General features: G+C 40.6%; 1 protein-coding gene across 32 annotated transcripts; it reads right to left on the bottom strand.

The window, feature by feature from the left end:
• Window positions 1-42,716: 42,716 nt before the first annotated feature.
• On the bottom strand, window positions 42,717-218,599 carry MAP4K4 (mitogen-activated protein kinase kinase kinase kinase 4). Of its 32 annotated transcripts, none has more exons than XM_069494900.1 (33): window positions 218,542-218,599; window positions 218,134-218,199; window positions 136,054-136,110; window positions 106,834-106,959; window positions 105,474-105,584; window positions 101,074-101,164; window positions 98,954-99,084; window positions 96,678-96,732; window positions 95,203-95,281; window positions 91,257-91,432; window positions 87,980-88,052; window positions 86,213-86,423; window positions 81,921-82,082; window positions 78,942-79,028; window positions 78,168-78,290; window positions 77,048-77,209; window positions 74,152-74,385; window positions 73,136-73,242; window positions 71,600-71,748; window positions 70,853-70,950; window positions 70,135-70,143; window positions 68,365-68,540; window positions 67,766-67,886; window positions 66,500-66,691; window positions 64,335-64,452; window positions 63,847-64,017; window positions 58,038-58,181; window positions 51,806-51,940; window positions 48,959-49,059; window positions 46,937-47,086; window positions 46,229-46,388; window positions 45,266-45,405; window positions 42,717-43,590 (listed from the first exon to the last, which is right to left on the bottom strand). In XM_069494900.1, the coding sequence occupies exons 1-33, from the start codon at window positions 218,596-218,598 to the stop codon at window positions 43,507-43,509; spliced, it is 4,056 nt and encodes a 1,351-aa protein (XP_069351001.1). In that variant the 5' UTR covers window position 218,599; the 3' UTR covers window positions 42,717-43,506. The 32 variants fall into 32 exon arrangements, with proteins under 32 accessions (XP_069351001.1, XP_069351000.1, XP_069351012.1 ...); XM_069494899.1 differs by having other exon boundaries at window positions 71,600-71,751; window positions 78,168-78,383; XM_069494911.1 differs by lacking the exon at window positions 66,500-66,691 and having other exon boundaries at window positions 71,600-71,751.
• Window positions 218,600-288,358: the final 69,759 nt, after the last annotated feature.

The raw sequence follows: 288,358 nt of genomic DNA on the forward strand, positions 1-288,358 counted from the left end.
CTTTGGTTTGTCTGATACCATCTGGCCCCCAACCCAACCGCAGTCCCTGCCGCCTCCCTGCCCGCGGGCAGAGCCTGACTCTGCTTGGCTGTTGCTAAAGCTCAGTGAGTTACTCTCAAGCTGGTGGGCTGGGACCTGGGGACTCCGTGGGTTGCTGTGGGGAAATCGGACTGGGAGCAGCCCTGAGTTAGGTGCTTCACAGACATCATTTCATTTAGTGTTCTAACGGTCACCAGGTTGAGAGCTCGGAGGCCCATTTTAAAAGTGTGGAAACTGAGGCTCGGAGGATGTGAGCTGATTTGACAGGGGCCCCAGCACCGGTAGACGGTGCTGTCTGTTTTCCCCACGCTGACGTCTCTCAGCGTTCAGCATCGGGAGGGGCCACACTGACTGTGTGAGAAGGGCCGAGCCTTCAGGACAAAAGACAGAGCCCCCAGGTTTGTCCTAGAAGCTGCTCTGTGTTTCAACACAGGGGTTGCCTAACAGCAAATTTCTTGCAAAGGAGCAACGCCAGAACTTCTCTGCCTGGTTGAGAAACAGCACGCTATTTATGCCATGCAAAACAGAAACACGGTAGGAAACCCAGCTAACCCAGGCCCCCGTGGCCACGATTGGATTCCCAGCTCTCGGGGAGGGGCTGTGGCAGAGGCCCCGGGAAACGTTGCTGTCGCCCAAGCCATTGTGTGACCATTGGCCCAGAAGCTGCTACATTCCTTAGACTCTGAGCTAAACTCACAGGCCCCACCAGGGCGCTGAGACAAAGGCTCAGAAGCCCCGGGTTTCCAAAGAAAATACTGGCTCTCCTTTGGGGGGCTCTAAGTTCAGAGGGTGAGTGAGCTGGCACGAGACCAGCAGAGGAGGCAGCAGCTCAGGGACTGTGCACCATCCGGCCCTGCTATTCCTTCCACCGTGTGTCCCTGGCCGAGCACTTAGCCTCTCTGAATCCTCCCCTCCTCACCTCCAAGGGCACAGCTAGCAATTCCTGCCCTCCTGGATAGCGAGGGGCCAGGATGCTCGGGAGGGTCCAGGAGGACCTGCACCACTCAGTGCCTCAGGGCACACAAAGCTGATGGCCACAGCATCTGCTTTTACAAATTGACTTAAAGGAAAAAATCTACCTTCCTTACAACTTCATCAGCTAGAAGCAAAATGCTTTTAGTCCTTCTGTGGAGGGGCATGGGGAACACGACGAGTCAGACAGAAGCTTTGGGCGGCTTTAGACATAAGTCACAGCCTCTCTGTGCCTCTGTTTCTGCCTCTGTCAAGTGAGAGGCATGGGTGAGATCACCTTAGAGATGACTTGGAGGGCCCTGGGAGGCCGCAGCGCCCCTGCTAACCTGCCTGCCCCACTCGAACTCCACGCCTTCCTCAGGCCCGGCCTAGGCTGGCGGCAGAGGGCTCAGCCCAAATGTCCGGCAATCCCTCCGTGTCCTTTCGCCAGAGGCAGAGCCGCCTGGAGACCATCTCAGCACAGAACATCCCCCTCCTCCGGAACCCACAAGTGCCCCTGAGAGTATCAAACTCCAGCCCTTAACGGCAGGCAAGGGAGGAAACCATCACCAAGTAACAAGGGATCGCTGCCTCAAGCAAACCCCAGCTCCTGTTTGCTTTGCCAAGACCCGTCCTCCCAGTGGGAGGCGTGGCCTCTCTGGGGAAGCTGAGCTAGAACGAGTGAGGAGTCAGGCACTGACAGGGGCTGCTCTGCCAGGCAGAAAGAACAGCAGGGCGTGTTGGAGGAGCCTCTGCCACGCAGTTGGTTCATTCTCCTGAACAGATGCTCCAAGCCTGTATCCCAGGAGCCTTACCCGTATGTCCTGCCCAGCCCCCCATGCCCAGAGTTGGCACCGTATGTGTGCAGTTGCCTCAAATTCTATTGGCACCATCTCCCTGTGCTTTAGCAAAACTTCCAGATGGGACTTTTTACTCTCTATGAACAACAAAATAATCAGTTGTTCAAGGCCCCTGCGATCTTGAAGGCAATGGAAGGGATGAGATGGACAGCCCTGGCACTCTGCCTAAGGATCTGCCCAGATCAGTTAACTGTCGCTGTCCAGGTTATCGTAGTGAATGTGCTTTACAAGCAGAAGCGGGTATTGCAGGAAGCACTGCTGATGGAATCCCTGAGGCCCAGGACCAATTAGGCTATTTTTAAGATAAGTAGAAGATACAGTAGGAGGGCACTTGGTGCCCAATCCAGCCTTCCTGTTCTGCAGGTCTAAAGCCCCCTGCTGCGAGGATTCTAGATGCAAACTAGGTTCATCAAGGAGATGCATTTCCTCTTGGTGTGGGAGGCCATTGTCCATAGCTTCTGCCAGTGCTACTGGCCAACATGGTGGTTGGGGTTCCAAGGGCCACTCTCCAGCTTTGTGGGTGTTGAGAGCTCATTGCAGTAGTGCAGTGGCAGCTTTGCAGTGGCAGTTTCCCAGTGTCCAGATCAAGCTATGTGACAAGCCCATTACCTCAACAGCTCCAGGGGTGGAGGGGTGGTCTCCTGCTTTCCCCCGTGCCTGGTGGTGGCAGAGGCAGTGGCTCCCCGCTGGGCCCATTCTGCAGAATCGTGCTGGGGTCCTTCCAGGAGTCCTCTCGGAAAGCCGGCTCTGGTCCTTCCAATGTAAGCACCCACCACGTGCCAAGGCCTGCGCTCTGCACCATGGCAACAAAAACAGGTGTGTATAACCCAGGTGGGAAAGTACGTGGAAAGAAGACTGCTTGGTCTCCTTCTCTCTTCACTCACTTCCCTGCCCCATGCCCATCTCTGCCTATTGGAATCCTATTCATTCTTCAGGTCAGCCCAGATCTTACTTCCTCCATGGAACCTTCCTGATATTGTGCTAAAAGTACTCCCTGCTCTTTGTGACTACAACAACTATTCTTTCCTAAAGCAGATAGGACCGTATACCTGGCATTAGAGCAATTTGCATGCAAATTATTCTTTCTCTTAAGATGGTAATCCCCTTTCAGGGCAGAGACATTATCCTTTTTTTTTTTTTTTTTTTGTCTTTCTCAATACATGACTTAATGTTTGATACCTGGAAGCATCCCAATCTCAATAAATACCATATTTGTTGGTTTAATGGCTGAATGATACTCACTGAGGAGACAAGACATGGGCAAAAGACCCCCAGGGAGCAGCATGTGGCAGCATATATGAGAGCTAAATTCAGTGCTAGCAACAATTATGGCCGCTCTCCTCTGTCCCAGCAGCCAGGTGGCTCCTGTCCTCACCTCCAACCCACCCCATAATGGTCAGAGGTACAGTCTCTGAGCAAATTGAACCGTGGAGGTGCCGGACTCCTGGATACTAAGAACAGTTAAAATCCAGGGCCAAAGATGGGAGGAGAAATGAATTTTTATCTGATTCAGACAAAATTCCATTTCCAGAATTCCCTTAGGTTCATATCACCTCCACCACAAGAAATCAAGGTTTGTAAGAAATTTGGCATGTCTCAAATCCACAGGAAAAATGTCTCCAGATTTGGAGATCCTTCAATGGAAAGGTCCAGTCAACAGGCCCTAGGTTTCTAATTTGCCATCTCATGACTCATTCTTAAACATGAATGGACAGTGATGAATCATCAGACATTTCAGGAAAGTGCCCAACATTAAAAAGAGGAACTAAAAGAGAAAAACAAATACAAAGAAAACTGAAGAGAGAACAGGGAACAGGAAGAATAAGAAAAACTTAGTATACCCTTGGAGAAATAAGAGAATACATTACACTTGTCCTACATGTATGTATCATAAGAATAGTGTGCTAAGTAGAAGGAATAATCGGGGAATAAGAATTTTAGGGAATAAGATTTCATGGAATTCCCAAAACCACTCTCAGGTTTGATAGTTCGTTAGAAGGACTTACAGAACATATTGAAAGTTGCTATAAACACAGTTACAGTTTATTACAGAGAAAGGCCACAGACTAACATCAGCCATGGAAAAAGTGCATGAGGTAGAGTCCAGGAAAAGTACAAAACACAGAGTTTCTGTTTTTAGTTACTGCATCGGGGAGCCGGATGCACTACTTCCCCAGCATCCTACGTCACCGTACCTATGGCATATTGCTAACCAGGGACGCTAACCTGAGCCTTGGTGTTCAGAGTTTTTATTGGGACTCAATTATGCAGACATAATTGATAAGTCCATGTGTCTGATCCTGTCCCCTCTCGGCGTGACGTGAAGCCCCCACCCTAAATTACTTTGTCAGGCTTTCTGGTGTGTCCAGCCCCCATGTTAGATCACATTGTTGGTTTAAATGAGAAAGGACTCAAAACATTTGCTACCCATGTACCCTTATAAAGAAAGTACTGGAATCTGTGCTCTCATAGAACTAGGAAATAAACCAAAAAGAAAGAACACACGTTAACAGATTGCAAAAAAAGAAAACAAGACCACAAATCCTTTGCAGCTTTCTGTCTATGTCCCCAGTCTTGAATCTGGGCTGGCCTCATGGCTTCCCGTCCCTCTTGACTCTGATGTCCTTTGTAGAGTGCAGGCCAGCTGCGCTGTAGGATGCCCCACAATTTGCATTTGTCTGATGTTTCCTCAGGGTTAGATCCAGGTCATGAGTTTTGGGCAGGAATGCCACGAAAGGAATATTAGCCTTTCTCAGTGCCATGATGCCTCCCGTTTTTGGTCAAATTCAGTGGTTTTTAGTATACTCACAAAATTTTGCAATCATCACCACTAATCTTGACCTGAATGTGGCAGAAGTGACAAGCAATCCAAACCTAGATCTCAAGAGGCCCTTGCAGCTCCTGTTCTCATGCTCGGAATTCTCCATCACTACATGAGCAAGCCCGAGCCACCGGCTGAAGGATGAGAGGCCACGAAGAGAAAGGCTTAGCCCCCTCCACCTCTCAGCTGGACAGAGGCTCCAGACCTGGGAGCCTCAGCTGGCCAGCCCAGACCAGAAGAGTCACCCAGCTGACTCATAACATCATGAGAAATAATCAAAATCTTTGTTGTTTGAGCCACTTAGTTTTGAGGTGGTTTATTGCCCAGCAAAAGCTAATGAACAAACATGCAATCCAGTAAACAGAAGGGTTGTCTCAAGAAAGCTGCAAAGAAAGAATTCCCACAATGACATCCAGGCCTCCTCTTAGCATTGCAGGGCCCAGGCACGATTACAAACGGAGGCCTGTGTACTGTGTATCTAAATACCTAAAAGATATGAAATCAAGCACAGTTTGATGAAATATGTATACTCCTACCCTTAGCAAATATACCCAGATAACAACCCAGAAGTAGGAGGCATCTTGAGCTACCACTTAGAGTTAGTTCTAGTGGGATTGTGGAGACTTGGGAAGAGCCAGTGCTTAGCCCATTGTGTTGGTTAATTTTATGTGTCAACTTGACTGAGCCAACCACATAGCTGGTTAGGCATTATTTCTGGGTATGTCTGTGCGCGTGTTTCTGGAAGAGATTAGCATTGGAATTGGTGAACGGAGGAGAGAAGATTGCTCTACCCTTTGAGGGTGGCATCAACCAATCTGTTGAGGGCCTGAGTAGAAGAAAAAGGTGGAGGAAGGGTTCAATTAACTCTGCCTGCCTATTGAGCTGGGACACTGATCTTCTTATCTTCTTCCACCTTCAGCACTCCTGGTTCTCAAGCCCTCAGACTTGGCCTGGAATCTACACCATCAACTCTCTGGCTCTTAGGCCTTCGAACTACACTACCTGGGTTTCCTGGGTCTCCATTGTGTAGACGGTAGATCATGGGTTTGTCAGCCTCCATAATCCATGAGCCAACTCCTTGTAATAAATCTCTTTCTAAGTGTATACAGATGTAGACACAGATGTAGATGTTGATGTAGGCAGACGTGTATAGGTACAGATAGAAACAGATATAGAAATAGATGTACTACTGGTTCTGTTTCTCTGCAGAACCCTGACTAGTACCCTCGTCCCCTTCTCCTTCCATCGCAGGTTCTGTCCCTCACCACGAGGAAACTCACATGCAGAGAAGGATGCCCTGGCCTACCTGTCCAGAAGCCCTATCCAGTCTACTTCCCACCTCCAAATAGATGCCCCTGCCCACCCCTCAGGGAGAAGGGTCACATACATGCACACATACACACACACACAGAGCAAGGTCCACACTCAGAGGAACAACCCAGGGAAGAAGCCCCACAGAGCCGGAAGCAGACTCAGGACAATTGGACCTGGGCATTCCAGGACCCAGGGCATTCAGAGTGCATTCTGGAAGGAGGGAAACAGGGTCCATCTGGCCTGACCCCTTTACTTCACAGATTCCTCAGCTTGTGGGGAGGGACATGGCCAGGGGAAGGCTTTCAAAGCACAGGACCGGGGCTCCTCTTGCCTTGTCTGAGGCTGGCACTGATGCCTGTGCAGGAGACCTAGAAAGCAACCAGCCCAGGATCCCAGCGGTCCTCTGACAAAACTAGTGCATTCCATAAGTTAATTCATATGTTTTACCATCTGGAATATTAATTGATAGACCTAAAATGGACCATATAACATACGAAATAAATATTAATGGTAAGCCTATAGAAATCTAAGTAAAAAAAAAAGAGAGAGAGAGACAATAACTAGTTTCAAGAAAATCGAATATCCTGCATATAAACCACCGTAATATACTATTTGGCTCAGCCATTATTTCAGTTATATGTTGCTTTGTGCCTGGAGAGACCAAACTGGGTAAACAAGTCCCTTTACAGACAGTACAACCACGCTGAAAAAAAAAAAGAAAGAAAGAAAGAAAACAGGTTGGAGGGAAGGGAGTCCTTGGGGAAGAAGAAAATGAATACTTTCATCACCTTGATAAGACACACCCTACTCCTTAGCCTCAAATCACCCTCACCCCAGCTGTAGGCAAGCACTGATCTATTAGCATTGCAAGGAATTCTGGTTACAGAAAGAAAATATAGAGGACCAGATTGCAATTAAATGCATTTTTGAAAATTACATATTCATTGATGACAGCCCTGGAGAACAGCAAGGGAGTGAAGAAAAAAAGCAGCCAGAGAGTGGGAGGAAGGAGGGGAAGAGAGGAGAGAAAGGTGACCAGGAGGCACCCCTTGCCATCCAAAACCAGCATGCCCCGCCCCTCCCCCCACCCTGGCTGGTTTTGTAACTGAATCTGAGTCAATGTCTTTGAGCTGGAACAGACCTTCAAAATCCCCTAGTCAAAGAGATCTTCCCTCCCACCTTTCCTGTGAAATGATGGTATGAGCTCCTAACTTCTAGCAAGCAAGAAAGAGCTGCACTGTAAGCTGTTGATTGCTCTTGAAGCAGCAGATACCTCCCAGCTGTCAATGAGCCGTGCTGGCAAAGCAAGCAGGCAGGGCATGGAATATTTCAGCATTACTGGGGCACCAAGATGAAATCACCAAATAGATGAAGGCTTGAGACACTGCCCCAATGTCTCTTTATTTCTACAATGAAAAGAGTTTTATTGACTTTTAAGATTACATAAACTATATACACTGAAAAGAATTTAAAACTGTAGAAAATTAAAAGGGAAAAAGTATAAACTTCAACATTCGCATATAGATATTAACTTATTAGTGATCATCTTTGCAGGTATCTGTCTATGAATGTGTGCTCTTACATGCACAAATATAACATTTTACATTCATGGAATACATCCATGCTTTTTTCCCCCATAAATACCTTTTATAAATACAGTCTTCTTACGTTTTGCTTGTCTGCATCCCACTCCACCAACAAAAGCTAGCAAACTGGTATGCATGTCTGCATACATTCCTTGGAGCTCATTTATCTATAAACAAATATAAGTAGGGACTTTGAGTCATCATATTATATAATAAAAGTAGGTTCATATTATACATCTGTCTCTGCATTTTGCTTTCATCATTTAAGAATAAATACATCATTGTGATGATTAGTTTTATATCTTTATATATATGTGTATATATATATCCATATCCTATTGGTTCTGTCTCTCTAGAGAACCCTTAATACAATCATTTTAAATACAGAGCTACCAGATGACCCAGAAACTCCACTCTCAGGTATATACCCAAGAGAAATGAAAACATATGTCCACACAAAAACTCATACACAGCTGTTCACAGCAACATTATTCTTGATAGCCAAAGAGTGGAAATAACCAGACTGCCTATTAGTGGCTGAATGGATAAATAAAATGTGGCATACCCATGCAATGAAATACTATTCAGCAAAAAAGAAAAGAAATATCCATGCTACAACATGGATGAACTTTGGAAATATTAGGCTAAGTGAAAGAAGCCAGACAAAGAACCACATGTTGTATGATTTCATTTATAAGAAATGTCCACAACAGGCAAATCTATAGTGACAGCAAGTGGATTAGTGGTTGCCTAGAGCTGGGGGCATGGGGAAATTAGGGGTGGGATGTGTGGCCAAGTACGGGGTTATGGGGTTTCTTATTGGGGTGATGGAAGTGTTCTAAAATTAGGTAGTGGTAATGGTTGCATAATTTTGTGAATATACTAAAAACCACTAAATAAAAAAAAAAAGAAGAATACATCATGGCACTGAGAAAGGCTAACATCTCTTTTGTGATATTCCTGCCAAAAGCACATGACCAGCATCTAACTATGAGGAAACATCAACAAGGCCAAACTGAGAGGCGTCCTGCAAAACAGCTGGCCTGTACACCTCAGAAATGTCAGGGTCAAGAGAGACAATGAAGGACTGAGGAGGTGCCCCAGACTGAGGAAGATGAAAGAGACACGACAAGTAAACACAATGTGAATCTTACATTGGATCCTAGAGACCTAAGTTTGTTTTGTTTTGTTTTTGCATAAAGGACGTCGCTGGGACACTTTGCTGTGGACTAAATACTGGTGTTATACCAATGCTCATTTTCTGACTTTGCTACTTATACTGTGATTATGTAAGAAAATATCCTTATTTTGAAGATATATATACTGAAATATTTAGGCAAAAATAAGAATGATGAAACATTATCTCTCTCTACCCAGACAGACACAGTAAGCACACAAATATAGCAAAATGCTATGAACTAGAGAATCTGAGGGAAGGGGAATATAAAAATTGTTTGCATCACTTTTGCAACTTTCTAGAAGTTTCAAATGATTTTATTTATTTCAAAATAAAAAGTTAAAAAGAATACATTGTAACAATCTTTCCCAGTCACCGGTGTAAGTCTAACCCATGCTTTCAGTGGCTGCATGACATTTCATTATCTGCGTGAACGAGGCTTTTACAAGCATTCTTCAACTGATGGGCATTGGTTTTGGATCTAATTATTGCCATAAAATTTATATATATATATATATATGAATCCTTACATGTTGGCGCTTTTATTTTCCTAGAGTAGAGTGCCAAGAGTAAGACTGCTGGGAAGAAAGGTATGTCATACTTTTTTAATTATTTATTTTAAATTGACAAAAATTGTATATATTTATCACATACAAGATGATATTTTGCAATATGTATATATTGCGGAATGGCTAGATGGAGGTTAATATGTACATGACCTCGCATATTTGTTATTTTTTGTGGTGAGAACACAAAACCTATTCTCAGCAATTTTTAAGAACACAGTACATTGTTATGAACGATAGTCATGATGTTGTTCAGTAGATCTCTTGAAATTATTCCTCCTGTCTAACTAAAATTTTGTATCCTTTGATCAACATCTCCCCAACCACACCCCTGCCCCAGTCCCTGGTAGCCACCTTTCTACTCTCTGCTTCCATGAGTTCAACTTTTTGTAGATTTTACAAGTAAGTGAGATCATGTGCTATTTGTCTTTCTGTGTCTGGTTTATTTCACTTATCATAATGCTCTCTAGGTTTATCCACATTGTCACAAATGACAGGATTTCCGTCTTTTTTAAGGCAGACTAGTATTCCCTTGTGTGGATATACCACATTTTCTTTATACATTCATCCATTGACGGATATTTAGGTTGATTCTGTATCTCTATACTTTTATTTTAATAGCTATTGCTATATTACTTTCCAAAAAAGCTATGCAATCCATTTTTCTAATAGTATATAAGAACTTTCCCCTCATTCTTTTTTTTATTGAAAAATAATTTTAAGATTTTTTTCCTTTTTTTTAAATTTCAGATTATTATGGAGGTACAAATGTTTTGGTTACATGGATTGCTTTTGTATTGCTTGAGTCAAAATTATAAACGTGCCCATATCCCAGATAGTGTACCTTGTACCGATTAGGTATGATTTCACCCATCCTCTCCTTCCGCCTCCTACCTGCATGATTTCTGTCGAGTTTTACTTCCATCTGTGCACATAAGTGCTGATCCGTTAGTTCCAATTTAATAGTGATCTCCTAATTCTTGTCAATAATGGGTGTTACTCTTCTTAATTTTTTAAAATTACATTATTCTGATTTGCATTTCTTTGACTACTAGTGAAGTTCTACATCTTTTAACACCTTTATCAGTCTTTCAATTTGCTTTTGTGAAAATGAATTGTCTCTTCAAATATTTTGCCCATTTTTTTGACTTGCTTACTACTTTTTTCTTAAACTTTATTTTTTTCTTAGTAATCTTTCAGTATGCATTGAAAAAAACTCCCGCCCTTATTTTATCATTATCCAGTTGACTTTACTCATAGCATAATCAAATACATCTGTCTTTCCTAATATATACCTTCCAGATTTGTTGTCTTGACTTAAAAATCTCCCCTTATAGGAAGGGTAAGACAATTTTCTTGTATGATTTTTAGTTCATTATTTTTACATTTTGCATTTAATTTATCTTTCTTTTTGAATATGAAGTCAGAAAAAAAGTTTAACTTTATATACAGATATATTTTTTTTCATGAGTGGCTCATGGTGCCAGCAGCATGTAATACATAAATCACACACCAACCCAGAGGCACAGCACAAGTAGTGATTAGAAGCCCAACTGCCTGATTTGGGATCCCAGTTCTACCACTTGCTAGCTGTGTGATCTTAGGCAAGGCACTTAACTTCTCTGTGCCTCACTTCTCTCCTTTGTAAAATGGGGTCATAATAGAAATTACTTCATAGGGCTGTTGTGATAATTAAATGAGTTAGCGTCAATGCGTAGTATAGTTCCTAGACCGTGGTCCAAGTAAGATTTAATATTAGTATTTTTCAGCTGCAAAGCCTCTTACTCTGCAGGTCTCAGGGATGGAGAGCTCTCAAATGCCTAGTCCTTTTCAGGGACTTTCACGCAGCCATCACTGCCCTCCTGCTGGGAGGTCCAGGGTTTCCACAAGCAAACCCTCTCCCTGCCCCAGGACTCCTGGCTGTAGTCCCCAGACACTCATCCTGCCCAACAGGGCAAACTCCCACAGGACCAAGACAGCCTGCCACGACCCCTGCTGCTGCTTGGCTCAGGAGAGAAGGCAGGAGGCTGGGGGAGTCTGTGGGAAGGGCCTCCCGGTCATCTTCCAAACCCCCTTCCCCAGACCTCCTCAGCTCTTCCTGGTCACAAAGCCAAGTGGCCAGGCAGGGTAAGCGGGTGAGCCATCCGAGGCTTCAAAACTTGGCACCTGTCTTGTTTGCGTTTGTTTATGAGGCTGTGTGCGTGTGCAGGGCACGTGTGCACCTACACATTTACTCTCTGCGAAACAAACCTCTGAACAGTTTGGGGGGCTCTTTGCACCTTGTGAAAGGTCAGTTTAAAGGATCAAGGTTAGGAATGAACCAAACATGATTCTTACAAATATTCTTATATTCATTGAAGTAAAACATTAATGCTTGCGGGTGTGGACACAGGAGCCCCTTATCCTGACCTCAGGATCCAAGGTACCTGCTACCCTAGAATTAGCCCTGACAGCCGCCCTCCACCTGCACAGAGGGGAGGGAGATTAATGACGGGTGGGGGGGGCACCCATGGGTGCACATCTCCCACAGAGTAGGGGGAACCTGAGAAACGGCTGCCAGCACCGGAGACCTGCCTGTTTCCACCTTGTCACTGCAGTGTAAGTTGTGCCAGGTAATAGTGCCCGCTCTGCAGACCCTTCGTTCTTCGCAGGTGTCTAGAGCAGGAAGGCAGAGCTCAGGCAGTGGAGTCACTGTTCTTACCTCACCTTGGCCATAAAGCCACCTTGTCCACACGGAATTGGGGGGATAAATGAGCAGCAGGAAGGAAGGGGGCCTGGCGCATTGTCCCTGTCTCCGTCCAGTCCTGCTCAAGGTGACCCTGTGCCCGACACCTTTCTTCTGACAGCTAAGGGCGGAGTTTAAAGTGTTTGGAAGCACTTTGTCCTGACTGGCATTAGTGTCTTCTCCAGCCCAGGGACACATGAGAGAGAAACAATTGTAAGAAGGGAAATGGAAGGACACCATGGACTGGGACAACGCCCCCACCCACCCAGTACCTCCCAAGCTGGGGGAGCTGGGTGCCCCGGCCGCTCCCTGGACTCCCTGCCCACTGCGCCGGACTCAGGCAAGCGCATCTGTTTCAAAGCCGCCCGAGGGTTGAGAAAACCTGGGTGCCACTGGCTTCCTAATTGCCCGGTGCTCAAACAGCCCCGAATGGCATCGTTGTCTTCCAGTGAATGTCCAGAGAAGAAGGGTTTCCTTACACTCCCCTCCTGAATCCCTGCGGCTGGTTGTCATCCCTGCTGCCGGCACGCCGGGGTCAGGCTGCCGCGAGCCGTCAGGAGACGCGGCCATCGGGCCTCTGCACGTTTGCTTCCTGGTCGCTGAGTCTGAACTCGAGCCTGAGCGATCCTGACGAGGGTCCACCGAGAAAGGACACAGCTGTCTACCGCCGGCCGCAGGTGCACGCGCGGTCCCCACTGCTGAACAGCGCAGGTAACAATTCCTCGCCGCGCACAAACTGCCCCACAGGTAGCAACAACTAAAGCCAGTGCTACCTGCGACAGTGTCCCCACCTCTGCATGCGCTCCGCCGGTTTGAAGCCAGGGGCTTTGCTCCCTCCGCAGCTCATTCGGCAGATCCAGCTCCAAGGTCAGGCCACTGTCCAGTGAGAAAGTTCCAGGCTCCCTGGGATTGCCCTTTGAAACCTGCTTTTCACAAGTCCCTGACACGTTTTGCCCAGGGTGATCTGGCGGTTCCCTCCTCAGGCACCGTTTCCCAGACGCCGGCGCTGATAACGCACAGGGAATTCCCTGCTGCGAGGGAGCGGCCTGCGCGGAGGAATTCCGGGAAGCAGCAGAGTCCAAAGAAAGATTTCCGCCTGTAACATGCATTTGTCGGTGAGCATGATCCAACAGTTCCGAGACGCCAGACATTTCAAGGCTTGACTTTCCTTTCCTGGAGAGAGACTGGGAGAAATATTTCACCCCTAGACTGTATTTCCTGGATTCACAAAATACCTTCCACTTCCTGCAGCACCTGTGTGGAGGAGTTACTTACCCTGCGCCCCAGTCATTCTCCCTGCTAGGGCAGGGCACCCCCCACTAGTCAGTTTTGCTCCTGCATTGACCACGTGAAACTTTCCCTGAAAACTGTACAGATGCAATCTGGAGACAGACGCTGTGATCCATCACCTTGAAGCGTAGAGCGGCTGCCCAGGAATGAGCCTATCAGGAATGTTGTCTCACAAAGACATTTTCAAAATATATTTTATTGTTCAAATCAAATAATCAAGCCTCTGCATGGGTTAAGTACTTTGCTCATCTCAGGCCCCTTCAGTATTTGGGGGCTGTCTTAGCCCGTTGGGGCTGCTATAACAAAACACTATAGACTGGGTGACTTATAAACAACACGTATGTATTTTTCACAGTTCTGGACGCTGGAAGTCTAAGATCAAGGCACAGGCACACTGGGGGTCTGGTGAGGGCCTGCTTCCTGCTTCAGAGACAGTACTTTCTCACTGTGTCCTTACTCAGCAGAAAGAGCAAACAAGCTCCCTTGAGCCGCTTTTGTAAGGACACTAATCCCACTCATGAGGGCTCCACCCTCATGACCTAATCACCTCCCAAAGACCCCACCTCATAATACCATCACCTTGAGGCCGAGGATTTCAACGTGTGAATATGAACTTTCAGATCATAGCAGTGGCAAAATCAAATTGTGTAAGATGCTAGAAGAGCTCCAGAAATGAACGCTATTACAAACTGGGAACTCAATGTACCAGTTTCACCTGAAGTGGAAACTTCCCCACTGTGGACGATTGACCAGAAGTGAGAAGTGAGGGCTGGGAGGGGAGAGGACAGGACAAAGAATAGGTAGTACAGCGAAAGCCAGGCGGCAGTAAGGGTTACAGAGGCTCGTGGGGAGAATTCAAAGGGACACCAATCAGCTGAGATATGGGTTTTTCGCACCCACGGTCAAGTGTACAGGTACACAGGAGGAGAGTTTCGTGTAACTAGAGTTGTAGTTTTGTAAAGAAAAAAGTGAGATGGGGGCCGAGTGTGGTGGCTCATGCCTGCAATCCTAGCACTCTGGGAGGCTGAGGCAGGTGGATCATTTGAGCTCAGGAGTGCGAGACCAGCCTGAGCAAGAGCGAGACCCCGTTTCTACTAAAAATAGAAAGAAAATTAGCGGGACAACTAAAAATGTATAGAAAAAATTAGCCAGGCATGGTGGCACAGGCCTGTAGTCCCAGCTACCCAGGAGGCTGAGGCAGGAGGATCGCCCGAGCCCAGGAGTTTGAGGTTGCTGTGAGCTAGGCTGATGCCACGGCACTCTAGCCCAGGCAATAGAGTGAGACTCTGTCTCAAAAAAAAAAAAAAAGAAAGAAAAAAAAGAAAAGAAACATAGTAGAAAGGATAAACAAATTCAAACATTTCACTGAAATGACCAGTATTACTACTGCAGGCAAACTTCTTGTGAGACAGATAAAGGCAGAAAACAAAACACAGCAAAAGTGTGTGTGAGAAGACTGAGAAAGTCAGATAATCCCAGATACAGGGACAAGCGAGACTGCTGTGGAACAATACTACTCATAACACTATGGCAACATACTTGGAAACAGGTGGCTTCCGTGCAAAATGTAAATTAACAGAATTAAACCAAGATGTAGAAAACTTAAATAGACCAGTTACCACAGATGAGCCTGAAGAGGGGAGCAAAAAGCATACCATTGAAAAGGGCACATGGGACCAGATGGTCTCACAACTGAGTCCCGCTCTGTTAATTCCAGTGTCATTTAATCTATGCCAAACGCCAGAAACATGACAATATCCTCAAGTCACTTTTCAAAGCTAGCATCACTTTAATACAAAGTTTTATAACAATAATAACAATGATGAAAACAAAGGATAGACCAATACCTCTTATGAATATAGGTGGAAATATTTCAAAATTAATATTAAAGATATGATCCAAACTATTGGTAAAGGAAGGTGCTAGCACAACTGCCCATCATCTGGAGTAGGGGGCAGCTTGATACCCTCTCTCACACCATATGCAAAAATAAACTCCTGATGAATTAAAATGCAAATATACACACACATACACACACACACACACACACACACACACGAATCCAACATTCTGTTTGCATCCTGGGGGCTTAGGAGACCTCCTTAAGCAAGAACACCTTCCTTCTAAATTGGCAGCTTCACCTGACACATCGTGACAGATCATCAAGCACGGGTATCCCAGCCTGGGCTCCCACTAGGCTCCTTGCTTTGTGACTGGGCCCCAGGATGGGCCAACTATGTCCTGTCCACTCAGCAAGGCATCGGATAAAGTCTGTTATTTACTCCTTTGAGACAGGTTGCAGACACGCGGACTTGATGATACGCCCCTCAGATGGAAGGGGCTTCTGGGGGGTCAGGGAGCCACGTCCTTGATCCTCTCTTACATGGTCTCATTTCAGGGTCTGCCTCAAAACCAAAAGAACATATTTATTTCTCAAACGTGCCAACGGCACAAAGCCAAAGTTAATTTGTTGGACGACAGTCTCAAAAGCAGGAAAATTTGTATAAATTAGGACCATGAGCCTAAACTAAAAAGATGGAATTTACCAAATCCTGCATTTAAGATGAAACAGGCAAACACAAACCTCAATATTGTATCACAAGGAGAATTACAAAGGGTCGATGCCACTCACCTGACAGTCTCCCTCTTGGACATTCATCTAACAAAAATTCAAAGCAAGACATAAAGTATATGTGTCAAAATAATCTATCATTTGTATACTTATTATATGATTTCACTATGAAATAGGCCTACATGCAGCTAGAGATTAGAAGGGCAATTTCTTTTCTGCACTCGTTTGTGTGAAGATGGGAGAGGGCAGCGTGGAGGGTGCTGGGGGGAAACGCCTTGGAGATTTCGACAGACCCAACTTCAGAGACAAGCACAGGTTGCATCATTAACAACACATTGTTCCGATTGAGGGCAGGAAGGGACTAGCTGTGCCCTTCGCTGGTTGGAAGTGTCCAACTCCACTCTGGGGTGGAGTGTCCAAGGCTGAGCAGGCCACGGCAGCCCGAATGGCAGACCAGGCGCACACCTTGCATGGAGCCCAGAGCTGTAGCCGGGGAGGTGTCACCTTCTCCAGGTGGGGCACCCTCCCATTGTGCCATGGTCCCCAACACCTCCACACCGGCCATTTCCCACTCCAATGCTCTCCTGCACCCATGCGGGCACTCGGCTTCCTCGGAGTTTTATTTAGGGCCCCTGTGGATGAAACCACAAGCAGACTAGCTGATTTTAGTGTAAAGGAAAAATCTCAGGGAGTGAAGTTTCACTGGAAAAAGGTGATTCTGGGCCTTCTCACTTCCTCCCCTCAGTGCATTAAAAATAAATACCCTTCTCCAGAGAAGAAAACACATGGAAAACCTTAAGCTCCAGGGCAATAATAATCCATTTTCCAGGAAGGAAAATTGGGAGATACCATCTGCCCACTGGCCTCAGGTCAGCTGAGCCTCAGTCACTCACTGGGGATGACAGGTTGAAAAGCTTCATCCAATGGCCAACAGCAGAAAGGATTCCAGAAGGACTAATATCTGCTGGGATACTTTTAGGACAAAAGAAACAGAAATCGCAATTCAAATTAGCTTAAACATTATGGACAAGTGTTGGGTTTCGGGGTTGGCCAGACAGCCGTCGGGCAGGTGTCGGCATTGGCTAGTCCTGAGGCCCCCGCCTCTTTGCCTGAGATCCTCTGTGGCTCTCCCCACGTGCTGGCGTCACCCATGGCAGCAGCAGGTCCGGGCCTCTCTATACACCCAGACTTCAGGGGAACAGAAAGCAGCTATCTCTTCCTACAGCTGTCGGGTGAAAGTAAGGACACTTTTCTCTGATGTCTCCAGCAAATTTGCTGGCAAGTCTCATTGTCCAGAGTCAGCCCTATGCCCACTGCTGAGGGCATGGGACACCTTTGCCCCATGAAACCAACCGAGAAGTGACTGGGCTCAGTTCCCTCTGTGGCCACGGGCTGCCTGGGGTCGAATACCTGAACCTCATCAGTGCCGTTTGGAAGTGGAAAAGGCAGGCAACCAGAAATGTTTCCTCGCATCTATTAATATTATACTAAGGATGTGTTTTTCCTTCTATATCAGTGATCCCCAAACTTTGTGGCACCAGGGTCCAATTTCACGGAAGACAATTTTTCCATGGACCAGGGGGTGGGGTGGGGATGGTTTCGGGATGATTTGAGTGCATTACATTTATTGTGCAGTCAAACCTCTCTGCTAATGATAATCTGTATTTGCAGCCACTCCCCGATGCTATCATCACTGCCTCAGCTCCACCTCAGATCATCAGGCATTAGATTCTCATGAGGAGCGTGCAACCTAGATCCCTCACATGCACAGTTTACAGTAGGGTTCTCGTTCGTATGAGAATCTAATGCCATGGCTGATCTGATAGGAGGTGGGGCTTATGTGGTGATGTGAGTGATGGGGAGTGGCTGTAAATACAGATGAAGCTTTGCTAGCCGGTGCTCAACCGCCACTTACCTCCTGCTGTGCGGCCCAGTTCCTAACAGCCAGTTGGAGGCCTGGGGGTTCAGGACCACAGTTCTATATGAAAAATTCTGGGTACGTTGTCTATAGAAAATGTGGAAAACACAGAAAACAAACAAACAAAAAGCAAATATCCCACATCAGAGAAAACAGCTTTGTAAATATACTTGGTTATAATTCTACAGACTGTTTTCCTATGAATATATAGCTATATATGTTATGCTTTACAGAATCTGAAACATCCTGTACACACTGTAACTTGCTGTATTCAATAAATAATACAGAGTGTCCCAAGAATCTTAGTGCTATTTTAGGCTAATTGCAGGAGTATAAATGCTACCAATTTACAAAATGCCATCATTTGAAAAACTAATTATTTGAACTTCTTTTGTACTTATTTAGTTTTCTTAATCAGAATAAACTTTAATTTTTTTTGTTTCAATGCTTCTGACTAAAGATGGCAAATTTTGACTAAAACAAAAATCAAAGGACTAAAATTATTCCAAATTCAGTGCTTAATACTGCATCAAGACTACTGTTACATTTTTTTAGAATTCACTTTTATTGGTTTCATAATATTCCACCATAATTTATTTAATTTGCATCATATTACCAGATGTTTAAGTTGGTTTTCCCACATTGCATATGACTCAATGTTGTCCTGTGGAAAATAATTTAATTTTAACTCAATACACCTTCCAAGAGACAGGACTGTGGGTGTTTGTTGGGAAGCCCTCTTCTGCACTCCTTACATTCCTTCTGTTGTTACTTTAAAAACCCAACAGTAGATGTTGCCTAAGAATAGTACGGTGTGCATGCTATATGTGGTAATATGTTCAAAGGAAGACTAAGGAAACAGTCACCCTCTCTGCTGATGGATTTGCATTTTGAAATAAAACATGTCTAACCTATTCTCTTATTGAAATGCAGTCTACGTTCTCCCCATGAAATGGAAATGTAAAAGGAATTGTTTCCCTGAGGTTTTTCTTTTTGCCATCAAATGCTTCACCAGAACACAAGGAATGTGGTAGTAATTATTTTTTAAAGCCTTTAAAAAAAAAAAACAAAAAACAATTGAAGCCCATATAACAATGGCTTGAGGTCTGGGGAACTTGTCAGAATGTGAGCTTAGGCTCTGATCGTATTGCTGACCCTGGTCACCGTAGTAGGTATTACATTACTATATGTCAACACTAACTGTCATAGCTGGGTCAGGTCTTCTTGGTCACGTTTTCCCCTTGAAGCACACTCAGGTTGTTCCCAAAACGTTTTGGAAGTGGTTTATCAAAGGTCATAGTAACAGAAGGTTTTGTTTTGTCTTGTCTTGTTTTTCTCAAGATATTACAGGAGTACAAACATTTTGGTTACATGAATTACATTTGTACAGTTTGAGTCAAAGTTACAAGTGTGTCCATCATCCAGGTACCATACATTGTACCAGTTAGGTGTGAATTTACCCAGAAGGTTAAATAAAATCAAAACAATAAGGATATGGGAAGAGGAAGAAAGCCAATATGCTCATGATAGAGACGGATTCTTTGCTGTGACTGAATATCAAGTTTGACTCAGAGTTTCCTGGAATCAAAAGGGGAACGAGTTACACGGCTGTTTCATCAGAGAGGGAGAAGGTGCGAGCTCCCACGCAGCCCTGCGCACACATTCTGAGACACTGGCTGTGTGGAGTGTTTCAGACAGTGAGTATCATGAGATGATTTTTTTTTCCCAACAGCACGGTGTAGAGTGGATTCTGTGTGTGCTTCTAGAAAATACCCTCAGTAGAGGTTCCTGGGTTAAACACAATGGAGAAAGGCTGGTTTCGACCAGGTAAAACAGGTTGATTTCTACGATGCTTTTCTTTTCAAGCACTTTGATACGCAATTGCACATTTGGATAATCATGGGACTTCTGCCCGTGAAGATCTAGTAACATCTGGCAGAACTGGTGTTCCGCAGAACAGCCTTTGGGAAACGTTGCTTTGGACGCTATTCCTTCAGGCGGTGTCTCCTCAGCCTGGGTTTCGGCCAGAGCCGCGTGGCTGGCAGGCTGAGATCATTCGCTCTGAGGAGGGCCCAGCTCAGGGCAGAGGGACAGACAGAAGCGATGAGCGAATGGGTGCCTTGGCAATCTTTTGGGAAAGTTCTGAAGCCTAACTGGTCTTCCTGCCCTAAAGAGAATGTAGTTGTAGGAATACCACTGGTGGAAAACTCTTTTCCCTGAAGCTGTTTTGGATCTGCTTTACCATGGGGAAAAGTAGTCTGTTGCTAAGATGTCACACGGGGTGCCTGGGCCACAGGACTGACACTGGAAGTTCGGTAAGAAATCCTGCATGTGGAGGTGCTGACTTGGTTTTCTTCTTAAAGGACACAGAATCTTTATTCTTACAGTCAGGTTGATCAACCTTCCCACAATCCCCTAAAATCTCTATATAACACTGTTTCTAAATCTATATTTCATTTGATGTTAATAGGACACTGTAATTTTGGCGAACGTGAGGTTCAGCTAAGTTAAAAAGTGTTAGAGGGTTTAGACTGAAAACATTCATTTTTCTCCACTATTATTAAATATATATATGCAAAGAACAGAGGGAATGGTCTTCGGTGGATGAAAGATACTAACACACTTCTGGGAGGAGAACCGAGGATGAGAGTACGATGCTGGAAGAGGCCGCGGGGAAGCCAGAGACGAGGCTGCACGGGAGAGGGAGCTGCGGGGCTGGGGAGGGGACCCGCCTGGAGAAGCTCAGGGGGTGAGGCCCAGAGATGGTGGGTTCCAAGGGCCTGGCAGTCCGGTGTTCATCACCAGGCAAAGAAGTCGGAGAGCTCTCCTCTAGCGCAATGGACCCCGTTGGGTGGGGACGAGCTAGCGACATAGGAATCCCGGCGCTTAGAGATGGCCAGCCAAGGGGCTGTCACCCAGCCGTGCACACGGAGGTCCCATCAGCTTCCCACCCAGACCTAATGAGGAAACAAACCTACCTACAACAGCAGAGGAAACGTACACCAGCCACCTAGGAGCCATCCCAGGAAAATCTATAATCGTCAGACAAACGTGGACACCAGGAGTGTGAAAAAATAAACAAACAAAAAAGCGAACCTGGAAAAATCACGAAACATGAGTTAAAGTGTCTAATTTATATCACCGTGGAGAAGATATTACATCCATAAAACAAGAAGAGGACACTATGAAAAATACATAAAAACCTGTAATGAGCTAAAGGAAACATTATATAATGCTTTTTGTATCTTGTTGAAGAAATCTTTACCTGTTCCAAACTCAAAATACATTCTTTTATATTACAATTTAGGGCTGTTACTGTTTTACCTCTCACATGTAGAACAACATTAATTTTGTGTACCATGTGCGGTAGGGGTGAACGTTTTCTCACATATGGATATAAAAGTGACCGAGTTCCAGTTACTGAAAAGAACTCTCTTCCCCACTGCTCTGGGCCTTTGTCATAAATTTAAGTGTCCGTGCATGTTTGAGTTTATTTCTGACCTTTATTTTACGTCTTTAATCTAATTGCCTTTTCTTGCAAAAATATCACGGTGTCACTTTATAGTAAGTCTTGATATATGGAGGGGAAATACTCCAGCTCTTCTTGATTGTTATCTTGAATGTTCCTATCTGCATCTCAGTGTACATTTTAGAGTCAGTTTGTCACTTGCAAAAAAAAAAAAAAAAAAGCCTGCTGGGATTTTTATTGGGATTCCATTAAATCCATATAAAATAGATCAATTTGGAGTAAACTGACATCTTTTTAAATTTTCCAGTCAATAAACGTAGCATATTCCTATATTTGTTTAGTTCTTCTTTAAATTCTTTAGAAGTTTTCTACGTAGAGGACTTTCATGTTTTTCATCAGAATTACTCCTACAACTTTGATTTTTTTAAGCTGTTGTAAATAGTATACATTTTTTAGTTTGGAATTTTTGCTGCTGAATAGAAATATAATTTATTTTTAACTACTTTCTATTTTGAAATAATTATAGATTCACAGGAGGTTGCAAAAATAGTAGAGGGGGTCCCGTGTACCCATCAAGCCAGTTTTTTAAATTGGTAACACCTCACCTAATTATAATACAATACCAAGCCGGGAAAGTGACATTGGTACAATGAACAAAATTTACAGAGATTTCATAGTTGCACATGCACTTACTTGTGTGTGGGGTGTGTGTGTATAGTTCTGTGAATTTTGCTACATGTGTAGATTCGTGGAACCACCACTGCAATCAACAAACAAGAACTGTGCCAGCACCATACAGATGCCTCTCAGGCTCCTTTATGGTCCCACCCACATCCCTCAAGACCCTGGCACACATTGTTCTGATTTCTAGTTATAGAATTTTGTCATTTCAAAATTGTTAGATAAATGGAATCATACAGTATGTGATCTTTTGAGACTAGCTTTCTTTTGCTTGGCATAATGTCCCTGAGATCCACACAGGCTTTTGGATGCGTCAATAAAGTCTTCCTTTTCATTGCTGACGAGCACTTCATGGTACGTACCACAGTTCAACAGTTCACCCCCTGAAAGACATTCAGGTTGTTTCCTATTTGGGGCTATTATAAATCTCCTATGAACATTCACATATGGGTTTTTTTTACGTATGCATGTTCTCTTAAGAAATTGCCAAACTATTTTCCAGAGCGGCTATAGCCACTTCACATTCCTACCAGGAATATATGAGAGATCAAGGTCTCCATATTCTCTCTAGCACTTGATATTGTCAGTATTTTGTATTGTAGTCCTAACAGATGTGTAGCGCTATCTCATTGTGGTTTTAATTTGTGTTTCCGAATGGCTAAAGATGTTGTCTGTCATTTCATGTGCTTATTTGCCATCCATTTATCTTCTTTGGTGAAATGACTCTTCATGTCTTTTGCCCATTTTCTAATTGGAAGATAGGTGTTTTACTATTCTTTTATGTATTCTAGATATGAGTTTGTGTCTGATATATGGTTTGCAAATATTATCTCCCATTCTGAAGCTTATATTCTCCTTAAGAAGGTCCCTTGAAGAGCAAAAGTTTTTAGTGTTGATGAAGTTCAATTTTTCAATTTTTTTTAATAGATCATGCATTTGGTGTTATACCTAAGAGCTCTTCTTCTAGCCTTAGCTCCCAGATTTTCACCCATGTTTTCTTCTAAAAGTGTTATTATATTATGTTTAACATACACATTCACAAAACATTTTAAGTTAAATTTTGTATAAGTAACATGGTTGAGTTTGTTTTGCCCTATGAATGTCCAGTTTCTCTAGCACCATTCATTGAAAAAGGCTATTTTTCCTCCATTGCATTGTTTTTGCACATTTGTCAGAAATAGGTTGGACGATTATAACTGTGTGATTCGATTTCTAGGTTCTATATCCTGTTCCACTGATATGTTCCTCTGTCGACACCACACTGTCCTGATGACTATAGCTGTATACAAGCTCTTAAAATTAAGTAGAGTGATATTTTCCACTTTATACTTTTTTCCCCAAAACTGTTTTTACCTGTTCTAGGTCCTTTGCCTTTCCATATACATTTTATAATAAGCTTGTTTATATCTACAAAAACATCTTGAGATTTTGATACAATGCATTAAACCAATAAGTAAATTTGAGGAGAACTGACATTTTTACTATCCTGATGCTCTCTAACTCATAAACATGGTATATTTCTCCATTTACTTAGACCTTCTTGATTTCATTCATTAGCACTTGATAGTTTTCAGCATACAAATTCTCTACAGGAATTATCAGATTTGTACCTAAATATTTCTATTTTGGGGGGGGAGACTATAGATGGTATTGCTTTTATTTTGGATTCCATATGTTCATTGCCAGTATATGGAGATACATTTGACTTTTGTGGGTTGATCCTATATGCTGTGACCTTGATCTCATTTATTAGTTCTAGGAATTTTTTAATGATGAATCCAATTTAATTATTAGTTATAAGGCTATTCAAATGATCTATTCCCTACTTGGTGAGATTTTATGAATTTGTGTTTTTCAGGAACTGGTCCACTTTACCTAAAATGTTGAACTAATACATGTAGAGTTTTTCTTAGTATTCTCATCATGTTACTCGCTGCTTGATCTATAGTGATATCCATTTATTATTTATGACATAGGATCTCCCTCTGTTTCCCAGGCTAGAGTGCAGTGGAGTCATCACAGCTCACAGCAATCTCAAACTCCTGGGCTCAAGCGATCTTCCTGCCTGAGCCTCCCAAGTAGCTGGGACACGGGTGCACACCACCCTGTTTATTTTTGATATTGGTAACTTGTGTTATCTTTTTTTGTCAGTTTTGCTAAAGACATGCCAATCTTATTGATTTTTTCAAAGCACCAGTTTTATTGCATTGATTTTCCCTATTGTTTTCCTGTTTTCAATGTCATTGATTTCTTGTTGTATTTTTATTATTCTCTTTCTTCTGCTTGCTTTGGGTTTACTTTATTCTTCTATTTATAGTTTCTTGAGGTAGCAACTTAGACCATTGATTTGAAATCTTTCTTCCCTATCAATGTAAGCATTTAGTGCTACGGGTTTCTCAACCAGCACTGCATTAACTGTGCTCCACATGTTTAGATGTTTTGTATGTTCATTTTGATTTTGCCCAATGTATTTTTAAAAAATTTTCTGTGGGACTCCATCTTTGACTGCTAGATTATTTAGAAGTGTTTTGTTTAATTTCCAAATGTTTTGAGATTTTTCTATTCTTTTCTGTTATTGATTCTAGTTTGATTTTTATCATGTTCAGAAAACATATTCTGTATGATTTCTTTTAAATTTGTTGAAATTAATTTTACAGTCCAGGATATTATCTATCTTGGTGAATGTTTCATGGGCATTTGATAAGATTGTGTGTTCAGCTGTTATTGGCTGGAGTGTTCTATACATATTGATTAGATCTTATTGACTAATGTTTAGTTATTCTATATCCTTCTTGATTAACTAATTGGTATTAGTTATATCAATTTCTGAGATAGGGCAGTATTGAAATTCCCAACTATAATTGTGAATTTGTCTATTTCTCTACTTTTCTTAGCTCTAGTATTTTGCTTGAAGTATTTTGAGGCTCTAGATTTTCAGTGCATATACACAATTAGGATCATTTGTCTTCCGGGTGGTTAGATCCATGTATCATTATGAAATGTGCTTAATCTTTGTCCCTAGTAATTCTGCTCTGAAGCCTATTTTATCTGATACTAACATAATTAGTCCTTTATTTTGATTAATTTCTTATTTTGATTAATTTTTGCATGTATAAAATTTTCCATTCTTTTACTTTCAACCTGCCATTTTCATTGCATTTAAAGTGTTCTTTAAAACAGCATATACAGTTGACCCTTGAACAACGTATGGGTTAAGGACACCAAGCCCTACACAGTTGAAAATCACATATAATGTTTGACTCCCCCAAAACTTATTGTAACTTCTAATAGCTGTTGATCAAAGCCTTACTGATAAACTACACAGTTGATGAACACATATTTTCTATGCTATGTGTAGTATATGCTGTATTCTTACAATAAGGTAAGCTACAGAGAAGAAAATGGGAGAGATAGAATAGGTGAAGGTGATGGAAGCAAAAGCAGGAGAGAGGGGATATTTGGTGTAAGTTTTATTGAAAAAAAGTCCATATACATGTGGACCCACCCAGTTTAAACTTGTGTTGTTCAAGGGTCAACTGTAGTTGAGTCATGGTTTTTTATTCACTCTACCAATCCCTATCTTTTAATTGGTGCAACAAGATGATTTATATGTTAGGTAGTCATTGATGTTAGGGCTTTTGTTTGCCATTTTATTACTCGGTGTTTGTGTTCCCTGTTTCTGATTTCTGTTTCTCTTTTGTCGTTATGTGGGTTACATGTTTCTGGTTTTTTTTTTTTTTTTAGGATTCTATCTTTCTTGACTTATTTATAGTGTTTTGAGGGCATTGCTTTGTATAGTTTTCTTAGTAGTTGTTCTGGTTTGTGGGAAGGTTTTTAACTAAAAATTCAATTTATTTAGTGGATATAAGACAATTCGGGTTATATTCCTTCCTGCATACTGGTAGTTTTTGTCTTTCAAAAAATTGGTCCACCTCATCTAAGTTGTAAAATTTATGGTCATATATTTAGGTTCTAGGACTCCCTTATTATGCTTCTAATGTCCATAGGTCTGTAGTGATACTGCCTCTCCATTTCTTGATACTGGTAATTTGTGTCTTCTCTCTTTTTTTCTTCGTCAGTGCAGCTAGAAGTCTATAAATTTTATTAATTTTTTCCCAAGAAACCAGCTGTTTATTTGTTCCTATTCTTTTGCTGTTTTGCATTTCACTGATTTCTGTTTCTATCATTATTTCTTTCCTTTTGCATGCATTGAGTTTAATTTGCTGTAATATTTCTAGTTCAACTGAGTGGAGGAAATTTTTTTCTAATATAAGCATTAATATTATATAATTTTTTTCTCTAAACATTGTTTTAGCAATACCCACTTGTGATAAAAATTTTCCGTAAGATAGAAATAGAGAAAAACTAATTAAACTTGATGAAGAATATCTACAAAAAACACTACTAACAGTATCACACTTAATAGTGAAAGGCTGAATGCTTTCCCCTAAGATTTGGCGTAAGGCAGGATATCCACTCTCACTTCTCTTATTCAACATTCAACATAGTAGTAAAATTATAACCTCTGCAATAAGGCTGTAAAAAGAAATAAAAGGCATACATATTCAAAAGGAACAAATACAACTGTCCCTATTCGCAGATGGCACAGTGGTCTACATAGAAACCACAATGAATCTACACTAAAACTTCCTGGAAGTAGTGAGTTCAGACAGGTTTCAAGATTAAAAAAAAAAAAAGAAAGAAAGAAAGGTTGCAGGTCACAAGATAAACACACAATTATTAATCACATTTCCATATACAAAAAATAAATATGTGGAACCCCAAATTAAAAGCATAATAGTATTAACAACAATGAGATACTACTACACCTCTATTAAAATGGCTAAAATCCAAAACTTTGACAAGACCAAATGCTGATGAGGATGTGGAGAAACAGGAATTTTCACTCGGTGAGAATGCAAAATGGTGTCCCCACTTTGGAAAATAGTTAGATGGGGTTTTTTTTTTTTCTTTTTCTTTTTTTAATAAAACTAAACACACTCTTACCATACAATTCGGGAATCACACTCCTTCGTATTTACTTAAATGAGTTGAAAACATATGTCCATACAAAAATCTGCACACAAATGTTCATAGCTGCTTTATTCATAATTGCAAAAAACTGGAAACAATCCAATTGTCCTTCAAGAGAGGAATGGATAAACAATTGGTGGTACATTTATACAATGGAGTATTACTCATCAATAAAAAGAAATGAGCTGTGAGGGGCCAGTGACATAATGGATAATGTATCTGACTACAGATGAGAAGAAATCAGCTATCAAGCCACAAAAAGACATGGAGGAACCTGAAATTGCTAAGAAAAGGAAGCCACTCTGAAAAGACTACAACTTGTATGATTTCAAGTCTATGACATTCTGGAAAAGGCAAAACTGTATACAGTAAAAAGAACAATGGCCGCAAGGGGTTCAGGGGTGTCAGGCAACTCAAATTTTTTTACTGCTTTGTACATGTCTGTGAATGACTGTGAAAGCACCACAAGTACTGATTTCTAAGTTACAAATACATTTTAGCACGTAGGCAACTTCACAAATGTGGAATCAGTGGATACCGAGGATACGCTATAATTTATCTTTTTCTTCTAGCTACTTTTAAGATTTTTCTCTTTATCTGATTTCCAGCAGGTTTTTAAAATGATGTTCCAATGTGTTCTTCCTTGTTTATCCTCCTACTTGGAGATTAAAGAACTTCTTGGGCCGGGCGCGGTGGCTCACGCCTGTAATCCTAGCACTTTGGGAGGCCGAGGCGGGTGGATCGCTCGAGGTCAGGAGTTCGAGACCAGCCTGAGCAAGAGTGAGACCCCGTCTCTACTAAAAAAATAGAAAGAAATTATATGGACAACTAAAATATATATATACAAAAAATTAGCCGGGCATGGTGGTGCATGCCTGTAGTCCCAGCTACTCGGGAGGCTGAGGCAGGAGGATCGCTTGAGCCCAGGAGTTTGAGGTTGCTGTGAGCTAGGCTGACGCCACGGCACTCACTCTAGCCCGGGCAACAGAGTGAGACTCTGTCTCAAAAAAAAAAAAAAAAAAAAAGAACTTCTTGAATTTGTTGCTTAATGTCTTTTATTAATTTAGAAAAATCATTACCTGAAATCTCTTCAAATATAGCTTCTGCCCCATTTACATTTTCCTTTTCTTCTGGGACTTCAGTTTTCACAAACGTTAGATTTTTGGACCATGTCCTATATGTCTTTTATGCTATTTTCTGTATTTTCCACTCTTTATTTCTGTGATTCATTCTGGATATTTTCTATTGACCTATCTTCCAGCTCACTAACCCTCTGTTTTGCTATATCTAACCTGCTGTTAACCCCATCTGTGGGGTTGGCTTTTTAAATTTTTTATTTGTAGCTACTTTATTTTTAAAATAAAAAAACATTTTTATCTATAATTTATAATCTTAAACATTTTTAATTGTTCAATAGTGTTAAGTGTTGTGCAAAAAACCTCCAGAACTCCTTTCATGTTCTAAAACTGAAACTCTGTAGCTATTAGACAACTAACTCTCCATTCTCTCCTCCCCCAGCTCCTGACAGCCATCTCTCTACTTTTCTGCCTCTACGAATTTGACTACATTCGGTATAAGTGAAATCATACATTAGTTATCTTTTTGTAACTGGCTTATTTAACTTATTATAATGTCCTTAAGATTCATCCATGTTGTAACATGTGCCAGAAGTTCCTTCCTTTTTAAGGCTGAATAATATTCCATAGTATGGATATGCTACATTTTGTTTATTCATTCATCTGTTGATGGACACTTGGGTTGCTTCTGCCTTTTGGCTATTGTGAATAATGCTTCCATGAAGATGGGTGTATAATACCTCTTTGAGATCTTGCTTTCGGTCCTTTTGGGTACATACCCAGAAGTGGAATTGCTGGATCACATGCTAATTATGTGCTGAATATTTAAAAGAACCACCACACTGTTTTCTTTAGTGGCTGAACTGTTTCACATTCCCACCAACAGGGCACAAGTGTTCTAATTTCTCCATATCCTTGCCAAAATGTGTTATTTTGTTATGTTTGTTTTAATAACAGCCATCCTGTTGAGTGCAAACTGGTATTTCATTGTGGCTTTGACTTTCATTTCCATAATGATTAGTGATGTCAAACATCTTTTCCTGTGCTTTTTGGCCATTTGTGTAGCTTATTCGCAGAAATATCTATTCAAGTCCATGGCCCACCTTTTAGTCAGGTTGTTTGTTTTCTGCAGTTGAGTTATAAAAGTTCTTTGTATAGTCTGGATAATAACCCCTTATCAGATAAATGATTTGCAAATATTTCCTTCCATTCTGTGGGTTGTCTTTTCACATCCATGAAGTTTGTAACAGTAGTTTCTATTATTAAATTTCCAGTTGATTCTATTTCATTGATTTCAGTTCTCTGCAGAAATTTTCAAACTTTTCGGGGTTTTTTAAACATTTTATTAACTCCAATGTAACTCCAATATCTGCATCATTTGCAGGTCTTTTTCTGTATTTTTGTACTGGCTTATTTTTGACATTTCCTGGGATGCCTGATATTTTATTGCATGCTGGACATTGCATATGAAAAACTATAGACAAAACTTGAGGTTCACTAATGTTATCTTCTTCCACAGAGAACCTATTTTGCCTTCTGGCAGGCAGTTAGGGTACGGTTGGATCACCTTACCCAGCCTGAGATTGAGTGGATTCAAAGTTGGGTTTTAATTTGGGGAGTGGGCTAGTCTTTTGCTGGTTTGCCCTCAATCCTAGGGTGCACCCCATTCATGATACTAATAGGAAGCCTGGGGTGTTCACCACAGCTCTCCCTCTTAGTGGGCTACTAACTAAAAGTTTTGCTTCCCCAGACTTATGAGACTACCAAAACCTCGAGGCCTCATTCCACAGCTTCTTAAGTCCACGCTGCTTATGCATCAGCAATTGTCTGAGGAAAAAAGTGCGGCAAAGCTTTGGTTCACTTCAATTGGCTTCTCTTTGCCTGAGCTCTTAGACTTTTAAGTCTTGGCTTCCCTGGTAGCCCTGACATCTACATTTTGTCTCCACAGGTACTATGAGACTGCTGAAGGCTGAAGTTCCCAGCCTATTAGCTGCTATTTTCTGCTAATTTTAGCAAACCTCTCAAGGGCAAAAGCACTACAGAATATTGGCTCACTTCTGTGCGTGTCCTCTCTAGCAACATGGCCCTTTAAGTCCTATTAGCATGAATAGCTCTCCAATGCGTTCGAATAAGGTGTGTGTGTGTGTGTGTGTGTGTGTGTTAACAGCATTTCTAATTGCTCTCATTGGTCTGGAACATGTGATTCTATTATCACCTGATGCCTTTACATGAACTTAAAAAAATAAAAATATGATTGCCAAAATCAAAAAACAAATCAGTAAACAGGCTGAAAGTCAAAGTCAAGATTTTTCAGTTAATAAGCAGAAAGACCATGTCATAAACTTTAATGAAAAAGATAAAGAAAAAAATGAGACACAGCCAACCCACCAGGTAGAATATCCAACTAATAGGGGATCCTACAATGTCAAAGTTAGTGAAAGGAGTGAACAAAATATTAGATCACCAGAGTTCAGATTAAAAGCAGCTATTAAATGTCAACTAGGATAATTGAAAAAAAAATTCCACTAAATGAATCCAAAATGAAATGAAAGCATTCAGAAAACCAAAGACAAAAGAAAAATACCAGATGCTTTCAGAGGGGGAAACTTCCAAGTACCAAGCAATGAGAGTCATTCTGATTCAAGTCCTCATATCAGCAACAATCAAAGTATAGAAGACAGTGAAACAATAGCTTCACAATTCTGAGGGAAACTTATGTTACTATCTTAAGTCCCTAATCCCAGGCAAACTATCAGTTATGAGATGGAATGAATGTAGATATTTTCAGAAAGAGAGGACCTAACGTTTTCCTCCCACATAACCCTTTAAAAAAATTATTTTTATTTTTTTTAATACTCCAGCTCTTCTGAAACCACATAACCCTTTCTGAGGAAGTTACTCAAGGATGTGCTTCAAGAAAATAAGGAAGGAAAACAAAAAAGAGAAGGAAGTGAAATCCAGAAAGCATTTCAAATCTAACCCAGGTAGGGGAAGGAGTAGTGATCAGTGAAGGAAAGTCTCAGAATGAGATCTGGCCAGCAGTCCTAGATAGCAACCGATCCAGGCTAGAGCAGGAAGCTGAAGTGGTCTACAAGGGATGTTGCAAAGAAAAATAAATGGCATTTTATAGGTGATATCAGTGAAAGGCTGGAAGATTTGGAAGATAAGATGAAGAAACCCTTTCCTGAAGGCACTGAAGAATTCTAGGAAAAAAGTGCCACTCTGATACACCATGGTTTTTTAATTGCACAAACCATGATTCATATTTTAACCACGAGGTCAGCAAGTACATATGCAAACATATTTGTTTATATTTTTTAAAATGGAAGGATAAACAAAGAACTAATAAAAATAGTTACAAAGGTAGGGAGGACACTGCTGGAGGGAGGGAAGCCTGAATTTTCTGACTAGATGTTTTGTAGATTTGACTTCAGAACAAGGTAATATTTTATATAATTATAAAACAAAGTTAAATTTAAAAAGGCATCTCTAGAAATCTAAAGCAAAATGAAACACCAAGCTGGTAGAATAACCACCCTAAGGACAAAAGAAAAAAAACCCACAAAACAAACCTCACTCCAACACAAACCTTAAATTGCTAAACGGTGACCTTTAGGATGGGAGAAAGGAGATATAGATGATCCAGATTATGAGATTGTAAGAGGTTAAAGAAAAATTCCATCATCCTGAATTTCAGTATAAATTCATGATGAATTTTCTACCATTAAAAAAAAAATCCTCTTTACATTGAAAAGACTGAGAAAAATGACCAACTTTGTAGCATTGAGCAACTCCAGCACCACATTGTGGTCACAAAATACAATTTCCCATGAAAAAACAAACCCCAAGTTGCAGGGAAATGGCTGATTCTAGGGCTACAATGAGTGGGAAATGAACAAATGATCCTGGTACTTCTCATACCAGAAAACAAAAGAACCTTCAAAGCCTACTGCTGTCGTGGCAAAAACACTCAGGAGCCAGCTGAAGAGGCTGCTTCTGGCCAAATCTGGGACCATCCTGACTTAAAAAAAAAAAAAAAAGAGGGATGTATCAACCAATTACAGTGTGTTAAACTTATTTAGATCTTGATTCAAACATATTGTTAAAAAAAAACACTTAGGAGACAGGGACATTTGAATAACGAATGAATATTTGATGAAATTAAGGAATTTCTGTTAGTTTTTTTAGGTGTGATAGTGGTAGTGGATTTAGAAATGGACACTCATGTATTATGGATGCAATGCTGTGATGTCTGGGGACAGTTTCAAAATAATCCATGAGTTCAGTGGGGTGGGAGAATAGATCACAAAGATGGCCATAAGTTGGTAATAGTTGAAGCAAGTTGAAGGATATATATAGGGGTCCACTCTTTCTATTATGTTGTATATATTAAAATTTTTCCACAATACAAAGTTTTAAAAAGTATTATAAGCTCAGCCTATTATTTACTTCTACATTGGGTAGTAGACATGAATTTGCTTCACAACTTCAGGGCAAGAAGTGGCACATTATTTTTAAGAAATCAGATCCAGTCTGCTCCAAGCCCCCACTGGTTATAATGTTGAGACATTCAACCTACAGTGTTTGGGGGATGGCCTCTTCTCTGTAGGATTGTGCCAGAACCTTTGGGGCTTATGAATCATCAGGAAACAGGAGACAGGACTGGAGTGTTTGGTCCGCGGAAGCACTCGCTCTAGCCTATGGGTCAGTCTCCTGTGACGCTCATTTCCCAGGACACTTCACCTCTTTAGAGGTCCTGTCACCTGCTGGATGATGAGCCGGACAAGTCTCCACCGGCAGAACCCCCTTCTCAAGCCATCTTCATCACCAGCTTCAGGAAGCTCGGGTTCTCACCTTGGTTAGACCCTGGGTAATTCTGTTCGGGCCACCATAACAAGATATTTAATGCCACAGTCTACGTGGCTTAAACAACAGAAATTCATTTTCTCACAGTTCTGGAAGCTGAAGTCCAAGATCAAGGTGCCTGCAGGCTTGGTTTCACCTGAGGCCTCTCTCCTTGGCTCGTAGGCAGCTGCCTTCTCGCCATGTCCTCACATGGCCTTTCCTACGCACATGCGCGACCCTGGTGTCTCTTCCTTGTCTTATAAAGACATCAGTCCTATTCGATCGGGGGCCACCCTTATGACTTCATTTAATCTTAATTACCTCTAGAAAGCTCTGGACTCTTAAATAGAAGTCTTGGCAGTGAAGTTGTCTCCCAGGCACCTGGCAACTTGTTTTGTCCCTGAAATGCAAAACCCATCACTATCACCATGAGGGAAGTGGGCAGCAAAGGCTGGCTGTCTTGCACGGGAAGAACCGATATGAACCGTTCAAGTATCTGCCCCAGCAGCAAAAGCAAAACACACATTATATTAATAAATGTGCATATACAAAATATGCCACAAGGATAGACCAGAGAGTCAGGTGTCAGTCTCTGATTCCCCTTATTAAAGGATTTTCTAATGAGGTTTTGGAAGTTAGGGCAAGTGACAGCCTCTGGCCCGAATTCTCCCCTCTGGGAGTTGTCTCTGTTTCTATCTCTTGAACTTGCCTCGTATCGTTATGCTTATCTTAATGCATTTTCCAATGTCCTTAATTTTCTTATTTTTACTAGCAATTTTTATGGAACAGTGGTTCTCAAAGTGCAATCCCCAAACCAACAGCGTTAGCTCCACCTGGAAATTTGTTAGAAATGCAAGTTCTCTGGTTTGACCTCAGACCTTTAAAGTCAGAAATTCTGGGGTGAAGCCCAGCTATCTGTTTAAACAAGCCCTCTAGGGGTTCTGATGCATGGTCAAGATTTGAAAGCACAAATCTAAGACTTAAATGTTCACCATTTGAAAGGCTATGCAACCTTGCAGTTGGTCTCTCTCTTACCTGAGCCCTGTGCTGCAATTGTCTCAGTGTTCCTCAGGGCTCTCTATGCACTATGTCTTTTTCATTCCTTAAAGTGAACTTCCTTTTGGTATCTGAGCTAAAATCAGATCTTCTCCCCTAACTTTTTACAATAACCTCAGCATGTAACACAGTGGCTCATACACTCATAAATACTTCATATTTATTGAATGGATAGCCAATTTAGTGCAAAAAAATCATTAAAGCACTTGCAGACGCTTCATGTTCAGTTTTACATAGGCTCAAAAATAGGCTCTCGGCTGAGCTTGATTATCTGAAAGTGGAAGAATGTTGCTAGGATAAGGGTTTAGTCCTACATGATAATAACCATTACTGGTGGCAGATTCCAGGATGAGCATTCCCTTATGCTACTCCCCACTCATGACAATGGTGGCTTCTACATAAACAATGTTGTGGAAATACCTGCATCTGGCTCTCTAGAATGGTATCAGAGCATGGAGAGTACAAATTAAGACAATGGGGTTGTATTTCAACAATAAGGAGATTCCAACCTTGACTCCTAGGAGATATCCTGAATTTTTGCAACAGTACAGAGTGATTCAACAGGAATGGAACATTCAGAATCTTGTCAGTGACTAGGTTATAACTGAAAATGCCATGAGGACACGAAGTTACAAAGCTACCATTACACTTCCCAATTTCTACCGCACGAGTCTGTGTCCCATTCTTTCTTTACAGACTACTCAACAGCTGGAACCAGTATCTGGTTTCCCCCCCAAGTACAAGAAGTCTCTGGCAACTTCACTTCCTAGTAGGATGGGCCCAAGCTCGCTCCTGTCAGGTGATTCAGAGGTTCCTCTGCACAGGACAGGGCACTCTGTCTAAAACACCCACCTGCCTCAGGAGAAGAGGCCACCGGGGCACACATCCCATAGCATGCAACTTCTCGTAGGGAATGCAAAAAACCTCAGTTGACATCCCTCTTCCTCATGGCCTTTCCACACGGCCTTGAGGGATGAAGGACAGTGCGTGGCAGGGAGACCTTCAGTGCTACAACGGGCCACGTCTGACTCCAGGCAGGAAGGAGGACTCCCTAGGCTTTGGACGCTGCCACATCAGCTGCCTTGAGCTTTGCAGATTGTGTCCTCTGCCTTTGACTCACATTTCTAACAGAGCCAGGGAACCCGGCTTTTTAAATGGGGGAGCAGGGAGAACTGATTTTCTAAAGTGCAGGTTTCCTGATGCAAATGTGAATGAACGGGTCAGAATCCCACCCCGGCCCAGGTAACCTTCCAGTGGAACTGCATCTGTAATTCTGCAGGCCTCTGACTCAGAAAACTAGTGTTTTAAACATGCACTCGGGTACAGAAAAACCAGCCTTTACACATTAGCAGACCAAGTTCTCATCCTGATCCCCAGCAGATTATTTAACCTTTAGGAGCTTGATAAAATGTAAACAATATTTACCTCAAAAGACACTAGGGAGGATTAACCATGATAAAAGTACATAAAGCAAAACTCGAGCCACTGGTCACATGTGGCTACGAAGCGCCTAAAATGCAGCTAGTGGGACCTGGCATATATTTTTTAAATAATATTGATTACATGTTGAAATATATTAAGTGAAATATATTTAAAAATTTTAAATATGCACATTATGTACACCTTACATGAGAGACCAACAAAAATGATACCTCGTGTTGCTAGTTTGACTTATTTTTGTGCACATCTTAAGCTTCTGCTACCTCTGAATCCTTAAAAAGTATCTCAAGATTGTTGACTTCATTCAATTTTTAGGTTCTTATTTTGCACGATAAACTGTTTAAAAATTGTGATCTTGTGCCTGTGGGCATCAGAATTCTCTGTGTATTAGAGAACTAAAAATAAAAAATAAATTCGATCTTGACATTGACAAATATTATCCATAAACTCCAATACCAAAGCATGATCTGTTCTCATTGCTTGACCTTTCAAAGTATGTTATAAATTTGAATTTAAAACCCATCCCAATACTTCTTTACTTTGCTTTATGTACTGGCATTCCATGTTTAAGTAAGGTTGGAAATCTAGGGCAGACTTGGGTCTGGGAACAGGGAGGGCAGACTAAACGTGAAAGCTCCCCAGGGCCAGGCCGAACACCTCTGCCTGACCTCGGATCCCGCAGGCCCTGCCCGTGTCCTGTGGGGGGAAGGCCTGCCGAATCCCGAACCTGGTGCTGCAGGGCTCGCCGGGGGGCCGGCCATGTCACTGGAAAGAAGAATCAAGTGTCATGAGCCTTCCACAGAGAAGCCCTGGTTAGGGAGCTAACTGGGGCACCAGACACATCTGTGGGTCCTGAAGAAAGTCCCCACCTCTGCCATCACCGGGCTCATGTCTGCCGCACCCAGAGAAACCTTTCAGACTGCTGCCTGGATTCCCATTTCAAAAGTCCATTCATGTTTACAAGGAATACCAAAGCCATGTTCTAAGCTCAGAACTGTTCTCAAATGGTGCATGGACTGTTGCCACCCTCACACATACCTTGTCCCAACCCACAAGGCAGGCGGATGCTGGAGGGTACTGCAGGGACATCAGGTCCTGACGTCCCAACAAAGCCCTTCTCAAGGAGCATGGCCTGGCCATTGACGTGGCCTGTTTCATCCCCTGGGACAACTCTGATTGTCCCCTGTACACTGGAAGCCAGTTCTGCCCCTGGTGGGCTCAACCCACTTTTCCTAGCTCTGCTGCTTGGCTCCTGCATTTGGTGTCTCTCCAAATAATTCAAGTCAACAAGTGGGTAGCTGAGTGTCCTCTTCTACAGACCGGGAAGACAAGCCCAAAAGCCCTTAGCACACAGTGCCAGGTGCACAGCGAATACACACAAAATCCAGTTGTTACTTACTGAAAAGCAGGATGGATTGATCAGCTGAATGATCTTTAGAGGTTTACATAATTACTTCTGCTCATTGTTTTTGTTACCCCTTCTCTCAACTAAGCTCTGCTGGACCTAGTTTGGAGCCCTTTCCAGCTGGGTCTCTCTCCTGTGACAAGGCTGCAGTCGATCGAGATCCCACTGTGTTCAAGTGTGACCTGACCACAATGGGGTGTCAGCTTCTCTCACTTCACAATTTTATCCATGCAGTCCAAACCCAGCATTTTTTGTTTGTTTGTTTTTTGCCAACCATGTAAAAGTATAAATCCCTTCCATATGCACTGTTACTAATTGTTCCGCCTGAACATCTAGAGTACACCAAGCACTGTTTCAAGCAACCCTTTAGTCAATTCTTGTGCATTTCCCCAAAGGAGCACCACACATTAAGACGGCTCAGCACACAGTGGTTGCTCAACTTATTAGATTAACCAGAATGTCACCAAGTTCTCAGAAGTTTCCTAGCATCCACACTTACTCAATGATGTCCCCTGCAAGGGAAGGTCACGGTACAATTGGGCCTTCCAGGAGACAGCACTGAGGAAATATCCTCAATGCCAGGAAGAGACAAACGAGGTAGGTACCAACAGGATGAAGCCCTTTTGAAATGTGACAGCTGCGTGGGGTGAGAAAAGGATCCTACCTGGGGCAAGCACGAGGGGACAACCTGAGCACCCTGATGTAGGCCTTGGACACAAAGAGCGCCCACCAGTCCCAGCCCTTGCAGGGGCTGCAGGCTCCCTCTCCAAGGCAGGCAGGGCCTACGTCTGCAGACGCAGTAGACACAGCAGCCCTGCTGCCAGGATGGTCCCCATTCCAAAACGTGACCCCCGGTACATGAGCTATGATAAGCCTAATTTTCAGCATCAAAACTATTGGTGGCGGGGGGGGGGTCGCTGTTTCTAAGAACTCATAATGAAAACACACCTCAAAGCCCATTTGTGGGGTTGCTTTTTGAGCAGTATCCCCTGAGGGGTGAAAGGTTAACTCTGAACTTTTGAGGCTGGGGATCTAGCTGACTGTCAGCGAGGTAGATGGCCCTGAAGCTGAAGGAAAACACCAGCAACACCGATTTATAGAACCAAGGGTGCCAACGAAAAGAAACAAAGTGCTGACACAGGCTACAACATGAACTAAAACACCAGCCTAGGTGAAAAAGACAGTCACCAAGGACCACACAGTGATGCTCCGGTTCTACAAAATGTCCAGAAAAGGCAATCCATAGAGACAGAAAGTAGATTAGTGGCTGCCTAAAGTTTAAGGTGGTGGGGAGATTGGAGGGTAATGGCAAAGGGGTATGAGGTATCCTCTTGGGTTAATAAAATTATTTTTGTTAGTGATGGAAGCACAACTCTGAACAGATGAAAGCTCGCTCACTGAACTGTGTACTTTGAATGGGTGAATTGTACAGTATTTGAATTTTATCTCAATAAAGCTGTTTAAAAAAGAAGGCAGTGTCCAATGTCATTCATGTGGCCAACTTGTTTAATGCTGGTTTCTGAGAGTAGTAGTTACATCCAACTTCCAGACAAATTTAAGGAAGGAGCAGGATTGCTTTGCTCAAGCTCTGTCCGCATCCCTCCACAGAACTGCCGCTGGGCAGCCTGCTAGAATTTTACACCTTAGACCAAAACAGATGTGAGGATTTTTTAAAATCATTTTCTGCTGGAACATCTAATTCAAATTTCCTAGAACCAAGCAAACAAGGAGAGTGGACTCAGGAATCAAGGGTCCTGCAGTGTTATTCCAGCAACCAAGCTCCAGCTAGGGGATTGCTGAGTGCCACGGGCCTGTTATGGGACGGAGTGGCCCATGCCCAGCGTCACAGAGCTCCACACCTGTCCTGGGGCCTGGCTAGACCAGTGCACTTCCTAACTGGTCCCACATTGCACAGGAAGGCTGCTTTTCTCTTGAATTAACGTAGGAGTTTTTATTTCATGCTACATAAGCAGCCACCCAGGGGATCTGAGTGCCTGCTCTGTGGCAGTAAAGTATTTGGTAGTTCTCTGAGGAGCAGAGTTTGGATTTAATAAATGGCTGTTACACCTGAGAAACAATCCAGCTAGGAACTAAACAGTGAACAAGATAATACCATGCCAAGTCATCAGGGGACAGAACAGGATAAGCACCGAGAAGTTAGGCAGGGCACAAAGATAGGACAGTTTCAGGAAGATTGTGAAGCACGGATACAGCATGATTAACCTACAGAAGAGGGCAACCAGGTATGAGAACCTATCACCAGAGCACACCTTTCTTCTCCCATAAGAAAATGTTACGACTACTTTCCCCAACTTTTGATTCCTTAGCCATTATACTTTATAAACACACCACCTACTTCTCAAGTGAAGCATGGGCATTACGATGTTTTTAAGGGGTAGATGGCAGAGAACGCAATGTTGCCATCATAGAGCTGGCTTTGGCTGAAGAGCCCGATTTGATCCTGGTTGCTTCCTTTAAGCGAAATCTCAACCACTGGAGGGGAAAGCTAGAAAAGGAGGAATACATGATAGTCCCAAGAAGACCCCACCAGGTTTTTCTTCTTAGTCATCTATCAATCGCAACAAACATCAAGTAGGAAAAAGAACACTCATCTGGCAGCCTTTTACAATTTTATTTTCACGTTAGAAAAATAACATGTTTCTCGTAGGAAGCACAAAGTAATTTATTAACATATTTAATTGAGGATGATGTGGCATGGGTAGCCCTGGAGGCTAGGGCAGAGAGCTGATCCTGAGGGCGTGGCTCCAGGTCTACTGAATGGGGATCATCCCTACCAGACCTCTGGGGGGTCGGCAGGGCACCCCAGCACTTAGCCACAATGACCTTACGCTGAAGGAACTCCAACTATTAGGCCCAAGGTAGTATTTATGTGCCAAATTGAAAAAGCACTACTTTGTTTTATTAGGTACAGGCATCATGCTATTTCACTTTTTGATCCAATTCAAAATTGTAAAAATGCAAACTTATTTCTTCCTTAAGGACCAGCGTTACTCCATGCTGGCTTCAGGAACATGGTGATGGACAGCTTATCACCCATTTTATCTCTGACATCTTGAGACAAACATTTGCTACTTTCATAACCTGTGCCTGGCAATCCCCTGGGCAGCCCCTGCAATTTGAGACGGCAGAACACAGGAGCCCGCTCTGGTTCAGGGAAGGAGGGGTGCATAAAACATGGATCCCAACAGGAAGAAAATATTCTGAAGGGTCAGAATATATTTGAAACTCATGCCACATAAAACAGGTGTCATTTTTACTTTATTTAAGGAAAAAAAAAGGGGGGGAAACAACAGTTATTTGCATAATACACAGTAGACAAGTTAGCACTGCAAAAAAAAAAAAAAAAAAAAAAAAGGGCTGTGTACTTGCCACCAGTCTGCATTGCAGCTTTATGATTAGTAAATTTAATGCAGTTTGTCATTTGTAATTACTATTTAACAAATTTATAATTGGCAAAATTAGTGATTACGAATCACCATAAGTGTGCTACAACTAAAACAAAACCTAAATAACCCATAAATCACTTAAAATAAACCATAAATATGTGATGCACATTAGTGTAACAAAACCATTTTTGTAAACATTTTCTCCAACATAACATGTGCATGAGAAAAAAGTAAAAAAACACTGCACTCAATATAGAAAGGGTTACTTTGATTTAAATACAGAAAGGTATTACTTATTAAAGCTTTGACTAAACCTAGAGACATTTGTGTTTTGTTTTGTAGAGCACTCCCATAATATGTAACGATATCATCATAATACTGTTTTCTTATGTAATTTTCCCATATTGGCACTTTTGTGGAGAACTCACTACCTGTAAAAGGGGAAAAGAAAAAGCATTCCTTCCCTAAAAGTATTTGAAAAATTTCAACAGCTCACACTCTTTTAGGGAGAAACCTCACTGGGCACCTGCCTCAAGCTGCAGTGACTCAATCTGGTTTACAAGGTGGTGAGGTCAAGAAAAGGAGGACAGAACAGCTAAGTAAAGCACACACCAGGAACCCACCCGGAAGGACGAATGGCTGCCCCACTTCAGTAAACTAAGCCCAGCAATGGACTCAATTAAGGCCACCTCCAATCCCGAGAGAGCCCACTGGGTGCTGGCTTAACGATTCTGACTTCAGTTCAGACCCCATCACCACGCCCTCTTCAGGTAATTCCAATGAAACACCATTTGCATTATTTGCATAACACTGCTTGATTTACAAACACTGAGCTTCAACTCTGTGGCTAATGCAAGACCACGATGCCACATCCTTTGTTATGTCTTCCTTTTGGCAGCAAACATTTAGTATTTCTTCAAAGACATCTGCCCATCTTTACGGCTCTCTAAAGACACGGAAGGGGCCACAATCATCTGTGCCCTTCTTTCTTCTCTTGACATGTACACATGTGTGTTCACTCTGGCATGTTTCATCTTATGAAAAGCCTCAATGTGAATAATAAACACATAGCAGGAATTGAACTCTGACTAAAGTCCTATGGGCAGCCCCTATGGGCAGTCCAATGGAATCCAATTGCAAGTCCCCTTCAAAGGTGAGATTAACTCTTCAACATTCTCCAGGTTAACTACAAATTAATGGAAAAGAACCAGTTCTCTTTGCTTTGGCCATTAGCATGACTCCAAAGTCATACAAATGGCACATCCATTTTCATCCCCTGTTCCTCCAAAACAAGTGAGGTTTTTTCAGCTTATCCTGTCTTTGTGGGTGTGTTCAAACAGCTGTTTTGTCTGCACTTGTGAGTGTATGTATTTTTTACTACATTTTTGTAGTTCAGAGGAGAGCCATTGACAAAAATGCTGAACCAGAAGGAAGAGAATGACAGGGATCAGAGTGGGTGCCAAGTGGGATGAGAAGCAAATAGGTGCAAATGACCATGCCATTCGGGGGGAGGGGATGGAAAATCCCGTTTCCATGCTATAAGAGAAATTAACTGCAAAGGAAGAATACGAAGCCTACGAAACAGTAAGTTTCTTTTGGCGAACGAGGTTTAAGGCAGCTGTCACACAATATTCCCACTCAGAACTAAACAGGAGAGTAACAGGGCAGAACTGGGATACGGAGCATTGCTCCTTCACCGAGACATTACCATCCTTCGGGGAGCTGAGTGATGACCAGGAAGCCATGAAACAAATTATTACTCAAGACATTTATTACAAATGTCATGAACATATTCATAAAGTAAAACTGGTTTAAAAAACAGAGAACAAGAGAGCAAGTGAGAAAACAAGAAAAGCCAGGACTTCAATATTACACCTAAAACACAGGAAGATGTCAACTTTAAGCAGAATTAACTACATTCTTAAAATAGTTTTAGTGCATTGCATTTTTAGAAAAGGGGAATATCCCAACCCCCAAGAAAAGGTTCCTGCAACACTGAACAGTTTGTGTGACTATTCTAATGTGACCACCTGTCTGCTACCAAACCCCGAATTGAGAATAATGAGATCTCTTGTGTTGTGGGCTACAGTCACCCGATCAACCTGCAGTGGTGACTCTGGTGAAAACAAAGCATTCTGCTTTCTACATGCAGAAAGCAAACTGCATCAGTCATAAGGCTATTTCCCACCTTCATGGACAGTTCTTCTTGTGCCTGCTGAGACTGTGATAAAATAGCAGTCAAACTTCAATCTGAGAGTTTTGGTATTAAGATTAAATTAAACATTAATGGTTTCCTCCCAAAACATATAAACTAAATCACCTCTCAATGCATTAAAAACAATGAGGTAGGCAAAAAAATAAACATGTGGTTTGAGTTTTTTTTTTTCTTCTGCAAGTGCAGACTGTGGTAAAACTGTTGTTGCACTTCTAGGTTTAAACAAAAATTAAACCTTTAACTGAGGCAGTGCTAATACTGTCACACAACAAAGTTCTGGCCATTATACAAAATGCACACATTTTCTTTTTCCTTTTTTTTTAAAGAACCATCTGCACATGATTTAGGCAAAACCTGGTACACAGAAAAATGACTGAGTTCATGGCCAGAATCCCCCCGCCCAAATCCAAGGAAACAAAATGGGACCCCTTAACCCACCCCACCCCATCTCCCAAGCCCCACCCACAAAAAAGTTATCCTAGTAACTGTGTCTTTCACATTTTATAAATATTAACTTCTTAAACCTGCACCTTCTTTGTCCACATATTGTCACATTACAAAAAAGAAATGTCAATTAAATACATTGTTAATGTTACTATATTAAATCTGCTCTCTGCTTCAGCAAACTGCTCCTTATACCACCACGTCTCACCTCCTTGTGCCCACTGCTAAGAAAACCGACGGCATGTTCACCGTCGCCACTGCCAGACACCCATTAGACAGAGTCATTCAGAGAAAAGGAATTCTGGAGCTGCAGGAAAGGTGTTTGCTTTCCGGTCTGATGCTCAATCCCAAACACTTTTAGCACCTGATGGTAGAATTGGAACAGCACCAGCTGCATTGCAGCCTTGATTTATTTTTGAGTAAGGAAAAAAAGAACAGGGATAACTGGTAAAAGAGGAGCAGGAAGGAAGGGGGAGAGAGAACCCAACACGTGAGGTCTGCACACACAGCTGTTCTGGTTGCCCTGGTGCAGCTCTGAGCTCCAGTTGCAAGGAATTCCAAGTTCTCAGGATCTCGAAGACTCTGAAAGCCGACAATGCCCGGATCACACTGCTTCTACCAGCTCAGAAGAGAAGTCCTGCCAAGGGTCATGAAATAAACCTGACTGCTGCCACCAGACCGAACAGAGGCAAAGAACACCTGCAAAAGCAAGAACAGAAGAGAGGGCCTGGTTACCACAGCCACACAGCACCCTGCATGGGAACAGGGCTTCCTGTGGGTCCCAGCCAGGGAGCCTAAGCCACCATCATCCTCAACACTGCCAAGTGCAGGGAGCTTACACCCCACAGAGCCTTTTCAAAACAAACTCTGGGATAATATCAATTTATCATTTGTAAGGAGTGACCACCTGTAGCCAATTTTTATTACAACTAAGGCTTATTAACTGGGTAACTCCTTATAAGCTGCCATATTATAAGAACTCAAAGGGAAAAAAAACGATGTTTCAGAAACTGAGTTATTTCCACTTCCACTGTTAAAACCTTCTAAAAAATAAACATATTTGGAAAACACATTGAGCAATAGGGAAGACTCTTCAAGCAACCTAATTTCTCTTTTTCAAAAAAAAAATACATTTAAAAAAATTACTTGATGACTCTATAGTTAATATAATTTGTTTTGTGCCTTTTATTAATAAATGTTAAGGGACACGACAGCATGCATAAAAATGCTTAAATGCTGAAGTTCAAAAAATGTTATGCTTATGGCTACAGTAAATATACTTAGGAAAAGTATAAGCCAAAAAGCTGCCAACATCCTGGATTAGGTCTGAGTTGTACAGATTTTCAACATACATATTTGGGAGATACCATGTAGGAAAAAATGCAAACACCACTTGCGCACCAGTTGTAGGAGCAGGCAACAGTGCGCTGGTGGTGAGGCAACTTTTGTGTTTAGTGTGTGGTTGGGCAGGCAGGACCAGCTACCAAGGAGACACATGTAGCTCTTCTTTCTCATGTCGATTTAGTACACCTATGGGCTGGTTGCTAGGATGTTTAATGTATTTCAATATGAGGCAAGAGGTGGAAATATTCTTAAGAGGCAAGTTTTTAAGGCCACTGTGCATTGCCTCAAGTAGTCAGCCAAATGGACAGAAGGGAGAAAAGCTGGGCTTGGTAGAAATCAGTTCAACTCTCCATGTCCTTCCTGTTGGCAGGCCAGGATGGGTCAATGCCCTTAGCCATCAAGCTGCCCTATTCCAAGGCTGGGTTTGGGAGGGACTTCCTGGGAGTGAGTAGTCCCTGGAGAAGACAGGGATGTGGCCAGTTTTGGAAAGCAAAGAGGCCCTGATGCCCTAGGGTTTCAGGTATAGGAGGTATGGTGCTTCTGCATAAAATGATTTCTACCGTTAAGTGTTTCTCACATGCAAACCTAGGAAGCTATTTCACTACTCAAAAGGCAGACTAACAAAGTGTTACATTCCTGACACACATCACGGGAGAAGAACCTTTTATTCTACCCAAATTGCACTGGTGGCTCTTTCCATTTGCAAAAGAATTTCATCTAACTAAATGGGCAGCTTTAATCTTCCCTCTCTCTGAACTTAAAACAGCCCAGACAGGTCACCTACTGGGGTTAAGAAAAATCCAGAAAATCCAACATATGATTTCTACACAGAGAAATTCCCCTCACAGCAAAAAACAAAATAAAATATACCGCAATCCCCAAAAACGTAACTAAAAAGTAACATCTAAAAAGTTTCTTGATTATTTTAGAATCTATCCAAACTCCATGAAAATTCATGATCAAACTCCATGAAAAAGAAATCATTGCTAAAAATAGAAGCAACTAAAAAGAAGTCATAGGAAATCATTACCTTATCATTGCGTTCACACAAGAATTTTAGTCTTTGAGCCCTTTTGTGCATGAACACACCATCCAAGTGACCAGTTTCCACAGATCGGATCTCTATGGCCTTCTCTCCCCAGCCCATGGTCTGATTGGATCGAATATATGCTTTTGGGAGGAAAAAATTACAAATTATTGAAGATAGGGAAATAGCCTTGAAAAGATGTCGCTTCTGTAACACATAAAGATACAACCCACCCCACTCCCCCTCCGCCTCCCCAAATGCCTAGCATTTAAGGATTTTCATATTTAAGGAACTTTGCCTTTGTAACTGTCTAGTCTATTCTGGGAAGTAGTCATTAGCATCGATGGTTGAATCTATTCATTTCCCTTAGGAATTTCATGCTTATCTTGAAAAATGGCCCCCTGAGTTTACAGTTTAATGCACATTTGCGTCAATCCGGCCATGAGAGAAGGCAGGGAGAAGAAATGAAGGGTAGACAGAAACAGTGACTCCACTGCAATGAAAACAAGATAGTTTTGGGATATAAATATAAAGCCATAAGACACTCAAATATTAGCCTTTATTCCTGAATGCAAACCAGAAGACTATGTATGAAGCTGTGTTTCCAGCAGTGGCTCTGCCACACTCAAGGCAAATCACTGCCCTTTTCCTGTCTCCCTTTACCTTCCACAAATCAGTCACCAAAACAAATCTGCCCTATTTTCTCTGGATGTTTTCAGGATTAAATGAGAGACTACGATAATAGAGCTTTAAAGAGTATAAAATAATTCCTTGGATTTTGTTCTAAAATAAACCTATGACTATTTCCATGGTCTTCAATCTAACTTTGTACCATCTATTGCCAAGCACTCTGTTAAATGGCCAAAAGGTTTGAAAGACGGCAAAAATCAGCATGTTATAAATATATGTAGTCTTAACAAGGATCCACTTTCACAACTGCTGACTTTCCCCCCAAGTGCTCCATACCTACAGACGTGGGCATCTCTCCCCACTGCAGGACCACATCCTTGGTGATCCTTCCATAAGTGTTCACGTAAACCCCCTCATCTTCATAGCATACCAGAAGTTCCATTCCATCTGTGTTGGGGAGGATGATGATTGCATGGGGTTTGATGCTACATTGAATCTAGAGAAGAGGAACAAAATGCAAGGAAGCATGTTTGTGGCTATTTCCAGCCCTGTGAAAGTACTCAGTAAGACTGTCTTGGTGAACGCACTGGTACCATATCCCTGGTGATAAATACAGCAATTAGATAACATTTTGGAACACCCATGCAATATACATCCTCAAGTCTACCTTTTGTAGGTCATATTCTCTACTGACTCCCATTTTCTGAGGCCCCTGAAACGTATTTGGATGGTGGGCTCCATTTGCGAACCACTCTCAACCCAGGGATGTTCTGACCTGCCAGCAACTGCCCCAAATCCAACCCATGTTAGTCAAAGCAAGGGCCTAAGAGGTTTTCAGGAGGGCTTCACAGAGCCGGGAGAGTGGATTTCCACTTGTCTCAGAGCATAGAGCTATTGAAAATAGCACATCACTTAAATACTCACCCCCACACCAAGGGGAAATGAAGAATCCCTGCTTGTGTTAGTTCACTAAGCAGAGGAAAGAAAAAAGTCAAAACAAAATGAAGCCAGTCAACCAACCATAGAGTGTGGGTTCTTTCTTACGTGTGTTGGTAGATAAATGTCATAGACTGATCCTGAATCCACATCAACAGCATGAAATCCAGCACAGGATCCATAGATCACTTTCAACCTCTGGCCTTCCTCAACAGTGAGATCCACCAGTAATGGCTTATGTACCAGTTCTCCAAAGGACTACAAAGAAGCAACCAAGAGAAGCAGTAAGATGAAGGAGAACTTCTAACAGATCAAAACAGAGAAGCTAGACCCAACATACTCAGTTATTCAATTACTGAGCCACACTGGCAACAACCATAAAACAATACTCTAAGATAAGTCATTATTAAATGTTTTGTCTGTTAATTAGTATCTGGAAGACACTTTCTTCTACAAGTTGGGTCCCAAAACCCCCTTCCTCCTCAGCCTAAGAATTCTACCCTGTCATCTACTGCCCTGTTGTTTGTCTTGATCAGAAAAACACGTAAAGTAAAATAATAAGGACTTTCTGTAACATACTATTTAACTATTCAAATGCACTGTGGAGTGAGAGGAGGCATTGTTGGAGCCACGTGCTGAGAATTTTATAACTATTACCACCCTCATCACTACTTGAGCTATAAAGACCTCTACCCTTTCTGGCTAGACTAAAATGGTGATGAAGGCTGTATGTACTATTATTATATAATGGTCTGCATCGTGCTGGATGGCCTCTGTTCTTCATCAGTATCAATACCCACAGCTCTCAAGACTGGAAAGATGACGAAACAGAACAGATTTAAATAAGACAATACTTATGAATGCAGCTAGTACAGTACCTGGTAAATAAAGGATATTAAGACTAGATCTTAGAAGATAATGTAACTTTAGAACAAATTATCTTTATTCAATAACACTTGGATTTATTTTTAAACAAATATAATAAACTCATTTATCCTTCTTTACTGGGAAATCAAGCAATAAGCAATCCAAAAATGTAAATTTTCCAAATAACTAAAACTTACCCTTTGAATAAAATATAACAAAACTATTTTAAAAACCTAACTACCAGGTAATGTGAGGTAGAAGTGCAACAATTTCATGCATGTATGTGTGAACTCACAAATGGAAACAACCTATTTTGTTTTGTTTTTTAAAACAGGGTCCCGCCCTGCTGCCTAGGCTAGGGTTCAGTGGCATCATCATAGCTCACTGCAACCTCAAACTCTGGGGTCTCAAGTGATCCTCCTGCCTGAGCCTCCTGAGTAGCTGTGACTATAGGTGCACGCCACCATGCTTGGCTAATTCTTTAATTTTTTTAGAGAGGGGGTCTTGCTATGTTGCTCAGGCTGGTCTTGGACTCCTGGCCTCAGGCAATATCCCCCCTCTCCCCACCCCACCGCCAACTCGGCCTCTCAAAGTGCCGGGATTATAGGAGTGAGCCAGCCAACAATCCTCATTTTAAAACAAATGCCTATTCCGTTTCTTTCCTAAAACTGTATACATGCAAAATGGCAAAACAATCTTAGTTTATACATTAATTTGGATGCTGTATCTACAGTTTTTTTATTCAAACAAACAAGGAATATTATACATATCATTAACTTGCTTTTTCTATTTAATGTGTAATATACATTCTTTGTGTCATTCACAATTTTTGTAATTTAATTTTTAATTAGTACTCTATTGAATAGATACAACTTTAAACTGCCTGTTGTTGGAGACTTTTCTGTTATCAAAAACACATCTAAATCTTTATACACATCCATGACTTCAGGTGAAGGTCTGCTTTTTAAAAGGAGGGTAGAAGTAGTGTTTTCTCTTTTCCTTTGTTACCCACATTAGCACACTGATCAACATGTCTGCCCAACATTTAGCTCTCTCCTTCTCACGCTCTGTGGGGTTGGAAAGCAAACTGCGCTTATTACATTACATTAGAAATGGCTTCTCTTAGGCTAAAGTTGTATGCCATATTAGCACATAACTTTTACATTATCAATTTTGACTGTTCAGACTTTTAAACTTATGCACTAACTCTTTTTCACAGCTTTCATGGCTGATGCTGCTTTTAAATACGCTTGGTGTTGTTACCTTAAAGGCCATAAATTTGTGATATGGCTTGGGTGCCCACGCATAGACTTCTACAGAACTCTTCAAAGCAATTACCAGAAATTTGATTCTTTCATATTTTACTGAAAAAAATAAATAAAAGGCACAGGTCAGTATCAACATGGAACTCTAAATCACTTTAGTTGTCTTCAGCAAACTCAATATATATGCTTTGTACTCAATCATCCAAACCAGCAGGGGAAAAATGCAGAGATCATGCCTCACAGTTTAGTTTCCTTTTCCAATTCTTTAATGTGTAATCCAAGCTATTCCCTTTTTTTTTTGATGTTGTGTTGGGCTCAACTCCAATACTCTGGATACCATCAATGAGTACTTTCACTAATGTTCCTAATCTTCTTAGATTCCAAGTATTTTATAATTAAGGACAATGCCAAGCATACCACCCTAAAGACTCGAGAATTCAGTATTACTTCAAAAGATAATGACGTGATTAATCTGCCAAGAGACTCCTGAAACACAGAAAGCAATACCAAAATACTCATGAGTCCTGAATTCCATCAGTAGACAAAAGTATCTGCGCACAAGTCCAAGTATCACTCCAGAACATTTCCTGATCTACATAGGTAGTAATTTCTAGGATTCTACTTAAAGTTCTATATCAGAAGATCAGTAGTAAAACAAAACTCTTTTTCACTATTAAAAAAACTGCCTCTGGTCAGGTGGGGTGGCTCACACCTGTAATCTCAACACTTTGGGAGGCTGGGGGGTGAGGGTGAGGATCACTTGAGGCCAGGAGTTCAAGACCAGCCTGGGAAACATAGCCAGACCACATTTCTACAAAAAAGAAAAACTAGCTGGGCATGGTGGTGCACACCTGTAGTCCCAGCTACTCAGGAGGCTGAAGCAAGAGAATCACTTGAACCCAGGAGTTTGAGGCTGCAGTGAGCTATAATTGAGCCACTGTACTCCCGCTTGGGCAACAGAGTGAGATCCTGTCTCAAAAACCAAACAAAAAAAACAAAAACCAAACAACAACAACAATAAAAAAAAAAAAAAAAAAACACCTCACAAAAACGGCCTCCTTCCCATAGCTATTTTGGTTCCCTTATAGCCAGGCAACTCTGCTAAAACAGCAACCCCAAGGGTCCCTGAGCACATGACTCACTAGAGTCTGATGTAGATACACAGTTTCTTTGAGAGATAACCTGTTAACTTGACAACTCACCTTGTTAAACTCCATATACTGTCACTATTCTAATAAATCAATGACATTAATAGTAAGACACAAAGGTTTATAAGAAGCTAACCAAACCAGCACTGTTTAATAGAATTTTCCACAATGATGGAAATGCTTTATATCTGCACTGCTAATACGATAGCCACTGAACATATGGGGCCAGTGGGCACTTGGAATGCACTAGTGCCACTGAGGAACTAAATTTTAAGGTCTATTTAATTTTAATTAATTTAAATATACATTTAAATACTTCCCTGTTCTTGGTGGTAACCATAAGGATAACAATATTATAACTCACATTTATCTCCTGAAAATACTTGTGATTCATTCTGTAAGAATAACAGGCTTGAAGACGAGTGACTACTGTTTTGCTCTGATTAAAAGCCCAATACAATCTAACACTCCTGCCTCTAGCTCCCCCTGTAGGATAATCTGTTCATGTATATTTCAGCTGTTAAGAGCTGTTTCATTAAATTTAGCCTTAGATGATTTTAGCTATACCTCAACAAACAAACATACTTCATATAAACACAACACAGAAAATCCTAATCCCCAAATCTATACTGAGATCGTACTACTCTCCAGAACCACTCAGAATCATTCCCAATACTGAGGCAGCTCCTGTCATTATTACTGATGAGCTGAGGGTTGTAGACAGACTATATAAACAACACAATCAAGGATGGTAAACGCTCGGGGGCACAGAGGAACTGACTATAGTAAATACTTTCATAAATGCAGAAAAACAGTAAACACGCAAGCAAAAATCAACACTCAATAGGTCTCTAACATTAATCAGTCTTAGGTATAGAGACCTACTTCCTATTTTAAATTCTATTAGAAAGACTGAGCATGTTCAGGGTGGCATGGCCATAGACTAAACTCTATTAGAATATATCATCTTCGTCATAAAACTTTGATTAGGCTAAGGTCCATTATTTCCTCTTTATGTCCAACATCAGTGTCAGTATATTGTTTTTTTTCTAATTTAAAAAAAATTGTTTTGCTTTTGTTCCTGTGAGATTTTACTTTATGAGAATCACTGTATTCATGCCAAGGAGAAACAATGCAGTTGCTGTGAAATACCAGTGGGCCAGCGAGGCTCATTTACTAGTGAAAGCACAGTAGCTCTGCACAGTGCACTGCATTCTCAACGACAACCCATAATCCTCTGCGTCAAACTCTCAAACACTCTATCAGTGCCTGCCAAGGACCCACAGTCCTCTAAATGGAGAATAAGCCTGAGTGTCAGGGAGAACTCCAAATCAGCTGGCTTTCATTTGGCAAGGCTTCCTTAAAGAGGTTACTCTGCAGCACACATCTTACAGAAGAGAAGAATGTGGACTGCCAAAGAGAAGGGATGAAAAGACTCAAAAGATGTACGGTGCCGGGGAACCTGAGGACAGAGCCAGCTGCAGGAACAAACTCTATGTTACGCGTACCGGTGCACAGCGGGAGTAAGACAATGTCTAGATGAGACTTCAAGAAAATGTCTTAGAAACAGAATACCAAAAATCAACCACACGTTTCAGAAATAAGTTTATTACAAGCTTCGAAGAATCCCTGAATTTTAAACTGAACCCTAACTAAATTCTAGAAAAATAAACACTTACAACCCTCCTAGAACTTACCAACTTTATAGTGTACACATCCTTCCAAATCCCCTACAGTTGTCCATCCCTGCTTCTTCTCAACTTCTGGATCATTGTGAAGTATTTTATTTCTTAACCAGGACAAATAGTAGACACGTAACTTATCCTTTTTGCCTAGAAAAATAAATATAAATATTTTACATGCATATTCAGAAGTTGGTATCATCATTAGTAACAATAGTAACCAAAAGAAACTTCCATAAACAGTAAGTATCATTTCCTTTAATGGAACCACTTTGTATCAAAGTTTTACTAGAAACTTAACTCAAGCTATTCAGATGGACTTTTAAAGCCCCTACAAAATTATCACTGGGTGTACACCTGAGCTAGAAGGAAAGGTTTTTAAAAAAAATAATGAACTCACATTTATGTACACGGATATTATCAATAAACCAAAAAGCAATACAAACACCTGCAAACAATACAACAAATAGAGCTTATAAGATGCTTTCACATGTATTATGCCATCTGATTCTGAAAACTCTCTAGAGTAGCTATTAGCTTCCATTTGACAGATGAGCACAGAAGGGTTAAATCAATCACCCAATGCAAAGACTTAAATCTAGTAAAAGGCAAGTCACAAGTTAGACAGGTGTACTACTTAAACAGCTGACAAAGGATTCACAGATAGAATACGTAAAGAACTCCTATCAATCAAACAGAAAGAGAGTTAACCCAGTAGAAAAACTGGGCAAACCACTAGAACAGGAACTTTGCAAAAGAAGTGATCTCACACATACATAGAAAGAAAGGCGCTTGCTCTCAACAGTCAATAGTGAATGTATGTTAAAACAATAATGAGACAACTTCATACACCTACCAGGATGTCTAGAAATAAGAATACTGATAACATCAAAGGTAGGTAAGGTGTGGAGCAACCAGAAACTTCATAAATTGGTGTTGTAAACTGTTAGAATCATTTAAAAAACTTTGGCATATCCATTAAACTAGGATATATGTATACTCCATATATGATACAGCAATTTCTTTCCTAATATAAATGTATGTGTATGAGCCCCCAAATGCATAAGCAGGAATATCATAGCAGCATTGTTCATAGTAGCCCCAAACAGAAAACAACATTGATATCTGTAGAATGAGTAAATAAACTGTGGTGTAGCCATAGATAGGAACAAAGAGAAACAAACTACAGCTACAAGCAACAACAACATAATGATGTTGACCAAACACAGCCACAAATTCACATCAACAAGCTAAAGAAGAAAATTCATATCAAGAGATGCAGAAAAGGTATTTGACAAACCCCACACCCATTCATGATAAAAACTCTCAGGAAAACAGGAATAGAGGGGAACTACCTCAATTTGATATGAAACATCTACAAAAACCCTACAGCTAACATACTTAATGGTGAGAAACAAATGCTTTCTTCCTAAAATTGAGAATAAGGGAAGGATGCCCTACCTCTTTCAACTGCTATTAAAGATGATACTGGGTGTGTCCTAGCTGATGTAATAAGACAAGAAAAGTAAATAAAAAGTATAAGGATTAGAAAGAAAAAAATAAAACTGTCTTTGTTCATGGAAGACATGACCGTCTCGATAGAAAATCCCAAAGAATCAGCAAAAAAGCCTCCTGGAACTACTAAGCGATTATAGGAGGGTTGCAGGACACAAGCCTAACATATAAAAGTCAATCACTTTCCTATGTACCAGCAATAAATAATTAGAATTTGAAATTAAAAACACCATTTATACTAGCACTTACAAAAACTGAAATAGCTATAAATCTACCAAAATAGCCCTTTTCTAGATCTGTTTAAGGAAAACTACAAAACTCTGATGAAAGAAATGAATGAAGGACTAAATAAATGGAGAGATATTTCCATGCTCATGGATAGGAAGACTCCATATTGTCGAGATATCAGTTCTTCCCAACTTGACATATAGATCCAGTGCAACTCAAATCAAATCCCAGCAAGTTATTTTATATATATCAATAAAATGTCTCTGAAGTTTATACGGAGAGGCAAAAGACCCAATGTAGTCAACACAATATTAAAAAAGAACAATGTTGGGACATTGGTATTTTGAGACCGGAATCTGCCAACCTCCTCATTTGCCAGCAAATTAATAAACTTCTCTTTTCTTCTCCAAAAAAAAAAAAGTTGGAAGACAGTAACTGACTCCAAGATTTACTATAAATTTACACTGATCAAAACAGTGTATTAGCAAAAGAATAGACTAATAGATCAATGAAACAAAACAGAGCCCAGAAACAGATCTACACAAACTTAGTGAACTAATCTTTGGCAAAGCAGCAGAAGCAATTCAATGGAGAAAGGACAGTCTTTTTAACAAATCCTGCTGAGACAACTAGATATTCACATGCAAAAGAAAATGAATCTACACAGACTTTGAAACATTCACAAAAATCAACTCAAAATGGATCACAGACCTAAATGTGAAACATAAAGCTATAAAGCTTCTACAAAATAACAGAAGAAAATCTAGGTGACCTTGGATTTAGCAATGACTTTTTAGATACAATACCAAAAGCACAACTCATGAAAAAATAAACTGATAGTTGGATTTCATTAAAATTAAAAATTTCTGTTCTGCAAAAGGCATCACTGAAGAGTATGAACAGACAAGCCACACAAACAGGAAGAAATTACCTGCAAAACACTTGTACGATGAAAGACATCCAAAATATAAAAAACTCTTAAAACTCGACAGTAAGAAAACAAACAACCCAAATACAAAATGTCCTAAAGATCTAAGCAGATACCACACCAAAGATATACAGATGGCAAATAAACACATGAAAAGATGCTCAGCATCATATATCATTAAAGAATTGCCAATTAAAATGAGATACATCTACTAGTTCCTATGTGCCTATCAAAATGGTTAACCTGAAAAACACTGGAAAAAAGTTTATCAAAAAAAGTCTAGAAAAAAGTTTATTAAAAAAAAAAAAAAAGCAGCAGCCACCACCAAAATACACACGATTTTACCACAGTGTAAAATTTAGCTCAATAAAGGTGAAAACCAATCTATGGTGTTTAAAGTCAGGACAGTGCTGGGGGCACTGCCTGGGTGGCAGCACGAGACACCCTCTAGGTGTGGGGAATGCTCGGTTTCTGTACCAGGCCACGGGCTGCCTGGATGGATTCTATCTGCGGCAGCCCATTGGGCTGAACGTGTACCTGTGCACTTTTTGTGTAGGTCACACTTTAATACAATCCTTCTAACTTCTGAAGAACTTTTTGTGGGAAAATGTTCAGTATATGCAAGGCGAATAAAAAGACCACATAGTTTCATGTATAATGTTTTGTTCCCATATTGTGAGATACATTTATAGAAAAGAAGAGGGGAAAATATAAAAGTTAATAAGCATTATCTCTGAGATAGAGGTGACATGTTGTTTTATTCTTCCTAAGTTTTTTCTATTTTTGAAGCTTCCTACAATTGACACGTGTTACTTTCATGACTGTGAAGATCATTAAAAGCTACTAAAGAGTGAAAGAATACGGAAAAGTAGACCAAAAAACAATCACTGCTATCAGCTGACTGTTGATTCCCACAAATTGTCTCATTTCACTGGATCAAAAAATGAAATTTAAACTTTTAGCTGCAGATTGGTTATTTTTCCTCCAATTATAAAAACTTCCTCATCAACACTCAAGTTTTAAATGGCTGCTTTCTCATTTAAGTAAAAAATAGTGAAATTTCTGCATTTCCACAAACTTCTTTACTTACACAACCAAAAGCACATATAAAAAGTAAAATAACTGTAAGCAAATCTGTTACACATAAAGAAATATAACAAGCTTACAGTAGCAGATAATTAAATCAAAATCACTGGTGGTCTCACAAGACTTACTTAAAGTCTTGTAATTTTGCATACCTTCTGATCCAGCAATAACACAAATTTTAGGAAATTACAATTTATGCAACATGGTATGTGCCCAAAAGTTAATTAAGCTACAAGGATATTTGTGAAAAATGTTTACATGAGAGAAAGAAAAGGGAATAAACCTAAAGGGTAACAATGACAAAAGATAAGTAAATAAATTTAATCACATCTATGCAAGGATATTCTCTAGCCATCTAAAATGTAAGAACACCATGGAGAACGTTTAATGGCATGGAAAAAGCAAGCTACCTGTGTGGATAATCAGGCATGGATGGGATACACCCTAACTTCAGGACAGTGGTTGCCATGAGTGGAGAGATAGGAAAGGGGACACTGACTGTACGTACAACAGGATATTGTGACATCTGTGAAAGCTGACTAGTCCATACATGGGTGCTGTTATTCCTCATTATTATTCTCTGTGTGTTTGAAATACCACATAACCTTTTTATGCAGACTTTTTTCCTTAAGTGTTTATACTGAGTGTGGTATAGGCTTACAAGATTGGAAGCGAAAAACTTAAAAGTTAACAGATGTTATCTCTGGATGATTTTACTTTTTATTTCTCCTATTCCTTTTCTGCAATAGTTTCTTACTTTCTAAAGTCAACATAATTTACATAAGGTTACTAAATATTAAGTGTCCGATTTCCATAAGTGTAAACAGTTGATATCTCTGACATTTTACTTTGACACTGCTTATTTTTTTACTGTGCAGGTCTATCCCCATTCCTTCAAACGCACATTTTAGCTTGTGATTATCCTTCAAATTTTTTTTAGAGCAATTTTTGTGAAACCATGGATAAGTCAAAAGTTCGTGTTATTTCTGAATATGAGTTCCATCATGGAACCAATGCAGCAAAGACAGCTGAAAATATCAACGAAGTGTTTGGGAAGGATGTGGCTAACGAATGCACAGTACGTCGATGATTTGAGAAGTTTCGTTCTGGTGATTTTAATCTTGAAAATGAGCCCTGTGGGTGACCTGAGACCAAGGTGGATAACGATGAGCTGAAACCTGTAGTGGAAGCGAATCCATCTCAACCTGTATGTGAATTAGGAGCAAGGTCTGACATTACTATTCCAACAACATTGGATCACTTGAAACAAATGGGCAAGGTAAAGAAGCTGGATAGATGGGTTCCGCATGAATTAAATGAACACTCAGAAGAGAAATCATATTGAAGCTTGCCCTTCTTTGCCGTAATGATACAAACGTGAACCATTTCTACACCATATTGTTACGTGTGATGAAAAATGGATTCTTTCTGACAATCACAAGCAAGATGGCTGAATAAAGATGAAATGTCAAAACACAGTCTAAAACCGAATATTCATCACAAAAAGCTAATGTTGTCTGTTTGGTGGTCTAGGGCCGGTATTATCCACTACAGCTTCATGAAACCTGGTCAATCAATTACAGCGGATGTCTACAGCAACCAATTGGATGAAATGATGAGGATGCTTGTGATTAAGCAGCCGAGATTGGTCGAAAGAAACAGGCCAATCCTCTTGCAAGACCACATGTTACAAAAAACAATGCTCCTCAAACTACAGAAGCTGGACTTGGAAACTCTCTGTCATCCACCATATTCCCTAGATTTTGCACCAACTGACTACCACTTCTTCCAGGCTTTGGATCACTTCTTGCAAGGAAAAATATTCAGTTCTCAACAAGCTGTGGAAAACGCCTTTCATGATTTCATTGTCACTCAATCTCCAGGCTTCTTTGCTGCTGGCATAAGTAAGCTACTGTTAAGATGGCAAAACTGTGTTGACAGTTTAGGTACATACTTTGATTAATTGTGCTGCTTTCTAGTTTGAGATATAATGAACTAAAATTTTGATTCGAAATCTCACATTTCATATTTAATGACCTGCTACAAGGAAAAATGCTCTTTTTAAAAACAAGAAACTTATAGTAAAGTATTAATTGACACAAGAATAAAAAATATAACGCAATAATCACAAAGAATAGCTCCTTTTGCATGTAAAAGCCTGGTGGGAAGGAGTGGACACAGACCTACACACTAGGTAAGGCAAATAAAACCTAACCAACAACAGAGGGCAGAGTGGGTGGGTCAGACGGGATGCCAATGAGAAAGCACATGTTTGTATGCTTTTCAAGACTGTTCTCTGGAAGAGCCACGGGTCAAATGTGCATGTATGTGTCACCTGAATACATCTTACTTTCACATTATTGTAAAATCACGATGTAGCTGTATCTCATTTAACCTTGGAGAACAAATTCCCTAACTGAAGTTTAGTGTGTAAAGCTTAAATATTTTTAAACAGTGTCATATATTCTGCTTTACTAGACAAACACTTACCAGATATTGTCACCAAGACATTCAAGCCCTCAAGTACATCCATTTGTTGAAATCGTCTTCGGTTGATCAGAGGATATACCTTCCCTTGGCCACTTCTGTCCAGCAGCATCAGGCCACTCTCTGTACCCACTAGTAAATTCACTCCTGTTTTAGGAACAGAGAAAAGCCCCAATGTTATGTTATGTTTGACAGATAGACGAATTGTATGTAAAGAATAACATCATCTATTTGGAAAAAAGTGCAGCTTCTTTAAGTCACCCAGAAAAAGAAATGCTTTGAATAGTCAGAAGTTAATGCAACCAAACCTGCAGCACATCACCACATAGGCTTGACGGTGCCATAGTTCCTTAATCCTTGCGGGAAGAAGGAAGCCTCATTCCCTCTACATCCTTAACAAGCTATCAGTTTTCAGTTCTTCCTCAGTTGTCCCAGAATGTTGTAAGCTCACTATTTCTTGGCTTTATAGATTTAGCATCTAATTAGCCACATTACACACTTGAACAAACCTTTGTGTGACACCATGGTCTCTGGTGCTTCTTTCACCTGTTTTCATTGGTAAACTTAGAGCCCTCCTCAAACCCTTAACAAACAGCTTGTGCTCTGGCATCTATCATTCAGTTTAAGCTTTTCTTAAAGATCACTCTTCACCACCATCAAGAAACAACTGCACTCAATTCTCCCGTCACTCTATTTTTTAGGAATATTAAAATATTGTGACCTCCCCACGCAACCTCCTTGCTCTCTGACCATGTACTGTCACGGTTTTCCTTCTCTTCTGCTGCGGTGTGAAGTCCCCTTGAACCTCCTCCACCTTCTTTTTTTTTTTTTTTTTTGAGACAGAGTCTCACTCTGTTGCCCAGGCTAGAGTGAGTGCCGTGGCGTCAGCCTAGCTCACAGCAACCTCAAACTCCTGGGCTCAAGCGATCCTCCTGTCTCAGCCTCCCGAGTAGCTGGGACTACAGGCATGCACCACCATGCCCGGCTAATTTTTTCTATATATATTTTTAGCTGTCCATATAATTTCTTTCTATTTTTAGAGGTGGGGTCTCGCTCTTGCTCAGGCTGGTCTCGAACTCCTGAGCTCAAACGATCCGCCCACCTCGGCCTCCCAGAGAGCTAGGATTACAGGCGTGAGCCACCGCGCCCGGCCTCCACCTTCTTAAAGAGACACTTCTGTTGCTGTCTGATGACACATACTCACCTGTGCTTGAGCAGTACCTCAGAATCAGCAAACCCTAATTCCATACTGCACCTCCCTGCTTTTCCGCCCACTACAGATTTCTACTGAAACCAGCTTCCTGACTTTTGCCATTTCTATCAACAGTACCACCCTCTCCCACAGCCGCTCTGCAAAATTAGCTAAACTAGCCACCAAATCCAGATAAGACCTCCTCTTCTCTGTCCCTCCTTTCCCTTTCTGCTGCTCTCAGAATTCTTCAGGCTTTGGCAACCTTGTAACTGATGGACAGAGACCTTAATTAAGGTTATTAAAACAGTCTCTCTCTACTTTCTCATGACTGCATATCCAATCAATCCTAATTGCCCTAAAATACTCATTGAGTCATGCCGTATCTTCAAAAACTACAAACTCTATGTAGGAGATGTTCCAAGAGCCCCAGACTGGCATCCAAGACTCCCTGCCCCTTGAGCCAACTTACTTCTTCCTCTTGAATCATTCACTTACTTCCCCAAATGTTCTCGGTTCCTTGGTCGAGAATCTTCATTACCTAAACTGCCTTTGCAACATGCAGCACCGATTACCTTATACTCCTAAGGAAGTGGGCACATACATGTTTGCCCTGATTCCCGAAAGTGGGTAATAAACTCACTGACACAAGGAATAAAGTATATGTGCTTTTACAAAGTAATTACTCAATTGATATTTTCAGGTAGATGGAATGATGGGGAAGAACATCATGGCATGTGTGTGTATGCACACCCACCCTCCCACGCCCAACATATAGAGACTCTGAAATGAATAACTGTGAAGGCAACAAGACAACAGCCCCCCTAAAGCCCTCTCTCAGCTCTGTCCCTGTGCCATACTGAGTGGTATCACCTCAACATTTAGACGACAATGTCTACTCAAACGATCCTAGTGAGGAAACTGAAAGCACATTTTGGGGTCCTGGAGGAAAGTGGGGAACCTGTAATTTACGTATATATTGTCACTGCTATGCAAACTAGAATGAGAACTGCAGTGACTAAGGTCACCCATGGACGACAAAAACATGCCAAAGCACCGCAGGCTCTGAACTATCACAATACCACCCCTGTAGTCCTCAGAAAATGTAAAAAATGTAAAGAAATCCTTATGAATTCAAGGGAAAGACAGCTATAGTTTCTGATTAATAATGTGACCTGATAAAAGTCTCCCACTGAAAATCTACTACTCAACACACAACGCCATCTTCCCCTTGTAGAAACAGTGCATGTTTTACAAGAGCATCCCTATGCACACACCTCCACCTCATCACAGATGCTCTATGTCTGGTGCTATCTAAGACAGTCTGCCAGAGTCTAACACAGCTCTATGAAACAGCTTCAGAAAATCTGAAAGAAGCCTCTGGAATTTGGGGAAAAAGGGAAGGCCTGAGTATTCCCTTCCCATCCAGAGTGATCTTTAAAATAAACGTAAACAAGAATTCCCCAAAATGATCATATGTACAGTATAGGGAAAAAGGCTCATAGACGCTTACGGCTTCTTCTATCATCTATAATTAAGATCTTCAGAACTTTCTACTGTGACATTAAAATGCTCCTTATCTGTGCTGTCCATTAGCCAATGGCCACATGTGACTACTGAGTATGTGAAATGTGACTGGTATAACTGAGAAAATGGATTTTCTATTTTAATTCATTTGAATTTAAATAGCTACATGACGCTGGCAGCTTTCCGTAACAGACAGCGCTGCTGTGGATGATGCTGACATTTTATAAATCAGGTCATCTCACGACATGAATTAGCGCTTATGGCCTTACACTTTTTAAACTTATAGTAAGCCGTTATGTTTTTATGAGCTTTCTTCTTTAACAGAACTATCATACTTGTCAGATAGTGACTTAATGCTGAGAAAAAAAACTGCTGTACAATTTAAAAACAGATTATCAGTGTAAGAAAAATTAATATTTAATGTATGCAATGTGTTATACTCATTTTCATATAATTTATTTTTGATGTTGACCATTTTGCCCTGACTGTGTCTGCATCAAGGTAGAATTTATTTGAAATTATGCTTAGTGTTTTCCCTGCATATGCCTAGGTGAGTTGATCTAAACAGCTTAAAAGTTATTTGCAGAAATGACATTTACTGATAGAGCCACTGCCAAACAGCCCATTTCAAAGATTCCATTCTATATACTATTTCAATATATTCCTGGTCAGTCTTCAGTATCAAGTAGATTAGGAAAAAAGCCATGTCAAGACTCTGGTAATAACTACACAAAATGTTAGCCTTGTGAAGAAATCCTATTATTTATAGTTTCCAAAAATAAACAGCACGTAAGCATCAACCTCAAAATTTTACCGTGAGAAAGAATAAAGGAATAGCAGATAAAGCTGAAAAATCTTTTCACATAAAAATCTCAGATATTTTGGCACTTACACTCTACTTTCTAATTCTCCTTGATATATTTCCAAGAAATGTATAATTTTGTAAAGTTATGAGTGCTAACAGTCAAAAGATTATAGACACAGTCAATGAAAAGTAACCAGCTCAGAAATTACAGGCCTACGAAAAGACAGAGTTTCATGATGCAAGAATTTTTTGTAAATATGCCTTTTAACCTTTCAACTGTTATATATAATTAAATAATGCTTATAATAGGGCCCCCTACCCTGATCATTTTACTAAGAATTCTAATTGCATTTATAGGAATCCTCTGTAGGTCAACGGGAGAAATGGCTAAGACCTCTACACGATTTAAAACTTCCTTTAAGGCCAGCACGGTGGCTCACGCCTGTAATCCCAGCACTTTGGGAAGACCAGGCAGGAGGATCACTTGAGGACAGGAGTTCAAGACCAGCCTGTGCAATATAGTGAGACCCCCATCTCTACAAAAAAAAAAAAAAAAAATTTTTTTTTAATTAGCTGGATGTGGTGGTGCATGCCTATAGTTCCAGCTACTCAGGAAGCTGAAACAGGAGGATCACTTGAGCCCAAGAGTTAGAGGTTGCGGTGACCGTGCCACTGCACTCTAGCCTGTCTCAAAAAAAAACCCTTAAATTCTAAGATCAATATGATATTATAGGCAAAGCTCTAAGTAGGAAGTACAGATAACTCAATATAAACATGAGAATGGAAAAATCATGTTCAAAAAGATGTGCTAAAATAATCCTGGCCCCAACAGGAGAAAACTGCCTTAATAAAAAATAAATATGTAGCAATTTACAGAACAAGGGTTACATGATTATAAAAGAATGCTTGCTGCAAACATTTCCTAGGAAATACAAAAAACTAATCTATGTGTGAATTCTACCATCACCAAATAATGGTATTTATAATGTTTTCTGAATGTTCTCCTGTTGGGCTTACAGCTCACATAGTGTATCTTTTAACTTTTCTGAGTCTAAGTCTTTAAGAGACTTATTTTTAACTTAACTCGCAAGGTAACTAATGATTACTATTTAAGAAGCAGTTTAAGAAAATCCACCACTGGTGTGTCCCTACCCAAGAAGCATCTTAATTAAACACACTGACTTATAGAAACATACTTCAACGTTAAGTCATCTCCCTATCTATTCTTTTAACATAATAATAAAATGGAAAGCGTCATTGCATTTTTAAAAACACAGGTTCCAGATACTCTCCTATTTTTCTTAGAAGTACTAAAGAAGTTAATTAGGAAAAGAACGTTTTAGAAATCTTTTTAATTAATAAAAAATCAGTTAACAGCACATAGAAGAGGGCCCAACACATTCCAGAACATTAGTGGAATATAAAATAAGACTATTACCAAGTGTAACTGTTCTGGATAAAAATGACATCACCTGCTTAATATGGATTATCAGTTTCAAAAGAACTGACATATTTAACACTATCTCTATACTAAATATAGCATAATAATTTTTGATGATACAAACACTCCCATGAAAGGCCTTTAATATAAACAAAAATGATGAAGCTCCATTCCCTGCAGTGGCAGTCACTGCTGTTAATGAACAGCAGCAACGTGCTGGTGACAATGCTGTGCCTGCTGCTTTCGTGTGATGCCCACAGTCACCCACATTGCTAAGGTTATCTTTACCTAGGAGGTTAATCAAGAAAAGGCCCTATGGTATGATCTCTGGGGGCTTTAAAATAATCTTTCAGTAGAGACAAGGGCAGAAATCCAGATCTCAGGGGGTCACAGAGGAAGCATGCGTGTCTGCCACAGGTACAGACAACTCTTCCAAAACCCCTGGCAGAGAGGCTGAGCAAGGGCTGCTGACAGGGGAAGAGAGCAGTCAACAACACAGAGAAGTCGAGAAGGGGGAGGAGAGGAAAGGTGAGGGGCTGAATGTTCTCCCTATACACAGAAACAAAGTACCTGTTCCATCTTTTCACTTTTCTTTTTTACATGAAGAAATGGGCATTAGTCATGCTTTCCAATATTTGACTGCTGAAAGGGGTGCAAATACACACACATACCACACCGTTCCACTAATGCGCCACTCAGCCTACGGGAGACGGGCATCACAGGATATCTTCAATCCTATCACCAGACCCTGAAAAATTCACCCACACTACTTAAAGTAGTACTTCTCTAAAAGACCAGTGCACCCTTCAGAATAAAAATTAAAGAGATGGAGTAGCAGTAAGACACCTACCCCATAAGGCAGCACACAGAATCTCAGAGTTAAACCTCTTCTTGTATTTACGAATCTCTGGGGTGTCACTCTGTGGCCTAGTGTTGGTGGGGTTCACATTGACCACTGAGCCTTTCCGGGTAGGATCTTGCCTTATGGCTTCCGGTCTCATTCCATCACAGGAAAACCCCACTGAAACACAACACATTTGAAATTATTTTCTGCACACACACACCATGTCTGCCTCCCTCCCCCACACCTCAAGTGAATATTCATATGCCATAACCAACACTTTGTTAAGGAGAAGAAATTTGTAAGAAATGTATATGGAAAAAGGAAATTGACTATGCAGCTCATTGCAAATAAGGCAATGCAAGTGGGATGGGGGGCTTGTACCCGAGGTCTGTGCCTGTGAACACCGATCATGCCATGCCTAAGCCACTTGACAGAGCAACTCAATGTGACTGAGTCCTGTTTGTCAGCTGCTTCCTTGTTGCTACTGTACTTACCCACAGAAGTCACTGTTGTCCCACTAGATGGAGAAATCTGTAGTAATCTGGGGTCTATAAAAGGTGTAAAGGAGGAGGAAGATTTGTGTTTCTGGAGTGTGCTACTAGCGGACTGAGTCTGCAATGTAAATTTCAATTTTATTAATACAAATGACATTTTTTAAAATGAACATTAAAAAGCATTTCAATTCACTTCTACACTGCACTATTTCCCAATACAAAGCCCTGTATTTCTTGCATCATTCCCCAGAAATGCTCTGCAGGGAGCTTCCGCGTGGGCACAGCACATACACCCCAGAACAGATGTCGCTCCATCCAGAACCACTGCAGGAGCCACATCTCTCTCAGACGCACTGCTCATCTAAGACAGTGATGCTGCAAGCTACCAATAAAATCTACACTTCATGCTACTAGCTTTTTTTTTTTTTATTAAATAATTATAATGAAAACTCCTAAAGGAGGTCTAAAATGTCTTGATCTCAATTTACCAGTTTCTGAATTTACTCACCTACCCAGAAAAGTTAATCTATGTTGGAATATTGGCAAATTTTAATTTTATTTTTTTTTAAATTGAGCCTCTTGCCAGAAAGCTACAGAAGCTTTGGCTACCATTATTTTAGGTGCATCACCGTTAAACCCATACCAAACAGGAGCTCATTAGTGAAAGGTGCAAATGACAAAATAAGGCATACCCTTTTGAACTTTTAAGAGTGCTAGTGTTTGGTTAATAATGTAACTTAAGACAAAAAAACACAAAGAAAGTGAAACAAATTGTTAAGTGGAAATGTAATGACCATTAAAAACAAAACAAACAGAAAAATAAATAAACTTGCCAGTTTAGTGAGTTAAGGGTTATAGTAAAATACAGTACATTAGAGCAAAATGGAGCAAAAATTAAAATATAAATATAAGGAAGAATGTGAGTGTAGGTGGGATATAAATCTTGGGAGAAAAAAGAACATGTCCAATCCAGTGTTTTTGTCCCATAGCATTTCACCCCTTTTGTGGGCACCTGAAAGTCACTATGTCTGAGAACCTAGGTCCTCCTAAGCTCCCCATCTGGCAGGCTTCCCTCCCTGTCCCATTGAGTCAGTGGCCAATCCAGGCAACGACCAATCTGATGCCGAGGCTATCCAGGAAGCAGTTGACTTGCCCCTGCTCCTTAAGAGAGGATTTTTCTGATTCCTTCTAACAAGAGAACCAAAGTAGGAGTGGGCAGTCAGTTAAGTGTTTACATTAACAAGATAGGCTGAAGCTACACATCAGTTTCGACCTCCCTCAACCGTTAGATGAATGCATTTAAACCAAGCCTCACGTGGAATCAAGTCACTTATTTAATTAAATACAGAGTGTTCGAGGTGGGCTCTGTCACTGCACTTGGGGCATAACCCTGTTCAAAGAGCAAAGAATCATCCAGCTAGCACCCAGACTGAGCACCACAGCCAAGCCTTTGAAGCAGAACACAGGATTTCTCATACAAAATCTTAAATTAAATATGCTCTCAGATCCTTGTCCTTCTTGCTTAACATCCTAATTTTCTAGATTTCCCCAAAAAGAATTTGGCTTCTTAAACTCTGAGTGACTGTGACTTTCAAGGAAAGAAATCCTTTTCACAAGGTTGGTGAAAACAAGTAAGAGTGATTAATCGACAACCACCCCCTCAGAAAGGGGGAAAAAAAAAAAATCCAGCCCTGGTTTGAAAGATATTCCATTCCTATTCAGGACAAGTCTGTCCAGTTAAGTCCAAGTCTGCTTAACCAAATTTCCCTATACTTTATTTATTAGATAATAAGAATGAAAAAGGCAGAATCCACAAATGACTATAAGAATTTCATGCCAAATACATAATGGGTCTGAGAACACAGCAATCATTTTATTTAGATTTTAAAAAAAATAAACTGAATAAAGAAAGCCATGCAACTATACTTGTCCAGAGACAAGTAAACAGTGAACTGGCAAGTTTGGAGGGAAGTTGATCTAGGGTTAAGGGATTTGTATGCAGATCTGAAACATGTTACTTGGGGTTGGGAAAAAGGACAGGTGACAGAGAAAGCAGGGTGGGTAGGGAAGGGGTGAGGGTGTTGGAAAGGTCTCTTTTGCAAACTAGCTCCTAGGCAGTGCTGGTCTAACCCCAGGAAAGCAGCCAGCTGTGGTGCGAGACATACCTCATTAGCAGTGAGCTTGTCCTGGGGTGTCTGTGGGGACATGGTGGGTGTCGGCTGGCTGGAGGATGGGGAGGAGGAAGTGGAGGAAGTGGAGGAGGAATGGCTTTGCTGTAAGAGATCTGGCAAGAGGTGAATGCGACCGGCAAAGCCATTGCTCTCATGATGGCTGGCACGCTTTTGGTCAACTGTACTCTGTAGAAAAAACAGGCACACTTGTCTCGCTCAAGCGCTGCTGAAATTGCCTACAACCCTACTGATAACTACTTTGTTTAAGGTGCTGTGTGACTTTTCAAACTCTTCTAAATTACCAGGAAAAACCAAAGAAATTAGCCTGAATTGCTCATACATCCTTGCCAAATGCCTAAGTTGAGCCAACAGAATTCAAAGTACCTAATCTGGTGGCCACACAATCAAATAGTGAAGGTTTAATGTGGTCTATCTGTTGTACTAGCTTCTGTTACCAAAACCACTACCCCTTTATTTTTCTTTTCAAATCTTCCTGTCTGAAGTTCTAGAAAGTACCCCATGACTTCTCTGAATCCTGGTCTTCTCCATGTTCTTCCTACTTTCCATCCAAATGCATTGCCATAGCATGAAACACACTCAGGGCAAAGTCCAAAATACTAGATAGGTGCCCTGTTCTATTTAAATGAAAGCATATCACTTTAATTAAGTCTAAGTTAAGAAATTTACAGACAGTTATAAAACTCAGTGATCCAAACTGAGCACATCTGGGTGGCACACATTTAATTACTCAACAGGTGAGAAAACTAACATTTTGGAACACAGAAGAATGACCTCCCAACCCTTTGGCTCTCTAAGTCTCTGCGACTGTAATGAGGCTCGCCCTGCCCGACTTGCCCGCTCCTGCTGCGGCACTTCAGACACTTGGAGTGAGTACGATCTGCAGGGCCACTGTGGCTGCTGCACCAGACTGGCTTCCTCACTCTGCAAGCCAGCTAAGGGCTCCCTGTGGCTTTTCTACTGCTCAGACACAGACTGTGAGACTCAGTGCGGTGCTTGAATGAGGGCTGCCGCAGACATGCAGAGGAGCAGCGATGTGGGGTGGAGAACTACGTGCTACCTTCCGGGCATGCAGCACACACCTGCCTCCCTAGCCCCCAACACTCAACACTCTACCCTCTGGGACTTGTTAACATGAAAACAGATGATGATGTAGAAACAGCATGAGTGAGTGAATGAGCAAGTGGGTTAATGACTACAGGAGAAGCTCAGCCTCTGACAACAGAGAGAAGACACAGGTACCTGGCGGACGATTAGAGTGCCCTCCTTGGACGGGGTCATGGCTGGTTCACTTTCTACATCATCATGGACAATCATAGTTTTCACGGATTCTGTTTCACCATTGCTCAAATTTAGAGATGACCTACGGAGGAAAAAAACCAGAAATGAAGGGCCTTAACCTCCAAGACGAGAAGATCACCTTCTCAAGGTTGTAAGATGAGATGAGGCTACAGGTAAAAGGTCTCCTCAAAAAAAGCAAGTGCTTCATTTTTTCCCTTTAACAACAAATTTTCTTCCAGTGCAGCTTGTCTCTGAGCAAAAAATTAGAACAACGATTTATGACTAATTAAAGTAGCTATACCACACTGATATTTCCATCATATCCTCAAATTAAAAGGAAAAAATTAAGTATACACTGGGATATTGGGGGAAGAGAAGGGGAAGGAACACAAAGGCTGCCTGCTGCTGAATTCAGGATAACTAAATGTTAATGCTCATGGGATCATGTGACAGATTAAAAACAAACAAACAAACAAACAAACAAAAACCCATCTGGTTCCCAGGGGGAAAAAGGTTCAGAGAGAAACTCTCGTCCTCTCTAAAACAGATCAAGGACTGACGCTGCTCTAGTGTCCTCTGGTCCAGAGGTAGACTCATCAGCCCCTTCTTGTTCCACATCATCGTCCTCCTCATCTGTCGTCCCCGACTCCTCACTGGACGAAGAGTAGTCTGTGACTTTGTGAGGGGGCCGCACATCTTCCACTGCTCGAAGCTCTTTGGCCAGTGCAGTCAAATCCTAAGGCACAGGACAGAAAAGAGAAAGTAAGCAGGGAGGAGGGGTATCAGGAGAAAACAGGAAAGAATGAATGAGTGTTGTGACTATCAAAAATGCCCACAATGTTAGTCTTATAATACTGTTTTGCAGAGTATTTACCAGTTTCATAGGAAGGTGAGCTCTTATAGCTCTTGATAGAAAAGACTAAAAAGAGTCAAAGATGTTGCATACAGTTCAAATCCCACAACAATAAAAAAGTAACAATCTGCTTATGATAAGCTGATAGTGGTTTTTTTTTTTAATATAAGAAAAAATTCTAGATCAACATAAGTATACAGACAGATCCTTGGGCTTTATTGTAAAGACACGTATGACAAAGTCTTTTAAGGGGACTACCCAGAAAGCAAACTTCTAGTTAAACAGGCCTGATTTAAAGTTATTTGGTGTGTAGGGGGGGAAAGCATGTTTCTCCAGCTTTTATTATCAAAAATTTCAAGCCTCCAGAAAAGTAAAAGAAAAGTGAAGTGAGCACCAGTATATACCATTCACATATCACTTCACTGACTGTTAATAATTTGCCACATTCATGAAGAACGTTCATGAGACATAAAGAAAGTGGTGACCTGCATGTATGGTGGGCAGGAAGTGGTGGGCTTCCCTGTAGCCCCTCCTTCAAGCCTTACCCCCACTTCTCTGTAATACTACCAATGAATGTGAACATCAGAAAGAAAAGAAATCCTCAGTAGGCCGGGTGCGGTGGCTCACGCCTATAATCCCAGCACTTTGGGAGGCCTAGGCGGGAGGATTGCCCGAGCCCAGGTGTTTAAGACCAGCCCGGGCAACATAGCAAGACACCATCTCTACAAAAAAATTTTTTTTAAATCAGCCAGACATGGTGTCATGTGCCTATGGTAACAGCTACTCAGGAAGCTGAAGAGGGAGGATCACTTCAGCCCAAGGGTTGAAGGTTGCAGTAAGCTATCACTGCACTACTGCGCTCCAGTCTGGGTGACAGAGCAAGACTCTGTCTCAAAAAAAAGAAAAAGAAAGAAAGAAAAAGAAATCCATCGTAAAATTTATTCAAAGAGCTTTATTTCCCTTTACTCTTCTACATTCTGATACTTTAAGACTCAACCAATCCACCAAATATAATTTTCAGGAATGATTATTGTTTATGCTTCACATTTTCAAATGAAACTCCAAATTTCTCTATTTGGGAATTTTATTTAAAAGTAAAAACTTTTTTAAAAGCAGACTATGTAGGTATTTTTCTCTCTTATTTTTAGCAGTTTCAATGTAATTTTCTTCTTTTTCACAGTTGAGAATATGTTTCTTTTCTTTGAGCCTGAGCCTCTGAAATAACAGTGATCAAGTGTTAGGCTTTGAGTATTGCTATTTTGTGGTTATAGCTGTAGCTTTTAAAATGGTTAGTCAAAAAAGCTGTATTTAATAAGAGTAATAATAAATGCAGCAAACGCTATGTGTTATGAAAACCGAAGTAAAAGTTTAAGGGTTCAAGTTGAATAGGGAGGAGGACTGCAGCGCAGGCACCAGCTGAGTTTACCAGCAGACACAGTGCTGCTCTGATACTGAACTTTTCAGAGGTGGGGCTTACCACTTCGCCCTGCAGTCCAGTGGCAGTTTCATGGAGTCCAAGAAGCCATCGTTGATGAGGAATGCACAGTACGAGGAAGCATGGTAGAAAGGAGGAGAGAGGAGAGAAGTACAGAAATCAGTTCAGGCAGGAAATTAAAACTGATAGGCTTAAAATTCCACAGTGCGCACACAGTTACACGGTCAGCTTACACAAGAGGAGTTAAAGGAGAAGTACTAGAAGCAGTCACAACTACCACCCCAGGTACCAAAAGGCAGAATTTAAGCAACAGGTGAGTTTAAGAAAGGGATTTCAAAAAATTTCCTCCAAAAGCCAGTATTGTAAATGCCCAATTCATCAAGAATAAGTAAAGGTTAATGCCAAGCAAAGAGATAAACAATATTTTTTCCTTTTGTATTTTTAAAGTATCTGTTTCCTTAGAAGGAAATTTCACTAAATAAAAAACACACTTTGTTCTGTTTCTTTGTAAAGTGACTACACAAAGCACATGGTTGAAGCACTAGAAAAAAGGTTTCACTCTATTGAGGATTTTACATAGGAACTAAGATGACTAAGGGAAGGTGCACAGATGTGTCTGTGGTTTAGGTCATGCCTTAGAATTCCTCAAATCTGTGAAGGGGCCCAACAGAAAATACTGCAGGCCTCTCAACCACATATTTTTAATAGAAAGATCTCATTCAAGCCTGAAATAAGTAAGACAATTTGGGGCTATCCTTACAGCAGGCTTGAGAGGTCTAAAAACTTCTTTTTTATCTTCAGGTTTTTTCACTGCATTTTCAAGGCGCTGAGATGGAGAGCCCTCGGACTTGGATGATGCTGTTGGGTTCAAAAGAGACAAGAAAGGCAGATACATATAAACATATAGATGCATGTCACAAAGCTGCCCAAACCCCCACCCTCACCTACTTATCTCAGTCCCAGTCATGGCAGGGTCTCCACATGCAGGGCTGAACTCCAGGGCAAAGTAGGGGGCCTAGGAGAGGTCTGGCAGTCTTTCTGACTCCGTACTTAGAACCCTCCATCATCACACTCTACTTAACATGCGGTTCACAAGTGATACCTTGTTATTAGTAATATAGTAGAGAGAATATTCAACTAGTCTATTATTATGAGTAGGCTAACATAACCAATACTGATGACAGTACAGGCCTGGAGTCCACACTCAAAGAAATGGGCTCAAATTCTAGCTCAGACATCTAGCTGATTACTTTGGGCAAGTTAGTTAATTGCACTAAGCTGTAAACTGCTCAGGGTGCTAGGCATGTGTAAAGCTTTTAAAATTTACTCTTTTATGGTTAAAATCATAATGACTATTAGTGTCATTAGTAACCTATACCAAAACATTGGTTTTGTGATAGGCAGCTATATGTAAACCACAGGTCTTTTTTAGTGATGAAGTCTTTCCAATCTACTGATCATAGCCCAATGTCATTAATGGAGAAAGGGCAAAGGAAAGGCAGCCTACATCTCACTCTGAAGCGTTCCCCGGAGCCACTTTGAGACCCAGGGTGAGAGCCAGGCTGGGACCCTGAGTTGCTGGACCCTGAGGAGCTGCCACTGCCAGGTCTGGGCACCAGCTTCTCCACTCTCTCCCATAGCAGCCTGGGCTCAATACTGCTGTTAGAAAAGAAAAAGAGAGAAAAGCTAATGCATCATCCCAACATGCAGTACCAAATTTTAAACATATGCACAATGTGTGCATTCTATGTCTTTTAAATGCAGAGATGAGAAAAATAGCCTACAAACAGCATTTAACACTACATTCACCAAAAGTTACAATGATATTATTCATGGATTTTATCTCAGATATCTTAACAAACCAAAAATGCTAAATGATATCCTACCATCAGCAGACCTCAAATCTTTATCACGTCTGAAATGCAATACTATTGTTCAGTCTAGAAGAATCACCATTTCCGTCACAGCTATAAATTCTGTTCTTAATATTATGAAAACATTCCACTTCTACAATTACACACAAAATTGTATCTGTTTCTAGGCTGCTGCTCTCACCCACCCATTGCTGCTCTCAAAAACTGACACTTACAAAGGATATTCCTCTGCATGAGCTGTGTTGGAAATGGTATGGAAAGCACAGGCTGGGATGGATTTCCTGCCACAAACTCCAGCACACATTTGCTAGGTAAGATTTAATGACACAGACTTAGGAACGGAAGATACCACAGTCCACCCTGGTCATTAGCAGTGCTAAGGGGCTCTTCGCAGCTTCTGAGTTATCTGTCTGACCACTTCCAGTTATACCAAGGCCTTACGGCAGAAGGCTAAGTCAGCGATAATCACTGATACAGACTCAGTGATAATAAAGTTATCAAACATTCAACATAATGATCTTTTCTTCCCTATTATAGTGGTGGTCAATGGCCCTTTCCAGGATGATGAAAATGTTTTATATCTGAGCTGTATAATATCATAGCCACTAGCTACACGTGGCTATACTATAGAGCAACTGAAATAAATGTGGCTGGTACAACTAAGGAATGAAATTTTAATTGTATTTCACGTCAAGTTAAATTTAAATTTAAGAAGCCTCATATGGCTAATAGCTGCTATAGTGGACAGAACAGCTCTAGAATCTAAAAAAATATTATTTGGTTAGTTCACTCATTTATTGCAGACTGTCAGTCAACCAGTGACTTTCTTTAGTAACCTGTCCGTGATTTCTACATTATTCCAAAGGCCTTACAATATGCTTCACATAAAAAGCTCCCTTAGATTACAATTCTCTTAGAGCCTTTCCTCCACTCCTTCCCTGCTGTTCCTTCCACTCACTCTTATAAGAGACAAGTAGTTTTAATTTCAAAATTACTACAATACGAATTCAGATCCAAACCCTCTTTTTACTACATATCAATTTGATATTATTCATGTTAATGGATTTTATGGCAGAACATCTGTGTTTATGAGTATTTTTATGAGAACAGACAAAATAAGACTGTGGGAGACTTCACAGTAAACCTGTTAACCTTCACCTGTCATTTACCTGGTGGAGTTTCTTTGCCCTGCTTGGCTATTTTGCTGTCCACTGCCCTGCAGTGGGGAATCCCGACGGGACAGAACAGGGGAACGAGATGTTGTTCTCACAGGAACCTTTAGGTAAAAAATATAGCAATTAAATTATCGAAAACATGAGGAGGGAAAAAGATTTCCCCACCAAAACATACATATTTTTGCAGCAGTCCTAATTACACTGGACTTCCCATCTTTCCTTCCCTTCCTCCACCCTTACAACAGGGAGAGAAAACTTAGTCACAGGATCTAAGGAGCCAGTACAAACAGCCTTTCTACACTCTTGTAAAACACTTAAATGATGTTTGGACTGAAGCGTGGTAGCAGGGGACATATAAAGCATTTTGCTAAGATAATGTGAGAATCAGAAAAATAAGCTCAAAGAAACCAAACAATGGCCTACAAATGGATCAGCAAGAAGCAAAGACTGGCAAGAAGCAAGAAAATATTCAGAGGAAGCAAATTCCAAATGTAGGAAAAATAAACTGAAATATGTCCTTTTGTTTAATGTCACCATTAAATAATTGCAAAAACAAAACAAAAACCTCAATTTAAGAAGGAAAAAAATCATTTTCTTTGAGATTTCTATTAATTTTTTTCCTTGTAAGATCTTTTCTTTTGAAAATTTTGATATTGGTTAATGTTGCAAAATAACGTACAGCTTCTGTATAAACTTTTAAGAAAACTGCTAAAATAAGTTATGAATTTGTTCAAGAACCATATTCTTTGTAGAGTAACTCTCTCATCATTTTTCTACCTTACATTTAAGTGCAGTGTTAACAACAAAAATAAAAAGCTAACTGGCCACTGGCTAAATATTAATATAAGTTCCTAACTATGGAACTTTCTCCTCACGGTAAAAGTTTCCTTTGAAATTTCATTGCCCCTTTAATTCTGGTGAAGTCACCATACCCATAATTAAAATAAATAATCCTTTAAAACAATAACAGAAAGGACAAAGCAGCGCACGTCTCTCTTTCTGCTCCTTACCCTTGGAGGCGCCTCGTCACTGTCTGATCTAGACCAAGCCTTTTGGGTGGGGTCAGGCGCCTCCGACTTAGAGTCAGAGCTCTGACTGAGCACCTCACTGCGGGAAGGTGGACATGGGTCCTGAGAACGAAGATGGTGGTGTGCAAATTTGGGAGGAGAAGGGTCACTGAAGGAATGGGATCGCGAGACAGGGGAAACATTGTTCTTGAGAGATGCCAGGTGGGACCACTGTACCTTACAAGAAAACAAAACACAAAACATTCAATGCGTTCTGCATAAAACTGGCTTTTCTGGTCAATACCAAATCCAAAGCAGGAACTGGCAAAGGCGGAATGCAAACAGGGGGCGGTCAGTATTAGGTCAGCCAAGCAGTGAAAACAGGCACACTCTAAGTGAAGATGCGGTCTGGGAACACAGTATGCAGAAAAGAACAAATGTACATTTATAAGGAAAAACTCTTTTAATATCCAGACAAACATTGCAGATAGCAGTAAATGTGAATTTTTTTTTTTTAACAAAGAGCCTATGGACCCACTGATAAGGGATGATGTGCTCCATGCACATCCATATCAAAGCAGACACTGAGGAGGCAGGGAGAGGGCAAACAATCACATGACAAAGGACACTGCCAAACATGCAGACCTACCTAGCCATCCTTATCACCCGGCAGTGTATGAACCAGACCGAGTAACACAACAGTACATTTAACGAGCAGAGACAAACCCCTCATGTTTTGACAGACTGTAATAGCATGACTTTAAAACAGCCAGTTTTTCAAATACACCAACAATTTTTCTTGTTTCTCCCAAGTCTGAAAACCTAGATATCTCCATACACTTTCCAACTAGTTATGAAAGAAAAAAATTTAAAAAAAACCTGTGTTTTCTTTGAAAATATTGAGTACCATGGGCTTCCTGAATTAACTACTGTTGGAGTATTCTTCCTATTTGACAATTATTTGTCAACTGAGTTTATCTTGTTGCTTTTAAATTGGGGAAATAATCTATGAAATAATCTATAAAATATTTTCATTAAATTATATTTTATTGTTTTAAATTATTTGTCCAATATTGCAATTTACATAATTCTGGCTACATATCTATTACATCAATCTATTTAATGAAAATTGAAAAACCAAATCACAATTTGTTCAACCTTTCCAAATGAAGAATGTAGAGTTAGTTCCAGGTATATGATTTCTATGATTTACAGGTGAGATTCACATAATCCCAGTTATCGGTATAATCTCAAAGACTTCTAAAATGTTTAAGATTTTCAGAGGGAAAGCATGTAATTGAAAGCACTACCTGAAATTATAACAAAAATGAGTTTTAAAATAGAATCCTACATGAGAAAAGTTTCCCCCCAAAAGTGGTATATAGTTACATGTTTCAGCCAAAAGCAACTTTAGAAGGAAGAAAAAGGAGGCTATTTCTAGGTATGATACAAATTAATCATGAATATAAAAATTAGTCTACGTAATTCAGGAACTCTTATTTTCTAAAATGTCAGTGGCCAAATAGATAAAGATTCTCTATTTATGGTGAGTTTAACTTGCAGAACAAAAACTTTTATCTTGTACTCTTCAATCAATGCAAAGTTGTTAAATTTTGAACAACTGTCATCAAACCTATTCAAGTAGTCTCTCTTCTCATCCCTCCTTTTTTTTTTTTTTTTTTTTTTTTTTTTTTCCCTCGCCTGCTTTTCTCTTTCTTTTATTTTTCTTTCCATTCCATACTCTCTGGAGTTACCTATGTACTGACAAGGGCAGCTCTCCTATGACTCAAGATGCTCCTGATTCCATGTAAAAACCCTCTCACCCCTCCCACACCCGTGGCTTATGTCTTGGTTCTTCTTTTATTTTTATTTTATTTAACTCCTCTAGGCTGCAGTTCCCTGTCATCCAGGATATTATTGTTATAAAGCACATTCAAGTTCTCATCGGAATTTGTTTTATAGAACACCATAGCTGCTTCTGTCACAAGAACATAAACTTTTATACCCCTAACACATGCAAACACCAGTGACAAGTAAACTCAAGCTTAAGAACTTGTTCCCAATATTCTGCATTACACAGTAGCAAGGAGGAAAATGTCTAAAACTCAGTAATTTTCAGCAAGAGAGCAGGAATCAGTGTTTTAAGGATCGCTAAGATCTTTTGAGTCTTTTTTGTCTACTGTCTCCTACAGACAGTGTAGTGGGTTCTCTTCTCGTCACACAGCACTCAGCCCAGCAGCTCTACCCAACTTAGACAAGGCTTACAATGCTGTGGCAGAGCCAAGAGCTCATGACCTTGCTCTGACCTACCTCAGGGAAATCTAAACCTCACCCATTGGATCTAACCTTTTTTTGGATACTGGACGCTTTGAGAATCTGATAAAAGCCCCTTTCCCCAGAAATGTGCACATCTGGACAAATCAAAAAATTCTACATGAAATTTCAGGGGCATTATCAGTTCTCTAAGGCCCATTCATGGAAGTGGCCAGGAGCAGAGGACTCCAGGGTAAACCATTTATTTTTAAAATGCTTGGAGGAGAAGGTTCTAGTTCTCCTTCTATGTGTTTATAATACTAACTCTCTAAAATGTAAACTAAAAAATCTTTGTATTAGAAAAAAGAGGCACTTAACATCTGAGTTAGGGAAGGCAAAAAGTTAGAAGAAGAAGAAATCACTGATTCTAGATATTCTTAATAAGTACAAGAAAAATCTCAACAAAAGAAAAAGATCCTTCTTTTCTCTATCAACTATGTGTCATTTTAGTCTAAAGTCACTCCTGCTAATCTCTTCTCTTTTTAAATGTGGTGACAAACTAAACTGTGGACGTTACAAGCAGGCCTGAGGCTCGGAGAGCCATTGCACGGGTCTCCTCAACCACAGCAAAGCTGGCTGTTGCTACCTGTGGCTCCGCTGGTCTCTGCAGCGCAGGATGCACAGACTCGGAGTTGCCATTGGAAAAAGACTCTGACCGGGAAGGCACTGGTGGCTCCAATACTCTGCCTGTCTGCTTAGACTGGGCTTCAGGGGAGCTGTGGTTAGTTTTCCTAAATCTATCTTCCACCTGCATCAGAGAATTAGAAGAGATAACTCAATGTTAGTAGGGGAAAAGCAGAGATATGGGAGAAAGTCTGAATGTGGAAGAACTCTACAGAGAAGTTTTCTATTTTCTTCAGCTACAAGAAAAGAGAGGGGTAGCAGGGGGCGGGGGGCTGAGAAGGTAGATGAAGCAGGGCTAGGATTTGAATCAGGAAAAAGAAAATACTTATGAAGATAAAAATTAAGCAAGGCAGCCACTAAGATCTCCTTGTTGCTCAGAATTCTAGGACTGTATATGATGATAAACTAGGAAAAAATTAATCTATCACAACCAACTAAACCACATATTAAAAGACTGTCATCAGGAATCCAAACCACATTTCATTCCACCAAAAATAAAGGCATCCTCAAATAAGCAGAACACTTGTTCCTGGGATCTGCTCTCTGTAAGACACAGACACCTGCGGGCTGGGCTTCACCCCCACTGTGTGCACATCAGCTCCCGCCTGCCTCACATCCCTGAGCAGTCACTGCTCTGCTGCACCGTATTTGAGGCTCTGGCCCGCCCCAGTGCACCAATTCTGCGACAAATCCCAATAGTTGGAAAGTCACTAAATTGGACTATAGGTACACTTCAGCCTCACACCAGTCTGGGAGAAATAGTTAACCAAACCACCATTCCTCTCATTCACATTTTAAACAATAATTGTGCCATGCAATCTTCTTTTTGTTTAGTTTAGTTTCCAATTCTTATGAGATTTGTTAATTCAGGCATCTGGTCCTTAATGGAAAAAGCACTAACTAGATATGAGACCTTGGGCAAGTTCCTCTCCTCCTGCAAATAAATTTCTCAGCTCGAAAACAAAAAAGGTGGATCAGTAGATGATGTCTATAGCCTGTTTTTACATTAATATTATACAGTTCCGAGGAGTCATTACATTACTTTCCAGAAAATAATCAACACAATGAAGGAAAGCAGATACCTCTCGAGCTCTGTCCGCAGGCTCGTAGTGGGGTTTGGGCTCGGGGGCGTGATAGCTTGGCTTGCTCCTTTCCTGCTGCGGCGGTGGCTGCTGCTGCTGCGGGTGCGGCCTCCTGTGGTCATGCTGTAGAGACAGGAGATATGCTTGTTCTTGTTGCAACTGCCTCTGGAGCCTCTCTGCCTGCCGGTGCTCCTCCATCTCCCGCCATCGGCACTCCTTGGAGAGGGAGAGGATAACACTGAATCTATGGGACACTGGAGAGCTCACCTCTTCTCTGGATTTGTTCAACCTTTTTTTTTTTTTAAGATAATACATATTTCCCCCTTCTATAACAAAGCAAAATGACCGGGATTTTAAATAGCACATTACCTGTGGAAAAATCTGCCAGCTGTTGCTAGCCACAATGTCATTGGACAGAGTAAGAGAGAATTCAATTAAATGTCATTTTCAGTGGTATATATACTACATAAAAATCCTATGGCATGTGCTTTGAGCCTGCAGCCCTCAGCATTCTAGTTTGTTCACTGAATGCCAGGTTTTTTTCAAAACCTTGTCTATCTACCAAATGAGAGCAGTTAATTTATTAATGGGAAATAAATAAATAAATAAACACCATGCAATGTGCCCCACGCAGTATGACCATAAAAGACACTCCTTTTGAGCCTGGCTGCCACAGCAAAACCAAAATGGTCTGGTGAGCACCACAGCTTGCCCGACTCAGGGGAGGGATAAATGAGCCCTGATACTACAGAACAAGACAGAGGCGGGTGTTACCAGTAACATGGCCTGCTCCTGGAGCAGCTGCTGCTGAAGGATTTCCAAGTGCCGCTGCTCCTCTTCTAGCTGTCGCCTGATATACTCCTGTCACACAGAAATCACCCAGCAATCAATTTATCCAAAAGGAATGCGTTAGAACCACCTGAATGGAGCACCAAGAACCATTTGCCCCAATCATTTTTAGTAATAATTTACTCACTGGTGAAGTAAAAAAAAAAATCTACTGCTAAAGGTTTTTCCAAGAACTTCAACTTGGCCAGTAAGACCTAAAGAGTCTCATAAATGATGATATGCATTCCCCTGATATACATAAAGGTATCTGAAGGTATTTGTTAGAACACAGCAGTTACAGACAAATGCAGAATTTTAAAGCAGGATGCCATTCTCTAAGGTTAGTAGACTCCAGAGAAATTAAGAGTTTAATTAGAAAGGATCAGAGGATCCCGATTAGTAAACATCTGCTTATTAGTCATTATTTATAACAAGCATGGATCACCAACTCTTGAAACCTAAAACCAAAGCCTGTTTAATATTAAAATACAACAAACATGATTTGTGCTTTCTCTGATGACTGAGAAGGTACCTGAAATGACTACATTCTGAAAAATGATCTGGAAACATCTGACTCAGGCAACTCCCCCAAAATGAACAGGCCCAGGCTTTTCATGACGAGCTCGTGGAGTGGGGTGGGGTGGGGTGGGGTGGGGTTGCAGAGAGAAAGAGAAGAGGAGAGAGAGGAGTAGGGTAAGGATGAGGGTGGTTTTCTTTTCAATGAGGAGAAAATGATCTGCCTTAACCTTTGTAACAATGAAAACAGGTAAACACATACACAATAATGTTATATAGAGAGCTAAGCGCCCCACCCTGATGCTGCATGCATACTGTAACACACAGGGATCTCAGGAGGCCTGGACCCCAGTTCCACTGAAGACTGGTTCTATGACCTCTAGGCTCATTCTAAACCTCCCATTTTCTCAGTCACCTCATTTGAGAAATGAGCATGAAAAATCTCTCCCAACTCTCAGGGGTTTTTTGTGTGGCTCAAACATGAGGTAGATATAAGTTTGAAAAACCATGAAATATTTTATAAGGAAAAGTGGCTTCCTTCCTTTTCAACAGGGGAAAAAAGCTAATTACCTGCTCTAGAAGGGGAGTACCCTAAGGAGCATGAGGAGAAATTCTACCCTGAAATTGAGATTGTTATTTTAGAGTGTATGCTGCTGCCCAGCCCCTTGTATCATGGCACACACCTTAAATAAAATAGTCATGACCAGGGCTGAACAAAAATTTTAGTTAACCAATAATTTTGGTTAGGTAATGCTAGATAACAGAGAAATAACGATATATAAACATTCTTAGACATCTTCATCTTACAAAGCAAATTGTGCCAAAAAAGCCAGTCTGGGGGGAAGCTTCCTTACAAGGCCATGAGCAAAGATCCCTGAATCTGACCTGGGCTCTGAGTCCCTTTCCCTGGTGCCCAGCCTTCATGACACATGCTCTACCAACACCTAACCCAGCAATGCCTGCATGGTCCTACCCAACACAACTGGAAAAAGGAGCTCCACTCCCAACTCATTTCTTCTTTGAACAAAATCATTAAATCGTAACTTTGAAAGATCAAATTAGTACACTCATTTTTTTTCTGCCTTCATACCACAGGGACAACCAGAAAAATCACACCCTATCCAAACCACAAAGGTTCTAACATACAGTCGAACACAGCAAAATATAACACACATCTACACAAACACACACTTATGCCAGGATGAAATGTGTCCCACAGCACTGTTAATGTGGGGAATTACCATTAATATTTCAGGACAGAATAGGGAAAGCAGAACAAAACTGATTTTAGAATTTTTTTCTTCTTGTTCTTCCCTTTGCTATTCACATTCTTGCTGCAAAGTACTTGCTATTCACAAAATCTAATGACTGCCACTAAAGCGTTAAAGATGAATTATAGTACTACCATCATCTCCTCCTCTCACAATCAAATTGTGATAATTATCTCCAGGTGATTTAATTCTTATAAGCTTATATTTTCTCCTCTTTGCAGCCTCCAGGTATAAACATAACTAGAATGTTAAAACACACACACTACACAGTTAACTGGTCAATAACATCAATAAGGCAACACAGAGAGCATCACTGACATTCCTGGAGAAACACTGATGAGCATGCAAACCCCAGTTTCAGAAAACCCAAGACATATGACTGCTACCAAGGATAGTGGATGAACAGTCACATTTGAAAGATAACACCAAGGTTTATAGCATTTTAAAATATGGATTTCAGGTATTATTTAAACTGGTCCCCATTCATATCATTTTTTCTTTATTCAAAGCTCATAACAAAGATATCAATTCGAAGACAAGAAAGGCAAAGTAGCTGGGCGCAATCAATTTCCCTCTACACAGGTGGTTTAGGAAACAAAGAAAATTTCTAAATAAAACCACACCTGACATTAATAAAATGCTACAAATATTACTAAACCCTCATCTTTTTTGGTTGAATGTTATCAGTTTTTTTAATGCTACCTATGTGTATACACAATTATATGCAAATACAGACTAACAATAATCACGTAGCCATTGGATATTTCAAACATTTCTCATAAGAAATTTCTTAAAATTGGCTTGTAATTTCATTTTTTTTAAAGTCAGTCAGATATTTGGTGTTCACAGCATTTAACCCAAGCCTGAGAAGATACATTCAGAACTCTTTCAGGTATCATACTATTTGGAGACCACTTAACTGGTTTCAAGACGTTTCTAAAGTGTAATGATTTAGAGATCTTTTTTTAAGACATGAACTCAATTTACTGGTGTCCTTCCAATTATGTTTCACCATTTTTAAATGCCTGAAGTCCTGAGTGTGTATGTATGCGCGTGTGTACTTTCTGCTCCAAACCCCCAGCTCTGCAAAGTAACAAATTTCACAAATTAATGGCTAGAACATTCCTTGTGAACTAACCTGTTCTCTTTCAACTCTCCTTTTTTCTTCTTCTGCCCGTCTCCTCTCTTCCTCCTCTTTACGCCTTCTCTCCAATTCCTCTAGACGCCTCTTTTCTTCTTGTTCTCTCCTTCGCTGTTCACGTTCTTGCTGCCTTCTAGCTTCACGCTCTCTCCTTTGTTGCTATAGATGTAAAGAATGTGTAATTACCAAGGGTCTTCCAGCTATGGCTCTCCCGATGTTGCTGACCAGCTACAGGCAGATACTAATGAAGTGAAGTTCATGGGCCCCCTCTCTACTGGTCAATTATTTCCATACTCCCCCTTGGCCCCATATGTAACGGCTTCCTCATAAACACTGGTGAAAGGTGCTGTGTGTTTCTGTGAGTTCTTAGGGTTTGGTTTCATTTTGATAACAATTATTCCCCGCTGCTTACTGTACCACAGCAATCAGGGAACAGAAAATTCTTGACACTTAGCAAAAAACATTACAGTTACTGACTCCTCTTCCACATTATGCTCTAATATTTGAAATAGTAAACTGGACCAAGAGTAAGAATTTAAACTACCAACCATAAAAATCACTACAGTCAGAACAGCTCCACAACTTGGGGGAGAGGCAAAAAGAATAACTAAAAGTAAAGAAAGCCCTTAGTGAATACATCTTAATATATGATTAACGAGAAAAGCTGGCTCTTGTATCAGAACCTCAAAAGAAAATGGTCAAAATGAAACATACACACCATCAACTAAATAACATCAATCTATACTGGATTAACCTGATGCCTATGATTTCAAATAAAATCCAGGAAATTCTAAATAAACATGACTTTTCAGGTTTACTCTGCTAGGAATAACAAACACGATATAATCCTTTGAAGCTTTTACAAACTGATGTCATTATTTTCTTAAAATTATCCTTTCTTTAAAAATAAAATCAAACAAACTAAAAAACTGCATATGCTGTAAAGTGATTTCCAAATCTCTTAAAGAGATTTTATTACTTAAATTTTTGCAAGCATGCCTGAATAAATATGTGCTTTTCCAACTATGCTTTAATTATCTAAGTTCCCTTTCTAGTTTGTTATTTAAAAGCAATGCTTTCATCTAACAATTTTAAAAAGTTTTCTAAATAAATCTAAATGATAGTGACTGAGATCTACTTAAATATACTCCACTGGATTTATTGGCTTTAGTAGACCACTAACAAATTTCAATAAACCAGTCTATTCTTAAGACTCCACTATTTCCAAAAACTTTTTTCTAAGAGATAAGGCCTTGCTATGTTGTCCAGACTAGATGTGAACTCATGGGCTCAAGTGATCCTCCTGCCTGAGCCTCTTGAGTAGCTGGAACTACAGGCACATGCCACTGCACCTGGCCTAATTTCCAAGAATTTTTGAGGTCACGTTATTGCACAAGTATACTATCGACCTGTGGTTTTTTTTTTTATATGCAAGTTCTAATGAAGTCATAGTAGAGAAGTTGTATTTATTTGCTTCTTCCACATCTTTAGATAACAAATAATATGTGCACTGCATTACGATAACTCTTTAAAAATTTAACTGTAACTATGATCAAACACTAGACCAGGCTGCCAAGAGAACATTTAAGAACTTCACTTAAATGGCAAAAATGACACCCCATTTTCACCGAAACTGGGAGACAGACTTCAAAATATCTGCAAAGACTTCCAAAAGATACCAAGTTCACACAGGAGCCAAGGAGGAGGAAGCAGAGGAAGGACATACTAGCAGCTGCAGAGGTTGGGGGGACGGCAGTATACATACATGAATGCTTCCTACACAGGAAGGACCTATGCAGGGCAAAAGCACCATCCCTCGCCTGCAGAGAGGTGCAGAAACAGGGGTGTGCGGGTGGCGGGAGAAGCCCCCAAACTCAGTGGGGCTGGTGTTGCAGCAATTACAAAGAAAAGAATATCTGCACTTTGTTTCCCCACAGCCTCGACTTAAGGATCATTTTTTTGCCAGTCTGCTGACAGAAAGTTATCTCCTTTCCGTTTTAATTGTCACTTATCTTGTGTGTGAGGCTGACCATCTTTTAACTACTTTGTTCATAAAATAAAGACTCTCTATTCCCCAAGCAGCTCTGACTGAACCCTTAATGCTAACAAAGGGCTACAAACCATGTATGGGTCAAATACAGTTGGCTCTCTGTATCCAGGGGTTCTGTATCCACAGATTCAACCAACCGCAAATAGAAAATATTTGAAAAAACTATGTCTGTACCGAACATGTATAGATTTTTTTCTTGTCATTTCCTAAACAATAGTGTAACTATTTACATTGTATTGCATATTACAAGTCATCTAGAGATGATCTAAAGTACAGTCACGTGTTGCAGAATGACAGGGATATGAAGTTCTGAGAAATGTATCCTTAGGCAATTTCACTGTTGTGTGAACATGAGAGAGTGTCCTTATGCAGACCTAGACAGTACAGCCTACTATACACCTAGGCTACATGGTATAATCTACTGCTCCTAGGCTACAAATATATTCCTCCTAGGCTACATTACTGTACTAAACACTGTAGGCAACTGTAACACAATTGTAAGTAGTTATGTATCTAACCATGCCTAAGCACAGAAAAAGTAGAGTAAAAATATGATAAAAAAGATAAAAAATGGTACGCCTATATTGAGCACTTACCATGAGTGCAACTCATAGGACTAGAAGCTGCTCTGGGTGAGTGAATGAGTGGTGAGTGAATGAAAAGGTCTACACTACTGTAGAGTTTCACTGTACACTTAAGCTACACTAAATTTATAAAAATATCTGTTTCTTTCTTCAATAATAAATTAACCTTAGCCTTCTGTAACATTTTTACTTTATAAACTTTTAAATTTAACTTTTGACTCTTTTGTAGTAACACCTAGCTTAACATCCAAACACACTGTGTAGCTGTACAAAAATATTTTCTTTCTTCATATCTTTATTCTATAAGCTTTTTCCTATTTAAAATTTTTGTTAACTTTTTAAATTTTTTTTTATTATAAACTAAGATACAAACACACACATGAGCCTAGCCCAACACGGGTCAAGATCATTAATATAATGTCTTCCACCTCCACATCCGGTCCCACTAGCAGGTCTTCAGGGGCAGTAACAGGCACAGAGCTGTCATCTCCTATGATAACAATGCCTTCTTCTGGACACCTCCTGAAGGACCTGCCTGAGGCTGTTTTATAGTCAACTTTTTTTAAAATAAGTATAACCAGTACACTCTAAAATAACAGCTAAAAGTATATACAGTAAATAAACTAGTAACATAGCTGTTTATTATCATTATCAAGCATTATGTACCCTACATAGTCATGCTATTTTTATATGACTAGCAGCACAGGAGGTTTACACCAGCAGCACCACAAACATGTAATGGGTTGCGCTACTACATTATGACAGCTATGACATCACCAGGTGACAGGAATTTTTTAGCTCCATTATAATCTTACGGGACCACCATAGTATGTGTGGTTCATTGTTGACAGAAATGTTGTTATGTAGCATATAACTGTATGAGAGGATGTATAATACATCAGTTATGTGCAAATACTCGGCCATTTTATTATAACAGGGACATTCACACAAAGATGAAATCGTCTAACCACATATTTCTCACAATGTATCCCTGTCATTAAGTGACACATGACTGTATATGGAAATAATATATTTCTGTAAGTTAAAAATGAAAAAGCTATGGGTAACCATATTACCAACATTAATAATATTAATGAGTTAAACGAGCAGGTAGTACACAATGTACTTCCCCACCATAGGACATAACTAATCCCACATTAAAATTCTGTTTTCTGCATCCCTTACTCTTAAGTCTATCTAAAGTTAAGGCATTTAGAGAAAAACATTTTTCATTTGAAAGAGTCTGAAGTTTCAGAAAAATATGTACACATGAACAGGGACCTAGAGGCCAAGGGTAAAAAAGAAATCAGGTCAAGTCTGAGCAAGCCTACTTAAACCACAGTGGAAACAGCTGTCACAAAACTGGTCTGATGCCATCATGAGGACACCTGTACTCCATCTAACACGCTATGTGGATGAGTAACTGTGGGGCAGGTCTTCAGTTTTTATAAGGAAAGAAAACATTTCTAAGGCCGCGAGGAATGTAAAGACCTGCCAGTACAAAGCATGAGCTTTCCTTCAGAAGTTATCTGAACAGCTATGCCAGTAGGTAAGCATTACCTCAGGAGGCTAAAGAGAATATTCCTTTGAGTGTCTGGCTACCAATGTGAATACAGAAAGAGAAAAGACCAACTTGGATATTTCCCTTTTTCTACCTCTTCTAGCCGCCGCCTCTGTTCCTTCTGCTGCTCGATGCGTTTCTGTCTCTCTGCTAGCAGCTGCCTTTTATACTCTTCCTGCTCCCGGAGCTGCTGCTCCTGCAGTAACTGTTGTCTCCGAAGAGCCTCAGAACGTTCCTTGTTCTCCTGCTGCAGTCTCAGGAAATCCCGACGGAGAGTAGATTCGCCAGGCACGTTAACAATGGAACTGCAGGAGGAAGCAGGGCTCTCAGGGGCGTGCACAGATCACACTGTCCTATAAGCCAGACAGGAGCGCTGGCATCCTATTCCCCTTCTACATTCATTCTCTGAGTTCCTCTGAGTCCAGGGATGCAACTAATACGTCCATAGAAATGACTGTATCTACAACTCAAGAGTCCCATGTCTTCTTTTATTCATTTGGTAAATATCTTAAAATTCTGTCCTAGACGTTTGCTTGACAAGACATTTCTATTTACGATTCTCACAACAATTCAAACTCTGTAAAACGAAAGATTGATATCACCTTTGTCTACTTCACTAGTCCTTCTCTAACCACCTTATTTTCCTTTGGTAAACAGAAACATCAGAGCACTCTTCAGTACTTACTGTTCATTCATCTTCGTCTGGTCAACCACCAAGTCTGCTCACGTACTTCTCCCTCCCACTTTCTTTATGCCAGAGTCAGCAGCTGAGCTCAAGTGGGTCCCATGAATTAGCCACTGCACAGATGGATTAAACGGCATCCTTCCTAGCTGCCCTCCCTACTGAGAGTTCCTTCTCTGCTTCCACACCACTCGGAATGACATGGCAAACAGATTTCCTTAAACTGCCTCTTTCATTATATCATGCTCCTTTTCAAAAATAATTATATTGCTCATGAAATCAGTTCAAATTCCTATGAAATTTTTAGTCTGAAATGGATTAAAATCTTCTCCTATATAAGAAGAAAAAGATATTATGGAGTTTCTTCAATAAATTCTCTTCTCTCTTCAAACCCCCATTCTCTAGCACATGGCTCCCCACAGGCCTCTCAACACCCCTCCCAGCATCCCTTTGCTGCCCTGTTCAGTCCAGTGCAGCTGCTGCCAGAACAACTGCCAGACAAGCCCCATTATTAAAATTCAAAAGTCCTCTTTTCTTTGATTAATCAGTTATTACAAGGTTTACGCTACCAGTTTTAACTCCTCAACCTTCTGCTTTCCTGTACCTTGAGAAGGTAGAGATGAACCAAAACATAGAACATAAAATGGATTGAGACAAACATATCTTAACAGATGAAATCAAATACTGGTAACCACATTTGTGGCAAAAGCAAAAAAAAAAAAAAAAAAAAACATATATATACATATATATATATATATATATGGTTTTGGGAAAAACTGCAGTTTTCCAACAGAGGTCCTGCTGGCCCTTAAGCAGGACCATTCTTTGTGTAGCCATGTTCTGCACACCATAAGACCTTTACCATCCATGCCTCCTGGAGCAATGAATGCCGGGGCAATCTCCCCTGCCCAGCCCCCAACACAGCCCCACATACTTCGAAGTGACTAGCGAAGGGGACACAATGCAATCCTTGGCAAAGAATGACTAGATAAGAGGATCTAAGGAAGAAAAATGTTTATAGGAATCTATCACAAAATAGGGAAGAATGAGAGATAGTAAGGCACTTTCAAAGTAATTTAAGATGCCTTCTAATATGCAGGAGTCTTCTGAAATCCTGACACCAGCATGATGCTTAATCTCTTCAACAAGCAGGATGCTAAACAGTGGTTTTGTGGTTACCTTGGCTCTCCTTCCTGTTCAGGCACTTCCTCCTCTTCTTCCTCACTCCCACTGTATTCATACTCAGTTTCATCTAAGAAGAAAAGGACAAGATAAATGGGATAGTTCACAAGTCCTCACACATGACTATTCAGGCAAGCATCTCCAACGGCATTACGGCAGGAAATAAACAAAATGTTCCTTGTGTAAACAGCAACTTGTATGGAGAACTTGCAGAGGAGGGGCTAGACAGCAAATTCCAATATGGTCGGTGGCAATTCGCAGGGCTAGACTCACTCCCCATGGAAAAGCCAATTCCGTAGCCTTCAACACAATCTCTTATGGGGATACATTGCTGAGGGGGTGCAGGACCATGATAGGGGCTCCAGAACCCCTGACATACAGGAAAAGTGGCCCAAGAGCACCAGCAAATTCACAGAAGTCTACTTTGATGCCAAAATTAAAAAAAAAAAAAAAAAAAAAGGATGAAACTATGACAACCAAGAGAATTTATTTGGTTATTTTTAACAATTGGGGACCCACAGAGAGTGCACCAGAAGGAAAAGCCTTATGGATGGACCAAAAGTAAAGCATTAAGCAGGTAATTACAGCAAAAAAAACAAAGTAAAATATTCCCACAAATTATAAAAGGCAAAACTGGGGGGAAACTAAACAACATAGCAAAAGAACGAGACAAAAATTGTTCTACTTAGACCAGACTTCAAACAAAAGTTTCAACATGAATAACTCATTTTCACTCCTATAGATTTTATTGGTCCCTTCACTTAATGTCAGTATCCAACTTTCAGTGAGCAATCACTCCAGAGAGCAATCAAAACCAGACAGGTTGAAGCGATTTAAAAAACAAGGTCTATTCACAAACAAAAAATACCTTTCTATTTTTTTTCAGAGATATATAAGATGAAAATCAGTGTCCTGGTAAGAAAAATGGGCCTGAGCACTTAAAATATAATTCAGGACAAATTTGTCAGTCTATAAATATGACATTATTTTTTCTCTGTGCTAGATAATCAAAAACTGTATAATTTAAATAGGCATATAGATATAGATGGATTATAATAGATATGCAGACATAGCACATAGATACACACATGCTTCTAAGGGAAATTACAACCTAAATAATCTTTGGAATCCTTTAAACAGGTATTCTGTTTATGTCCTTTGCCCACTTTGGCTAACAAACATATGAAAAAATGCTCAACATCTCTAATCATTGGGGAAATGCAAATCAAAACCACAATGAGATATCACTTATCCCCAGTGAGAATGGCTTTTATCAAAAAGTCTCAAAACAATAAATGTTGGCGTGGATGTGGAGAGATACACTGCTGGTGGGACTGCAAACTAGTACAATCTCTGTGGAAAATAATATGGAGATACCTCAAAGAGATACAAGTAGAATCACCATTTGATCCAGCAATCCCATTACTGGGCATCTACCCAAAAGAACAAAAGACATTCTATAAAAAAAGACATCTGCATTCAAATGTTTATAGCAGCACAATTCACAATTGCAAAGATGCGGAAACAACCTAAGTGCCCACCAATACATGAGTGGATTAATAAAATGTGGTATATGTACACCACGGAGTTCTACTCAGCCACAAAAAACAATGGTGATCTAGCACCTCTTCTATTATCCTGGATAGAGCTGGAACTCATTCTGCTAAGTGAAGTATCCCAAGAATGGAAAAACAAGCCCCACATGTACTCACCATCAAATTGGTATTAACTGATCAACACTTAAGTGCATATATAGTAATAACATTCACTGGCTGTTGGGTGGATGGGAAGCGGGAGGAGGGGATGGGTATACACACACACACACACACACACACACACACAAGTAATGGGTGCGGGGCGCACCGTCTGGGGGATGGACATGCTTAAAGCTGTGACTCAGGTGGGGCAAGGACAATATATGTAACCTAAACATTTGTACCCCTGTAATATGCTGAAATAAAAATAAATAAATAAGTACTCTGCTATGTTCAAAATTTTGTACCATAAACTACCAATTTATGACAAGAGGCTGAGAGTATTTAGAAGGTGAATCCAGAGAAAATAAAGAGGTCACTGTGACTTGAAGATTGAAATGAGGGAAGGTGCTTTGCTGTTTCCATCTGCAAAATATGGATAATGAGAAATGCATGAGATGACCCAGGCTCAGTATTTAGCAGATGCCTGGCACATAGCAACTGTTACATGAATGTTATCTATATTAAGTAAAGTAATGGAAAAATGATCCAATATGCAAATAATTTATTTCCAAAAATAGGGATACCATGTTAACTGAAAGTTAAGAAAAAAAAGTCTTGTTTCAATCTTTATTTCACTTTGTTACAAGTGCAATGGACAAAACTTAATAATTAAGACTAAATAAATTGGGGGGGGGAGTTGTTTTGAACAACAATGACAAACTATGAATATACTGAAGCTCAAATGAACATACAAAAAGCTCAACACAGGCCTCCTGAATGACTGTAACCAACTCTTTTACTGCCTTGAACTTGTTCTTTTTAGTTTCTTCTTTGTTCTCAAAATTGAATGTTAAAAAAATTCATTACCAGGATGCCAGTTATCCAAATACTGTTCCATAAAGTTACTGCAAGGATCCACAAAACAGAAAAATCAATGTGGGCTAGCAGCCTCAGAGAACGTGGTTTAGTAAAAGATGGTAACGAAGTTTGAACTGCACCTTGTAGACAGAAGGAAAACAGAGGGCCTTCCAGGTAGGCAGGCACAGTATATGTAAAGATATAAAACAAAGATATTGAGGACAGAAAGGAACCTTCAGTGACAAAAGCATGCTTGTGGCCCATGCCTATCCACACTCCCTGTAACAGAATAAAGAAGTAAAGAAATCCTGGAGGTGGGGCAGTTCCTTGAGCAGGAGAATAACACTGAGGAACACACTGATGGTGATGTTCACAGCAGCTGCTCAATAAACTCTGAGTGAAGTACACAATGAACAAATCTGTGATGAAGTAAAACGAAAAGCAACAACGAAGTGCTCCTGTGGAGCAACAAGAAAAGCCAACCACCATAACGCCTGTCTACCTGGTATCAGCTTGGCCAAACCACACAGCTCCAGCCAACCCCGCCTGAGCCAGGCTGGAGCCTAGGCCCAATCACTGAACTGCATGGCAGGGACGAACTACTAAAGCACTGGCCAAATGAGCACAAACTCACAGTTGGCAAAGGAATGACCCATTCTAGCTGGCAAGAACCTAAAAATAAAAATGTAAAAAGATGAACAGAAAAACAGCTTTAATACCTTTCTCTCCTCTCTTCTTTCTGGTCCGATCTATATGATCCTTAAGCTGGATTCTAACTTGCCTTTCGTTTGGTTGATCCCTTATAAAAGGATGTTTCAAAAGCTGCTCTGTGGAGGGCCGCTGCATGTAATTTTTCACCAGGCACCCTTCTATAAAACTAAAAAATTTCTTTGACCTGTAAAAAGAAGTAAAAAAAAAAAAAAATCATCAAATTTCTACCACAAAGAGTAAAATGCTACAAAGTAATAGTAATTTAAAAACTTGAAAACAAAGACAAGCTTCAGAATTCACTCTGAACATTCTGCAAATGCATAGGAATAACATATGAAACATAAAAAGGAACTCAGGACTTGGGGATTGGGAGCATCAACCTAGCACAGTTTAAGCGTTGCACAGTATTACTGATAACACAAACAGGAAGCTATGAAGTAGTCAGATTTCAATGAATTAGATTTAAATCTAATATTGCTTATTAATCACTTAATCACAGGGGTGGAGGAAGAGGGAGGTCTCTGCTAAAATGAGGGCAGACAGAGAGGATAAATGCTTAGGACCTAGAAGAGAAGGATAGACACTGAGATAAGAAAAGGAGCTGAGTCCATGACCAAATGCTAGGACTCTAAAACCTGTGAATTTGACATTTCAACCTGAGTTTCACACTGGTTGATTTATCAGTTCTTTATGTTTAATGTACAAATGTAGAAATTACAGTGTGTAGGGGGTACAATGAGTCTGTCGCCTACATTTGCCATACTAGCCACTTTTATTTTGCTTGCTTCTCTATGCCCAGCTCCTGATGACCTCAGCACTAGTCTAGGCTGAGATATTCCTACCCATCCTATCTTGTGAGACTCACCTGAGGAATCATCAGTTTTCATGCCTTCCTGGTAACACTCCACCTGTATGTGCCCCGAGTTAGAGCCTTTCTTCTGGGGTTATCTGTTTTTAACAGACTTTAAATGGACTGTGTGCTTTATGTTATGTTTCTGTCTCCCCGGCAAGTCAAGAACTGGTACCTATTTTTCAATCTGTCAACAATGTTCAACACTAAGCATGGCATACCACAATAGGTACATAATAAATTTTTGTTGAATGAATGAGGTATTCAGTCTTTTAAAACGTGATTTAGAAAATAAGTTCTTTCCAATTACTTCACTGAGCTTTTAAGAATCACTTCATTATCTTGTATTTCCATTAAAACTTACTAGTTTTTTCAATTCAACAAATATTTATGTATCAACTATTTGCATTTGTTTATGTCAGGCTCTGTAAGAAATACACATAGGAAACAAAGCGGAAGAAATTTGGGTATACAATAGCAGAACTATAATCAAATTATAGGGGGAAAAAACAACTATTACACTGAGTTGGACATCAAGAAAAAGTATATTTGATAATTATAAGGTGAGAGAGAGAAGACAGCATCCCAAAGTGAACGAATTAACATGAACAAAGGTAGAAAAGTTTTAAGAGAATAATGAGTCATTTTCTGAGGCTAACATGAAAAGTGGGAAAGATGACAACAGTCATCATCAGCTCAGAGAAAAACCCTCAAAGTCATTCAAAAAAGCTATTATTTTGTGTTTAATAAGGAAACATGGAATAGTGAAATGCTCTCACACGGAGATTCCTAAACCCCAATGCCCACAAAGATCGTTCCAGGGAGTTTATTAAAAATACAAATACCTGAGTCACTTCTCAGATCAGAAACTTTGAGGCTGGAACTCTGAATTAAAATATTCCAAAGGGATTACCATGCACTGTGTCTACAGACTAACATTTGGGAATCAATGACCTACAATGTATTCTTTAAAATCAACAATCAAGTTCTGCTGGAAGAGAGGACATGGATCATCTTTTGAAAGCCCCTTCTCCCAAAACAGTAGTAGAAATTTACATCTGATAACTGGAGGACAGCAATCACAAAGGAAGGACTCTATCTCCGTAATCATCTCTTCCTTTTAGAATATTTAGGTAACATGAGAACGATGATATAAATGAAGTGGCACCTAATCAAGTTTAAAGAAAGTCTGATATAAGAAAAAAACACAGGAAGCATCTATTACCATCTGTCACTGTCTCTCTAAATCACAAATATTGGATGCATAACAGTTCATTGAAGCTGCAAGTAATGGACAGAATAATCAAGAGTGTAAGGTACCCTGAAGACAGCATTAATTCAGCAACCTTTCCAGTACAGACCTCTGTCAACAAAATCAGATAGAGAAAAAGAAAGGGAAGAAGGAATTATTACTTAGTTTAATGTGAGCTAAAGAGTTACTCCAGCCCTACAGCCTACTTGGTGATGATGTCCACTATACCCATGTGATTTCCCTAGGGGCAGCCACCCATGGATACCCAGAACTGTTGTGTGTTAACAAGGAAACCAACTGGGGCTAAAATCTTTGCAACTATGTGGCAATAAGAATTACTTTAAAAATGGGTAAATGGAATTAGACAACCTCAGTTATCTGGAATCAAATGTGGTTAAAGTTAGTATATAAAAAATAAGAAAAATCCTGCTAACAGAAGAAAGGTGAGGAAAGAAAGACCAAAGTTCTAGGGGCAAGGATAGCAAGGAACAGAGAGAAACATGAAGGAAACTAGTGTGAAAATGCGTGTGTGCGTGTGTGCACATCTATAAAGGGGAAAAGGAAACACCAGAAAGTGAGCAACCAAAAAGAAAAAAACAGTAATAGCTAAAAGTCCAAGTCCAGAAAGGAAAACTTAACATTGAGAACTTCTGCATATCTCAGAAAAGCTAAGAATCTAAATGTGGATGGCTGGGCGGGGTGGCTCACACCTATAATTCCAGTACTTTGGGAGGCCAACGCAGGAGGATCACTTGAGGCCAAGAGTTTAAGATCAGCCTGAATAACGTAGACCCTGTCTCTACAAAAAATTCAAAAATTATCCAGGTGTGGTGGTACGTGCCTGCAGTTCCAGCTACCCTGGAGGCTGAGGCAGGAGGGTAACTGGAGCCCAGGAGTTTGAGGCTGCAGTGAGCTATGATGACCCCACTGCACTCTAGCTTGGGCAAGAGAGCCAGACCCTGTCTTTAAAAAAAAAAAAACAAACCCTAAGTAGAGACAGCATTTTTGAAAAACTACTAAGAATGGTTTTAAAAAGGAGGGAAAAAACCCATAGATGGACAACAGTAAGATAGATAAGCCCAAGAAAAGAGAAAGAGAAACAGAAAAACGAGGGGAGGCCCACATGGGTAAAGAGCTTGAGTGCAGATAAGAACTAATAGCAAAGGACCCAGAAAAAAGTTCAGGAGGGAATGAGTAGGCAAAATTCTCAGCAAAAACCAGAGCACGGATTTTAAAACCAACCCCAACAGCATATTCCCACAATGTTGAAATTCTGTAATAAAAGCTTTCCTCAGGGAAGGTGGCCATGCTCTCTCTCCATGGGTATCAGTAGTTTGTTTGACAAATACATGAAAGTTACAAGAAGATGGGAAGGTGGTAACTCAAGCAAAGAGGAACATTCTGCTAATGTGCTCTTCTGGAATCAAAAAGGGTATGTCTAACTTCAAATTTTTAAGAAAATAATTATAGTAAAAACCTCCATTAATTTTAAAATCCTATTTTATCTGAGAAACTGCAAGTCAACCACAGCTCTGCTTTTTTAATGGAAAGATGTTTAGTAATATATTACAATTAAAAGAATGTTTAAATATTAAAATGCAACTTTTGTTCTTTAACCATGTTATGGTGTTTCATATGGCTACTTGTCACCACTGTAATCCAAAGAGAATTTTTCAAAAGAAAAAATTCATTTAAAAAATCAATGCATTCCATAATTGGTGTTTTGGGGTTCTGGTTCTTGTGTTCTTCAGGATTAGAAGGGCCAGAATTGTGTCTTAAAGGAAAGTAAAACTAAAAAGAAACACTTTTTTTAAAAAAGGAAAGGAACAACAAAAAACCATACATAGCTTACCATTTTTTTGACTTCAGCCGGGGAGGAGGGTTTCTGGGAATGAGAAACAGTGCTCTCATTGGATGCATGTCACAGAGAGCTGGGGAGAGGAGACGGTTGTGTCAGTATGGCACTTATTTTACTCATTCTTGATTTCTAGGGCTCACTTACAAATAACATCAAATGATCTGGCCCATCATCAGACTGATATGCTTCATATCAAGCAGTCTAGATATCTAGGTAAAAACTATAGGGCATATCTTGAACTTCCCATTTAAAAAGAGCAAAACATGAGAATAAGAACAAGAAGAAGAACAAACAACTTCAAACAGACATTGGAAAGTTTTCATAAATCAAAGTCTTAAAGGAGTTAATGCTTAAGTTTTTAAACCATGTGTAAGATTATAACGAAAATGATTGTATTTTCATAGGGTTGTTGCAGGAATTAAATAACACAACTTGTAAAGGCCTTTACATAATGTCTGGAACACAGTAAGCACAGTTAGGCCCTTCAGAAATGTTAACTGTTGTTATGGCTAGCATTACTATGAAAAGCAAAAATACAAGTATAAAATGGAATTGCTTAATTCTGCGCAATTACTATTTGTTCTCCTATCACTTGTCCCGATAAAGGTGTGTCAGGCACATATATATGCACTAATATGTGCATTTTCAGATGTTTCTTTACCTTCACGAGAATCTTACAAGGCATCTGGGAAATGGGAGGTGGAGAAGCAGACAATACTATTCCCATTGTGAATGAAAGCTGAGACAGAAGATCAAGCAATACAACCCTGTCCCAATTCAGTACAGGGAAACATGAGGGAATGCACAGTGTTCAAGGCAGACATCCATTCCTGTACTGCAAACTAATTTTTGACTGTCAATTTTTTTTCATTCATTCAACAAATATTTATTTCAGCAGTAACTATGTACCAAGCAATTATACATTCTTTGTGTATACCTTTTTTTAAGGGGACCAGCAGAAAATGCTATTTTTTTCTTTGTTCTCTGCAATTCTACTCTGTCCCTGATCAAAAATCAATTTTATGAAGTTTTCATCAATAGAATCCAAAGGAGAAGCAAACACTCTTACAAAATTTCACAGACAACACAAAAAAATTTTTCTATAGATAAAAAGTTATGCCTCCATTTATAAACTCAAAAAACTTAATACTAAAATTTAATGTATTAAAACCAATTTCACTGAATAAGTTTAAAATATAAAAAGAAAAATTACTATTATCTGATCTCAGCCTAATTTCAGGACACACATGTGAATACAACTTAAAAAGAAAATGTAGCCTCCTAGGGATCTCCAAAAGAAAGAGTGGTTGCCAAGAATTCCTTTTACATCTAAAACTTTTGTAATTTATATAAAATTACATAAATTTATAATTCCTTCATCTAAATGCCCCCCCAAAAATGGCTTTATCCATGGAGTTGTTCTTTTTGAAGCCTTAGGACTGGGCTAAAAAGCAAAGAAAATTACTTACGGGGAGCACCTTCTGCCATCTCAATGGCTGTAATGCCACAAGACCAAAGGTCACTCTGCAAAAATAAAACAGTATGTTATGGACATCACATTGACTATGAACCGATTAACTTACATTTCTGGTTATTCACACAAATAAAATAAAAACTGTCTTTGCCGTACAAACCAGAAGAAAGTTTGCTAGGAAATTAAAAGCACATACATATTTGTAAAAACACCTTACAAATGAATGAATGAACAAAATAAAGATAACATTTATATGTTAATTGAAACTACTCACATTTACAAACAAACTACAGAGGGTCCATTTAAAAGCCCGTGTCTACCTGCCCAGTGAACAGTCTACTTACTGTTCAGTATGTTTCTTCATTGCTTTGCAAGTCTAACTTAGACTCCTGACCCAGATTTATATTTATGTTTATTTTCCTGTTTTACATTAATATTAATACTTCAAACTTAATTTCAAGATTTTAGAAGTTTAAAGGCCAAAAACCATTCCTTATAAAATGTCCATAACTGAAATCATAAAATCGAATTGAATTAGTTTACTAATCCAAATCATGCTGCTGAGTGTCATACTCCACCTTCAAACCAAATAAGTAAACTATCTTTCTCTGCATGGAATCTTCTCCTTCTGATTCCCCTGAAATGATAAATTTAAAATTTGATTTAAACTTTATTCCCTATTCAAATATAAGTTCTATGAGGGCAGGTGTTTCTGTTTTATTTGGTTTTGTATCTGGTAGGTACTCTGTAATAAACATTGGCTGATGTTAGAAAGTTTTATCAGTGACTATATCTTAAAATCCATAAAAAGATTTTTATAAAGCAGATAAAGATAGTTATTGTCATTAGTGTACTTTTATTTATATGTTATCCTAACCAAACAATTACCTAAAGTTGCTCGATTTAAGGGTTTTCTAAATAACCTATAAATACGTTACAATGTTTAGGCACATATGTTTGAATACAAGAATAAGGATAAGGCTGTGAATTCCTCCCTTATTTTTATGAAGTTTCTATACCATAGGGGTACAAAAGGTTTTATCCCTTAACTCAGTGACTGCTCCAGGCAGCAGCAGTGGCAGGACACATGGTACTACAGGTCTCCCGGTGTGAGGCAGGCAAAGCACTCCCATCTCCTGTGAGGACACCTTCTAAGGTTTTCCTTGGTAATAATTGAGCCTTTCAGTTTACAGGAAACAAACTCCATTACAAAGAAGTAATCAGACAAACATAGAGCATAGGACATTTTACAACAGGCCCAGCCTCTTCAGCACGTCAGTTTCATAAAAGGGAGGGGAAGATGGCAATATTCTAGATTAAAAGAAACTCACGGGCCAAATAACCAAATAATATTTTGTCCTGTACTAGACATTAATTTGGGCAAACCAACTGGGTCTAATTATGAACTTGTATTAAGAAGCTAAAAATAACTTTTTTTTACTTAGGTATGATGATATTTTGGCTATATTGGAAACATTTTCAAATTTTTGAGATATTTAGTGACATTAAAAGAGTGGAAAGTCATAAAGTCTATAATCTATTTTAAAATACTTTAGCAAATTAGAAAATAAAATAAAAATTCCTTTGCATGGTAGGCTTAAATGAAGCCTAATTAGCTATTTATAATAAATACTAAAATACACTGGAGACTATTAAGACATGAACTCAATTTTGAATACCTTTAACAAGTACATTAACCATTTAATTAAGGTTTTTATTTTTAACAGTTTTTGTACACATAGTCAATCTGTGTCTAATTATCAAATATGGGTTTTATACCTGAATCAAAAAAGTGCATTACTGATTCAAGTCCCTAGAGGTCACTCTAATAACTTCAATATATCTGCATACCAAATCAAAACTATAAAGCTCTTTAACATCTCTAAAATTTTACACAGATGAAACTATTGCTATATAATGACAATATTTTATGAAGAATAAATATTTGATTCTAATACATTCTTTAAAATAAAAAGGATGGCACACGGGGCAAAAACATTTAATTTACTCATGATGAAAAGTTCTAGGTACAAGAAAGTGCTCCAGACTATCTTGAAACCAGTATATGCCTTAGTGAGAACAGAGGTGATACAAATGGACAAAATATACAGCATCTAAATACTGTCCTGGAAAATCTGCACACCCAGTGGTGTGCTCATGACTTCATGGCAAGAGCAGGCAGGGATAAGGGGTGTGCAATTTGTAAGCAAAGACTCCTTCCTTCAGGAACGCCAATGGCCCAGCAAAGGCCACAGAGCAGGTGCCTCTCACCCTGTAGTCATAGGTGGCATCAGGGTTCTCATCACAGGCAATGACCTCAGGAGCCATCCAGTAGGGAGTGCCTATGAACGTATTTCTCCGGCCTACTGTCCTGTCTAGCTGAGCACTCACACCAAAATCAACTGCAGGAGGGAGAGAAAAGAAAGTGTAAACACAATTAACAAATAAGATGTAATGGGGGTGGCAGGGAGGGGGCTTCGCAGTAAATTGAAACAGCAGTGCTTCGTGAACATGCAATCCTCAAGGCAGACAGCATTAGAAAGAAGCACCCTTTCTGGAGCAAAGCCACCAAGACTGCAAAATATTCTAACAGAAGGGAAGCTCCCGGGAAGCCTGGACCCAGCAGCCTCCCTGAGCTTCCCCAACAGTGACCAGCAGAGGGCCTTTTGCATACAGGACAATCTTCAGTGCTTTCAGAGAACATGCCTGCCACAGACAAAAGCCCTAGGTTCAGGTGACCTGACTGAGCTTCTTAATGGCACTAATAACCATATAAAAATTAAGAAATCCACAAAGGTTTTCTTGGAAATATAACACAGAACTGCTTAAATAAAGAGAATAAAGCTAAATTGTAAATACACAAAGAACACACCCCACAGCACTTGGGGACTTCTGCTGATTTTTCAGGGATTTCTCAGTCCCACTCAATTTAATGATGATGGTGGTGTAGAGGGAAGTTCAAAGATGGGAGGTAGAGTTGGCAGAAAGCCCACAATCTAATGGAATGTTTGCCCTTCAGTACCTGCCAACATCACCACTACACACACTGCCACTACCTCAGCAGGAACGTGCAAAGGTGGAGACCTCAGGCAAAGGGGCCTACGAAGTGTTGAAATGATTTACATGGGTCATAGATTCAACTTCTGTGTACAGAACATGCTCAGGAAATGGCCTGGTGAGGGAGGAGACTCACTTGCTGAATCCTCTTCTTCAGAGAGACACACAGGCCATGCAGTCAGTTCAGAAAGCCTATGCATGCTCCACAGCAATTTGGAATGCAGCAGCATCCTACCACTAAGTAATTCCTCGGGGACTCTCATGGGCCTACTACCAGCGGTTAGAGATGAGAACAATTCAAGTGCCTATCTTAGCTTTGAAGGGAGTTTCCAATTGGGCAGACTATTACTCCATAGAAGACCAGTAAGTGCAGGCACTATGCAAGGAAAGCAATGATAATGATTTTGTCTTTAAAATACAACTACTGTGACCATAATTTTTTCAAGAAAGGTGGACTATACCCTTATTAACATTAAGAATTTTTCTTGTGATGCCTTAGTGTTAGAAAAATTAATGCTAACTCTCTTTAAAACTCTGACAGAATCATTATATGAAAGTAGAATGACAACAAGTTCAGATCCAGCTAAAAGAAACAGAAAACATAAGAGAACCATTGTAAAATCATCTTCAGGAAGACACCATGGGCTGCAATTATCTACCCATGCAGAAATTTATCTACTACATTGAAGTCACTAACACTAGGTGCTAAATAAGAATACACTGGAGAATAAAAAAATCCTAGTTCACTGCATTCTCAGAACTTACATTCTAGTAAAGGAGATAGAAATACAAGTAAACAAATAATGATATAATTATAAATGTGACTAGGACTATGAAGGAAACAAGCAGCAGGGCCCCAGACAGATCAGAGGGTCAGAGAAGACCCCTGAAGATGAAGGAAAAATTGTGACTTCAAAACCGTGGTCAAGTGTTCCCAATGGGGAAACATTATGTGCAAAGGCCCTGAGGTGAGTTCCGAGAAGTTCAAAAAATGACAGTAATTGAGGAAGAAAAAAGTGAAGTAGGTAACAAAATGAAGTGGGAAAAGTAGCAGGGATCAGATCCTACACAGGCTTTTAATGGGCCAGGGTAAGGAATATAAATGTATCCGAAGTAAAACAGGAAGCCACTAAGGGACTTTAATCAGGAAAGTGGTCTGATTTAAAGATCAGTCTGGCTGCTGTACAGAGAATAGAACAGAGTGGAGAAGCCTGAGAGAAGGGAGGCTGGAGGTAGGCTAGACTGAACTTTCAGCTACAAGTAACCAGAGCAGGGAGTGTTGCGGGTTTGCACCAGGGACAAGTATCAGATCACACTGCACATGCGTCACATACCAAGTTTCACCTCTGCATTCTCAGTCAGCAATACATTCTGGCCCTTGATATCCCGGTGGATCACGTGATGAATGTGAAGATGTGCCAGTCCCTAAATAGGAAAGACAAATTTTAGTTCTTTGTTACTGTAAATAAACAGCCAGGAACATACTTTTATTACAAAGTACACATGTGGGTCAAAAGTTTTTGTGCACTCATATTTAGAACATAAAATTCACTCTTAGCACATTCCCAGGAAGACATCACCAATACTACCACACATAAAGAGTCCTCCCTACCCCCACCATCCCCGTAGGTTAGGTTCCCCATGAGAGCAACATTACCACTTTCTAGCTGTGCCTTTAAGATACACTTCAGATTACCATCTGCATTTTCTCTGCTATAATTTGTGCTATTTGTGTACAGGGTGGTTCCTTTCCCACGCTAAACGTCTATCTTTCAGAGGGTGACCCCATGGGCATATTTGAACCTAAACACATCCCAGAGGAAAAGTGAAGGGCTAGAGAGGGGTTTTAAAATCTGGCTCTTCAACACTGTCTAGTCTTCCCACTGCACAGTGACAAATTGCTAAATGCCAATCAAACCGACCTCCACCCCAAGCTTAAAACAATTTCACCTTCAGGAGCCTTGTGTTCAAATAAGGTATCTTTCTTTCCCAAGGAAACAAACCTTACTGGGCATATAGTACATTTTGATGACCTTGTACCTGGAATGAAGCCCAAAAGCATGTCTCTTATGAGAGGTGGTAGAAGAACAAAAACATATGTTGCATCTAAATATGGTCCAAAAGACAGCAATGCATCATTCTCACAATTCATTTACTTGTTCTGTCCTTAGCTAGAGAAGCCAAATCTACAGCACACCTACTTAAGACACAAGCAACTATTTTCTCTGAAATGTCTTGATCCGAAAAGGGCAGATTAAGGGTAAGGATGTATTCAACTTTCCTGTTTAGTTTTTTTTGTGTAGGGTTTTATTGTTATCATTACTTTATAAGATATGAATTAAACACAATAGCTGCTCTAGAATACTAATTTTTCTAATACAGGGAGTTTCTAAACATTCATTTACTACTGTGCCTATGGAACAGAAGAGAACTTATTCAATGGCTTTGTTTATTTTTCACAACACAGGATGTGCAGTGTTATACCACAAAGCGCTGACTAGGGAAAAAAGCACTAAAAATATATGGTACCGTAGTGCTATAGTTAGGAAAAATGTCCCTCCTCTCAGCACGATATAACTTCAAACAGCAAAAGGAGAGGGGAAAAAATTGTAGTTTCCCTAGTTCCTTTGTAATTCCTACTTCTATTACTTCAGTTCATTTTTGTTCTCTAACTTGCACAAACCTCCTACTTACACTTTTATAGGATATTAGCAACAAACATATGCAGCCACATCTTCTCAAATGTGGCTTGCATACAATCTTGTTCATTACCAACAGCAAATGTACTAAACAATACCCCTTTCCCTGTCCATACTGCTGGCCTGCTGCTTCTGCATGGCAAACTGCCTAAAGTATGTCTAATAGCTCTGTAACAGTGTTAACTTGAGTTATAATTATTCTAAACAATGAGTACATTTTTCCTGTATGAAGTATCTGGGAGTATGTGTGTTCAACTATTCCCATACCAGAAGTTAGGCCACAATATTTCCTTTTACCAGAAATGCTAAGTCCAAATACTCAGTAAATACCTCATCCTAGAGCAAATGAATCAATGTTTCAAAGCTAGGAAACATTTTTCCTATAACTCTCTCATTTGTGGACACTCACCAGAGGCACTGTCAAAGGCTGTCCCTCAGTATTGGCTATGAAAGCTGTTAAGTTCCCATACTCAATACGAAATATTGTTTTCTACCAAAATGTGAAAACTGTGTGGAGAATGTAAACACAGAAGTGGGCTGAAAGGAACATGCTGTTTTTGCTGGTAAACCTTTTGGTCCAGAGGGTTTCAGAGGGCTGATCCAAGAGAGCATTTCTACTGATGTCTGAGGCTTACATGCTTATGACTCTCACACTCTTATGAGGAACTTAACATAATGTCTAAATCTAATATCTACTAAGGAATGAGCAAAAGTTTTGCCACTATGAAAATTAGCTACCCACAACTGTGTCTTTGAGAACCCAGTTTATCTGCCAGGGATGGTTGCCTTCCTGTCCTGTGAGATCTCACCTCCAACTTAACATCTTGCTTTCTCTTTACCAAAACCAACTCTTAGTAACTCCTACAATAAACACACACCAGTGTAAGACACACTAACTCTCCCTGAGGAATTTTTTTTTAGTTAAACTTTTGTCCTAAGAAAAAATTCTCATTCCAGATGAAATATAGGTGAAGAAAGCTCTCGTTTCAGATGCCCACTGAGGTGGAAAAGACTTGCTAAATCTCAGTAAGATTTCCATTCATTTACCATACTCAAGTTATTAGGGGCCTCCAACAACTTAGGCTTCTTTTAAACATTGCCTGAGATCAACGATGGTAAAATGATTAAATATACACATTACATATAACACATAAACAATGCTTGCCTGGGTATATAAAAACATGTAATGTCTTTTATGTCTGAAATATTTTTGATGCCTAAAACATTACATCAAAAGCTAGCTCTATGCTTGAGAAATCCCATACTGGAATTATACACAAGAAACGTATGTGTGTATGTATGTGTTTATAACAGACAATGACGACAACTAATATTTACTGATAGGTAGTTATGTATCCACGTTACATTAAATGATTAATACACACTAACTCATTTAATTCTCCTAACAATAGTAATTTCACAGGGTTGGTACCTAAAATGTACAGATGAGGAAGATTAAGTCTTGAAAGTTGAATAACAGGCTATGCAGCAGGTACATAGGCAGGACTCAAACCCAAGCCTGATGAACTCTAGCACCCAACTTCCTAACCACAGTTCTATCCTGCCTACCATCCTAAGAGTTTTAGTGATTAATATAATAAACACATCTGCCCTGTTACTGAATTCCTTTACAGGAGTAGCTCTGCTGTCTGTAACAGCCATAAAAGATAAGACCCTGTTTGGTTTTTTTTTTTTTTTTTTTGAGACAGAATCTCGCTCTGTTCACCCTGGCTAAAGTGCAGTGGCATTATCATAGCTCACTGCAACCTCAAACTTCTGGGCTCAAGGGAACCTCCTGCCTCAGCCTCCCACGTAGCTAGGATACAGGTACACACCACTGCACCTGGCTAACTTTTCTGTTTTTGTAGAGATAGGGGTCTCACTCTTATTCAGGGTGGTCTCGAACTCTTGAGCTCAAGCAGTCCGTCCACCTCGGCCTCCCAGAGTGCTAGGGTTACATGCATGAGCCAATCTGCCTGGCCTGGTATTTGCATGTGATTATGAAAAGATAGTCCTCCCACCACCCTACTCTCCACCTCACAACTAGTCTTCTTACAGGAATTGCCTGTTTTCAAGGGCTCCATAAATAAATAGAAAGAAATTAAATGTTTCTCTAGGAAATCCAGATGACAGTCTTTAAACCTGCAGTCCTCTATGAACCTTAAAAAGTGGAATATCTTTACCTATAAATAAAAAATAAAATAACTACCTACTTACAAGATTTTTTTTATCTTAGTGGGAGAAGTAGAAGAATTGGATTTCAGTTTAACTACATACTCTTTATTTTAAAAATGTAGTGGGTAAATGAAATACAATCAAGTAATTTAATTGTGTAATTCAGGGGTGAAGTACAGAGAGAAACTGTGATAGCTGAATGGAGGACAAAGACCCAATGGTAACACACATGCACCTTGCAAATATGAAATCCTAAAAACCCTCTGCCTACGCTGTCAGGATGACTGTATTACTGAATGGAACCATTTAAAAGCTGCTATAACAGCAGTTCAGAAACTTACTGTATGAACATTAGCCAGCTTTTCAAATGGCTGTAAATAACATTAAACATTAGAACTTTTCTTCATAAATACTGCAACAGATACTAACAGCTAATGCCAAAGTCCACAAGATGATTTTGAAAACCAGCATACAACACCATTAGTATTGATTTATAAGCTTATATGCAGGATTTCTATAAAAACAATAGAGATTATTTCTCTTCCTCTCTACTCTGATTTACTTTTTAACTGCAATGGAAAACTGCCATTAGGTGAGTTGTGATGGCCTGGAAGATAAATTCAGGGAAATACAGAAAATCTATTTTTGTTTTAAGTCTACGTTCTTTAGATACTTGCCAGAGTAAAATCATGATGTAGTTTATATTACCAAAGCTACCTTCCTATACAGCACTCTTGGTTGTCAAATGGAAAATAATCTGTATAAGTACAACTTATGCTAAGAAATACGTGGGGCTAGGAAATTGAAACTGGAAGCTCAAGACCATGAGCAGGGGCACTGCAGCTGTATGCTTTCCTTACCCTCAGGATTTCCCTGGAGATGTAAGCGATCCAGTCTTCTTTGAGTGTGTTCCCTTTGGTGTTCTTCACAAGGTCTGTAATGGATCCAGCCCCACAGAACTCCATAACAAGCTACAAGGCAGACAAGACACAGGGTGATTAACATATCCTGGATACGTTAGGAAAATGCAGTCTAATTGCTGTACCTCCTCTTTCCTAAAGACCTGGACATGTGATCATTTTGGAGGTATCCAAATTATTGAGAGTTCATTTCATGGTCCAATGTATTCACTATGCATATTTGGTTCAAGAGATTGAGAATGCCTAACATGCTATAGCACACCTCCAGTGCAGTGGTTCTGGAAGTGCTCACTCTCTCTCATAAGCACATGGGCACAGCACAGGAGGACCATTTTGTTCTTTATCACTACCCAATTATCAAAAATCTGATTCAAATACTCCCTAACATTCTTTCTCATTTTGCCTCAAAGATGTTCTATTTTTCACACATTATGATCCTCAAACTATTTTATATTAAATGGGCTTAATACAAAAGAGAAATGCTATTTTTAAGCAGTTATATAATTTTAGAAAATGCAATATTTAAAATAGCTAAATTTTGAATAATATGATCACAATGCTATGTTTAAAGTACCTAGAAAATGAACTAAATTGAGGCAGTCTAAAATTTTAACTATGATTGGATTTGGGCAATGGTAATAAGGGTCAATTTTTTTCCTTTTACTTAATTTTGCAAATGTTTTCTATAATGGCCTTTTAAAAAAAATTAGAAAAACAATCAATCTACCTTCCTGCTTTCCAAGTTCAATACCTTGAGCATAACTAATGTGATAGCCACATATCTGACAGTAGTATTTCAAGGTCATCATCTTGAATATAAATCTCTTTCAAAAAGAGATAAGGTTGAATATGTCAATTCCAGAAATTTCCCTGGGATTTACTGTTGATAACTATTATGATTAATATTATTGATAAGTTACTGAAAGAGGTTTGTTTCTTGAGATCTGTCTGTTATTTCTAGGTGGTAAGGCAAGATACAATTTGTTTCATATTAATTGGTTCCCAAAAATAAAGTTTTTTATCGTACTGCTTTCAAGCTGCTAATTTCCTTGCTACTGGTCACATTCCTTCCAGAAGGAGTCTTTTTATTTCGGAAACAAGAAAGTTAACTTTTCCACATGCAATGCGAAATCAACATCAAAGTAAACATTCTGTATATCAAGAAATACAGGCCACGGAAGCCTTTAGAAGCCACCAGCTACTACACCCCGTTGCTTCCCCCTCTCCCCACCCCTCTTCCTTCACAGCCTTATAATACAACCAAAGAGGAAGCCCAAGCACTCAAGAAACATCCACCTACCCAGAGTTGGTCGTCATGTCCTGGAGGGCTCTTTTTAATGAAAGCACCATAATATGTTGCAATATTTCTATGATGAGAATATTTCTTAAGCATATTTATCTCCAGTTTGATTTCTTCCTCTTCATCCTTAAGCAAAAATAAAAATAAAATGTATGGCTACTGAATGATATACATGACTTTACTTTCCCTACACACATAAAATAATAAAAGGAATACAAGCTCCCAGTCCTCCAGCAGCAGGGGGACACACACATTCTCTTTATCTTCATGCCAAGAACTAGGGGCCTCTGGGGATGCACCCCTTCAAGTGTGATTACAGGCTACGCAGGAATGCCATGAAGTGTAAGAGGCGACAAGGAACACAGGGAGCAGCAGGGGAAGCAGCAGGGACAGTGTGATGGGGAGAGGCCGGCTCTCCCACTAACTGCGACCTCAGGCAAGTCACTCACACTTCTCTGAGCCTCAATTTGCTCATCTGTAAAAGTGGGACCAAAAAAAGAGAAATGACTGATATGGTTTCAACCAACTAGGAAAGGCTTGCTGGCTCTCTCCTGACTGACCGCAACTCACTCCCAACATAATCTATGGGTTCCTGCGAGTCCTCTCGGCCAAACAGTGAGCAGGCCAGGACAACTCTAAGTGAGTGAGGCTTGTCAAGACAGGTGGGTTCCTAACAGAAGTCAGCACATGGCAATGACCTTAAACCTGCCCCTGTTGGAAGGCCTGTGGCATTACTCCTGGGACAAGGCCCACAATTGAACAGGTTGTGTTCTGAGAAGACAAACATCCCACTTTCTTTACAGTGAACTGCAGCTAAGTGATCAGAAAGTGAACTAAACATTTGATTTTCTTTTTATCTAAAACCCGTAAACCCATAAAGATTTGGGATATAAAGATTGCACAAAAACAAAAAGAACAATGTTGAACTAGAATAGCGAAAAATCAAAATATTGATTTTAATTTTGTTATTGTAGTAAAAGCAGCCAATCACTTCATGTAGCATGTGAATTTTATTGCATTATCCAGACTTGTTTTACTGATTCATCTCTGCCTTCTTCTCTCCACTCCTCAAAGTGGTTAAATTATCCCCATGGTTACTGTTCCCTATCACCCTCTGCCAATAGGTTTCACTTCCCAACAGAAAGCAAATGTTACCTCTGCCAATAGGCTTCACTTCCCAACAGAAAGCAAATGTTACCTATGATTCTCCCATGAGAAGCTTCCTGAGAAATAATTAAGGACTATGACATATTTTGACTAGTTTCCATTTAGTTTTTTCTTTTAGTGACACAAGCCAATTTCTTCTAGGCTCTAACTTATTCCCCACTCTGTAAGAAGAGTCCAAAGCTTCCATAGGCACTTGATGTTTTCAAAGCCCACGGACTTAAAAATCAAGCACATATTTTAAAGTTCTTAGAGGATTAAATGCAGTAGTGTCCACTGGTTTGAAAAAACACTGAATATGCATACTGGTAAATACTGTTGACAGATTATCATGGCACAGTGTATTTCATTGAATCTAAAATGTCCCTGAATGGAGACACACCATCATTTTAGGTAATAAACTGTGATGCATCATCAACCATAATACACATATTATAACATCTTCGAAACTGGGCTGCATCTTAGAATTAACGAAATACAAGAACTGAAATACAATCAAGTCTGGCAGTAGCTTTTCTAGCATGACTTAAACATCTAAATATCATCCAGAAATACAGTGACCTGATGTCACTTGCCAGAATATTTCCCAGGTCTTAAACAGTCAAATCCTAGAAGCATAAGACTGAACTACCAAAAAAATAAATAAATAAATAAAAAATAAATTCAGGGGAAATCATATTCTCCTCTCCAATCACTGTTTTAGAATGGAATTTATATATACTTTGAACATTTCTTCTCTTGATTTTATGATTTTAAAACAGATGACTATTATACATCTTATAAAATAAAAAGGCAGTTAGCACCACCACTAATTGTCATTTACTGTCTAATTAAGAGTGCCCACCTTGAGAGAAAAAGCATCAGAAATACAGAATCTGCCAATGGCTTTATGCCACCCACAAATGGAAGTCTAATTATGACTAATGCTTATTATATAGTATTTATAGTATTTTATGTTTTCTTTAGAGTAAGGTAACAATGAACCAACTTCTGAGTTCCAATTTCCCTTTGGTTATTACTTAAAAACAAGTTTGGTGGTCTCATTCCAACACTTACATACATACATACATACATACCACCACCATCAAAGAACACCTCATTTAGCCTGAGAAGATACAGCAGAAAAGGGACTTGCAGCCACCTAGAACTAAAATTTAAAAGCAACAACAAATCCCACATATGAAAAGAAAGTGGAATTGGCAAAACTACATAGGGGAAGTTTATGTATCCTATGTGTCTAGGCCGAGTCCAAGCTACTATGTCCTTCATAATCTTCATTAGAAAGTAACAAGCATAAACAAATGAAAAAAAAAAAATTAAGAGTAACTTGAGGGGAGAGAGGCCTTTTTGGTAAGAAAGGGAAGGCTCCCTCCTGGTTTTCTCCAATGGCCAGGCAGCTGCTAGCCCCCACTTAGTGATTTAATGCAGCTGATGCCAATTAGCATTTTGGCTCTAACCAGTGGGAGCAAACTCTCATAGAAAAGGCCTTTGTCTCAGGCTGGGATCTGACTGGGTGCTGAGTTTTCAATTGCCTCCCCTGGCAGTCAGAGGATGGGGTGGGGGAGGGGAGAACATCTGCATAGTGGTAATTTTCACAAGCAGCAATGGGTTTGTAAATGAGTCATATGATAAGCCCTGCCCACTATGCCATCTGAGCACACAGGAATGCTTATTATTAGTGTTTTGCTGTTTGTATTTTAATGACACCTTAAAATGCCATTCAAACTCTTTTTACCTAAATTCACCCTCATTCCACCAATAGCAGTAACCATGTGAGGAGACAGGCAGACTTAAGATAAGCTAACTGGAATCTTTCACCTGGCATACCCTCTTTACCAAATTAAATATCTATTCAGTGACAGCTGAACAAAAACAGAAGGGCAAGTGATTGTTCACTCTGTGTTAGCTGGAGAGAGGACTGATAAAAGGAGATGTACAAATATCTCTGGCAGACTTCAGCACCAAAATGTACAAATGAGCATACATTTAGAATGAAAATATTCATTCTTTAAAACCAGTTTATAAGTTTGTTTTAGTTAACTAATACTGAATCTTTCTTTACGTGACTGTGAACTGGTAGAAAAATGAGAACAGCTCACCTTTTACCTAGCAAATCCCATTATATCTGAGAGTATTATTCAGTACCATACCAAGCTAAAACCAGCACAGAATTAATCAAATTTAAATTTTTTGGACTCAAATAGACATATGCAAGAGTCATACAACAAATTCACTAACTATTCAACTAAACATAGATGGAACAAAACTATGCAGGGAAGATTCTATAACAAAATTAAGATTATAGGGTCTGGTCAAAAAGAAGGAATGATACTGTTCTTTAAAATTAATCAGCCCCTCAAGATCAATCAAAAACCAATGGAAAGATTACAAGATTAACAAAACTAAAATGGAAATCAGACACTCCTGACAGCTTGCTCAAGAAAAAATACCATTTTGAACACATTTCAGACAAAAATAAGACATGCTCCCTCCAGTTCTGCTACTGAGTCAATGAACTTTCAGCACTCCAAAGTCAAAGGATAATGGCCCCGAAGCCATTAACCTGCTGTCTTTTCTGTCTAATGCACAATACAGAACTTACAGTAGACATAACAAAGTCCTCAAGATCTCCTCTATCTTCTACAAAGTTTGCCACTTGCTGAGTATTTCAGTGAGATACCAAGTTGGTATCTAAAAATAATGTGAAGAGAAGAGAATTACACAATAACACCATTCACCTGGATGGACAGAGGTGGGAAGGACTTCAGACTGTGACTAAATGATGCAGGAGAGTGAATACAATTCATTCCATTTTCCTCAGCATCACTCATTCATGGACAATTTTGGAAGACTGGAGCTTCCATTAACAATGCCAAGACCCAAGGAAGACAAAATACATCTCTGTGATAACTCCCCACCAAAAAATACAACATGGCACGTAAAGGTCGTGCTGATCTTACTCAAACAATAAAGTCAAATAAGCCAGATCACTATTTTCTCTAGGATCTAAAAGACACCATTAGATCTTTCCAAAGATTCAAGCCATCACACCCAGAAATCCTAATAGTTCCTTTGTCAAGTCCCAATCTATAGGACAAAAAACCATGGGTACAAGTGACTTCAATAAAATAACTAATAGTTCATATTAGCATTGATTTTAGACTCCATCTAGTTCCTCCTCTATTAGATAATTAGTTACTTTTACACACACACACACACACACACACACACACACACACAGTGCTATCAGGGACTCTAAAAGACTTCAGGCAGGACCTGAAACCTAGATCCTGATCAAGATGGGACTTAGATCTACCAGGCAAGCTCCAATGTAAACAAAATCAAATCCTCTACCAAAAAACTTGATTGTACTCAAACTTCTTATGAGTCTAAAACTTTTTATTATGAGACCAAAAAGGGATCAGTAATCCAAAATGATCAGAAAGTTAACAAAACAGTATCTTCTTAACATCAACATTTTGCCATCCGCAAGTGTGCATGTATGCTTTAGATAACTACATATGTTTTAATAAACGCATGGGGGAAAAAAGGGAGAAATGTTAACAAAGATTACTTCTGGATTACAGATATTTTCTTCTTTAACTTTCCTAATTTTCTACAATTGGCACATACTATTTTCTTAACTTGTAAAAAAAAATTAAGAGTTTAGGATAGAGGAGTTGGTCCCATAAGAATTCAAAATAAGCTTCTTTCTGACAACTCCCACGGCCTCCCTCTGTCCCTAAACTGAAGGTCCTCTGCCCTCCTTGCTGCTCTAGGGTCACTGCCAATCTCCCTGTTGGGCTGCTTCCACCAATGATCAGTTGCACAGGGAGGCCCATGAGAGCCTGAAGAACTACAGCCTTGCTAGTTAAACTGCCTATGACTGGGTCAGCGGCACCACAAGGATTTGACCTTGGCCTCATGGTCATTTCTTCCTTTTGCTACAATGTACAAATCCACACCCACAACTTCTTAAGATTGACTCTTTCCAGACTTAAGTTATCCTGGGAACAAAAGGAGAAGGTAAATGGAGCACTCTTTATCCTATGCTTTCACTTTCCTGCCCTGCCAGAAGGTCTCTTAAGGAGAAATCTTACCTCAGTCCATTCATACTTTTCCCTAAGCCAGTGGTTAATTTCATGAAGCTTCCCATAATGCAAGGAGGAAAAGAATATGGTGGACACTGAATAGAGTGTTGTTTAAAACCCTAAAAATAGGTCCAAGTAAAGAATGGCAACAAGGATCACAGCTCTAAAGGAGGGTGTGATAAGCAATGCATGTTTCTGCATTTTGTACTGGATCCATCTGTGCACTCACATGCACCAGAACTCCTGCTTACATATTTGACACGGCAAGTCAGATAAAGGCTAGGCTCTGAAAGAAAGAGTCTTCAATAAAAAAGAATAAAGGCAACTTCTGCTTCTGGCCAAAATAAAGTTATCAAGGGCCAGATGATTTACTCTTCCACCTGAACAACTAAAATTAGTTTAAAAGGCATCAGGCAATGAAGGACAGTGATCCCTGAGAGATGGGAAACACATGTGGAAGCTCTGCAAGTGTTCCAGCTTACTGCCTTCAGAGAGATCGCAGGGCTGTCGCAAAGGGCGAGGAAACCCAAAGGCGCCCAGAGTTGTCTTTGAGTTGAGGAGAAGGAGCTGAGAGTCTGGAGAGACCACAGAGACTACAGGACAGAATACTGTAAGAGAGAGTCACACAGAGGGCAAGCAAGCCACAGAGACCTGAAATTCCCCCCTGAGGATTCAGTAGAGCAGCAGTCCCCAACTTATTTGGCACCAGGAACCCGTTTCATGGAAGACAATTTTTCCACGCACCAGGGGGTGGGGAGGGATGGGGGGATGGTTTCGGGATGATTCAAGTTTATTACATTTATTGTGCAAACCTCTCTGCTAATGATAATCTGTATTTGCTGCCACTCCCCAGTGCTAACATCACCGCCTCACCACCACCTAAGATCATCAGGCATTAGATTCTCATAAGGAGCGTGCAACCTAGATCCCTCGCATGAGCAATTTACAGTAGGGTTCACTGTCCTATGAGAATCTAATGCTGCAGCTTATGTAACAGGAGGTGGAGCTTATGCGGTGATGAGAGATAGGAAGCTTCACTTGCTCACCTGCCACTCACCTCCTGCTGTTTGGCCTGGCCTATGGCCCAGGGACTGCAGTAGCAGAGCACTACCAAAACATCCCTGTGAGGAAACCACCTGAGGGCAGAGGAAGAACCTAATCTCAAAGAATTCCACGAACAGTACCCAGTGCTCACAGGGATGTGAAGCAGTGCCTTTTGCCATCAACTAAGCTGGAAAAAACTCATCATTACAGGACTCAGGAGACTCTGGCCTCAATAGTGGGGCAAAATTAGCCCTAGACTAAATGCTGATCTGGTCTGAAAAGGATCAAATTATTCCCAAATAAGTAGCTGCATCCCAGAACAAAGATCAACAATATTATAAAAACATAAAATATCCAGTACCAAATAAAGTAAAATTCACAATGTCAGGCATCTAATTAAAACTTATCAGGCATGCAAAAAAGCCAGAACATGCCCATGGGGCAGGGGGTGGGGAGGGTATCAAGGATCAACCAAAACTCATCCAGAACTGATACAGATCACAGAACTAGCAGACAAAAAACCATTTAGCAAGCTACAACCTACACCTCTGCTGGTCATAACTATTATGTCTTTTGGGCATCTGCCCATGAAGGAACTTGAGACTCAAGTTGTTTTATATGGTCTATTAAAGTAGAACCCAGTGCATTTAGAAAGAAACAATGTAGATTAATAGATGCTTCAATTCCTCAGCCAGGGTGGCAGAGAAAAATCTCCACATTCACATAGGTCATCTGTTCCCACTTTCCTACCACAAAATGAATATAATCATAATTTTTTTTAATTTCAATCAAACATAGGAAAAACCATCAACAAAATTGATGTTCAAAATCACCTTGCTTTCAATCAGATTAAAATAATTTTTGTTGATCTCAATTGCTATAAACAAGTTATTAGTTTATGCATGAATCAAAAGTATAGACATTGCCAAAATGAAGTAACTATTCTATAGACCATATTTGGAGAGGCACTGATTTTTGGAGGGTGGGAGACCAACGGCCAGTATTACATAGCTCAGTGGTTTTCTAATTCTGACCTTGAGAATATTAGTGCACTAATAACCTCACTTTTCCCAATTCCTCCATTCTCACCTTCTTAAGCTACCCCAATTCCTACTTACCTATTACTCTGATAGGTTTCCTGATACACCACAGCAGGTGAGTGAAAAAAGAAGAAATAAAATGATCACCTAGAGGAAAGTAATAAAATCTTCCCTTGGAAAACTATCTTTCAAATGTCATGATGTTAAACCAAAATCAGTAGTACCTCCACCCTGGCTCTTGGTGCTCCCTGGATAATAGAAATTTGCTATAGTGTGCCAATTACGGTGACAAGGAAATAAGCCTTAGTTTTTCTGTACAATGACTTTGCTTTCAAATAATTCTCTTCATTTGGATAATTTGCATATCTGAAAAATGATCCCCTCTTTACTCTGAAATGGCAGTTTCCATTCAAATAAAATTGAGCAACCTTGGCCTCACAGTTCCCAGGCTTGGAGAAGTTTCTAAAAGATTCTCATTGGACCCCATATATGTATGAAGAATCATTCTTTAGCTCTAAGGACTCAAAGATGCTTTCCATAGAAGTTACTCAAGAAAACAAGGAAAAAGTTCCACAGACTTTGGTAAAATGGAAAATGGAATCAAGATATTCCAATTCCTAATAGACATTCTTCATTTAAATGATTTTAGGTGACAAAATTCAAGGAGGAGCATACATTTGGCAATATCATAAGGCATCCACTCAAACTGTCTGCAGAAGGTGTGACTTGGCATGTATGCGGCATTCACTCCAACACTTCTCACAGCTTCTTAAATCTGTGTGAATCATTTCTTAACACTGTAGTGTGGAAGAAAACTATAAGATGGTTCCAGTAATAATGCCTTCAATAATTAAAATTCACCTCCCTATTTTTCAATCCCAACTGGGAAAATAATTTAAAATGTCTCTCTCTCTCCCAATTTTCTCTACTTTTTAGAAACATATCATCTGAAGGGAGACAATGAGAGGAATACAGAATCAGAAGCTTCAAAGTCCCAATTAAAAAACTACTACACTTGACCAGCCCATAAGAGATCTGATAGTATAGGGCCACCATCTGCACTACACTAGTTTGCAGACTGATCTTAACAAAACCCAAGGGGAAGTTTTGCTCTGAACCAAACCAGTATATTTAATTATAGCCCACTGTGTAATCAGTCCTTCTGGGGAAAGTCTTGTTGGATGCTTTATACTTTGCCACAGAAATTCATAAATATGTGTCCCATAATCTTCCTACTGGAAAAACCCCTTCCCCTCCAAAAGCCTCACCCCAGCTCTACACCACAGCCACACCAGCTACAAGCCTCAAGCTCCAGAAAAACCTAGAGAGGCAATGACAAAATGCAGTGGCATGTAAGTCATGTGTTCTGGAGTTCAGACAGATAATTGTCTTTCATAGCACTTACCGTCCCCTACAGTTTTTAGTTTAACTCACCCTCTCTATGAGAATATAAGCTCCAGGAAGGTAGGGATGGTCTTGTTCATCTCAGTACCCCTGATAGTGCCTGACACACTAAATGTTTTCAACTGTATACACCTGTATGCCAATAAGATGGGAGCAAAAAAAAAAAAAAGCCATCCCTGAGCCTCTGTTCCCTTACTTGGAAGATGAGGATAATAATACCTCATAGAAACCTAACCCATTCTTAGCAGGCAAGGCACAACCCAGAGTGGGTGAATAAAATTAAGTAACATGCAAAGACCTTCATACAGCACCTAGCACATAGTAAGTACTCATTACAATTTTTCAGAAATGAACTATAATTATCTTTTGCTTTACAAGCTGAGCAGTTAATACAATCCTGTACACAAAGTGTTCCTGAAGCAGGCTGTTAAAGAGCTAGCCCTGGTGAACTCAGGCGACATGAATTCCTGCCATCACCTTTCTGCTGGCAGCAGAGGGCAGACAGGCGATCAACACAATCGCACACAGGTGACCAGGCTTTATCAACTCACTGCTATGATAGGGCTAACAGGGCTTAGCAAGGATGCCAGACACCAAAAGGTCAGCACCAAAGTAACATGTTTTCTGCCTGACTGCTATAGGTAAGATAGGTCTACCGTCAAAGAACGATCAGCATTGTGTGTCCTAGTGTTGTTATCTCTATTCATACAAGGACAGAGTGATACGTTGCAGGTGCTCCTCTTGAAAAAATGTGAAAAGATGTCAAAAATTCACAGATACCAAAAAGATTGAGGGAGAAGAGATCCAATTATCTTCACTATGTGATTCCATTAGAAATAAGACAGTTGCTGAGATTGGTTATTACTGTAATCCAAAGCGTTAAGGAATGTGACCCACCACTACGGCACTCATACTGCCACAGCTCCCTTTTTAGTGTCCTCATTCTGAAACATGTTCCGAACACAACACACATCACTGCTGATATTGGGTACTACTTGTATTTGAGTAGAAAATAATTTTTCTTATAAATGTGATTGTAAAACACATACAGGATTATTGTTTAAAATATGTATTTTATTGTATATAGGAATAAAAAATGTTTTCCAGGAAATAAACCTCAAAATTTATAGTGGAAGTCAGTAATACAGGATTAATATAATCCAATTTAAACAGGCAAACAAAAATCAAATTTCCACAAATTTGAAGACATAAGTTGGTGCTATCTGCTCTTAAACTTGCTTCTTTTACATCATTATAGTCCCCTAACACCCACCATCCCATCCAGCACCATGAGAAAACTGTATACCAATTATTGAAGGCAAAGGAAAGATGTACATTTCTTTTTTTAGAACACCAGAAAGATACTGTAAGTGATTAGCAAACTTCTGTGCTATCAATCACTTTATACAGAACTTTAGGGCAGTCTACTAGACACATATTTCACAAAGCTGGAATAAGTCATTCTGGTCTAAAAGCAGCTCATTAACTTGCCATCATGTTCCTTAATCCATTTTCCCTGCCTCCACTTGTAGGTGCACAGGCACACACATACAAGCTACAAGGAGGTGGACTAGAGGCTACAGGAGTGACTGAAAGAGAGATGTGAAAGGGTGGCCTCGTGATGCTACAGATACTGTCTGCCAACAAACACCACCACTCCCTAAAGAACAACACAGTCCTCCCTTTCTCATGATCATCACCCCCCACATTCTGAATGATTACGAAGCAAAACACATGGTAAGAGTTTGCATAGAGTCTCCTGAGTCAGGCGGACCAAGCTGAAGCAACTGTTTAAAACTAGAATGCTCAGAAAGGGCAAGCAAAAGAATGTAGTTGTCAGAATGAAGGAGGACCACAAACTACCACATGCCTATCTAGAAAGTAATTGGGGACCTGGATTTCTGCACAAAAGGAAAAGTAAACCTAGCACCATCATCATGAAGATGCATACAAAGTAAGTTTCACAAACGGCATTTCCTCAGGATTCCAAGAATATATATTGATTTGTCACAGTCCAACTTAGAGACAGGCAAAAACTGTACAGGAGCTGCTAAGAAATATTACCTCGGACATAGCAATCCTTAAGGAGATTTGATTCAAATCAAATGCACCCTGATGGTTTGGCCAAAGCCTTCCCTGCTATTTTTGCTATCTAGTATACCAAGCCAGCCATTTCTTTCACTTAGAGTGAAGAAAATTAGCATATCATAGCATAAACCAGTTACATGCTCAAATAAATGTCTTAAGGTTAAGACCCTAAAAGATCAATTATCAACTCAAATTCATAAGCACAAAGGACATTATCATGTTGGAACCTGCCCAACTCATAATCCAACCTGCCAAACTTGCCATCTGCCATTACTCAAAAAAAGAAAGTTGCTATGCCACTTTCCTTAACAGACTTTTAACAAGAGCCCCGCCCACATGCCCATCCATTGGTACAAATGCATTACATAAGCATAAATTGAGGGCCTGCTTAATAGCAGACACTGCACACGATGGGGAGATAGATGGCTAGTCAGAAAGACAGATGGACCAATACTGACACAGAGGTGGACAGAGGACAGGAACAAGCAAACAGAGGGAGGGCAACCAACTGCCCAAGAGGGTGAGACAAGATCGCCCAAGGTGCACTAGGCAACTCCCACAGAAAGAACCAAGAAATCTTGGAAGAGCCAGCATAAAAGAAATCCAAATGAGGAATAACACAGCATACAGCATGAAGCAAGAGAACCCAAGGGCCAGCAAAACTACTTTCACATTCTTGAGCCTAGACTAAGCAATCAATAAAAGAAAACAAATCTATAAAAGAAATCAAGAAAATCTAGTTTCCTGCTAGGCTCAGTATAAACTGGGGAGCCTCCCATCTGAATCTATCTGCAGTGTACATAAAGCACTCTCTCTTATGCATGGATGTTTACATACTTGTGTACATTCAACAGCTAGTCTTTCTATTAAAACTAAGCCTTGGGCCGGGCGCGGTGGCTCACGCCTGTAATCCTAGCACTCTGGGAGACCGAGGTGGGCGGATCGTTTGAGCTCAGGAGTTCGAGACCAGCCTGAGCAAGAGCGAGACCCCATCTCTACTAAAAATAGAAAGAAATTATATGGACAGCTAAAAATATATATAGAAAAAATTAGCCGGGCATGGTGGCACATGCCTGTAGTCCCAGCTACTCGGGAGGCTGAGACAGGAGGATCGCTTGAGCTCAGGAGTTTGAGGCTGCTGTGAGCTAGGCTAACGCCACGGCACTCACTCTAGCCTGGGCAACAGAGTGAGACTCTGTCTCAAAAAAAAAAAAAAAAAAAAAAACTAAGCCTTGGTCTGAAAACTGGCACACAGGAGTACTATAATTGGGTTTGCAGAATTAATTAGATTTATCAGTTTTTCTAACTAAAAACAGATACACAATGGGGGGAAGAGTAAGTTTAAAATGTAAGGTTCTCTAAGGCTTACAACCTTTAAAAGAAAGCCTCAAAATCAAGAAAAAGATACATCTCTTAAGAATGCACATTTAACAATGGGTTAATTTGGGGCTTGCTATTCCATGCTAAGAGCCCTCAGTGGTTAATGTCACTGAAGACTGACATCCTTAATTACTTGAAGGAAAAAAGTCATAAAATTTTAGGGATATAATAAATAACAAATCCCGGAGACCTTAGTGCTTTTAAATGGTATTGTGAACTTTTTCAGATATTATAAAAACAAGCACCAATCCAGAGTGAAAACTCCCATTAAATCCAAGGTTACTTGCTTATATATTATGTGAATAAGTTAACTATAGTATTTAAATTCATAATGTAAATATAAATCTATAAATGCACATTATATAATATAATTAATAAATACTCAGTAATTATCTATGTAAATTTTAAAAACCCACAGTGGTACTATTAGAATCTTCTCTAAACATCCCTTCAAAAACTGTACAGGAGCTGCTAAGAAATATTACCTCGGACATAGCAATCCTTAAGGAGATTTGATTCAAATCAAATGCACCCTGATGGTTTGGCCAAAGCCTTCCCTGCTATTTTTGCTATCTAGTATACCAAGCCAGCCATTTCTTTCACTTAGAGTGAAGAAAATTAGCATATCATGGTGTGCATGCACCAGCACTGGACCAAGTGATATGAGTATGCACACAAATAGGACAGTGATACTTCCAATTCACTGAAATCTTCAGGTCTACATAGAAAATCATCTTGAGTTTTTAATCATTTGTGTCTTCTATGTAAAGTATACTTGGCATTATTCTATTATGCACCAAATAATTTATATATAATAGTTGCAGAAGAAGAGAACTACATTCTTAGACCAGATGTTTTTGGTGTTGGTGCTGCCAAGCACACAGAAATCCTGCAGCTGTGGCCACTGATCACAGACACTATGTCACAGTCCAACTTAGAGACAGGCAAGGCAGCCGATGCTAAAGATGATATATAAAGAAGTTCTGGGGCTCAACTACCTTAACTAAGCAACTGATGGAAGATTTGAGTCAAGTATTAGTAGAAATACACAAAATCTATCAGGAAGTTTCAAATAGTACATAAGTTTCAAAGTCTTGAGGCCTTTTGTAAGTCACATACCACTTCCTTTCCCTGACTTCAGTTTTATTTATGTTCAGATGACTTAAAACCATAAAGATAATGACAAGTATCTTGTCACTTAAGGACCATCTATCAGGGAAAATGTTGATTAAATCACCACAGGTATGTTAGTGTCCACCTTTAGATCTTGTAAGCCAACTAGAAAAACAACTAAAAATAAAAAGTGGCATTATGAATTTACTTAAACTGGCCTGCTCTTCAGTAGTTTATAATCTAAAAGCCACACTGTCCAAAGTGTATGGACAAAAGTAATCACTACATGAATATGGAGTATATACACATTATTTACAAGCTCCAAGGTAGAAGTGTACTATGAAGTGGTAAATAGAAAAAAATTACACGAAGTATGTATTTTCAGACTAGACAACGTTAAGGAAATCATCTTCTAAATTATTTAGGAGAAATCTTCCTAGAATACAAACTGATTTTTAAACTAAATGCAGCCATATAGATAAACACATGTTCAACTAGGGGTTCCTGAGTGATTGGCAGCAATAAGAAATAGCTTTACTCCACAAAGACTGGAAACACACCAAAAAGTCATGGGGGACAATGTGAGGAAAAAAAAATTTCCCATTTTCCGTTTTTCTAGATGAGTGTATTACTTTTACTGTTAGGAGGGGAAAAAAAGCATTTTTATCATTTTAGAAATAATTCTATATATATGTACCCTCTATACATGAAACTAGAAAAAATATACATTAACGTGTTAACAGTAGTTAAGCCAAGGTGATAGAATTATAAGTGCTTTTTGTTCATCTTTTCACTTCTCTGTATTTTCTCCCTAGAATATCTATATTTTATAGAAAACAACAACAAAAAAAAAAAACATTATTCCAGAAAACTTTTTGTTCCAACAGCTTTATTGAGCTATAATTTAAAAATCGCAAATTTCACCACTGTAGCATACTAAACTTTTGGGGGCAGGGATAAGTTTTAATTTTCTTACCCACCTGATAAGCAGAGTTAACCAGTAAAATTCAAAGGCCCAAAAGACATTAAACTTTTAAGCTAGTATAAAGAGAGCAGTTAAGAAAACATTGGCCATCTAGGATGACCTCACCTGAAGCAGAAAGCATCTATGAATTCTGCTGTATTCAGGCCAGGAGCCGGCCACAGACTCTGGCACTGAAGAAAGATGCAGGTCCCTGCACCTGCACAAAGCCAGCAATTCCTCTGTGTAAGCTCCCGGGCCACTGCACCCACACCACAGAGCCTTCACCCTCAGTTGCCCTCAGCCCTACCAGCAAAGTAACGCACAATGGGCTGGCCCCCTTCCTTCTAATGGAGAAAACAAAAATACACTGAGGAAAAACTACAAACAACTGTTTTAGAGCTGATGGTGGCAGTGAGCTTACCCTGAAGAAAATAATTCAGGTTATTGGACTTCACTGTGAAGAAGCACCTTTGGTCACACGTTACCCCCATATCATCTGTGCTTCTCTAGACCGGCCAGATGGAAATGACAGTTACCCTAATGTTCCCCCCACACCACCCTATGAACTTGATTATAAAGCACTTTCCCAAACACAGCAAGACGTGCTGTTCATCAGGTACTCAAACCACAGTAAAGGCATGCCGGGTTGGGTTACAAGAAGGATAAGGGAAAAATGAGAGAAGGCTGCAGGAGTTGTATGCCCACACCCCTGTACCCGCCCACATGCACCCAAGCACACAGAACAATCAGGTCCAACCAACCAAGCCAGGGAGATGCTGCTGCTTTATCCTCTAGTTCCAAATTCTAATTTCTATCTCAACAGCCTTCTCTTCCTTTCCCTTCTGAACAAAAACATCTGTAAAGTCACTTTCCAAATAAACTGTTTTCTTTTTCTTTCCATATAACTTAAGAAAGAACAAATAACCGCAGAGTCTTCTTTGGTTCTGGACTCAGTAGGGGAAAATCCAGCATCGTCAGTAAGAGAACAAAAGTGAGAGGACACTCAATGTTGCTGAGTTCACTGGACACATTAAAAGGGAAACAGCTACAAAGAAGGCGTTCACTCTTTTCTTGTATAAACACCTTCCCTCACTCATTCACAAAAGAAATGATCACCTAGGGGTCTCATGGGAAGGTGATTCATCATCAGGAAATACCATATAACTACATATTCTCTCAACACAACAGTTACTACTGTTACTGCTGCTCTCTTAGATATGACTAAATGTCATACCAAAGACTTTGTTTTTATAACATCCTTCTCATTAGAAACAAGAATGAGTAGAACCTAGGAGATTTCTCACTTGTCCATTTATACAGGACAAGGTGGGGAGGGGAGCAGGGCACGGTGGCGGGGTGGTTAGCAAGAACATAGGCTTGCTTGGAATTTTATTTGTTTGGTTCTATCTCACAATCTTTATTCCACCCTAAATCTTTACCACCTCTTAAGGGAGAAGGGGGAGGACTGCTACAAGTACGGCAGGGTCAGTAGAAAAGTTAACCAGCCTCCACAAATAGCCTGAGAAGCAAACAGCAGGGAGATACAGGCCAAACAAGAACCCAAAAGAGCACTGTGTAAATTCTTTGCTGAAGACCTGTAACAGTGGAAAAACCCCTGTAAGCCAACAGAAATGGCAGGGAGTGCTGAAAAAAGTTCCCAAGTAATACATTATTTCTAGTCATCAAATGTTAGGCAACATTACCTATTCTTTCTCAGGACTCTTGCAATTAAGCTAACAAAATTCAATCAGAAAAGAAGCAGATATTTAAGCATGCCCAAACTATGAAAAGTAAAGAAGTGGAACTTTTCCCTCTAACCTGCACCTCAGCATCTCTTATCAATCAAAGCAGAAGTTCCTACACTAGATAAATTCCCTTCCATCTCGCAGAAATTCAATTCATTATCTACTCCATGACCAGTTCTGCACCAATAGCAGAGATGTATTCTCTCGGAAGCTGGTGGGACACCACAGAATACTAAAAGCAATGAGAATAAATGAACTATCTCTGTAAGGATGGGTCTCACAAACATAATTTAAGTGAAAGAAGCCAGACATAAAGAGTACCATACAGTTCCATTTACATCAAGTATAAACAAAGGCAAAAGTAATCTGTGGTGACAGATGTCAGGACAGCGGTCATCCTTGTGGGAAGCAGTTAATGACTACAAGGGGCACACCAAGGCACTCCTGGGGTACTGGCAATGTTCTGTCTCTTGATCTAGGTGCTGGTTCATTGGAGGGGTATGTTAGGTTTTTGGAAATTTACTGAGTTTATAATTTGTGCACTTTTCTACATGCATGCTATATATACTTCAATAAACAAGTCAAAAATATAAGTGCCAGTGAGGGTTGTATATACAAAGACACCTCCTAAATTGAGCACTTATACAGACAAAGGCAAGTAAACATGGCTGCCCTTGAGAACTGGCTTCTTTAGACCTGTCAGCTATGCTACTACAACACATGTATCTTAAGGACAGAGGAAAAGTGTCTCAGAATGTCTACACACAAAAGAAACAAGGGCAAAAGAGAACTGGTACAAGATTCCTGTGCTTGGAGAGAATCCCCCTGGATACCTGGAGGACTACAGAGCCCCCAAGGATACCAGGATAGCCATCAGATAACAGATGACAGCAGGCAGTCCAGTTTTTGAGGCAGTTTTTCACCTAGTCAGGATTTGCACTCTGTATCAGAGCTGCAGACCAATTAGCATCAGTAGTGCTAGAGATAGGAGTCAGGGGATAAATTTCTTTCATCTTACCATGGTTTTAACTACAAATTAAATCACTGTCCTAATTCTAAAGATCATTTAAAACCTGTAACACACACTGAACTACATATAATGCCCAAGGTTCAATGGGACAATTGCAAACTTATAGAAATGAACAATTAAAACAAATACAAGCTTTGGGGAAGGATTATAGCGAAAATATAATCTGGGTTCCCTGTCAGTGTACAGAATTAAAATCCAGGCGAAGAGTCTGTAACCCATGGCACAGATGTCACTGGGCAGACAGGCTGCTCTCTCGTTCGCCAGAGGGCAGCTTTCTACTGGGGTTTCCTCCTTCGGGGTAACAGGCTATCTACGGATCAGTGGCATATCCACCATACTGCAGATGTGGATGCTGAAAACTCAGCTCATCAACTAGCTTGTTCCCTACTCATGTTTCAGCTCAATCCCACTGAGGTCAGCTCTCTTTTCTATAGCATTAGTACAAAAGTCAGAATAATCAGAAAATAAGGATTTCTCACTACAGATTTCTTACTTTTCTTCTCTCAGACTATGATACCGATGGGGGCGGGAGAGGGGGGTTCAGTTTCTCCAATTAAACAATTAAAGTTTTTGTTCTATAAATAATTTCATTGTCAACTTTTACGATCAAGTGTATGCTCTTACCATAGATTTTCAGGGGACTTTGATAGACTAATAAAACAAGCAATTCCAGAAATTTTTATAATATGGACAGTTTATTTAGGCTATGAATTTATATTCAAGTCCTGTGAAGAGAATTTAAACTGGAAAGCAGTTATCAGAATTAAATTCAGGAAAAAAAAGGGTGAGGTGTTAAGGAGATCGGTCCTCTTAAGAGGTTTTACCATTTTAGAAGGTAAAGTGCTTCAATGAAATAAGCACAGGATATTTGAAACGTTTTCTTTCAAACTCTACAGCTTCACCAAATTACCGTATCTCAAAGGGTATGTCACCATATATAATTACCAAACAATCCAAAAAAGTTTAATCTTCAAATAGTTTCATGAATAACAGCACACACACAACCATCAACCAAGTATATGTAACTCTGTTGAGCTATGAGTTCTTTTTAGGTAAAAAGAAAGAAGGGGACACCCTAGCAGATTTCCAATATGCCTTCCAGCACAGACACTACTCATTCACTCAACAATGCTCATTACATAGCTACTGTATCCCAGGCACTGAATTGGCACTTGGGATGATACAACACTGAAAAAATAGACAAAGATCCCTATCACCATGGAAGTTAGACTCTTGTGGGAGAGAGAGGGTTACCGGCGTAGTAGAAGGGGCTGGTGATATACATTAAGTATAATTAATGAGCCATTATACACCTTGATATGGATAAAGGAAACACAGAACAACTGGATAAGGGTATTAGGAGTAGCCAGGTGCCATTCACTGTTTCAAGGCATGAAGAAGATGAGGGAGTGAGCCATGCAGCTATGAGGGAGTGGCATTCAGGCAGAGGGAACAAACTGCAAGTGACAGGTCTTCAGGCAGGAGCAGGCTAGCAGGTTGAAGGAACAGTGAACAGGCCAACGTGCTTGCGATGAGCGTGAGGTGGTCTAGGAAGGAATGGGCTGGGAGGTTGAGCAAGTAGGGCCCTGTCAGGCACTGTAAGAACCAGGGCTTTTACTCTGAGCTAAGCAAGTAGCCAATGAGAGGTGATTCTAGTCTCACTTGTTTCACAAGGATTATTCGGTTGCTAGGGGGAGAAGTGGCTGGTGAACAAGTGTAGAAGCAGGAAGACATGTCAGAGGCTACTGCAGAAATCTAGGCGAGAGAGCGGCCGCTGAAACCAGGGTGGCAATAGTGGAGGTAGTGGTGGGAAAGGGCAAGATTCATGTGTGGGTTGCTTTCTTACAGAATCACTGCTATGAGGAGACATCAGAATCATTACAACTTGTTAGGAATCTCAAAAATACTAAAGCAAATAGTGTAACTAACTCTTTTACCTATAATCCAGATTGAGCAGTTACTGATTTGTCAATCTACTCTCACCTACTGTCTACCACCTGCCAAGATTATTTTGACACAACCTGGACGTTGATTGTTTGAGGGCAACTCCAACAGGCTTTCCTGACAGGCGAGCTGAATGGTACATGAAAGAAAGCAAGCAGTCACACAGGACCCCAAGGCTTTTCTGGCCTGAACAATAAGGAGGATGGAGTTGCCACCAACTGAGAAAGGGAAGGCTGCAAGTGGAATGGCATGTAGGGGAAGAACAGGAACCCACATGAGATGAGACGTGACGAGTTCAGGCTATCTGACATCCAAGTAGAGATGCTGAAGAAGCAGGCGATATATGAATGCAGCACTCAGAAGAGGTATTTGGTGCAGAGGCCTGAAACTATCTCTGAAAGTCCTGCTTACAAGGCTGCCCTTAGCTCGGGCTTTCATTTAGGGAGGGTTTCCACCACCCTCAGAACTCATCAGAGTGGCTCACTGTACCTAGATCATTTGTATCAACAGTGTGATTTATGCTAAACACCTACTTTCTTCCTGAGAGTCTGAAATTTCTGGTACATGCCAGGTAGAGGCTGCTTATATAACAAGCCCCAAATAAAAATTCAGGGTGCTGAGTCTCAGCAAGCTTCACAGGTGTGGTTATAACTCATTACTGGAGGAACTGTGTCTTGTGTGACTCCACCAGGATAAGACTCTGGGAATTCTGTTTCTGGACTCCTTCAGACTTCATCCCATGTGCCTGTTCTCTTGCTGATTTTGCTTTGTAATCTTTCGCTGTACTACAAATTGCAGCTGAGAGTACATCTAGACACTAAGTCCTATGAGTCCTCCTAGTGAATCATCAAAACCGAAAACGGTCTTAGAGACCTCTGACACAACATTCTTTTTAATAAATTTATTGGGAGTGGAAGCAAAAAAGGGAGGTGTCAAGATGAAAAACAAAACTTTGCATTTATAGCCCAAAGATGAAGAAAATTTTTTAAAAAGATAGTGAGGAAAGGAAATGGGATGGTAAAAGGGTAGTATCCATACAAAAAAAAAAAATTTAAGTTATACAAAATTTGTTGGATGATTTTTTTTTACTCAGCTATTTATTTTACTCAGGAAAAATGCCTTTGACTCATAAAGTGATGGAATTAAACTAAGAAACTGTGGGCGCTCAATCTGCCTGAAGAGTGCTCATTAACAAAGAGCATCCTTTCACAGCAAGTTTTATTTTACCAAGAGATCAAGAATAGTTCCTTCTAGAGCATAATTAATCTTTCTATTCTACTCCAGAAATGAGAATAGTATGTTTTTAAAAGCTAAGTGTTCAGTAATTGTTTAAATGAATGAGTTAGTGCAACTTCATGAATAGAATTAAAAACAAAAAACAAAAACCTGAGACCCATGGTTTATATTTGCCATTTCCAGTTCCAACGAACCAAAGCAAGAGTATTTTGTCATATTTTCAGTAAGACTAAATATGGTAATATTTTTCTACATTCCTTTTTAATATTTAAAACCATGCCACAAAATAGTAGAGAAAATGTATGATTATTAAGTAATGTAATAAAAAATATACTGGCACATAAATATTAAAATAAGGGCTGTCTCTAACCTTTAAAAAGGGACACTACATATATTTTCTGCCATTGCTCAAAATACTTTTTGAAATTCTCCTTTAAAACTGTCTTTAATCCCAGGGCACTCTTTAGAAAAAACGAATACAAGCTGAGCACCACCCATGTGAGTGAAGGGCTCTGTCAGAAGTCTACAAGGGCTATTAGAATCCTAAAAGAATTAGTTCTCCAAAAAGAGTTTATAATCTAATACAGAAAAACACAGACATGAAATGAAGATGTAGAAACTGTTCTCTAGTTAATAATTCAAACAGAAGAAAACAGCTTATAGGGCAGGAAAAAAGTATTAATATTTGCAAAGGGACCAAACAGTGATGGCTGTGACCACAGAGGGGCTGAAGAAGCCATCTGCTGCAGGAACCTGTAGGGATGAAAGACAGGGAGAAGGGAAGGGCCAGCTGGAGAGTCATGAGAGTGGGAGCAGCAAAAGTGATATTTTTATATCTTTAATGAAGAGAGAGAATAAGAAAACCCAAATTTACTATGTAAAAATTACCATGCTAGATACTTCACATTAATTTTAATTCTGACAAAGGCCTATAACACAGGAATTATTATTCCATTTTACAGATGAACAAACTGAAGTTTTATCATGTTTAATTCTAGGCCCTGGTTTAACAACAGACATAATACTGTCTTGGGGTAAAAGCTAGGACGTGACTATTAAGTAACGAGGCTGACTTGCTCCAAGGCTCATAAACTAGAAATTCACCTTGAAACGTATTTATGAGCCTGAAAAAATTTATGTTCATAGTAAAGAGGAGAAAAAGATTAAATCATTTTTACTAGTTCAGTGACAATTCTAAAAGCAAAACCCAGAAATGTACTCTTTCTAATCACTAACAATTTTCTAGAGGGATGAAACTCAAGTGTGGAAGTTAAGAGCAGGTCTTGCTATTATTTATTTATGATTGTTAGAATCTATAATTTTAATATTTTTGATTATAAAAAATGAGAATGATATGAAACATGATCATATCTTCAAGAGTCTCCTATTGTAGTAATTATAATTTGTTTGGACAATGAAACCAATATTGTGTATCTACTAGATGTTTTCTCCAAGTGACCAGAATTCATGCCACCACAAAAAATGGAACACCCTATTTAATTCAGCAAAAACTTAAGTACCTACTACTTATATAGCATTGCATCTTGTTATTAACAGATACCACTACTTTAAAACTCAAATACAGAATACCACTGCTATGCTCCTATAGGAAACTGTGAGACATGGTGTAATGAAAACAAGATTAGGACCCTATTCTGGCAATGAGCTGTGAGACTTCAGACAGGTCAATCACCTCTCAGAATGCCAATTGTTGTCATTCGTAAATATAGTGAAGGCTTTTCAATATAAAACATCTGAAGTATACGGCTAACCCAGTCTTAACCTTCCTTTGCTTATTTACTTATTAAACAGATAAGAATAATAAGGGAGAATTTTCATATTATGTAAATTCTCAGCTGCATTAAGTTAGAACAAATTAATCCAAAATAGAAATGTTCTACCCCGGCCCAAAGAAAAAAAAGCAAATCTTTCAAAAAATTTTACTATCACATCATCACCAGTATACCTATTCTTAAAACACTTCAACAGGTGCCTATTTGTTAAAGAGTTCAACCTTAACCCTAAATTAGCTATCTATTACTTTTGGGGAGAGGATAGAAGGATTCAGAAGAAAGAGGAACAAACTGTATAATAAAAAAAGCTTGGATTTGAGTACCAGGATTTGTTCTTTCATCTAGATGGAGTGGATGATGACATCTGTCTCAAAGGCTACTGTGTGCGTTAAACTAATACCTCGTGCAATATATGATATCTAATGAGATATAAGTTAACTAATGCAGTCTTTTTTTTTTTTTTTTTGAGACAGAGTCTTGCTCTGTTGCCCGGGCTAGAGTGAGTGCCATGGCGTCAGCCTAGCTCACAGCAACCTCAAACTCCTGGGCTCAAGCAATCCTTCTGCCTCAGCCTCCCAAGTAGCTGGGACTACAGGCATGTGCCACCATGCCTGGCTCATTTTTTCTATATATATTTTTAGTTGTCCATATAATTTCTTTCTATTTTTAGTAGAGACGGGGTCTCGCTCTTGCTCAGGCTGGTCTCGAACTCCTGACCTCCAGCGATCCACCCGCCTCGGCCTCCCAGAGTGCTAGGATTACAGGCATGAGCCACCACGCCCGGCCAACTAATGCAGTCTTTAAAAAAAAATTAGTTCACTTCATCCACTCTACACTCTAGAAGCCAATTTATTTTCTTTATCACTGAAAATTAATTCTAATATCTAATGAATTTTTTTAAAAAAAGAAAACCTTAAAATAGTATTAACAGAAGTGACATATGCTATCCAGTGTTTGGCTGCTGCCACTGTGGCTCTTGCTCTTCCACATGAAGACAGGACAGCCAGAGGGCAGGTCTGTACATAGCTTTTACTCCGATGTCTCCATGGAACACGGTGCCTGGAATATTGCAGGGTGCTCAATATAATCTGCCTAATGGTTCCCTGGTACCCCAACAGGCATCATGCCCAACATCTTCCTGTCCTTCAAAGAATATGCCAGAATTACCAGTCACAAACGTTTTAGTCTTAAGACTAAAGGGTAGTCTGTTCTGACTGATCTGCTAAAGACAAACTTTACAAAGAAAAAAACTGGTCAAGATCCATCTATCCCTTAAGGTCCAGATCAAATCAGCTCACTCAATAAGCCTACTGCCACTTAGAAACTGATTTTTGAAACTGTTATCACTTTTACAAGTACAGTAAGTTGGGAATCAAACTGGGTTCTAATCCCTGCAGTAGCTAACTAGCAATGTACTCCTGAACAAGAAGCATCAGTGTCTCTGAGCTGAAGTTCTTCACTCGTAGATAGGAGAGAGTGGCCCCTTTCCTAAAGTTCCATTAAAGCAGGGGGTTTCAAACTTGAGAGTGCATCAGAATCCCCTGGAGGGCTCCACTCCAGAGTTTCTGGAGTAATCTAGGCTGGAATCTGAGACTTCACATTTCTAACAAGTTCCCCGGTGCTTGCTGCCACTGCTGGTCCAACAACCACATTCTGAGAATCCACTCCTTTAGCACCATCCTATGCCTGAATGGTCCAGAACAAGGACTGAATGTTGAAAAGATCACTGGAGGGCCAGAAAACAAGACTGGATATAGCTCTCCCACTCCCTAGTGATGAACGGCAGTAACACATCATTCCAAAGAGCACTATTTCATCCCCATTTGACATAATAAACATCACATATTTAAGTTTGCCTCTGTTCTTTCTGCATTAACTCAAGAGATATTTAGCCTCACTTTGCCCAAAGCAACAAACACAAATGTAGGCAATGAAGCTGTGTAACACTTGAGTATAAGGTGGTCTATCATCTAGATGATCTAGCCCAAGCTTTTCAAAATTATTTTTCAAAATGCATACCTCTTATACAGTTGTGACTTTTGAACTATGTAAATGGTTTACAAATTCAAAAATTACATTAAATCAGGAGAAAAGGCAAACCCAATAATCGAATCTAAATAGAAACTGAATGTAGCTACATAAATTGATAAATCATACAGAGAAAAGATTTCAAGTAATTTCTGAACACAGAATACTTTAAATCCTTAACAGATATATTTTAAGGACAAAAAGAACTTCAGAGAAGTCTTAAACTTCACTCCATGTCTATTCCAAGTAGTAACATTGTTTTGTAATTATGAAATGATTTCATATTCATTGAATGATAAAGCAAATAAGCAAATGTATTGTTTTATTAAGAACCAAGATTTTTAGTCTCAGGAAAAGATAAATATAAGAGAGAAGAAATTAAGAAAAAACTCTGAATTTTGAAAACTTCCATATCCTAGCTCTCTCTACTGAAAGGGCCTAGAAGCAATAACACCTCAGTAGCAGTGAGCACAATCAGCCTCCAGATACTGGTTTCTAAATACATTTCCCACTAAACGGAACCAAGACTCCTCAGGGGAGGGGATTAATTCCATATTCTGGCAGCTGAGCTTCAAATATCTACTTGTGCAAGAAAACAAGTACTCAAAAACTACGAGGGGCATGTCAAAGGATATGGACTCTAATGGGGACCCACTGGGATCATGTCAAAGGTTCTCAATGACAAATTTGGTACAATATGATTATATGATAATTATAATAACTGTAATTGATAGAAATACATTGAATAAATAAAACCACCATGCCTATAGCAATATCCAGAGAAAGAGAAAAGACAAGAAAGGGTAGGAGTAGACAGGAAAGGAAACTCTTCTACAGACTGATACTGACTTATATAGAGGAAAGACCAAAAATCATCATTTTGCAATAGTAACTAACTCAGGCAAGAATCATCAAATGAATGCCAAAACCATTAGTTGAAAGGTTGTTGAAGAGAATACCCTGGAGATTATTTCTGAAGTACAAAGCCAATAATGTACCTTTAAAGTGGAAAACCTTGGCAGTCACCTCTTAGCAATCCAGCATGGCTTCACCAATAGTGGAAGGCGATTAGTGAAGTGGGCTTCACCTAGAATTGATGTGTGACCCTGACATGATGCAATATGAAGTACCTAATACCACCAATGAGGTGTTCTTGCCAAAAAATAATCTAATCAAGCCTCTCAACCTAATTTCCAATTTACAGGAAATATAGGAGAGAGAAAGAGAGGAACAAGTTAAAGCATAACATGAGGAAACTATCAGACAAATCGAGACTATGGAATAGTTTATGAAACAATTGGCTAGACTCTTCCAAAAGTCAATTTCTTTAAAAAAAAAAAAAAAAAAAAAGGACACAGGGAGGTACAGGGAAACTTAGCTAGCTTAAAATATGAGTTAAGAGACAAGATAACCACTTATAATACACACACCTCAATTGGATGGCCTATGATTTGAAAAAATAGCTATAAAAACATTCTCAGCACAATTAAGGATATCTATATGTAGAATGAACATTAGGTGAGATTCTGAAGTTATTAATGTTCATTAGTGGTATTATGATTATGTAGAACACTGTCTTTATTTTAAGAGAAGCACACTCAAGTATTCACAGGTGAAGTATCATGGTGGTACCTGTAAGTACTTTCAACAACAATAATACACACACAACACACAAACAAAATGTTAACAATTGGTGAATATAAGAGTAGAAAGTGTTCATTCTTTCAATAGTTCTGAAGTATGAACATTTTTATAATAGAAAGTTGAGGAGATGTCACTAAAAGGCAAAATAAAATTATGTAATAAACAAACCGTACTCAAGTTTATGGGCCCAAAGTTGAGAATCACTAGCTAATTTGTCTTTATACTTTCCAGAGTGTTAACTCATACAGGATTAACCCAAAACTGTAAGAAACAAACTCTCAGTCCCTTATATGCACCAGCCCCGTAAGGATAACAGTCTCTTATATGTAATATAAGTTTGACATTAAGACACAAGGATTGAAATCAAGGGGCTATCAAAACTTCAAACCACTAATTCAAGTGTCCGTCAAAACACATCACACACACACACACACACACACACACACACACACACACACACAAATGAGTGCATCTTAAACTGGAGAAATCTGAGTATGCTCTGTGGACTGGACTGATGTCAATATCTAATGGTCTGCCTTGGCTCTAAGTCATACAGGCAGACATAGTGTAACGGTGTAGCAAATTACCAATTTGCTAGAATTTAACATTGGAGTCCAGGTCAAGTTCTTAGCTTGTAAAAGTGATTCTTTGCCTTGCTTTGTTTTGTGCATGTACTTAAAGTTGTGATATGTGGTATACTTCCATAAGATTTTATCACTGGGGAAAACATGCGACCTCCCTATACATTTTTCTGCAAATTGCTGTCAATCTACAGGTATTTTAAAACAAAACAAAAAACACATTCTAGATCTGTTGTCCTAGTATTGTCCAATTTGAACATATTCTGAACCTTTTCCTTCCCAAAACCAACCTAAAAGACATGCTTTCCTTCAAAAGAGCCCTTCAAAATCCTAAGAATAGTCAATTCTTAATACTGTTGAAGTCCAAACAAAAAATGAAGAGATCTTTACATCTCTTGCAAATAAATACCTCCCTTCCAGACCCCTTAGTTTCCTCCACAGTCCTCTGTCACCTCACCCCAGAGTGAAATCTGAATTCTCAGTTGGTTTAGTCTTCCAGATTCACATAATAAAGTAAAGCAGGTGAAGCGAACCCACATCTCCACATTTTCATACTCCCTGCAGCCAGCTCCACAGCAGGATTCATTCGGGCTGCCAACAGCCAACAGCCTGGGAAGAAGCACAGCCACGCCATTCCACTTCCCACATCTGCTGTTTCTCTTGTCTTCAGAGCCTGAGAAGTAACTAGTAGCCTGGTTACCACTACCTCTGAATTTCACTGAAGGAGTCAGGACAAGTCTGTGATTTTTCCCAAGAATGAGCATTTGCATCTTTTTGCTCCTGAGATGAAACTGAGTGGAAGTAAGAAACTATGCAGAATCCTGCTATCATCAAAAGAACCCTCTCCAATAGCCCAACCTGCTGGCCCAATCTGCTGGAATTGAAAACAGAAGCTTTAGCTGCAGAATCTCTCTCACTCAGCCTGTTCCCACTTGCCCCCAAACCCCAGCCAGGCCCATGCCTGCAACTGCACAAGAGCCTAGAGGTCCTTGATATGGAGGGGTATAGGCAAGGGCATGTTTTCCAGGTTGCACATGGTCCTGTATCCATAATCAACACTTATACTAGGTCCTGACTGTGCCCCAAGCTGTAGCAGAGGTCACTGCATGAAAATAGCATACAAGAAACATTACTGAGAAGCCAATAAGGTAAATGACTGGGTTTGTATTTTTTTAATAGACTCACCATCTGGTTTTCATTTTACCTGAATATATGGGTTTTGCATTAATTACTATTAAAGGAGTCCTGAAAATACTCACATGATGCATTCGTCCAACATTGCCTGATTTTTCAAGCAAGAAAATACCTTTCATATACTCAAAAAAAAAAAAATGGAATATAAAAACATTTATTATACATACAGCCATGTATTTTATAGCTATCCTTACAGAGACAGAAATGAAAAGAAACACACCAAAGCACCAACAGTAGCCATCGTAAGGTGGTGGAAATACAAAGATTTAACTTTTTCTTTGTATTTTCCTATGTTTTATACTTTTTTTAAACAGTAATCAAGTATTGTGCCTTTACAGTCAAAGCCAGGCTTAGGCGAAGGACAGCTCTACAGAGATTCCATTAGAGGCGTGAAAGGAGCAAACCCTGGCTGGCCACTGCAGCCGTGTCCAGTGAGGCAGCACAGGCATCACAGCACTGCAAGGAAAGAAACTCAACTCTCGGTTCATAAAATTCTAAAAGATTACATTTAACATGGTACCTACAAGTCTGCCAGTAAACAAGAAGTTTGTTAATAAATATGCAAAGACTGTGTGCTCCAGCAAGTCCATCTCCCAACCCACCACTGGCAAGATGTCCGGCCTTGTGAATGGAGACTTCGGTAGGAAGGTGCTGCTGATCATTCCATTCACAGAGAGGACACTTCATAAATAACTCCACTACTGCGTTTAAATTACAATAAGCAAGAATTTGCTGATCCTTCTATCATTCTTTAAAATAATCTTAAAATCTTTCTGGCTCGCTGGATAGCACACCTGAGATCAGGTTAGCCATTATCTCCCTCAATAGACCCCAGATTTGGAGAAATTATAGTTTGATTTAAAGTTATCCCAAATCCCCAAAGCCATTGGTTAACTCTTTCTAGAATCTGTAAAATATGATGTTAAATCCTATTCACAATTAGGCAAGTTAGAAGCAAGCATAAGCATAAAGTAAAATTTCAGATAAAAATAATTTAAAATAAAGTGGATTTAGTTCATTATCATCTATTACTATTTTTTAAAAATTTAAATATGGACTCATGCATATATGTACATGCACAGGCACAGGCACACATACACTTGCTTTTTGTCTGGGTCAAGTTCTCCTTTTTCCCATCTAAAGCTGCACAGTAAATCCTCCTGTGACCATTTCAAGAACTATTTTTTGCCACTAAATTTTGCCAACAATCTGCTCAGCATTCTAGCAGATGTTTCTGTTTTCCAACCTCTGGGAACTTGGCTGGATCTGTTTTCTTCCCCCACGTTAAAAATAAAAGAAATGGCACAAATGTGGCCTAATACCCTAGAGAAGCTTTTCCCCACTCCAAACCCCTCAATCTCCCTATTCATGTGACCTCCATGATCCCTTTTCAAATTTTTTCTTTTCCATTAGAGAAGATGTTTCCAATTATGGTCCATTATGTTGCCAAGGATGACATCAGTCCTCTGTGTGTGTGTGTGTGTGTGTGTGTGTGTGTTTGTGTGTTTGTGTTTAAATGCTACTGCCTCTTAGTTACTTGGAGACTATCTGCAACAATTTAAGCCAACTATTCTACTGGACCTATGAATTCACAATGCCACAGGAGGGCAATTTGTTCAAATGATCAGATTCTCCAAACAGAATAATACTCTACATTATTGAAGGAGGGGAGAGGAGAATCCTTGTTTTCTATCTAACAATTTCTATTTCTTTAAAAACATGTGTGTCCAAGCTTACCTCAGTGACATCCATAACTTTGATGGCCGCCAACTGACCCGTTTTAACATGACGGCCCTGAAAAACAGAGAAAAGGAAAATCAATCAGCACCAGCGTTTTGCACGATCATTAGAACAAAATGGTTGAAGTCGCCAACAAATCATATCTTATGTTTTTCTCTTATTAACCAAAAGCAATGATGAAATAGTCCTGGGCTCTCCAACAGAATAATACAGCTTGTAATATCAATGAACCACACTTAATAAACAAGACAATTAGTGGAACAAATGAGTTTTGATAAAGCATCAATTCCTTCTTTCTTTCACAGGTTTAATTTACATATCATTATCTCTAAGCAACTTAAAGTTTTCTTCTACATATCAGGTTTACCATCCTTTCCTTAACATTTCCCATGAAAAAAATGACCCAAAAAAATCCCTCTAGATATTTTATTGTCAAGAATGAGTAACAGTAATTTTTCCCTAGTGTACTCCCAATATCCATTACTGGATTTCACGAGCATTACCCTGAGTATCTTCTTTGAAGCTTTCTTGCAGTCCTACTATAGGGAGGTTGGAGAATAATCACCCAGAACAAAAGAAGTGTATAAAGAGATTGAGGGGAGGAAGGAGATAGCTTTCTTACAGCTATATTATAATTCTTGACCAAGAATCTAAAACTTTGTAACCCATTTATATCATTAGGTATTTCAGACACACTTAGTAACATTCTCCTTTCACCCAGATGAGGAGTGTCAGGTTTAATTATAGTCGGTCTTGTTCCCCTCTACTCTTTGCTGGTCATTTCTCAAGCCAGTAATAGAGAGCACCCAGATATCCTGAGCATCCTAAGCATGGTCTTCGTAAAGATTTTGTGGGAAATTGTCCTTCTGCAACAGATGTGAAATAGAAAGAACATTCCTATATTTTCCAAGAGCCTGTTTCCCTTAGAGCTTCATGATTTAAAGAGTTGTGAACTTTAAAACTTCAAACCTGAGGAAGAATGTTTGTGCTGGAACTCAGCTTACAACTTGGACAAAGCAACTCCATGAAAATGACACTGTATCATAACTATTACACTCAGTAACTGTGACCTAGGTCGCAGCTTGGTGTGGTCAGGCTCCTGTCTGTAACAGTGAGGTAATACTGGTGCCCACTTCATTGGATTGTTGTGTACAAACACTGAGATGCAAAGAACAGTGTGTGGCACATGGTCAGTGTCAAGCACAACCCTGGAACCTTATTTCCCTAAATCGATGATAGTATCAGGCAGCTCCTGTGACTGTCAGCACAATCATGAAACCAAATTATGCTTTTCTTGAATCTAAGAACAAAAAGTATAACTTAGAGGACACAGTATTAAATAATCCTCTGCTACTCTTCAGGCAAGATACACTTGATATCATTCCTAAGCACCTAATCAGGCTTCAAACCTGTTACTCTCCCTGCAGTGGGTTTATTTCTAAATTACTAAAGCCTATTTCTTGCTGACAGAAAAAGTGATGGGAGAAAATGGCACACAAGTTTGTCCTGGCTTTTCCCCTTTTCAAGAGGGTAAGCAATTACTATGTGTGTTGGGTAGAATGTGGGGGAGGGGAAGCCTTCTGAATATCTAATATGGTAACACCTAAGATCCCTACACATCAAGAAAATCCATCTATCAGTGAAAAAGCCTCTCCAGATGTTCACATGGTAGTACCATACTTTTTTCTTTTTTTTTTTCCTCTAAACAAACCTTAACATAAATAAAGCCATAAGGAGCAACCAGAAAAAGATCTGTGCTTCCCTCTAGGCATGAACTCAAGACCACAAGTGTGTGTTCTCAAGACTTAGCAGTTTGACAGTGGCATAAAAGCTGAGATGTGTAAATTCACTCAGCATTTGCTTTATATAGAACATGATTTCCCTTACAAAGGCAAAACAGAAACAGGACCTAACAACTAATCAATGATTTTTGTGACAGAGGCCAGACCATGCAAAGGCATTAGTCTTCATTAACATATACTAGGTCTCCAAGTTAGGTCCATTTTAAATTAAATTTAAATCACGAATGTGTCTAAGAATTCTACCTCCCTCGTTTCTAAGAAACAAGACAATGTACTAGAAAAAAATAAATCTGTGATTCAGGAGACCTTGGACTCTCATCCCCCCTCTACATCCCATCACTATACTTCCTTGGAAAAGTTGCTTAACTTCTGGGAGCTTCCTAAGACTGCTCTAGGGCCCAAAGTGTCCAGATTCCTTCCACCTGTTTCAGGTAAGGCAGGTTGTAGATAAAATACAAAGAGTACGTAAGACTATGGCCATTGTACCTGGCATACAGTGGGTGCTCAGCTGAGCTTCTTGCTCGTTCCAGCCCACCACAGGCCCATGCTGATTCCCTGCCCCTCACTCTCTCTAATTTAGATTGCAACTACCTCAAACCTAGTCAATTCAGGCCCATTGCTAATTTTTGAAAGGCCTGGCCAATATGAGAGGAGGGAACAGGGAGATAAAATAATGTACTTCTTTATTTAAAAAAAAAAAAAAAAAAGCAAAGCTCTAAATTTTAAACTAATGGAAGTATAATCTATCTGCTGAGATGGGCCACCTTTGTATAAAGGAACAAAATGGCCAGTAAAAATAACCTCAGGAGAAAAACTGAAGCTGAGACTCAATGTTAATATGCACGTAATCGTGCTAAGGAGGCTACACCAAGAGTTTTTTAAAAAGATAAAAATTTGTGTCCACTACTCAACACTACCCAAGGGAGAAATATACCGACTCTCCTCTCAGGGTGGGCTACAAGCTTAAGTCTGCAAAAGCTGGGTGCCCCTACTCATGAGGGAGGGCCTCACCACCTTTCTCATGGCATTCCTTTAGCTATAGCATACAGCACTCCTTTATACTATGGAGTATTCAGAGAAAATGAAAATGCACATAATTATAAATGGACTGCACTGTGCTAGGAAATTAAGGATACGGAAAAAGGCACTACTCACTGATATTTCTATGAGGTTATACATCTATTATATCATCCAATTTTGACCTCTGTCATGTCTTGTGCAGCCTGCTTACTACAGATGACCACCCTCCTTCACCTGACTCTGGATCACTGGATCACTCTGGACCCACCTGATGCTGGATCACTGAAACATCTAACTTTCGCATGGAGAGATTTTGAACTTAATATTAACAAGGTCTTTCTTTCCCTCGTATCATCCATTCTTAAAGAACACCAGTAAATGACTTGGTCAGCATTAAATATACATATCTAGCATCCATCTATGAACTTTACTCTCTTGTCCTACTGTCTACATTTCTTGGACATGGTGTCATGGTTATAAAATGCCAGATGGCAGAGATTAAAGGTTCATGGCTTACTTTATTTACATGGCACCATGTAAACATTAATGTATTTATAAGACAATCGATGACGAAAAGTTCCCAAATACTATTCACATCTATTTTCTCAATAAGTCCTGAAAGACCCTATGAGAGGATCCAGTGCAGGTCATTAACATATTCTACAGTAGAGAAACTTTAAATTCTATTATTATCTGCCCATGGTACAATGGCAACAGGATCCCCTTTCCACCATGATATAAAATGCAAGAGACGGACTCTGTTTCTATCAAACTGTCAAATTCCTGCTATCAAAATGTTTTGTTTTTAAAGAAACAGCTTTAATTACTTCCTCTCTATGCTTTCAATAGGTTAGCACCCATAGTAAGATTTATAATTAAAATTTTTACTCCAACTGACATCATGTCATGTCTGATTGGCTCACACTAACCAGAATCATCCCCTTTGGTAGAGCAACTTTTGTAGCTTTGGTTTCCTTTACAGTCTTTAAATTTAGAAAAATGCATGTTTGTTTGTTTTTTTTAAAAAAGAAAACGCAAACTATTCTTGGCAGAAGCCCAAGATAAAGAAAATGGCCTAATTTCCAATTTTCATGTTCCACCCTGCACTTGCAAATATGCAATACATTTATAGCACTTTCCAAGAAAAATCATGCCACATGATTTTTAAATGCAGGGCACTGTGGCAGCCAGCCTGTCTGCCTCTAATGAAGTCTGTCCCTGGCCCAGAGAAGAGCCTAAATACAGAAGGGATAGCATTCAAGGGAAGCTTTTAAATCCCAGAGAAAATGACACGCAATGTTCCTATCTTCCTAAATTTTCAACTATCACCAAGTATTAGGTAACTAACTCATAATTTTTACCTAAACCTCAATAACTCCATTAAAGTACATTTGATGATTAAGTCTTCTCATTGGGAGGCAAATTCTGGTGGTCTCATTCACATTAAGGGGAAACTTGGGAGAGGTACAAATAAATCCAAAAAATGAAAGACAGAGCCCTTAACTTAGGACTCTAATCATAAAGGAATGGGCCAATGCCATCTACTCTATTAAAAAGTTTTACTACTCATCCCCCAACCTTCCCTCACACCTTAATACAGAAGTGCACTGCAACTCAACAGCACTTTTTTCTGTTCATAGTGCTTTCTCCATAAATCTCCCCTTTTTTCACAGAATCATAAAACTTCTGTGCTCATTCGACCTGAAAGAGAATGGGCAGAATAATCGAGAGGGAAATTCTATCAAGTTTATGACACTATCTAAGGTAAGTAAATACACAAACTAGGAATAACAAATGTCCTCTTCCCTCAACATCCTGGAGGGGTGCACACTTAGCCTGAACTCCAGCAAGCATGCCCCTGTGCCACCTAGACAACACTACAGTCCTGGAGATGGGGCTGTAAGAACAGGATCCAGGCACCACGTTGGCCCTACTCTTGGGACATTTAGTGAACAAGCATTTTATATGCATTATCATTCATTCCCCACACGACCCAACCTAAGCATCATTATCCTCATTTTATAAATGGAGAAACTAAAGATTGGAGACAGTTAGGTTAACCAGCTCATGACTCACAACCAGACTTGTTCCCTATACCAGGTTATGGACTTTAAAACAGACATGATCACAAATACCCTATTTAACCAACTTACATAGGAACTGCCAAGTATACTATTCTACAACATAAATATTTTAACTGATTATAATCATACGTGGCAATACAATAACCAATCATAAAAACTTATTTTCAACCCCTGGCCTTTTCCCTCCTATGACAAAGGAAAGAACATCCTGCAGAAACTCCTTGGGGAGCATGAAGACATGCACGTATGAGCACATTCACAAGCCACTCAGCTACACAGGCTTTCTGAAACTGACAATGGGCTGCTGTTTGCTCCTGCCTTTATCTCATCATAAATTTTTTTCAAAAAATATTGGAAATCAAAATGGTTTTCTTTCTGCTGACTTTAATCTGAAACAAAAACTTCAAAGATTAATTGCCTAAAATTGGCTTTACATGTGGAACAGCAAAGCCTATTAATGTAAATCTCAGTAAGCTAAAGACTGACTACTTTTAATCAGTGCCCAAGATATGCCTACACTGCTGAAGACACAGCACCTACTTTCAGGAAGCTTATAATTTAGAGAGGTGTTTAAACATACTAACACACATACACATACAAAAGGAGGGCATTAAAGAGAAACACTACACTCTGTAGTAAAAGCACTTAGGAAACAGGACAGTGTGAAACCAATTATTCTGCTCTGACGGATGTGCAAAAAGAGTTGTTAAGAGAGATATTACTACAGGGCTAGTGGTGTGAATCCCCATGGAGGCTGCAGCTGAGCCTTCAAGGGTTGCTCAGAAGGCCTCGAAGATCATCAAAGGATAGGACATGGATCCCTCAAGATGTGAGCTGCAAATAATCCTTTCCAAATCTCAGAAGGAAACAGGCATGCAGGTAGCAACAGGCCAGGAGAAAAAGGGAGAATGCAACCATATACTGAGGACTAGAAGCCGTGTCACAAAACCACATCATCTCTCTGCAGACATACAATGAGAGGAGCTTGTCAGACAATGCACCAGGAAGATGCCAGTCTCTGTCACTAAGTTGGAAGAGGGGATTCCATGGTGGTGTGATGTGTGCCTAATGCAGAGGGGGAAAGACCTGGCTGTTTCTCATTCCTATCCAACTGTGAAGCTTTGTTTCTTGGTATTTGTTCCTTTACTTTTTAGTGGTGCTTTGATGATTTGGGGGGGTGGGTTAATATTTTGGATTTAAGAGTTTTATTGGGGTAGAGACATTAAGTTTTTCTATTAAGCAGGTCACATTCAGTAACAAAAATCAGTCACTTTTCACCAGTGATGTGCTGACATGCTAACTTCCAGGCTCTATCCCAGATATAATATGAGAACTAGGTAAGTGGGGTATAGGAATCTATGATTTTTTAAACAAGTGCTAGTGATTTCTTATGCACTCTGAAGCCTGGGAATCCCTTCTTCAAGACTGTATGCAAAGGCCCAAACTCCAGTTCTCTTTTCCCTTTCAGCTACATAGTACTTATTACAATTATAAATTCAACTTACCATCTTAGCTGGGGGGTTTGATAGATGAAGGTTAGATTTGCAACAAGTAAACTCTAACAAATGTCAATTATATTTTTCAGAAAAACACATAACTTATGTTCTGAAATGTTCAGGAGCTCAAAGGACAGACAAGCCTAGCTCAACAAAATAGGTGATTTTTACAGATAAGGAAGCAATCCCAGAGAGCTAGGACACACACCTAGCAGCTAAACGAAACCTGTTTTCGCAATTCCCCAGAATGTCTCATCCATGCCATTATTAGTTCAACTTGAGAATTCCAATCTACTTCCCTTTTCAAGTTTCCTTATTTTTGCCAACAAACATGTAACCTATGTGACTATTAGGTGAATGGCATGAGTTCAGCACGAGGCAATGCACTGACCACTCTTTCTAATGTTCTATATCCATCCACTCCAAAGGCAAAGACCAGCTTAACTTCGGCAATACAAATCCCAAAACCACAGGCCTCACTTGTGAGTCCTCTTTTCCAGGAAGTGTCTGCAGAAAATCCATAGTCACCAATGCAGGAGGGCGAATTACCCAGACAGCACTCCAGCAGCCATCTAAGATAAGGAACCATGTAATTAACTTGGGAGAGAGACAGCTCAGAGCACTTCAGGAAACATCTCAGTCTTATACTAAACATCTCCCTACACAGTGCAGGAATAAGGCAACATGAGCCCACTGATCCATATGCTCTCATCACATACTCCAAAGCCCAAACTAAGTATGAGGTGAGAGGGCTCGTATTTCTGTACATTTCACCCTTGTAACTCCTATTTCTTATTACACTCAACATATGCTTATCTACCTCTCCCTACCTTCCCTGATCAGGGCCGTGGATGAGCAAGTAGACAAAGAAAGCACAGGAATATGTCAGTGTTATGACATCATTCAGGACTTTCAATTTAATAAGACAGTACTTCTATTCCCTAAAGAGCTTAAAATTAAAAGACTCCATATAGAATTATGCCTTCCTTAGGTCGAAGCTACCTTATCTGGAACAACACTCCCTTTAAAGAAAATTATACCTCAATTGCAGAGAACGTGTATATTTCTACTAAGAATGAAACAGTCAAAACAGACACTATAGTAAGACTATCTAATGGCACCACCCACTTCCCAATCAATGAGTCATTTTGCATAGCGGAGTTAGAAGATAACTTAAAATAAATTACGCACCAGATCTTTTTTCTTTCAGGGGCCAATCTGGATGAAATCTTTCTAAACCTTGACTTCTTGAGTACATTAAAGATATTTTTCTTAATGGCTCAGGGAAATCATTATGAACACCAATTACTATCCAGTCCTTGCAATTAGGTGACAGCCTCCGGGAATATTACGTCAAGCTCCTACAAAGAAAGGGCCCAGTCATCTGAGCTTTGTATGCTTGTTCAGTCATTTACAGCTGTGTTCTAGAACAGATTGGTGGGGAGGAGGACAAGCCAGGCAACAGGCGACGTTCCAATCAGATGAGCTATCACTGTAGCAAAAAATCACCTCTATATTAGAAAAGTGGAGACAATTTGAATAAACACATAATGAAGGGTTCAAGGGAAGAAATCCTGCCATGACAGTTTATGAGTAATTCCTTCAAAAGGAGTGTTATGTTTTGACTGTATCTCCCAAAGTTCATGTGTTAGAAACTTGATTCCCAATGCAACAGTGTTGGAAGGTGGAACCCAATGAGAGGTGATTAGGCCATGAGGGCAGAGTGAATGGATTAAAGCTATTATCACCAAGTGATGCCTTCCACCATGTTATGACACATCAAAAAGGCCTGCACCAGACTACCAGATGCCAGCCCCTCAATCTTGGGCTTCTCAGTCCAGAATCATGAGCCAATAAATCTCTGTTCATTATAAATTACCCAGTTTGTGGTATTCTGTTATAGCAGCACAAAATGGACTAAGACAAAGGGGGAGGGGAGATTTGGCTGGGCATTGGGCCAGGTGGAAAGAAAGGACAGCTGCTTCTTAAAGATACCTGGTGAACCTGCATTATAAAGGCCAGTGCCCTTTCCAAGGGAGGCAACAGCCCTGCAGTCTGGATTACAAAATCAAGTATAAGGAACTATGTTTCAAGAGGGAGAGCAACAAATTAAAAAGCACCAGTAGTAAAGGATCCAGAGAATACAAGAAAAGGACAAAGGATTAGCACATCGATTCTTTCATCAATAGCAAAAGAAAGGGCCGTGGCAAGTCTTCATATCAAAGCATCTAAAACAATGGAGATTTCAGACTCTGCAAGCAGGTATCACTAACATTTGTTAGACATGTTCAGCTGCACTTTCTTGTACTCACTTAAAAACCCAACTGACTTCAAATTCAACAATTTTAGTTTAAAAGAGCATAAAAAAACTCCCAATTCTTTACTATAGGCAAACTTATATATAAAGTCCTTCTTATATTTTAGCCACTAAAAGATAACACATTTGACCTTCAACAGCTAAGTAATTAGTCAATCTGGTAATGCTAAATCTGAAATCAGTCATATGATTCTATCAAGACACATTAAGAATAAATACTATACTCTTTAAGGTAATTTAATTCAATACTGGATAAAAAGTAAGCAATGGGCAGAGAATGTCTCCTGGGTAGTAATCTGCTGGATCGGGCCTCCTCACTGACCAGTTGGGGAACCCAGGTTATACCGCAGAAATAACAGACACACACTAAAGCAGTGGTCCCCAATCTTTTTGGCATCAGGGACTGGTTTCATGGAAGACAATTTTTCCACAGACCAGGATGGGGGTAGGGGGTTGGTTTCGGGATGATTCAACTGCATTGCATTTACTGTGCAGTCAGACCTCTCTGCTAATGATAATCTGTATTTTCAGCCGCTCCCCAGCACTAGCATCACTGCCTCAGCTCCATCTCAGATCATCAGGCATTAGATTCTCAAAAGGAGTCTGCAACCTAGATCCTAGTTTACAGTAAGGTTGGAGCTCCCATGAGACTCTAATGCCTTGGCTTATCTGACAGAAGGTGAACCTGATGAGGAGATGCGAGCGATGGGAGCAGCTGTAAACACAGATGAGGCTTGGCTCACTAACCTGCAGTTCACCTCCTGCTGTGTGGCCCAATTCCTAACAGGCCACAGAAGGTACTGGTCTGTGGCCCAGAAGTTGGAGATCACAGCACTAAATTACACCAACCACCATGAAGCTAAAACAGACAGAGCACTGGAACCCAAGAGTCCTATGATTCCATATACTACTAGAAGGCATCATACACAATATAATTGAGTGAATTTTAATAAAAAGCTTATTATAATGGCTAAACATTTATCCAGAAGAAAAGACAAAACATGGAATTCTGTGGGCCCCACGCCCTCAGCCCCAAGAAGTGTCTCTATGTTTCTCCCTGTGACTTCATAATATGCTCAAATTTTTAGAATTATATCCACAGTGTAATTTCAATACTGAAATAGCACTTCAAGCATCACTAAAGCAGTCAAACTGAACTCTTCTCAGTGACTTAGAGAAAAAAGTTTAAAGTTTCAGACACAAATCAAAAGGCAAAAAATTAAGTGATGAAAAGGATTCTGATTCCACTCTGGACTGCTGACCCGCCCATGGTCCATTCCTACTGACCAGCAACCCAACATCCAATTAAGGTTTCCAAACTATTCCTTACTTCTTTCTCAGCACATAAAGAAGCCGACTCCAAAATAAACACTGCCTTTGAACCTGAATATATTTACACTATTCATATAAAGTCAAACTGTAAGCAGCTTTGTGTCTCCCTGAACTATTTATACAAGTATAATCTGGTTTCTGAAACTAAACTACCTCTGTTGCTGTGCTATAGGTGATAACACAGTTTAAAGGACATAATCCTTCCCTGCATGTGGTCTCTGAGGGCAATATTTGTTTTCCTTCTGGTATTTAAAGTCTGTAAACAACTCAATTTGCCTGTGATATTCATAAGGTTTTTCATTAATCACTCATAACTGCATTGTTCCTCCTTAAAAAAAAAAAAAAAAAGAGGTTAAAAAGGAAAACCCTCCTTTAGAGTTTTCCTTTGCGGTCCCATCTGACAATGCACCTTACCAGAAATCACGCACCCATGCCATCAACTCAAGTTTTCAAAGTCAGAGCACCTTCAAGCAAACTCATACTATGTCCTTCTAAAATTTAACTTGGTAAAAATGAATTGATGTCTTAGGTATATTTCCATAAAAAACAGGGAGAACTCTTGCCTCAGCATTTGAAACAGAAAATTCCCTCCTAAAAGCATCTTTTGTTAAAAACCATGATCTACTACAAGGAACCGTATTATAAAAACAGATGACAAAACTAAAAGAACAGGCAAAACTAAAAACTAAAAGACAGGCAAAGTGAAATTTTGATGAAATTTTTGCTTTCTTTTATTTTTCAGTCCTCTCCCCTCTTCCTCCTTCCTATTAATAATAAACCTCCTCTCCCACCACACAAAGGAAGGGATGATAGAGAACCACTCACTGTGTTTTCATTTTTTCAACAAATATTTTTAACAAATATGTATTTATTTATTGGGTCTGGCACATAAAAGTGTACAATACTTTAATACATCATATAGGAAGTCCTTGCAACAACCTTACAAGGAAGAAAACCATCCCTATTTTACAGAAAGGAAGCGGAAGCTCCATGGGATTAGAAAACTAGCCCAAGGTCACACAGCTAGTAAGAGGGGCAAGGTGGAATCCTAACTCAGGTGTGCCTGGGCTTTAAAGCTCTAGGTAAATAATCACTGATTTCAATCAGCACTTTTCCTTACAGGCCATACTGATTTAAAGCCAAAGTTCTGCATCCCAGAACCAGCTCCCATCCCACTCAGGAACTGACAACAGCCTGCAGGTAGAAGTCAGGATGTAAAACCTAGGGAGTAAAAAGCATCTGTGGGCAGTCAGGGGTCGGTATGTCCCTTTGTACAACTTTTTCTGCCCTTTCCTGGGTGCCGCTCAGGCAGAGGGAAGGTTCCAGTGGGCTGTTTCCTGAAGGCCCTCTCCCCTTGAATTCTCTTAAAACCTGCCTCCACTTTTCAGTCAACCTGACTTGTCCACAGCCTTGAGTACCCAAGGGCACCCAAAGCACCTTGAAAAGCCTGCCAAGGAATAGCCCTGCCTGCTACCCCATAAAATACCCCTAAAAGTATTGTCAGAGTCTAGGCAAAGCCTGGGCTATCAATATAAAGTGAATGACTACAAAAATGATACAAGGAAGAAAGAACTAAGATTTCACAATCTTAGTTGCCTGGGGATCAAAAGGATGCCCCAATATTGTGCTGGCTGCACAAAGGAGAAGTGAACGTGAGCACTCACAAATCTAGCAATTGCCTATTCAGCTCTTTCAACATACTTTACCTGGTACGGCAGCAGAAACACCCAGTGCCACTCCCTTCTTTCCTGTGATTCAGAGCTTCACCTGTAGTTCCCCCTAAACCCACCTACTCCCTTCAACAACACCTTGATGAGACAAAGCCTGACTTGCTGTTCCAGGGAAGTCGCTCTCTTCAACCTACAACCCCAAGCATACAAAATTACCCTTCAGAATTGTAGGTAAAAAGAAAACATTGAATTGATACTCTTCCAGCCACAAGTACACCAAAATGTGCTTTCCTGAGATAAACCCATTATATTAAAAGTAAAAAGAAATTTTGATCATCTAAGTCAACTGCTCTGCCACTAAACAGATTTATGACTTTGACAAGTCTCTTACTTTCTTGGAAGTATGGCCGTCTCACTATAAAATGTGCGTGGTTCTGAGGTCTACACCCCAGGGCAACATTTTGATTTACCAGGCACTGGTCTAGACACTAGGGATACGACAGTCAATAAAGCAGGCAAAATCTGTTCTCACTCTTGAAGGGGGACACAAACAAAATCCAAGTGAATACATTGAGATGGTTAAAAGAAGGATGGCAGGGGGTGGGGGGACGGGCCGGGTGAGCCACAGGGAAAACTCCCACAGGGGAACAGGGGAAAGAGGAAAGAATGGATGGCGAGGGTTGCCATTTACCCTGGGTGGTCAGGGAGGCCTCTCTGATACCCTGTCATTTGACCAGAGAGCAGATGGAGGCAATGAATGACAACGCCCTGCCTGCCCACTCGCCCTCTAGGACCTTGTGAGCCAGAATCAATCTACACAGAAAAACTTGCACAGGCACTGATGGTGGACCGCACTAGCTCCACTACCTCTGCTGCCTACAGGCAACATGGTGGTTCTGCTCAAGCTTCAACAACAGTAACATGTTCTACTCCCTCTTGTCAAAAGCAGACATGGCGCCCAAGGGACACCCACTGCAGTGTGCAGCTACAAAAACAGGTGCTGCACAACACACATCAAAAGCAGGGACCCTCTCCCAGCCATTCCCAACACTGGCTACTTCCTAGCGCAAAGCTCAAGCTTGGGTTATAGAGAAAGGGCTAGGAGAAGCAAAACCAGAGGCTCTGGCATAAAAAAAGCTATAAGGTTTCTCCATTCACTGCCTGACTACACATCTTCTTTCTTTAGTAGTCACTTTTCAAGCAAAACTCAAACTCAAAGTTAAAGTCTGAGGCCTACACTGGCAGAGCCTGGCTATGATTTTTTAATTAAGTACAGAAAGCAAAGTCTCCCTTCTTTCTGTAAGCACAATACAGAAAGAAAAAATATATTTTTAAATTTAAAAACAAAACCCTAATTTATGGTGCACATCATTGCATACTATTATTTGGTATGTGACTGATTGGGCTATGAGGTTTACAACATTCAATTGTTGAATAATATTAACAAAAGCCAATTAACAGACCCATAGTAAAAATAGCTTCTGTGTGTCGTCTTGTTATGGCTGCACTTCTGCCATTTCAAATTACCCTGGCATCTTATTAAGGCACTTCCTAGGAGTTCTACGGCCAGAAACCACTCTCTAGATGCTAATAGCAGGGTTCTTCTCTCTGGTAATTCACTGACTAAATTGGACATCCCGTTTCCCATAGTATTTTATTTGGGGGGGAGGGGAGTTGCTTTTTGTCTTTTTTTAAAAATTAAACATTCCAAAAATTAGGAAGTTGCACATTTTAAAAACCCAGATTTCTAGTTTCTCTTGAAAAACAGATATGTCACAGCTGAACCTACAGGCTAGGCCGGAGGAGCTCTCTAGCGTCCCCACAGGCCTCCCCACTCGGAATACTCACACACACACCTGCAAGGCATGGGTCCAGTGTTCTTGACTGCAGAACAGTAGTGGTTCTTCAACCCTGGCTGACAAGCCATCACTGGGAGAGATTTTTGTTGTTGTTGCTGGGTGTTTTTTGTTTTATTTTTAATTACAGATGCTTGTGCCTTACCCAGATCTACTGGATCAAAATCCCAAGGAGTGGGGCCTGAGAATCTGTAATCAACCCTTGAATACCTCAGAATAATCTGTATGGCCTGATGAGGAATGTACGTATGTACCACCAAAATCCACATTCTCAATAAAAAATTAAAAGCCCTCCAAAACACCACCACTCTGGATCCCGTGTTCTAATAAGTTAAGCATCATACTGCAGCTAATTGATTGGATGGTTATCTCCTAAACATGTAAAAACAAACAGTCGTGGCCTTTACAGCATGGGAGAAGCCCAAGTAGCAGGTGTCACATAACACTCCAACAAAAAAACAGTGACTTCCAGTAAGCAAAAAGCACCCTGCCTCGTTTCCCCCTTCACTGGGGCGACTGTATTAATTTATCATCCAAACAGGACACTTGAGAGTGAGTGGGACACTAATAATAAATATGCCAGGACAGCAGGTGTGAACCAGGACTGCCTAGGGCAAACAGGAGCAGCATGGTCATCCCCCCCTTTACTGGGCTTCAAGAATTTTTGGTTTTTTTAAAAAAACAAAACAGATTGGTCAAATCACTAATTATTGAATTCAAGTTCTCACTCCCAGCACTAGCCCAGGGCCTGCACACAGCAGGCCCTCAATAAATGGTTTTTCAGTGATTAATCAAGAGGCCAATGGGTGCTTGTGTGACAAATCTATTCTGTAATTTGTAAACAGACCTTTACTAGCAATCTCAAATAGGAGATACAACCTTTAAACCTCTCGGATGACCTCTCTTTCTCTGAGGCTTCCCAAGCAAGTCCACCAACCACAGCAATGCCTCACCTCAACAGGCCATCCAGGAATAAACATGGTAAGATACAAATTCTTCACAGAAAGTACAATCAAATGGAGGAGGCCAAACATGACCCAAGAAATTCATTGACTCACCACCAGCCTCTGGGGTAGAATATATCTTCTCTCCAGGGCCAGACACCCTAGGTTGCTCCTCATGAATACAGGCTATTTACTCCCAGGAACTCATCCTTCTCAACTGTACCAATAATGGCCCCTGCAAAGCCACTCAACAACAATATGCAGGAAGCCCAAAGGGTTAAGATTGATGGGACAAGTCCTGAAATACTGCTACAGACCCATGAATGCCTAGCCATCACTTGGCCCTTAAAAAAAAAAAAAAAGGAAACCCTAGTTTTTCATTCAATAAGCAAAATGTGAGTATGATAAAACAAGCAAGGAAACCTAGATGAAGAAGCCTCAAGCCTGCCTGAAAGTGAACCCCAGGCCTCTGGAGAAGTCCTTCCTAGGTCTTCCCAAAGCACCCTACCCTAGGAGGAGCACAAATCTCTTCAGCACTGAGACATTCCTTCAAAATTGGAGCAACGGGAATCACAAGTGGGGGGGCTGTCCTATATTCTAACTATGGTTACACAAATCTATACATGTGCTAAAACTCTGTAGACTTGTACATCAAAAGAAAGCTAAAGTCAATTGTACTCTATGTTTTGTTTGTTTGTTTGTTTGTTTGTTTTTGAGATAGCGTCTCACTTTGTTGCCCAGGCTAGAGTGCAGTGGCATGATCATAGTTCACTGCAACCTCAAACTCCTGGGCTCAAGGGATCCTCCTGCCTTGGCCTCCCGAGTAGCTGGGACTACAGATGCATGCTGCCAAGTCCAGCTGATTTTTTTTTTTTTTTTTTTTTCTTTTTGAGACAGGGTCTCACTTTGTTGTCCAGGCTAGAATGCAGTGGTGTCATAATAGCTCACTGCAATCTCAAACTCTTGGGCTCAAACGATCCTCTGCCTCAGTTTCTTGAGTCGCTGGGACTACAGGTGCATGCCACCCACCCCCAATTTTTCTATTTTTTTGTAGAGACGGGGTCTCATTGCTGCTCAGGCTGGCATCGAACTCCTGACCTCAAGCGATCCTCCCACCTCAGCCTCCGAAAGTGCTAAGATTATAGGCATGAGCCACTGCTCCTGGCCTAACTTTTCTGTATCTTGTAGAGATGGGGTCTTGCTATGTTGCTTAGGTTGGACTCAAACTCCTGGCCTCAAATGATCCTCCTGCCTCGGCCTCCCAAAGTGCTAGGGATTACAAGCATGAGCCACCGCACCCAGCAAATAATTATTTAATAAAATAAAAAACTGAAGAGAGGCAGTAACAATTCAAAACCCAAGACGCCTCTGAACCTTTGGTCTCTTTTCCTGTTTGCTCAATGAGGGGCCCCTCAGACAGACACACACATCCGCTTAGGGATTTTGCTTTGTTGGCATTGTCTTTTGAACGTCCCCCTTGCTACCCTCCCTTTTCCTATTCTTGTCACATTGTCATTCAAGAAAGTTGATTCAGAGTCTCCAGTTGATTCAGAGTCTTGAGCTGGGAAAATATCAAAGCCAGGACAGATACAATTCCTGCCCCCAGTGCAACAATCAAGGGGGAAGTGCTGAGGGTCCATCAGAACACAGAAAAGCACAAGAAACGGGGTCTCAGAGTCAGCTGCATTTACAAAGCACTACCCTACACCAACATGTAGGTGTCCTCCACTTTTTGAAAGTCCAATGCAGAGACTGACCTTGTCAACCCAGATAAATCAAAGCAGACTAATTCACATAAAAGTGGTGAGCAGCACGGGCTCACACCCAGAGGCAGTGAGCAACACTGCTAACTTCCTGAGCCCACTTCCCTCACGTGTACCTACATCTCAGAGAAGATAACTAAGGTCCCCATGTGTGTAAAGTCTAGCACAGTGCCTGGCACATGGCAAGATAAAGAAATGTTAGTTATTATGACTGCATATGCAATTCTTTACATTGTATCAAACTGATGGAACGCTTTGTAACATGAATGCCAAAAAGGACTTTATTGGGTTTGATTTATACACAAGTTTTCCCATCTAGCACTGAAAGTGAATGAAGCACACTATTATTCGAGACTAAGTGGAAAACTGAGAAAACTCAGCACCAACTTTTCTTTCTCATCCTTTCTTGGGTGGAGACACAAAATAATCTCATTCAGGTCTTTGGAAAGGGAGTCACAACAGTTCACAATTTAAAAAGAACAATTTGTGTAGAGACAAAGATCTCTATAGCTATGCCTCTTTTCAATCTGTAGGTGTATTCCTAAACTGGTGCTTACATCAAAGAACTTTTTGCAGCATTCACTGAAGTTACCCAGGTTTAAAGAAATTTCACTGAATATCTTTTTTCATGTGAGTCAATGGAACTTCAAATGTAGGGTTTATTTAAAATGGGAGACACCTTACTATAAGCCCAGGGAAGATAATTTGCCCTTCCAGGAAATAAAAAACAAGAAATTTATTTCTGAATGATTTCAGGTGGTTGAGATGCTAAGTACAAATCTTCGGGCCACCAGTCCTCTCCACCAGGGGCCATGCTCAAGGAGACCAACGACAACGATGTTTATTTGGGCAATGTCCTTTCAACACACATTGAGCCAAAAGACTTTTGAACACTAGCAGAGCAAGCACACAGCACAGGGACAGCAGGGCTTGCTGGAGACCCGGACTTGCCATGCTGAGGGAGACTTGAGAAGCCCACAGAGAAACCCTGCCCACCCACTAAAGACTACAGTGTCAGGACCACCAGCAATCAGATTTCCAAACCATCAATTACAAGTCATCAAGCTATTGTGTTTCACTCTTACTACTTTAGTAAATTATGTAGGGATTCTGCTTCTGTTTAAAGAACCACAGTGAACAAGGTCAACTGGGGGTCTTTTCATTATAGTTTCCAATTCTTCAAATGAGGTGTCCATCCTGGAGCACTATGCATCTCAGCTCATCAGGTAAATGAGAACACAGCAATGGTGCAGCTGGTTTCATTAATTGCCAGAGGCACTATCCAACTAAACTGCTTGCCTGCCATCTTGCACAGGCCTCCGAACAGTTACAAATACAGTGGAAGTAATGAAATTCAACAAGGGAGGTCAAGGACTAGTAACAATGTTAGGGGGGAAATGTTCCCACTTCTTTCCAGCAAGCATCTTTTTGAAAAATCTTAGTGAAGATTGAGCAGCTGGCTCAGAGGAAGACATGAAAGGACAATGTGCTTTCATAACTGGGAAAGGACAAAAAAGGGGAGGTGCTGATAAAGACCTGGGCCTAAGTGTAAGTGATTAAAAAAGGGGGGAGAGGAATATAAATTACTAAAATGGCACAGTTCCAATGCCATCTTCTCATTCCACATTAGATCCTGGTGGTCTAGAAAAGTTCTCTCCAGCATGTTATAATCAGGACCCCAGAGGGAGCAAGGTTTGCTCTTACTCCTTCTCGCATTCTGCTCACCCACTTCAGTATCAGCATCTCCTCCCTACCGTAGATCAAGACTTTCTGGGTATTATAAAGGGCTCCTCTTCACCAGGCCCCAACCCTGGAACAGGCTCAGAGCCTTGATCTTAAATACACAAAGAGAAAAACAACTTGGAAAGCTCAGTATGATAAAATCAAGATTTGTTATTTATGTTAATATGGTGATATATCCAACTATTATTTTATTACTTTTTAAAGGTATATATTATTTTAGTTATTTAACAACAGTAAACCCCTGCCACGATGCTGTAAAGTGGAATCCAAAATATTCCATTTCCATGGTCACTGAATGAATCAAACAGGTAGAGCCACAAGCCTACACTTGGCAGGGGGTGGGGGAGTTGGGATTGTGGGGGGCTATTTGTGCAATCCACATCCATCTGGACCCTAGTCACAATTTGGTGCCACCTGGTGACAATTGTCTTTTCCAGTTTAAATATCCACTGGGATAATTCCAGGTCCGGTGGCTGGCTGCCATACACAACAGCAGAAATTCCAAAAATCCCACATTAGGCTTCTCAGTTCAATCCATGGGGATTAGGCAAGGAGAATACTAGGGACATGAAGACCTACCCTCTATTTAAGAAATGAGGCTAAGTGGAAGGCGAGCTATTCTCAATTACATTATTTGCATTACCATAGTTTCACACTATTTTTATTCTATGAAAATTAGAATGAACAAAAATGTAATGTTTTAAAAATTCAGACCTAAAACCATATTTTTTAAATGGTGATCTTTGAAGGTTCACACTAAATTGTATGTTAACATCTGGTTTCCAAAACTTTCTTGTTGAAAGAGAACAAGTAATACGATAAACCCACAGTAATTAAAGAGATATGAATGAAGGAAGTTCATCCTCCTAGTACATATTTATGAAATTTCATTCTGCTGATAACAAATTAGTAAAAACCAGAAAATTTTATCTTACTGATGTGAATTAGCTGTTAGGGTTGCGAGTCATCCCTATTTCCCTCCAGATTTTCCTTTAAATATAGAACAAATGGCTCAAAATCATGACTCAAGACATTTCTGAATGAGTATCACACCACCACAATCTTATTATAGCTTAATATCTAAACATATGAGAGAACACAATTCACTTTGAATAAACCATATAAGTACATACCACAAAAATTTTGAATAATTTTCCCACCCTACCCCACTCCCATTAATTTTTCTTATTTCTTCTCAAAAGTCTATCTGTCATGACTACTTCTGTCTCTCCATTTAAGAGCCCGTGTCTGTAAGCATCAGGAGGCCAGCGATCTTACCTTGCTGAATTTTCAATATTACAGCTCTAAAACCAGCTGACACTCAGTAAATATTTGTTGAAAGGAGCTAAAATTCACTCTACCTTTTTGTTTAAATAACACAAGAACAAATGAGACTTTACAATATGAAGCAGTTAATTTTCACAGTACAAAAAAAAAAAACCCAACTCACTTAACAACACTTTAAAATTCAGTAAATTGTAGTTATTTCCAAGAAAAAGCTGTATACCAACCAAACCTAGGCACAAGATTTTGGCAAAAGCAAGATGCAAAAATTTCTTTTTTATCTAAAAGACATAAAATTAGCACATAAATTAAATCCCAGACTCTCATAGATTCTTCTTCTTTTAGCTATATAACCAAATACCTTTACCATCATAAATTAGGAGGCTTTGAACAGGCTTATACCAACCACGGCCGATGACATCCTGTGCCTACTGAGAACTGGAATCTTTTCACCACAAAGCTAATAAAAGGCATTTGTGCCTTCTGCTGAAATGATGAAGAAACAACACTGAAAGTAAGGCCAGAAGAGCATGTTTTCTTATCAGACGCTTAACTAAGTAGCTCCTAAAACCCTTAGATTTAGATGGCCCAAGAAGTGCTACCAACGATGATGCTGGCTGGAAACACCCATTTTGGTGGAACACATCTATGTGCTCACCTAGCTCCACTCTCATCTAGTGCTCACTCCACTAAGAGGGAAAAAACACACATACATATACTATCATTGAGGAGTACGGCTGGGAGAGATGTGACTGTACTATCTCAAGGTCTACACAGGAAAAAAGGAGATGTTATGGTTAACATTAAGAGAAAGTATGCAAAATTAAAATGTCAGGACTATAACCAAAAGTAGACAATACCTAAGCCAAAACCTAAACACTGAAGATACCACTGTGCATTTTAGAACTGGGCAAAGGACTCTTTTGTTCCGTGAGAGGTTAAATTTGTCTTTTCTAATCAAACACGGTATTCTTGAGTACAAGCAGTTACTACTATTAAAAGAAAAGCAGTATATATTAAACATTGTGATGCTCAAGTCCACTGGAGTCAATTATGGAAGAAACAGACCAAAATCTTACTGAAAAGGACAAAGCATACCCCCAAATGGATGCAGAAATGAAAATTTAAAAAGTCACTGTAGTGCCAACTGATTATGATATTAAAATAATATTATGATTATGATGCAAGATAACCATATACTTAGAAAGGCAGCTTAAGTACAGTAATAAGCCACATGTAAAGAGGAAATATACAAATAAGTAACAATGAAGAAAAAAAAAGAAAATCTGTGTTGTAATTATCTACTCTGAAACAGTCGGAAACCCAATCTTTTATTGGAACAATAGTACTGATTTATAGTAAGCAACCAAATGCAAAGGCAGTTTTATCCGCGGGAAAGGAAGAAAAAGGAAAAAAAAAAAAAAACATGAAACATGTCTGAGTATAAGCAACAGAGTATTATAGCTCATTCTAACCCAATTATTAGCAAGCCGATCTGTTACAGCAATTATTAAAGCAAATTTCCTGCTAATTACAGGCTAAGACAACGTGCATATTCCCCACTTTGGTGGCAGTGAGAGGACAGTATCTCTGGCCAGGACAAGACCATTCCGGAGCCACAGTGTGAGAACTGTGCCTGCTGAGGACTCTGCCTTGAATAAAAAACAGAGGCAGACCCAGCTCCAAAGGTGAGACACTGGTTCACACCAAATGATTAGCACTGGTGCAATTTCCTGAGGTTTGACAGTTAAAAGACAAGGCCATTCTGGCGATAAACAGATCACAGTGCAACCAAAAACCAAAGACACACCAAAGCAAGCTGCCACAGGGAGAGCCTTCATGTTCAAAGGCTCCCTCTGAAACTGAATTCCCAACTAAAGAGCTTTGAAAAAAACGATACTTAAGGGAGAACAGATAAACTCTTTACAATAAAGAATAAAAAAATTCTAATAAAAAATAGGTTAAGTTATAGGGCCTCTCCACCCAACTTTGGAAATATGTATGGCTCTTGGTTTAGTCTTCCTGAAGGAGTATCCCAAATATGTCACTGTGGCTTTTTCTCACCAGACTGGGCCACCTGCCCATTGTCCTACTGGACATTCCCCTTTTTATTGTCAACAAATCCCTCCGGTGGAAAGAAATGGCCTCAACCTATGCAACCAAAGTTTGAAAGAATTATTTCCTAGCACAGAAAACATAAAGAGAAATGAGCTTAGAGATGCCAAAGCTGGAAACAAGTTAGGAAAAAAACATCCAATGTTAAAATTTCTTTAAAGAAAACTTTGAAAAAGAATTTTTAAAAAACCCTCAATTCTTAGACAAAAGGCTCTAAATCTGAATACAGCTTGAAATTGGAGGCTTAAGTTTTATTTCCTTTAAAACTATCCAATCAATTCAAATTGCATGTGTACTGTATTTATATTGCCATGAAAGAACTTTAAAGAAACCTGGAACATACCCCGAAGACTGTAAGCCAGTGCTGCCCTAGGTCTGCGGAGTTCTCACACAGACCACCTTTAAGACATTTATGATAATGCTCATCACAAAGCAAAAATCCAATCACCTTACCTGACAGACCTAACTTCTAAAGCAGTGATATCCTTCTCACTAAGCCTGCATGATCAACACTTGCTTCCCTCCTGTCCAGCCCCCAACCATTCAAAAGAGAAGGAAAAACCAGTCCAGGAAGTTCATTTCTCCATAATTGGTTACAGAAATAGATTTTTGTAGCATAGAGACTGCGGGCTGACATTATTTCAATGTATCAGGCAAGGGAGAAAGTTTTCCCAGAACCAGGTGAGGATAAGAAGAGTCCATTAACCTTAGTGAAGGCAAAAGTGGGTCCCAGAGAGGGCCAGAGGCAGGGGCTGGGCTGATAAGGGTGCTCGCTAGTACTTCCCATGCCCCCATGCCTTGGAGTAGGGTGTATAACTGCTTTTATTGAAGATTAAACAAGTAAACTGAAAAGAGGCAAAAGATCAGTATGGCAAAGAAATACCTCAGAGGAATTCATCTGGGTCTACATTTTAAAATATACCTCACAGAGTAACTCTATCGGAAACGGAAATACTATTTCCTCTACTTTTAGTTGTGAAATTTCTAAACATGCAGAAAAATAAAAGGAATGGTCCTATGTATAACAAATATCACTGAACCATTTCAAAAATAAGGTACAGAGATCAAGATACCTCATTTCTAAAAACAGGTGAGAGTATCCACTTGCCATTAACACATACCATTACCTCAGCTAAGAAAACAACAATACCCGTATTACCCAATACCCAGCCTACACTCAAATGTCCCCAATACTCCCTGACACACACACTTTTTTAAGATTGTTTCTACAACAATCTCTCCTAGTCCCCCTTTAATTCCATGGCATTGAATTTTTGAAGAAAGTAGGCCAGCTGCCTTATGAAAGGGCTCACATTGCGAATTTACCTGATTATTCCCTTGTGCTATTAATTTGCTCCTCTATACTCGAGTTTACCTTGCTTAGATTTTGGTTAACATTTTTTGGAACATTTCATGGATAATGGTGTATACTTCTATAGAACTGCAAGGGATTACATAATGTCAATTTGTCCAACTAATCCTCAACTTGACCATTTAAATAGAGAAATAAATATTTTAATCTGAGATTATTTCATTTAAAAGTATTTAGGATTTCTAGGGATAAGTTTATAAATAAGAGTGAATACAGGAGAAAGAAAAGGGTAATGTTAATAAAAATAAGAAAAGTAGATGAGCCAAAATATGGAAGAGGTCAGGGTTTTGGTTGTATTAGCCTAAGTTATGAGTAGCAAATGTGACCAGAAAGTGATGGGCTTGCAGTAATTCAGGTACAGTCTGCTTTAGAAAAATCTAAGAGCTTTAATGCAGACACAATCACGAGGTGATTAATAATACTGTAAAACTATCCCTACAACTGATTCCTTGGGTACCATTAAAATATGTTTAAAGATGCAATACATATGGCATATTGTCTTCTAAGTCATTACATACTTTCCAGACATGTCTTTCCATATATATTCACACAATGGATCATCGTAACAACCCCAAGGAGGTACGCAGGATGAGAATGTTCTCATTCTCATTTTACCAATGGGAATTTGAGCTCAAAGGCAAAGATTCAGCCAGAAACACAGAATCAAAACTAAGGTTAAATCCCAAGTCACTTAACACTCAGTATAACAGCCTTTCTAAGAAAATGAGTTATAGATTTAACAGCAAGGTTCAATTTGGGTATAATTTTTCAGAAACATCTTTATATCTACAGTGCAATGTTATATATCCACAACACTCCTACTGTACATATAGGAGGTATACTTATATGCATATTACATATACGTGTGTACAATATATAGTTTTTAAAACTCAGTGTTCCTTTATTTGAGTAAACAATATTTATGTTAAATAAACTCTGCTTAAGGAACACCAAACCCACACAGACTTCCCACATATGTAAAGTTGTGTCACTACAACCCCACCTGAAAAAGAACAAAAGATATGACAGCACTGCCTTAACAGATTCCTGTTTGCTCAGGCAAAATTGTACTTAGAGCCTGCACTGTGTGCAGCCCGTCCTCCAGGGGTCCTCTCCAGCCCCCTCTCCAGCAACAGCCTTGTTCTGGGAACTCACTTCTTTTTCTTTAAGTCAGATTGTGTTTTAAATGCACTTGGAGGAAAATCCCTGCACCTTTTTTATTAGAAAATAACCCTTTTTACAGAAACATTCACATCAGAATTCTATTAATTCCTCTCTTTTGCGTCTTACAGAAACTTTGACAAGACATTCTTCAAGTCAGTTCATCTCAGTGAGCCGCTATGGAGCTAAAGTCCATGAATATACCAAGGCCTTCTTTGCCAGAACTTTTGACAGATTTAAAAAATCTTCTGTAAATCATTACTTTACTCACACTTCTTTTGCTAGAAGATGCAAAGGAAGACTTGTGCATATTTTTGCACATTCTCCTAATGTGGTTATTCTCTAATCAAAAAGAAATTAACTTAAAATTAACTTATTTTATAAACCCACCAACTTGGCCACCAAAACTCTAGAAAATCATAATCAAGATAACGCTCAAAAGAAAATGATACATATACAGCATTCAAAGTCATCTGACCTAGTTATGACTTGCAAAGTGGTAATACTAACAACTGGATTGTGCCTTACCCTTTCCACAGGGGTTCTACCATGGACTAACTCCCGTCCAACTCAACAGCAGCCCTGAGAACAGACCCTTTATCTACTGGCTGGAGTGGTAGGTAAGAATAGGTGCTATGGAAGTTCTGCTTCTTCTGCCCCTCAATACACAGGATTCTTTTCTGGAGCTCTGTGCTAATCATAAAACTTTCTGTCCTACCCAGGTGACTCACCCCAGGTCAGAGCAGGGGCCAGGAAGCAGAGAGCAGAGCTCCACCACTGCATCTGCGGCAGCAGAGTCATGGCTCTTTGCTGCTATGTTCCCCTGGCCTCACATTCCTCACATCTAGCTACCTATCAGTTGATGATCAGACGTCACCTTTCCACAAATGGCGGCCTCTCAAATTCACAACCACACATACAACACCCCAGCCCCCACCAGCCCAAAACAGCTGCTGGAAACTAGCAGAAAATGGACTATTGCTTTCCATAATCCTTTCCTTTCCCAGTTCCAATTACACCCACACGGGGAGGGCCAAGCACTGAAAAGCCAGGAGGAGGGATTTTATCAAGTCAGAAAGAGCCTCACGGGCCTCTGCTAGCCCCAGTAAGACAACAGTGCAGCTTTGTGCAACACACGCTTGGGGGGTTCTTCACAGCAATTTAGAATGGGGAAATTCCATTTATTGCCAGACTTTTGTTAAAGAGATCCCATTTAGATGGTCATGCCCTTAATAATCTTCCCCTGTGCCACTTTAGCTGTTTTACCTCCACAAGAGCTGACAACTCAGCAGATGGTATCAAAAGTACTTCTGTACTCAGGGTTGAATGGGAGTATGAGGGCCTGGGCCGGACAGAGATTCTATTCAGAAGAGTCTCCTTTGAAAACTCCTCTGGCATTCTAAATCGCAGGGATTCAAGTCACTACAAGGGAAAATCTTCACTACCTAGAGGGAAGGAAGGGGGGCAGGGACACAACCAACTGTGCTACCTGTGCCGGGCATGGATTTGTCCAGGGAAGAGAGGGAAGACTAAGCATGTTACTGCGGCATGGCAATTTGCCAGATTCCGTATTCTCTTAGTGAGGATTTCTTCCAGACATTTAAAATGAGGCACCTCTAAATGTGAGATACACAATTCCGGATGCCAAAGGTCACAAGCAGGATCACAGCAACACCATTTACTGAATGCCTAACTAAACATCAATTTACTTTCCATCCATATACTTTCTAATCCTGAAAACAACCCTACATGGCAGACTCCTGGCTCTACTTTTTCAGATAAGGAAACAGAGAGGGGTTAAATAAGTTGCCCCAGCTTACAGACCTAGTAAGGTGGTGACCTAAGACTCCACCCAGTTCTACCCAAACGCACAGCCTAACCCACTGTGCTCCAACCATGTGTGCCCTGACCTGGTGCCAGGGCTGCATGTAACTTAAGTGAGGGCGGCAGATGTGGCTGGACAGAAATTAAAGTGTTGCTTTCTACTCAGAGCTCCCATTCTCACTGTAATCCTACAAAGTGAGAGAATCCTGAAGGAGGCAAGGATTTCTATATCCCCTGAACCTAGTATGATGCTAGACACACAAAACACACTGTATTGATGTGTGCTAGACAACTGGGCCCAAGCAAAATCTCACACAACTCACTGGGAAAGGTCTATATCACTGTTTACACAACCTACACAATCATAAAAGAAAAAAAACTTAAGAAAAAATGTATATCTATTAACAGCAAACCTCAAAAAGTTAATTTATATAATCTTAAATTCAAAGTACTTCATTTATACCAAAACCCAGCAGAAAAAAAAAAAAAACCCAATTAGTATTATAATGCTTTACTCCATCAAAATTAGGTTATCACTATGAAAACAAGTATTTTTACCTCCAGTGTTGGATTTTTAAATGGCATTTACAATAGCATTCACAATAAGGTCAGATATTTTTCCTTCCATAGAATACTCCTCTGAAATCTAGACTTCGATTCCATGATTCTGGTAGAAAAAGTTAAAGTTATTTGAACTTATTTTCTTTAAAAAAAAAAAAAAATGAAATTACTACAATGATACCTTTAACTTCTATAGCAAGTGCATAAAACACAAATGCTTCACTTTAAAACTCTAGTTATTATAGCCCAAACACTTTGTTCTCAGAGGACTTACAATTCCAAATTTAGAAAGTTGGCTCTTTGAATTCAATCTAGTCTTTTTTATCTAACTGCCAACATGTTAAAACACTCCATTTTGAGCTTAAAAAAATTATTTTTATATTACTCTAACAGATAGCATTTTACCTCTGCCTCTCCACCACTTCATTTTTAAGTAGAAGAATATCTTAACTAGTTCATATACAGAAGTCTCAGTGTGTATGGGAGCCAGCTGAAGAACCTAAATAGTATGAGAACATGAAAATATTTTAAAGACTTAAGTAAAATATAGTCTAAATCTTTTTTCAAAAGGAATTAAAGAAAAAGCTCAGTTAATTTTCACTTATGTTACAGCTCCCCATTCACAAACAAAACCCTTCCTTTTGGTTGGGAAATTCAGGACAGCAAACTCAGAGGAAATGCCAAGGAGATGGTGTCATGCAAGACTCCTTAAAGAAAAGGAAAATAGATAAGAGCTCTTTCTAGGAGAAAAATGCCCAAGGAAACCAAAGGAAGCAAACTTTGTTCACATAGAAAGAAGCATGACCTAATTTAATGGGCCTTTACAGTCTGCTGAAAACTAAAACAAGAACCCTATAATCAAATGGCAATCCTTGATAGTGTCAAACACCCATGAGAGATCAATTTCTTTTTAACTCCAAGAGAGTAAGTATGTTGCCTGAGGTGTGAGTGTGATTATTTCTAATGCCTATGTTACTGACCTCTGCCAAATTTCTTAAGTGTTTTCTTTCCTTTCTTCAGACTCTATGCTTCCTCCTAAGAGGACAGCTTCTAAAGGAAAGCTATGGGATTAGTCAGGGTAATGGTTATTGAAGGAGAATGGCTGGGAAGCCTAAAACCTGGGAGAATTTTAGTATTAATATATAGTCATCTCTTAGTATACTCAGGGGATTGGCTCCAGGACCCCAGAGTACACCCAAATCCACACATACTCAAGTCCTGCAGTCAGCGCTGCAAAACTCGAGTATACAGAAAGTCAGTCCTCTATAGACACAGTATTTCCAATTCTTCACAATTCAAACCCATTTGTTCAAGGGTCAACCATACTTTATTACCCTTGGTCACGGACCTGATCTGAGCCATATATAAATACAGAGTAAGACAACACTGACAATGAATGTGTTCTTAAATACCTTCCTAGCATTCCTATTCAAATAAAGGATGTAAAACAGCTATTGTAACCACAACTTTGACACACAGATACCTGTGATTTGTCATCTTCCAAGAATAGAGAGTTCCTTGACTGTGTTCATTACCATAAGAGAGACTATAGCAGGCCACCCTTTTCCAAAGTTTTGCTTTCCATGGTTTTAGTTACTCGTGGTCAACTGTGCTCCAAAAATATTACATACAGTAAGATATTTTGAGACAGAGATACCCACCCCACATTCATATAACATTTAGTACAGTATACTGTTGTTATTGTTCTATTTTATTAGTAGTTACTGTTAATCTCTTACTGTACCTTCTTTATAAATTAAACCTTATCATATGTATGTACAGGAGAAAACACAGTATGTACAGTGTTCACTACTGTCCTTGGTTTCAGACATCCACTGGGGGTCCTGGAACACCATGGATGAGGGGGAACTACTGTATTAATTTTTTTTTTCTTTTAATTTCAAAATATGAAGGGAATACCACAAACCATCCTTCCCCACCCCCCTGCCCAATCCATAGAAAAATTGTCTTCCATGAAACCGGTCCTTGGTACGAAAAATGTTGGGGACCACTGCACTATAGTATTTACTTATGATTTGGTGGGAAAGTAGTCTCAAATTTTATAGGAAGAGAGAGAAACAGAAACACAGATTATATATAGTATTTTTGAAACCAGCAATAAGTATCCCAGGGTTACCAACAAAGAATGATACAGAAGTATAAAGTTAATGTATCATTATTCCAAAAAGCACATGTCAAACTATAATTATTTCAATGAGTTTCTAATGGCATTGTAATTGCATAAAACAAAGTCTCACTGCTCTTTATGCCTCAAGCTTCCCACATGAAAGACGCCCTCTCCAGCTTAGCCCTTACCCCAAAGCTATACACAGACGGTTTTGAACCGATCTTAAGAGGTGCATGAGACCTCAGAAGTCCAACAAACCCTGTACCACTGTGCTCTGCATGAAGTAAAATGGAGGAATCAATAATAATGGCATTAAAAATCTACCTAAACACAATCTCCGCAATAAACACTCAGGTGAAACATTTTCATAGCAGAGTAATTTATGTCTAAGTGATGGAGTCCATTCTAGTAATAAAGCACACCTGTGGCAAAGACGAACTGGGACCCAGACAACACAGATCAGATTCCACTCCTGTCACTAACAACTTGTGTGTGCCTCTGACATCCAACAATATTTCAACAGTATTTTCCAATTACTGTGGAGCAGGCGCTGGTATTCCCAGCTGCAAAATAGGATCAGGTTGGAGGAGATGGCATCTACTCAGCTTCCAGATTCCCTCTTGGTTTAATTAGGTTTTTATTAACACTCACAGTGAAATCTTGCAGGAGGGTCTAAGCAGCAGCACGTGGATCCTATGATTTCATTAAGATCAAGGTGTCTTCAGAAACAAAGCTAACTCAGAAATAGAGCAGTAGTATCCACTATTCTGCCTAAACATCGGCTGAAAGACAGCATGCCTTTTCTACTCGAAATTATTCACCTTATTGAGCTTACGTTAAACCTCATCAACACAATGAATCTGCCTCTCCTCACCCTACTCCCACCAAAAACAAAACAAAACCTCCAAGACCAGCAAAGTCCAGGAAATTACTTTCATGTGCCTAGAAAGTCTATGCACACAACCCACTAAGCACAGTGAACAGAATGCAAATCCCCACCCACCCTCATTGTTTAACTCTAGCATTGAAGCTGAGAAGGCACCACTACCAAATCCACTTCACAGTGAGGCAAGGAAAAACATACTAATAATACTATTCGGAATTGCTTCACGTCTACTCAATGAACCAAGGAAGAGTATGTGCTTATGGTTCAAAGCTCTAAAGTGTTCATAATGGCAAATATTTTTCCTTCCAACAAAAATGCTGACTTGTATTTTAATACCCTTCTTTCTTAGTATAGAAAAGGGATGTAAACTAAGAATGTGCTGCAATCAAATCCTTCTCAAAGATTAATGACAAAGCTTAAAGATTTACTATTTGATTTAAGGTATACAATTCAGTTTTAAGTCCTTTCATATTATTCTCACGATTTTAAAAATCCCCCTCAAATGCAAACTGATGTATAAGAGTCTATATTAGAAACCAACACTTTGTTATTTAGAAATAAATATTTTTATATGAAACTGTGTAGAAGGAAAAATAGAAAGGCAATGCAGAGAAAAATGTGTCTGGAAAATTCAGAAGCTGCAATGCGGTTCTGGAGCAACAGACTTTGCCAATATTGTAACTTTCAGAAGAGTGGCCAATAAAAAAAGGAAACTAAGAATCTGGAACATGAGAAGTCAAGTCAACACTATGAATAAAGTCTCCCTACATGCACAAAAATACAGTAAAAGTTAATATTGACAGATGTGCACTTACTAAAGACAGGCAGTAAATACAAGTACCTGTTTGCACAGACTGCCCTGTCCAGCAATACAAAGTGCCCAAGACAGGTGTATTTAACAGGACAGGGGGCAAGTTTATGTCAGCTATAGATTTCAAGGACAGAACACAGTCTGTTTCATGAAGACATTCTGAGGAGCAAGGGGAAGAGGAGCAAGGAGGAAAGAAGAAGAAGAAAGACGGAGGAGGAGGAAAGAAGAGGAAAGAGGGAGAAGGGAGAAAGGAGAAGGGAGAAGAAAGGGGAAGGAGGAGAAAGGAGAGGGGAGGAGGAGAGAAGAGGAGGAGGACAAGGAAGAATAAAAAAGGGGGAGTAGCAGGGAGGAGAGAGAGGGACAGGCAGACAGAAAGGGACCAAAAACTTTTAATCTGTCAGACACAGAGATGATACTCAAAGTACCATGTTTTGGATTTTCAGTTCCTTCAACAGTTGTCTCAGGCCATCCATTAATCTGAGTAAAGCTTTTCTTCAAGAAGAGTTTCTCTTGGGGTTGGGGATAATGGGAGAGATGGCCTCGGGGTGGGAAATAAACAAGTATGAAAGGAGCAAGATGATGGGCCAGGCTTTCCCCTTGTTGTGTGTAAGCAGTTATTTATTCCCCAGCAGTGGTCATGTGAATTCAGAGTCTGTATAAGACAAAGGGCCTTTACTAGGAAGGCCACAGAAAACCTTTAAGAATGTTAGCCCAAAATACAAGAATATTTCATTCTGCTTTGGGGGTAGGGAGGGGAAGAAGGGCATCAAAATAACAAATTAAATTTTAAAAAAGCATTTGACAACTGTTGTCATTCTCTTAGTCATCAATAATTCCCAAATCCAGCAAACAAGGTCAGTTCCTCATTAAGTTTTCTTAGCTAATGGAAAAGGAGCAGCTGCCCATACTCATAACTGTTTCATCACCTCAGCAGGTTAACCTGAACAGTAAATATTCACACTAAATTCTTTCTGGAGCAAGGCATAAATAAACAAAAATAAATATATACATCAAACTGTACCATGTTAGTTCACTGTGGTGAGATTGCACACAACTCCCTAGGGCTGTGCAGTCATTATTGGTGATACTGTGGACCTCTTTCCTTCATCCTCACACTCCCTCCCTTCCATCTCCATATGGACCTTTCCCTCATAAAAATTCATAAAGCAAAAACGGCTTTCCCTTTCCAACATGGAGCTGTTGAGGACCGAGAAGTTGTTGCTACTTTTTAGTCCCAGCCAATATTCCCCTTGACATTCTCTCACAGCATTCCGAGACTGTGTTTTAACTCACTCTGCTTGATGAAAAGTTCCATCAACAATGCTTTCGCCCAACTCGAAGCCCCCAATACACTGTGAATAGAAGGATGTCATGACCCATACCCTGAAAGTGATTTCCCAATGAATCAGGCAGCAACCAGCTCCTCCATCTGGTCAGTAAAATGCAAATATGAAAATATAATACATTGACTATTAAGAGACGCCCTTCAAATTATCTCTCCCCCTGAAAGCACTTCACATTCACATAAACAGAAGATGCAGTGTTAGATTAATTAATATTAATATTTAACATTGAAAAAAAAGGAATGTCACTCTTTGAGCCTTTCCAATTAATAGAACGAAAACCAAGTGCCACATTGGGCTAGTCAATCATCCCCTCCTCCTCCTTTCACTGGAAATAGCCACTAATGACCAAGACCCCAAGGAGTAGCTGTCCACCTTTCTGCACAGGGGCCATGGTGGGGGTTCCTGCAAAACCCACAGAGAAAGCCTCAAGCAGCAGGAGCAAAGACGCCCAGCTGAAAGAGCCATTCACAGCAAAATAGTTTAACTCTTTAAGCCACAAAAGGTTGAGGTAACTTTCTAAAAAGTGCATAACTGATTAAATCACCAAAATCCCTTGACCCTTGGCAGGTTAGGAAACAGCCGCACAGCAGGAGGTAAGCAGAGAGCAAGCCAAGTGAAGCTTCATCTGTATTTACAGCTGCTCCCCATAAGCTCCGTCTTCTGTCAGATCAGCTGCGGCATTAGAGTCTCATAGGAGAGTGAACCCTACTGTAAACTGTATTGTCTGGGGGGAGGGGAGGTTACACGCTCCTTATGAGAATCTAACACCTGATGATCTGAGGCGAAGCTGAGGCAGTGATGCTAGTGCTGGGGTGCAACTGCAAATACAGATTATTATTAACAGAGAGGTCTGACTGCACAATAAATGCAATGTACCTGAATCATCCTGAAACCATCCCCCAACCTCAAGGTCCGTGGAAAAATCGTTTTCCATCAAACCAGTCCCTGATGCCAAAAAGATTGGGAACCGCTGCCTTAGTGTGTTGGCAATTCCTGCAATGACTGTTGCTTGAAATATACAGACTATCTTTTAGACTAGAGCTTGGAAATGTTTTTGCTTGGTTAAACAAAACTCAGTGAATACTTGTGGACAAAAATGTCTGGAAGGATAATTCACAAAATTGCTAAAAGTGGTTCACATACTTGTCGAAATCCGTATCACTGTGTTTCATAAATCAGAGATATATGGGACCTTCAGATGTCATTGACTTGATTTCTCAGACTCCAGGACCTCAACAAAAAAGATGGATATTGACCCTATTTTGCTAAGTCCTCCGGGGAATGCATTTCCACAGCCTCCTGCAAGCTGCACAATGAAACTGGTTATGTTCAAAATGCCAAAGGCACATTTCAAAAACTTTTATTTCAAACAAAGATTTTCTTTGAAAAAGCATGTTATGAGGAGGGAAGAGGGGAGAGCAGGTGGGAGGGTGAGCTATAGAAACGGATTTAACCATTTTAATCAAAGGCAAATTTGAAGAGATGTTTAAGCTTAGCAAGAAGTCAAATCACAGCTCTGCCACTATTTCTATACAATCAGGCTAATTGCACAAATACCTCTAAGCCTCGGTTTCATCTCTGAAAAATGGAAATTAAAAACAGTGCCTGCCTCATGGCATCAAGTTGAAGGATTAAATGAGATACTGTGTGTAGTACAAGTGTGCTCCACAACTCCTGTCATGTATAAAACACATGATAAATGCTGGCTATTTTTATTATCACCATTTACTCTACAATAAGCACAGAACTGGCATTGTCCTGTAGTCTGCTTCTGGCCTGAATGCCATGACTCTATCTTTATAAGGCTGCCAATGCTCCCTGCAGTCGGAGCCTGGCACCAGCAGAAACAGGAATAGGTCTCCAAGCCTGACATGGTTTTGTAAGCAGACATGGGACAGTGGCCAGCAGCAATAATGGTAAGGAATGTGGACATGGCTGGTAAAACTCTTGGTGCAGCTTCATGGACTGAGCCTGAATTCCAACCTTCAAGCTGAATGACCCAGACAGGTAACTTAACCTTGCTAAGCCTCCAGTTTTCTCTTCAGCTAAATGGGAATATGATATTATCACGGGAAAACACTAGCACAGTGCCTGGTGGAGCATGCACTATCAATATCATGCTCTTTCTTTCCCTCCTCCTTTACCCTGGAGTTTCCTAATGCTACGTAACTTCTGGCATACACCCTGAGCTTAGCTGTGATCATCGGAAAACGGGCTGGGTGATATGCGAATAAGGACATGAGAAAATGTAGGTTGATATGGGGAGTGGCATTCTCTCCTGAGCCAAGAATGAACAAACACGCAACTAGACTAATGAGATAATGCCACCTTTCATATAAGAACGTGAACCGCTGAGAAACTAACTGCTCAATAAGAGTCAGCTGGTACACTGTGAACACAACCTGAAAAATTTAAAACTGTGCGTCCAAGTGTGATTCCCATGCTACTTTATTTTTACCAACTTTCAAGAAATCTTTCATTCACAGACCAGGTTTTTCCTACCTCGGGGTGACCTCATTTATCTTTGGGCATGTCACGGAACTTTCAATTCCAATATAAAATTAGTTTTAACTCACTTTACAACCCTGGAAGGAAGGGGAGGTTCAGAAGAAAAAGATAACAAAAAACAAATAAGGAACTGAAACACCACAAAGTGCTCTCCCCAGCATCCTCAGATAATGTTCACATGGCTCACTCTGCAGACACAGAGGTCACATGTCCTATGAGGATGCGAATGCTAGGAACTGAAATATAAGGGTATTTGATAAGGAAACAGTGGAATGACAGCTGACACCTCCCTCTGGCTGATGAACACTGTGCTGGCTCCTTTGTGACCAAACTGAGGCAAAATACAGTATAAAAGAAAAGCAACCCAGTGTATAACTAAATGTGGTAAATACTGCAAGACCATCGTCAAGATTCATTCTTTGAGGGCGTTAAAGGTATAAAATACTCAGCGTATGAAATGCAGTTTAAAGAGATCTTTCTGAAGCAGTTGTAAATTTGTTCTCCCCCCATCTCTCCCTCCTTGCCCCTCTCTATTTCCTCCCCCATCCCCTGTCCCATCATTCTCCAAGTTTACTCAACTCCTCCTAACCCATTTTAGGTTAAACTAGATTAGAAACAACACTTACAGGCCAGGCGCGGTGGCTCACGCCTGTAATCCTAGCACTCTGGGAGGCCGAGGTGGGCGGATCGTTTGAGCTCAGGAGTTCAAGACCAGCCTGAGCAAGAGCGAGACCCCATCTCTACTAAAAATAGAAAGAAATTATGTGGACAGCTAAAATATATATATAGAAAAAATTAGCCGGGCATGGTGGTGCATGCCTGTAGTCCCAGCTACTCGGGAGGCTGAGACAGGAGGATCGCTTGAGCCCAGGAGTTTGAGGTTGCTGTGAGCTAGGCTGACGCCACGGCACTCACTCTAGCCTGGGCAACAGAGTGAGACTCTGTCTCAAAAAAAAAAAAAAAAAAAAAAAAAAAACACTTACAAATATATTTAATAAATTAAGATCCTGGAAAAAAGAGATGACCTGCCTATTCCATTGACCTTTTCCCCCCAAACTGTCCTGAGAAGGGGCATGCTTGGACAAGTGCTCATCACAGGTGATATACAAGTACCAGGCCAGGAAGCTGGTGCTCAGAAGACAAAGAATCAGGACAAGTTTTTGGTGATGTCCTGACCACAGTCCATACTCAAGCCTGACAAATGGCATCCTGCCCCACACCACCCCCAAACCATGGTTATTCCTCAGAAATATGGTTTGAACCTGTGTTATCTGAAGTAAAGCCTTAAAGACAAGAACACAACTAAGACATACTACTGCTGATACTTGTAGACCCAAGGCCATCCAGGTATCAAGGTGCTTTTGTAACAAGGAAGGAAATTACTGGAATCTACCACTCCTGAAAACCCCAGGACACTGAGGAAGCTGGCCACAGAAAGCAACAGTCATTCCACACATCTATGCTACTGACAGACAACTTCAGCTGTGCCCCTTAGTCACCATTCTGAAAGGCACACAAGTTAGGTGTTTAGTCCTTCTTTTTCCAATGTAGAAAGTGAGACTTAAGAGGTTGTCATTTACCCAAGGATCCCTAAGATGAGAACCATGGGCTGAAGATGCCCAGCCCAGGCCTCTACTGCTGATGGGCCCATCATCCTTGAAGCTATGAATTTTTTCCCCAAGCTATACAACTTTAAGCCTCAAATCAAAAAAATTTTCATCAGCTAAACACTAACTGGACCACCACTCAGGAAAACAGGAACCTTCAAAGGTGACCTGAACAGACTGGACATAGGTGACCTGGCCAACCTTGAGAATCCCAGGACACTTCCATTTTGGGTAGTACCTAACACAGACATTTCAGATGCAGCAAACCCAGGGCATCCAACTAGGATAGCACACACATAGTCAAACCTTCTGAACTCTGTTCCTGGTCCACTCTATCTACAGGTGTCTGTAGGCAGTTTCAGTTCCAGCACTTCCTAACAGTTCCCTAACTCATACGTCATATAACCACTGATATAGGAGCTGTCTGCTTAATGCCCGTTTCCCTACCATACTATCTATTCCATGAATACATGGAAACAGCATAGTGCTTAGCACTCCATAGGTTCCCAATAAATATTTTCTGAATGAATAAAGGTACCTCATGGTATCACCCACTTGGGCCTTTTATCTGAGCTCGATTTTGCAGATGAGACATTTTAGACTCTAGAGGTTAGGCTATTTTTTTCCAGGATCACAAGCTGGTACTAGCGAGCAACACTGGGAAGCAGGAAAGGATCTGCCTCTTGTCTGAGTATTCTGCCTCTCTGTTACATAAAATAAAAGGGGAGAAGGAAGAGCATTTCTACAAAGGTGGTATCTAGTTAATGTGTTCCACTGAAAGTTCATCAGTAAACAACATGCTCACTGAAAATTCTTCAGTCTGTTTTCTCCTTTCTTTTTTTAGTTGACTTCATGCTCCTTCACCTGATAAGAGAACATCTATGTACAACCATGCAATACTGAATTCTTTACAGAAATGCTCACTCATGGCCAAAAAGTTGTTATTTAAACCCTATCATACTTTTCAACACACTAACAGGGAAATGGGAGTGGCACACACACCAACAAAGCAAAAAAGGTTACCTCCCTCCCAGCAGCAGGTATCAGTGCTGCTCTCAAGCCCTGGGGCCTGTAGATGGGTCCCCAAGGTCAAAACAAAAGGAAGTGAAATGAAAAGATAAAAAGGCAGAGGGCTTCCAGCAGAAGATAACCTTATCTGGATACACAATCCTGACAACCCCCCTCCTTTGTGAGCTCATCCTGCTGACCACGGATATGTCTTTTCATTCCTTATTCCTAAAAACAGACAGTCTCATTGTATTCCAAATTCAGAGTCAAGAAATGGTAAACAGAAATTAAGTGGACACAGGAAAGCTCTTCAGTAAATTTATCATCTAATAGAAAACAACTCTGATTTCAATCCCAAGGCAGAACACTGGAAGCTGTTTTTTGTTTTGCTTGCTTGCTTTTAAAATGTAAATACAGAAACATTTGTTACTTCCATTTATACACAGACACATACCCACACACATATTTTCTAAGGTGTGCAAATGGAAATTTATTTAGAGTGTTACCCTGCTTAAGCAGCTTCACCTGGTAAACTTTAGACGATTCTTCAGAAGCCAAAAAGCCACGTATAGTATTTATAGAGCACACCAACTTCCTCTGGAAAACCATATGAAATACTAAGATACTCTGTTTTACACCAGAGACTCAGGTTGTGGCTGTTCCTTTGAACAATACTAGAAAACACACTGCAACATGTCCAACATATCAGTGTGCTAAAGACATTAACAGGCATTCTGCCTATCTGAAGAAAAGAACTCGACCCTTTCTGCTATTCATCAGTGCTCCAGTTTCTCAAGCACCTCCAAAGCATTTTATTAGACTCACAAGAAAGAAGAGGTGCCAAAAGTGCAAGCAGTTCACCTCCTTAGTACTTCCAATCATTTTCAAAGGCCACTGAAAAGATTAACCAAGCACACTTCTTGTACCAAACCAGTCGCAATTAGTATTAAAATGATAATTGGGATCTTTTTTGTTGTTTGCTGGTTAATTTGTTCCTCAAACAACTTTTCTAATGCCTATCTAAGGCATAGAAGGGGAAAAAAATCCTTTGGAAGGAAGGAGAGGAGAGTAAGGCCGTTGGGACATGACATCCAATCTTCTGTCCTAACTAAGCTGTTTTAATTTATGGTCACTTGCAGTATAGACCTTCTCTAATTAGAAGGTGGGAATATCTATCTGTTCCTTTAAAGAAAAATGCCTACCCCTCCTACAGCGACCAGATCCACCACTCCCCTCTTGTCAAACCCAAAAGAAATACACATAAGCCTAGATGTAAACTCTCACAGTCAACGCTACCTCAGGATGCCAACCTCAAACTGTGTCTCAGGCAAAGGGTGGGGACACAAGGACAAATGTTTTCTTTACCTAAGGTAGTTGCTAATAACCCTTCCAGCAAAACTTGGGTTCCTCAATATTCTGTTTTAGCAACAATACACCTTGGGCTAGAAATCTCAGGTTTCTATAAAGAACTGGGGAGAGAGGAAAAAAGAAAGAAAGAAAACCAAAACTACCTACCTAAGTCAAGGGAGATAAAAACAAACTTAAAGAAACAGGTTCACATTTGGCCTGAAGTATTCTCCCCCCAAAGAGCTATACTGTTCTCAGAAGTGAAATATAATTTAGTTTTCATATGAGTTTAAATTTCCTTATATCAGCTCCCTATGGCTCACCTGTGAGAGGCAGTCAGTTCTCCTGAATATAATATATATTACTGCACTGGAACAACAAATCCAGCACAAATAAAGCCACTTACTAAACTTAGAAACTATGAAAGAATGAGTTTCTCATAACAGGTGCCCTAAAACAATGAGAACCATATTCATTCATCATTCCAACGGTAAAAATATCAGCATACACTCATACTTAAAAAAAAAAAAATCAAAGGACACATCAAAACAGGATTTCAAATAATTAGGTCTGAGTGTAGACTGACAGACAATAACCACAGTGGAGAATCAGGTGGCAGACAATACAAGAAGCTGAGGAGTGAGTGAATTCACTTGGAAGGGAAAAAAGGTGAGCAATAAACTTTGCAAAGGGTTCATTTACATTCTGGGGTTCTGTTTCCCAAGCTACTGGATCCAGAAATCAATTTAGTAGCTCACACCCTGATGGGCAGTTTTAACCACATCTTTACACACTGGATGTTCAATGTTCAGCTGGGCCCTTAATGGCTACGGATGGCTATTTGCACATACTCTATACTCACAACTGGAAGGTGCTTCAGACCCAATGCTCTAAAAGGCCCCCAAAAGTGTGTGGCATTTCAAATTTAGACACATCAGAATTCCATATACAATGAGAAAAAGCTTAGAACTCATGGCCCAAAGGTAGCTATGTAATATAGTAGAAATTTAGGATTTGTAGTCTGAAAATGTGGATTCTATTATTGGGTTATGAAGTATTCAATGTCCGATTTCCTTAATTACTAAGTTTGACAGTTGATTTCTCTGACATTTCACCTTGACACTTCTTCATTTTATTTTTATTGTGAAGGTACAACCCTCATTCTTTCAAACACATGGTTTAGCTTGTGATTATCTTTCAAATTTTTTTGTAGAGCCAGCCATTTTTTTTTTTTTTGAGAAACCATGGATAAGTCAAAAATTCATTATTTTCAAATATGAGTTCTGTCATAGAACCAATGCATCAGAGACAGCTTGAAATATCAACAAAGTGCTTAGGAAGGATGTGGCTAAGGAATGCACAGTACATAAGTTCCATTCTAGTGATTTTAATCTTGAAAATGAGCCACATGGGCAACCTGAGACCAAGGTGGATAACGATGAGATGAAAGCTGTAGTGGAAGCGAATCCATCTCAACCTACGTGTGAATTAGCAGCAAGGTTTGAGGTTACTATTCCAACGATATCGGACCATTTGAAACAAATTGGCAAGGTAAAGAAGCTGGATAAATGGGTTCCCCATGACTTAAATGAGTGTCAGAAGAGAAATCAAAGAAAGTGTGTCTTTCTTTGTTGTCACAACGTCTACAATACCGTATTGTTATGCATGATAAAAAATGGATTCTTTTTAACAATTCCAAATGTTTGGCACAATAGTTGGATAACGATGAAGTGCCAAGACATAATTCAAAACTGAATATTCATCAAAAAAGGTTAACGGTGTGTGTTTGGTGGTCCAGCGCTGGTATTATTCACTACAGCTTCATGAAACCTGGTCAATCAATTACAGCGGATGTCTACTGCAACCAACTGGATGAAATGATAAGGACGCTTTTGATTAAGCAGCCAAGATTGGTCAATAGAAACAGGCCAATCTTCTTGTAAGAGGACGCTCAACCACTTGTCACACAAACAATGTTGCTCAAACTCCAGAGGCTGGACTTGGAAATTCTTTGTCATCTACCATATTCATGAGACCTTGCACCAACTGACTACCACTTCTTCCAGGCTTCAGACCCCTTCTTGCAAGGAAAAATATTCAGTTCTCCACAAGCTGAGGAAAATGCCTTTCACGATTTCATCACCACTTGCGCTCCAGGCTTCTTCACTGCTAGCATAAATAAGCTACTGTTAAGATGGCAAAACCATGTTAATAGTTCAGGCGCATACTTTGATTGTTGGTACTGCTTCTTATTTGAGATATAATAAACTAAACTTTTGATTGGAATATTTAATGACCTATTTTGCTTTTTACCTGGGGGTAAATGATACTGTGCTTGGCATTGTGAGGGAAACCACCACAGAGCAACCACTCTGCTTAAATAGTATTATTTGGGAGAAGAGAGGAGAGTAGTATTACAGAAGGGGATGGGATGCTTTTTCTTTTTCCCATCTTGTAATATTTCTGATTCAATCTATTTTATAACCTGAAATCTTATAGAAGAAATTTTGTGATACTTAATCTAGAACCACACATTTACAGGCTGCATATGCTATATTTCATCTTTGAAAAAGATGCAAATAAATCAAATGAACACACCATCACCACTTTTAACAAATCAAGTTCCAATATCACCATTATATCTATATTCAACTCTTATATCTATATTCCTATTTTATTTATATTCAACAATAGTCTCACACTATTAAATCTACTACATTAGCTACTTACCCAGTGAAACAGAATATTAAAAAGATGGTACTGCACTATCAGTAAAGTGAAATTAAAATTTTCCACCCCATTATAGATGATGACAAAAGTGCTTTGAATACTTTTAAAACTCTTCCTATCATAAAAGTTACTAAATAAACTCCTGGTGCTTAAAGAGTAACTCTCTGGAAAACTGGCTATAAATAACAGAGGTTTTAGAGGTTCGGAACTATATGGCAACTATACTGTTTTATACCACCCAACTGTGTTCTTAGGAAGAAGGGATCAGCAAAAAAGAGGCGAAAAAGCCTTCTGCACCCATGTTTTAAAGTGAGGCTAGAGGCAGGCCAAGTCTGTTGAAAGAAGGTAAAAGCCCATTTGGCCAAGGAAGTGCATTGACACCACCCGCTCCTCAGCCATCCCTAGCCCGTGGAGAAGGCCACAGAACAGCTCAGGCCTCTTTATGCCTCCCAAGCACAAGAGATACTAGAACCCCTTGTGCGGGTCAAAAAGTAGACTCTGCAAAATAAAAACTTCTAGAATTCAGTAAGTAGGAAAAAAGAACACTAAATATCATTAAGTAGCAAAAAGACCAAATTCTCTAAATCTGCTCCATCCAATTTCAAGAGCCACTAGCCACACTGACCACTTGGAAGGTGGCAGGTCCCAACTGAGATGTACTATAAATGTACAGTACATACTGGATTTCAAAAAAGAACATGAAATACCTGATTAATTCATTTGTTAAATGATGTGTTGAAGTCATAATAGTTTGGCTATAATGAGTTAAATAAAATCTCTTGCTAAAATTAACTTCACCTGTCACTTTTTATGTTTTTATGTGTAAGCTAGAAAGCTTAAACTACATGTGGCTCAAGATAGTTCTAATGGACAGTGCTGCTCTGGAGTCTGCAAAGTGGTTTTGTTTTACTAAGGGAAGAAAAATATCATTGCTAATCTTACCCTCAGTTTTTAACTGCCAGATTCCTCATAGTTCCCAGCAGTGCAGCAAAGAAAAAAAGTGCTAGAAACAACAGTCTACCTTCATCAGGTCTTTCCTCTTGCAAGTATTATCTGCTTCTGGGCGTGGTTTAAAACACGGAGTGTTTTTTCCCCTGGTAAAAATGGTTATTGTGTCTGAAGTGGGGAGGGCAGAATAGACATAAAGGTTGCCGGCATCTTGTCAATGAAATTCGTGAAGAGCTCAAAGCAGCCCTGTCACATGGATAGAGAACAGATGACACATTCACTGAAAAGGATAGTGGTTGTTGAGAGTTGAGGCCTTAACAAATACTTGATCCAAAAATAAATGACCAAATCAATGCTCTTCCGCATTATTGAGTCCAGGGCCACAGTTCTGCTACAGAGAACCCTCTGTTGTTTGTTACTTTCGCTGTGTTAGGAATATTACTTACCAAATGTAAACGCTAAAAAAACCACCAAACAGGGAGAAGGGGAGTATTAATCAATATCAGTCTGCTCAGATCAGTATACACACTGTGGAAGCATCTGACTTTATAGCCCTACAAGTTAAGGCCTTTCCTCCCGGAGACATGCTAACACAGGGTTAACCCAGCTCATGTCTGCACATCCCTAACAGTCTCCATCCCGGAGACTGAGTTCCCTCCCCTGGCTCCAGTCTCACCAGCCCCCTCAAGCAGAAAACTTGAAGGCAAGTTAGAACTGAAAATATAAACAGATTTCTATTTTTAGGAATTGATTTCAAGTAAATCAAACTTATTTTAAAAGGGAGAGGGATGCCGGGCCTGATGAAAGTCTCTCCCTTTAGAATTTAAAATCTGAAAAGAAATGGGTTTGCTCTTTCAGACTTCTAAATTATAACTGACATGCTTGGGGAGAAGGGTTGAAGCTAGTTCTCACTACCCCATTCATGGAGACAGTAATAATTTATTACTTTTCTTTCTCTCATTTCAGGAAATACAACCAGGAGTGATATGGCTGCCTGTCCTCTCTCCTTCACCTGCCTGACCCCACAATAAACCCACTGCAGAAAAGAGGCTGGTGAGCAAAGCCTCTGAGCACTCTCAGCTCCGGCTGTTGAAAAACAACCAGGGGCAGGACTTTTTCCATAACAATAAGGTAGGGCCAGAGGAAGTGAGAAAGGGGTGCTAAATAGCTTTAGTTCTCTCTCCTTTTATTCAGGCCAAAGTTAACACTAAAAGAGGCTTCACTCTCTTTGGCACATACTTATTTATTGTAAACATCCTAGTGCGAGAGGACAGGGCAAAGAGAGAGAAGAAAGCAAAGAAAGGGAAGGGGCGCATGAGGATGGGGCAAGAGTAGGATAGAAGCAATTTATTAAATATTTTAAAGGCTTAAGGAAAACAGTACCAGTCCAAAGAGAAAAGACACTCCCTAGATTACCAGTCAGCTTCCAGCCCACAGCTCTGCTGCCTCCCCAGTCTGCCCAAACTGATCAAGGTCAGAACCTGCCTGTACCTGCCTGGGAAGCCTCCAAAGGAAATCTCAGTTCGGGCTCAGAGTCACTTCTGGGCGGCACTCTTCCTCCAGAGTCAGGCTGAGCCCAACCCAACAGTGCAGGACTTTGAAGGATCCTGCACAGTTCTTCCTCCTGCCCAGACAGCAAGACCCACTGGGGCATGTGAGGCCCGGGAGCCAGTTCACACAATTCTCATATGTCTTTGGTAATAATCTCTTCCAAACCAAAGATCACTTAGAGCCCTCACTATACCACAAACACATATTTTCATTCATCTCTCTTTCTGCCTCAAAATGACTCTAAACTGCTTGACGACTGGCAAACCAATATTGACCTTTCATGCCCACCACCTAGCATAGTAGCAGTGACATTCATAGAATGCCCAGCCCTAAAGGAAACATTTGGCATGTATGATTTTATTTAATTCTCACAACCCTATTAGTTACTACTATTGGCTCTATTTTTCAAATAAGGACACTGAGAATCAGAAAAATGACTTTCACAAAGGGGCCACAGCTACTAAACGCTAGAACAGAGATTTGAACCTAGGGCCTGCTGACCCCAAAGCCTACGCTTTTAAACCACTAGCCTAGAGGTTCTCAAACATTTTAGTCTCAGGACCTTTTTACACTCATAAAAACTGAAAATTCCAAAGAACTTTTATTTAGGCAGATTATATCAATATTTACCACATCAGAAATTAAAACAGAGAAATTTAGGTGGGGGGGAGAAACAGTAAAGTGCCCTTGATCTAATTTAGCAAGTGGGCATGGAACCCCTCATTAACATGGAGACTGTGTTATCCTTAAGGGAGAAAAATATCTATCACCCTCCACACTTCCCCATGTGAAATAAATGAGAGTCAAAATTACCAAGTTTATAATACAACAATGCTAAAAAGAGTTCTCAAGCATCACAAAGTTAGATTTGACTCTTAGATCCCCTTTTTAGCTCTTTAGGGTCTTAGATGAGATAAATAACCTCTCCAGGCCTCAGTCTCATCATCTGTAGCAATGCGAAAAAACTAATGGAGATATTTTACGTGTAGAACACTCAGTATAAGGTCTGACCCATAAACACTCAAATGTTGACTGTAATCACTGTTCTTACTATTGGCTACAAAAAAGAAGAGAAGGGTAAGGAGAAAATTTTCCACTTCCACAAAACTTAGCAAGGTTTTCTGAACAGACTTATTTCCTTCCCTTACTCTAAAAATAAGGTTCTCTTCAAAGCAAATAAGAGAAGGGCTTTGCTTGTGCTGACAGTGCAAACTGAGACAACTAAAACCTATCTTCAAATATTTATTTTCCCATTTGAATGTCAACATTCCTTTCTGTCTTCTCAGCAAGCTTGAAAAGAATAGTTACTGAAAAATCAAGGTCAAAAAGCACTGCTTCAAGTTTTGATTCTACTGGAGATAGTAAATGACCTTATTAGTGTAGGATTCCAGATTTATATAATAAATTAGAGGCACAAAACAATAATGGTGGCTTTAAATTAGGAGGAAAAAAATCAAGATGATATAAATCACCTTTGATGCCAAAAAAAGTGACAGATGTTCTACAGAAGGCTCAACAGCATATTCCATCCTCCTAAAATACTCAATGTCTGCATCCATCCCTGGGGCCTATGGCCTGTGGTTGACAGACCCAAAAGCAAGTATGTCAACAGCTCTTCTTCGCCCTTCCTTCCCTTAGTGTAAACTAAGGGTGGGCCTCCCCAGTAGCAGAGAAAGGGCCAGAACCTCCGACATAAGAAAAGAGGAGGGGGACTGCCCTGCTAAGAAAACATTTGCAAGGTCTTCTTCAACCACAGGTTAACAGGCAGAAGCCACCCTGATAGTCCCAAGGCTTGTTCCCCTATACCTCTATATAACTGACTTCCCAAATAAAGCTGGCTGAACAAAAAAGTAATTAACAACTCTAATCTTAGTGAATTCTGAATTCATTTGGAGGTTTAAAGATTCACTGGAAATTCTCCTATCTACCAGTTACAAACAGTTTTCAGAATAGTGCTGGGTTGTTTTTTTTTTTAACCTTTAACATTTAGTCAACAGAGTTTAAAAGTAAATATATACAACAAACCCTAGTTCAATAAAATACTGAGCACTCAGACTCAGAAAGTAGCTGGCAACCTGGCAATTAAGAGCATTTAAATTACAACCAGTAAGAACCCATAGCGCAACACATCAGCTATTACAAGAAGTGATGCTCTGCTTTGTATTTCTTAAATTACAGTGAATTACAAAAGTAAAAAGAAAAAATGCTAGAATCAAATATATTTCAGGAAAAAAAGGCTTTAGAACTCCAACACATGAAGAAGATAAATGTTTTCAATTATATAGTAAAATGTCTTCATAAATGTTTTTACTTTTAGGTCATCCATACTGTAACTGAAGGCAACAGAAATAATGCCTTTGGGAACTATAGTCCTTATTTAATTATTTGTTTTCTGAATATGAACTGTATGCAAGGAAGGCAAGCACCATGTTGACTGCCAGCTTCATTTGAGTCAAATGCAAAGATATTCGTGGAACCATTCCTGGGACTATTCGAGTAACATCACTCCTATCCTGCCTATCATGCCCTATGTTATCTGTTAAGTCTTGGATACTGCCTTCCAGGAATTACATGTAACAGCAGACAACCCTTCTAAAAAGAACAATAAAGGAAATGCCCTACCAGAAGTACCAAGGAATAATCATGGTCAGCAGCAACCACATTTACTGCACCATTATGTGTATGTGTGGCACTTTATGAACACTATTTTCATTTACTCCTCACAACCACCTCACAAAATAGGCACTTCTATAATCAGCCCTAATTTGCAGCTGAGAAAATGGGTTCTTAGGTTCAGTCTCTTTCCCAAGGTCACCACCAATTTGGTGGCAGCCAGGCAGACAGTGATCTTCCCACCACTGTACTTTCCTTACACTACACAGGCACAAGAACAGGATGCCACAAAGCAAGGCAGAGGGCAACAGGGGCAGGAAAGGAAAAGGTGGTCATCAATTGCTGCAAGGACACAGCATCGGAGTCGCAAGGACCCTAGAGCACTACAAAGCCCAGGAGAATCATGAGGGGATAAGACAGATTCAAAATGTCTTTAAAAAAAAAAAAAAAAAAAAAATCACTGGGCTAAAAAAAAATCTTCTACAGATCATCATCCTATTTCTTTCACTCTACAAATCTCAAAGCACTAAATCACCTCCCAGAGGCAACTATTATCAATTTTGTTCAACCCAAACTGACTTTAATTGTCCCATATAAAAAAAGACATCCTACTGTTCTTTAAAAAAAAAAAAAAAAATCTGCATATAAGTTACTTCTAGGATTGACTGAAGGCATTTCTTTCTCAATATACCATGCCTAAGATGGTTTAGTCCCTCAGGTTGGCCCCAGTGTTCATTAAGAGTCCAAGTCAGCTTCTGATCAGAAGCTGTTTTCCTAACTTCTTTTGTTGAATGGACTGAGAGAGAATAGATTTTGTAGATACTCTTTGGTGTTTGAAGTATCCCAGCCTGTACCTAAGAATGTATTTTAGTTGAGTTCAGAGATGAAAAGTAAAAGGGCCTTCCTCCTTTTGGGGAGGGCAGTTGTCACTGCTGTTGACTTTAGGACAATCTCCCCCTGTTCACCCAGAATGAGAAGACAGGGGCGGCAACATGGTCCAGAAATGGGCCCTGAGTCAAACCTGGCTTAAGCACAACTCTGCCACCCACAAGCTGTCTGATGTTGGCATGTCATGTAATCTCTCTGAATTTCAAAGTAACACCTCCAGAACCTGCCACAGAGCAGGGGAGGCAACAAATATTAATTCATGGCATTCCTTTCCACTTCCATTCATTCTGGCAAACTTTTTAAAAGCATGGTGAGAAGGTTAAAGGAGACAGAATTCTAAATGAGAGAGCAAGAGGGAAAAGAGAGTAAAGACATAATTTGGACCCTGGATGATAATGAGTAACCAGAAAATGACAGTTTTCTTTTTTTAAACTTTCTTTCATCTGAGTCACCTGTTCCAGACATAGGATCCTGGCCTTGAGCAATTCAAAAGGAGTGGCAGAGAGGAGAAAGGAAACACAGATTATCATTAATGCGTGCATTCATCAGCACATTAACTAAAACACTAGGCAGTCCTACCTTCAAACCTACTCCAGGCCTGTCTCTCCTCCAGATATTACTACTTAATATTTCCCAATCTTAAACTCTGAGCCAACAAATGAGACAACAATTAGTAATAGCAAAAAAAAGAAAAAGAAAAAGACTTTAGGTGAATCCTCACTAAGTAATTCAGCAAAATACTGTGCATTTTTAAGTTCTTTGAAACCATGTAACCAACATAATTTAATCAAAAAACTAAAAAGAGAGCGCAGGCCTCATGATCAAAATAAGGATGGCAGCTCATTACTGCTGTAGTGAATCAACAGCCCTGGCCCCATGCCCGAGTCTTGCAGAAACCACACAACCATTCACAATTTCTGACCAACACAAACATACACACATACCTGACTGATTTTTAAAAGCACTAAATGTCAGAATGGCAGCTATCCCAGGTGACAATTTCACAAGGTTAAATTTTATTAGCAGCTTTATCATCTGTGTTTCATAGACTTGTCATAATGACTAACTTTTCATAATCAAAACTTCAAATTGCCCAATAGCCCCTTTTTCCTGTGTTTGGGCAGCTCATCATAGCACAGCAAGCACGTAATACTGTGACAATAAAAATGAGTTGTCAAAGACAGAAAGGAAGAAATGAGGAAGGGGAGAGGGAAGAAGGAGAGAGGGAGATTGAGGAACCCTTTTGTTGCCAGGGCTTTAATTGCTTTTAATTTAATAGATATCTTTCTAAAGTGTTCTGTCAACAAACCTTCATTAAATACCCACCAGGTGCCAAGTACTGTGTCACAAGAACTAACTGCCATCCCAGAGCTTACATTCTAGCAGGAAGGATCAACAACTACTTATAGTAAAATGCAAGCAGTATTACAAAGTGAGAACAGGGTCCTATGAGCAAAGGGGCTTACTTGTGCAAGACAATCAGAAAAAAAATGATTATAACTTTTTTTAATAACTGAGGATCAGCAACAGAATGAGTTATTACAATAGACTAAGTTGAATTCAAAACACATAAGGATCAGCTACGTGCCAGGCACTGTGCTAAGTGAGGGATCCCTCTAACACTAGCCAAAGACCGCATAAACAAATGTAAAAACACAACTGTGCCAAGCGCTATGACAGTAAGAGACACAGTGCTAAAAGTGCCTGTATTCATGACCAGGGCCCAGCTGGGGGAGTCAGAGAGGGCTTCAGAAGTCTTAAGTGCCAGGCAGGCAGGAGCAGGGCAAGAAGCAGGGGCTGGCAGAGGCCAGTGTGGGGGCAGCAAGGAGATAAAGAGGGCCAAACGCTAGGTGGGCCTGGACCAACCAGGGCCGGGCCAACCTGGACCTAGAGTCACATTAAAGAGATTGGCATTTATCCTGTGAGCAACCGACAACCACTGAAGGAGTGGGACATGATCAGGTTCCTGTTTTGAACAGATCCCTATAGCTGAAAGGGAGGGGCAATGAGATGCAGGCCAGTTAGGATGAAGGCTATCGCCAACAGCTATGTCAAAACAAGTGGGAAGGAATCCTGCCCTCAGCAGCTCTGCAATTTTTAACTTTCAAAGTATTTGATGTCAACTTGCTTTTGAAATAAGAAAACACCCATAAATAGTACAATTCTAGAAAGTTTAACACGGAGAACACCATTAGCAAATAGAAAGCTAAAGAAAACAGACTTCTTCCCTATGGATAAGCATCACCCACATCATTCCTCCTGAGAGTACCTGTCAGCAACCATTCAAAGCCATTCTGAGACTTCTGTGTCACCATGATGATCTGACCTGTCAGCCAGAACTCACCCATCATACTTCATGCAACTCTTGATTTTACACCCTTCAATCTACCTCCATTTCTATCCCCATTTCTGGCTACTATTCCAATAGCATCCTAACTGGTCTCTCTGCCTTTAGCCACACTCTGTTCCATGGCCACACTACTGCTGCAGTGTCTTTCCAGGTACAAATCTGACTATCTCCCTCCCCTGCTTCAAACCCTCATCCCATAGCTTCAGAACAAAACCTGAATCCTTGGTTTGACACAGAGAGCCTCTTATGGGCTGGCCCCAGCCTGCCTTTTTGCCTTGACCCTGGCCACCACAACAAATAACTGAGAAGAGTCACATAAGGTATTCTGGGAGGTGTTTACTCCAAAACTCACAGATTTTTTTCATCTGATCTCAACAGAAATCCCTAGTATAAAAATAAAGCAGGTAGCCCCTACTTCATGCCCCGACAGGGCTGGTTCAAGAAGACTTCTGCTCAGACACTGTCTGAGAAATAAAGATCTTTGCCCTCTAACAATTTCTACCAGTCTAGTACAGAGATGAAGATAATTAGGGCTAGCTTGGCAAAAATGATTAGTCCGGAAGTGCACTGCAGGTGACACCATTCGCTCCTGCAAGACTGTTCCCACATTCTCTCTTATGCCCCCTTTCTGAACTAGCACCAAAACCTTCCTGCTTTTCCAGCCTAACTCCCGGCCATGGTAACAGGGATCTTATTCATACAGCCACTGCCACTGCACTGTACGTTTGCATGTTAGGCCTTTTATCATGGGAAAATAAAGGGCTTTGGTGATAAAAAAAAAAAAAAAAAAAAAAAAATTTTTAAGCTCTAACCAGTGAGATGGGAGGTGGTATAATTTTAGTCTGGTGCCTACTGGTCTCTGAACAACACCCTGCCCACAAACAAGTCAAAACATGAGCTAACTGAGCCTAGCCCCTTTCTGACTCCTAGCCTCCAGGTTGGTATGCGCTGAGCTTCTCTGGCCTGTAATACTCTGCTCTAAGAGTCTTGAATGCTGAGGACATCTGAATCCATTTCCTTAGGATCCTCTCTCCTCCACAACCACCCCAAGCTAAAGCCCCAACCAGACCCCAGCATGGAGACCACACTGTGCCTTGAACAGCATGCCCAGGGCACGGACCCAGAACTTCTTACTACCTCAATCCCTCTCCCTAAAAAGCAGCAACAGAAAGCAGGCAAGGAAGAAGGACTGGCTCACAAAGATAAAGCAGCCAACCCACTGCCCACCAGACTGTACACGGGCGGGAACGAGAGGAAAATAGGCCAGTTCTCAGAGCAACAACCAGGAGCACAAGTTCTCTGATGTGTGCATGAATAAATGGGTAACCACCAAGTACTGTCCATCTGGCAAACTAATGAGGCTGATCTGGTGTGTGACTACAGTTACAAAAGAATGTCAATGAAAAAAATACATATTAAAATTTTGGCTTGCTATGTAATAAGGCTGATTATAATCTTTTACGTAAACTACCTGATATTCATACTAAATTACCATTCAGCACAATAGCAATAGCCATAATATAAATAATTATGTGCCTAAGATTTATCTGTGAGGTTATTCTCACAGTTTTTATTTAAATACGTAGAAAACTTTGTACATGTATCAATCGGCTGCTATGAGGTAAAAGAAAAAATGGATGGGGGACCCCACAACGTTCTATCGGGTTATCATTTTCTTTACATTTTCCTTAATATTTGACTTTCTATAGATTTACAAGAGTAATTTCAAAACATCAATCTTTCCTATTATTAAAGAAACTATTGTGTGATACTCTGTATAATGGATGATGAGTCAACACATTCATGAAACTTCTTTTCTATCAGAAGTCTCAATAATAACAAAAGGAAACAAGATGAAGAATTCCCACCAGACACTTTTTTTTTGGGAGGAGGGTGGCACGAAGCTCTGTCAAATGTATGAAACACATACCAGGTGCCACACACTGTGCTAGGTTGGTCCTTTAATCCTCCCACCCTCTGAGTCTGGATTGCTATGGCCAGGCTGGGGTTCAGCGAACAAAGACTCCAGGAGGTTAAGTGACTTTTTCAAGGTTACACAGCCAGTATGTGAAAGAAGAGGAACTGGCTCAGAAACATCACACACCAGACCTGTGCTCTTGCTATAACAGAGCCTGCCATCACCCCTCCAATGGAACAGCTGCCCTGGAGCCAGAGAGCCCTGAAGAAGGAAACCACAGGCTGGCACTGTACGAGGCCACCTGCACACAAAGCAGTTTATCTTGAAGTAAGGCTTGATGTGTCTGTCTAACTCCAAAACCCCTATTCTTTCCACTGTCCCATGCATACTCCAAAAGAATGCTTTGCCCTCTCTGGGCCCCATGTGGCTAATAAAGCAGCTGACCTTAAGGATCTTGCAATAGCCTCTTTCCCAGTGTCTTCCCAACATCCCTTCCCTTTCACACCCCAGCAGAGTCAGGCCTTTTCTCGCCAGCCCTGCAATGTCACCAGCAACATCGTCATTTCCTTCGTCAGTCACAGAGGCTCAGGTACACCCTGCAGGTCTGGGCCTGGCTGTTTTCATGCTCCTGCAGACACACAAGATCCCAGGCCATAGCCTGGGCAATCTGAGCACCAGTGCACGACAGAGGCGGGCTTTTAGATCTGTATGGCTCATAGGATATTTCACAGCACAGGTAGGTAATCGATTCAGATCCTGACCTGAAAGTCACCCAAAAAGCTTCTTGGGATGTGGTAACACTGACACAGAGGTCAAATGGCACAGGGCTTGGGTTGGGAAGACAGCTACTAAACCCTAAATACAGGGGGGACAATGGCGCCTTCTCTGAGCGGTTTTACTTTCTTGAAGTGAGTAATGTTTAAAGTTTAGCTGCTCAGAAAATGTGATGTTCGAAAACTCAGGGAGTTTTTCCTTTTACTTGGTCTCATCTTTCTTCCCACCCACCGTGCAACTGCATTTCTCCTCTTCTGCTGTGCTGAGTGAAAGGAAAGCTACCTCTCCTCTCTGGGTTTTGTACTGTGGTTTTAAGTACCTGGTAGTCATCTCCCTGCTTCCAGCCAAATTTTAAGTGCTGGTGGACTTGGGAAGATGGGTGTGTAGTCTCTAGGCGCCATTGTAAAACCGCCACTTTCCCTTTGGCCCCACCCCACACAAGCCCATCTGATTATATTCCTGGGAGGTAATAGGTTCTCAAAGGAATAAAATCAACATAAAATAGATAAGTTCTGTAAAGTTTATGAAGGAAGGGTACGTAGGTTACTTCAGCCCCAAGGCCACGGTAAATTACATACCAGCTACTTCTGTGGGCTTTTTGAGTTCATTTCATGTCCCACTGAGTTTAAAAATAATAATAAATTATATTAAAATCTGCACCTACTCCTTTAGTGCTCATTTTACAAGTTATCACAGAAACACGCAGAACCAGCCACACCTCCCCAATTCTGGAGAATAATTCAAACTTAGGGAAAGGTTCACAATATTCACATGTCCACACAAAATTATGGGACTTTTAATAATTTTCCTAGTCATTTCTAAAAAGGGGGAAGAAAGGTAGACTCCACTAACAGAAACCAAAACTTTTTCATTTAAAAGGAATATTGAGTGAATAAAAAACAGGAACAGGGAACAATGTTCAGGTTCACTTTCAAAAATCCTTTCCCTTCCCCTATACTCCCATTCATCATTTGTTTTTTCAAAGAGATAATTTTCCACTCTTTGCTTAATAATTTTTAAAAACTTACTGTCCCATTCAAATCAATGTAAAAATATGTTATTCAACATACTTCTGAGTCAAAGTAGTCGACAGGAATTACGTTTTAAGAATTTATGACAGTCTCAAAAAAAAAAAAAAACCAAAAAAGTACAAAACCATTTCAATGTGTTCTACAAATTACTGAAACAGCCCCCCTACTAAACACATGTCCTGGCCGGGCACGGTGGCTCACGCCTGTAATCCTAGCACTCTGGGAGGTCGAGGCGGGTGGATTGCTCAAGGTCAGGAGTTCGAGACCAGCCTGAGCGAGACCCCGTCTCTACTAAAAATAGAAAGACATTATATGGACAACTAAAAATCTATATAGAAAAAATTAGCCGGGCATAGTGGCGCATGCCTGTAGTCCCAGCTACTCGGGAGGCTGAGGCAGTAGGATCGCTTAAGCCGAGGAGTCTGAGGTTGCTGTGAGCTAAGCTGACGCCACGGCACTCACTCTAGCCTGGGCAACAAAGTGAGACTCTGTCTCAACAACAACAAAAAAAAATAAATAAATAAAAAATAAAATAAAATAAACACATGTCCTGTGTGCTGGGCATTTATCCCACCAGAGTTCTGCAGGCGGTGATCTGCTGTCTGTGACCCGAAACAGCGACCCACCGGGGCCACAGCAGGTGAACCAACAGCTCAGTTCCTCCCCTCACCCAGCCTCAAACAAGGGTGTACGGACTAGCCATGAATTTAACTTCTCCCTTCTTTTCCCATAACCGACATATAATCTGAAAAACTGCCCCACCAGCATTCAAAAAAGGGGAGAGGGGGACATAGAAGGGGAGCCCTTCAGTCTTCAGTCACCATTCAACTTTACACACCCCTCTACCCCAGACTTAATCATAGTATCACAAAGCAGAAAAGTCATTTTAAGCCATAAATATAATCCCCAAATAAACCATCTACCAAACTGTTCTAGAAATCTAAGAGAATGCCATGTAGTCATTTCCAATAAGGAAGACTAAGAAGAAACCTGAAAAAGGGTTTCAGATACAAAGTACATGAATGAAGCAGAATCCAAACTTAATAATAAACTTTTCCTTGCCCCTGTCCTAGTTCTACAGACACATTTTAAAAAGAGTTCCGCTGGACCCACTCCAGCTCCTAATCCGAGTCTCCCAGGGAAGATGTGCCAGGATATTCACAAAGGCCCTGTGGAGCTGCAGTAACAGGAACAAGGACAGGTTTCCACCTTGTATGCAGGGCCATCTAATACTGTGCTAGGGGCTACAGGAAATGCCAAGAACAAAATCTGCCCTCAAAACTAATTAAGATAACCCTCAAGACAGGAAACCCCTTAAGTACCAACAGAGAGTAAGTTGGATGGAAGAAGACAGGAGATGTAACAGGATTTCATGAGAGAAAAGACCTCTGGCTTGGAGAGACTGGGAATGCCAAAGTAGGAGGGGGTCACTAGTCAGGGAGACAGGCAGTTAGACAAAGGTGGGCAAGAGGAATTACCCAGATAGCGGTATGCATAGTGAGACCCTCAGCCAAACTAGAACAAAGCAAAAGGAGGATCACACTGCAGATAACAGCGGGCAATGTGGCTGGATTTCATTTGAAAAGAAATGTCAACATAATTGTTAAGTTTATTTTTTTAACCATTCCTCACTTTTGCTAAAAGGAACCTAGCATCTCCCAGTATCGTAGCTTTCAAATCATTGTGACTGCAGCCTAGAATACAAAATACATTTAAAACCACCACCCAATACACATATAACATACACTTTTAAACAAAATAAAGGCTTCACAGAACACTTACCCTTAGCACATGTGAAGCACTCTATCTTCTTTTCAATCAAAAGATGCTAGTCTTGACCAAATAAATTGGTTGTACTACCCACAAATGGATTGTACCCACAACTAGAGAAGCACTGCTCACTTTTCTTGTGAAAGGCAGGCAAAAACTGAGGATGAGAGAGTTATAAGCATAATATTAAACAAAAATTATGTGTTCTGAACATAATGTCTCCTAAAATATCAAGCAGAGTATTTTCAGGAAAGACCCTGAAGAAAAGGATGGGGAAGGAGGGACACCCACACAATCTCTCAACAAACCATTTTCTGAGCCATTACTTTTAAGTTGGCTTCTGCTTTCATCTGTTTCATCCTTAACATCTTGACAGATTCCTGAAAGCTGAACATTTGTGCAATACTCACTAGTTTTTTCTTCATGTCACAGATTGATTTTATTCTTAATTTTGCCAGGTTTCCAAATATAAATCAATGTCTTTCACATACTGCAAGATATAGAAGCTAGAGCAATGGTCTCCAAATATGGCTGTACATTAACAAAATCAACAGGGGGATTTGTTTGCCAAAATACAAGCCTGGGCATCATCCCAGATTAATCAGTGTGGACCTGGGAACAGATTAAGTTTTCTGAAGTTCCCAGGTGTGATGGCAATGTTCTATATTTTGATAGAGTTTTGGGTTACACAGATGTTTTCACTGTCAAAACTCATTAAGATTTGTACATTTCATTACATGTAAATTTTCCCTAAACGAAAAAAAAAAACTGTAAATAAACTTTGCATGTCAAATGACATGCAAGCTAAAATGTATCAGAATAAAGGGTACTGATTTCTGCAACTTACTTTGAAATTCCAAAAAAAAAAAAAAAAATAGGACTGACAGGTAAGTAGATAATCATGTGAGGAAGCAAATAATAAAATGTTAATTATAAAATCTACATGTTAATTACAAAATCTTAGGAGGAGGTTATACACAGGTATTCATTTTATGGTTCTCTTAACTTTTCTGTATATTTGAAATTTTTCACAATTAAATGTTGGGAGGAAAGCTCCCCATATTAAAATGTACAGCCATTACCTCAAAGTGTGGTCCCAAGACCACCAGCAGCTTCAGCACTACTGCACAACTTGTTAGAAATGCAGATTCTCAGTCCCACGCCAGACCTAATAGACCAGAAACTATGGGGTGGATCCTAGCCATCTGTGTCTAACAAGCCTTTAGGGGAGGAGAACACCGATCAAGACCTCACTAGCATGCTGCAGAGAAATATGCTACGACAGTCTGAACTTTGGGGAATCAGGAGATCATTTGGGCTGCAATCAAAGTTAGCAATTTTGGGTATTTCCTCAGTTATTTAATGAGAGCAAGCTGACCTCGACAACCTTCTAACACTCTGGTTCTACACATTTCCTACCTAGAGTCCTAACTGTGCTCCGCTTTTGGTCTCACCACCTTCTTTCTGTTTTACGATTTTTAACACAAGAGTTAAATGCCAAATCAAGAGACAATTAAGTGCCTCCTATTGCTATTTCATTTTATATTAATCTGAACCTACTTGCAAAACAAAAAAAAATTCCAGCATCTAAAACACTGACTCACAGTCCATTTATTTGATACTCTATATCCAACAAAAATAGTTTTATTTCAGACAATACTGGCTTTATTTTAAGAAGTTCAGCAATTACAATAAAAAGACAACCTCACTGGCTACGTAAGATGCTTTATACTTCTGGGTATTTTGAGATAATAGTATCCATGGAAATATTTTTGTTAGTAAACTCTCACAGGACCTTTAAAATACATTCCATTGAGATTTACAAAAGTAAATCCTTTTCTTTCTAAAGAAGGAACCTACATGAGTAAATATTAAATGGTTTAACAGTATTTCTATAGCTTATCTGTATACTATCCTGACATATATCACTAGAAAGTTATGAAAGGGTGATTTGGTTTGAATATTTGTCTTCTCCAAAACTCATGTTGAAATTTCGTCCCAATATGACAGTATTGAGTCAGGGCTTTTTAAGAGGTGATTAGATCATGAGGGCTCTGCTCTCATGAATGGATAATCCATTCATGGATTAATGAGTTAACATGGGAGTAGAACAGGTGGCTTTATAAGCAGAGGAGAGACCTAAGCTAGCACACTCAGCCCCCCTGCCATGTGATGCCCTGCAGAGTCCTCACCAACAGGAAGACCCTCACCAGATAAGGACCCTCGACCTTGGACTTCTCAGCCTCCATAAGTGTAAGAAATAAATTCCTTTTCTTTATATTAAATAAATTGACCATTTTCAAGTATTCTATTATGAGCAACAGAAAATGAACCTAAGACAGAGGGTCAAACTAAATTCCTCTTCTATCTCATCAATCCAGCCAAACGAATCAAAAAAACATTTTTGCTCTTTCCTATGCAGTTTAAGGAACACATTCTACAATCCTGTCCACTAAGGCTCTTTAACTTCAAAATAAAGTTTGTTCTAAGTAAAACCCGAGGCCTTAATAATGGAATATAAAGTATCGGCTGAACTAGGCCAACTAAACTGCAGGAGAGAAAAGTCAAAAGAGGACCTCTCACAACCATTAAAGGCCTGCAATTAACTCTGAGATGATTAGCTAATATTTAGCTAATACTTAACTAATAATAATGGATTTTTAGTCAACAATAAAATCAAAACTAAAATATTAACGAGGAAAGGCTCAAGAGTTAGTTAATTACTGGCAGTTCTCTGTAGCACAGTGTCCACATCATCCTGCACACCCACTCACAACAGACCACATAACGTGTGATAGTCAGTTTTTAAAATCCACACCAATTCAAAAGCAGTCATCATAATTCCTCTAAAGCCCTTGAATTACTAGAAATAAATGCAAAGACCCAAAGAATCCTCACTCAAAGGTAACAGTTTCAAAACTCTTTAATTTGCAACTCTCTGGCACATAAATCGATTTGATTGGTTTATCTTCACAGTAAAAACTAAGAGATGAAATGCCTAAATGAGTTACCCCAAGCCAGAGTCCAAGTTAATTCTAGCAGCAACACCCAAACCAGAGGAATCTCTGAAGCTAAGAAACTAAACGTCAAGGATCCACCACACGGGTCAGCAGACATGCAGCAGATTCTGTGACACTCAGCTGTTATCCAGACTTCCACCAAAAGAAACTTGAGGTAGCCACAAAGAAATAGGTTATAAGGGGAAGACAGGACGGGAAGAGATAGAACTGTCACATAAGCTACAGAGTTAAGTTCTATAGCATGCCGAACGCCGAGAGAAAACGCCCTGTGCCCACAGGCACCCTGGTTCCTCCCCAAGTCACCAGCCACACACACCATCTGCCAGAGTGTTCCTTTCACATCCCAACAATGTTCAGATGCTGATGTGGGCACAGGAGCATCGTGTGAGAGAATGTCTCTTTTCATGTTATCTTGTTGACTTGAAGCCAAAATGGTGATGACCATCGTGACATTTAACACACCCAACAGCTCAAGTGTACGTGCACAGGGCTGAGGCGGTGGCCGAGCCCTGTTTCAAAAAGCAAAACACTTTTTTTTAGTCTGGAAAACTTCAAACACACTATAAAAGTAGAGAGAGTAATAGAATGAACCCCATGTACCCATCAATAGCTTAAATAATTACTGATGCGTGGCCAGTTCTGTTTCATCTTTACTCCTACCCACCTCCTCCTTATACTAAGCTATTCTCAAGTAAATCCCAGATATACACCACGTTATTGCAAATCCTTCACTCTTTATAAGAAGCAAATTCTTTTGAAATTAACACAGTCAAGTGTCACTTAACAATGAGGATACATTCTGAAAAATGCACCATTAGGCGATTTTGTCATGTGACCATCATAGAGTGTTCTTACACACACCTAGATGGTACGGCCTATACACACCTAGGCTATATGGTATAGCCTATTGCTCCTGGGCTATAAACCTCTACAGCATGTTACCATACAGAATAGGCAATTGTTACAAATGGTAAGGATTTGTGTAACTACACATATTGAAACATAGAAAAGGTACAGTAAAAATCCGTTATTATAATCTTATAGGACTATTGTCGTATATGTCATGTCACTGACCAAAACATCCTTACATAGCACATACTGGGCTTTGGCTATGCAGTCCCTTATACAAGTTTTAAAAAAAATACAGATTTCTGGGCCTCATCTGTAGGTCTAGGGAGGGTACTGGAAACAGTCTGCTTTGTAATCTCTCAGGGTGAATCTCCCATAGCTGGCAGAGAAATACATATTCCTTAAGTTCTAAATGCAAAGTTGATTCTGTCTCATCCTCTCCAAAGAGAGAATCAGAATGTGTAAAACGTGTCAGAAATTTGGGGCATGGTGGGGGTGAGGGAGGGGAAGAGAAAGAAAAAAAGCAGACTTTCATTTACCTCTTCCACTCAAATATAAAACTAGCTAAGAAGGAAATTTCCATAATGAACTGAATCTGTGTTTCCCAAAACTGAGTTATAAATGAAGGTAAAAGAAGCAAAGTAAGTAGAAGAATGGGTCAAAGAACTTCCAAATTCAACACCCGTCAGAGTCACAGGGCTGAAACTGGCCAATTCCAGCCAACAGGTGTGGTCCAAACTCAGTGGTTTATAAGCTCAAATGCACATTAGAAGAAGCCAGGAGCTTTTAAAAATCCCAACACTCAGGTGGCACCCCAGAACAATCAAGTTTGAGATCCTGGCGTTGCCACACACATCAATTATTTTCTTACCTCCCCTGGTAACTGCAAATTGCAGACAAGGTTAGGACTTGCTGCTTTAGAATAAGGCTTAAGTTCTCCAAGATGATTCCAAGGTGCACCGGAGCTGAGAATCTCTGCCCATGGCTTTTTCTTCAGATTTCCCACTACTGCTACATCCCGCTGATGTAAACCATAGTCAGCAACTGCAAGGCCCACAGGAAGGTCTCAGAAAGAATTCTGTTCACTGGGTGCAGCAGGAGTTAGGGAATACAACTAGCCAGAGAAGGTGCTAACAGCTGAAGGTAGGCCTATTGTCTTGTTTACTTTTATTGGGTTTTTTGGGAGGAGGGAGTCTGCTCTAAAAAGCTGTATTTGCTAGGGAAAGCTGAAGAAAAGTTACCATATGACCATTCTAGAATTCTGAATTACCACCTCCTTCTGAACAGGTGGGTCAAAAGGCTTTAGTAAAAACAAAAAGCAAAACACTACCCTCACCCTTGACACATTACTCAAAGACATTTCAAAGACAGGCTATCATCCAGAGTCTTCTGTTCAAGCAGTGATCCCCAGTTACAAAGTCTGGGCAATCTCCTGTCTGGAAATGTTTTTTTTACACTGGCCTGGAGGGGGGAAAATGCACGTCTCCAAAGCCACTCAGAAGTGGATTTTGAATTCTCAAGTCTGCTTTAGGAGATTACACCTTTGTATCAATGTCTCCCACGAAGTATTGACAATTTCTAGTGTCTGACAAGTTTCTATGCTCTCTCTTTTTAAATCTTGGAGTCTGCTGATGTGTTCCACAGTGGAAATTATATATCAAAGACATATTTGTAAAATGGGAATGTTATTTCTATATTTTTAGATAATTAGATAATATGAATTAATGTTAGTAAAAATCCTGTGAGTAGTGCTAAATAAATGCAATTCAGCTCAAGTACAGTGCTTTGAAAGGTCAAATTTTAAAATGTGGTTTTTATTCATGTGACTCATAAGAAAATGTAGTATTAAAAATGTTATTCTCCAAAGATTGGCCTGATGCAACAAAATGCAAAATATGGTACCAACTATGCCCAATGCAGAAATTCAGCAATAATTCAACTTGTTTTTCCAAATTGAGGGTTATGACAAATAAATCTAGTCATTATTCCCCTATCAAGAAAACAATAACAAAATATTACTTAACTTGTATATCTGAATTTTCAGAACGCATATTCTAAAAATCAAAGAAAATGATAAAAAGAACAATGTTTATTATTACAATGACTGTACATGAAATGCCCTCAATAAAAGTATATTTTTTAAAAATAAGTAAGAGGAGAGAAAGCCAGAGTGTCATCAAGTCATTTGAGACAAAAATGTGAAAGCCCACGGGGCAGTCTACTATATGCTGACAGCATTTTCAATTGGTCAGTCCCTCCACCTCACTGGGTCCTTGAGGTTTTTTCTAGGTAAAACAAGGGGGATGAGTAGAAGCTCTGTGAAGATCCTTGCAGAACTATCATTCTACAGTTCCAGGAGTTCAACATAAAAACCACTGACCTTATCCACCATTCCACCCAAAGACACAAACACTTAAGTACAATTATGTTGTACAAATCTCTGCCCAGACTGATTTTTTCCTCATTTCTTTCTCAACAGTACATTAAATCTTCAAGCTCTTCTATCCACTGTTTTCCCTTTTAGAACTCCCTTACTCTCACAATCAAGCTTTTGAATTTTCTATTCCCACAATGACAATGACTGCCTACTCTTCTAGGTGTAAGGGAGAGAATGTAATCAAGAACTAAAAACCGTGCCTAAAAGTTATTCCCAAATTACACACCTGATTGTATTTACATGTGCCCACTTTCCCCCTCTTTCAAAACACAGCTGTTGTCAGAAAGCCTGCCGCTGTTTGGGTCTGCAGCCTTCTCCCACAACACCACAATCGCACCATCTCTTTTCACTAGAAACGTACTGCCATGGCTTAGAGGCCATCCCAGCCCCTGACCCACTCTGTGACCTACCCCACCCAGAAACCAGTTTTTTCATTCATTCCTCTATTCATTCACTCTCTCACTTATTTTTGTGCCATGAAATATGCTACAAACTGAAATAGAATATGAGAATCATAATCAGTTTATGATCTTGTCATGTCACCAAATCACCAAATGGGGTGGGGGTGGAGGGGAGGTGGCAGCGCTTCACTGCACTGCCTTCTAACCCAGGCAGACAGAGAGCAAGAGCACACAAGAGTGACCCTAGTCCTGACAAGGCCACAAAGTCCCTCACTTCTCTGTCAAGTACACAATCTAACACCCCCCCTTCCTACATAAACATCCTGTGTTTCTCAGAAATACTACAATCCCAAACTGAACATCATAATCCGTTCACAAAATCATCAATTTGAATTAGAGATACAGAAGACACTTTATACTACACAGATAAGACATATCCTAGCCCAAATAAGCCACCCTAACAGCTGTGTTCCAATGAAACATCTAAATAACCTGCTAACTACCAACACTTCCTCCTCCAATTTCTTTGCTCTCCTACCACTTAATATTCAAAGTGTGGAATTATGTTACCACCTGGAAGCATATTAGCAATGCAGAATCCCAGAGCCCACTCCAGACCTGCTGAATCAGCATCTGCATTTAACAAGCTCTGCAGCTGAACAAGTGCACATTAGAGTTTCGGAAGCTCTGAAGTAGGCACAGAAAACTAGAGAAAAAGGAAATCATCAGGGTTGGCAACTTCTGCTCCTTCTCCCACCACCTCCTTAGACTCTCAACCCCACCCTTACTCCCATCCAACCCTGTCTTCCCTTTATCAACTCTAGCCCCAAGCCCTCCCAGCTTCTCTCTGCCTACTCACATCTTGCCTAGCAATTCAACCTGTGAAGACCCTGGAAAAGAGTTTGGCACAATGGTTAAGTGCTAAACTTAGAAGTCAAGACTGAAATGCCTTAACGTCTGGTTTCTCCACTTGCTTACTAGTTTTGTGACTTTAGGCAAGTTACTTAACCTCTCCATGCATATGTAAAATAAGGATAAAGTGAGGAAAAGTATATAAAACAGCTCATGAACCATGTCAGTACTCAAGATAGCTTTTTATTTTTTTTAACATACCATCAAGGGACCAGTCTCCCTCTCTTTACTAATTACATTGATTCCAAAACTCCCACAAATCAGTCTTGTCTGCAAGGTCATCATATTTTCTATATTCTCCTGAGTCTTCACCTCTCCATTTCCATTAATTTGTATAATCACATTACTCAAGGCTAACAAGTCATCATTGAGCTTAGCACATCTTTATTCTTTTCTAAACTCACCAAAATCATTGTGAAATACCCGCAACTCACAAATAGCTTCGGCCCTAGAGATGGCATACCATAGACAGTCCCCACTCAATGAAACTGAAATATCACCTGGCAGTGGAGTCTAGGCCAACTTTTCCTTCAATGAGAGAAGGCTATGAATTTTTTAAATAACTGATCATTTCAAGCCAAGATTTTGTTCTTTTTCCCTACACATAAATTAAGAGTTATTGTGTCTTTAATGAAATGAGTATTAAAAATTAATCAAAAAGAAAAAAAGAGAGTTCCTATATGAGAGCCTTAAACTCAGGCACTTAAACCCCAAATCCCACCATTTGTTTTATTGGCCCTAACACCGGAAACTCATCTTCAAACTTCATCTTCTGACAAATAAACAGCAGATATGATCTAGTTTACCTGTAGCTATATCTCATTTCCCCTTCGTAATCAACATTTTTGGGAAGGAGATAAACTTCATTTACTCTCCTAAAAAACTAATGAGAAGCCTGCACACTGAAAGCTGGGTATGCATGACTTCCTCCTGCCAAGCCCAACTCTCATTTCCTGTTGAGCTAAGAAAAGCATGTCTAGTGTTGCCATACATGAGTTGAGGCATTTGAGCACCTAAAACCAAGGCAAAGTTCACGACTTATTTATCATTTTGGTATTAGCACCCTACCCAAATTAATGGATATAAAATCCTCCTAGCTGTAAACTGGAAGCAGGGGTATCACTGCAATTAACAGTGATTAGACTCTTTCATAAAATGAAGATATTAAAAAAGGTCAGCATTATGACTCCATTTCCATCACCAAAAATGGTATCTTCCACAATAGTCAAAACCTTTGATTCAAAATTCCTTAATAAAGAACAAAAAGAAGAAAGGAGAGAAAGAGCAAGTTGAGATATGACAAAGAAAAGGCTGGGATACTTAAAAAGTCTCACACCACCCAGCCCTGAGTTAACTGACTTTGTCTGCACAAGGGACCCTAGAAAAGACAAGCAGAAGAACTACCACACTGAATATGGCCCCAATCCAAACTGCTGACAGACAAAATCGTGAGCAAACAAAATGTAGCTTATATAGGATTAAGCCATTAAGTTTGAGCATGATTTGTTAGCCAGCAAATACTGACTGATGTATTATCACCATCTGATGCATTTATTTTCTGTATTCTTAAACCCCATGAAAGCATGGTCTTTAACTTTTTTGCCAATCCTGTATCTCCATTATCTAGAATAGCATCTGTAGTGATTTTTGTTGAATGAATTTGATACATATGTGATTAGAGGACCCTATGTATTTTTTAGTTTCAAAAAATAAAGTTCCAAATTTATAGGTCAAGTATCCCTAATCTGAAAATCCAAAATCCAGAACTTTTTGAGCACCAACATGATGCTCAAAGTAAATGTTCCATTGGAACATTTCAGATTTCAGATTTTCAGATTAGGAGTGCTCTACCAAGTAAGTATAATGCAAATATTTCAAAATCCAAAGAAGTCCAAAATCCAAAATTCAAAAAACTTCTGGTCCCAAGCATTTCCAAATAAGGGATATTCTACCTGTATTCATTAATAAATCATTAGTACTTTAAAGCAGTTATTTCTGTGTCCTTTTTTTTAAGAGATAGGGTATTGCTCTGTCACCCTGGCTGCTGGAATGCAGTGGCTGAATAATAGCTCACTGCAACCTCAAACTCCTGGGCTCAAGCAATCCTGCCTCAGCCTCCCAAGTAGTTACGACTACAGGCGTGCACCACCATACCCAGCTTTTTTTGGGGGGGGGGGGAGGGAGGAGGTAAAGTCAAGGACTCTCTGTGTTGCCCAGGCTGGTCTTGTACTCCTGGGCCTCAAACCATCCTACTGCCTTGGCCTCCCAAAGGGCTGGGATTAGAGGTGTGAGCCATCGCGCCTGGCCTATTTTCTGTATCTTTAGTACCAGAAAAACTTTATGGTATTGTTATGGGCTGAACTGTCTCCCCTCCAAAACTCGTATGTTGAAGCCCTAACCCTCAGTACCTCAGAAAGTGACTGTACTTACAGGTAGAGCCTTAAAGAGGTGCTTGAGTTAAAATGAGGCCATTACAGTGGGTTCTAACCCAATATGAATTGTGTCCTCATAAGAGGAAGAAATCTGGACACACAGAGAGACACCAGGGAGAGATGCACAGAGGAAAGGCCATGTGAGGACACAGTGAGAAGGTGGCCATCGGCAAGCCAAGGAGAGGAGCCTCAGGAGAAACTAACTCTGCTGAAACTTCGATCTTGAATTTCTACCCTTTAGAACTATGAGAAAATTATTTCTGTTGTTTAAAATCCCCAGTCTGAGGCATTTTGTTATAGCAGACTAATACAGGTATGGAGTTCACATACTTTGTTCTTACGGTTCTTGATGCCTCATATTTTTACCACATTCTCTGAATGGTGAAAACTTATTGAAGGATTCACAGAAGAAATGTTCGGGGGGGCAAGAAATTTTTTAATTGATTTTTTAACTACAAGGAGGTAGGATTTAGTTCCATTTCTGTGACTGGTGAGCTCCGTGATTCTGTAAAAGGTCTACAGCCTCTAGAACAAATAAATCTTTGATCCATTCTTTTACCAGAGTTTGGACTAGACAATCTTCAAGCCTCCTCCCAGACCTAACATTTAATGAGTTTACATGGTAATAATTATCAGAATGTTCAAATAAATTCTGCAAATGATTTAGAAAGGAATTTTAATTTTCATTTTAATCCAAGGTTGGTTGATATCGGTGTCAAACTTTATAGGAAGGATAGTTTTCTCATAGTTTTTTGTTTAAGGGGAAGACAGAGTTCTTATGATTAGTTATATAAAAGAGTTGTAGAATATATTTCTTACTCTTTGCAGGGGGCAGTTCCTTGTTTTCATCAATAAACTTCTTTTGAAATGTAAGATAATGATGTTTCTTAAGTGTAAATATATTGCACAAAGATGCCATAATTTTTCAAAGTTAAAGTTCGTTTCTCAAAATAGGTTTCTTCTTAAGTAGAGGAAATGCATTTTACCAAAACCTTCCTTCCTGTAATTTAGTCTGAACAGGTTGCTTGGATGAAATCTGTGTTTTTAGTTCCTCCTTTGCTAATATTTAATAAATAAGCAGTTGAAAAATTACATGAAAACTATGATATGTTTTGTGAATATAAGAATAATAAATATTAAACGAAACCTGAAAAGGCTTGATTGTTTATCATTTATGTAGCACCATCAAACTTCCAAACCATCTTAAAGTCACCACTGTTCCTTGAAGCAATTAGATGTGAGGTTTATCCACAATGTATGAGTGAGGTTCTAAGACAAAGATTAAATAACTTACTCTTATCACAAGGCCAGATGAGTTTCAGTATTATAATTTAAATGCAAAGCTCCTTGGGTAGTTGTCATTTTTTGTAAGGTCAGATGATGGGAGATTAGGCACTCTGTCATTTATCATTGTCAAACTGGAACAGTGGGGTATAGCAAAGCATATTTTTACTCTTAGATAAAATATTTTAAGTACAATAAGGTTATTGGTTTAATAAAAATTTTTAATTAATCAACCCTTGAAGTTCAAGATGAACTATTAGTATTCCAAAGGGTCTTCCTTAAGAAACAAATTTCTCTATACTTTTGGGATGACAGGTATGTTATGTAGGTATGTAATTTGTACATATTCTGGAGTTTTTTACAGTGAAATGTTTTATAAGAAATAATGAAATAGCCTAGTAGAGTTATTTTGCATCTAGTGTTCTTAGCTTGGTTCCTTTTCCTTTGGTCTTTTATTTTTTCCACTTCTGTACATGGTCCTTAATTTATAAGGTCACTAAGATTCTGAAAGAATCAGTGACAACAAATTATTGCCTGATGCATATGCAGGGAGAAGGGGATTTAGGAATATTTATAGATATTCCCTCACAAATATGTGGGGGCCTACTGTATGTGTGATATGTACATATTTATAAATAGATATGAGTCAGCAAAATAGTAGAGATTTTACTGTAAGAAGAGTAAGTCCCAATTCATAAACCTTTGGGCAACTGTAAAAAAAAGCTTTTTGAAAGTAAGTGTTAAGGTCAGTCACTAGAGAAAAGATTAGCAAAATCAACGGGTTCTTTTGTAGTGCAAAGTTGAAAGGCTCACTCACACTTCCTAATTTCAAAACTCACTACAAAACTATAGTAATTAACACAGTGTGGTACTGGCACAGTATAAACATAGAGATCAACGGAACAGAATTAAGAGTCCAGAAGTAAAAAGAGTCTAAGAAATGCTCACATTTAAGGCCAACTGACTTTCAAGAAGTACTGTGGCAAAACAATTCAACAGTAAAAGAACAGTTTTTCAATAAATGGTTCTAAGACAACTAAAAGAACAGTTTCTTCAATAAATGGTTCTAGGACAATTGAATATCCACATCCAAATGAAGGAAAGTGCATCCCAACTTCACACCATATACAAAATTAATTCAAAATGGGTCAAAGAACTAAATGTAAAAGCTAAAACTATAAAACTTAGAAAAAAACATAGGAGTATGTTCATATCTTACGTATCTTCATAACCTTGGATTAGGAAGTGGTTTCTTACATGTGACACCAAAAACACAAGCAAAAAGAAATAGATAAAATGGACTTCATCAAAATTAAAACTGTTGTGCTTCAAAGTACATCATCAAGAAAGTGAAAAGGAAAAAATAATAATAATAATAAATGGGAGAAAGTTTGTGCAAATCATATACCTGGTAAGGGACTTGTATTTAGAACTCTTAAAACTCAAAATTTAAAAAACTTATCACCCAATTTAAAAACTGGGTAAAGGATTTTTAAAAACATTTTTCCAGTGGAAATATTTAAACGGCCAACAAGCAAATGAAAAGAAGCTCAACATCATTAGTCATCAAAGGAATGCAAATCAAAGCCACTAAAATAAGATACCACTTCACACTCACTAGGACAGCACTAATGAAAATGAAAGATAATTACAAGTATTGGCAAGTGAAAAAACTGAAACTTTCATACACTGCCGGTGGGAATGTAAATGATACAGCCACCTTGGAAAACAGTCTAATAATTCCTCAAAAGGTTAGACACAAAGTTACCATACAACCCAGCAATTCCACTCCTAGATATGTACCCAATATAGTCCACACAAAAATGTGTACACAAATGTTCATAGCAGCATTATTCCTAACAGCCCCAAAGTGGAAACCACCCACACGTCCATTAACTAATGAATGAATGAATGAAATGAGGTATACTTATACAATGTTATATTATTAAGCAATAAAAATTAATGAAGTATTGACACATGCTACAACATGTATGAACCTTGAACACATGCTAAGTGAAAGAAGCTACTCACAAAACACATATTATTTGATTCCATTTATGTGAAACGTCTACAACAGGTAAATCTACAAAGAATGAAAGTATATTAGGGGTAGCCTAGGGCTGGTGGGGGGGGTAGGGACATGAGGTTTATTTGGGAGGTGATAAAATGTTATACAATTGTGGCTATGGTTGCCCAATCCTGTGAATATACTAAAAGCCACTGAATTATATATTTTAAATGAGTGAATAATATGGTGTGTGATTTATATATCAATAAACTTGTTTTTAAAATGGCTCTCTTAAAATCTAAGGTTGTTTTCCTCCTTCTCTCCATTACCCTCATTTAAAAAAAAAGAGGAGGGGGCTGCTTTCATAGCTCGTGTTGCTGAAGTCTCATAGTTAATGAATGGTGACTGAAGAGACAGACTGGAAATAACACTGGACTTCCACTTCCGGCCAAGATGGAGTTAACAGAGGCTGAATTTACCTTTCTACTTGAAACAACAACCAAAACAAACCCACACAAAATTTATGAAACAATAGTGTTCAAGAAACTGGACATCAAACAATGAAGGACAATGATCCACGAGAGACGGGAAACAAATGAGGTGAGCCACACAGCTGCTTGGCCTTACTCCCTTTACAGTTTTTAGGCCATGGCACAGGGAGAGGAAACCTAAGCAGAACCCAGTGGACTCTCTTAGCTGGGGAGGAGCTGAAGAGTCTGTGTAGACCAAGGTGGCTGAAGTTCTAGGTAAGAATAGAGAGACAAGAGCTGCACAAAAGAAGAAAAGAACTCCAGAGATTTGCAGAGGGGCCCCTGTGTATTCAGCTGAGTAACGTTCAGCACATGCATATAAGGAAACCACCCAAGGGTGGAAGAAAAAAAAAATCCAAAAGGCCTGGAAGGAATAGTGCCAGTGTTCACATAGGGATAAGAACAGTGCCTGTTCCCACCAGACAGACTGAAAAAAAACTCCTAAACCAAAGGAAATTGAGGAGAGTCCTCAGAAAGGTCTTGCCTGAGCAGTAGGAAACAATTAGTGCTAGATTCATCACTGCTCCAGATCTACTTAATAAAAATCAAAAAGTGAGAACCGAAAAGATAAAATTATTTCTGTGTGACTTAACCGCACCCTAGAACAAAGCCCAATAAGACTTATAGGAATACAAAACTAACCAGCCCCAAACAAGGTAAAATTCATAATGTCTGGCATCCACTCAAAGATTACCAGACAGGGAAACATAACCAATACTGAGAAGAATCATCAATCAAAACTAACCCAAAACTGACACAGATGTTAGAATTACACACAAGGACCTTAAAATACCTGTTATAAATGTATTCCATTTGTTCAAAAAGTTAAATAGAGACATAGAAAATATAAAAGACCCAAATCAAACTTCTAGAGATCAAAAATACAATGTCTGAAATGAAAAATACACTGGTGGGATTACTGGCAGAGTCCACAGTGAAGATGAAAAGACAAGGCAATGTGAAGGCAGAGCAACACAAACTAGCCAAACAAGAATTAAGAAAAAAAATGGTACATCAGTGGGCTGTGAGACAACTTCAAGGAGCTTAATGCATACGTAATGAGAGTTCCCAAGCCTAAAAACGGGGAAGGGAGGTGAAAAAAAATTGAAGAAATAATGGCCAAAATTTTTCCAGATTTGATAAAACTGCTAAACCCCAGATCCAAGAAGCTCACAAACCACAAACACAAGAAGCATAAATAAGAGTACAACAAAATACAGCATAATCATAATCAAATTGCTCAAAACCACAGATAAGTGGAAAATCTTAAAAACAGCCAGAAAATAAGGACACGTACGTGCAAAGGAACAAAATAAGGATGACAGCAGATTTCTCAGAAGAAATGCAACTAAAAGATAATGGAGTAACACTTCCAAAATACTGGGAAAAAAAAACAAAAAACCTGTCAACCTAGAATTCTAAACCCAACAAAAATATCTTTCAAAAATGAAAATGAAAAAAATGTTTTCAGATATACAAAAGCTGAAAGAATTCATCACCAACAGACTGACACTACAAAAAATGTTAAGGGAAGCCCATCAGGCAGAAGAAAATTATACCAAATAGAAATATGGATCTACACAAGAAATGAAGAGCACTAGAAATGATAATCATATGAGTACATGTGTTAGTTGGGTTTTTTCCCTTACTATGACTGTTCAAACAAATATATTTTGGGATTTGTAACATATATAAAAGTAAAATGCATACCAAAATACTATAAGGCCAGGCAGGTGGAAATGGAAGGATACTATTTTAAGGTACTCATACATGAAATGTATAGTATCATTTGAAAGTAGACTGTAATAAATTAAAAATATGTGCTACAAACCTAAAGCAATCTATAAAACAAGAAGTTATAGCTAATAAGCCAGCAAAGGAGATAAAGGGAAATTGTAAAAAAAACCTCAATTCATCCAAAAGGCAAAAAAAGAGAGAAGACTACCAATGAGATCAAGTCCTCAGCAGATAGAACCAAAAACAAATGAAACAGAGAATAAAGAAAAACAATAAACATCCAATCTAAAATTCAGCATTTTAAATCACTTTTTTTCATTTAACAAGAATACATTTTCAACTAATTGAGTAGCAAACTAATGAAATGTCTAATTCAATCTTAGAGTTGATGACTAACAAAGTCCTTGGTTATACAAAGTAAAACAAAAAGAATTTCATACTTTGAAAGCTAGCATTAGTAACTTCAAGAATGGTCAGAAATATTTTACTCAACATTTTTTTTTTGTCCATATTATAAAAAACAAATACATAGCAACTGAAAAAAATCCAAAACTTTATCTTTTAATCATTTCCTTGCATAACCTGAACTACAAAAACTTAATAACCATTTGAATATCACAAACCTGTACACCACTGCTCCCATTTCACAGAGGCCCCTTCCAGCTCTAAGGTCATGGGGACCAGCGGCTGAATAAAGCAGTAACCCCCATGTGTGCAGTGGAGTAGAACGTGGCCTACTTTGGGCCATTCATTCACCAGATATTATTCCACACACTGCTCATAAGACACACTGAGGAGGGCTCCTCCTCCATCCTGCTTCTGTATGGGAATGTACAGGGTGCTAAATGGATTCGCTGGTAACTCGGAACTGATGCAGGAGATTCAAAACAGCAAGGAACACCAAACAACAGCACATGTAGGAGGCAAAGTCTCCCAACAGACAGCTGGCTCAAGGCAAACTGAATGGAGGCAGTCACTTACCACAATCAATGGAACACACCCCCCTATCTTTATTCAAAGCTATATTAATCAAGATGGTAAGTCATCAGCTCAATGGCTTATTTTAATTCCTAGCAGACTGTTCACTGCTCTTCACACATCTATGCCTCATCCAAAGAATCTAAATTTAAGTTATAAAGCCTCACTGTGCATACCCCCACATCTACTTTATCACATCCATCATCACTTCTCGGCCTTTTGGCTAAGATCAAGTGTACTTTATCACATCTAGCTTAGCCATCATGTCATACACTCCCATAGGCCCCTGCTCTTCCCCATCTGCAACATCATCCTCTTTAACTGTGTATTCATTTGCTGCCTTACACATTAGGCTATATGCGACAAGGGCACAAGCTGTCTTTCTTGTTCATTGTCACCAGTGAGCACACCTCACATGGTGCCTGGCACATATTATACACACATTAAGTACTGGAGTAATAAATGAAAGAAATCTTACCTAGCAGAGCAGGCTCAAAATATACATACGTAGATAGTGAAACAAAATCAGGTAACAAGCCTTCAAATCACTGAAAAGTAAAGAGCTGAACATCCAGAAGTTTTTTCTGGGAAGAATGGATGAGAAAACATGTGTACATATATAAAGAGAATTAAGATGCTCTACATATGCTGAGTTCAAGCCAGAAAGGCCCTAGAATTTGAGTCATGCCCTAGCAGGTAAAAGAATACATCTAATGGATTGTGTGTCACTTTAAATGCACATCCTTAACCTCAGGCAATACACAGTGTCTAACTTAGGATCCCCAATGAATTTTATGTCCCTTAATACATAGCCCTAGCTCAGATAACATTCAGTCTGTAACCTAAGATCTCAAATTTGAATAATCATAAAACTACAGAGCAAATATAAAAAGAGGGTCTCAAAAACTGATGGGGTAAGGGTTGTGGTAGTCTACAGTATTCTGTCACTGTCATAAGCAGGTAAGAATGAAAGCTCTTAAGTACAGGAATTTTCAAAAAGTACACTATTATTTAATTAGGTTTGATCTGAATGCAGTGAGTACCTAATAAAAGATAACACAAAAACACTTTAGAATGTAAGAAAAATACTCTGAAGGCGTACTTGAAGCACATTAAGATGAGTAATCTTATTCCCCGATATAAAATAGCAAATCATTTATTTGATTTCGGATATTCTTCTGACCCAAGATAATGGATTTTGTTGTTGTTGTTGTTGTTGTTGTTGTTGTTTTTTAAAATCCTGGTGAGTCAAATAGCTTCTGCTTGAGACAAAGGAAAACTCCAGTCTCTAGCATTATGTGGCAAATGGATGGCGATTACACAAAGGAATCCCCCCACAAAAATAGTGAAAAGAAACAACTAGTTTGGCCTAGTCCCCAATACCAGTGACCTCACTGATAGTGAACAGTTTGCCTTCACAGCAATAAGACAGAAACTGTATTCATGTTTAAAGAAATGAGTTAAGTTCACAGTGATGACTATAATCCGAGTGGGGAAGGTAAAGGCCTCAGGGAAGCAAAACTTCCAATAGCTTTTCCCTCATCCAGTCACACAGGATCATCAGAACCAAGTGTTAGGTTAACATGAGGAGAAATGGGAAGACCTAGAAAGATAAATTCTGCTCCTTTCTCCCTTCTATGGACAACCTCAAAGTGCAGTTCACTATGCAGCTCTTCTGAACAACTCCAGGATGCCAGGCAAAAGCACCTGCTGAATCATCATTCACAACAGCCAAAAACTATCATAGAAACAACTTCAATATCCATCAATTGGGGAACATAGAAAATATGTGGTATATCCATATACTGGGATATAATTCAGCAATAAAAAGGAACAAACCCCCACATTGCTACATGGTTGAACCTCAAAAATATTAAACACAAAAGACCACACATTGTCTGATTCCATTTATATGAAATGTTCAAAAAGGGCAAAGTAACACAGGCAGGCAGATTAGAGGTCGCCTGGGGCTCCAGACTGGTATGAGGATTAACTGTAAATGGGTATGATGAATCTTATTGAGATGATGAAAGTGCTGCAATACTGATTTGTGATGACAGATGTACCACTCTGTAAATTTACTAAAAATCATCGAAACATAAGCTTGAATTTCGTAATATATAAAATATACCTCAATAAAGCTAAGAAAAAAAAAAAAAACCCGCTTAACAAATTCCTCTTAAAGGCTTGTTCAAAGTGGCAGCCAGTATGGCGATATCAACATGGCACTGCTACCCAGCATGGCATTGCTTCACACCTTGCCTCCCTCTGCTGCTTCTTCAACCACATCTCCCTGGGCTTGCACCTCCCAAATTCAGTACCAGCACAGAGGTCACGCACTAAGGCACTGCATACTCTAGTTTTCATTTTTGTTGTTTATGTTGTTTTTGTTGCTATCATTATTGTTCTGGATGGAATAAAAACAAACTGAGCAAAACCCTAAGTTTAAAATCAAAGATACAACTTCTAATGAAACATCGTGGACTGATCACATGAGTCATCAGGGTTAATTTCCATTAAAAAGATAATAAGGTAAACAAAAGAACAAAGAGATAAAGGGGAAAAGATGGCAGGAGATCATTTTTATCAGGTTTTGATGGCTGAAAAGTGGATGGAGCACTAACTGACTTAATAAAAAGGAAAAAGTTACAACCTAAGTGCCTACTGAGAAGGATACCTATAGGAAGTGAGGCAGTTTACCCCACAGCACCCTGAGAAGATTATTATTTGGAAACAACTGATACAAGGCTAAAGCAGGACACCTGGTAAAAGTTTGCATATTTAGTGGCTGAACGCAATAGGTCGGTCCCCTTTCTGTACCTCACACAGTCTGGTGACTATCCCTCACTACCCCATACCCACAGGAAATCAGAGGTTTAAAAGTCTCTGAAGAAACTGAAGGAGATCATGCTCGAGACAAGAGAACATGAGGCAAAGTGCCGGGGTTGAAAACACAGGGATTTCCAGCCATGCATAGACTTAAAACCTTGATACCCCATGCACCCTTTCTTATAAAGCTACTGGGAGATGTGCTTCAGGAAAATAACATAGTAAACCAAAAAGACAACTATGGCATCCAGAAAACAGATGTTCGAGGACAGCAGCTGTGCACGAGGTCTAGCAGCAACCATACCCACCCAGCTATAAGGTATCTCCAGAGAGAAAAAGCTGGAGTCAATAGGTTTTCTGAAATAATAAATTATCTTATGTATGATGTTAAATTAAGCATTTGGAAAAATTGATAAAGGATGAACTTTGCAAGGCATTTGATATATCCTTCAGGGCATCTGAGGGGGAAAGTAATGATAGGTATATAGAAAACTAAGCAAATGAAAAAGTAAAAGCAATATGAGGGGCAGGGGTACGGTTTACAAAAGGAAACTTAATCACATTAAACTGCTTGACTCACAGATTAATGGTATTTACATAGTCAGGATAACATAAATAACTATCATTCTCACCCAAAATTATGATATACCCATTTAAGGGAAAGAGCAAGTATAGAAGCTAAATATTCAGCTACTACTGAACAGTAGCTACATATAGTACAGTAGTTCAACAACTATAACTACTCTTACAGGTAGTCAATAAATACATAAAACTGATAAATCAAGAAATAGCCACATAAGCACATAATTTAGAAATATGGCAGTAAATAAAGATGTAGCAGTTAAAAGCACCAAAAATAGATACCTCTGGGGAACAGGATAACTGAGTTTTGACATAAGCATTTTAGTATCAATTGACTATAACTATGTGTATTCATAATTCTGATGGGTTTTTAAGGCCCTATGTATCATAAAATTAAAATAAAAAGTTTTTTAAGTTATACGTGTAAAGTGGGGTTTTTTTCTTTCATTTATTTAAATTTAACAGGATAACTTATCCATATTTGGCCATATGAGAGACCGTTCCAATGCCCAGGGGTCAAAAACAACTTGGCAGTTAAGCACAAAACTGTAAGCACTGTGCTTACAGCTGGCTCCCTCCTTTTCAAGGGTGGGAGAACCAACTACGAGGCTCAGACAACAGCCCCAATTCTCCAGCTCACTAATGCACCAACCAACCAGAGCTTACTAACAGCCCTGCTCAGAATCAATCCTGCCAGCTCACTGCTCCTCAAAGTATGGTCTGCTGACTAGGGTACACAGCAAGACCATCACAGAAATTAAGATTAAGTGTATAACAACTTTTATAGCAATATGACAGGGCAACATTGTATCTTCTGATGCTAATAATAAAAAATTTAGGCTGATATTCTATATGTCTACCTTTCATCTCACTTTTCTAGTTATTTGTTTTTACTGTATTTTAAAATACACAGCAGCCCTGCTAAGGTTGAGTGACTTAAAAAGAAACACTGCATCATGTGCCATTTCCACGTGCCAGTGCACTGTGTCTGAATGCAAGAAAGCTGGGTAGAAGACCTGGGACAACACAGACAACACAGGACAGTCGATATTCCATATTTGGCATTTTCTGTCCATCCCCATCTTTCCTGAGTTCCATCAGGATAAAGGTATCACCAGCTTCACTTACTGCTGTATACCTAACTCTCAGAACAGGACATACCATAGAAAACAACACAGTAAGTACTTGTGCATGAAACCACCCTTGCATGTTGATCATTTTCTATTTTGTCTCTCCAATTTAGTTCTAAGTTCCTCATAATGCTACCTAGATATCAAAATTTCTAAGATCTCAGTTTTTAAAACTTGCAAAGTCCTAAAATTTATCATTCTGACCTTTTCTTTGAAATTCTTACATGAAAAAGTACCTCCCAACATTCACTTTCTTAATTACTCAACCCAAGAGGCTGCTTCTCTTCTGAATAATGCCAGCAGACTTTTATTACTGAACCTGCCTCATAACAAAAGATATTCTGTTTGGTGATATGACATTATAAAACCTTAGAACATACTGCTGCCGCACTGGTCACTAGTAGTAAATATAACATTACCCTGGCCTTCTCTGTTTCTTCCTAGCCATCCTTCAAATATGTCCAAAAAATTTACCCTGACTCAATTCTTGTGTTATCATATTTTTAGAGCAAACCAACTGTCAAACAAACATTCTAGAAGTTAAATAAATACTTGGGAATCTCTACCTCCAATAATCAACTGATTACCCTCAAAGTAAATTTTTAACATTGATAATTCAGATTAGCATTATAAGAAACCAAACTGAATTAGCGAAAAATCTATTGCAGTAAATTTTCAAATCACTTACTTGCAAATACTCTATATGATGAACTGCAATCCACCAATATTTATCTACTTGTAATAGAAACAAAATTTTTAAAACTCTGACTCAAAAGGTAAGATAACCTAAAATCATTTCAACCCTTAAAATTGCCACAAATTCTAAGTGAGTAGTGTTTAATATTGAGAATTTACCATGGAATAAGTCCTTAACTCAAATACAGCCAACTGCAGTCTGCACTTTGGGACATTTTACTTCAATGTCCACAATACACCTGTATGTGAGCTGGGGAATGAACCTGCCAGGCTACCACACACTAGTGTTAGCCTCTCGCCAATAGTCCTGCTTCAGCACCTTGACCACTCAGTCTGAAAAACAGTAATTTCTGCAATTACTTAACTATCCTATTGCTATCTGCCAATTTTTTTAAATGATTGGAATAAAGAAAAATGAAATCACTGATATTAATGATAAGAAGCACAGTCAACATAAACTTAATATAACTAAGAAAGAGAGATGGGAAATATCTGATGCTCCAGGAGTGGGCAATCTCTTGACTCAAAAGCAGCCAGCCAGCCAAGTATTTGCAAATAAAGCAAAGGAACAAAATAAAAGGCCATGTATGAAATTCATATGTCAAAGCACCTATCTATTAGGTAAAATGTACTTAGTGTATAATATTTTTAGTTCCCTGAAAATGAAACTCCTTAGATGATTATTTCTTGGTTTAGCATACCTATTCAGAGATACACTATTTCAAAAGTAGGATGTATTAATTCAAAAAACATCTCTTTGTTCTTCCAGGTTCAATCTGCAAAAATCTATGAACACATTGTACTGCACCAAAAGTACCCAGATAGTATTTTTGGACTATGTCAATATATAGAAATATATATATTCAATATCGGTTAAGAAAAAAGGCAAAATACAAGTTTCCACCTATGCAAATGAATATACATTTATTACAAAAGTTTCAAACAATAAGGAAATAAAAACCCAACATCAGCAGGGTTTTATCTGGTGTTTAGATTTTCTGTAAAGCTTTTGATGTTCCTGATATAATAAAACAGCTTTCCGAAGTCTGGGGTTGATACTCTTTAAGGAAGCTACACACCAATACTTGTTCAACAGGGCTGCCTTCCTCCCACCTTACCCAAGTCCAGAACCTTGCAGTATGAAGGAAATCTATGTCTCAGAACAAGCCTGAACATGCCACTCCGTGGCAGATCAGCTGATACAATCCTCCTCCTACTGAAAACATCTAGTTCTACAAAATTCATTTTGCCCCAGTGGATGTCTTTATCTCCTATTAAGAACAAAAAATGCTACTCTTAAAAGATAACATTTAGAGAATAGCTCACAGAAGTCTAAGTACTTGCTCCAAAATGCTAGGCTAATGATTTTTGAAAGCCAGACAATCTATATGGCACTTTATCACTGAGTAATCAACAGTAATTTTAGTACTTTCACCCTCTTAATCCCAAGGCTCCTTCAAATCTAATAGGCAAACTGTATACCCATTTAAAGGGTCACACCAAAGTCTGCAGAGAACGAGTGAATTCATCAAATTAAAGAGAGGAAAGAGGAATACCCAAGTATACACCCCAACCTCTCCTCCTCTCTGCCACCACTGCCACCATCCTGTCTCGGTCTTCACGCCAACTCTCTGGACCACTGTCCTAGGCCAACCATCTTACTGCTCCTTCCCAAAACATCATCTGATCAAGTTTCCTACTCCCAGGGATCCCCAATCCCAGCAAAACCTTTCGGTGGCTCCTCAATTGCTTAAAGAACTATGTTCCTCCTCAACTCAAGCCCAAATAACCTCTCTCCGAGATTCCCATTACTCCCTAACCCTCCTGCCATTTCCAAAGGTCACTCTTAACTTCTCTGCCACACACCCCCCCTCCCCTGCCTTTCTTCAACAAATGAGGGTACAGCGTTAGCACAGTGCCTAATGGGCAAATGCTCAATGTTAGCTCCCCTTACCACCTGGTCTTTGGGCCTAGACTATCCTTTCTCCTTAACCTCCAAGGTCTACAGACCTTTCCTCCAAGGACAAGGTCAGACAGGGTCAGTCTACCCATGAAGTCCATGGTCCCTCTCTTGAGTAAACCTTCATTTCAGACATTTCACCGGCTAGATTCTAAACACCCTGACTTTCACGTTACTGTTACCGGATTCCGCCTGGCCCTCTACAGTCTTTCAAGACCTAGAATTTTCCTCCTCAAGCTGGCAATCTTCTATTCGAGACAGTTTGCAACACCAGCCATCATATGCACACAAAATATAATGCAGTAGTTACCCCCCAAGAAAATACAAAACGGTCAAATAAATATTAAAAATAACAATAAAATACAAAATAACATGGAAATGTGATTTATTTCTGGTTTTAATTTTCCATACTGTCACTGTCCCCATGGATGAAAATATTGTAAGTCACTATATTTATTCAACCTGGGCAATCCGTAAGCAGACATGCACACAATTATGCTACAGACACTTCTTTTATAAATATATGACATTCTGAATGTAACCTTGTGAATAGAAATTCAAAACTTTTTTTTTAAAGTTTTGATTTATGAGTTATCCTTCACTACCATCAAGAACCTAAAGGAAAAAATAAATGTCTCTAAACAAAACATACCCTGTCTACCCTGTTTTCCAACTCCCTCTCTCTTTTTTCTGCCTTTTTTTTTTTTGTCATAGGGTCACTATGTTGCCCAGGCTGATCTCAAACTCTGGGGGCTAAACCAAACCTCTCCCCTCAGCCTCCCAAATAGCTGAGACTACAGGCATGTACCACCACGCTTGGCTTCAATTCTATCTTTTAAGATAAAATTATACACTGTTCAACTATACAAGGTGTCTCAAAAGTCTCCATACAAAGGAAAAACTTTATAAAATTCTGTAATGAATATTTTTTAAATAAAAGTACATTTAGCTACAATTTCCCATTTTCCCTATGTATGGCAACTATTGGGACACCCTGTATTTAAAAAGCTGTTTTTATACAACATCTCCCAATTTGGAAAACTCCCTCTTCCAACTCATTCACTCCACATAAATATAGTTGCCACAACATAAACAACCTCAGTCACTAAAAACTGAAAAATGAAACACAGAAAATATAACACTAAAATAAATTAGGACTACAGGTTGTTAAGCTTCTGGGTGTTTTACCTGAACTTACATTTAAAAAATAGACTTCTTTATAAATAACAAATTAGTAACAAATATTTTCCAAACTCTGATGCTAGTAATACTAAAGGATGTTTAGCATCAATAAACAAAGTCTAGTGTTAATAATCTAATCCCAAAACCACTATAAGTAAATCATGCCAACAAAAATGCTAAATTAATCCCCATGCATAACGGTAACTGGTTCAAGAAATTATACATTTAAAAAGAAGAAAACAGAGATGCTCTGCTATTTTCACCATCTCTAAGATTGAAGTTCCCAGTACCTATTTGTAAACATTAAAGAACTTCTTGATATAGTAAGAAAATATGTATGAGACAATCAAGAAAATGTTAACACTGGGTAGTTGATATTTTTCTAGGTGTGAAAACGACATTGTGATTATGTAAAAAACAAAAAAGAAACATACTAAAGTATTTAAGGCTGAAATGGTATCTGGAGTTCACATTAAGATAAAGGAGAAGAAGAAGAATATAGATAAAATAAGATCAGTCATGTGCTGATAACTGTTAAACTAAGCTATCTACTCTTTCTCTTTGCATATGTTTGAAAATTTCCATGATATAAAAACAGTAACTGCTTGTGAGCAAAATCTCAGGCACTACTTTGTTTTGAATTGTATGCAACTTTTGCACAGATTTCTTAATACTTTTGGTTTGCATAATTACAGAATTTCTCCTCAACTGTACAGACTTTGTAGCCAGAGAGCTGTGTCACTGACAGTATCCCAATACTTCCCAAATGCAGTGCTCAGCAATTCTACTTCAAAAGCTTGGGATGAACAGGGGATGGAACCAAAAAGGAAATGAGGAGAGGAAATGACAACCTGCCCAAACTCTTGCCATAGAGCTCCTACCTCTTAAAACCAAGTAATACCCCCTTCCAGTTTCATTCTTTCTGTTTTCTTATGGTTTAAAAAAACAAACTGCTGCCTTCTAGCTGATTCCACTGCCCTTAACATCCATGCTGACCGAATAAGACACAAACAAACCCACTACTATGTAACCAGGTCAAAAACAAGCTCCGGCTAACTCACTTGGAAGATTTCACTCACCACTTAGATTTGGCCAGAAAAACTGGGTTAGAAAAAAACTAAACAGTACTTAAACAAACACTAGGACTGAGGAGAATGTCTTTAAGCCAGTTACCAGACACTCAGTGAGTTGCAACACAATCTTTTCCAAAATTTTCCAAAGCCTTCCAAATTCGGTTGAGCCCAGCAGACTAACAGGGCTCTCTTTCAAATTCAAATATCTGGCCCTAGCCTCAACAGTTAACCAACAAAACACATGCTAATTCCCTAAGAATACTGACTCAAGTTCAGACCACAGGCCAGTTAGGACACTGTCCAGGCCAAGGGAAGCTGGGGCTAGGGAGAGGCATTAAAGAGACAGATAAACTCTATTCAAAAAGCAGAAAAGAGACAATAGGATCCACACTTAATTTGGCCTAAGAAAACGTCTACAGTCAGTTCCCCCCTCCCCCATTTTTAATGAGACAATGACAGTTCTTCATGGTGAACCACAAAGATCTGCTTAAGATATTTTTTTCTACCCACTCTAACAGCTAGAAAAGTCTCCCAGTGCAGATAACTTTCAGAAAACATTTAGTAAAAAGAAACAAACCAAGCCAGGGAGAATTTAACATTCTGTTTTGAATTTTCAAGGCCTGCACCTCCATTACCTACAGCTCTTCCATAATCTCTAGAGTGCGCACTGGATAAAATGAACAACACTGTTAGTCACATCAGGTGTCAGCTACTCAGCACAGACTCATAGTCTCCAGATTTGTTAGTTTCATTTACGTTGGGGGGGGGGGTAAGATTTTTAAAAAGAGAAAGAGCTGGGTGGGTGTGAAACCAGAGCATCCTCTTTACTCCCCGCTCTCCCTTATTTCTGTTTCAATTACACAGCTGTCAAACAGGTTATTCCTGGAATTCAGATTTTATAATCCCCACATTGTAATTCTTCCTGCTCTCATTGCCCAAACAAACACTCCTCCCTGCTTCCCCAAAATATGTATCTATCAGTAGAGGGTATGACAGCCAGTTATAAACTAGTGCCAGGTAACCCCAAACTCCCCACCTTGAGCACTTGGCAAGCATTCAAAGGAGGAAACATGATGACAATTTTCAAGAAAGCCAAAGCAGAGGTTTGGAATCATCACAGGCAAGGCCTGCCCACAGTAAATTTTAATTCACACACAAACTCAAAAGACCAGATTTGGAGGAAAGAAGAAAAAATTCAGGTTGTCTTATGAAAAAAATCCTTTTCCATTTTACTGAAGAAAAGTGCATGCCTAAGAGTGTAGCTTATTTCCTTATCTCAAAGCCAGGAAATGAGGTCTTTTAAGGCCAGTCTGAATATAAACTCGGTGTGCAAAGACTGAGGGACTGCAAGGCGAAACCCCTTTCCCAACTTTGGCCAAGCAGCGTGGTTTTCAGTGAGCAGCGTGTTTATCACCCTTTTCCTCGTTCCCCAACAAGAAGTTTCAATATGCCACGGGAAACAAAGGCGCCCACACCGACCTTATAGACTTGTCCATAGGTGCCATTTCCAACCACTTCCACCAGCTCAAAAATCCCAGCAGGATCCTGGAGAGGAAGGAGGGGAGGGGTTATAATTTAAAAGAGAACAAAAAATGAAATAAAGCAGAGCAGTTGGAGAGAAAGGGCGGTGACAAAAGAGGTGGGTTTCGCCCCGTGCGGTCCCCCAGCGCCCGAGGGTCGCGCGGCGGGCCGGGGACACAGGGCTCGGTGGCCGGGGCGCGGGGGGCGGCGAAGGGTCGCGCCCCGCGTCCCCGCACATGCCTACACAGGCAGACAAAGGGGCCGCCGCGCCCACGGCTCTGCCCACAGCGGCGCCCGAGCGCCCGGCCGGCCAGGGCGCGGCCCCCGCCGCCAGCTCCCCGCGCGCCCGCCCGTGGGCCCACTCACCCGCAGGGAGGAGAGGTCGATGTCCACCAGACTTTTTGCAGGGGAGTCGTTCGCCATTTTCCCTTTTTGCCACCAAAAAACAAATAATAACAATAAATATCTCTATTGCTCTGTGTATCTCAGCCGCAGGCCGGGCCGCCGACGGCGCTCCTCGCCCGGCAGCAGGGCTGGCCGGGGGCTCTCCTCGGGGCCCGGGGCCGGGGGCGGCGGCGTCGGGCTCGGCCGCACTCTCGGGCCGCTCGCGGCTCTCGGCCGGCCGGGCAGCGCGGGGGGCGGACAGAGCGTGCGCGGGCGGCGGCGGCGGCGCTCACACCATGGCGCGGGCCGGCCGTCAGGCCCCCGGGCGTCGCCAGCCGCCTCAGGCCCCGGCGCCCGCGCCCCGCGCCGCGCGCCTCGAGGACGGGCCCGGAGCGTGGGGCCGCGGCGCCGCCGAGAGTTGAGCGAGTGAGCGCGAGGCAGCGAGACAAAGATAACCCGGGAGGCGGAGGCGGAGGCGGGGAGGGAGGTGGGGAGGGAGGGGGCGGCAGCGGCGGCGCTGGAGGAGGAGAAACGGGACACCAAAAATATATTCTGAGGAGAGAGAAAACAGCTCCCCCTTTCCTTCTCCGGCAGGAAAAACGGGCGGAAACGCACTCACACCCCGGAGCCCTGCCGGGGAGGGCGCGGGGCGAGGCGCCCGCGCGGCGTGAATATTCATCAGGGGTGGGGCCCGAACAATGGCCCGGCCGCGGGCAGCGCGGGCAGCTGCCCGACACGACGCCCGGCGCCCAGGGTGGGGCCTCGGCGCCCGACCCCGCTCGGCGCTCTCGAAAATGGCAGGAACAGGGATGAAACGAGCTGGGATTTCCCCGGGGAGGTACTCCGGGTAAGAAAACGCCCCTACCTCGCAGGAACAATAAATGAAAGAAAATTGACCTGGACCCAAATGCAAAGAGGCGGACGGACCCTCGCGTCTCCCAAGGAGAGGGTGTGTCCCGCCCAGCCGGCCCGCCGCTCCCCGGCTCTGAAGGGACGGGACCCGGGTGTACCCGAGCGGAGGAGGGGCCTTCCTCGCTCCTGCCCCCACCTCTCCCATCCCCCACCAGCACCTCCGGAGAGTATACCCTGAAGACCCTCATTTCCGGTTTACCTACACGGTTTTCTTTTTCTTTCTCTTCTTTTCCAGGCTAAATCCGTGACACGGTTGTAGTTGCGGGATTCGCTGAGCATCACTTGGCTACCTGGCCAAGTCCAAAATAGCTCCCGTGGTGGCTTGGTGTCGCGTTCCTGGCAGCGCTCAGTAGGTGAGCAAGGGGTTTGGGGCCCTAAGTACTAACCGGAGTTTTGCACCTGGAGATCACTGAGGATCAACAAACAGGCTTCTTCCAGCAACCTCGGAAGCTAATAGGTAGTTAGGCAGTTTAATCCTGTTCAATCAACAATCATTTATATCCTCCATCATCCACAAACGTTCAGTGGCTCTCTATTACCTTCCAGTAGGTGTTCTCAAAACGTTAAGTGCATCAGAATCAGCAGGAGGGATTTTGAAAGTACAGATTGCCGGACACCCCACCCCCCACCCCCCGCCACCAGAGTTTCTGATTCAGGGAGTCTGGAGAGGGCCTGAGTATGTGCTTGTCTAACAGGTTGTCAGATGAAGCGAATGTTACTGTCTATAGGGATCATACATTGGGAAAAGCCGCCTCACTGTGATGGAAATCCAAGGCCAAGTCCAATTCATGATTGGACTTCACAAACATCACCATCATCATCATCATCATCACCATCGTTATCTTCCAATTCTTATGCACAAATTGTGTCCCTATACACACACACACACACACACACACACCCCCCTCCTGTTGAGGGCTTTAAGTACAGTACTCCATTTACAGCCCTGGGTAATGTTACCTCATTTTGGGTAAGGAAACCAAAGTACTGGAAGATAAGGAATGTGCCCAAGTTCCTTAAAGCACAGCCTGGAAGTGGAGCAGGGATGTTCACCAGGTTAGCCAATTCCCAAAATACGGGTCTCTGATTCAGCTAAGTTAGCCTCCTCTACCCAGAATAGGTTTAGACTCTCCTGCTTCCCAATAGTTTGGTTTTTGTATATTTTTGACTATGAGAATCCCTTGTAAAGCTAAAATATATTGAGAGGTTCCTGGTGTCCATTGATTAGGAAAATCATAGAAACCAAAGTGTCTCTGTGAATTTATTGGTGCTTTTAAATGATTTTGTTTTTTATCAATAAACAGCAATGGCATTATCTATGAGTATAAGTTAAATAATTTACTCAGAGACTAAACTGGTGCACATTTGAATTTTCAGACCATATTATTATTCATAATATTTTAATGTTTATTGTTAATAATAGATAACACAGACAATGTGCTAAGTCCTTTGCATGTTTTATCTCATTATTCGTCATATTAACCCCAAGTGGTACTCTTATTTTTTCCACTTCACACATTAGAAAACCAACATCCAAAGAAGTTAAGTAACTTGCTCAGTGTGCACAGCTAGACCTGATGCAGAAGCACCAGGGCTTGCCAAGGCAGCCTCTTTCCACAGGTTCAAATCTAAATCCAAGGCATTGAGGCCCACTTCAGATGACCCCCTTCCTCTCTGTCTGTCCAAATTCCTTCCATCACCTCAAGCCCCACTCAGAATCATCTCTTCCTTCTCCTACAGTCTTTCTCTAAATCTCTCTCCTAAGCTGTTGGTTCCTGTTCACCATCGCAACAGTTTTCTCCCACTTTCAAGTCAGTACCTATTCTTGAAGTGCCTACCCAATACCGGGCACTGGCTTAGCCATTGCCCCAGATATCAGGAAGATCAAGACAGCCTACCCTCAGAGAGCTTACAATCTGATAATGGGCATAAGAAAGTTTCAAAAATAGCCATAGTACAAAGCAGAACAATGTAAATTCTAGCAATATGGAGAGAGCACTAAACAAATCTAGTAGAAAGTATTCTGGATTTGGGGCAAAACTGAACTGGGTCTGAACCCTAGTTCTATTATTTATCAGTTGTGCAACTTTGGACATGTTTCTTAACCTTAAGTCTCCATTTCCTCTTCTGCATGCTAGATGAAGACTGGAGATAAGTAAGAGGCAAGAGCCCAGGGAAGGGTAATAAGGCTTGGTGACAGGAGATGTGAGAGGTCTTGGGACAGTAGATTTCTCTGAGACTTGGCATCTGACAGGATGTCCGAAGGCAGTATAGACAAGGAGGTAAGAGATTTGCTTGTGATTTAGAGCCTTGTTCATACTTGGGAGGATGCTGTCACAAGGAAAGGATAGTAGTGACAAAGGAAGATTTGGTTTTGAACTCAGAACCAAAGTTAATTAACTTGTCACACAGGAGCAGTATACCTATTCCCAGCTCAAGACTTCACTCCAGCTCCCAGGGTAGGGGCCATGTTTTCAATCAATAGACATGTATTAGCTTGGGCTGCCATAACAAAATACCGTAGACTGGGAGGCTTAAATAACAGAAATTTATTTTCTCACAATTCTGGAAGCTGGAAGTGCAAGATCAAGTTCTGACCAGTTCAGTTTCTGATGAGAGCTCTCTTCCTGGCTTGCAGACAGGCTAGCTGCCTTCTCACTATGTTTACACATGGCCTTTTCTTGGTGCATGCTTGAGCGATGGTGGGGGGTGGGGAGGATGATGATCTCTTTGGTGTCCGTTTTTTTTAAGGGCACTAATCCTATTGATCAGGGCCCCACCTTGTTTAGCCTTGATTACTTAGAGGCCCTGCCTCCAAATATAGCCACACTGGGGGTTAGAGCTTCAACATACGACCTGGGAGCAGGAAGAGACCCAAGTATTCAGTCCATGATAACCCTTGTGCAGTACATGATGCCAGGAAGTAGACTTGTCATGGCCTTTGTCCTTGAGAATCTATTTGAGGACACAAAATCAACCCACCCAAAAAGATAATCAAGGTGATAGTTGGAAAATACATACCAATTTGGTATTTTAGGTCAGAGAAAAAAATAGCTTGATTAGACAGAGATTGAGAGTTTGAAAGACTAAGGCAACTGGCAACACTGGGCAGAGGGCTCAGTTCAGAGAACCCTGAGCAAAAAAGTGAGACAGGTTAAGTGGAACCAGAAGATAAAGCTGAGTCAAGGACCCAATGTAGAGGTTGCAAACAGAGCCCAGACTGTTAAGCATGTCAAGCCAGACACAGCTTGGCCTTGGTTCCCCAGAGCTTGGATGGCAGACGAGCTGCCCTGAGCTCAGCAGGCCATGGGCTGTGGATGTTCATCTGCCTGGGGTACAATGGGCCAGACCAGCAGTCCTTTCACACCCAGGCGTAGAAATTCCAGGGGGAGCTTAATTATGCAAGAGCATTAGATGGACAATGACAACCCCACTGTTCATCACTATACTTATTTCTTAGGTTTTTCTTTGTTGCAGAAATAATGAGGGAAATGGATTTTCAACCTCAGAATGGGGCAGGACAAGGAGGGACGAGGACTCCTTGGATATAACTTAAGCGTTCAGGGTCATTGAAGACTTAGGTCAACTGGAAATAAATAATGAAAGTATTGGTGAGCAACAGGAACTGATTCAAACGAGGAAAAAGATGATGGGCTGTGTTCAAAAAAGGCTCAGAAGGGGAGAAGCATAGGTTTAGGGGTCAGAGATCTGAGTTCTTATTCTCTGATGGACAAGGTATTGAGCAAATGCTTACCCTCTCTGCCCTCAGTTTTCTTACATGTGAGATTAGAGGATTGGATGAAATGATGGAAAGGTCCTGGAGTCTGCCCTGTGATCAATCGCTCATTCCCCTGAGCCAGGGTAGAAGAGGGTGGCCTGTGCAGTAGAAGTTGTTAATGGCACATGGAGAAGACTGTAGATTCAGCAGCCAGGTTCAGCCCTTGAAGGACCATCTTTGAGCATTGGTGGAGAGAGTCAAAGTCTTTTTAGCTAGTGTATTGGTTGGATTAAAAGGAAGCAACTACTCCAGCACACAATGGGGTGGAAGGCGTGGGATGCAGAAGCAGATCAAAGGGCAACAAAAGAAGAACCAGCCCAGGGCAGCATCAACCCCATACACAGCTACCAGGGCTGTAGATGTTGCCATGTCTGCCAGGAGGAAGTTAGCTTAGCTCTGGTCTCCTAAATGCAGATCCTGAGACAAGGATTTGGGTGCAGGTAGCTAATTTGGGAGGTGATCCCAGGAAGCACAAGAAGGAGAAAGAAATGTGAAAAATGGAGTGCAGATGAGCAGATGAGGACTGTGTAAACAAGCAGGTTATCACTGAGAGCAGCTGGACTAAGTGTACTTAGCTCGCTAGAAAATGAAAAAGTATGTTTACTTTACATGTACCTGTGTTCAGGGAAAAGGTCTTTGTAAACATTTTGTAAAAAACAGAGTAGTATTTTGAATGCAGAGGAACTTCCTATTTGTAGAAGAACTATTTTGAATTACTGTCCTTAATTTATCCTTTTTATAAATTTTTATTTTCATGTATCAGGAATGCTTAGATCCATTTAAACTGTAAAAATGTCTATATCTGTGAAATCTTCAAAGGGCCACAAAAATTGGGTCAAAGATAGACCTGGCTTTAGAAATCAAGATGGGAGCCATAGGAAGTAGTTGGGAGAAGCTGGATGGGGACATTAATAATTGTCAGGTATGTCTGGTTTTGGTAGGTGGTTGGGTGAAGGGGATCAGGGGCTCTGTCAGGGGGAAGCCAAACCAGACCTGCTGGTTGAGGAGATAATGGACTTTTATTTACACTTGATCAGATATTTATGTCCTCAGCCTGTGTGGCTAAATCGCAGGAAGTGACCAGACCAGTGGGCTTCTCTAATGTTTGGCCAATTAATATGTCACCACTGAAATAGAATCATGAGCTAGAATATGATGCATCAGATCCTGGCCAATATGCATCAGAGCCCTATTGAACAGGAGGTTTAATCATAATCAAGTTTATCCCTTTAAAAATGAATGAACCATGAGGCTCCATTAGTGTTGCTGCAAGCTCACCAGTCCTATTGATTTACAGTTCTCAGTTAATTATAGTGATTCCAATCTCAAAACCTTCTAAAATATGTCCTATAACAAAATATTAAGTGGTGACATACCAACAATAAACTAAGAACTGTAAATGTCATATTTATGAATTATAGAATTTGAGGCCTTTCCTGTTCTTTTGAATAAATGCAGTTACCCACTTCATCTTCTTTTCCATATCTATAGTCTATGTTCTGTGGCCAATTTGTTTAGAAAAGGTAGTCAAAACCAGGCCAAGAGGCCGGCATGCCAGACATGGATCACCTGGATTTGTCCTAATCCTTGCCTACAGTCCACTCCTGGAGGGCATTTGGGCATTGAGGAGTGGGGAATTGTTGGAGAAAGGGAAGAGTTGGACAAGAAAGTGTCTGGAAGGGCACAAAGACTTTACAACTCCTAGAAATGCTACTCAAAGTCACAAAAAGGAAGGGCTGCTTCATCTCACAGAATTACATCTTTTATTGTATTAGAACTTACCACTATTAGCTGCCTGGCTTGAAAAAAAATTGTATTCAGATTTGAAGTAGTACTTATGGAGAAGTGTTACACAAGCTCAATCTTTAGAATCACAGCTTAGCTCTTTAGTTATAGAGAGAGGAGAAAATGCAGAGGAGGTGGGATGCCAGTAGACAGCAAGAGGAATTAAAGATGGGATGATCTGGATCTGGACTCAACATCAACCACTTGTAAATGTCACTACTCATTTCGAAATTTCCAGGAACTGGGAAGAAGTCAGGCACTCAAAAGAGAACCAGTTGCTTAGGAAAAAATTAAAAGCTGTTTTTCAAAACTATTAATTCTTTAGAAAGAATCAGACCTCTGAGAACGTCCCTTTCTGCACCACCATTCTATACAGAGTGGATGAAAAACTAGAATATGTGTTCTGCTTTACAAACTGTGGTTCTTAAGGTTCCTTGGAGATGGTTCAGGGCCTCCTGCATGTTCCAAGGAACGTCTGAGGAGGTACTAATAGGACCGCTGAGCTCACTGCCTGGCGCGTCCTCCTGCCACCACACAAGTTCTGCTTTTACATGTCTTATAAATTGGGAATGTTAGTAATATTTTTTAAGACGAGGTTTCCACTGCTAAGAAAAGTCTGAAAACCCTGAGTTAAGTATACTTAAAACCAAGACTTACATAATCACGTAGCAGAGACATCTATTAATTATATTTTGGCTAAGTTAAAACTAAACAACACTTTAAACATTTTTTGGAATCATTGCCATGACCTGAGTAGAGAAATGGGAATGAGGCAGGAGTGGGAATCAGGAAACCTGGGCTCTGGGTTTGGTTCTACCAGAATCTACATCATCAGAGTGGTTAGATTGCCCAACTTGGTATCTTGGGACTAAGTATTTGTTAATTATCTGAAGCATCACTCTCATACTAACACAGACCTGAGGGTGAGCTGTGACCCCATTCCAGTCAATTTAAGTGTAACCTCGATCTATTAGGGTCTATGTGATGGCCTGTTTTTTAATTAAATAGCCTACCTCCTGTTTCTCACGCAGCACATTTTAGAGAAATGATAAAATGATCAAAAGCATGTTTAACTCAAGAGTCAGATCCAAAAGACTGTAATAATAAAAATGGTAGAATTATAAAATAAAGTTGCCCAACAATAATCTAGACAACATTGATTACACTGAAAAATTAAAAGGATGTTTACAAAAAGTTTGTAATAACACAGAAAATGTATGTTGTAATATTAATTGAAAATATTGGCCAGGTGCAGTGGCTTCATGCCTATAATCCTACCACTTTGGGAGGCTGAGGCAGGAGAATCAGTTAGGGCCAGGAGTTTGAGACCAGCCTAAGCAACAGAGCAAGACCCTGTCTCTACAAAAATTTTAAAAATTAGGCAAGCGTGGTGGTGCATGCCCATAGTCCTAGCTACTCGGGAGGGTGAGGCAGGAGGATATCTTGAACCCATGAGTTGGAGGTTGCAGTGAGCTATGATGATGCCACTGTACTCTAGCCTGGGCAACAGAGTGAGGAAAAAAAAAAAAGGAAAGGAAAAGATCAGAAAATATTGTTATACTAGATTTATCTGAGTTTATATAGTCACAGCTATATAAAACTTAAAAACTATTCATAGGAAAAATAATTGGAAGAAATACATCAAATTTTAGTCATTTTTTACTGACAAAACAGTGATTTTTTTTCCCTCCTTTCAAGATGTGTTCTGCAAATTTTCTACATGAGCATGTCTTAGGATATTAAAAAAAGTTTTAACATAAAATGAAATAAAGTAATTGTATTAATGCCCCAGGGCTACTCTAACAAAGTACCACAGACTGGGTGGCTTAAAACAATACAAATGTTTTGGAGGCTGGAGGCTGGAGGCCTGAGATCAAGGTGTCTGCAGGGCCATACTCGTTCTGACACCCATAGAGGAGTCCTTCCTTGCCTCTCCCTAGCTTCTGGTAGTTACCAGCAATCTTTGCTGTTCCTTGGCTTGCACCCGCGTCACACTGGTCTCTGCCTTCGTCATCCCATGGTGTTCTCCCTGTGTGTCTGTGTCTTCACATAGTTGCCTTCTTATAAGGACCCGAGTCAGACTGATTAAGGGCCCACCCTACTCCAGTATGACCCATATTAACTAATTACATCTGCAATGACCTTGTTTCCAAATATGGTCACATTCTGAGGTACTGGGGGTTAGGACTTCAAAATATATTTTTGAGGGGGTTGAGGAAGACAAAATTCAACCATAACTGTAACTTAACAATTTTTATTTTTCTTACAGAAGTTGAAGACCATTATTCTTTCTCACCTTAATGTAGTGGTTTCCATGCTGTCATACACAGGTGGTTTAGGAAACTGGTGGTTTGGGTAGTTTTTGCTATGACGCCTTCACTTCTCTCTTGCCACCCCTCGTGTTATCTAACATGGATTTATAGTAGTCCTCCCTTATCCACAGGGGATATGTTCCAAGACACCTCGTGGATGCCTGAAACCGGGGATAGCACCGAGCCCCTATATATACTATGTTTTTTGCTATACATACATACCTATGATAAAGTTTAATTTATAAAGTAAGCACAGTAAGAGATTAACAACGATGATAAAATAAAACAATGATAACAATATACTGTAATAAAATTTATGTGAATGTGGTCTCTCTCTCTCTCTGAAAATATCTTGTACTGTACTCACCTATTTTTGGACCATCGTTGACAGCGGTAACCGAAACCACAGAAAGTGAAAGCGCAGCTAAGCAGGGACTACCGTAATCAGGAATTTACTGCGTTCACAGCACCGTGTTAATCTAGCAAAATAAAAAATCTCACAAAACTCTATTCTAGCCATGAGCTACAAGTTGCTTTCATTTACACCATAATTTGCAAATAGACTTTTTTTTTTTTTTTTTTGAGACAGGATCTTACTGCCTGGGCAGAGTGCTACTACAACCTCAAACTCCCGGGCTCTAGTGATCCTCGTGCCTCAGCCTCCCGAGTAGCTGGGACTACAGGTACACACCACCACACCTGACTAATTTTTCTGTTTTTTGTAGATATGGGGTCTTCCATGTTGCTCAGGCTGCTCTCAAACTCCTGGCCTCAAATGATCATCTCACCTCGGCCTCCCAAAGTGCTGGAATTACAGGTGTGAGCCACCATGTCCCGCTCTAAGGCTGACTTTTTAAAAAGTAACTACAGTTTGTGAATCACTATAAAGAATATCTTTAAAATTAGGTTGTAAAAGAATTTCTTAGACCTTTTTGTAAACATATAACAGATGACAGAGAAAAGACTAATAGGGAAAAAAAGAAGAAAGAAAACTAAGATAGAAATAGATTGAAATAGAAATTGATTTTGCCAAAAGGAATATTTTTTTCAGCACTGAGTAATCTCCAGTTTGGTGGGGATATTTGTGAATTAGCTAATGTTTTAAAATAATGTCCTCTACTGGCTTTGAACTTCTTTTGATGACTTTTTCCCACTGAGTGCTAGAAATAGTTTTATTTTTTTATACCGAGATCTAAGCATGTTTATTTAATTCTTTGGAAGAATGATGTATTTTGCTAAATTTGACAGAATTGCTTGATATAAAAATATAAATAAAGGACTAAGGTGTGGCACAGAATAAAACAAGCATGACTTTCTTTATTTTCCCTAAATATGATTTTATTGCTGTTGCATAGCTTTGCAAGTAAAAATATTTATTTCTCTTGTTATATGCATGCATTTATTTTAATGAGTAATTATGAGACTGTCAGTGACATCTTCAAATTGACATGTGTATTCCATTGTGCAATTTTTCCCTTTTATTTCAGTTTTCTTGTTGGGAGTGCTTGGTTTGTGTCTAAAAAAGCTAAGGAAATTAAATGCAAAGCTATGCCAACACAGTGAAACTTTACTACATACAAGTCAGGAAATTAGAATTTGTTGTTCTCCCAGCAGCTGGTATTTGGCTTTTCTGAACATTACATGACAGGACAGTTAAAGTGGGGCAGTTTTTCCTCCCAGGAGTTTTGTTAGGATACAAGCATATCACTTCTCCCCACTCAGTGCACAGGACTGTGGGCAGGGCTGACCCACCTAGATGAGGAGAGGGTGCCCACTGGCCCTGGGGCTCCTGGATCCTCAGGGCTGCCACTCCCAACTCCTCTTGTCTGCCCTACAAGAAGAAAACCAGACATCAAACTGACAGACCGCTCTGCTGATGTGGCAGGAGTCTACTGCCATTACTGGTAGTCCCCCTGGATGGGTGTTTGCCATGTGCCAGGCACCCTGCTTAGCACCTTACCCACACTGGCTCATTGACTCCTCACACAGCTCTGTGTAGCGAACACCTGTGATCCCTATATCATGGAAGAGAAAATGAAGACTTAGACACCTTAAGTAAGTTGGCCATTATTGCACCTTTACGAAGTAGCAAACCTAAAATTAAAAACCAGATTTAATCTGGACAACCCATACTTTTGACCATTAAGTTTTAGGTAACTTATCCATTTTAACCAAGCCTTGGAAGATTCAATTCCTTAACATGAAGGAGGGACTTAAAAATATTTCTTTCTGATTATAAAAATAACATATATTCATTGAAGAAAATACAGAAAAGTATAAAGAAAATTACCGTAATTCCTTTACCAACAATCATTAACATTTAATATATTTTGGGGCTTTTCTTTTTCCCCAAATGTGATTATTTATTTACTTATAAATGTAATTGGAATTGTACCATTTGGTGACCTGCTTTCTTTTTACATCATATATTGCTAACATTCTTACATCATTAGCTACTCTGTTAAAATATAATTTTTAATGGCTGTATTGACTGTAATAGTTAGTTAGTTAGTTTTAGAGACAGGGTCTCACTCTGTTGCCCAGGCTGGAGTGCAGTAGCACAATCTAGCTCACTGCAGACTCGAACTCCTGGGCTCAAGTGATCCTCCCACCTCAACCTCCTGAGTCACTGGGGCTGCAGGCATGAGTCAGTGCACTCAGCTAAATTTTTAAATTAATCCTGTAGTGTTGGGTAGTTAGGTTGTTTCTAATCAGTCACTGTTTTAAATACCACACATGCTAGTAATTTCCTTAAGACAAATTCTTGACATGGAATTGCAGACTCAAAGACTATGAAGATGTATAAAGTTCTTGGTACATTTTGCCAAACTTCCTACAAAAAGGCTCTGCCAAATTATGAAAGGAGGAGCTTAAAGGTGAGGACTTGAAGTTCTAGTGCAGGCTCTCAAGGGAGATACCATGGGGAATGTAGAACATGGTCACTTCTCAAGACATCCCTTATGCGCAGCCACCTGATGTCTCCCTGTGGGATTCCAGAAGGCCCCTGGATCTGGCAGAGAAGGCCTGGAGCAGAGGATGTTGGACCAGGACTCTGCACTCTTGCTCAGCTCAAGACTGTGAGTTTGGTGGTCCCTGAAAAGCATGGAAAACAGTAACAATAGGAAAGCCATAAGATAACAGGACAGTTACTAGTTTACCAAGGGTTTTCCTACCCACTGTTTCCTCTAATCCTCATCACAGCCCTGGAATGATGCAGCTTTACAACCATCAGCATTTTGTGGAGAGAGGGGCTCAAATTTAGGTGAGGTGAGTGACTTACTCAAGATCACACCACCCTATACACAAAAGCCCAAACCCTGTTCCACTCTCCTGCGTCAGGCTGTCTCTCCTCAAGGAAAAAGCCTCTATGTCAAAGATTTCCACCCCCCTCGACAAGCAGAAATACTTGGAATTATGTTAAGGGACTCTTGAACTTGCTCTACAAGTAATTAGCGTTATTTTTCAACATTTGCTGAATTCCAGCCACATAATAGATGCTGTCCTAGACACAGATGGTCCCGAGCCTTGGGCTTGCAGTCTCGAGAAACCGACAAGCCTGGCAAATGTGAGAAATGAGGGGAATGCACTTAGTTGAAATGGGGTCTGAAAAAGGGCACTCTTGGTAATTACATGTCTGGTTACACATTCTTGACAACTATTTAGAGCTCTGACTGACTATGCAAAGACAATGCCCAGTTTGTTGGTTTGAACAAAGGCAAACAAGACTCAACCCCAACCACGAGTCTGTGCGCCATTTTGTCATGTGGAAACAAGAAAGGCAGGGAACTTGTGTGTGATGTGCACTTACATTCACTAAGGATGGAGAAAAACCTTAAATTTCCAGATTTGCCTATTCATTTCAGATGTATTTAATATATTATACACACACACACACACACACACAAACACACGTTTTAAACTTTACCACATACCTTACATAGCTTTAGTATTAGAGCAAGGCAGAAATAAGAAGCGTGAGACAATTTGTAAAGGAAGTGAATGTAGCCATAGTCTGTGAGGGCTTATCCCCTCTTTGGGATTTCATACTTCTGCATCTGAAGTGACCGTGGTCAGCACCCAGGGGAGAACAGCATGTTGAACACTGACACTGACTCTGACTAGCGGGTGAGTAATAAAGTGTGGCTAACATGGGGGCTTTAATATTTTATTTTTTATTGCATATAATAAAATATGTTTAATTAACATTAAAATATATTTTGTCATGGTGTTTCTACATAGATGGCTCCAGAAAGAGCATGCAAAGATAGTAATGTTATAGCAAATCTATTATTCTGACTTTTCTGATTCTAAACTGTGGTGGAACTCTGCAACTGCCTTTCATTTTATATATCAGGTGACACTAAAGTTGTATGTTTAACTCATTCTAAACTTAGTAATAGTAAAACCATTAGGTTAGCCAGGCACTGCTAACATGTTCTATGATTTACTCTGCCTGGTAGGTTCCACGGTTATAAACAAATATACAAATTCATAGGTTGGCGTGGTGGCTCACACCTGGGAGGCCAAGGCAGGACGATCACTTGAGGTCAGGAATTCAAGACCACCCTGAGCAAAAGTGAGACACCCCCCCATCTCTAAAAAAAAAAATAGAAAAATTAGCTATCATGTTGATGTATGCCTGTAGTCTTGGCTACTCAAGAGGCTGAGGCAGGAGGATTGCTTGAGCCCAGGAACTGAGGTTGCAGTAAGCTATGATGATGCCACTGCACTCCAGCCTGGGCAACAGAGCAAGATCCTGTCTAAAAAAAAAAAAAAAATTCATCATGTCATACACTTAATAGTGTATCAAAGCGTATTATTGTATTATACCTCAGTTAAAACAAACAAACACACACCACTAAGTGTTTGATAGAAATCAATATGGTAAAGTGAAAAGAACCCTGAATTAGGAGAGGGTAGATTTCAGTTCTGTAGTCCATGCTCACCAAACTAATTATGTGAAGATGGACGTTTAACCTTTAGTCAAAAACACACTAGGGAGCATGTGTCCTGACCCTCTCTCTTTACAGAGGAAAATAAGCTTCAAGGAGGTAAAGCAAATTGTCCAAATGTTAGGGTAGGGCTTGTTTTCAATTCAGACCTTCTGACTCAAAAATCAAATACCATATACGTAAGCTTGCTCCCAAATTCCTGTTTTGGCCTCAGTTTCTTGACCAATAAAAGGAAGAGATTGACATCTTCTTGACAAAAATACTTAACATGAACTAATCAAGCCTTGACAAAACTAAACCTTCCGTTTTCAAGAAATACAGGGACAGAGGTACCTGTTAAATGAGCACAGGAGGAAATAATCAGGCAGTCCAGAAGGTGGGATAGCCTACAAGTGGCCTGGACTCACCAAAGAGTCAATGTTTTTAAAAAAAAGAAAAACAGTGAGGGGCATATTCTATAAAAAAGGAGACTAAAGAGAGATAACAACCAAGCAAAATTTGTGAACCTCAGTTGGATTCTGTTTGGAATATTGCAGCTATCAAAGCCATTGTTGAGACAACCAGGAAATGAGAATATGGCACTTTAGATGATACTATGAACTATTGTTAATTTTCTTCAGGGAAGTTATTTGTGCCAGGTATTTTACCTATATTATCTCTAACAGCTCTGCTATTGACATAAATAAATATGAATGGTAACACATCACGTGAGTGTCAGCAGAAGCATGACCAGAATCTAATGTTGGGAAGGAGAGCACGGAGACTGTGGCCAGGAGGCTGGCCCCTAAGAACACACCACACTGTACTACCCGCTGTCTCATATTAGCCTCTGTAGCAGGCTAACACTAACTTCACAGCTGTCTCTCCTTCTCTAGTGCTTTTTTATGATATGGCAACAAGGCACCTCTTATCTTAAAAACTCAGCAACCACTGAAACTGAGTAAGTAACTTCGGGCAGATGAGCTTAGGAGGAGCCTCACACCTACCTTGCTTTCTGCCTGCCTTCCCACTCTTCCCACCCCAAACACTGCCTCTGGTACAAGGTGTTTTGCCAAGCACTTAGTATGAAAAGCGACATTTAATTGTCAAATAATACTATCAGGCAGGACTTTGTTATGCCCACTTTACAGATGGAGAAACAGGCTGAAAGTTTCTGGCCCAAGCATAATGCAGGGCAGAGCAGAGCCTAAGACACAGCGTGTGTGCTTGGAAATTTAAGTCCATGCTACGGATAGGGCTAACAGAAGAAATTCTGGAAAATCTGACTTATGAATAGAGATACTGGAGGTTGGCAAAGCAAGAGAAAGTCAGACCAACCCAGCAAGCCAGCAGGCTTATTTTCAAGAAAAACATCATGTGGCTTAGAAGGGGAAGAGGCAGGGGCATAATGGAATTTTCCTGAGATGTTTCCTATTATCCAGAATTGCAGCTAAGGCCCCAAAGCTGAGGACAAAGGCACATTCCGAGTTCAGAAGGTCTCTGATAGATCCAGCAGTTGGGATCCCATGGCAAGGAAATAGGACTCCCTCCATGGGTCAGGTGGACACTAAAGAAGGCACCTGGCCTTCAGCCATCTCACTGGGTTGTCACAGAAGGAGGCCACCCACCAGCGAGGGGACCTCAACAGCAAGATTGGCTGGCTATTGGTGGCAAGAGCTGAGGGCAGAAGAGAAGGAAAAGGTTGAACTGAAGTAGGATTTCCCAAGTAAGGAGCTATGAGAGATACCAGCAAGCTCAGAAATACTTGCTAAATGGAGGATATTCCCAAGTCCTATTTTTTCCCATTTAAACAGGTAGATACTTCATCCAGTATTCTCACAGTTAATATCTTTTTGCTCCATTCAGAGCACTTTCTTTGACAAATATTTATTCAGAGCACTTTTCTTTAACAAATGTTTTAACAAGACAAAACATCAAATAAGTTTTCTCTATTTATGATTCTTTTGAATGCTTCACCAAATTTGAATGCTAGAAAATCATAGGTCTTCTTATATCATTCCAGGCAAGCAGATTTTTTTCCCAACGTTAGTGTCATCACAAAAAAAAATTATAGTTCACTTAATCTAACTGTACACATATGAGAATATTCCTATATTTTGAGCAGTACAGCTTCTTTTCTATTGATAGAATATTGCAATGTGTCTAGGTATAGTTATGGTATACACTTCTGCTTCAAGGGACCAGAATACTATTTTTAACCACAAATAATTTTATCACCAATATTGAAATTTTAGTCTGAATTTACAGTAGCAGTAACAATGTCAGATGTTTCACATTGGACATAATGCACTTCTAAAAGCTATAGTTTGAGTTCAAGACATGGTAAGGGGAAAAAAACAATTTTTACTAGAATTAACTGATTTTCTATTTGAAGCATCATTTGCAAATGTAAACAGGCATCATTTTAAAATCTTTTGCAGATTTCCTCTTTTATTAATGGAGCCAAAGTATTAACAGTTATCTTTTTACTTTTCACTCGCAAAATAAATTTAGAAGAACATCATTTGATCTAAATGAAAACTCATGTTTCACAGGGTAAGATGTAAATACATGTTCCATATTGCACAAGTTAAAATGTTGTTTTGAGGCCCAGTGATCTTAAAATACCTACTAATTTTCAAGTAGATGCTAATGTTTCCTCAGCAGACATATCTTTTGGTTTTCATTTGATCAGTGAAATCACTAAGGTCCTCATGGTGGTTGGTAAATGTCAACAGATATTTTGTGTAAGTTATAAGTTCATCATTTATGAAAAATAGGAATTGAAAATTTAACTTTTCATTATACATGCATTTTTCTTTTTTTAACCTCATTCCTCCAAAATGCAATGCACATGCTCATTGCATTCCTCAAAATGAAGTAAACAGTTATAGATGCATGCCATGCAGTAAACTACAAGTCCAAGAATGTTCCTACTATTTTCTAAACCCTGTATGGAGAACTGCTCAACTTCTATCTCCTGTACATATTTTACATGCATCTCTCCTATAACTTCCCACACTTCCCAATGACCCTGACGATTACATCTCAGAGATCATTGTGGGCCACAGCACATCTGGCTGGTTTACAAAGTGACCAACAAGGGCAACATTAAATATTTCTCCCACTATCCCCAAGGCCAGAAGAAATTAGCTGTACCCAGCTGTTCCTTTTCTAAACACTTTGTTTTGTCAGCAAACTATCCCTGAAAAGGAGATGTTAAATACAGTGCATCTGGAAAGGAGCATCTTCGAGATTTAATCACATGTTAAGGTAAGAATTCTGTTCGCAGCATGTGAGTCTCACATCCTTTCAACAGAGCCTGGGAGTATAAGGTGGAGTTATATCAAACCCATCCTGGCTTAATAACAATATGTAGTTAAAAACTGGAAAATCCAGATCAAAAGCTAAGCCAGATTTGATGTCAGGGCAATTGCCATAAACTGGAATTGTCTTAGGCAAACCAGGGCACACTTTCACCCTAGAACCGGGCAGTGAAGATGAGAAAAGCTTTGATTTGAGTTGAAGAAAGAAGTTTCAAAATGAAGAGGATAGGCTTAAATACCGAAGTGAGTTGTTAAAACCCAAAAGTATCTAGAAAAGTACTTGCCGCCCAATCAATGTAAGGGGGAGCCCGTAATCGGGGGGAACTGTCTGAAGTAATTGGCCTGCTTTATGTGCACACCGCAGTGGGCTTTGACATTTGTTTAGTAGGTTGGTCACTTCGGTGCCGATTAATCCTCCCAGCCACAGGTGTGTGGAGTGGGATTATCTCCTTCCTGGAATCTAGGCAAATTCCTATGATGGCAGATCACTAAGCAGGGAGTGGAGCATATGGAAACTGATGTTGTCTTGGTGCCATTTCTGGAGAAAAGCCTGAAGACATTGAAGCATAAGTGAAATTCCTCCTTTGTACACCCACATCATGTCCTCCACCCTCCCAAAGGTACCCCTTTATAACTACATAACAAGTATCCAGGGGGCTACACTGACTTTTGCTCAAAATAGTAAGCATGACTATCATTGATTACAAAGGGCTAAGGAGGAAAAGAAAATGACTGTCAGCAGTTCACGTTGCAGACTTGATCAGGGCTGCTGAAGGATCCCATTTGTAAAAGGCAGAGCTATCTTTATGAATAGGCGAAGCGGCAGCTGTCTGAAGTTGTGCATCAAAGACCTCTTCCTCTGAAATAGCTGAAATGCCATTATTACTGATTTATCCCTTAGGGTGAGCGTTGTTTTCCTTCATTCATCATCTCTCAAAGTATGCATATTACTGGTAGGGAAACTATATTAAATTCCTAACATTTTAATGCAAATTAGTTTCTTAGACGATTTTCTGTATAGCTTCTTGACCACTCTGCACATTTGAGTGAAAGGAAAGGTAGGTTAGGGCAGAAGGACAGGTGAAAAACAGAAGCTAACATGGAGAGTACACCAAGAACTCAAACTGTGGGCTTGGCCAAACATCATAGTCTCCACTGGGTGTGACTGTGAGACTGATGATAAAGTTCCCTCAGTTAAACCTGTGAGTCTTTGAGGGACTAATTTACCCATAAATATACCCACTTTCCTTTTCCCCACTTACTTTGTTTTTGAGATAAACAATGTGTTTTAAAAATGGAGAGAGTGCTGAATCAAGTTGGCTAACTGAAGAACTGAACACATGCTTTATCCTCTCCATTAAAGAAATAATTGAAACAAACAAAAACAACATGACAAAAAAAACCAATAAAGAAACTTCCATGGTCCTGAAATTTCAGGAATTCCTAGAAGACAAACCGTGGACAGGACTGTGTTGGTGGCAAAACAAGAACAAGAAAAATCCTGTCTGAAACTCAGGGCCACATATGCAATTGTAAATTTCTCCACACTCAGTATATATGATTACAAAGAATAAACCTGGACTTTCAAGCAATTTTCAGGACAATTAGATGAACAACTATTAATAAATTTGGAGCAGTCCTTTCCCTTCCCCTTCTTTTAGAGTGCATATCCGGTGGTGACAACAGCATGTGTTCCCAGGTTAGAACCCTTAAAACTGCTTTTGAAAGAGAAATAGTTACTAAGTCAGGGTTAAAGGAAGGTACGGATGGACTTTGAAGTACCTCCAAACCTTCAAAGGGACATTAAAGGACAGAAGAAAGGGATGGAAAGAGCTGATTCAGTGTTTGCTTCCAAAGTACAAGAATGCTTCTCCTAAGTGGAAAAATTGGCACGGGAGACCTACGGAATGGGTAATAGGATCAAGGCCTTGGGAAATGAACAAACTACAAAAGACAAGCTACCCACACCAACCTAATCCCAAATCCTGATCCTTCTCTATAATCAGAAGAAGGCAGACTATTCTTATCAAAACGTTCAGTGACAGGTGAACAGGGAATCTCAAATATGAACACAGATAGCCAAGATTAAACTAGTATTTGTGGAAAAGCAACACCAAGAAAAGAAAGGCATCAAAATCATCAAACTGAAAAGAAACAAAAAGAGTAAATAGCCTTAAGAGGAAAGAAAAATACTTTAAAGTATGACAGATATCCTCAGAGAAATTTAAAAGGCTTTCATATCCTTAAGTAAAGATGGTAAGAATGCATTCATATATATCAATTATTCCAACAAATATAGAGGGGTTAAAATTTCTCTATCAAAAGACAAAGACTCTGGCTGGGCATTGTGGCTCACACCTATAATCCCAGCACTTTGGAAGGCCAAGGCAGGAGAATCACTTGAGGCCAGGGGTTCAAGACCAGCCTGGGCAACACAGTGAGACCCTGTCTCTACAAAAAATAAGTCAACCAGCTATGGTGGCACACGCCTATAATCCTAGCTACTTGGGAGGCTGAGGCAGGAGGATTGCTTGAGCCCAGAAGTTCAAGGCTGCAGTGAGCTATGATCACTCCACTGTACTCCAGTGTGGACGATAAAGCTGTCTTTAAAAAAAAAAAAAAGGCAAAGACTCTAATTGGGTTAAAGAAAAAAGTCTTGATACCATATACTAGCAGTGTAATGTTGTTTAGTAGTGCAGGATCTGAATTTGAATCCTGGCCCAACATCTACTAATGATTGATGAAATAAAAACTTAAGTAATCAGGCTGAACAGAAGGATGGATTCAGCTGAAAGCATAAGATCTACTCAAGAAATTCTCCCTAAATACAGCACTAAGGGATAAAGTAATGACAATTACGAGATAGAAAGTACATGATATGAAAAGACAGAGAATTGAACATTTTATTTATAGAAGTTCTAAAGATAAGAGAGAAAAAAGAGGAGAGGAATTATTCAAATAAATAATTGAAGAAAATTTTACAGAACTGATGGAAATATGAATTTTCAGATTTAGAGTCCACTACATGTTCAGCAAGAAAAAAAGAAATGTAATCCAGAAATGTCATCTTGAATTTTTAAAGCTCCAAGGATAAAGAGAAATTCTTAAAACTTGCAGAAGATAAAAAAAGGTTATCTAGAAAGGAATGATAATCAGATCGGCATTAGAAACAATAGACACAAGAACTGATCCATGCAGACCAGAGGTCCCCAACCGTTTTGGCACCAGGGACCGGTTTCATGGAAGACAATTTTTCCACTGACCGGGGATTGCGGCGGGGAATGGTTTCATGATAAGTCAAGCACATTACATTTATTGTGCAGTCAAACCACTGTGCTAATGATAATCTGTATTTTCAACCGCTCCCCAGTGCTGGCATCACCACCTCAGCTCCACCTCAGCTCATCAGTCATTAGATTCTCATAAGAAGTGCACAACCTAGATCCCTTGTATGAGCAGTTTACGGTAGGGTTCATGCTCCTATGAGAATCTAATGCCGCCACTGATCTGACAGGAGGCGGAGCTTATGCCATGATGGGAGAGATGGGGAGTGGCTATAAATACAGATGAAGCTTTGCTCACTCACCCACCCCTCACCTCCTGCTGTGTGGCCTTGTTCCTAACAGGCCACGGACTGGTACCAGTCCTCATCCCAGGGATTGGGGACCACAGCTGCAGATGGAGCAACAAATTAAAATGTATAGAGAGAGAGAGAGAGAGAGAGAGAAACAATAGACACAAGGAAGAGCAAAAAGAAAAGCAACTTCAAAATTCTCAGTGAAAATTACTTCAAACTTTAAATTTTATATCCAACCAAACTAGCATTCAAGTGGGAGCTCAAAATAAAGACATTTTTATGAAACTAGCTGGTTTTAGTGTTCAGTTTGAACTGTTAGTGTTAGGTTTATAAATACTAGTCTCTAACCCACTGAGTTAGCCTATCAGTCCAGACACTAAATAATTAGAATGTATTTAAATCTGGCACATATTGTTTTTATATATAAAACTCTAGTTAATCTGCAAAGTCAAACATGTAGGAGTATATCACTTTGTTTTATAGCTCTGCCCTGACATCTTTCAAGGTAATATAAAGACAATAAAAGTAAACCTTCGCTTTAAACAATTTCCTGTGGTAGGTATCATATATCTTATTTATTTTAATGCCCTGAAAGTTAGAAAGGTCATTCAACAGTGAATAGAAGAGCTTCTTTCATTTTCTTTTTTTCAGGTAATTGGTATTCAAATGTTCTTAGTGCTCCTATAAAAACTTGGCTTCCCTACTCTAATTTTTCTCTCTGTTTCCTTGTAACTTTTAGTGAACCACATGGTCTATAACTGAAGCATGTTGGTGTGATTTTATGAAAAGATATTTTAAGTGACAGAGTCAGAAGTTCTGCAATATACAATGCTTTTATTATGTCACAATGTTACATCATTAAATAAACTCAGCTGCAAATAAAGATTTTCTAATACAAAAAAAAAGACATTTTTTGACATTTAAAGATTTAAAAAGTTTACACCCCATAGGGCCTCTTACAAGGGTAATGTATCAAAATATACTTCAGCAAAAGAAAACAAATTATCATAGAAATTAGAAGATAAGGGATATAAGAGAAAAGGGTGAGCAAAAATGCCAGAAAAAACAAAAGTTTAAATAATTTATGGATAACAGAAAATAATTTTCTTGATAATCTGGAGCTAAAATTCCAACTATTTTCAATGTGGGGGTGGTAAATTTAGGAAGAATATGACTTGTCATTTTTTAAAATGTAGACCCTGATTAACTTTAACTGTTTAAAGAAAATACAAGTTTAAATCTGTTAGGTAATATTAATAACTGTTAATAATTTGAGGATAATTGCTAGAAAATTAGAAATTGGATACATATCTTCCAAATCAAAGAAGGAGAGAAAGTAAATAGAATAAAGGAAATGTCATCAATTCAACAAGGATAGGAAAAGAAAATAACTATACCAAGAAAGAATGGTAAGTTCAGCCGGGCGCGGTGGCTCAGGCCTGTAATCCTGGCACTCTGGGAGGCCGAGGCGGGTGGATCGTTTGAGCTCAGGAGTTCAAGACCAGCCTGAGCAACAGCGAGACCAAGGTCTCTACTAAAAATAGAAAGAAATTATATGGACAGCTAAAAATATATATACAAAAAATTAGCCAAGCATGGTGGCGCATGCCTGTAGTCCCAACTACTCGGGAGGCTGAGGCAGGAGGATTGCTTGAGCTCAGGAGTTTGAGGTTGCTGTGAGCTAGGCTGACGCCACAGCACTCACTCTAGCCTGGGCAACAGAGTGAGACTAAAAAAAAAAAAAAAAAGAGAGACCTAAAAAAAAAAAAGAGAGAGACCAAAAAAAAAAAAAAAAAGAATGGTAAGTTCAAGACATGAAATGATGGGATGTATTTATTAACTTTCTTATAGTATCAAAACTTCAAAAATCCCAATAAGCAGCTTATGACTGTAAAAATTTATTTCCAGCTCATATTACTTGATGATAATGGGTTTGCTATGGCTCTGCATTAGGTGTGGGTCTGTTCGTGTATTTTCTCATTCTGGGTCTGGAGCTGATGGAGCACCCTCATCTGAGACATTCTTATCTTCATGGCAGGAGAGAGAAGCCACCCATGTTCCATTGGCTAAAACATAGCACGTGTCTAAGCCCATCATCAGAGGGGCACTGAAGTGTAACCCTGTCTTACATGGAAAAGAGAGTGAATATTTGCTAGTAATAATATAATTTACCACAGATGGTAACAATATATTCATACATATCATTTATTCCAATAAATGTGATGGGTGGAAATTCTCCTATTAAAGGACAAAGACTCTAATGGATTAAAGAAAAAAATCTAGATGCCTTTACTAGTATAGTGATAGTATACAGGCTGTGTATGCCCATCCTGGGTCCATCACCTACTAGGTACACGTAAAGTGAGCGTATGAATAGTATGTACTACCTAATAGTGTTGCTGGGATTAATAAGTGAGATAACAAGTATATAGTATGTGTATTCCAATACATGTATAACACTATACTTGTATTACATGTGAAGTGCCTGGCAAATAGTGCTTAATGTTGGCTATTATTGCTACTGTAAGAGACACCTGAAACAAAATGACAGGTTTAAAGTTTGAAAATACAGAAACAAGTAAAGATAGAACAGGCAAGTACTAATGAAAATACGCAGAAAGCATGGAGTTAAACATGATGAATTGCAGGGTCTCCCACTCCCACCCAACAACTCACGAATGATAAAGTAAAAGGATTGTTTTAATAGTCATGAGCTCATCAGGACAAAGAGCTGCAACAACATCTTAGAAAAAGTCAAACAGTTAGGTATCTAATTTTCCAACGATTAAATGACCAGAAAAGGCTAATGCCTGTTTGGCAGTGGGGGAAACCCAGAAGTAGGCAGCTTTGTGCCACAAACCACCAGAAAAGCTCAAGAATGGGAGGCACCATTCTGAGTATGGAGGATGGGGTGGGTGTGAGGCTGAAAATGGGATTATTGATCAAAAGTCCATATATGATGCAGTTAGATCTCTAACTATACCTCCACAAAGTCTAGAGAGAATGAACTAGAGTGACACTGAACTTGGGGGTTAGGTGAGGAATGAGTAACCATACTGAACACAGTAGAGTTAAGGGAAATGCTACATATGGTGGAATGTGAGACCTCTGGTTCCCTTCTACCACTGGGCTCCAAAAATGCTGATAGTCTGCACTACTAACCCCGGGCACTGGAAACCCTTTCTTCTCAGGCATCTGACTAGCCCAAGAGAAAAACCTTCAAATTTTGACAGTTGGGGTCCCCCAACTACACTGTCCAGCCAGATCTTACAGTAAATCCACTAGAAAACAAGCCATACTCATTCAAAGAGAGCTTCCATTAAGCTTTTGTTCCCCAATATGCTTTAACTGACTCATTCCTAAGTATAAACAATCACCTAAGTATTGCCAGGCAGTCAAGAAAAGCTTCTACATGATAGCAGAAATCAAAACAAAAAACCAACATAAGAGAAAATGAAATTCAGGGGGAGCAGAAACAACGCAAAAAGTACAAGAAACTTTGAAAGCAAAACAAAACAATATTTTCAAAGAGGTAAAAGACAATAATTGTATCTATGAAAAAAGATAAGAAGATCAGCTGCCTTGGAAACTAAAAATACAATAAATAGTACATGTGAAAAACTTAATGAAAATTTTCAATGAAATAATAAAATTGAGAAAAATTTTAAAAAGTGGAAAAAAAATGCAACAAAGATAAGTTTGAGAAAATTCCCCAAGAAGTGGAAGAAATAAGGAGCATGAGTAACAAAGAGGATGAAAACGAAGGAGCTATGTTAGAGGATCAGTGAGTCAGTTTGGCAGGTTACCGAGGCATAGAAGTTCCAGAGAGAACAGAGAGAAAACGAAGGAGAAAAGATTATCAAGTCAACAATTCACAAGATTGCTGAGACACAAAAGACACGAGTTTCTAAATGGAACGCCTGGCACAGTGGATGAAAAGCAATCTATACCAAGGCAACTCATTGTGACATTTCAGAGCACTCAGGACACAAAACAGGCCACAGACAAAAGAGGGGATCAGATGGGCATCACGTGTCTCAAGAGCAAGACTAGAGCCAGCATTGCCTTCAAAATCCTGAGGGAAAAGGATTTTCAACTGAGAAACCTACAAATGCCCTCAAACTATCAAATGTAAGAGTAGGGTAAAGACATTTTCAGGCAGGCCACCCTAGTGCAGCTTGCCATGAGGAGTTGGATGTGGCCCACCAAAACAAGGGAGTAAACCAAGAAAGCGAAAAACATGGGATTAAATCCAGAGCCCAATACGGCAGTATGATCAAGGGGATGCCCGGGCGGAGGGTAAGAGAATCCGAGCAGGAGAGCAATGCAGGAAGTCTTGAGCTCAACCCATGGCACAGGAGGGCAGAGAGTACCCTGTGCTGTGGACGGAGACTTATGCTTCTGTGGAAAGTGGGGGAGGAATTAGTGATAGGCACTTAAGAAACCAAGCAAAGGGGGAAATTTGTTAACTCCCAAGAAAACAGAGAGTTATATGGAAAAGTATATATAATCATAGTATACTAAAATAACTTGGCTGTGAATCATATTTTCAGAGATGTAATAATGAATATTGACGCTTCATCTTACCAAAAATTATAACTAGTTTGGGAGGATGTGAAGAATGGAACTGGGAATGTGGTGGGGTCATGTTAGGGAACTAGATAATAATGTTCTGCAACAAGAAATAGATAAAATCTAAAATTGAAAAATCAAGAGATAGTAGTGGGAAGATTGTCATCTAGAAATTTGGAAGCAATTATCAGAAGAAACAACATAGTTAAGCGACTGCTCTAGGGAGAGAAAATCAAGGGTGGGAGGGGTGAGGCAAGGAGTTTGTTTTAACTCTTATAAAATTATTTGATTTTTAAAACCATGTGTTCATATGAGTTAAAATGTATACAGATTAAAAAATAATTTTAAAAATGACCTTTTTTAAAACAAAATGCACTTTATGTGGATTTAAATTTTTTTATTGTGGTAAAATATACATAAGATAAAATATGCCATTTTAATCATTTAGTGTACAATTCAGTGGTGTTAATTACATTCCCACTACTGTGCAACCCTTACCACTATCTGTTTTCAGATCTTTTCTGTCACCCCAATCAGAAACTCTGTAACCATTAAGCAATAACTCCCCATCCGCTTCTTCTCCCAGCCCTGGTAACCTCAAATCTCCTCTCTGTCTCTGATTTTGCCTATTCTAGATACTTCATGTAAGTAGAAATCATACACTATTTGTCTTTTTGTGACTGTTTCAGGTGAATGTTCTCAAGGTGCATCCATGTTGTAGTATGTGTCAGAACTTCATTTCTTTTTATGGATGAATAATATTTCATCGTATGTATAGACCACATTTTGTTTATCCATTCGTCTGTTGATGGACACCCGGGTTGCTTTCGCCTTTTGGCTATTGTGAATAATGCTGCAATGAACATTGGAGCCAAAAGTGACTTTCAAGGAAGAACAACAGAATAGACCGATTACTATAGAAGAAATTAAAGTTAGTGAAAAATCTGTCCTTAAAAAGCTATTTGTCTCAGACAGTTATAGGAAAGTTCTCCCAGACCTCTAGGACATAGAAAGGCTCCAGAGGCTAGAAAAAGATGGAAAGCTGCCCAGATCATTCTATAAGGCTAACATAATCTTACTGAGTAGAAAAAATTCAAAATAAGTATCCTAAAAAAGAAAACAGTAAAGGAACATCACTTAAAAATATAGATGCAAAAATCCTAAATGGGAGTTCAAATAAAATCCTGGCCAATGGACTTTATCCATGTATTTAGAGACTAATTCTAATGTGATTGGCCAAGCAGGGTTTATTCCAAGGACATAAGGCTAGTTCAATATTAAAAAATCTCTTACTGTAATTTAACATACACAATTTAAAGAAGAAAGAACAATATAATCATCTCATGTGTAAAACAATATTTCAGTTAAATCTCAACATCTCCTTCTGAACAAATTAGAAAAAGAATGAAATTTCCTGCACTATACATTATACTTAGTGGTGAGGTCATAGAAGTGCTTCCACTAAAAGTCAAGATACAGGGAACTTGCTATTCCCACTACTATTCAGCATCACGCTGGATATTCCAATGAGTTAAGCCAAGAAAAGAAGAGAGAAGTAAAGACACCAGGAACAAAAAAGGAAAAACTGTCATGGCTTGTAGATGGCATCATAATCTATCTAGAAAAGTCCCAGAGATGACAGGAAATCGTTAAAATAGAGGATTCTGAAAGACAACCATACACAAAAAAAATCAGTAGTTTTTCTATATACTAGCCTTAAGCAATTTGAAAATCCATGGGCGGGGAACCCTTTCACATCTGCAACAGCAAATGCTTTAGAATTGACTTACCACAAATGAAGACAAGTACAAAACCTTGCAAAAGTGCAAAAATAAACACCTAAATAAATGGAACAGCAAATGTTCCTAAATTGAAAGACTCAATGTTTTTACGATGTCAATTATCTCATTAGTCTGTAAATGCCAATAAAATTTCAATTGGATATTCAGGGGAAACTTGGCAAGTGGATTCTAAAATGCATCAGGAGGAAGAAACAAACAAGAACAGACAAAATATTGAAAAATAAGGATAATGAAAGGGCAATTGTTCTGCTAGACAGCAAAATAAACTGCAAGGCTATAGAAATTAAAGCAGGGTGCTAATCTCGCAGGGAGAGATACATAGACAAGCATCCATTTATATGTGGGGATTTATTCCGTCATCAAGGTGGCATTTTAAATTAGTGGGGCAAAATGATAGCACATTTGCTATCTAACTTGGATCACTCCCTCACATCATGCGCACACAATTTCAGATGGATTAAAGAAAATGTTCAAATAAAAACTTCTGAACTTAGAAGGAAATAATGAAGAATGTTTGTATCACCTTTCTGAGGACAGACTTCCTAAGCAATGCAACAGAGCAGAAGTGCTCTCTGACGTCAGATGGCTGTCCCACGACAGGACCAAGGCCATGCACTCCAGTATGGACACTTGCTCAAGGGTGCTCACATCAATCACCCCTAAGCCCTGATCCCCAGCCTGGGAGGTCCCTCAAGAGACTTTTACTATTTACAGCCCACTGAGGGGAAGTTAAAACAAGATCTTTCAAGGGCTTTTAAATACTATGTCTGAACTAACACTGATACCAGGGACCCCAAAACATCACTATGGACTCCCCATTTAGAGACAGGATGTGAAAGCACTTCTGACACATTTGGCTTCCTCTAGAGATTTCATTTGACTTAATTTAAATGAGATCAATGGCTCATAAAAACTAGTGGCATGTCATTATAACCAGCATTGTCTGACAGAACTTCCATGATGATGGAATTGTTCTATATCTTCACTATCCAGTTTGGTAGCCACTAGCCACATGTGGCTATTAAACACTTAAAATGTGGGTAGTATAACAGAGGAACTGAACGTTTTATGTAAAATAAATTAAATTTGAATATAAATGGTCACATGACTAGTGGTGAATATATTGGAGAATATAGGTTTTAACCTGTATCAGTCTCAGCCTCAAAGCCTGGTGACACCTCACTGTGGGCCCCACAGAGCGTGTAAGCCAGGATTATTAGGGCTGGAACCATGAGAACCTGCAGAGAGTGTGGTAGTTCCTACTGATGCTGGAACAAATTACCACAAACTTAGTAGCTTAAAACTAATTTATTGTCTCACAGTTCTGGAGGTCAGAAATCTAAATGAGTCTCATTACGTAGGCTAAAGTCAGGGCTGGTTCCCTGGGAGGCAGGGCTGGTTCCTTGGGAGGCTCCAAGGAGAATCCGTTCCTTGTGGCTTCTAGAGGCTGACTGTGTTCTTTGGCTCTTGGTGGCTTCCTCCATCTTCAAGGCCAGCACTTTAGCATCTTCAAAATTTCTCTTTCTCTCTGACCTCTGCTTCTATCCTCACATCCCCTTCTCTAACTCTGATCTTCCTGCCTCCCTCTTAAAAGGACACCTGTGATTACATTAGGCCCACCTGGATAATCCAGTACAGTCTTCCCTTCTCAAGATCCTTAACTTAATCACAGTCTTTTTTGCCATGTAAGGAAACAAATTCACAGGTTCTTGGTCTTGAGACATAGACATCTTCGAGGAGGGAGTATTATTCAGCCTACCACCAAGGGTGACCAGCCTTTCTCATCACATAAAATCTGGGCCAACGGTCTCACCCCTGAAAGCTGGTCTGGAGGTGGCTCAACCACGAAGCCTCTGTGCTGGCACAAGTCTCACCTTCATGCTGGATGTGGCATCTCGGATTCAGCTCATGGTAGAGGAGCAGGGTCCAAACCCCTCGGGAAGGATGTCAGGCCCAGCAGAGGGAGAATCAGGCCCCAACCCAAAGCGCTGAGGTTGGACGCAGAGCTCCAGTTGTTGGGGATGATAGCCTGGTTGCAGCCTTGGGGAGTCACAGGTCTCACACTGAGAGAGTAGGGGTGAGAAAGCGGGGGTGCCCATGAGCAGAAGCCTGTGAATTGTCTTCTGGACATGGGAGAGGTATTGACAGTTTTTTGAGCTGCAAAGTTATATAAACAGAGCGACGTTTAAAGAAGATTAAGCTGGCAGTTGTGTGCAAGTTGGGCCGGGAGGAGGGGGGTGGGAAACTGGTGAATCAATACAGGCAGGGAATGATTAGTTTCAGAGGGAACAGTGGGAATGGGGAGAGAAGAAAATATGTGCAAGAAACATCCTGTCAAACAGAAAATGCACTAAAAATACCACTGCTGAGCTAAATCAAAAATGGCAGCAACATCTTAAATCATTTTGGGAAAAATCATTTCAGTTTTTATTGGTTTATACACACAAAGAATTTGTGTAATTGTAGAGTCTGTTAAACCGTTTTATTAATGCCTACAGCTGTCACCATACAATATATATTTAGCAGGTATACACTGAAACCTTACAATACTCACCAAGTGTTTTTTAAAAACGTAATTAATCATTCAGGTATCTGAAAGAGCACAGTGTTACAGGTATGTAAATAAGCACAGATAAGACATGAGGCTCAGGATCGCTCCTCCAGGAGAGCAGCAGATAGATATATTTTCACCATAGGAAGTTTTGACATTTACTACCTTTCACCTTTTAAAAAAATGAGCCTTGCTTTCCTTACCAGATGGCCCCCCTCTCTATGGCTTGTGTGCCATCTGGAATTTGTTTTGATAAATCCAAACATTAGGGCTATGTTATCTTCCCAGCTAAATATAACATTTAGTTAATTAGCCTGGCAACCTATGTATTTCTTTCACATGCTAAAAAAGATAGTACTATATCTATAGTGTGTATTCTGGTTACTGGGGATAAACCCCCATGGTGAAATCAATCTGTCTTTAGTGACCTCTAGAACAACCTGGAAGGAGGAACCAGAGGTAGCCTAGAGTCCCTGAGGAGGCTCAGACACCACCCTAGGGACTTGTGGTGGCTGCGTCCAGCGGGATGTGGGGTTTGGATATGCGTCAGATCCTGCATTACCCAGTATGTTCCTGTCCCCAGATACCTAAGGATGTCCAGAAGCCTATCTTTTTTTTTTCTTCTTTAGAAAATTTTAATTTTTAGAGTTTACACATACCTTAAAAAGTAAAATCATTTTAACCAGCTGTAACAAAGGCAGGAGCCCCTCTGCCAACCTATGCACTGATTCCCGCGGCAAGAGTTCCCCAGTTCTAATTAGTTTAGCTGTTTATTTTTAATTTTGCCTCCATATTTTTAAATAACTTGCTTATGATGCTATTTCTTTATTGTTTTCTGCTTTAATATTATCCTTTATCTTCCTTCTGCAGAAGAAAAGAATTAGCTATCATACATCACAATTTCCCTCCCAATATAAATATATTCTACTTTTGGGCAACAGTATTCAGTATTTGTATTACTATGACTGTGGAAATATTTTTAAAAGCTTAGCCATGTGGTGTACTCCAATTACCTACACTTTCTTTCTTGTTTGACCATTTCTTTGACTTCTAAGAGAATAATGACAATCTTAATTTTTCTATTTAGATTTTTGTGTGCCAATTGCTAATTTATCTCCATTCTTTTTTTTTTCTTTTTTTTTTTTGAGACAGGGTCTCAACTCTGTCACCTGGGCTGTAGTGCAGTGGCATCATCATAGCTCACTGCGACCTCAAACTCTTGGGCTCAAGCAATCCTCCTGCCTCAGCCTCCCAAGTAGCTGGGGCTACAGGTGCACGCCACCATGCCCAGCTAATTTTTCTATTAATTTATTTTTTGTAGAGACGGGGTCTGACTTCTGCTCAGGCTGGTCTTGAATTCCTGACCTCAAGCGATCCTTGCACCTTGGCCTCCCAAAGTGTTAGGATTACAGGTGTGAGCCACTGCACCCTCCCTATCTCCATTTTTATAAATCTCCCAAAATGCAAATTGCCTCTGTATATGTTCAAACATAGTAGGTATCAGCAGAAACTTTGCAGACCAGAAAAAAAAACGTAGTAGGTAATTTATCAATTTCATTTTTTTCCCTTGGCACCACCCCTCCTGTAACCCTCTGTCCTCCTATTCCAACATGAACTGGTTGCTCTCCAGGCCTGCAGTTCACGGTCTCTGCAGGCAGCCCCAACCACCAGCAGGGGCATGCCCTCCGGGCTGGAGTACCTGTTCCTCTAGGATCCTGGGCTTACCTCTGCTTAGATCACTCCCTCATTTTGGTGGAGCACATAATCCCTCAAAAAAAAAAAAAAAAAAAAAAAAAAAACCCACAGAGGACAGGAAAGTAAGGTAACATTTTTGACATTTTCTTTTACCTTAACCCTTGACTGATGTTTGGTTGGGTGCAGAATTTTAGTTTTGAAACCATTTCCCCTAGAATTCTGAAGATGCATAATCATTGTCTTCTAGTTGTCACGTACGAGGAGTCTGATCCACTCTGCTTCCTGGTCTTTCTCCAGGCTTTGACTGTGTCCTTTTCTTTGTTTCTTTTTTAAAATTGTTGGAAGCCTTTAAGATTTCCTGTTTGTCCTGGGTGTTCTGAAATTTCATGTGACCTGTGCATTGTTGTTCCTCCTTGCTCTGGGCACGTGGTGAGCCCCGCTCCATCTACAAATGCACATCCTTCCATTCCAGGAAATTGTCTTTTGTGACGGTTTGCTTTATTTCCTCTCCTTGCTTTTCTCTGTTTATTCATTCTTGAAATGTCTTCCAGATATTTGACCATCTGAGCTTATTGGCTGATATTTTAAAAATCTTTTTCCAATTTTTTTTCCTCTCTCATTGTTCTATGGCTGGGATATTTCCTATCATTATTTTCTAATCCTTTTTATTGACTTCTGCATATCTGCTCTTATATTTTTAATTCCTGATAGCCCCCTTGTCAAAAAAATTTGTTTATAGCCGCTTGCTTTTGTCTCCTGGATGCAGTATCTGTACTGATCTCCCTAAGGATGTTAACCCTATTTTTTGCTTCTGCTCTTTACCTATTTCTCTCCCTTCCACCAAGTTCCTTTCACTACAGTCTTTGTGATTCATGTCAAAAGCATTTCCCAACTGTCTGGTGATTCTTGGCTGTCCATGTATAATTAAGAGTGGAAATTCCGTGAGGGTAGGTGAGGCTTATTGATCGGTGGACTTCACTGTTGGGTGATCTGACTGGACCGTTTCACTGGAAAATCCCCCATATGTAAATAGTTGGTGGCTCCTTTCAGGCAGGGTGTTTCTGCAAGGGAAGAAGTTCCCCATCTCCTCCTGGAAGGTATGTGCTTGGTCGTCTGTGTTCTTGGAGTCAAATTGGGGAAGGGATGAGAGATGTTACTCTCTCATGTGTCGACCTTCAGTCAGTCCCCTGTTCTCAGTGTGGTAACAGCATTTTCCACTGTTCCCGCTGTCGTTGGGGCCAGAATCTCCACCGCCCAGCCTCTCCAGAGAGTGAGCATGGGGTCTTCTTCCAGTGTGGACTGGGGCAGTCGCCTGGTTGGTTAGTGTGGAGGAGCAATTCAGGAATAGGTGGTTCTTAAACAAACTTTTAACCAATATACCTGTTTTTAGTCTCACTTGGACCCCCACTTTTAAAGGCACCTAGTACCTCTAATCCGTGAGTCTTTCTGACTTTTTGCTGCACAGATCAGCCGACTTCTGAATTTCTTCCTCTGCCAGTTTAGATTTTGGCTTTCTCAAGGGTGCTAAATCCATTAGCACAAGCTCATGTGATTTCCTGGCTCCAAAATGTCATTTCCTATCTTGTTCTGTGTCCTTTTATTCATTCTTTTAAGTCTCATCTCTGTTATTTGAGGGAAGGTTTTGGAAGGAATGGAGGTAAACACATGACTCAATCTACCATGTTTAACTAGATATGCCTCTAGAGGCCCTTCTAAGTGGATTGGAAATTCTGGTAATGAGAAAGGTCTTCAAACATGGATGTTGGATGACAGGGAAAGTCACCTTGGATGTGACTGAAGGGTGGATAGTGGCCACATCACAGAGGCAGTCAGTCTTCAGCGTTTGCGGAGCGTTCACAGTCTGCAGAGCACCAACTAGGGCTGAGCTGTGGGGGGTGGAGAGGGAAGACTGAAGTGGTGTCTGGAACGAGTGCTGGTTCTGGGCCAAATTTCTTCTTGTTACTTACTAGTTTCTTAAACTGAGTGACTCTCAATTTGTTGCAGTTGAAGGAAGGAGAAAGAGAAATGTAACTTTCATCTTCTTTTACCTCTTTCATCCCAACACCAAGAGTTCATCATTGGGTGAGTGAGACATCCTTGGGTATGTGTAAGGGAAATTGTAACCATAACATTGTTCCGGAAGAAGCCCGGTGGTTAAAGTGTGAGGGCAGCAAACAACTTCCATGGGTCGCGAATGGTAAAACATCCTTTTCAAAACTTGCAAACAATTTCATCAAAACTTCTTATAAATACAATGAATTCCATATAAATTATCCATATTTCTTGTTTTGTATGGTAGATTTGGACATAAAGGTTTTTGTGTATGTGATTACCATGGAAGGGGACGCAACTCCAAGTCTTGGTGTCTATGGCAGGATGTCTTCTAGATTCTAAGAAAATAAAAAAGGGAGAGAAAAGGAAAAGAATGGAAAATAGACGTTTAAAATGATATTAGGGGTAAACAACATTCATAGATAACACCTTCATTCATTACAGCTTAAAACTGGGAATAACCCAAATGTCTGTCAATAGAAGAATAATGAATAAACAAATTATGGTATAGCCATACAATGGAATGTCATTCAGAAATAAAAAGAAATGGTGTACAGATACATGCAACAACAGGAGCTAGTCTTACATGCATTATGCTGCACAAAAGAAGCCAGACACAAAATAATGATTCTTTTCATACAAAGTCCTAAGCTGTGGATGTAGAAATCAGAACAATGGTTGCCTGTAGGGCTGAGAATTGATTGGGGGATTGATTGAAAAAGGGTATGAGGGGGCTTTCTGGTTAACAGATGGGTTCTATATTTTGATTGGGGTGGTGATTACACAGGTGTATACATTTATCAAAATTGTTGAATTTATACTTAGGATCTGTGCATTCCACTTTATATAAGTTTTACCACAATATCCTTTTTTAACTAAACAGAAGAAAATTAAATGAGCAAGACTTCCAAAATGTCCCCAGAATGCTCTCCCTATTTCTCCCCTAAGCTTCAGAAGTACCAAGATTTTAGTCCTTGCTTTCTCTAGCCTAGGAAGTTCGCTGTGCAAAGTCTTTGCTGCTGGAACATATGTAACCCCACCTCTGTTCCTGTCTGATTTCCACTCATCCTCCAGCACCAACTCAGGAACCACCTACACAACTTCTTCTCTGACGAGAGGAATGTTCCCCATCCGTGTGCCATGGGCCCCTCTTCTCACAGATCTGTTTTCTCTTGATTGCTTTGTAGTAGTGTTAGTTATCTTCTTATGTGAGTCTGTTTTCTCTTCTAAATTTTTTGTTCCCTTATGTCCAGAAGTATGTATTTTGCTTCCTTGAATTCCTCCACACTAGTTTCCGACTCTCCAGAGCGAAGGTTCAGTGAATGTTGGTTGGTTTGAAAAGGAGAAGGTTGTATGAGACCATGGGAAATGCTTGGGGTCCTAGAATTAGGAAAGCAAGAGTGGAAACCCTGAGTCTGCACATTTGGGCAAGTTAACCTCACTGAGTTTATGTATTTTTCATGTCTAAAATTCAAACGTTAAAACCTACTTCACAGGATAGTTGGTAAGGAATAGAAATAGCATCTATAGACAGTGCCACAGTGCCTGGCTCTTAGTAGGTATTTCATAAATGCTAGTTACTATTTTAAAAGGGAGGATGTTCCTGAAACAGAGCCAGTGGCCCTTAAGACTCAGTACTTCCCTATAGCCCTTCCTTGCTGAACTCTTACCTCCCTGAGGGCTCCCCACTCCTCCCAGGTTCCTGGATAATGAAAGTGCCCTTGGAGGCAGCCAGAGATGCACGTAGCCACCATCTGGGGCCTGTATCTCTGGCCATCCCCATAGCAGCAGCACGGACACGCTCTTATCACTGCTCAGTCTTGGGCCACTCCACTCCCCTTCATTTTGCCTAAGATACTGATTCATATCTCCAAACTTGTCACTTGAATTTTATTATTTCTTTGCTTCAGCTCTAGACTTCTAAGTGATGTTATAAAAATAGGGCTTCTTTTAGTCATTTCTCTAAATGGTCCAGCTGGGTGAAATTATTGAGTCAGCTAATAAAGATTATCTTTAAAAAGAGTCCCCAGACATTTAATAAACATTAGTCAGATATAATGACATTGTCTTTTTACATGTCACCTATAGGTCTTAATGAAGAAATCGCTCATTCCCAGGTAGTATACACAGAATTTAGTATGTGTTTGTGCTCAAAATGTGCTTGTTGAATTGACTCAGCTTATGTTACTTGAGAATAAATATTTTCCTGCAGCATGCTCTATACCCCATGAACATGCGTCTGCAACTGCTTTGAGATCCTACATTAATAGAACTACTTGCTACCTTGGCACAATTGCTCTCTATACTAAACTTAGTAAGTGGTGTCTTAAACTAAATAGAACAGTAGTGAGATGTATTGCAGAAATGATGATTTTGATTGCTGACTTTATGTTTAAACTTTCTATTGGCTTAATGATTTGGATACAGGGATTCTTCAGGGTTTTGGCTATTGCAGTTGCTTCTCTGCTGTCACTGTGGCCTAGAGCAACATGAAGAAGTGGGAGGAACATTGGCTGGGCTGTGGAACCAGGCATAACTGGTCTTAAGCCTTGGTTCAGTCACTCACCAGCTGTGTGACCTCAGGCAAATTGCTTAACTTTTCTGAGCCTCAGCAGACTTATCTACAAATACCTACGGTACTGAGTCATTGTGCAGATTGCAGGTCACGTAGATAATAGCACAGCATGGAATACATGGAAGGCCCTGAGTATACAATAATCATAATAGTATAACAATAATAATATTTTCCACCACTCTAATGGGGATGACAACACCAAACCAATTGTTAGTGGCTGGTTTGCACATCCTATGCCCAGAGAAGCCACTTGAAGTACCATTACATGAGAATCTACTGGTAGTATACCAAGGCAGGTAACGTCCAGGCACGCCTCATTTTGTCGTGCTTCACTTTAGTAGGCTTCACAGATAGGACGTTTTTTACAAATTGGAGGTTTGTGGCAACCCTGTGTCAAGCAGTTCTATAGGCTCCATTTCTCCAACAGCATGTGCTAACTTTGTGTCTCTGTGTCACATTTTGGTAATTCTCATAATATTTCAAACTTTTTCATTATTTTTATATCTGTTATGTTATCTGTGATCTTTGATGTTACTATTGTAATTGTTTTTTGGATGCCACAAACTTAGCCCATGGAAGACAGAAAAACTTAATGGTTAAATGTATGTGTTCTAACTGTTCCACTGATCAGCTGTCTCTCTTCCACTCCCTCGGCCTCCCTCTTCCTTGAGATACAACAATATTGAAATTAGGCCAATTAATAACCTTTCAATGGCCTCTAAGTGTACAAGTGGAAGGAAGAGTTGCACATCTCCCACTTTAAATCAAAAGCTAGAAGTGGCCGGGTGTGGTGGCTCACGCCTGTAATCCTAGCACTTTGGGAGGCCGAGGCAGGAGGATCGCTCAAGGTCAGGAGTTCGAGACCAGCCTAAGCAAGAGCAAGACCCCGTCTCTATTAAAAATAGAAAGAAATTATCTGGCCAACTAAAATATATATAGAAAAAATTAGCCAGGCATGGTGGCGCATGCCTGTAGTCCCAGCTACTCGGGAGGCTGAGGCAGTAGGATTGCTTAAGCCCAGGAGTTTGAGGTTGCTGTGAGCTAGGCTGACACCACGGCACTCACTCTAGCCAGGGCAACAAAGCGACACTCTGTCTCAAAAAAAAAAAAAAAAAAAAAAAGCTAAAAGTGATTAAGCTCAGTGAGGAAGGCAGGTCAAAAGCCAAGACAGGCCAAATGTTAGGCCTCCTGAGCCAAACAGTTAGTTAGCCAAGTTGTGAATGCAAAGGAAGAGTTCTGGAAGGAAATTAAAAGTGCTACTCCAGTGAACACATGAATTACAAGGAAGAGAAACAGCCTTATTGCTGATAAGGAGAAAGTTTTAGTGGTCTGGATAAAAGATCAAACCAGCCACAACATTCCCAAAGTCAAAGCCTAATCCAGAGCAAGCCATTAATTCTCTTCAATTCTATGAAGGCTGAGAGAGGTGAGGAAGCTGTAGAAGAAAAGTTTGAAGCTCAGAGGTTGGTCCCTGAGGTTTAAGGACAGAAGGCATCTCTGTAATATAAATGCACGAGGTGAAGCAGCAAGTGCTGATTTAGAAGCTGTAGCAAGTTGTCCAGAAAATCTAACTAAGATCATTAATGAAGTTGGCTACACTAAACAAGAGATTTTCAGTATTGATGCAACAGCCTTCTATTGGAAGAAGTTGCCATCTACGACTTTCCACCTAGCTAAAAAAGGAGAAGTCAATGCCTGGCTTCAAATCTTCAAAGGACAGGCTTGTTAGGAACTAATATAGCTGGTGACTTTAAATTGAAGCCAATGCTTACTTGCCATTTCAAAAGTCCTGGAGCCCTTAAGAATTATGCTAAATCTACTCTGCCTGTGCTCTATAAATGGAACAGCAAAATCTGGATGACAGCAACTGTTGACAACATGGCTTACTTAGTATTTTAAGCCCACTGTTGAGACCTACTGCTCTAGAATAAAGATTCCTTTGAAAGTATTACTGCTCCTTGACAACACATCTGGTGATCCAAGAGCTGTAATGGAGATGTACAAGGAGATTGATGTTTTCATGCCTGCTGACACACGTCCATGCTGCAGCCCATGGATCGAGGAGTGATTTTGACTTTCAAGGCTTTCCCTTCTAGAAAGAATTCACCCTTCTAGTTGTCATTAAGAATATTCATAATTCACAGGAGGAGGTCAAAATATCAACATTAACAAGAGTTTGGAAGAAATTGATTCCAACCCTCATGGATGACTGTGAGGAGTTTAAGACTTCAGTGGAGGAAGTCACTGCAGGTGTGGTGGAAATAACAAGAGAACTAGAAATTAGAACTGGGGCCTGAAGATGTGACTGAATTGCTGCAATCTCCTGATAAAACTTGAGCAAATGAGGAGTTGTTTCTTACTGGTATGCAAAGAAGTGGTTTCTTCAGGTGGAATCTACTCCTGGTAAAGATGCTGGGAACATTGTTGAAATGACAACAAAAAATGCTTTATCAACCTTAGTTGATGAAGCAATGGCAGGGTTTGAGAGGATTGACTCCTAATTTTGAAAAAAGTTCTGCTGTGGGTAAAATGCTATCACACAGTGTCACATGCTACAGAGAAATCTTTTGTGACAGGAAGAGTGAAGCAATACAGCAAGCTTCATTGCTGTCTTATTTTCAGAAATTGCCATAGCCAGCCCAGCTTTCAGCAACCACCACCAGAATCAGTCAGCAGCCATCCAGATCGAGGCAAGACCCTCCACCGGCAAAAAGATTAAGACTCGCTGAAGGCTCAGATGATTGTTAGCATATTTTTTTAGCAATAAAGTATTTTTACATAGGGAATGGCTTTTTTAGACATAACGTTATTGCACACTTAATTACTATAGTATAGTGTAAACGAAACTTTCACATGCCCTGGGAAACTGCAGAATGTGGGACGCGCTTTATCATGGTACCTGCTTTATTGCGGTGGTCTGGAACCAAACCTGCATTATCTTCGCAGTATGCCTGCGTAAACTTACATTTTTATCAGTGAGCCTAGCTTGACACGGCTTATGATATACATCCTGTTGGGACTAGCCTGCTTCTCACACAAGAGGAGTTTGCCTTGTAACCCCAGGTAGCCTTTGCTGGCGGGATCCAGGACAGCTCCTTTAGAACTAGGTGAGATCTGCCCTCTGCATGACCCCTGGCTCCAGCTCAGGCAATGCTGATTCCCTCCCTCATTCTCCAGTGAAATTCCCTTCACGAGGGCTTTGAGTATGCTTCCACTCCTGTGACCTCAGGTGAGCCATCTCACCTTCCCTGGCCTGTTTCCTCATCCTTAAATGCTGTGGTTGGTTCAGCCAAACGATCCCAAAGTGAGCAATCTGAGAAGTGACATGAACTGCAATACTCTCTGACCCGGGTGCTTGGTTTCCAGTAGGGAAAGATACATTTACGTAAAGGAGAACCTGCTTAGGGCATTTCTACCTGGACCGTGGAAGTCCTTGGTACTACTCCTGATAGCTCCCTTCCTTCTCCTTGAGTGAATCAAATCTTCCTTTTTCTGATTCTTATTTTGTCGCAAGTTCTTTCCCCCATTTTACTGAAGGGCCCTGATCACTAATTGCTCTGTGCTCACCTGTCATTCCTTTCCTTTTGTTTTTTGCCTGCCTGCCAGATCTTGGCCTGTCAAGAATTTAATACTGGAAATTCTATTCCTAACGTACATTTGTCTAGTTTCTTATCTTTGCAAAAAAATTCGTTTACATCTGTCATCTTATGTGATCCTTCTGACAGCTGCACATGGTAAGATGCTTTCCTGTCATCGAAGATATAGAAACCGGGGTTTGGGCAGAGTGAATCCAAAGCTCGGTAGCCAATAGATGATGCAGCCTAGATTACAACCTGGACACCCTGAAACCCACTACTCTAAAAATCTTCAAAACCCACATTTCCATATTCTGTCAAAATGTTTAGGGCTTTGGATAAGACATTTTTTCATCTGTAAAGGTTGACCATTGCAACAAAAATAGCCAATCAAATAGTGGGGGGAAGGGGTGTGAAAATTCATCTTGCTCCTCAAAGTACTGACTTAGGCTTATGGTTGTTTAGAGCAGGGAAGGGCTTTGTAAGTGATCAAGTCCAACCCTGCACATTAGACAGATGAGTAAGCAGCCATCTACAGGAAATTTGTTTGGCCCAACGTTGCAGATCAAGTTTGGCCACTACCAGCAGAGCTTTCAGGAAATGGACGGAAAGGTAAATAAGCCTCCTGGACCAATGCAAATTCAACCAGCCCTTGGGCCCCCTGCCTTCCACCAGAGTGTTTGGTCTATGCAGACACACAGTGTGCTCTGCCTGATGTGAAGTGATTCCGCCAAGTCACTCCCAGGGGGCACACCCCTTCCAGGAAAGTAGACTCTTGGTGCTCTTTCTGCATCTCTTTTGTCCCCTTTAAGCTTCCAGGGGGCTGACCAAGGTACAAGTGACTACTGAGGGCAAGAGAGGGACTGGGCAAAAGAAGACAGAGCTTTAGCCCTCTCTGCTCTGGAAGCGGGACTCTGGCATGTTTCGTGGTCAGGGGTGTCACCATCTTCGTGAAGCCGCAGTTCCTGCAGACCTCTCGGCCTCAGGGCTGCTTGCCCACCTGTCCGCCTCCCTCTTGAAGCCTTTTCTGCCTCACCTGCACTCCCAGCTTCAGTAAGCTCCCGTGCTACCCCCTGGGGGCCTTGCATGCACTTCCAGCTCTACCTGGGCTCTCCTGTGCTGTGCGCCCTGAGGCTGGCTTCCCTGGGCCTCTGCATCGGCATGGGTGGAAAGAGGCTCACGAAACCTATCTTTCAGGCTGTAGAGAGTGTGATGGAAATCATACTGGCATAGCAGTTGATCCAGAAAGGTCCCAAATAATGGCACCTATTAATATGATTTTCAGCGATGTCTCCCCTATCAGACTGCAGACTCTTAGAGGTGAAGGACCAGGTCATTTGTTTTTGTATCCTCTGTGCCGCTTCATAAATGTCTATAGAACAGAATGGAAGAGAAATTTCCTGGCTAACTGTGTCTATGAACATCTGCTGCTCACAGTCCCGGTGGTTCCTAATATGTTTGCGCAAATGATGTTTTACTCACCCAGAGCCTTCAGCCTCCTCTTGTTTCCCGGGACTCGGCACTGTTACTAGAAGAAGGGGTGACCTTCATGCAGCATCCCTTAAATTGTCACGAGAACAAAGAAGAAAAAGGAGAAAATGAACACCTTTCCTGAAGGACATTCTAGAATGTCGAAATAAGGATTTGGGAGGAAATGGTTAGAACTGCTGTTTCATCGAGGAGCATTTGCTCAAGGGCCTGGCTCCACTGAGACAGACAGTGGCTGCAGCTCTGCGCACCAGGGCCACACTGGCTGTGTGTCAGGGCCCCGTGAACAGGAGCTGCCTCCTGAAGTGCAGAAGGAGGGGTGTGGTTTGCACACAAACATGACTTTTGACTCAGGTCAGAGATCAAGTCTGCTGAGAGGTCTCCAGTGACCAGAAAAAATCTACCCAAGGGCTGCTTTTCTGGGGTGAGGGGTGGTAGCCCTGAACCCGCACTGCAAAACCTCAGCTAAGAGCTCCAAGGCCCAGCCCTGGGTCAGGCCACCAAGACCACCAAGTTCCACGGGCTTACCCTTTGGTTAAGCAACACAAAGGAGTGACTGTGTGGCAGAGGTTGGTTGGGTCACTGGAATTAAAAATAAGAGTGGTAAGCTTTAGCGCCTGCTTGAGCTACAACACATTCCTGAATTAATTTCTAAATTTGGCCAGCGATATTTCCTTTCCCAAATCCCACCACTCCTTCACAACCCAGGTCAACTGCCCCTTCCACAAAGCCCTCGCCACCCTCTTGCCTGCTGCGATCCCCAGAGCGTGCTCGCTGAAGCCCGAGGGCCCTGAACCTGCTCCATCTCTTACGGCACTTACCATGGCTCCCTCGTGTTATTATTATTTATACGAACCTCTTGTGCATCCATCAGACTGCAAACTCCCCACGGTCAGAACAAGAATTCACAGTACAGTGCCTTGGCTGTGGGATGTCTCGTAAATACTTCATGAATGAACAAAGGAAAAGTGAAGTAAGGTATATCCTAAGACTTCAAAGCTATAGACAGCTTTAATAATAGTGGACGTTTTCATATAATCATTTAAAAATAAAATTTACAAAGTGATTTGGAAACCTGAGATCATTATTCAGAGGGGAGGGAAGAGATTTTTTTCTTTTAAAATGCTTGGCTATGTTGTGAGTCCCTCAAGGAAATGAATCATATTTAAAATTTTCAAATCCCTACTGCCTAGCACATTTTTGACAAAATTTTTTCTCTTTCACTGTTTTTTAAGATGGAAATATCTTTACCGCTTAATAAAGTTACATATGCTCAGTGTAAATATTTAAACAATATAGAAACATAAAGTAGAAAGTAGAAGGTCCACATAGGTCCATCTCCAGAGAGGTTATTTACTGATGTCTTTCCATGGTTTTAATGTAATATGAATAATGCATTTATACTATTTTATCCAATCTGTAATCTGCTTTTAAAAACTAGTGGAATGTTCTGGCCTCCTCTGCACACAGACACACATGGGTCTCCCTCGCTGCCCAGCAGCAGCACTATTCTCTTTACTCCCTCTCACTCTTAGAACTTTCGGGCAGGCTTCAATTCTTGCTATTACAAACCACGCTGCAGTACACACATCTTCTTTGGTATGCGAGTGTTTCTCGGGTTACTCTTAGACGTGGGATTTGTAGATCCAAGAGTATGAATGTTTAACATTTTGAAAGATAATGCCAAATTTTCCTCCAAAAATTTTCCAATTCATACCCCCAACAGGGTATAAATTGGCCTTCTCGGTAGAAGGCCTAGGAGGCTTATCTATCTTTTAAGTCTTTCCTGGCGTATGTTGGAAGACTCGCAGCCAATGTGATTTTACAATGATACTGTTGGTGATGCTTTTCCAGGTATTTTTACATAGAATGCATATTCTCCTTTGATCGTCACAGTAGCCGTGGAGTAAGTAGGGAAGGCCTCATTATTCCTATTTTAGAAACTCAGCCACAAAGACTCACCCTGGATTTCACTGTGAGTCAGTGTCAACGCCCAAAGTGGGGACCTTGAACTGTTTTTCTGAGCTTCTTTCTACAAGCTTGAAGGACCAGCCATAAAAGGGCAAGGCCATCTGGGGAAGAGACTCCCAAGGGGACTGCAAGTCTTGAATTTATGCCAAAGCACAAAGAATGAACTGATAGGGATGTTCAATTTCTTTAGCTGAAATAAATCCTCTTCCTTTCTGACCACTCGACGTGGGTGAAGGAGGAGACAGGTGGCCCGGGGTGTTGGGGTGTCAGTGTGTTGGCCTGTCATGAAGCTCTGGGTGGGCGGAGGTATCAAGCTCAAGGTCAGGGAACAACATTGCCGGGAGCTCTTCTTCCACTCTGTTCTCAGGAGCACCCCATTTGGAGGTTGGGGAGAGGACTCACCCAGGAAACTCTCAGCCCCTTCCTGTGGTGTCCTCGAAATCCAGTGCTGGGAATTTATTTATAAAACACCCTACTGCTTCAGTTGCACAAAGTTATTAATATTTTTGAAGTGTAGTTTACTGATCCTTGAAAAACAAAGAAAATAGCACACTTAGTGCTATTGTCAAATAGAAATTAACATAATCTGTGGGGGGTGCTTTGATAGTTTGAGGCTACCTTCTACAGAGTAGCTTAGGCAGGAAAGGTGCTTTGCATTGAGGTCAGAGAGGAAAGTTCCATATCCTAACAAGCCCCAGCAGACAGCTGGGGCAAGGTGGAACACTTTGGAAGGGAAAATGATTTGCTGCATGAATATGTGCATGAACTAGGACTGCACCCTTCTACACAGGAGCCTCTGGCTGCATGTGGCTATTGAGCACTAAAAATGTGTGGATGCATGACTGAAGCACTGAATTTTTATAATAATTTTATTTGGTTTTAATATTTATATTTAAATTTTAAAAACTGACAGTACAATTATTGGAAGACTTTTAAGTAAGTTTCAAACAGCTTGGATGTGTGTAAATACTTTTCAATGGTCAATTTTATGAATCTAAAAACTGGCCCAATGTTTCTGATGAAAATTTAGCACCTGAATTGAAATATGTTTTAAGTGTAAAATACACAACGACTTTTGAAGGCTTAGAAATATGAAAAAACGAATGCAAAATATCTCAATGATTTTTTTATATTGTTTGTATATTGAAGTGATGGTATTTTTGATATACTGAATTAAACAAAATATAATATTAAAATGAATTTTACCTATCTTATGTTTTATATTTTTTAATGTGGCTACTAGAAAATGTGAAATTTCTTGAGTATTGGCTCATACATTCATTCATCAAGCATTTATTGAGCACATAATATGTGCCAAACTCTGAGTAGGCAAACCAGCTACAAAACTAAGAACAGCACCTTATAAATTTGTCATACATTGTATGAAAATGTGTGTGTTATCTCATTGAAATATAACACTCCCTGAGACAAATATTAAATTCACTGTTGTTTTTTTCCTAGCTTCATGAGTTAAACTCCTAGCTCATTCATGGGCTTTTTTTTTCTAATATATGCATTTAAGGCTCTACTTTTCCCATAAGTAGTCCTTTAGCTGCATTCCAAAAGAGTTGATATGTTGAGTTTTCATAACTATTGATTTTAATGTTGGGTAGATCACATTTTCTTAAACCTCTTTTGTGGAAGAGACTGCTAGTTGCTCACACGAGTCCTAGTCCATCAGAACTGGTTGATATGGAGTTTTTCTCAAACCCAATTCAACCTCTATTTAATTACATTTCATTAGTAACCCTGGCAATGAAAGAAATAGGTTTTATACTAACTAGGGTGAACAGGCCCCATATGAATCATAAGGAGAGAGAAGATGAGGACAAATTAAAGACATGTTCTTTTTCTCTGGGGGCAGGAAACTTATGGAGCAACAACAAAAAATTTTAGACTATTTTGTAGATAGATTGTTAAAAAATAATCAGTAATATTTGTCTCTCATCCCTGTGGCTGTCAGGATATAACATCCAAACCCTTCCATGATGCCTTCCTAAGGACCAACTCTGAAGTAGACAGATGAGATTCAGGGAGGAATGGAGTGTGAACCACCATCTGTCAATCAATCAACAAATATTTATTGAACATCTACAACATGAAAGGCCCTGCCATAGGTATTGTGAAGCATAGGAAGATGTTAAAGGTTGGAGACATAACTAATTACCAGGACTCTTACATATATTGTCACATTTAATCTTTCCACTAGTCCTACGATGTAGATTCCTGTTGGCCTCCAAGTGGTTCAATCAACTTACCCGTGGTCATATAACAAGCACCACGCGCTGATTGCACCACTGGAGCATCCAGCCACCAAGGGGCTGAGCCAGGCCTTTTCCCAGGTCTCAACCCCAAGGTCAGGACACTTTGCTGCGTTCAGGAATGTGGTCTCAGTCCTCAAAGAGCTTTGTATCTGGGAAGAGATAAGATATAAACCATAGAACAGTGAAATGACCATACAAGCAGTGTCACCAGCAGCTTTTGTGGGCTGAAATGGGCTGAGGAGGCTTTGTGGAGAAGGAGGTGCCAGAGGAAGAGGGTGGGAGCGCAGTCCAGGCTGCAGACCAGCCCGAGCAAGGACCCAGGGACGTCTCCATTGGGCCGGTGCGGTCGGGGACAAATGGGATGCAGCGCCCAGCATTTTCCCCTCCCGGCTTGTTTCCTTGTGTTCATGCTTTTCTCTCACCCATTCCATGTACGTGAGGCAGGGAGTGTGGAGGTGTGGGAACGTGGTGTTCTTTGCAGAGAGACCCTTCCTGTTCCCTGAGGTTGGATTTCCAGCGTGGGGTGCGAGAGGGCTGGAGTTGCTAAGGGATTTCTCTCTAAGCAGAGGTGACAGGCCATGTGCCGTCAGGGTGGGGTCAGGAGCGTGTGGAGACCCGGTGCCTCGGCCAGCATTTCTAGAATGCCAACAGCATGCCAGCCCGGGGAAGGCTGAGAAGAAAAGTCAGGAGCAGGCACTCTCGGGGTGGGGGCAGCGGGAGCAGAGCCGGGGCTACTGCTGGCAGGGTGGAAGGAGCCCCCGGAGCCATCATCCTCTGTTCCAGCCTCACGGGCAGTGTGGCGGAAACACAAGACGGTGACTCAGGACAACTCTGCTCAACTCACAGTTTTCCTCTGGGTTGGTCACACCCTCTAGGTCGAATCACATCTCCACGTCAGCCTGGAATTCCCGATGAAGGGGAAGTGGTGCACTCCTGACCCAGTTCCTGCCTGGCAAAGGCGCTCACATGCCTGCAGCCTGCAGGTGAAGCGCCCGTGGTGGCACTTGCTCCTCCCGTCTGTCTCTCCCAGCAGCTGCCGGGGTGGGAACTGCGTGCGGACCAGGAGGCCTGTAGGCCGCACGCAGCCTTGCCTCCCAGGTTCCAGCTCCGCACAGCACATACGCATGTCCCTGACAAATACACCTGAACTGTAAAAAAAACAAAAAAAAAATTAAATACATTTTTAAAAGGGAAGACAATGTCATCCAAAATCTGCCACCTAGATCCGACCACTGACACATTTTGGTGACTATCTTTGGAAAAGTATGTCTCCTTTCTTACAGTACACATTTTCTCAAGTTTCTACAGGTAAAGTATAATACACACATTTATTTAAATATACAAGTGTAAGAATGGGATCCTATTTCACATACTGCTTTGTAATTAATCTGCTTTTTTTTATGTTTTAAAGCTTTCTTTATTACATCTTGCTTCTTTTTATTAAAATTTATTTACTTTCCTAAACACTTTATATTAAATTTTCTCAAACCTTCAAGAAAACTGAAATAATACTATTATAAACTCCCGTACAACCTTTATATCTTTCACTTAGATTTACCATTTGCTAACATTTTGCTGCATTTGTTTTCTCTTCACCCTCCCTCTTTCTTTTTCTCTCCATTTATGTGAACATTTTTTTGGGTTGAAGTATTTGAACATAAGTTGAAAATATAATTTCACTTCTTCTCTAAATACTTCAATAGACATGGAAACATGAATCAAATTATTTAAAGCCACAAATGTAGTAGGAGAAAACTCTCTATGTAACATTTATCAGGCTTAACTATATAGATATGTCTATAGATACATACATAGATGGATAACTGAATGCAAATATATGAAATTCAGTTTGATACTGAATTAAAAAAATAATATCTACTGAATACGTTTTTGGAACAATTGAGGAAATAAAACATGGGTTGAAACTTAGAAAATATTATTGAATACATATTAAAAATTTGGGTATACTAATGGAATCATGGTTATGTAGGAGAGTGTCTTTATTATTAGATGTAATCTGCTTTTCTCTCACTCGATAACATACCATGGACATTTTCCATATCATGAAATATTATTTCACAAGGGAATATTTAATGGTTGTGTGTTCTCTAACTTTTTGTTGACCGGGTGCCCCTCCAACTGCAACCCAGCCTTCACTCTGCCTCACCGTGGAGCTGCTCCTTGGGCAGGCAAGGGACCAAGGCGGCAAGAAGAGAACCGTTTCCATCTGGGCCCCACAGAAGTTCTGGGAGAAGTTGGCTCCTCCAGTGCCAGTGGGAAGAAAACACATTCTGGGGGTTTAGAAGTCTGGCTTCCTCCTTTACCCTTTTGATAGCCTGGCCTGGGAGAGGAGTGTGGAGTCGAGACAGAGGTTAACACAAAACCAAATGAAAGGATAAATTTGGGGGAGCTAGCCTGCCCCCTCAATCAGAGACGCCCTGACTGCTCTCAGTTGGAAGGGAGGAGGGCAGGCCAACTCTGAGTTGCCAATTCACAGTTAACTGTGACTGACAAATACACATTTCCTAAATGTGCCGAGGTATAATGCTTTTGAAAGGAATCCTTAACTGGTTGCATTTTCAGAAATATAAGGTAACATAACTGGTCGCTGCACCTTCCTGGGCTAACCCAATGTTTTAAGACCCACCATGGCTACAGCACATAAACGATAAGGGCTGACTGCAGAGACAGAGAAAGCATCTCAAGGAAAACAAAGGACAAGATCTATTTTCTAGTGTATTGTCGAGTGTGACGTAGAAGTGCACCAGTGTCAGCCCCACGAGGTGCAACGTAGGCATGGACTTTGCGCCAGACTGTTGGGTTTGTTCCCCAGTCCACCACTTACCAACATAAGTGGCCTTGCACAGCCACCCAGCCCCTCAAAGCTCCCAAGGGGTAGTGATAGAAGCTTCCCGGTGGGGAGGTTAAAGGTGCAAATGATAAAAGCCTTGGCAGGGCTCTGTCCTGCAGCAGGGCTGAGCATGGACCCTGGATGTGTGGGGCTGCTGGGAAAGAAGCAAAGAGACCCAGGCTAGAGGTCAGGAAACACTTCTCAGAAGAGATCGGCCTTGGTCTTTGGAAAGGTTCCCGTGGTACCAATGGGGTGGGGAGGATTTCAGAGAAATGGCACAGTTTGCACCAAGGCACGGGGTGGGTTGTGTGGAGAACAGTCAGGGGAACATTTGCCTCAAGCTTTGTGTTTGGGTAAGGATTGAGAAGGAGTCAAGCCAGGAAATCAGAGCCTAAACTGCTGGCCCTAAGAGACTGCGCCCAGTTTGGTAAGAAATGACACAGCAGAGGCTTTGAGCAGAGCTCATGGGGGCAGACATCCTTGGGTGGCAGGTGGGGGTGGAGGGAGATGAGACAGATGTGGGGTCACAGGAAGCTGCCGTGGAAATCTAAGCAGGTGGTGACCAGGGGGTCAGCGATGGACAAAAGAGCGTGTGTAGGAGGGACAATAGAGAGAGGACCGGGCTGGCCTCCCGGGCCTGCGACAGAGGGGCCTCTCGCGTGGCTTAATGCTCTGCTCTCACTGTCTTGAAATTCCAAACAGATTTTGAAGGAGGAGCCCCACAAATTTTGACCCGGGTCTTGCAAATTGTGTAGCCATCTTGAGAGGGCATTGGGCAAAATGTTTGGCTATGAATTGGGGCAGAGGAGAGAAGGAACTGAAAAAGCAGTGGGGAATTTAGGTGATCACAAGAGGAGATGAGATGTTTGGGAGGAACATACTGCATGTGACATGCCAGCCACCGTGGGGAAATGCTTGATAACAAGTTGGGATTTTGGTCTCGGAGCTCAGTAAAGAACTTTGAGTTCTAGTTGTTTATTTGGAAATCATATCTTGTTAACCTTTTTTACAAACACTATTGGATTGTTTCACTTTGTTTTAATGAGATGCATTACTTTTGTAATTTAAAAAATGAAATTAATAAAAGTCATTTATTCAATAATAATACAGAAGTCCTGACCCTAGTACCTCAGAATGTGACTGTTTGGGGAGATGTGGCCTCTGTAGAGGTAATGAAGTTAAAATGGGGTCATTAGGGTGGACCCTAATCCAATCTGACTGGTGTCCTCATAGGGGAAGAGATTAGACACACACATACACACACACACACACACAGGGAAGACCACGTGAGGACACAGGGGGAAGACGGCCATCTACAAGCCCAAGAGAGAGGCCGCAGAAGGAACCAGCCCTGCTGACACCTTGATTCCAGATTTCCAGCCTCCAGGACTATGAGGAAGTAGACTACCGCTGTTTAAGCCCCCAGTGCATGTACCTTGTTACAGCGGCTTTGGTAGACAAACACCACCATCTTCCTTTAGGAGAACAGGAATAGACAGGAGAGTCCTCAGAGACAGCATAGAAGTGGTCAGAGAGGGGGAGGGAGAAGCAGGAGGTGAAGTCACAAAAGCAAAGTACATCCCAGGGAGGAGGGGTGGTTGCCAGTGTAAATCCCTAGGAGGGAGTAGGTGACAAGCGGGCCTTACAGAAAGCTGCTGGGTTTTAGAATCAGGAAGTTGCTGGTGACCTTTGAGAGGATGACGTCATTGGTGCAGCAGGGGAAAACCAGGTGCAGTATATTAGGGAGGGATGTGCCATGATTGTCTGGGGCGGTGAAGCCTTGCTTTCTAGAAGTTTCCATGTGAGGGACAGTGGCTTGAGGGGAAGGCAGAATTGAGGCAAGGAATTTTTTAGGGCGAGGCATCCCTGGGTAAGCATGGCTGGAGAAACCCCAGAGAGGGAATCCAGCTTTGTGCATGGTGCCCAATCTACTTTCATTAAACGAGCAAGTGGAACCAGGGGGCGGATATGAGGCTCCAGTGGACAGCTGAGCCAGCAGCACTCACTTGGCACGACATCTGGAGGAAGGAGAAGAAGGGCATGTGCTACCCCCTAGTTCGAGACAGAGGGGCCCAGCACTGGACTGTTTCTCCTTGTGAGGTTCCTGCAAAGCGCCTGAGGGCTGGTTTCCTCTGATCTCTAGCCCTTGCTGAATTTGGAAGGAGGGTGGAGACTGTCCTCTCAGCTTCTGGCACACAAGCATCTGAGCATCTGTTATCCAAGGGCTTCCCCAACGCAGGGCAGAGAAGAGCTGGTTTGGAATGAGGCAACAGGACCCACCGACAGACCTTTGAGAGCAGGGACCCCCGGGGCTCAGAGGGGACTCAGGCTTCTTCCTGCTCTTCCCCGCCCCTCAGCAGAAGGCTGAAAGGGTCATCCCGGCTCTTCCATTGCCCTTCTGGGCCCAGTCCCCAGGCAGTTAGTTGCCGTGTTTTCCTGGGAGATGGGTGCTGGGTCTCTGGACAGCCTCAGCCTCGACACCCTCCCATCCCCTTGGCCAGTAGTTTTCAGACTTTTAAAGAAATGGCTAAACCCATCTTACAAATAACACCTTACAGAAATCCCTAAAATATCAATGGCTGAAGGTGCATTTTATTAGTATACATTTCCATTATACCTTCTCACATAATATACTCATACATCATAAAGCCAAGCAATGCAAATTTCAGGCTGTTTTAATAAATTAAAAAAAAACAGAAAATGGAATTATGGGAAACCATTGCAATCTGAAGCCAGCCTCAGGGTCGAGTTTATTTTAGAAGTTTGCTTTGGCAGTTGTAATGAGAAATTCCTAATTCACACAGATAAAGGGCTGTAAACTGTAACAGTTTTTAAAAAATAACCAGCCTTGCAACCTTGGGATATCCTTTAGGTAACCAGAAAATGATAGTAGATTTGTTCAGAAGTCTTTCTTTTTTTTTTAATTTATTTTTTATTTTTTATTTATTTCAACATCTTATGAGGGTACAAACGTTTTGGTTACATTTTATGCCTTTGCCTCACCCAAGTGAGGTTTAGAGGCTTGCCCTTCCCCTCTACAAGGCACACTGCGTCCATTAGTTGTAAGTTTACCCCCCGACCCCCTAATCCGTGGAGAATATTACTACCGTGTGAGCACCATAGTGTTGATCAGTTAATGCCAATTTGACAGCAAGTACAAGTGGAGGCTATTCCTCTGATCTTGTGATACCTCACTGTGGATAACAGGCTCGGCTCTACCCAGGAAAATATAACAGGTGCTAGATCACTGTCATTTCTTATAATTGAGTAATATTCCATTATGTACATATACCAAATTTTAGTAATCCACTCATGGATTGACGGGCACTTGGGTGTTCAGAAGTCTTTACAAAAATGACTTATCTCTGCAACACACTTAGCCTGCTGATCTGCAGTGTGTTATGTTTTTGAATAACGTTTTAATGTTATATTGCAGTATGCAAAATAATTTAGCAATTTTTAAAAGTGAAATTAGAATCAAGTGTTTGTGGAAACCTAAATGGTGTTTTCTGTGGGATATAGATCAAAGTCCAGTACACTAGGAACCGCCTTGAGCCCCCACCCAGTTACAACCCACAAATGTTACCTTATGACAGATTCCATGCTGGGCTGGAGATACAGAAAAAAATATGACTCGTCCTCACTCACAGGGACTCGGGGCCTGGAAGGTGAGGTGGAGTCAGAGAGAAATGCCATCAAGTGCAGTAGGTGCAGGGTGTTCAGGGAGCTCAGAAGACAAGCCCCGGGGCACCAGGGGAGTGCTCAGGGCTGGTGGTGCAGGGCACAGACGCAGAGCAGGTGTCTAGAGGCCGTCAGCTCTGTACTGGGGATAATCAGGAATTGGGTGAAAAGGGACAGAGAGACGTCCCTCAGAAGGCATGCCCAGGGCAAGGCATGGCAGAACAACCTGGCACAGTGTGTGTGCACCAGTCTCAAGCCTTGCGAGATGTTTGGAGATGACCAGTGCAGTTGGGAGTGTAGGAGACAGGCTGGGAAGGCAGGCAGCGCCAGGTCATGGAGGAGAGCTTCCGGATGGTAAAGAGGTGCCTTGGGTCTGACTCACAGGCGACAGACAGCCATTGAGGGCTTTTAGGCAGGAGGGTGCTGTCACTGAATTTGCATTTTTAAAAGAGCCATATGTGGAGGCAGGGAGACCACTAGGAGACTAGGATGAGGCTAAGGGTGACAGAGGCCAAGCCATGTTGCTCAGTGGGACAGAGAGAAGCAGGTGGGGCTGAGTGACATCTAAGAGACAGTATTAGCCTGGGAAATAGCAAGACCCTGTCTCTACAAAAAAAATTTTAAAAATTAGCTGGGCTCGGTGGTGGCACATGCCTGTAGTCCCAGCTACTCCAGAGGCTAGGGCAGGAGGATCACTTGAGCCCAGGGGTTTGAAGTTGCGGTGAGCTATGATGACACCACTACACTCTAGCCCCAGCAACTGAGCAAGTCCCTGTCTCAAAAAAAAGAAAAGAAAAGAAAAGCAGCATTGGCAGGACTTGGTGATTGGCTCCGGGGAGGAAGGAGAGAGAGAAGCCAAGGCCCCTCCACCAAAGCTGCTGCTTAGATGGTCGACTATGGAGCAAGAACTTGCACCCAGGTCTCTCTGCTTCCACAGCTGCTCAGACTGATGCCACGAGAGGAAGGGCCACCAAATCAGACTTGTGGCTGAGAATTGCCACCATGAACACAAAGCTAAAGGAAGGGCCTGAAGCCCGGCCAAGCACACGGGAGGAGTCAGTGGACATCGCGGCAGTTCGGCTTACAATTTGTGGCTGAGAATGAGTGGGTGGAATAATCAGTGTGGGATTAATTGGTTGATGAGATTAGTCAGCCCAATCAAAGGTTAGATTTCCATGGAGAATGCAGTTGCAGAATGGAGTTGCTTTGTTTTTAAACTACAAAATCCACATAATAATCACATCAATGAAAAGGCAAACGTATTTCCCTCTGGGTTCTCTTCATGGGGCAGGAATATATTTTCCAGACAGATTCTGATTGCAATAAACCCAACTGGGGAAAATACTGAATGTATGTCTGACCTTCAAAGCAAGGAAAAACAACAAAAGTGCATCTCCCTTAGCGCAACTGCATTCCTGTGAGTTTCTCAGAACTTGGTAAAGGTTCGTGTAAAGCGTCAATCACAGTGGGAAAATAAAGATCCTACAGAATCAGCTTGTTGAAGTGTTGTAAGGGGAATGGGTGGGGAGTTTATGTGGTTTTTAAAATAGGAAGTTCTGCCCCAAAGTGTGTCATTTCTGAAGTGAAGGAAGTTGCATTGGGCTATTAGGAGAACCTGCACAATAGCAATTGGATGTTTTCAACACGTTTCTATCTCGTGGTAGTAAACACATGGCTTTTCACCAAATCCTACAGTGTTATTTGGATGTAAAGTAACTAAAATAGACTCCAAGGTTGGCTGCTCTGAGATTTTCTTAAGCCAAAGAGAAAATTCTGTTTGGTTTTGTGAAAGACAAGATTGGTTGCATATCAAGATTTTTTTTCATTTAAAATGCAGGTTTAAAGACTCGCTTGAAATTGTGAGATGAAGGGCAGGATAGCAACGTTAGTTATCAACATTACAGGAAAGCAGGCATGGTTAGAATGACGCTGCAAGACAGCTTATTAAGAAGAGAAACTCTCAAAGTCATAAAAAAGTACCGAGATACTCTCTAACTTAGGGTGTCTTCTCACCCAAGTCATAATGAAACAGGCCCAAATTAGACTCCGGTGGAAAAGCTCAGCTGATGCGTGAAGAGAGCCCTGCACAAGTGTCTGTGGCAGTGCAGGATGGCCGAGCGCTGATCTCAGCCCGAATGCTAGGGCTCTGGTAGGCCTGCGTGGCCCAGGGCCCTCTATGCAGGAGTCCTGCCTGACCTCCAGGCTGCAAAGAAGCCTCCCAGAGCTCAGGAACACCCCCACCCAGACGGTGATAAAGATAAAAAGGGTGTGTGTGCAGGGGTCAAGGGAATGATTAAAGATTGCATCACTATCTTAACCAAATGTTTGAGAAGAGATTGTTTACATTCAGAGCTAGTTTTGATGACTAAAGTTTGGCAATTGCACATTGTCTGCTATTGAATCAGCGCTATCAAGAGAGGAGTCTGAAAAAGGGGGCGGGGGTGGTGGTGTTTGCACAGGGTGGTGATAAAGACCACAGGCTCTGGAGCCAGACTGCCTGGGTTTGAACCTGATACCTCTACTCGCTGGCGCTGGCCGTGTAGCTCCAGCAAGTCGTTCATCCTCTCCGTGTCCTGCTCTCCTCCTCTGAAGAATGGGAGGAAGTAACGGGCAGGCGCCCTGGGAGGCCCGGGGAGTTAATGCTTGCACAGGCTGTGGAGGTGGTCACTTGGAAAGCCCTTCTCTGTGTCGTCCAGCCCAGCACAAATCCTTGTGTCGGGCACTGGCTGGCAGGGTTGACGGGGCCTCTCGAGGAGTCCAGCTTGGGGTCAAGCCCAACCACCCACACCTTTTGACAGACCTTCCATCTTTGGCCACTGAGACCCGTCATCTCCTGACTTCCTTCCTCCACCCCTCTCCTTCCATTTCCAGCTCACCCCCACCTCCCCCCACTCAGCTCCCTACCCAGCTCCTTGAGGGCTGAGCCAAGGCCCCTGCCTGTCCCTCTCTTCTGTCCCCACCAGGCCATCTCACCCACACCCACAGGGCCCATGGCCAGCTACACACAGGGACTCACAAATTCACACCTCCAGCTCTGACCCTTGCTGAGCTCCAGACCCAGCTACACACGGAACGTCCTCTCGGATGCCTCAGAAGCCCACAGACCCAGTAGGCGGAGAGCCCAGCTCATGCCTTTTTACCCACGTGTGGCCCTCCTCGCACAGCCATCCACGAGGGCCTGGAGAGCGTCTTCCTCACCCAGCTCAACCCCACGCCCTGGCAGTCCCACCTCCGAAGCGTCTCTCACGTAAACCTGCTCCTTTCTCTCCTCCCCACCTGGTGACCCCAGGCCCCGTCTCGGGCGCAGCTGCTGCCTTCTGACTCTTCCACCTGTGTGTTCAACATAGAATATGGCTGAGGAAAGGGTTGACAAACATGCTGACAAATAAATCACATGGCATCAGATACTAAGTACCATAAAGAAAAATACACCAGGGTAATCTGCTGGCAGTGACAGAGACGATGGCAGGGGAAGGCCTCTCTGAGGAGGAAGAGGACTCCAGACCTGCTTGAAAGTGTGCAAATCCTGAGACAGGAATAAGCTTGAAGGGTCCAAGGGCTGGAGTGATCACAGGCTGAAGATAGGGGCGAGCAGTGGTGAGGTGGAGGTCTCGAAGGCTGGCTCCCCTGAGGTTTTGGAGGCCTTGGGGATGAGTTCAGGTTTTATTCCAAATGCAATGGAAAGCCATTGACAGCTTGCAAGCAGAGAAGTGACATGCTTTGATTACTTAAGTTTTTTAAAAAATCATCTCTGGCCAGGCACGGTGGCTCATGCCTGCAATCCCAGCACTTTGGGAGGCTGAGGTGGGAGGATCGCTTGAGACCAGGGGTTCGAGGCCAGCCTGGGCAACATGGTGAGGCCAGTGTATGAACAGACTCGGGCCATAGGTCCAGATCTCCTGAACTTGTTCACCAGCTCACGCCTTCCAGAAGGATGAGGCCCCATCACTACAAAAAGTGCTTAAAATATCATTTCTTCCTTTCTTCATTCAGAATGTATCTATTGAGAACCTACAAAGATGCCAGGTAGTGGGGGAATTTCTGGGGACATGAAATCAAGTCAAACATAGACTAAACCCAGAGGAGCTGATGTTCTCCTGAGGTTGTTTGGGTTCACATGGCACAAGTGAGGAAGGGATGGTCAGCTCCTGGGGGAGAAGATCAGTCAGGCTGAGTCCTTCCGGCCCACCTGATTCTGCATCTGATGGAGCTCTTGGCATATATAGGCTCTCAATTATTGTTTGTTGACAAAATAAATGAATGATGACTCCTAAAATCCAGTTTTTTAGTCTCTGTAACTAAGGCTGACCTCCAGGGTCGGCTGGCCAGTGATGGCATGACCATCCATGCAGATCCACAGACCAGAAGCCTGGGGGCATCTTGACTTTCCCTTCCCCAAGCAGCTGGTCACCAAATCCTGTTCACTCTACCACCCAAGCATCTTTCAGATCTACTCACTTGGCATTCTTAGGAAGTAACAACCTGAGCCTCCCAACACTGTGGCTAAGTCACTACTGTCTGTGACCCCCACATTCAGGGTCTGGCCATTCAGAACCTGCCTGTGCCAGGGGCTAACGTCCGTCCTTCTGGAAGGTGTGGTCTAGTGAACATGTTCAGGAGATTTGAATCTATGGCCTGTGCCTCTTCATACACTGGCCAGTCAGTTACTGTCTCTTTGTTTGCTTAAGCTTATTTGTAAAGTGAGTGTAATGATATTTACCTGGTCTCTTGGACATTGGAATAAAGTAAGTTGTTTGAAGACCAGAAAACATCACATACGTGAGTAAGAGTAAGTACTGTCATGACCAGGGCTGGGATTCCCACAGGCAGGCAGAGCCTCAGGCTCATGTTAAGGTGGAGAAACCAGCCGAGCTGGAGAGATTTTTCTGCCTGACTCCAGAGCACTTGCTCTTTCGCTGTTTCCCGCAGCCTCGTATGGGGTCTTAGCTGCCATCCTGCCAGTGAGCTGGGTGAGGAGTCTCCCGTCCTGCGGAGACCCACAGCACAGTGGGACCCTGGACCTCAAAGCATCATTGTGTTGCCTGCCATTTATTCCCAGAGATATTATTGTCTTTTGCCTTCAAATCCAAACTTGTCCTCGCCAGTCACAGGAGACATTAAGGGCTGTTTTGGAGCCACCAACTTGGGGTCCACATGGAGGAGAAGTTCTGGGAAGGAGCAACCTGTAGGCACCCCACATCCTGAGACCTCAGGCCCCACTTTGTTAACCCAGCCATGTGGTCCAGTGACTCAGAAGATGGGTTTGTCTGGACAGGTGAGAATATTCCAAGATGCAGATAACTGTAGAGATTTTTCTCTTGGTAACCAGAGTCTGATATTCATAGAGTGAAGCCAGATAGGATGAAAGTTGGACAGCTCTGTGCACAAGGGCAGTGCCTGCCCTCAACCTTGGCCCTGGCCAGCATGCGTCCCTTGAGACCTCGCTGTCCTCTTCCCCACTCACTCTTCTGCCCTAGGCTGGCACCCATGCAGTCTTCTCATTTCTCTTTTGGATTTGTCCATCTTCTGACTTCCCTCCGATTCACCGCATTCTAGCCCACCTGAGCACATGAGGTCTCACTTACACATTACATATTTCCTGTCTAAACCACAGCACTTGGGGCTGAGAGGGAACACAGCATTTGGTCAGCATCCATTCAGCGTCCTGGTACTTACTTTCACCTCCCTCGTTGCCCCTGGCGGCCCTGCAAGCATTCAGTAATCACCCCTTTTCACAGAGGAGAAGCAGAACTTTCCGGAAAGCTTGGGTGGCATCCCCAGGAGGCCCAGGGCTGAGATGCAAGACCTGCTTTCTCAGGGAAGAGCTACGCTAGTGATTTTGTTTATGAACAATCTTGGCTCTTTGTCTTTGTTTTAAACGTATAACCTACAGAGATGAGATGGTTTAGTTAAGTTTTCTTGGCAACATTTTACCTCTCAGCTTCTACTATTTTCTACTTCCCTGGTCATGCCCTAGTCCTTGTACAAGAACTGTTAGGCTATATCCTATTTCAGTAAGATAAGTTACCTTATTATTTCCGATCCAAATTCCCTGCGGCCAGCTGCTCGCATCTCTCAGATAATGCAAACAATACTTACTTCTGTTCTCAGTTGCCGATCTTTTTAAAAAACTTTTTTCATGAAAACAAGAGTCAGTTTTCCCAGGTGGGGAACTGTGGCCTTTCCCGTCTAAGATCTGCATCTGCCGGCAGAAGGGCGACACTGACAATGCCGCCCAGGCCTAAAGAGCTGGTGCTGCTCCAAACAGCTCCGTGAAGTGTTCACGCAAATTAGGAGCAGTCACAGGCACCCGCACACTGTAACCAATGTGACACACGCATGCAGCTGGCTGTTTATAACAGCCCACATTGGAAACCACCCAAATGTCCATCAGCCACAGAATGGATAAATAAATTGTGGTGTATTCACACAATGGAATACCAGCCAACAAAGAGAAGGCACCGTCTATAACTATAGGCAGCAGTAAGGATGAATCTTGCAGGCATTACATTATGGGAAAGAAGTCAGACACAAAAGGGAACAGACTGTATCATTCCATTTATATAAAGTACAAAACCAGGCAAAACCAATCTACTGTGTTAGAATTAGGATATGGGTTACTTTGTGGGGGGAGGAGTCACTGAAAGGGAGAATGAGGGGGCTCCTGGGGTGCTGCTTGTGTCCTGGTCAAAGAGGTACATTCATTCGGTTTGTGAAAATTTGTTCAGCTGGACACCTGTGCTTTGTGCATTTTTCTGTATGTATATTATTTTCAGTGAAAATTAAAAATGGGACAAAACTCGTGGAGCTGGCTTTGTCTAGGAGAGTTCTGACGTCTCCATTTCTTAGCTATATTCGACCTATGAAGATGCACAGTCATTTCTTCGAAGACAATGTGATCCCTGAGGAAATAACAGGTAGCCACCTAGGACTTGTCTTTGTTGTTTAAAAAAAAAAACAAACTGAAATATTAGACTCACTTAGGAATCACACTTTAATTACACTGTTAAGTATCCTGTGAATGTCACATGACGGTTTTATTCTTTAATTGAACTAACCTTAGTAAGGCAAAAGAGCATTATATCTATTTGCCTGATTGCTGGCACAAGGTCTAGCTTAAGTTCTGGTGACTAGATTTTGAATTATAGAAGTGCAATTTTTGCTGGAGAAAAAGGGATGAAGATCTTGCGGGAAACTCTCCTTCCAAAATTTGTAATAATTTTTGATGAAGCATGTTATTTCTTTTCAAAACAGAAAAGGACCTTTCAGTGTCCTCTAGGAGTGGCTTATTGGCAGCAGCTCTGAGTGCAGAACAAATCGGAAAGCGTCACGAAAACCCGTACACTCTCCGAGCACGGCTCTAGCACTCTCACGTCCGGTCTCCGAAATGCAATTTCATTATTCCTGGAGAGTGCTGTAGTACTTTTCAGGTGACTGAATGAAAAATCAAACCTTCCATTTTGTGGTTTTAAAATATACAGTTTTACTGAACTATAACTTTAGTTCAAGACATACAGGATGAGTCATCGCTATAGTTGTTACCCACAAGGACTTTGAATTTTATTTTAAGTCTCGTATTGATGTATTATATTTAATTGATATGTTCTGATAATGTGCCTGTAAAATTTCCCCCAACACCACTCAAAGTCACAGTAATCTCGTGCAAGTCTTTAAGATATTTTCTGTTCAGAACCCGACCTTGAAGGCTGCTGGGACGCAGCTGGCATTTGCAGGAGGGGAGTTTCAAATGGCTCCTGCAGGAGCCCGGCTCGGCCTGCCGTTCATTGCGTTCAGGTCTCCAGGCTTCTGGGGCTGAGTTAAGACTTACCTTTAAAATAAACTATCTCTCTCTTTGGTGCGATGTTAACCTCTCAAAAGGCACTCCTGTCAAAGCCATCACGTGCTTACCTTAAAAAGCCCATGTCCTCAGCCTTCGCCAAGCTCTCCTGTCAATTTCAGAAGGAAGCATTTGATAAGATGGCTGTCAAAGTGTCCATCGTGGACAGCAGACTTTTCTGCTAAAGAGAGAAACAAAAACCAAGTGCTCAGCTCACTGCATGCCTCAGTGAGACTTCTAGAGCCATGACCACGCTGGAAATCGGATTACTAGCATCAGACACGGAGGGGAAAAGAAGCAGGAATGAGTAACGGACCCTCATCCCGCAGCAGGGAGCGAGGTTGGCTCTGTCTGGACAGACGTGGCTGCTCTTTTTAACTCGTTCCAACAAACCATGTGCATTTGGGCCCAAACGTCAGGAGGCCTGCATGTTGTCTGTCTATGTCTTATTTCAAGATTTGCCTTCTCTTAGAAAGGGAAGTATAAATCCCTAAGTAAGTCTCAGCAGCTTGGCAGATGCTCCGCACCAGTGTGAGAGGAGGCAGCAGCAGTGTCTGTGGGAGGCGGGCCTGTGGCGGTTTTGGCTGTGTGGATGCCAAGGATGGCGTACATAGGGTTCTGTGGGGGGTGGCAGGTGGGGCCCATGCTAGGCTCAGGGGTGTGAGGTCCTTCCAACCTAAGCAACTGGACAGCTGGCCTTGGAAAGGGCACAGTGCTAACACTGGCTTTGTCATTGTTGTTTCTTATGCATGGCCACGATGCTTGCTCTTGACATCTCAAGTGGGGGGACATGAATCTGGGATTCTCTCCCAGCCACTCTTGGCTCCCGTGAGGAAAACCCTTCACATCTCATTAGACCCGCCTGCTGCCATCTGGATCAAGTCGACCTTGATCCAGGCAGGGCGGGAGGGGGTAGGTGAGCAGAGGGAGGAAGCAGGCCTGCCGTGCCCTGAGAGCTGAGGGGCGAAGAGCTGGGACTTCAGCTGCAGCTGGCCCGCTTTCAAGTCCCAGCTGTGCTACCTACCGTGTCATTTGGGACAAACCACTCAACCTCTCTGCACCCCTGTTCCTTACCCATGAAGTGGGGTCACCAAAGCTTTATTTCAAGACTTGCTGTGAGGTTTCAGTTTCCTTTTTTTTGGTGGAGACAGAGTCTCACTCTGTCACCCTGGGTAGAGTGCAGTGGTGTCATCATAGCTCACTGCAACCTCAAACTCTGGGCTCAAGCACCCTCCTGCCTCAGCCTCCCCAGAAGCTGGGACTACAGGTGTGCACCACAATGCCTGGAATTATTTTCTATTTTTAGTAGAGGCAGGGTCTCACTCTTGTTTAGGTTGGTCTTGAATGCCTGAGCTCAAGCAATCCTCCTGCCTAGGCCTCCCCAAGTGCTAGGATTACAGGCATGAGCCATGGCCCCCAGCCTCGCCGTGAGGATTAAATTGGGCAAGGAATGTAAGCACACAGCCAGGGCCTGGCACACAGTCAGACCTCAGGAAATGTTAACATAAAAAAGTTTTTAAAAACCCCAAAGTCCCTCCATGCTGCCTAAGGTGCTCCCCACTGGTTTGCACCTTCTTTGCTGCTTCAGTGTTTTCTAATTCAGGAGCAGCTTGGTTAGGAATCATCAGACGTGGAGGAGGGAAGAGGTCTTTGGGATCCGTCTGGCCCCCAACTCATCTGAGCCGGAACCTCCCTTTTCTGCATTGCTAGTGGGTGGTCTTTGTCCCTTCCAGGAGTCTTCTAAGGAAGGGGCGCTTACCATGTCAGGAAGCAACCCTCTTTTTTGTCCTCGGTTCTAGAAGGCTTTCCTCCCGTTGAACTGAATTCTGCCTCTCCTGTAACTTCTACATGTGATTTCAAGTTCATCCTCTTTCCATTCCACTCTCTCTTCCAGATGGCAGCCTTTCAGATTTTTGGAATAGCACTTTTCCCCTTTTTATCAAATTGTCATTTAAGCACTTTCTGTGAACTGGCCACTGCCGAGCACTTTCTGTAAGCCTGCCTAGTGCCGTCGTGGATAAAGTTTTCACATGCTCACTTTTTTTCTTCGTGGCACCTCTCTGAGGAGCCAACTCTCCTCGTTCTCAGTGACTAGGATGGGGCCAACACCCATCCCCCCACTTTCCAGTCCCAGAGTGGGGGCATGTGGCTAAAATGACTGGTTTAGAAATTGGTAGGCAACTCTGGCTGGACCACTCAAGTTTCTCCCATAGGATTTTACTGTAACTCTGAGAAGAGAGACATGCTTCTTCCTTTGGGATCAGTATCTCTGTAAATGATAAATCCGTGACCTTTGCCAACACACTAGGGAAGAAGAGTCTCAAGTTAGAAAGGGAAAAACATATTCCCAATGACATAAGGTGAAACAGGATCAAACCGTCCCTGAAACCATCATGCTGTGAACAACCCACTTATATAGGCCTATTCCACATCTTCCTTTTTTTTTTCTTTTGAAGCTAGTTTGAGTTGGTTTTCTGTCATCTGCAACCAAAGTTACCCTGATTTATCCAAATAGGAAGTTCCCCCAACAGGACTCAAGGGGCGTGGTGTGTGTTCCGTCTGTGCTCTGGAGGCTTTGCCATTGTTGGGACAGAGAAGGCTATTCGTTCTGAGCAGTTCTTGGACCTCAGAGACAGGGGAAGGATCTGCATTTTTCTTTCAAGCTACCTAAGTGGACTCATCTGTGTCAGCATGTATTTCAACCAAATGTGAAATATGAAGCAGAAGCAACAACCCAGAAATCCCCTGTCAGGAAAACAGAAGTCCAGGAACAGAGCTGTTTTAGGCTTCAAAAGTTGCAGCAGGAGGCAGGAGAAGCCAGTGGTCTCAAGGAGAGGAGGCCAGGAGTTCTGTCTCATTCCTCTTGCTCTGGCCCATGGGTTTTCTCAGGAACTGACACCTGCAAGATATGCTCAGAGGAGAGACCTGATGCTCTTAATTTTCACCCTACAAAAAGGAAAGCTTTTTTTAAAATTATGGAGTGAAAAGTATAACAAAATTTCTATAAGAATCTAAGATACACTCAGTGCCTTAGTGTAGAAGGGTTGCCATTACAAAGCACTACGGACTAGGTAGTTTAAACAACGGAAATTTATTTTCTTGCAGTCCTGGAAGCTGGAAGTCCCAGATCAAAGTGTGGGCAGGGTTACTTTCTTCTGAGGCCTCTCTCCTTGGTTTGTAGATGGCCACCATCTCTCTGTGTCTTCACACGGTCTTCCCTCTGTGTGTCTGTGTCCTAATCTCTTCTTAGAAGGATGCCAGTCGTACTGGATTAGAGCCCACCCGAGTGGCCTCATTCAACCTTGATTACCTAATCAAAGACCCTCTCTCCAAACGCATTCACTGTGAGCTACAACTTCAACATACGAATTTTGGAGGAACACAATTCAGCCCAATAACACCAACAATAAATTTCTGGATGCTCTAGGCAACTATCAATTGTGAAATGTTTAGGAAATTCAGAATGTTTGATAGCCTGAATCTCTCTTAGGAATGAAATAAACAGGGTCTCTTTAGCAATCATTTAGAACAATGATCCCCAACCTTTTTGGCACCAGGAACAGGTTTCATGAAAGACAATTTTTCCACAGACGGCGGTGGTGGGGAGATGGTTTCAGGATGATTCAAGCACATTACATTTATTGTGCAGTGAAACCTCTCTGCTAATGATAATCTGTATTTGTAGCCGCTCCCCACCGCTAGCATCACCACCTCAGCTCCACCTCAGATCATCAGGCATTAGATTCTCACAAGGAGCGCACAACCTAGATTCTTCCCATGCACAGTCTACAGTAGGGCTCGTGCTCCTGTGAGAATCTAATGCCGCAGCTGATAGGACAGGAGGCAGAGCTCGGGCAGTGACGCAAGCGATGGGGAGTGGCTGTAAATACAGATGAAGTTTCACTCCCTCGCTCTCCTGCCACTCACCTCCTGCTGTGTGGCCCGGTTCCTAACAGGCCAGGGACTGGTACCGGTCCTTGGCCCGGGGTTTGGGGACCACAGATGTAGAACATGAAAAAAGGAAGATGGTGAACACCTTGCTGCAGAGGCGGCCCCAGGCAAGTTTGCTGAGCGAAAGAGACGAACCAATTCTTCTAACAGACCAGGCTCACCTGGACTGAGAACCCAAGGCAAGCTAGACCTCATCCTTTCCCAGCTTAGCACTCGAGCGTCTCAGGAGCCCGGGGTGATGTGGGGCTCTGGCAAGATCAGAGTTTCACCTGGACCACTCCTCCTTAATAAAGGTCCCTCCGAGGAGTCTGCTGAGTGAGTTCAGTTCTAGGCACATTTATATTTGGAAATCACTAGGGTGGAACAATGAGCAAAAAAATGAAACAGATCTTGTCTTTGATCTTTTGAAACAACTTTCAGATTTGGAAAATGGCCCAGATTAAAACATACATACGTATGTAATTAAATGATATACAACACCAACATTCATTGTGTATAACACAATAGATTATTTTTACTTGAAAAACTGCAATTGGAAATTGGATTAGAATGAAGGGCAACTGAAATATTTTAAATGCGCCAGAGGAAGTGCCCATTTAAAGTAATCTTACAATGGATCTTTATTTTTTAAGTCAACCTACTGCCACTACTGAGTTGGTTAAAGACATTCCAATTTTCATGTTAAAACAACACAGCCCAGAGGAACAGGAGAAGAAAGAACCGAACTGTGTCGGGTCTAAGCTGGCCCTTGCCTGTCTTTCTCACTTCTTTCCCTCATTCAGTACCCAGCCTAATTGTTCTGTCCTTCCACTGCCAGGAGCTCATTACCCCCTTGGGGACTTGGCACTTTCAGTTCCTCTTCTTGGAATCTTTTTTCCTCATATCTTCCAGTGGCTCATTCATTTTCAACACTCAGGTCTCAGCTCAAATGCCACACATCCGTAGAGGGGCTTTCCACATTCCCTACTCGAACCCCAGCTGTCTCTATCCCAGGGATTCTGAAGTGTGGTCCCCAAGCCAGCAGCATCAGCCTCATCTGGGAGCTTGTTCAAGATACAAATTCCCAGGACCGACTCCAGACCTGCTGGACCCAGGACTGTGGGAGTGGGGCCCAGCCATGTGTGACTCAGCAAGCCCCCCAGGTGATCGTATACACACTCAAGTTTGAGGACTACTGTTCTGTCCCATTCTTTGAAATATTTTCTCCATAGCTCCTATCACCCTCAGAAATTATTGTACGGTAGTTTTGTTTTTAAATTTTTAAAGAACTTCCATACTGGTTTCCATAATGGCTGTGCTAATCCACAGTCCTACCAACAGCATGTAAGTGTTCCCTTTTCTCCACATCCTCGCCAATATTTGTCTGCCTTTGTCTTTTTGGTAATAGCCATTCTAACTGGAGTGAGGTTGTATTTCATTGTGGGTTTTGTTTGAATTTCCCTGATGATGTTGGGCATTTTTTTCCTATACCTATCGGCCATTTGTATGTCTTCTTTTGAGAAATGTCGATTAAGGTCTGTTGCTCATTTTTTAATCAGGTTATTTGGGGGTTTTTTTGCTGTTGAATTGCTTAAGTTCTTTATATACTCTACATATTAATCCCTTGTCAGATGTAAGTTTGCAAATATTTTCTCCCTACAGAATGGGAGAAAATATTTGCACTCTTTTAGTTGTTTCCTTTGCTGTGCAAAAGGTTTTTAGTTTGATATAATCCTATTTGTCCATTTTTGCATGTGTTACCTGTGCTTTTGAGGTCTTATTTTAAAATTTTTTGCCCAGCCCAAAGTCAAAATGTTCTGCATGTCTCCTTCTAGTAGTTTTGTAGTTTCAGGTTTCACTTTTAAGCTTTCAATCCATTTTGAGTTGACTTTTGCATATGGTGAGAGGTGGGAGTCTACTCTCATTTTTCTGCATGTGGATATCCAGTTTTCCCAGCACTGTTTATTGAAGAGACTTTTCCCCCCCAAATGTGTGTTTTTGTCACCTTTTCAAAACTAAGTTGGCTGTAGGTGCCTGGATTTATATCTGGACTCTCTATTCTCTCCATTGATCTATGTGTCTGTTTTTATGCCAGTACCGTCTTGGTTACTATAGCTTTGTAGTATATTTTGAAGTCACGTAGTGTGGTGCTTCCAACTTTGTTCTTTTTGCTCAGGATTGTTTTGGCTATGTGGGGTCTTTTGTAGTTCCATAGGCATTTTAGGACTTTTTTTTTTTTTCTATTTTTATGAAGAATGTCATTGGTATTTTTGATAGGGATTGCATTAAATCTGTAGATCACTTTGGATACTTTGGCCACTTTAACAATATTGAATCCATGAGTACAGAATATCTTTCCATTTATTTGTGTCTTTAATTTTTTTATCAATGTTTTATGGTTTTTAGTGTAGAGATCTTTTACTTCCTTGGTTAAGTTTACTCCTAGGTATCTTATTTATTTTTTTTTTTTTTGTAGCTATTGTAAATGGAATTGTTTTCTTGATTTCTTTTTGAGATAGCTCACTCTTAACATATAGACACACTGCTGATTTTTGTGTTTTGATTTTGTATCCTTTAACTTTACTGAATTTGCTTATTGGTTCTAACAGTTCTTTGGTGGGGTCTTTGGGGTTTTCTATACATAAGGTCATGTCATCTGCAGCCAGAGAAGTCATTTAATTTATTTGTCCATTCCTTGCCCACCTCTCCTTATGAGAATCAAAGAATCATAATGAGGGTGGAAAACTCATTTGCCTTGATGCAATATGCCCTGAACAGTGTCTGGCATAGAGTGAGGACTGAGTAAATGCTGGGTGGATAAATGAATGAACGATTAGATGGAGAGACAGTATGGGTGGCAGCTTAGGAGTTGAACAGTCTGGGCTGGACTCCGTCTCTGCCACTTGCCAACCACGTGACCAAATTATTTGAGCTTCCTAAGACATTTTCCTCCTTTGTAAAATGGGGTAGAAATGGGACCTATCTTAAGGTTGCTGGAAGGTAAAATGAGGTAATCCATGTGAAGTGCTTCAGAGGTGCATAAGAAATGTCTGCTATTATTATATTATTGTTAATAACTGGTTTCCTCCTTCCTTAAGGTAAACAGAGTGAAGGAGACCCCCTGAAAGATGAGAGATGAGGAGGAATTTGCAGGGGCGAGGGAGAAGTTGGACAGATGGGCAAAAGGAAGTCATTTGCAGGAATGGGAAAGGTGGACAGACAGTGAACCCCTGCTCGTGGGTGTTCCAGGACCGACTTGGTCAATGAAATCTGATGAACTTGAAGGGAGAACCAACTCTCAGAAGCCTGTAGCTCTGAGGATCAGAAATGGGATCCTGAGTGTGAGAGGGAGGCCCCTGAAAGTTCTGAAGGGGGCACTGCCCCAGAACTGTCGCCGTCTCCTGTGTGAATTCTCTCCTAAATAGGCCCGAGGTTCGAGATTCGGTTGTGTCCTCCTTGGATTATTTGCTGTTTAGAGCAGCAAAGAGACTGTTCCTCCTCCCGCCTGAGAGTTCTTTCTCACTCGAGAAGAGAGGTTTTAGCTTAGGGCTGACTTCATTTAAAGATGCCTTTAAAACTGTTATTCTCCATAGCAACTAAAGGAATAGATGAGGGCAGAGCTTCACCCAACTCCCCAGGTTTCTCCATATCTTCAAATTTGTCTCAATTACGGAAGAAAAGTGGCATGACATAAACAACAGCTCGCTTTTCTTTCTGAATTCCAAGGCCCGATGCAGTATGTTTTAGCAAATGCTGTGATAATGTTTCCTAATTTAATAAAACTCCACAGAACATAAAAATGTGGACATCCAAAGAGAATCTAAGCAATGACTGCTTACACTATTAAAGATTTCTTTCTTTCTTTTTTCCCCCAAAGGATTTGAAGTAGCATACATACCTTTAAGTAGTTAGGTTTCCCTGGCCTGTACATTTAAAATGCACTTTACTAAAACTCAACTTAGGCAGAATTATTGGGAATGTGTTGCATATATTATGTGTTGCATATAGTGGGAGGTTCAATAAAAAACAGCGTTTATCGTGGCTTGGTGGACAGTCTTAATTCTGTCCCCATGGCAACAGAAGGAGGGGCTCCCTTCTGCTCGGCCTGAGTTCCCCTCCAATCCCAGCTCTCTCTGGTGTCAGAGATTTTGGTGATGAGCTCAGTCAGGGCCCGCTTGTGTCTGGGTGTAAACTGCAGCATCCCTGAATCCCAAATACCAGCCCGTGAGGTTTGCAGTAGGGAGAGGTCTACTAACATCCAGAGTGAAACTCTTCCTCTGGGTATGATTGATGTTTTCCTGGATACTGACTTAACCGCATGGATTAATATCATGGTTTAGCATCTAAGGGCCCAGCGTGTTTCAGAATGCAGACAACAAACTGTCCTAGAGAAGATCCATGAAGGTGAACCTTGCTGTCAGGAGGCCGGAGACTTACCGGAACTTGCTCTTTCTGCTCTGGCCAGTGGGGTCAGTGACAGCCACCTCTACCTGCCTTCTGTAATTCCAGCCTCTAAAGCATTGCTCACGTCACTCCCCTGTGCCTGGGGCGCAGCGGTGCTGCAGCCAGAACAGGGATCTTTCAGCCATTAGGCATTCTTGGCTCAGCGTTTGGGCCTTGTGACCTTTCAAGGACCCATGACAATATTTCAGACCTGGAAAAAAAAATTTTGGCTTCTAAACATGAAAATAAAACATTAAAATGGAAATAAATATTTAATTAAGAGTCTGCAAAATGTAATGTGATCTCAGTGAGTCAGCTGCCACTCAACTCAAGCCTTATATGGTTACATAAAAAATATAGCACAGTTTGAATCATGAGAAAAAAATGTTATAACAAAACTCCAAATTGAAGTAAAATTATACAGCAAAAATGTATATGCTCTGTGGAATGTAAATATGCTGTAATGTGTTTGCTATGAAGTGGGTTGGGGCCTGGGGCCTGCGAGGGCCTTAAAATGGCCTTAAAATGGCCAGGACAGAGTTGGGCACTGCAGTCCTAGACTTGGACCTGGCTCCACTGCTTTGTAACTTCGCCATCTTAGGCAAATCAATAAAACTCGCAGAACAAGGTTTTCTCATTTGCAAAAATGAGTTTAAATGAGATCAAGGTCAGTAAGGTAATTTGTAAATGGAAAAGCTCCAAAGAATTTTTTTTTTTTTTTTTTTTTTTTTTTTTTTTTTGAGTTTGTGAAGAATCTAAGGCAAAAGGAAAGATTTTCTCATCTTATAAAGACCTTGCTCCCTGTATTGGAGTCTCTCTTAGTGAGGGTTGCTGAGAGAACAGAGGTGGGGGGACGGGGCTTCTCTCATACACCCCGAGGAAGTTATGATGGGTCTGAGGTCTTCTGAGGAAAAGTGGAGAGTTTTTCCCATTTAGGCACCAGTTGAAAATAATATTTCTATACAGGTTGAGCATCCCTAATCCAGAAATCTGAAATCCAAAATCCTCCAAGGAGCATTTCCTTTGAGTATCATGTTGGTGCTCAAGAAGTCTCAGATTCTGAAGCATTTGGGATTTCAGAGCATGCTCAACCTGCATTCGTATGTTGAAAATCACCTAGAAGAAAAGTAATAATATGAGCAAAGACTAAACAGGACAAACCGTATAATCTAGATAGTGTAGACTCAACTCCCCTAGTCCATTCAGTCTGTCTTGCAGAGACATCCAATTAGCAACCCCAAACGAGTGGCATATGTTCTCCAGCTTCCCCCATCCCTGCCCCAAAAGGGACCACATGGAGGTCAACCCATGTCCACCTGAAGATATGCCCCTTTAGTGTGGCCAGGGCCCCCTTTCTTCGCTGGATCCTGCATGTGGTGGGACTATTTGTATCACCACTGCGTGAGGCTGGGGGAGAAGCTTGCTCTTGGCTTTGGTGAGCGTCTCATGGGCACCGCTGGGATCTCCTGCTGGAACCTGACCCATGGCAACAATTCACACAGCCTGGTTGTGAAGAAATTGCAGTAACCCCCCCCCACCAGTATTGATTTATTTAAAACAGGACCTAATTCAGAGTAGTTCCAGCCCTGCAGTTAATTATGTACCATATTATCCAATAAAATCTATTTTGAAAATCTCACTTTGGTTAAATTGGAATGTTTTTTTTCCCCCAGGTTTCTTCTATTTAGCAGTTTTCATGTTTTCTGAGGGTTCCTGGGATGGGTCTGTATTGGGAGTTCGATGTTCTTGCCCCTGCTCGCTGGTTGCTTTCCCTGAAGCTCTGCCCCGAAGGGTTTGGTTTAATGAAGGAAGAGTCCAGGCCTGCGCACATCCTTTTCCCCACCTTGGCCACCCTCCTGGTCTTCTTCAGCTATGCACATTTTGCTCGTCC

The sequence above is a fragment of the Eulemur rufifrons genome, chromosome 19, assembly GCF_041146395.1.
Source record: "Eulemur rufifrons isolate Redbay chromosome 19, OSU_ERuf_1, whole genome shotgun sequence".
NCBI classification, from domain to species: Eukaryota; Metazoa; Chordata; class Mammalia; order Primates; family Lemuridae; genus Eulemur; species Eulemur rufifrons.

Bases quoted from the DNA above. Each gene is read 5' to 3' on its own strand.
- MAP4K4 (XM_069494899.1), bottom strand. From the start codon at position 218,598: ATGGCGAACGACTCCCCTGCAAAAAGTCTGGTGGACATCGACCTCTCC. The intron at 82,083-86,212 runs GTAGAAAAAGGG...TTACATCTATAG, and splicing joins AGAGGCGGCGGCTAGAAGAG to CAACAAAGGAGAGAGCGTGA. The intron at 64,453-66,499 runs GTATGTCTCGCA...TTTACATTGCAG, and splicing joins ACAAGCTCACTGCTAATGAG to ACTCAGTCCGCTAGTAGCAC.